A 288,358-nucleotide genomic window follows, 5' to 3' on the forward strand; every position below is an offset into this window, starting at 1 on the left:
CTTAGAGTTGTCTATCTGCAATAAAAGGTGGAGGGACTGCACATGCCAATGACAATGTATACATGGGACACTTGACACAAGGATTGGTTCTAGAAGTGAACCAAACCTCAGTTAAAACCCCTGTGTGCATGCTATAAGCATGCCTTAGAAACAGAGTCTCTTCTGTCCTAACCATGGAGGGAGGCTAGCAAAGAACCACTGGAGAACAATTAAAAAGTTAAGGTGCATAGTTAAGGGACATCCTCAGATGGGGTAGAATCTCCAAAGCACCTAAAATTAAAAAGCCAGCCTTTCGGGGGAAAGCACACCTGAGCCATTGGGAAGGAAGGTGTGAAGCGGGCAGGTAAAGGAGGCAAGAGCAGATTTCAGTTCTCCTGGCTCTCAGCAAGTCATCCTGACCACGGAAAAGAATGTCCCCTTTGCCACAGAATGAAATATAGCTGGGTCTCTCTAAGTCTTTTGAAGGTGTAACTTGCAATTCAGAAGAATCTGTGTATTCAACTTTATTCCTCATCTCACCCTGGGGGATGAAAATGAAATAAATAAAATGAAACAACAACACTGGCGCTGGGCTCCGTGGGCCCCCGGGTGCGCCTTCTCCTCCTGCACCGTAATTGCACTGCTGCAGCAGATAAAGGGGCTGGGAGCCCAGAGGGGCCCTGCAGAATACAAAACCACGGCTTCCTCGCCACCTCCCCTCCCATAATTAATCTTCTCTGCTTTCCGCAGAAGACGTCCTCTGCAGTGCTCATCATTTGGCGGGGACTGTCCCTTTTGTTATCGCTGCCGCTCTCTTTGTTTTTGGAAGAGAAGAAAAAAGAGTCCACTGCACACAGCCTCTCCGTGTGAGGCAGCCCCACTCGGAATCCGCCACATCGCATGTAAAATTCATGCAGCTCTCTCCCTCTATCAGTTGGAACATCATTCCTGTCCCTAAGAATTTAGGAAACGCCTTGCCAACCCGTACTCTTTCTAACATTACAGCCCCAATGCTTTTACTTATTAATAACTAAGATCACTCTCTAATGAGCAGAATACTTTCTAAAAGACACCAAAAGCATCACGTGCATGTAGATATTCCATTTATGCACCGAAAGAAACCAATATTTCTGAACTCTTTTACCCTTCACTGATGTGGTTGCCATGGAAACCGTCACATTAAGCCAGGCAGTTACTTACTTCCACATATCATAACATTATCTAATGCTTAGTTACTCCTGAACAAACGTGTTTATTCAGTAGCTTTTTGTCCATGTAACCAACCATATCTGCTCTGATTTGATTAAATACGGAGCAGCAGCATAAAATCATCTATTGCAATGCTCTCTGTGCCTATTACTCATCCAGAAAATGACACGCTCTGTATTTGCCAACGAGGCTGTGCATGCCGACTTGAGGAAGAGGTTCTGGCAGTGGGGACACAAGACACGGTTAGGGACTAAAGTAATTAAGGTTAAAAGCACAAGAAGTTAGAAGCTAGATAGAGCAGAAATATTTAAGATGAAATTGCCATCGTTTTGAATTCCCCCACCTTTTTTTTTTACACAAAGGGGAGGAGACAGCTCAGATTTTCAGAGTCTCTGTATTGGTAAAGTGCTCCAGGGAAAAAGATGTTTGCTATGAAATTCTTGTTCCATTTGGGAACATTATTGCCCATATCAGTATGGGCTCTGTTGCATGATTACTATCGATTTACATGTTATTCATGAGACCCTAATGGATGACCAATTCTCAGTGCCTTCTGTTTTTAGGGGCTTCTTTCTTTTTAGCTATGGCATTAAATGGTCCCTTTATTCATCTGCTGACTCATTTACACACAACTTTTGGATCTTTCTCAATGAATGACACTAATGGATAGAGCACCCAGACATAAATTTTGCTTTTTGAGACAAAGTTCTTTAAGGTGCTGTGACACCTGCCTTTGCCCATAAGTAGGTGTACTGTCTATACACAGCAATACTGGAGGGGGTTATTTGCCCCTCCCTCCCACCTCCCCTCCTTCACTCCTTCCTTCCTTCTTTCTTTGTCCCTGTCTTTTTTAAATACTGACAGCTTTATATAGATTTTAACAGGATTTATTGAGAAATGAATTGCATTTTTAAAAACACTTTGCTAATATTTGTATTAACTAACCTATTTAGTGAGTTTCTGATATGTCCTATTTAATATACTCTTGTTAAAAACATAATGATAATGTGATAATTATTTTAGAAATAAACTAGAGAAGTTAAAAGTCCATTAAAACCACTCAAAACTCCCACTACTCAAAAATAAGGACTTTGTGCCTGCTATTCTTATGCAAATGATGGCTTGATATCTAATCAGCATATTCTTTTGGGTGCTGTAATTCATTCATCTTCTAGTACAAGTGATTTCCTCCCCTTTAAGCCTATTCACGCACTTAAATGTTTGCTTTAGCCTAAAAATTCACAAGCCAGGCCATCAGCATTTGGAGTGGGTCTTGTGTCAGAATAAATCATTCTGAACAAGGGGACCTGCCACCCATGGGCCAGATGAGTCTTGAGCCATTTTGCCTCAGCCCTCTATTTTTTTGTAACTGTACTATGGTGAAGTCAGCTCACTTTTTCCATGCATTTAAAAATAAGAGCAAGAAAGGACCTAGAAACCTGATTCTCTGAAGACAAAGAACTCGATTTCAGGAAAACAGACCAGGATTGGTCAGGCTTTGTCTATGGTTTCTAATCTTAAGTTTCCATTTGCAGCAACTCTGACATCTCGAGGGTCTGATACATGGGCCCTTTTATTTGGGTGTCCACACTCAGAATATTTGTGTACAACAAATCTCAGAATGTAGAATCTGGAATCAAACTACTTCGGCTTTCAAATGTTGGTCCTGCTATTGGAGAAACCTTAGACAATTTTTTATATCTCTCTTTTACGTTTCAGTTTCCTGTTCTGTAAAGTGAGAAGTGCATACGTATGTAAAATTCTTAGCCTAGTGCCTGGCACAGAGGAAGCATTTAACATATTAATGTTGTAAACTCTCTCCCTTTCCACATGTGTACACACACACACACACACACACACAGAGGACTCAAATACACTGACCACGTGCTTAACTCTGTTGGAATATTTGTAGGTCTTTTCCCCCCAAAGTATGTAGTATTAGTTACATTTATATTTTGAACCTCCCCTCCCCCTTCTAATAAATGTTTTCCCTTGGCTTGATATCTAATCTGCATATTCTTTTGGGTGCTGTAATTCACTCATCTTCTGGTACAAGTGATTTCCTTCCCTTTAAGCCTCAATATTCACTGCACTTAAATTTTTGTAATATCCATTTTGCCATTGTTCAGTCATTACATTCATGTAAGAGAAAATTTTGATTTCCTAGTAGTTCTAAATGATTCTACTTGGCCAAATCAATGATAAATTTTATTTTGGGGACTAAAATTGAAAGAATTTCATATGGAGAACTGCAAAATAAGATGTAAAAATGATGGACATTATCACCATTATCCTCATTCTCTTTTATTGTTCAGCATTTTGCAATTCAGTTCACTTGGAAAACACATTATGACAAATGAGGGACAGCATGGAGACCACCTTACCTGATATTTCCAGATCACAAGGGAGAATAATCTCAGCCTTCTCTGCTCCAATAGGATGTTCAAAATGTAGACAAGAAAGGAACAAAGCTGACCCTTCAAAAAGGTGGGGACTCTGAGTTAAAAGAGCCTCTGGGAACCAATCCCCCTGGCTCAAATGGAAAAGATGAAGGATGTGAAGGAGGCAGAGCAAAGGGGTTCACCATCCAAATGCCCCTTTTATCTTCTCAGGGCTCTTCCTGCACAGTTCCCACAGCTTCTCCCTCCATTAAAGGAGCCATGTGTGTTTATTCTCCTATTAACACATTGGGAGGCTTTGCTGAAATGTTTGCTTTAGCCTAAAAAACAGTATGGCTGGTAGGTAAGGTCAATCCAGCCCAGCATACTTTCTATTTTGGTGATAATAGTGGGGCTTTGTGAGAGAAACACATATATATATTAAAATCTGTATATTTGTTTATTTGTTTATTTGTTTATTTATGTGTACATATATACATATATATAAATTTTTGGAAAGAATCCTACTTTTCTGCACTTTGGTGCCTCAGTTTATCTTAATATTTGTTAAATGCTTTCATAAACTTGCTTTTGAGGTAAATGGTTCTTAAGATTTTATTGCCCACTGCCTTTATTTATTCCCAAAACATCTCCTTCAGTGCATATATGTACTTATATTTGACATTTTTATAATTTGAGTCCACATCTGTTCTTTGAAGGAATTAAGGTTTATTACCCTGCTTTAAAGCAAAGGCAGTGGGAAACTCAAAAAACTAAAGTTAACACACCCAAGTCCAGCAAAGAATAGATCAAGCTGCTTCAGTTTTTAATGAAAGCCACAGAGTCTAACCCCAGAAAAAAGCACAGGTACATAAACTTTACAGATGATTTCTGGAATTGTTGTCTCTCCCAAATCATGGGCACCAGTTTAAGACTCCCTATAAATGAAGGACCCAAGATATGAACCCAGTTCTTCCAGATCTGAGCCCAGCATACCTGCCCCCACCCCTAGTGCTCCAAGACAGAAATTCACGCTCACATGGTGCACGTCTGCTTACAGACTTTTGTATGATTTCCTTGCTCATCTCGCTTTAAATTTCCAGGCTGGAACATAACTTGTGTCTGCCTCATTCATAGGAGAGTCCCTAACCCCCAGATGTTTGGGTTTTCTCTGGAACTGACCTGCAGTCAGTTTCTCTAGAACTGACCTGCACAGGGAATTCCATGAGGATTTATGCCACCAGGAGACTGTTGCTCATGCCCAGGATGCCCAGAGTGCCCCTGGTAACTCTGGACAACGGTATGTTGAGTCCACGTCCTCTGAGCATGATAAATGCATTTAACTGTGGCATTCCTTTTTATACCCATTAACCTTTTGTATAGTGATCACAAACTATTGTCCCTCAAGTGCTACCAGCTGACCTGACTTCCATATACTTAATAGACCTCTTCTTTGAACATAGATACTAAAAATCCTAAATAAATTATGAGCCCATTAAATCTAATGGTATATTATAAGAATGATCAAGTCATTCCTTTTTGTGACTAAGTTGGGTTTATATAGGAATGCAAGCACTGTGCAATATTAATAATGTAATTGACTCAAATTAACAAATTAAAGGAGGAAAGTCACACAATCTTTTAAGTAGATGCTGAAAAAGTATCTGATAAAATTCAGCACCAAATTCCATGATGAAAATGCTCCACAAACTAGGAATGAAAGGAAATCTTCTTAACGTAATACTTGAAAGGAAAATACTGGAAACACATATTCCTATTACAATTTAAAAAGGCAAGATGTCTGCTTGCCCTAGCCGTTGCGATTCAACACTGTCCCATGAATCCAAGCCAAGGCAAGGGATAAAAATAACTAGGGAGCTTCAACACTATAGAAGAAGGAACCAGGTTGGGGTTCTTGCCCACAGTCATGTTGTCTATCAAATGCATCACCTGTCTGTCTTTCCACATTCACCCAGCCTTGGGGGATGAGTGCTACGCAGGCCTGTCTCTAAACAAGGTCACAGAATAGTAAGATCCGACATCATGATTTGACCTTTGTCAGTCTGATTCCCAAACCCAAGGCTTCACCATCAGCCTGTTCCCTACTTGCCCTGTTGGAAAATGGAAGATTAAAGCAAAGGACAACTCCCCCCAAAATGATCAGGGTTTTCAAAAGCAGGCACCAAAATTTCCTAGCCATTTTGTCTGCATCTCGCTCTAAAAAACAGAGTTTGTTTAAAACGAGAGCTCTTGCTTTAATTTGAAATGGCAAAAAACCTTGATTGAAAATATGAAGCAGTAGGAGAATACCTGTGAACAGCATGTCCCCACTGGAAGACAAACGCACGCAGCTCAGACCAAGGATGTGCCTTAATTTTTCTTCATAAGACCTCATAGGTCAATGGAATGCTCATTTTTCTAATATAAAACAAACAGCAGATTTACGTGTCCTCAGATGGCACTGGCCAGAAGAACAAGGATGCTGACCTAGAGCACATCACGTAATCAAATGCCTAAGAAAGCCTGTGCAGACCAGGAGGGACACCCTGTTCTATCAGGCTCATCAACATTTGCTCTCAAACTTGTAGTAGAAACTGCATCAGACAAAGAGCAGGAACAACATAAATATTTGCCTGCTAAATCTGTTTTTCAAAATAGCGTTGGCATCATAGTCTCAAGTTAATTTAGTTCCACTGCGTTTAAAGCACTGTTGAGTTTTCCCCTTTGAATGTGGTTAATTATATTTCCTTTTCTTCTGCTGCTAAAAGTCAGTAGGTAGGTTAGAGACTCTTTCTGGGTCCTTAAAAAAAGAAACTTTATTACCAAAACCCAGTATTTATAAACAGTCTTCAAAGCAGTCAACGAATTCTGGAGCTGTATTTTAGGAAAAAGTATGTTTCCTGGAATATGCTCAAATGCTGAGTGAATAGGATGGGACTATTATAAAAACTATGTGGTATAGACCTCTGGCTTTGGCATAGGTCTTTATGGCCTAGTTTATAAATACTAACCATGATAGATAACCATTATAATGTCCTATCAACATATGGGTTTTTCTATTCACTTTCAAATACATGGCTTTAATTTCACGTTAGACTATCATGTTGAGGCAAATCATGTCTAAATACCTTTTGAGGTTAAATAAGAAATTTAGAATTGTTTCCAAAACATCTTGTTTCTGCAGAATATGTTTGTGACTTTGGAAATGCACACACTGCTTATCAAACGTGCCTCCCCAGGACTGGGGAAATCTACAGAGTTTTCCTGGGAAAACAAGGCTGCTTTGTCTGGTCGCCACTGTTACTACACCTGCAGTTTACAATTTCTGAGCTTACTCTCCTTTTCATAAAGTAAGTACAGATAATATAAGGAGCCCAGACTAGGGTAAGGTGAGTTACAGAATCACAAAAAGCCTTCACCAACTTCATGGTTGACCACACAATATGGATGCAGATTTTCTCAATCACAATCAATTACTTAAAACTCAAGGTTTAAGTTGGTTTGATAGAGAGTTTAAGAATATATGCGGCACCACTGTCTTCTCAGCCTGAAGCTGAGCTCACCTGGAGAAAGACACTGTCCTCTCTGAATATGTTCATGAACAGGATGGACACTTTGCCAGGGACAATGTGGTCTAAGGCGCTCACAGCCCTCCCAGGAATATGTGTGTTCTTCATGTGAAATATTTGTTGCCTATAACTGCTGGATGTTGCCCTCTGACCCAAGTAGGAAACAGAGCTTCAGAGACGTTCACATTATGCCTCAACCTTGATATTCATAAAGTTCACATGGAGAGATGTCTCACTGGGCCGGGCTGCGGAGGGTGCAGACAGCTGTGGCCCTCAAGAACTGCGTGAGCCAAGCCACATTTTTGAAACTCGTTGCCTTAGCATATACCTCAGACGACGGTCGGGTCTCTCAGACAGCTGAGTGGAATTGTTCGCAGCTTCGTTTTCAAGGCCACTGTCATTGTCATCATCATTTCTGTTAATATTCGTCACACACCTGAAATGGGTCAAGATTCTAGAATAAACAAAATAAGGTGCTTGGATATGCATCGCATGAAATGTAACAACAGCCCTACCAGTCAAAGGAGAGCAGAGGAGAAAGAGCTAGTCCTTATTTTGAGTTTTTTCAGAGCACTGGGCCCTGTACTGGGTATTTTGTGACCCCCACGCCATTGGGCCTGGTGAAAGTTTAATCAGCAAAAACCTTGAGAGCTACATGGGGAAATCCTGGCACCAGGCTCATTCCACAGGGAGGGTCTGTTTTCAACCAAACTTACAAAGGAAGTTACTTGTCCAACATGATGATCTAGTATGCGATCTTTTCCAGCACCGCAGTGTAGAAACCAGGGCGGTGACTAAGGGACTGTGATCAAGAAGAAGGTCCTCAGGTTGCCTGGGCCTAACCCCCAGCTCTGACCTGTACCTTTCACTTTCTTCTCTGTATCTCCCAAGCCTGTCTGAAGACGGAGATAATAATAGGGCCATTTCATAGTGATGTTTTGAAACTTAAAAGATAATCCAAGTGAGCACCGAGCATACTGATTCCCCCATCGTGACCCATGCCTGTCCTTTGAATAAACTAGTTTCAGGATGCAGACTGTTCAGAGCAGTAAGTCACAGCGCCATGTGACACACCAAGGCTTTCCCTGTAAGGTGTGATCAGCAGCAGGTGGTGTTTTGCAGAGCATATTGGAGAAGGCAAACCTACTTAAAAATACGACTGATAAACATTATATCTGATGCTCATTTAGAGCATAAGCTGAGAGTGGGAACTTGGGTCTTCGCACAGGGTCCCAGGCACAGGCAGGCAGGGCCGAGAAGAGCACAGCAGGCAACACGGGAGCAGTGGAGCTCAACCAACACAAGGAGTAGAAAACCAGACCAGAACAGAGATGATTCTTAGCCACATCCTGCAAAGTTTCCCTTTTTCTTTTCTTTTAAACTAGCATCTTAATGAAGTGGAAGTGGAAATAGATAATAGCACCCCACAGGACTCCATTCATTTATGCTTGAGTGAATTGCAAAGGAAAATAAATATAGTTTTCATTGCATTCTCTTTTGCATCCCCTAATTGTTAACAACTCTTTCTACTCAGCTTTAATCCCTGGGGGCACCTTATCACAATATTATTATCAAGATGCCAGGGCCCAAAGTCAGTTAGCTGCACATGTTACGGAAGCATGTTCTGCCTGAAAGTGTCCCACAGACCATTTCATGTGCTTTCCCTCATTTCAGCCTCTCTGAAGCAAGTGTCTTGGTTTTACCATGGAGAAAAGGGGTCACAGACCCTGAACTCCAACATAATGCTGCCTTCACTATTCCAACAGCCTCCGCATTATACTGCTAGTATTTCTGCATTCTCCGAAACTAGACTGGTCCCTTACTTGATTTGAGTCTGTTTACTTTCATCCTTCACTCCAAAACCTATGCAGACTGAGAAGGAAAATGCTACTAACCTCATCGTATTTCCTGCCTAAACATGAAATCATAATAGCTACCCTCTCTAAGATACATGTCAATTCATAAACCTGCATTTAAACCCTGTTAAAGTCTACTCACCTCAGGCCTCTGTGTAATAGTGACATTTTGCTACTATTACCACTTGCCCCTCCATGTTTTATCATTGTGTGTTTTGCTTTGGATTAGCAGTTATTTTGGGCAGGGAGGAAACATGAAAGCAGATGGATTGGGCATGCACAATGAGATGCTTTCTGATCATATGAATGTGCTTTCGGTTTAATAAACATGGAACTTTAGGAAGAAACTCCAAGACTAGGTGTGTGGGTTATTTGGGGACCAAGACATGTTTGGTATTGGGACTGTGACATCATTCAGCTAACCAGACAGCATGGGCTACCCCTCCTTGGTTGTAACTCTAAGTGGGTCTTCCTCCTTTCTCATTATAGACAAAGAGTCTAGTAAATGCCCCCACAGCTGTGCTTAGGAAAAGGCAGAAGAGAAGTCCAGCAATGATAGAAGGAATTTTCTGACATGGTTATATCTTTGAGTGGGAGCAGCATCTGATCCTTGGCATCTCCATGAGGGACAAACACAGTGAATGGGGGAGGTGGGGCAGTTGACACAAGGGTGTCTAAGCAGACAGGGTGCCACACATTCTTTTAGGAATTTATCTGAATGAAGGAAAACATTTAGTATGTAAATTATGTGCTCTGTCAGAACACATACAACAGTGCCTTTCCTATTAGAACTTTCTCCCAGCTGTTCCCAGGCGTTTACATTAAGGTTGAAAAGGAAATCACAAAAGAAGAAAAGAATCATAGGTGAACATTGCTGAACTATGTTTCAAATTATTTGGAATCATTGTCCTTGAAGAATCCCAGACTGTGAAGGTACATGTGTCCCATCTGAGAAGAGATTGGAACCTGTGGAAGATACTGTCTTCTCCCAGGGAACCCGGGAATGGTTGTGCAAGTTACACATTGTGCATCTCTATGGGCCACCTTCCATACTGAGATCACATTTTTGTCTAGGTGAATGACATTTCTTAGAATTATGCAAAGACACACAGATTATACTGCTGTTTATTCATAGTGTTGATGTCTTGAAAATTTCAGAACAGGGACTTGAGAAACAGGGGTTCCTGTGAAAAGGGATAAGTTAGGTGGACTGGGGATGAGTAGAAAAGAATGAGAATGGGAGAGCTTCCACCATAATAGGTTGAATATGAAACCCTGTTCTCAGCTCCTAAGAGGGAAAGTAATGAGAGAAATATGATCAGATTCCAGAGTTATGGTAGACATGAAATTAAAACAAACCAGTTATTACTCAGAGCTGCAGATTTCCCTGGTCCTAAGACCTGAGAGAAATTTCTCTGCACGCTAAGAATGAAATGGTTGAATAATAACAGCTATAAAGACTATGCATTTGAATACATGATGAACATTCCCCAAGTTGAAGAACTAGGACAAATGAATGCTTTTAGAATTTCTTTCTTATCCTTATTCAAAACTGGGCAACTTCGGAGCCCTTGACATTTGTCTTTTTTCCTTAGCCAAGGAGTTTGGAAATTGAGAATAGGAGGAGGCAGTCGCTGAGGTATATTTCTATTCTGATCTGGCCTCCTCTCTCATGTCAAGACTTAATCTACCCAAGACATCACTTTCTGGAAGGCCAGACCCAGGAGTCTTCCCTCTTGGAGATTGTCCAGGCTTTTGAATGGAGTCCTATGGATATTAAGAACTAAGGTCATTGGCACTTTGGGGCTTCTTGTACATGACTCAAAGCCTGTTTGCCATTCACCCACCCAAGGACTTCCATTGCTTAGATTCCACGTTCTGTGAATTCAGCAGCTGTTGACTAATGTCGTATTTCATGTTGCTTGTTCCATAAGCGAGTATGAGAAAAAGTCACCATTTAGAAAAGTCCCCAAGTGATCAATAAATATTGACCCAGGAGCTTGTTACAACAGGCTCATTTTAGTCCATTTACTCTCATTGAGCTACACTGAGCTTATGTAGAAAAGCTAGAATCATCATAAAGAGACATTCCCAGAAGATCCTTTAACTTGGATACACAGGATAAAAGGAGTAATGAGTTGAGACAACTCCAACTCCAAAATATACACATTCAGAAAGTGACCTAAGCATCCAGGTGGGTTGTTTAAAGGCATTCCCCAAATTCAAAAGGCATGTGTACAGCTTCCAGCTTTGCTTTTCCCATGGAGACATTGCCAATTACTCTACTTTTCCTCATCAAAGTTTTATTCTACATGTGCGCCTGCGCTCCAAGAATAACCCAGTTATGAAGCCCCCACACCATACTAATTTGAAGTCAGTGATAATTGAGTCAGAGAATCATTCAAGTTTTCCTTGGCACTACTCAGGGATAAAATGGTTTTCTAAGCAAATTAATAGTGTCAATGAGATTCCCAGGGAAATGTTTGCCTACTTTCAAAAGCAAACCGTCACCAAACACATTAGAACCTTAAGCTTTCAATTAGGTGTGTGCCAGACATCGCTTACCTAGAGGATGTGGTTCAGACTCAGACATCAGAGCTGCTCCAGCCCCACGGGCGTATGAGCTGGGTGACCTTGGGCAAGTTACTGCTTCTCTCTAATCCTCCTTCAATATCAAAATGAAAATATTTCAAATGAGTGCATGTATCTAAAGTTCCAGGCAGGTATTAAATTTTGATATGTCCTTCCCTCTTTTCTTTCTATTCCATTTATGCCAAAATGGTACCTCTACCCAGGAGAGAGATACACATCTAGTTATCCCATCATCAGGGCCTCCATTAGAAAGTAATGAAAACTATTTCTTTTCTAATTTTCCATTTTCACAGAGTGGACTTGAAGTTGGATTTGTGAGATGTGATTGTACTTTCAAACTAAAATGAGAATATATAAAAATAAAATAGAGTATGTTTTGTCCTCCCCAAATGATTTGTCCATGAGCTTTTCTATAATAGGCCTAAACAGCTTTATAAAAATAATTAGGCTGATCACCACTACTGGAAATACATTCCAAATATATATCACTTAGAAAATGTACCAGAAAAATTATCTTCTTAGGTAAGGGTGATTTCTGCAAACAACTAACCCCCAACAAAGTAAATAAACTAGAGAGCAGGGGTGGGGCATGCAATGCAGAGAGACGTGTGTAGCTCCAGATGCTATTTCCTGACAGGCTGAGCTGACCCTGCCCTGGAGGCCTGCCTCAGATGCCACATTAATGATCCCTGCATACACAAATTTATTAGCTGTTTAATTAAGTTAAATCATTAATTAAATTTGTTTAATCATTAATTAAGGAACAAATAGTGCTGTGCTCAAATTTAGCAACTCAGGAAAAAAGAGAAGAAAATAACTCCAAATTCCTTGAACCCCACAACTACCGATTATGCCCTCCCCCTCCTGACCACAAACATGCATACACACGTGTGCACACATAGGCACGCACATACATTAATACAGACACAAGCACACACTCTGGAATCATTTTCAGAAATATTTCTACCTTTCCATTTCAAACGGTATTGTTAAGGTGAATATTATTGGCAAACCATATATTTGACCTTTGTTCCTCCTGCAGATGGCCATTTTCTTATTTAAGAGGAAAAAGTATGACTTGCCTAGCTTCATAAAATAAAAATAGTCGCTTTTTTGTTTTTTAACCCATGAAGAACCAATTTGCAGTGTAGAGATCACATTCCAACCCCAAATGGATTCTCAAGAGAACTCTACCAGTAATCACAAAACCTTCGATAATCATTTTAAGAATTCAGATAACGCTGTAATTAGAATCACGAACAGAGGTATTCTCAGGCTTCCAGCTTATCACAATATTGAGAATAAAATGGAGAATCGCATTTATTCAACACCTGAAATAAAATGTGCTCTCAGCAACCACAGCAAATGCTGGATGCCACCTACAGCTCCTGGATGGTGAGAAAGTGAGAAAGGGTCATTTTCTCTGTGAAGAAGCAGTTCCCCAAGTGCAGTTTTGGACATAACCTGTGAATTTTACAACCCCTCCAGATGGTTCATGCCGTAATAGTGCATCAAGGCAATTTGTTCTGGTTTCTAGTATTAATCAGTGAGTCATTCATAGCATCTATAACAGGTATTTCTGCAGAACAGGCTGCTAATTTTGGTGAACTTGATTTTGTTTTTCATGTTGCCAGCAGGGATTTGGAGGGCTTACGTGGCAGTGTGGCTCAGGCACCCAAGGCTGAGGAGCCCTGCCTTGGCAGAAGTGGCTGGGTTAGTTGTCATAGCAACAGAGACAAAAATGATCCACCTGACTTTTTCCTTCTGGGTTTTCAGGGAACAGAACCGTGAAGAGTGGGAAACCCTCTCTCCAATTTGCTCACAACAAAGGTAGATGAGTTTTCTCATCTCTTACTCCTGAAAGCTGATTTTCAAAAATGCCATCTTTCAAGGTTAGCCTGGTGGATCATTCAGAACACAGACATGTTTGAATGTATGTAACTAGACAGAGCAGTATGAACCATGTCAGATACAAGAGACCACCAGACTTTGCTAATAGTGGTTCAAATCTTTCTGGACTGGAGTGGGAGCAAGGATTCACATAAGGGAAAGGAACAGGTAGAGCAAGGACACAATTATTTGTCCTCCTAGGTTACTGAGTGGAAATAGGGAGTGTGCTGGCTTGGGAAATTCTCTCTGCAGAATTATGCTGTTGCTTTGAATGATACAGAAAACCATGGACATTTTAGTGCTGCAGAATTTGTAGATATAAGATATGCAAAAATAAATATTTACATAGTTATGTTTATTTATATATATATATAGCTATATAAATCTATGTCTATTTCAACAAATGGGATACTGCTTGAGTTTCTGGCTCATGCTTCATATTCAACATAATTCTGCAACTACGTATTTAGCACCTGCAAGTTAGAAGCCTGGGTGCCACGTAAGGTATGAAGTTAAACAGAACAACCAAGAGAGCATACATCCTGCAGAGAGTAAAAGATAAGCATGCTAATGATCCTAGTACAAAACATCAGTAACAAGTACTTTAAAGAGAAGGACAAAATGCAGGAAATGCCACAGAAGAGCTCAGCTTCACAACTTAAGGAATTAGGAAGAGATTTGTAAGACAAGCGAGTGGATGGTGAGGAGTAAATAAGCCTTGACAAAGATCACAGGGAGAAAGGCAGAGGCCAGATGAACACAGGCCAGAGGGGGCTTCTGTGCATTTCTCAGGGCAGGAGTAAGAGAATCAGAGATAAAACTGCAGAGGCAGACAGGTATAACCTGGGGTAGACCTTACAGTGCAATGTCAATGGTTTATGTTCTGTTTGGCGAGTCGCTGAGAATTTCTCAAGCAGATGACATGACTGGAGGTTCACCTAGGACATGTGCTCATATTGATACCTGCTCATATTGAAGGTGAACCGAAGTCGGCAGGATGGTGTGCAGGAGACAGTGACAATGGTCACAAGAGTGTACCTGTCTAACCAATGACAAGGTATTGGGCAAAATATCTCTCAGGTTCCTGTGGCTACAGATGGGGCCATTTATACATCAATAAATACATATATATAATATATTTAGTACACTAAATATATTAATGTACTAAACTAAATACATTTACATATGCATTTCAATATATTTAGTATACATATTTTTAATTTCTCACACTGCATGGACAGCACGGTCAGTAGATGCTTGTTCCTCGGACCCCACAGAAAGCTCCATCTTAGGTGAATCTCCAGATCTGCCGTTTCAGGGAAAAGGAATGAAGGGATTCATGCCTTAGATTTTAAAGCTTCTTCCCAGGTTGCATGTCACCTCATCACACGTTTCGTTGAGCAAAGCAAATCACAAAGCAGGTGCCATTCCCTCACACCTGAGTCCCCTCCAAGTCCCCTCCAAGTGGGCAGGGTGTGTAATCTTCCCAAATGCCCACTAGAAGAAATGGAACATTTGTGAGCAGCCTTGTTGGAATGAACCAGGTCCCCCTGGGCTCAAGGGTTGAAGCCCTAAGTCCCTATGTGACTGTTTTTGGAGACAGAGCCCTTTAAGGATGTCATAAAGGTTAACGAGGTCCTGAGTGGACCCCTGATCCAATAGGAATGGTGTCCTTATTAGAAAAGGAAGAGACGCCAGAGATGTGCACTCAGGCAGCAGAAAGACCGTGTGAGTGAGGACGCAGCGGGAAGGTGGCCTGGGAGCCAGAAAGAGAAACCTCACCAGGAACCAGCTCTGCTGCCCCTTGATCTTGGACTCCCAGCCTCCAGAACACTGAGAAGCAAATGCCTGTCATGCAAGCCCCCTATCTGTGGCTGCCCGAGCAAGCTGGGACAGCCCAGAGGATGCATTTCTGTTTAAACAGCTCATCAGCATCTTGTATCTCCACGAGATTTCAGTGGCAATACTGAGGCTTAGATGATCTATCAAATTAAATGAACCTCGTAAAAACAAACAGAAGTCAGACACAAGTACATGCTTCATTAAGGACTCCTCCCCATCTACACCAAAAAGTGTTTCCTCGGTGATGTTTTCATGTTTCTGATCAGGATAAATGTTCTAGGCTCCACCTTACAGCCCGTCTTGTTTAAAAACAAAACTGCTGCCAAGAAAACTCCATCACTCCTCTCAAATGAGTGTGGAAATGGTTTGTCACAGAGACAGGATCCTACCTGCTGGCTGATCACTGTGTGTGTAGGGATGATGATGCAAGGGTCTTGTACCTTTCACTCAGGAAACTCACAGCTCAGTGAGGATCATCTTAGGACCCTCACCAGATTTGTGATATCTTCCTCAGCAGTAATAACGCATTTCTTTTCTCACCCTTTACTCCAAATTAACAGGGAGGTGTCACACGCTCTCTTACCCTGAGCCTTCCCTCTTCCCACTGGCTGGGATTTCACAGCACCTTCTGGATACCAGCCACTGGTCCTGGCCCCTGCTTCTGTTCTCCTGTGCCCGTGGGAATACCTTCTCCCAGTCAAGGCTGAGGTAGGCTTCCTTTTACGTAAGGCAGAGCACTGAGGCCAAAGTCCCACTCTGACCTTTACCAGCTGTGAAATTAGGGGAAATTGATCAAAGCTCATGTGTCCTTGTGTATAAAATAGGACTGATAATACCTGTCCTGTCTACATCTTAGAACTGTAATATGATTCAAATTAGATAATTTATATAAAAATACCTTACAAATTACAAATTGCTTTTTTTAAAAGGAGACAATTATTATGGGCTAAACATTTGTGTCTCCCCAACATATGCATTTCAACATGCGTATGTTGAAATCTAACCCCCAGAGTGATGGTATTTGGAGCAGTGCCTTTGGGAGGTGGTCAGATCACAAGGTGGGGTCCTCATGATGGGATTAGCGCCCTTGTAAGAAAAGGAGGGAGAGCTGGCTCATGCTCTTTCTATCAGGATGCAAAGAGAAGGCAGCAGTCTGCAGCTTCTCCCCAGAACCTGACCATGCTGGCACCCTAAATTCAGACTTTCTGCCTCCAGAACTATAAGAAATAAGTTTCTGTTGTTTGTAAATCACCCAATCTATGGTGCTTTGTTATAGCCTCCCAACAGATTAAGACAACAACTGACTAGTATATCACCTACTAGATGTGTGTGCATGCTCACAAGGAGTCTTATCAAAGAGAAATATATAATGAAGGAAAGATAATAAAAGAATCTCTTCTTTCCTTGTTGCCAGGGCCCTGATTTATCAGTAGACACTGGATTCAGTAACCATTTCACAATGTTTAATCAACAGTACCAGGTTTATTTAGTGAATATACAATATTCAAGCCTCATTCCTTAGGGCTTTAAATCTGTTGCATGTGGAAGGCCACATCTCAAGCCCAAAAGACTCCAGCCAAAAGAAATTGTTTTTAAAAGGCTAACTTTTTACATAAATACTTCATACAGTATTGTTTTAAGGAGTTCAAGTTTTAGGCTTGAAGATGTAAAAGGGCCATATGTCTCAAGACTAGATATTGCCATTTTATCTCTAACTTTGTGACACACACTTCCCAAATGATGACAGACTCTCCTACAGACTCTTGGTTCTAGCCCCAAGCATTTTAAAGATCATGGACTAGAAGCTGAACACGGCCACAGGCCTTTCTTTTAAAATAAGTCTTTACCCTGTACCAATCCTGTCCAATAGAAATACAGTACAGGGCACAAACACCAGCCACAGATGGAATTTTAATTCAAGTAGATACAGTAAATTAAGCCACACACATTAAAGCCACATTTCTGTAAAAAGAAACAGGGGAGATTAATTTTAATTATATATTTTATATAAGCCAATATATCCAAAGTGTTGTCATTTCAACAAGTAATCAACATTTTTAAAACTGAGATATTTTGCATTCTTTCTTTCAGCCTAAATTTCTAAAATCTGGCTTGTATTTTACATATACAGCACATATTAGGTCAGGCTAGCCACATTTCAGAGGCTCAGTAGCCACATGCAGCTAGTGGCTTCATAGTGAATAGCTCCAGTTTATGCCTTCAACAGGGCTCTTCCTGGCTCCAAGGCAAACCCTTTTGAAAATAGTTCAAGTTGTGAAACCACTACAGATAACATCTTGTACATGACAACCACTAAGAATATATAGGTCATCAGAGGCCTACAGGGGTTCAAATTTGCAACTCACATTATTTGTCACTAATAAGAAGAGAGTATTGTGTTGACCTATCTATTCTGCAACATTAAAGGCATTGGGTTTAAGAACATAACCTCTTCAGTTATTTAATTCCCCAACACCAGGACAAGCGTGTTTGCAGATTTTCTGCAAATTCAACTTCTCAGGACCAGAATCTTTATTACATGAAAAAGCTTTCTTAATCTGTGGGGAACTCGTGAAGGTCAATATTTTGGTTGCATTCTTTAATTGACAGGAGAAATGAAACTTTGCTTTCTGTACAAAGCAAATTGTCATTCTATTGAAATACAGAATAGATATCCTTCTATGGGATATGTTACATGCTCTACATGTCTTTTTCTTGTTATTGTGCTTAGCAGTTTTTATTATTTTTATTAGATTTCATTTTATATCTCCACAATGGCTTCTTTGTTATCTAAAAATGTGTTCATCAATCTTTCCTTTAAGCCAGGTTATACCATCTGAGTGACTTATTTCTCTGGGAACTGTAACACGATCATGGAGTTTACTCTTTTTATTCAAATTCACATGAAGGCTCTATTTCCCTGTGGGTCAACAATTTAAAAATAGTTTATTTGTGAAGATGCCCAGACAATCAGTTGTCTTTCTATATCCTCTTTCTTCTCCAGTTCTGTCAGGGAAGGTTCCAGTTGGTAATCCCCTGCTGCACTACTGATGTTGGTAAATCAGAACCATTTTATCAGAAAGGAAAAAAAACTTTACCTAAGTTCCAGGATGACTGTTCCCCACTCCCAACACACCCATACATTACAATCAACTTCTACACCTCCATGCTCAGAGACATAAGTCAATAAGTAATCCAAACACAGAGAGTGGCCTCTCAGCTATTTTTATTTTATGTTGGACTAAATAATGTGTTTGGTTTTGCTATCTGTGATGTTGATTAAGATGTACTGTTTTTTGGGGTTTTTTTTGCTGAGATTGTTATTAATATTAAATCATGTTCCTTGAGTTCCTGCCAGTTGAAAATAAGTGACTGAAGAGTTTTCCAAACATAACCAACAGGGCACCTTAATCTCTCCAAGAACTGTTAAGAACTGACTGTATTGTCTCCCTTCTCATTTATTTGTGAACTCGTTACTAAGGACCACTTCAATCAAGCTACTGTGCTTGGGAATCTGACTGCAGCCTCAGGAGCCCACACTTCAGTAGGAGATATATATGTCATGCAACAAAGTGACAGGTGTACACGGTAGAGGGTGTTAGTTTTGCAGGAGAGACATAGAAAAGATTGTCTGCTGTGGCCATTCCAGGAAGGGGGGAAGGAGCAGAAGGAGTTACAGGTTGGGGGGCCTGGGAAATAGGTCTGAAGCAGCAGATTGGACTTGGACACTTGGAGATAAGAAGTCTGGAGATGCCAGGCAGAAGAAGCACAGTTCATTTGCAAGTCACCTGCTCTTGGAGAAACTGCAGAACTGAGATGTTAACTTAGCATTGCTGCTATGTGTCTGTGGCTCTGGAAACACAAAGAAAATAAAGATACACTGCTCACAAAAATGCAAATGGTACCTATTAAATAACAAATTAATTATTGAGGCCATCCCCAAGAAAAATGTCTTTTGTTTATATAACTCATAACAATAAAAGCCACAAAGTAATTGCTCTGCCCTCCAATAGATGGAGAAGGAGGCTTTCTTGTTACTAGATTATGCTATTGAAGAATAAAACATGTAACACCATCCACTAGAAGGAAAGCATAATTCCCACCCCACACATTTGTTTTATGTTCACATACTTGGTAACACACACAGGCACACACACTCATTATGGTAATCATCTATAGCACGACCAACATTTCTACTAAATGTATTTCTAATACATATCCACCCTTGAGCTAGTGTAATCTCTGAAAAAATTAGTACCTTTCTTCAATGCTTTAAGTGCTTTTGTAATGAATGCCCTCAATTAATTGGTAATGGATCAGTAAGTTAAGCCTGTACAAAGGAGGACCAGAAAAACCACCCCACTACGCTAATGAAATGCTAATGAAAGGGATGGGATATGCCACCCCAAAATATGCCAATTTGGCATAGGATTATTTTGAGGTAAAGGCAATTGAGCAATAGTAGGTGCAGGAGGAACATTCTGACCTCTTCTTTGCTGCCTACAAGCAGGGCACACATTTCCATTCATAAAAGTGTCTCCTTCCCCTGCATCAGGAGAATGACTCAGTCACTAGAGATGGCTTACCCTGGAGACACACCAACTTGAGTCTGTGTAACAAACTTTACTAAATAGTTTCTGTTAGTTTCCCCACAATTTACTGCCCCTCAAAGCTGAACCCTTTTATCTTTGCTCAGTCACTTCTCCACAATCACCTTCTCTTAAAAGGGCATGTAAGTTCTCAAGCCTAACTGCTTTTCTCAGTTTTCACTTCTGTCAAGATCCCATGTGCCAACAAAATCAAGTTTTTCTCTTATTATTCTGTCTTTTGTCAGTTGAATTCACAGGTTCCAGCTACAGAATATAAGAGCGTAAAGGAAAAGATTTTTCTATCCTTACACTGGTTACATCATCAGAATTCAATCAATGTTTGTTGAAAGACACCACCCAACAGCCTTAAGACCCACTCCCTCAGGCGATGGGGGGTGGAGAGAGGTGGTGTCTTGGAGACCAGGCCAGCCCTCTCTTAACCAGTGAAGAAACTGAGACTAGGAGGCTTATTTGTGACCCACAGCCAAGTATGCAGCATAGGTTTTCAAGTAGACATTTGTCCTGAAAATGAGTCTGTGGCTGCATGGCAGCATCCTGACTGCTTCTCCCTGATGGGTCTCAGCTCATGTGACCAGAAAGGAACGGTTTAACCTTCTTCATTTCTGCTTTTAACATATATGCATGTTCTACTTGATTAGCGGGGTGGTGGAAATAATCCATGCTATGCTAAGGTGGGTTCGCAGATAATAAACCTTGCCTTATTGGGCCTTTAGACCTAGAGGACTTCCTTTCAACACAGAAGCACATCCTGCCATTTCAAGATTTGAAGATGCATGCAAAAGGGAGATTTTTTTTAGGTTTTGTTTCCCAGGCAACTGCTCTCAATTCAGGATTCAATGTGAGCACAATACCCCAGAGGCACTCCTCCCTCTCCACCTCCCCGTAACCAATTTACTGCAATAAAGCTGTACACCCGAGAACCCAGGATTCTACCCTCCTCTGGAGAATGAAAGGGGATGCAAGGGATGGTTCAGAAATGAAGCTAAATTCACAAGGGTAAAGTGCCTGCCGGCAGGCAATACCTTCTAAAAACATTCTGTATAATATCACCAAAGAGGCACAAGTTGACCAACATATTGGTAGGCCAGCAAAGATAGAAAAAGAAGCCATTGTGTCATCTGTAATAACCTGTAAACAGCAGTTGATCTCCATCGATAATGGGACAGGGGAAGCTGGCCTTTTCAGACCTATAAAGTAAAGCCTTCCTATCTGAATGACAGCTAAATTGCTGCCAGGGTTTAACACAACACAAGCTATAGGCGTCCACTGGTAAGACAGCTCCCGAAATTGGCATCCTGAGGAGACTGAAATCACCATGGCATTTGAGATCACCTTGGCAGTCAATAGCAACTTGGAGATTTTCCAATAGTTTTAGGGCCTATTAAATTTATGTAATGTATACATGTCAACCATGAAAAAAATGCTTTGTGCTCCTGATTAATATGTAAGTGGCTCTCCTTCAGAGAAAGAGCATGCCTCTTGTGCCAGAATCCCTCTCGGCTCTCTGAAGCAATGTGAGTTTCAAGAGAGGGGGGTCTCGGGGGAAACATCTTCACTGTATACTTTCAAATAAATTTTTCTCTCTCAATGTGGTCATGGCACTAGTTTTCTGATATAAATCACAAAAAGCATGTGCCCAATTTGACATGTGGAAACAAAAATAGCTGTTGAGTTGTTAGGCATTAGAACTTTTTCTAGGTAGGTAAAAGGGAAAAATTGGTTCTGAAAAGAAAGATCCAGATGAATTTTTTTAACTTTCTCTATTGCTTCCTCTCTCTCTCTCTCTTGCTCTCATCCATCACTTCTTTGGCCAAGTGTATTTCTGAGAAATTTTTCCAAGAATTTTTAGTTTGGAAGTTTCTTTCGATGATGAGGCTTGTATAAGAAGGGAGATAATGTAGGCATACAATGTACATTATTCTAGAAAAGTCTTTTTTTCTGAATGTCAAAATTCTTTGCTATCTTATCCTGATAAAAAATCAATCTACTTACTGCTACCCTGTCTTTACTATTGAACTACAGAAATAAGAATGAGATCACATTTGTCACTTCCTAGCATTTTTCTGGTTTTGTTGCTTTCTGATGGTCTGCTCCCCTAGGCTGACAGATAAGCTATTGAACTTTTCACTCACAGAGCACAATGTTATTTCAACTCAAGCTGTTTTCCCCAAAGTCACTAGAAGACATTCTAGATTATCCCTCCCCCTCAACCATGTCTACATTTCCAAAACTCTGAACAGGTGGATTTAGGAAATGCAAATCCACTGTAATGGCCCAATAATCCTCCAGATGTACGGGGACAAAGAGAAAGGTTTCTAAAATCCAGGACTAGCTGTGCTATTTTTCCTTGAGTTACCTTGATTTGACTCAAAAAATAAAAAATAATTACAAAATAAAATAATCTTGGAAGCTTTCCTCCAAGCAACATTTTCATAGTGTAACTAGCAGGCCTTAAGTAGAAGCGAACGGTCAAAGATCTATTTGCGAAAAGAGGTTTCTAGGCAGAAATGACAATAAAGTGAGCACTAAGATGGGTCAAAAGAAAATGACCTAGCCCAGTTAGGATCACACTTTAATTAAATGAACAGGAGATATTAAGTGCCTTAATTTAGCGCTGTGAAAAATAACGTTCTTTTTAAGCCCAAGAATGACAGTACTTTCATGGTTTATCCTCTCCACAAGACAGCTAATTTCACAAAATCTCAAGCAGGAAACAAGAAAAAACAGGACAAGCAAAGAGGAAAAGAAAAAGAAAACAAAGAATGAAAAGGGAAAGAGAATATAACCATGAATCAACAAAAGAAAGGTTTGTAGGATAAGAGAGTGACCATAAAGATGCCTCAGTAGCTGCAAGAGCAGATCTCCTATCCATACAGGACAAAGAGGAAAAACAGAATATTATAATAAACATACTAAAAGGGCCAAAGAAAAACAGCATTTCATATCCTCCGACTTTCAGTTTTGCTGAATGGTCCTAGGCATGGGTGTCGGTGAGCAATTCCAAAAGCATATGTTGCAAAGTGAGAACCTTAGAACTTTACATCTGGTAGGGATCTTGGAAAGATTTAGTTCAAACCCCTCCTTACACAGATAAGGTGAACGTTAAGCGCAACATCACTAACATAGTGGCAGGAGGCCAGCAGGGGGTGCTCTCACGCCCACCACTTGTTCTCAACTGCAGACCCACTGGAAGAGGGATCTCCCCCTGCCTTAGCCAATACTTACCTACCCAGCAAGAGGAAGGTTGGTTTCCTCCACCCTAAAACAGGCCAGCCAATGAGATGCTGTCACTACTCAGCCAATGAGAAGCTGCTATACTTGGAATGCCCAGTTTCCTCCAATGGACTTTTTGTTTATAACATCAGGAGATGGGGGAAGTGCAGCACAAGCCCACACTGTGCACTGTGCTGTATAAAAGAGCATGTTCACACCTGTGTTCTCCCTACTTGCCTCAGGTTTTGTGGCAGCCAGTTTGTCCTGAATTGTGAATCTCTCCTAGTCTCAAATACACCCATTCTTGCTGGTAAAATAACTGGCAGTTTTATTTTTAAGGTTAATGAAACTAAGAAATACTTTCCCAGAGCCAGAAATCTGTTTCCCCTACATTACAATTCAACAAGCACACGGAGAATATGGTAAGTAAGACACACAGGGGCGTGGTGACTACGGGTGAGGCCAACGTTCACCCTGCAAGCTGGATGCTGCCCTGCAGACCTGGTATGTGGGGCAGTCTGTGTGCAGTATCACTCTATTAAAATCAGCCTCAAGTTGAAAATCACACATATTTTATGGTAGGCATCTTATGAAAGTCTGTGTCAGATGGGACAATTTCATGAGTTTCTAGAGCAAGCTGTCTTCTAAAAGCTTGTTTCCCTGTACAGAGTAAACTAAAATACTTTTGAAAGTATTTGATTCTGGTTTCAAAGATATTTCAGACTTTTTATTTATACCATTTTTATTTATACCATTTTTTTTTATTATAGCATTTTAAGGTGGGATCCAAATATATTTTTTCCCTATAAATGTCGCTACTGACTCCATTAGCCAGTTTTCAAAGAATTTTCTGTTTAGCAAAGGCAAGGCTGGAAATACATTTAAAACTGCTGCATTAGTTTTTCAAAACATGCCTCCTCTGAAAGCTCGTTTGGTTAGTGCTATAGGAGAGCAAAACTTGCTACCCCAAAATTGTCTCTTTGGCATAAAGATGATTTTACGCCAATTATTTTTAAGATACTGCAACCACTGGAGAAGCCCTGAAAACCAAGTGGAAGTTACCCTTTTGTAAGAGACATTTACATGTATCCGGAAAATCTCCATTTGTAGGGTGCCTCTCTCTCTGTACTAGGAGGAAGGGGTGACTCAGTCTCTAGAATTCCTAGCCATGCAGAAGTCAGGGATCTCATTCTACACAACCTGACCCTTGGTAACTGCCTTTTCCGGGTCTCCTCCCAGAACAGACTGCCCACCCAGCCATCTTCAGTCTCAGCTGGAGATGGTCTTTAAGGGGGTGGCTTTGTTCATTCTGGGGCGTTACTGTGTTCTCAGTCTTTCCCAGGGATACAGGAGGCATCTATGTTATTGAACTTTTTGTTTGTTTTTCTCCTGTTAATCTGTCTCAGGTCAGTTTAATTCTTAGACCAACTACAAGAACTGAAGGGTAGAGGAAGATTTTTCCTCCTCAGTAGTTGGCATAGGTGGCAGGATAAATTTTAACTGGCTCTTCACTGCTCTTCCTGGGACTGGTGACAAAAAGCCAGCAGAAGGTAAGAATTCCCACCACATCCATCTCCTGAATCTCTGCCTACGGGGTCTGATGGAAGGAGAATGGTGAGGAGGCATTTCCTTCTTTCAGTTTAGATGAGCAGGGGAGAGTATTTGTGAACCTAATTCCTGGGCTTGGCAACTTGGGCAATAATTTGTTGATCCTTTGTCTCCCAGAAATGGTCACAGTTTTTCTTGTCTCTGTTGTATCATTTGTCATACTGTTCCATGTCCTGAGATACTGGCTTTGTGACCAATGAGATGATTCTCTGGCCTCCACCAGCTGTAAGGTGCATAGACCAGCATGTATCTTGGGGTCCAGTTGAACACCTGGGATTCAAAGACCCAGAGTCACAAGCAGCACCCTGTAGTGCCCACCATCCCAGCTGTCAGGGGAGTTTGTCATAGAGGGCCCAGCCCTCTAGAGGCTTCATCATCTCAGCCTTCATTGTCTTGTTAGTGCTGGAAAGGTCCCTGCCCTATGTCACAGATGAGCAGGTCTATGACTGGAGGTGCCTCTTGCTATCGTGGAAAACCAGAGACATCGCTTCCACTATGCTATTCTTAAGGCCAGGACAGCAGAGGGCTTTGCTGTCTTAGCCTGTGTTTGTGGTGAGCTCTCTGGGACTCGTGAGGTCTCTGTTGCACTCTCCTTTGGGTCATCTCTTGCATCCGTCATTAAGCCATAAAAAGGCTTATTGATTGGAGTCGCTACTGAGATTAAGATTTATAGACCCTACTCGGCACTGGCCAACTGATGGATCCCTTAAATTGGAAAAACTTAGACTGAAAAAATTTGTTTCAAGAGAGTCCTCATCCTAAACAATTGGAAAGACCACGTGGAAAATAAAGTGGCTAGACTTCAGAACTCCTTTCACAAGGTGAAAGAAGAGAAATTAGACTTAGGACAAAAATTAATGTTCACATCCAACATAAATTCCCTTTCTGAAAATCTGGCCCCATCTGCCTGTTTTAACTTCCCTTTCCCTATAAGATTTACAAAGAACCCTCTAGCCTAACGCCTAGGCCCAGAGTACACAAGTTACTCATAATTGCTAAAAGCCAGAAAGTGAATTTAACACAAACACCCGAGATGGGCAGAGCTCACTTTGCTGTCCCTTATGATTCCTCCCGCTTTCCAGGGCTCTGTTACAGGCTCTGCCAGCTTCAGGCATTCCTATGCACTGTCCTTTGTGGGTATATCCTAAACCCCACAAGAATTCATGTGCCCTGGACAAAAACAGATCTTAGAAATTACAATGCCCTTTTACCTCCACTTTCAGAAGATCCTACCAAAACAAGCTATCTCATGCCAGTTTAATTCCTATACCAGCCAAAAAAAAAAACCTGGAAGGGTAAAGGAAATTTTTTCTTCCCAACTGCACATAGCTTTTCTCCACACGAGTATGTTACATGACTTTATCATATATACTAGGCCAAAGAGAAGTGGATAAAAAGGTCATTTCAATTTCCAAATTAAGTATTTTTTTCCACTACAAAAATAACACATATTCAAAAAAGAAAGTTTAAAATATGCAAATGCAAACATAAAAATTACAAAAATGTTCCTCATAACTTAATCACTGCCAACATTTAGTTATGTGATTCTCCAACACCCATTTTTTTGTCTAAAAGTGTCATAAAATTGTAACACAAAACTGTGGGACAAGAGATGCTAAGAGGTGTGAGTTACTTGAATTATCTGGAACAACATCTCAATTTCTTCTGCTTTAGAGTGTGGGTAAGTACTATCACTGATTTACCTCATAGCTTTGGTAATTTTAGCACTGTATGTCCCAGGCTCCTTAAGGTAGGCTTGTAAAATGTGTTTTTGTCTGCAAAATCTCTGCCTTTTATCTTGCCTCTTATTTCCTTTAATATCAGGTCTAATTCACTGGAATTGTTGAACTACCAGAATGCCACTTCAGAAATTGGTCCCTCTCTTAAAGGAAGTCAAATGACTATCTAGCAAGCATTGAGGGGGTTCAAGGGAAATGAGAACTAAAAAACAGTGTTGACAGTAATTTTAAAACACTGATACTTAATAAAGCGTTTCTTCACTGGAAATGCTGTTTGAATGTCAACCGTTATATAAGAAAGATATTGTCAATTCAATGTAACAAAAGAGGATCCCATAGAAAGAACAAATTTTACAGATCACCAGATGACCATTGTTTCCCACCACTCTCTAAATGCTTTGTTTTTTGTGAAATTGCTATTAGGATTTCTACATCGGGAGTGGGTTTGAACTATACACCAGATGACCATTGTTTCCCACCACTCTCTAAATGCTTTGTTTTTTGTGAAATTGCTATTAGGATTTCTACATCGGGAGTGGGTTTGAACTATACACCAGATGACCATTGTTTCCCACCACTCTCTAAATGCTTTGTTTTTTAACAGCCAGCTTAAGAATCATATCCCAGAGTTTCAACCTCTTTTCTTTTTTTAAGTCACATAAGCACACCTTTTCATTAATTAAACACATCAACAAAGAACAATTCATCTTTAGTAAGAATAAGTCTACAAACTAATGGATGAATGCCCACAAAAGCCCTCTACTAAAACACATAAAGCATACTGCTGCAGTTTCATGCTAATAAGCATTGCAAAGCAGTGAGGTTTTCTAATTTTCTAGTTCTTGTTTTTCACGAGAACATCTGTTGACCTAAAACTGGCATTCAGCAGAGCACATATGTGCCAGAAATCACAAAGGTAGACAAGAGCAGAAGAGTATTGTTCAGGAACAGGCAGGGGATTGTGTTTTTCAAACCACTGTTAGTAACCAGAAACAAAATACAGAATGCCCACAAAATGATCATGTTGACCCTTGACTGGGTGTGGGCAGACTGAGGCTTGTGAAGAACTGACCAGGTGACTGCTCCATCCATGCAGCTGTGTCCTCCTCAGCATCATGACTGTTCCCAAGCAAATGACCTTTTAATGATTTTACTGTCTTTCCCTTCCAAAAATTGCTGACATTTCCTGCTAAATGTTTACGGTTTTTGCTGCCTTGTTTCATGTTAAACCTGCTTCGAAGGTCAGGAACACTCAATCCTGCCTTGTCTGTTGCAAGTTATCTGGGAGAGGTAGTAAAAATTACGAGCCAGGGGTTGCCTAGGTCTGGGCAGAACCAGCAAAACTGAAGAATACTGAGGTGTTTTGAAGGGGGAAACACGACCTGATTTATGACTAAGTATTACAAATGAAGATGAGTAAAATCTCACTAATTCTTGGTGACTGTTAGGAAACGAGGAGTGTTTTAAAGAAATTCAGTATGATTCATTCCAATTACATAAAGTGACCAGAGCTTCTTTGCAGACATATACAGTGAACCCTTGCAAACTACAGTCTCTCTCTAGAATCTCTTCTGAGAATTCAAAAAATAATTATTCATAGTATAAGGATGGAAAAGCTTTCCCTTCTTCCCTTCTAGGTTCATAGGCTGGTCTAATAATGAAATTTATGTAAGACAGATGAACAGGAGAAAAACAAAAAGTTTAGTAACACGTATGCCTCCCGTATCCATGGGCGAGATACAGGAGAACTGAGTAATTCCACAAAATGGCAAAGCCTTCGCCATAAAGACCATCTCCAGCTAAACACCAGAGAAGATGCTGGGTGGGCAGCCCATTATAGGAGGTGACCAGGAAAAGGCAGTGACCAAGGGTCAGGTTCTTGTGTAGATTTAGATCCTTGACTTCTCCATCAATAAGAGTTTCTAGAGACTGTGTCATCCCCTTCTCCTGGTACAGGGAGGGAGACACCCAACAAATGGAGATTTCCCTGATATATGTAAATGTTTCTTACAGACAGGGAAACTTGCACTAGTTTCAGAGCTCCACCTGTGTCTGCTGTTTCTTAAAATAATCCCCATGCCAAAGACACACATTTTAGGGTAGCAATTCTCACTCTGTTTCAACAGTTATCAACTTTTGTTTAAATTATAGCTCTAATGTACTTTTAAACACTTTCTGTTCTTAATATTTAAATATTCCCTCTGGAGATTTGTTTACAGTTGTGACTTAGACTACATATAGTAAACAGAACTTTCTAAGAAGGGAGAATTGTCATAAATAATTTTAATAGGCCTGAGTAAACTTAGTTGAGCATGAAGTTTTTCACCTTTTTAAACTTACTTTAAAAATGTTTGCACTGGGCATTTTGCTTAATTTTAAAATGTATTTGCAACTTAAGCTATACATACTTCAATTCTCTTCTTTTATGCAAAGTGACTCTAAACCACCAACTCCACATTTCCCCAAATTCCCCCTCAGGATGCACATCATAGCTTACATTTTTAAGAGATATATGCCCCAAACTTCCCAACCCAGATTAAACCTATACATCCATAGCTAAACAAGAAAGAAGTTTTCTCTGCTTTATCAGAAGTCAAAGAGAAGAGAAGACAATAAGAAAGGATGACAGTGGCATCATGAAATGACAGTTGAAAGTTTATTTCCCTGGAGACAGGAAATACCCCAAAACACACACACACAAACACACAACGTGTAGGACAGCAACCCAGGTCCTGCACGCAATACAAAAAATAATTTCTAGAGAAATGTTTTCATTTAATTCTTACAAGAGTGCAAAGAGCACAAGGCTTTTGCTAAGAATTTTCAAAATCACAGCAGCTACTATTTATTGGGCTCCCTCATGATGGAAATGTGTGCCTCCCTTACCCATTATCTCATGGAATTCTTGCAGCAATTCTGGGATGTGGGCAGATATGATTATTCCAGTTTCACAGATGAATAGAACTGGGTTTCAGAGAGGCTAAGGGATTTGTTCAAGGTCACCCAGTTAGTATGAACTTGAGCCATGACCTGACTCCAAATGTGTTTGACTTCCAAACCTAATCTCTTAAGTACGCCTGCCTCGCTATCACCGACCCTTGACAGCAAAAGTATTGTGGGTTCTCTTTCCAATATGAGAATAATAATAAGCCCTTTCATAATGGCAGCATAAACTATTTTACTTAAATGCCTGTCAATTTTACTATGTAAAGATCTTCTGTTTCCGGAATAACTTGGATAACAAATAAAGAGGACTCTTGAGTTAATTTCTGCTTCCCTCTTGTGTCAGAGCCTTGTAACGACAATTCTAAGAGCAGCCTACAGCCTGCCTTCCATCTTCATCTCTCCTTTTATTCATCCTATAAATCTCTCCATTTCTTTGCCCCCTGAGTGAAGGAAAAGTCTGAATTGGAAAATTTGATCTGTTTACAAAGTATGCCTCAGCTCCCTTGAAATTCTCATTAAATTTATCTATTTCCTTAAAAACAACATCAGTGTGTGATAGAGTAAGAATAAATCAATGCAACACATTGCAATAAACCTTTGTCTCATGTCTTCCATACAAACAGTCTCAAAACAATATTCAATATTAAGTAATGCTATTACCGAATTAGAAGCACCTCTCTGAAGGAACCTGAAGGGATTTGGTGCCGTGCTGGACTTTGGGTCTATTTTAGAACTTCACTCACTGGTTTACAAAATACAGATGTGTATTTCACATTTTGTCTCTGAAAAGTCATGCTATTTATTACATTGTCATCTGCTTTAGAAAGACTTTTTTAAATTAAAGTATCATTGATACACAATCTTATGATGGTTTCAAATACACAACACAGTGCTTCAACATTCACCCATACTGTCAAGTCCTCACCCCCTCCATTGCAGTCACTCTAGAAGGACTTACTTTTTTTTTTTTTTTGAGAGGGCATCTCTCATATTTATTGATCAAATGGTTGTTAACAACAATAAAATTCTGTATAGGGGGGTCAATGCTCAATGCACAATCATTAATCCACCCCAAGCCTAATTCTCATCAGTCTCCAATCTTCTGAAGCATAACGAATAAGTTCTTACATGGTGAACAGTACAAGGGCAGTCATCACAGAAACTTTTGGTTTTGATCACGCATTATGAACTATAAACAATCAGGTCAAATATGAATATTCATTTGATTTTTATACTTGATTTATATGTGGATCCCACATTTCTCCCTTTATTATTATTATTTTTTTTATTTTCAATAAAATGCTGAAGTGGTAGGTAGATGCAAGATAAAGGTAGAAAACATAGTTTAGTGCTGTAAGAGGGCAAATGTAGATGATCAGGTGTGTGCCTGTAGACTAAGTGTTAATCCAAGCTAGACAAGGGCAGCAAAACATCCACGGATGCAGAAGATTTCTCTCAAAACAGGGGGGGGTGAGGTTCTGAGCCTCACCTCTGTTGATCCCCAATTAGAAGGACTTTCTTTTTAAAGAAAACACTTAGTGAATCATTTTCCTAAGGTAAATAATGACTCCTTGCTGTTAGTTACTTTACAGATCCACCTTTTATGTAGATCAGGTTTACTTGAAGAAGCTTGGAATTTTCATGTTAAGGGAATTTACAGGAACAGGCTAGTTGGGAGTAGAGGCTAAAGACGTGGCAATTGTTTTCTTAGATTACATGTTCTCCAGGATGGCTTTTGGGGTCACTGAGGATGCTGTTGGCAGAGGTGGTCAAGATTTCCCCATTTCCAGGCACCTTTTGGCACTACTGTCAAAATTACCATTAAATATCTCATTTTGCTGTAAAACTTGGTGAGACCATAGTAAAGTCAAGATGCCCACCTTTACATGTTCTACTTTTCTTTTCTGTGTCTTACGTGACTAAATGTATCTCCCAAACCAGTGCCAGTAGCTATCTACAGATTACATCTGAAAAGTTCAGAACTGGCCTTAATATTTGAATTATGCCAGGGTAAAACTATGCCACAAAGCAGAAAGTAAGTAAGCTGTGTGTACCACCTAGCCATGGCTTAATCTCTACAGAAGCAGCTGCTGTGAAGTAACAGAGCAAAAAGAGTCAAGGCTACTTTGTATTCTGCTGCAACAATCCTGCCCCTGTTTTAGGGAAATCCGTAAGTCTGATCAAAGTCACAACACTAGCTGATCAGAGTCATATATGGAGAGAAGTTATTAGCATCTAAACTATACTGTGTCACATGGTAGTCACCACCCACATATGGCTAATTAAATTTAAATTAAATAAGATGAAAAATTGCATTCCTCAGTCGCATTATCCACATGTCAAGTGTTCAGTAACTACATGTGGCTTCCGGTTACTACACTGGATAGACAAATATGGAATATTTCTGTCAAGGCCACATTTCACATGAAGGTTCTTAGCTCTGATGAGCTCATAATCGATGGCCCAAAGAATGGAGATTGAGAATCCCTGAAGGATTTTCCTTTATGATTCTAAGTGATTGAGTCTAAGGCAGGAAAGGAGACAATAGAAAAAAGCAGGACTTAAAAGTCACATAGGGCCAGGAGGGGTGGCTAGGTTGCTCTAACATCAAGGTCGACTTTTGCCCGTACTGGAAACTGGATCCTGCGTAGCTGTGGCTGGATTAAGGCCCCACACACCAAAGAGCCGCTTAGAAAGAGGTACTGCCAGCACCCCATAACAGTGCCCTGCATTTAGAAACATTTACAGCCTTTCCAAATTCTAAAATCACAGGGCAGATTTGATATCATGGAGTTAACATTCATGTTTCAGCTATTTGTGAGTGACACGTGAGGAACATTTTAGTTGTCCTTTTGAAGAGGCATGATTTGAGGCCAGGAGACCCACAGACCTGCCACCTTGGCCGTATCTGAATCCCATGTGTTGTGCAGTCTCATTTTGTGCAGCCAGTAAATCCAGTAAATAGATATCGTCAACCCTGCTACATGGGCGAAGAAGCTGAGAAGAGTATATTTTAGAATAGTGTCACAGGAATAGATATTTAAGGGATTTCTAGATATATCCCTTGTGAATTTCCCTCCCAAATGTCAGGCATCTACTTTATTGGCTCTTCTTTGAAAATGTCACACAGAAGAAATTCTCTAAACCATATGAGAGTGATTTTAACTGCCTTCATGTCTTCTGTCTGCTTTTTCAAAACCAGTTCTGACAAGTGCCTTTAATGCATTTTACTTTATTGAGCTTATCAAAGATAGGGCAACTTCATATTTGCATTCCAAATTTGTTGCCTGACATTTCATTTATTTTCACACTGGTCTCCAAGTCTTCCCAGTTGGAGCACATAGTTTGGATATATACTAAAATATCTGCAAGCACATGCTAACATTTCCCCTCCCCAAATTTGTCTTACTAAAATGGACCCTCAAACTGGCTTAAGGAAAAAAGTTATTCAGAGAATGCTGATACATCTTTCAGGACCTGAGAATGGGAAGGCCTCGGGAATGAGGATCTCAGGAAATACCTGAGGCAGGAACCTAAATGAATGAGGACCCTGAATGCTTTCTCTCCCAGACTTCTCTGCTCATAGCTGCACATCTGATTTGTTTTTCTCTCTCATTCTGCAGAAACACAGACAGGAAAATAGCTAACAACATCTCTGGAGATTTCTCTCTTAACAGCTGCAGCCATAAGATATACACCAAGCTGACTCTAAGCTTCAAATATTCCAGGGAAAAAACCCAGCTTGAGCCGGATTTCATCTTCTCCCAAGTTAACTCTGGACGTGAATCAGGTTCATGTTATTTTAAAACAGTGAATGAGTAAGCATGCGTGTGTGTGCTTGTAAGCTCACTTGCAAGGAATTATTACTTGCAGTATTGCTGACATTCCCAGTCTGTCTTCTCTTTAAAGTTGAGGTCTCAAAATATCACTTAGGAATTTTTGTAGTTACCTGGTAATAAATCAATTAATACCAACACTTTTTTTTCTTTTTAACAACATATCTACAAGTATCAAGCTATAATAACAAATCATTATTATGCTGATTAAGCATCCAGATGGATGGATACAATATATTTTGAATTGTCTGAAATATTTAAATTACACTGAAGTTTATCTCTCTTCTCAAAGAATTTTTTTATTACAAAAGCATAGTTCAGAATACTAAATAACACATCATGGATTCCTAATAGTTGTATCACCTACAAAAATAGTGATTAGGGCATATACCCTGAGCATACCAAAAAGGAAAATATTAGCTAGATTGTTACTTGTTCATTTAACCAAAACATTCCTTAACTGTCTACTCATAGACACTGTGTCCCTATTTATATTTTTATTCTGAATTACTATCACTTGTTATCTTACGGAGAATCTACCAGCTTGATAATCAAAGCAAAATAAAAGATGTTCCGAGTGATCCTTTACACCAGTAGGCAAAGTTGAAAGGGAAACATGGAAATGTAAGCACATTGTCATTAAAATAAGCAAAAAATAAAAAAGAGATGATAATGAAAATAAACTATGCCCAAAATATATATCAAGAATTGACATATGATGCCTAAATAGAGCTCTAGAACACTGACTTGCTACCTGTTCCTTAGGTCCATTATCATTAACTATCACCAATTTCTAGCCTAACACACATTCATGAGAATACAGACTTCTGCCCTTTCAAATCAGCCAGCCAGATAATCACTTCAAATAATAATGAGAGTTGATCTGGTAGGTATTCATACAGAACTATTTCCAGTTGCATGGAAAATAAGTTCAGTAATATCATCTAGGAAGTAGAGCCTTGAAATAAGGGTCCAATGGCCCCATTTTTATTCTGGATCCCACACAAAGATGCTGTATGCCCCCAAAGAAGTTATTTCAGCATTGAGTCTTCACAGGTAACAAATATTATTACAAAGAGGTGCAGTGAGAGGTTTTTTATTATGGAGGCAAAATTTATATACAATGAAACACATTGATCTTAAGGGCACAATTTGATACATTTTGACAAATATAAATGCCCACATAACCAGCACTCAGTCAAGATATGGAACATTTCCATCACTCCAGAAAGTTCCCTTGTGATATGACCTGTCTGTCATAGATCACTTTGTAAAAGGCAGTAGAGTGGAAAAATATCTGGTGAAATGGTTATGTCCCAGCCAAGCCAGTGTCTGCTGGGTGACCCAGGACCCTTCCTTTTTAATCCCCTATAAAATGGAGATATTGTGAGGATGCTCTTTATGTTCCTTTCAGAGCTAACATTTCTGATGCTAAAGAATAGCACAGTAGAGCTCTATAGGAAATTGAAGATGAAAATTCCTGTGTCCAAAGAGAGTCCGTTTTGCTACAATGCATGCTTCTGTGGTCAAATAACTTATCCGTGACTGCTAATTGTGGAATAGCTGAATGGCAGAAGAAAGTTATGTTGGTTCACAAACTGTTCTTGTCAGCGCATTATATTTTAGGCCACTGCAGAAAGTCTTCCAACCCGGCTGAACACAACCAGCCATGGAGGAATAAATACAACACTGCATTGGTACTCAGAGTGTGCTCTGCAGAGCAGCAGCAGGGGACCTCCTGGAATCCTTCAGTAGAGGAATCACCAGGCAATATTCAGGATGCAGAGCATCTGAGCCCTGAGCCCTCAATGGGCACACAACGGGCACCAGCTTCAGGAGCCCCCTCTTGTCCGTGGGTGGCAAAGCACAATGGAAACACTTGGTGTTGATACTCACTCACCTGCTCAGCAGGCACTTACTGGGCACCCAGGGTGTGTCGGGCCCTCACTTCACAGAGAGACAAGACTCACCAGCCAGAGCCCTGGCAATGGACTAGAGAATACGCACTATCTGAGCCAGCGCTGGCCTTCCTAGCCTTGGGAAACCATCAGTTCCTTTATGGGGAAGGAAGGGAATAAGGAGAGGGAGGTTGGGAAGGAAAACAAGAAGGGAGGTGAAGAAGGAAGGAAAAGGCAAAAAACAGCAACACTAGATGGCAGTGACTTCACGACTCACAAGCTTCAGTTGGGCAGACTGTCGGCTTCATTGCTAAGGGAGAGCCTCTGCTGAAACGAAAAACTTGTTAAGTCCACTGTCTCCATTCCTCCTGCACATTACTGCGCATGTGAGTGCCAGGCTCACGTCCCTCTGACCCTGGAGCAGGTACACTTCAGAGTTGCTCCATACGGACATCCTAGCAGTGGCCAGGTCCTTCTAGGACCCTTGTTGGGGTTGTGGAGTTAGTTTACATAATTAATTTTTATACAGCACACATTGGTCCTTTTGTCAATCATCAGACTAGGTTTTGAGCCTTAGAAGACCCCAGAACAGGGTCTCAACCATGGCTGCACTCTGGAGTCCATAAACTTTGTTGATACTTGAGCCCCACTAAAAGCGGTTAAGCCAGAATCCCTCTGTGTATATCATGCAATGGGGATTTTTAAAGCTCCCAAGTGACACTAATGTGCAGCCAGATTGGAGACACACTAAAGAACCAGAAATGGAACAGCCATCACTATTTGTCCCTGAACCAATGTTGTCATCAAAAGTGTCATCCAGTGGAGCCTGAAGTTAGTTAGCCAACGGTCTCAGTTCTCAGAGTTGGTCTCTGGGAGGCTCAGGTCCTCCAGCGCTGCTCCTACCGCTCATGCGGTGCCAGCCTGCAGCACTGGCCATGTGGCATGATGGCCACAAGCAGAGGCTCAGGTTCGGCAGAGGCCAGCATGACTTCCAGGCCATGATACCAACCACTGGCTCTCTCTCAACCTCAGTTTTCTTCCCTGTGTAATAGGAATAATTACCAGCCTCATAAGGCTGCCTGCAGTATTAATCTGATGTAGGTAAACCATCTACAACCATCCCTGACACAATAAATTGCAGCTACAGGTAATCAAAGTTCTTGCCAAGAACTCATTGGATGGGAAGTCAGAGTGACTTCGGAAATGCCAGGGACAATGATGAGTTGGCATTCTGTTGCACATGAGAAGCAGACAAGCAAATAACACTTGTCATTGCAGCCACTGCTGCTGCTCAGACCTGTGATATTCTTTCCTACTGTCCCCGCCTCAGAAGCATTTCAAACCTGCATGAACAAGCTAGGTGATGGTGATATTTATTCTCCAACTCTGCCCATCACAGCCTTATTTGTAACAATGAAGACTGAGAATAATAAATATTTAATCATAAAAATGTAACTAGCAAAAAAAATACTATATTCAGTGATAAGGGAGATGAACAAATGGTGTCTGCCTCTCAGTGGAATAGCATACAACCATAAAAAGATGTTTTTGAAGAATTCAGAGGACTTAGAAAATGCTCACAGTATAATGTTAAGTGACAAAAATACAAACTGATATGTAGGCCAGTTCTAATTGTGCACGTGAGTGTAGGTCTGTGGAAAAATAATCACCTCTGACTAGAGGCATATCTTGGACTCTACCCCACATGCTGGTCTGAAGCCAGCCAAGTATTCCCACAGGTCACTTTCTTTTAAAGAAACAAGTATCCTGTCAGTATGTCTAAGAGATGGTAATGTCCACCCAGTCATCATGGGTTCTTTAGGAATTAGTCAGGGGTTCATTGGTACAGATTACATAGATAAATAGATGGAGTTATTTTCTGCAAGTGTTTACATTCAGATATTTCCCTAACTCCTCCTAAGATTCCTCAAAGGTTAAATTTCAACAACTCTCTGTGTCCCACATTAGGATTCCACTACTTGTCCTTCCATGTGCCCCACATGTGATAGATGATACTCACAGATTGGGCACACTTCCATGAATATACCCTGATTTGTGCATAATTCCCAGAGTGAGAGTTATAACAACAGTTATTTCATTAAAATCCCCAAAATTCAGGTAATTTATGTACAGATTACTGCAATCTGTTATTCATGCACTAACTAAGCACCCAGTGTTCTCTCAAGGTGTAAAAAGGCCCTTTCAGTTGGGCTCCTTTTTGACCAGATGGATTGCTTCCTTGTCCCACAATACAGCAAACACCACAGCTGGGTACTGAGCCCCAGATGCACGAATGTTGGGCATCATAACCACACAGTGTCCTTCTCCGCTGCACAGATAGCCAACAAAAAGAGCTCCTCTTCCCACACTTTTCCTTCCCCTGATTGTCTGCAGAGAAATCGGAGGGTAGCATTTTCTGTAATCCTCGGGGCTGACCCAAAGCACAGTGTAAGACTTGTAAGCAAAGGAAAAGAACATGTCGTAAGACCTCCAATGAGCAGAATCTGGAAGTTGATTTTCTACAGACAAGCTCAGGAAAAAAAAGTCAAGTCCTTTAAGGATGAAGAAGACACCAATTTAAGGCATATGCCGAGGTTTGCAGAAAGCACATTTCCAACCAGCATGACTTCATCGGAAGGAAGTTTCTCACGTTTTTTTTTTTAATGACCTCCAAAATCCGTATGTTGAAGTCCTATCCCCCATATATCTATATTTGGACTAAGGAAGTAATCAGGGTTAAATGAGGTCGTAAGAGTGGAACCCCGATTTGATAGGATTAATGTCCTAATAAGAAGAGACACCAGAGAGCTCACTTTCTCTCTTTCCCTGCATGTGAAGACACAGTGAGAAGGCAGCTGCTACAAGACAGGAAAAATGCTCTCACCAGAAATGGAACCCAGCTGGAACCTTGACCTTAGACCTCCAGGCTCCAGACCTGTGAGAAAAATATCTGTTGTTTCAGCCACCCAGTCTCTGGCAGCAGGAGCAAACTGAGACAGTGGCTACACCCTCCCTCTGTGCTAGCTCATTTCTGGAGTCCAGACATTTATAAACCTCCCAGTAGCCTTGGACTCAGTAGTAGGGATATGTTCAAATTAGCTGGGACAATCCAATCCCTTGTCAAGCTTATTAACATCTTGGGCTTTCAGAAGGCCCACCCCTCACGCTTTCCTTCAAGCTTCTGTATGGTGTGGTTCAAGTCCAATCTTTTTAGTTACATAGTGATTCCAAAGTGGAGTTTACTTTCAGCAGAGGAGGGTGGTCTTGAAGTTTGCAATCATACTATCTAGAGGAGGCAACTAGCAAATCAGTAGGCTTGCCATCTTCCCCATGCCATCCAATATACAAAGCTGTCCCTAACCTGATCATATGTGGACCCTCCTCCATGACTCTACCTCAATGCATGAGATAGAGGAAGACCACTAGGAATGCTTCCAAATTACTGTTTGTAATATCTCTTTAGCATGTTGCCTGTAATTTCTCTGAATCTTTGCTACTCAACATTGGGTGCAAAGAACAACATCATCAGCACCTCCTGAGAGCTGGTTAGAAATGCAGAATCCAGGCTGGCCCTAGACCTGAATCAGAACCTGCATTTTAACAGATCCCAGGGGCTTTATATGCACACAAAAGTTTGAGAAGCCCTACCCTAAATGGCCGATAGACAATGTATTGTGATGAAAAGAAGACAGCATTGGAAGACAATACTATACTAATAGGATATGTGATTGGGCAAGTCACAGCTTCTCTGAGGCTTAATGTCTCTGCATTTGCAACTTGGGAGATTGGACTGGAAGAGGTCCTAGGTGCCATTCAATTTATTCTTCCATATTCTTTTCCCTAAATGAGATCCTCAAAGACACAGCCCTCTCTTTATATTTATCCCTAGACTCTGGCAGAAATCTCAATATAACAGTTGCTCGATGATTATCCACTAATTGATTGACTTGAAATGAGCTTAAACTATGTTCACTCTGGGATTGTGACATCGCTAACCTTGTCTGAGAGGTAGTCAACACTTCCAATGACTTGATCAGTGCCCAGAAGAGCCTACGTGTCATAGAGAAAACGCCTCTGGTGGGTAGCATCCACTGGCAACTTTGGCCTCTCTGGGAATTTCTTTCACAGCAGTTTATAGACCCCTCCAACATCCAGTGCTAATTAAGCTGCCTCAAGGGCCCTGACAGTATCCATGGTCTACAAATGGCTGGAGCAGATGGTAAATGTGACTAAGAGAACCGTATTCATTATAGCATGAGCGTGGCAGTGTGCAGCAGTAACCCAATATTACAGGCTCATATATTATAGATGTTTATTTCTCTTTCTTGCAAAATCCTAGCTGATATAGTGGCTATGCTCTGCTGGCCTCCCAATCCCTGACCCTGCCTCTCCAGCTTCTCTTTTTTCCTAGCCTTCGCATGTCCCCCCAAAACTGTTACTACCACATCTACATTCCAGCATGTAGGGAAGAAGAAAGGAGAAAGTGGGTAAGAAGCATGGACCTTCCTTTCATGAATTACATATAGCACTTCCACACTTAACCTTCTGGAGAGAACAAAATCACACAGCTGCATCCAGCCAAAAGCAAGATTGGGAGACCAATAAACTTTGTTCTGGCAGCTGTGCATCCACCAGAAGTCCTACTACCAAGGCAGATGGGGAGACCGGTCACTGAGTAGCAGCTAGCAATCTCTCCCACAGTGAGCACTTAGGAAAACCCCAAGGAAGAGTTTACAGGAGCTTTGAAGATGGATTCCTACTCAGACAATAGTGTTTGTGACCCTTGTTTCTCACCTAGACTGAATCAAAGTTGCAGGTAGTTCAAAACAAATACAAAGAGGACTAGTGGTATTACTAGCTTGACTTATTTTCTGGAAATACAAGCTCTTTCCAGGACTTATTTATTAATTAATGTGAGTAAAATTTTCCCCCTTTCCTGTCCATCAGACAGAATAGTCACACCTCAGAATGACTAAGTGTTTTTGTAGTCAACTTCAGAAGATAAGACCTTCAAAGAAATAAATGGGGCCTCTCTCTTTGCACCATTCATTTATTAAGTAGATTTGGACACTTAAAATACTAGGTCCAATGTTTATTTCCAGTCCCTGTAAGTTTGTGGGAGATAAAAAGCAGTAACCAGATAGTCAATCAGTTGGGACATTGGAAAATCAGATTTGTGCTCAATTTCTAATTGTCATGCTGTGTTTCCAAGCCCATGATGAAAGTGAGAAGCTAGCTGCCAAAGAGTCACCCAAGAATGTTATTAAAAGCAGCCTTCCTTTCTCTCTTCTTCAGTGACTCTCCAGTGAGTCTGGATTAGGTTCCAGGAACCTGTATTTTTCAAAAGATTAAAAAATTTTAATTGGAATTACCTCATGTTATAAATGGTGAATCAACATAGGCAAACCACTATGAATTAATATATGTAATATTTAGAAATATTATTCACCAATGCTTTTGAAAGCATTTTGCTATATGTATGTTAAATGTAACTTTTAACAACCCACTTACTAGATTACTAGTAAGTAACTTTAAATGAGTCTTTGGAGTTGCATTTCACTTTCAGTAAGGACTGAAAGATGACCTTGAATTTTTGTGTTGGTCACGTGCCCACCATTGAGAATCATGGTCATGAAATTGACACTATTGTAGACAATCAGAGATCACCTTTCATCAATTAGCTGCACCCAGTGGAAAGCCAGTTGACAGGGGGACCTAAGAAATACATCCGCGGAGGTCAAATACTGAGAGGAGCAGGGGCAGGGTGAGGAATCTTTGGACAGCAGGTGGAGAAGGAGCACAGACTTAGAGATGCAGGGAGGATCATTTCATTGGTGATAGGGGTGTAAAGTGAGAGGAAAGATGGTCCAACAAAGAAGGCTGTCAAAGATTAATTATAGGCCAAAAAAAGAATTCTTGATTATGAAGTTCAAAATGGAACAACAGATAGAGAGCTGGCTTTCTGCTTCTGCTATAGATTAGACTCCCAAGTCTGAAAATACTGTTGGGAAAAAAACAATGTATTTTGTAAGGATATAGCATATATCAAAAGTCATAGTAATGTCATCTTTATTAAAGAATGTTCTTTATTCATATAAACATCTTATGACTGTCAGTTTTCAGAAACATGAACTAATCTGAAGTAAAGTATACAGCTAGAGAAAATGGAGATATCTGATTTTAGAGCTTAAATTAAGAGACTACTATGAACAATTATATGCCAACAAATTGGATAACCTAGAAAAAATGGATAAATTCCTAGAAGTATACAACCTATCAAGACTGAATCATAAAGAAACAGGTAATCTGAACAGACCAATTGCTATGATGACTGGCTCTCTCAACAAAGAAAATCCCATTTTAGTACCAGAGAATTCCATAGATAAAAATCTACCAAACATTTAAAGAATTGTTAATATCAATTTTCTCAAACTCTTCCAAAAAATTGAAGAGAAGGGAACACTTCAAATTCATTTTATGAGGCAAGCATTACCTTGATATGGAAACAGAAAAAAGTGCTTCAAGAAAACTACTATCTAATACCTAATATACTTAATGAATATAGATGCAAAAATTCTCAGCAAAATACCAGCAAACCAATTCCACAGTACATTAAAATGATAATTCACCGTGCCAAGTGGGATTCATCCCAGGGATGTAAGACTGATTGAACATTTGTAAAGCAATAAATGTGATACATTAATTGAGTGAAAGATAAAAAACTGTATCATCTCAATAAATGCATAAAAAGCATTTAACAAGATTCAACATCCATTCATAATAAAACTCTCAACAAATTGGATATAGAAGGAAAGCAGCTCAACATTGCAAAGGCCATATATGACAAGCCCACAGCTAACATCACATTCAGCAGTGAAAGGATGAAAGCGTTTCCTCTCAAATCAGGAACAAAATCCTGATCTTGTCCTATTTTCATCACTCCTATTCAACATAGTACTAGAAATCCTTGCCAGTGAAACAAAGCAAGAAAAAGAAATGAAAGTTATACAAATCAGAGAAGAAGATGTAAAAATATCTGTTTGCGTATGACACAGTCTTATATATAAAAAACCCTAAAGACTTTACCAAAAAAAAATGTTAGAAGTAATAAATTCAGTAAGGTTGAAAGGTACAAAATCAACATACAAATATCAGTTGTGTTTCTATACTCTAATAACAAACTATCTGAAAGAACAGTAAAGAAAAACAATCCCATTTATAATACCATCAAAAATAATTAAAACCCTGATAATAAATTTAACCTGTGAAGTGAAAGATCTGAAAAGTGAACTATAAGATATTGAAAACTGAAGAAGATACAAAATAAATGGAAAGATATCCTTTGCTCATGGGTTGGAAGAATTAATATTGTTAAAATGTCCATAATACCTTAGGTGATCTTCAGATTCAGTGCAATCCCTATCAATATTTCAATGGTATTTTCCACAGAAATAGAAAAAAAATCAATCCTAAAATTCATATGGAACCATGAAAGACTCTGAATAGCCAAATTAAAAATAGAATTACCATATGATCCAGCAATTCCATTTCTGGGTATATATTCAAAGGAGATAATATCTTGAAGAGATGTATGACCCCTATGCTTATTGCAGCATTATTTATAATAGCCAAGACATGGAAACAACCTAAGTGTCCATCAACAGGTGAATGGATAAAGAAGTTTTGTTTATATATATACATATATATATAGTGTGTGTGTGTGTGATCGAATATTATTCAGCAACAAAAATGGAAATCCTTCCACTTGCAACCACATAGATGAATGTTGAGGGCATTATGCTAAGTGAAATAAGTGAGACAGAGACAGACAAATACTGTATAATCTCACTTACATCTGGAATCTAAAAACAAAACTGAACTCATAGGAACAGAGAGTACATTGGTGGTTGTCAAGGGTGAGGAGGTAGGGGAAGTGGGTGAAGGTGATCAGAGGATACAAATTTCCAGTTATAAGGTGAATGAGTCCTGAGGATCGAATATACAGCATAGTGGTTATAGTTAACAAGAGTGTATTACATACTTGAAAGTTGCTAAGAGTAAGTCTTTAAAGTTCTCACCACATACAAACACAAAGATCACTATGTGAGGTAATAGATGTGTTAACTAAACTTACTGTGGTCATCATTTTACATTATGTAGGTGTATCAGATCATCACATTGTTCACCTTAAACTTGTACAGTGTTCTATGTCAATTATATCTCAATAAAGCTGGGGGGAAAAGAAGATATTAGATGGCAGATAAGCATATGAAAAGATGCTCCACATCATAAGTCATTAGGCAAATGGAAATTAAAACAACAAGGTACCTCCAGATACCTGTTAGAATGGCCAAAATCCAGAACACTAATATCAAATGCTGACAAGAATGTAGAGCAACAAGAACTTTAATTCATTGCACTTGGGAGAGTTTGGCAGTTTCTTAGAAAACTAAGCATACTTTTACCATTTGAGCCAGCAATCACATTCTTCATTATATACCCAAAAGCACTGAGAACTTACATCCACATAAAAACCTATATGGAGAGGTTTATAGCAGCTTTGTTCATAATTAGCAAAACCTGGAAGTAACCAATATGTCCTTCATTTAATGAATGGATAAATGAACTGTGGTACATCTAGACAGTGGAATATTATTCAGTGCTAAAAAGAAATCATCTATCAAACTATGAAAACACTTGGAGGAAATTTAAGTGTACATCACTAAATGAAAGAAGCCAATCTGGAAAGGCTCATACTGTATGATTGGAACTATATGATATTGTGGAAAAGGCAAAATGATGGAGACAGTAAACAGATCAGCAGTTGCCAGAGGTTGGAGAGACGGAAGGATAAATAGGCAAATTTTGGGGGCAATGAAACTACTCTGTATGATACTATAATGGTGGATATGTGTCCTTATGCATTTGTCCAAACCCATAGACTATACATATTAAGAATGAACCCTAATGTCAACCGTGGACTCTGAGTGATAATGATGTGTCAGGGTAGATTCATCAGTTATAACAAATGTACCACTTCAGTGGGGGATATGATAACGGGGAAGGCAATGTATGGTGGCAGGGAGTACATGGGAAATCTATACCTTCTGCTCAGTTTTGCTGTGATCCTAAAACTACTCTGAAAATCTATTTTAAAAAAAATCTTAAGGCATATTCAATAACTAGAATTTAATTATCAAGGTTATAGGACACAGTCAAAAATTGGATATTTCATCAGAAATGAAATTTTTTAAAACATTTCTGCTTAATGTCAAAATATAAAATATTTAAGAATAAATTTAACAAAAGATATGCAACAACAGTATACTAAAAACTAGTTTTCAAAGCATGCTGAGAAAAATTAAAGCCTAAATAAAGGGAGAAATATGCTGTGTTCAAGGGTCAGAGACATAATATTGTTAAGATATTCATTTACTCCAAATTAATTTGTAGTTTCCACAAATTCCTATCAAAATTGCAGTATTTTTGTAGAACATCAACAAACAGATTCTAAATGTATGTGGAAATTCAAAGGACCTATAATAGTCAAAACAATCTTGTAAAAGTTGGAGAACTTACCTTCCTTATTTTAATACTTTTATAGAGCTACAGTTGACAAGATAGCATGGTACCGGCATAAATACAGACAAATAGATCAAAGGAACAGAATAGAGAGTCCAGGTGTAGAACCAAACTTATGTGGCCAATTAAATGATTTTCAACTGAGACACCAAAGAAATTTTATGGTAAGCATAAGTGTAGTGGAAGCGCCTGACATTAGGTTTCTGATCGCCAAGGCATCTGCTTCAAAAGCGATCCATCTTGAATAAGTATACTGGCAGCTGTATGACATGGCTACCAGATAAGGAGCTAGATGCCCCCACCCATGATGCCCCCTGTTTCAAAAAGCCCTGGGTAATCTAGGTAACTGGCTACTGAGTGATCCCACTTCTCCCTTCCTTCCTGCTTGTATGCTTTAAATCAGCCAATAAAGAATGAACTACAAAACCTTAGACACCCCATCATTGGACCCAAATACAGGCAGAGTCCCAGTTCCACACTCTCTCCACCTGAGACCTTGTTATGTGGTCTCTTGGGTATGCTTTATACCCTCCAGACTTGCTGGGAGTAAATCTTGTTCCTCAAACTACCCTAATGATTTCTTGCTGAAGAGCATCCTTGGATCATACTACAAACCCCAAGAGATGGTCTAGCTATAAATGGTGGCCCAGTAGACAAAATGTCTGTGGTGCTTCCTGTAAGTGATGTGTGCCTGGGTGAGACCACAGGCATTCCCAACAGGGTGCTACCATCACACAGCCTCAGCACCCAGGGAGCAGTCAGCCTTTTAACAAATGGTGATGGAACAATTGGATATCCACATGGAGTAAAATGTACCTGATGTATACCCCTCACTACATGCAAAAATTATTCTGAGGTGGATTACAGACATAACTGTAAAAACTAAAACTATGAAACTTCTAGGAGACTCATAGGAGAATATCTTCATGACCTGGGGGGAGACAAATATTTATTCCACAGGACCCAGAAATTACTGCCTATAAAAGAAAATGTTGACTAATTATATTTCATCAAAATAAAAAACTTCTCATCAAAAACACTGTTAAGAAAATTAAGAGGCAAGTCACAGACTGGGAAGAACTCTTTGCAATACCAATATCTGATAAAAGGACCTATATCCAAAATGTATAAAAGAGAATTCCTTCTAAAGAGGTACAAACTTCAAATTATAAAATAATTTAGCCACAGGAATTGAAGTATAGTACAGGGAATATAGCTTATAATACTGTAAAATCTTTGGTGACATGGTGAGCATTTAATACTGTATATAATAATCACCAAGTCATTCATCTGAAACCAAAGTAATAGTGTATGTAAACATATAAAATATTATTGTGTATAAACATATTTCAATCAAAAAATGTTAGAACAAAAAGAATCCCTGCAGTGCAATAAGAAAAAGAGAATATATTTTTTAAAAATGAGCAAAGTAACTTGAATGAAGACTTCACAAACGAGTATGTGTCAATAGCTAGTAAGCATATGAAAAGTGCCCAGTAAGCTGTCACAGGGGAAATACAAATTAAAATCACAAAGAGATAATCACTACACACCCATGGATGCCTAAAATTCAAAATACTGAGCAATCGGAAATTGCACATACTGCTGGTAAAAGTGTAAGGTAAAATGGTACAACCGCTTTGGAAAAAGCTTAGCAGTTTCTTGTAATGTTTTTTCCCTACTGCCCAGCAATTCCACTCCTAAGCATTTACTCGAGAGAAATGAAAATATACACCCACACAAAGACTCGTAAACAAGTGTTAATAGAAGCTTTATTTATAATAGCCCCAAATTGGAAATAACACAAATATTCACCAAATGATGAATGAATAAACCTCAGAAAGAGTGAAAGGTTAGAGTATTTGGTCACACAAAGGGCCTGTTCTACAGATTTGAAGTGTGCTTCACTCAAGCCCCAGGGCCTCTGGGAATCCTTGGGGTGTTGCCTTCAGCAATCTCACCAGCCTCCTAAGGTGAAATGCCTATCTTAAAAACATTTGTGAATGTGGTTTTTATCAAATGGAGTGAAATCAGCAAAATTCACTAAAGGTCCACAAACTTCTTAAGCAAAGGGCAAGAGTCACTGTAGATGCTTGAGAAACAGCAAGGAGAAACACTGCCAGCCTGGGCAAAAAGGGACAAAGATAAGACAAGATGAAAAGACACTGGGAGACAATAAATTTGTGTTGTTTTAAGCTACCAAGTTTGTAACAATTTGTTACGCAGCACAGAAAACGAATACATTTTCCTGAAGGAGGCAATGTCTAGAAAAAAAATATGGAACTGTTTCCTCTTCTTCACACTCAGACTGACGCAGAGTTGAGTGAAGTTATTCACCAGCATTGTTGCATGATTGAGCACAGTGGACATGCGGAGGTGGTGTGCAGAGTTGCCTCTAACACATTCTGAAATTCTAATATTTTAAGAGATGGACGAGTGGAACATATAAGGGATGTAAACAGTTCTCCCCCTGAATGAACTAAGGTGCTGCTACGGGCAGTGTTTTTATGGTTGTTCTCTACATCAGACTTACCAGATTCTCAACTTCATTCTGCTCAGATTTCCTGCAAAAGTGGTGCATTCCTTGAAAATGCTCAGAGGATGCAAAAGGTAAAGTAATTTGTAAAAGTGTCATCACTGTGCAAACTTCCTTTTCAATGATACCTGGGTTCAGAACATCCCCGGGGCCAAAATACTGTCATTCTGATGCCTTGCTTCACCCATGAACCACTGCCAGGGGCTTGTGATGCCTTGATTAAAGGATGACTCCAGACACCGATATTTTTAACTGATTATTTGGTTGAAGGCACGGAAGTTTTTGGGGCCCCAGGGCAACTCAAGACCCCAGAGAGGTGAGAGGTATACCTGTCTGTGATAAAGTAGGAGCAGGCCAGTTATGAAGGGAAGAAGGCCAGGGAGACCAGCACAGAAAACTGCCCCAACTGCATTCTCAGACAGACCATTTTAGGAAGGATGCATGGAAGTGAAGCATCTGGAAGCTGATCTTTAAAGACTACCTGGTTCATGTACCACCTGCAAAGTCTTCACGTGGACCACCTTCCCAATTTGGAAATTGCAGATTGAAGTATTCCTGAATCAAACGTCTAGAAATGTAACTTCAGAGAGTATGGGCCAGGGCAAAACACTTCTTCCTCAGTTCTCTTGACTTGTAAGAGTAATTTAAAAAAACAGTTACTGGAAATTACTATGAGAGACCTTGATTCAAAACAAGGTCTTTTAGTTTCATTTTAGCTACACACCAGAAAGCCATGTGGGGAGGGGGGTGTCTGTGTGTGTTTTCTTCAGTATGTCTCAATACAGATATTCTGGGTAAGAAAACTAGCAACTTAAACTGAGATGATAATACAGCTTGGAGTGTTTTTGCATTAGTCAAGTCTTGTCTGATCTGGTGGCTCCACTGCTGCATCTGGGCTGAAAGACCCAGCTCTGTGATGGTATTCAGTCAAACTAGCCCATTGCCCCAGAGTAAGAACCTGAACATAAAGCTTGATATTACTTTATAACTCAAAATCCCATAATTTATAAAGACAAATGAATCCAAAGAAATGACTATTTTTTAAAGATCATTAAAAATAATAGCAATATTTGCCCATTCCAATGTGTTCCTTGACTTTAGAGTGATTAAAGTCATTTGAAAGTCAGTAGAAAGTCATATTTATCATATTCCCAAAGTATAGTTATCAGTCTGCTCTTTGTGGTAATGTATAGATGGAAGGAAGTGTTTGTCAAATTTTACTACCCCAAAACTCTGCTGTTCATTAACCTTCAGCAAGCTGTCACTTATTACATCCAAAGACAAAGAGAATCAAAACTTAATCCATCTCAGAGAAGCCAATGTAATGAAAACAGGTCAATAATATTTTCTTGATTTCTGGACTCTGAACATAACATTTCAAGTCTTTGATAGAAATAGCATGTGTCATGGCTGACTGACTGAGACCCAGTGAGGAATATACTTTATGGGTTACTGTGATCCTCCCCTGGCTTTGCTCTCTTGAGATAACCTATTTTCTAGTAAGAAACGGTCAGTCTGTTTAATTTAGAGTCATAACCAGTAATTTTTGTAGCACATTTCAAAAGCCATGTTGGGAATGGAATCTCACCCTGAACTTGGAAGATGCTTATCAGCTAGGTTTCATGTATTTCGTTAAGATCTGTAAGCAGCTATTACACTCCAGTTTATATTTAGCACCAGCAGTAATGATTATAGTAATAAAAATAATGGTTGCCATTTTGGGACTGTATATTCTGTACCAAAGACTGTTCTTAAGTACATAATTTCCTGAAATTCTCACAGTAACCAATGAAACAATTTGTTTTGTCTTCCTCACATTGGGAATCTCTCTCCCCTCCCTGTAGGTAAGATTTATTGAGATCCAATTGAGATGGAACCAATACCTTAGGCCCTCCTCCAATAACATGTGTCTTATAATTTGTTCTTTTTATTACCGTCTTACAGGGATACCCCATTTTTTCCCATGGTGTGTGTTCTCATTCAATGTAATAAGTAGTAAGTCCAACTTATTTATCTACTGGTGCGTTTTTGGGCCCTCAGCTGAAGAGCATTGACAAGGTAAATGAATTGCAGAATTTCATAAATTATCTGCCTAGGGATTCATTAATATCTTGAACTTTGCAACTTCCTAAGCCATTAGAAGGGAAAGAGTTTAACCTCTCTGCTTCTCCAGTAAAGGAGAGGTTCCCCTATTTCTATGCAAACCTCAGGAGACTATTTCAACAAGGTTTTAGTCATCTAAAAGTAAGCCCATAAATCAGGGGTGGGGGTGTGAAAGGCTTATGGATCATTTTTAAATTATACAATCGGCTACATTATACATGTGTTGTATTTATTCACAACCACAATATTATCACTTATATAACAACAACAAATCCAAATTATATTTCTGATCTGTACCACTTACTTTTTCAAGGTATTGATACATCATAGGCTTCAGCAGTTCTTCAAAGTATTACTACAAAATCTGTTATATAAACCCAGAGAAAGGACAATAAAGGGAGGACAGAGGAGTAGGGATTTAGAAATCATTCTTGAAGAACATGATGTTCAAGGTAAACAATGCCTGGACACTACTTAAAGGCAATGCAAAAAGATTTTATTCAGTCTGTTGCAATAGGGAAGAGAGTTCAGCATAAACCAGCTTCCTCCTCCATTTGTACAGAGGTGAGTAGGCATTTTAAAGGGAAAGTGTGGAGAGGTTGGGAGTGGGTGCTGGAGCAGAGGCAGGGAAGTGGAAATTTACAAAAAAAGGAAGGAGGTTTGGTCAGTATGATTATGTCTCCTGTTTTGGTAACTGCTGCTTATCCAAGTAAGGCCCCTGCCCTCCCACAGAGACTGGAAAACAAGAGTCCCATCTTCATGTATTGACTGGAACAAACAGTAGGGCTCTTTTGGCTGTCTTCAGCTTTCCCAGACAGGAGGGAACTAAGCACTGAGCTGCTAGAAACTATAGTAGGGTGTGCAAGTCTCCTAGTGCAGGCATCTGGGCAAGGTCGTTTATGCTGAAGGTCTGCAGACCTTACTGGACAAGGGAGAGACCTAGTCAGGAACGGGGTTTGGAGGAACCCAACTGTGATCAGGAAGAGGGTCTCTGTCAGTAAGATAACTGAGCAGCCCTGGAGCTCAGTGTCCCCACACAACTCTCAAATATGGCTTCTGCCAGGTTGCTGGTGTAGACTGTAGGAGACCCTGAAATTGCCTCACAGCACCTTCACTTTCCTGCCTGTGTGTGTGACACCCAAGCCCAGGAGTGTCTGACCCCATCCCCAGTTTCTAGGGGCAGGGGGTGGTGGGTCTGAGGGCTGGGACAGTCCCTTTCCTCTTGGCTCAGGTGCCCCAGATCTTAGCCCATCAGCACACACCAATCCCACCTTTTGCAGGTGTGGGTCAGTTTATGAGAACCTCACTACTTCTGCCAGATGGCAGTGAGAAGTCACCCACTCTCTTTTCAGAAGTCATATGGCCCAGCTATAATCGCTTGCCATCTCCCCATGGTGAGAGCAACCAGCCTGGGGATGAGTGGATATACAGAACAGGGCAGAATGGATAGAAACATCTGTGATTAGAGCCAGAGCTCTGCTCAGTTAAGCCTGTTCAGCCTCTAGCCAATAAATCTCCTTTTTTGTCTAAGACTCCCTGGAGTTGCTTTGTTACTTGCAAGTAAAAGCATCCAACTGAAATTAAATTTTAATATGACTTTTTAAGAAAAAAACAGTGCAAACATAATCAGAGGACAAACTCTTCATTTATTTTGAAAGGAACTGCAATTAAAAAGGATAAGTACAGAATCATTCTGCAATTTAATGGTTTGGTGTTGCATACATAAGAGGGAGATTCCCAAGCCTACTACTCCATGGGAAAAAGGGTGGGCAAGTGGAGGCATAGGCATGGATTTCATCCTTTGTACTCAATGTATTTTTTCACTGGGCACCTTTTATTATCCCTAGCAGTAATTGGTTGCTCCTAAGTATATGTTAAAATAAAAATTAGTTAGTGAATAATGACCCCTTTTAAATTCCTGTACCATAATGATGTCAATTTATTTGAATAGTTGACTTAAAAAGTCATTGTATTGAACTAGGCATAAGCACATTGACATGCAAGCTCCTTTTATACTCGATATTCTCTACACTCTCATCCATTATCTCCTAATTAAACAACAAAGGTTCACTGGAAATGCCCCAGTTAGACATCATTACTAAGCATTTTGCTGTCATTTGCTAGATTAATGTGACTAATTATATCAGCCTGCGGCAATGAATCAAGACTTTGACGAAACTGTTGAAATGTGTACAAATTCCTATGTAAATTGCGTTCAATCAAAGCAAGTTCATCCCTTATTGATGGACTGGTTTACATGAGATGTCAGTATCTCTTTTCCTTACCGTCATTGCATGTCCTGAAAGGAGAATGGATGATTCATGACCCTGGGGAATTAACTCTCTAAGACAGGGTTGCATACTCCTCAGCTTTAGAGCAGTGAGCACTTGAGCTGAGTCAGGACACCCCACAATAGAAGAATATCTAATCTTCTCCTGGTATTGATTAGAGAAGGGATAAGAAGAAAAGCCTACAAAACGTACCTCCCACGGTTAATAACCATTCACATCTAAAAGAATTGGAAGGGTGACTGAGTGGTTTGAAAGGTGGGCTCTGAGGAGAAATCGTCAGGGTTCAGATCCTGCCCCTTCTCCTTCCTAGTTATATAACCTTAAGGAAATATTTGATCCTCTTAAGCCTCATTTTTTTCCATTCCGTAAAATGGTATAATAGTAATGCCTCTCACATAATGTTTTGTGTGCTTATGAAGTGCTCAGTCGCATGTTTACTAATGGTCAGTAAAAGTTAGCTTATGGTTTTAAGGAAACAATCTGATAATAATGTTAAAAAATGAACATTACCACAAATATGTCTGTACTTATATTTATTCTTATTGCAGTCTTAATAGCATCTTAGAAGGACTCAAGAGTATTTCTTCAATTTTGAAGTCTAATTTAATGTAGACTTTTCAGGGTGTGCTTGATTATAGGAGCAGTGAAGACCTCAAGATAGAATGGCTCAGGGTTGGTAATTAATAGCAATGCAAGAATTTCCAGGCAAAGGGTTCAAGTAATCTTAAGGTATAAAGGGAACTATTGTTTGATATTTTCTAAGGAGAGTTAATGTGTCTTGCAGGAAATTATTGAAATGAGCAATAAGATTATTTGTAACTTTTGTTCTCCTGATCAGGAGTTTCCTGGTATAGCAAAATTATGTTGAACAGATTGGAATAATGAAGTCACATTAATGTGGACAATAAAGCTGTGTGGATTTCCAATTTCAATGTAAAATAAAATAATGACTTACCCAGAATTCATTTCCATGGAAAATTTTTCATGATTAATTTTTGTAGTAAATCTCAATTTCAATTTTATTTTGTAAAAAATCCTGCTAAATATCTTTGTATTCATGTAGTACTTCCTATTGGTGTACTAATCTGGAGTGTACAACCAGGCTACAGTTCACAGACTTCCTCTTCTCCTAAAATTGTGTTCTCCAGCAGAGCCAAAGATTCAGAGAAAAGCTCCCTCCCCTGGTCATGCACTTGTATTTAAACAGAGGGAAAACATGGTTCAGTTTTATTCTGCAGTTCTTCCAGGTTCTTTGCAGTAAGAATTCACACTTGCTCATAGACTTAGACCCAACTAGCAAAGGAAACTTATCAAGATTTTCTCTTGCAACATGACTTTTCCAAAAATTCAGTTTGTTTCTAAATCCAAAAATCCTGACATTTGGATTGAAACATTTTCTCCAGGACTTTGCAAAGACTTGTCCAACTGATCCATGTGATGAAAAACATCTGTCAGTTTGGCCAGTGTTGGCAACTGCGCTTCCGTCTTCAAACCACTCTGCAGAATCTAGGCTTCTATGGTTTTGAAAGCACCCCTCCAACACACTAGTGAAATCTGTGTTTGTAAAGAAGATTTTGTCTCTTTGTAGGAGTTATCACACAATTTTTTAAAAATTCTCAATCGAACTAATCTTTGCTTTCGTTAGCACCATCCAAAAATTTTCCATTTCCTTTCCAAGAGTTTTGACCCCAGCCCCTCCTTATGAGCAAATCAGCATGTTGACACAATGTCAGGATTTTCTTGTTTTGCAAAAGAGGGAGGGAAGCCTCTCATAGAGCCAACTGTGCATAAGGCTCTCCCAGTACAGATGCCAACACAGTTCCTCTGAAAGCAATGCTCTGCTTCGAGATATGAAGGCAAAATAGAAAGCATGTTTTGGCCTTGGCTTGTTTTGAGCAGCCTTTGGTAGCTGAAAATCGTTCCTGATTTTGTCTTCATTTACAACCTTACAAATGACAGTTGGTGCCGAGCTAGATGAAGAGGCTGTTTTTATCAGTTTATTACACAGAGCCTTTTCAGCAAGTGGCTTGTCACCCATATGTCAACTTATGATACTGCTTGAGAGTGGACCTTTTCCACTTTTTCCCATATATTGTTCTAGCATTTACCTCAAAATAATATTATGTGCTGGGATTATTACAGTCTTACCAAAGGTGTGACTTTTCCTTTTTTGGGCAGTAAGTTCTGCCACTGAAAATAAATTGCTTCTCTTGAGTGTATGCCTAGGAGTGGAATTACCAGGTCAAATGTGACTCTGTTTACCTTTTGAGGAACTGCTAGACTATTTTCGAAAGTGGCTGTACCATTTTACCTGCCCACCAGCAATGTCTTGGAGAAGGAAGGTGCAGAAATTCACCAGGATTAGTAACTGCAGGAAGACCTGAGGGATCAGAGAATATCCTCAGTTGGATGCAGTTAGACTGTACCGTGAATGGTGGGCAGGGTAGGAAAGGAGGTTCTGGGTAGGTCAGAGACATGCAGCACTTTGAGCTGGACAAGAAAGCTGCAGAATTGATAGCTTCATAAGCAGGAAAGAAAAGAAAAATTCACAGCAGGGAGACAGGAAAAAGATGACACTGTGAGAAGTGAGGCAGAAACCTCCTCCCAGAACCACATATAACACAAAAATACAACAAATACAGCAATTCCTGAAAGAGCAACCCGAAGACTGCAGAACAGACTGCCTATATCTGGGGAAAAGATAAAAACTCACAGAAAAGGGTAAAGTAGCAAAGCCTCAGTCTGACATGACCCAAACCCTACCCCCACCCCAGCTCACAGGTAGGAGGAAGAGAACAGAGTGGGGAGGGAGTAGCAGTCCAGGACAACTAAATACACAGCCCTGGAGGTCTGATGCAGGAGATGAACCCACATTACATGGTGCTCTGGAGATTGGTAGGATTGGAAAGCAAAGACAGAATACTCAGAGAGACTGAGATTCCAGCCACTTGTGGAGAACAGGTACATACAACTGGCCACTCCAGGACAAAAGAAAGACAGGCACTTTGAAAGACTTCCCAACAGTGATGGGGTTGCTAAAGGGGCAAAGATTACACAGAGCTTGCTGCTCAGGAGAAAGGGCAGGTGGACAAAATTGTCCCAACACACTCACCCCAGCAGGTTGTGAATTATTAGGAGCTTCAGACACTTCATCCCCCTGGCTGGCAACACAGCCCTAGGCTTCCCATTGCAGTATGCAACCTGCCACTCCTTCCTCCCAGCAGGCACCTGTCTGCACACCTGCTGCCCCCGCCATTGTGCCAGGCCAGCCAGAGGGTGGTCCTGACCGCAACTACAGTGGCATGATGCAGTGGCTTTTACCTGCATGCTTGGCCCACAGGCCCTGGCAGTGGAAGCAGGCACTGCAGCCAGAAAGCATGAAAGAGCTCTTTCCTCCTGGCAGGTGCCAGAGTCTCATGTCTGCAAACCCCGCCATCACTCCAGGTGCTTGGCAGCTCCAGAAAATAGAGCTTTTGGGCACTAGGGGGTGCCACTCACACAAAGTTATCCTATGTGCAGATTCCTACACAGGACTCTAGAAAAATGAAACAGCAAAAAAATTGTGTACAAACAAAAACACAGCAGAAGATGACAGAAAGAGGGCTAAGTGAAACTGAAATCACCAGTCTCTTCATAAAGATTTCAAAATAAATTCATAAACATGCTCATGGAGGTACAGAAAAATATTCAATATCTCAGGGAGGAATTCAAGAAGGAGATAGAGACTTTGAAAAATATGATATCTGAAATGAAACATACAATGGAGAGATTTAAAAGTAGATACAATGAGGTAGAGGAGACAGTAAATGAAATAGAAAATAGAGAACAGGAAAAGAAGGAAGCTGAGGCACGGAGAGAAAAAAGGATCTCCAGGAATGAAAGAATAAGAAGAGAACCGCATGACCAATCCAAATGGAACAATATTCACATTATAGGGGTACCAGAAGAAACAGCAAGAGAAAAAGGGATAGAAAGTGTCTTTGAGGAAATAATACTTGAAAACTTCCCCAGTCTGTGGAAGGAAATAGTCTCTCAAGGCATGGAGTGCACAGACCTTGCAACACAAGTAACTCTAAGAAGACAACACCAAGGCATATAATAATTAAAATGGCAAAGATCAATGACAAGGAGAGGGTAAGAAAAGCAGCCAGAGAGAGAAAAAAGATCATGTACAAAGGAAAACCCATCAGGCTATTATCAGACTTCTCAACAGAAACCTTATAGGCCGGAAGGGAGTGGCATGATGCATTTAATGCAATGAAACAGATGGACCTCCAACCAAGAATACACTATCACAGAGATTATCCTTTAAATTTGAGGCAAAGATTAAACAATTTCCAGATAAGGAAAAGTTGAGGGAATTTACCTCCCACAAACCATCTCTACAGTGTATTTTAAAGGGACTGCTATAGATAGAAGTGCTCCTAAGGCTAAATAGCTGTCACCAGAGAAAATAAAACCACAATAAAGGAAGTAGACCAATTAATTACTAACCAAATGCAAAATTAAATAAACTACCCACAAAGTCAGTCAAGGGATACACAAAGGGATACAGAATATGACACCTAACATATAAAGAGTGGAGGAGGAAGAAGAAGAGAAAAAAATAACCTTTACATTGTGTTTGAAATAGTGTAATAAGTGGGTTAGAGACTGTTAGATAGTAAGGAAGCTGTGCTTAAACCTTTAGTAACCATTGAATCTAAAGCTTGCAATGGCAGTAAGTACATATCTATCAATAATCATGCTAAATGTAAATGGACTGAATGCACCAATCAAAAGACATAAAGTCACTGAATGGATAAAAAAACAAGACCCATCTATATGCTGCCTACAAGAGACTCACTTCAAACCCAAAGACATACACAGACTAAAAGTGAAGGGATGGAAAAAGATATTTCATGCAAACAACAGGGAGGAAAAAGGAGCAGTAGCAATACTTATATCAGACAAAATGATTTCAAAACAAAGAAAGTAATAAGAGACAAAGAAGGACATTACATAATGATAAAGGGGTCAGTCCAACAAGAGGATTTAACTATTATAAATATATATGCACCCAACAGAGGAGCACCCAAATATGTGAAACAAATACTAACAGAATTAAAGGGGGAAATAGAATGCAATGCATTCATTTTAGGAGACTTCAACACACCACTCACTCCAAAGGACAGATCAACCAGGCAGAAAATAAGTAAGGAGACAGAGGCACTGAACACTGCATTAGAACAGATGGACTTAACAAACATCTACAGAACACTCCACCCAAAAGCAGCAGGATACACATTCTTCTCAAGTGTAAATGGAACATTTTCCAGAATAGATCACATGGTAGACCACAAAAACAGCCTCAGTAAATTCAAAAAGACTGAAATTGTGCCAGCCAGCTTCTCAGACCACAAAGATATGAAACTAGAAATAAATTATGCAAAGTGAACAAAAAAGCCTGCAAACACATGGAGGCTTAACAACATGCTCCTAAATAATCAATGGATCAATAACCAAATTAAAACAGAGATGCAAAAAACAGGGTCATAATCATCTGGGGGGAAAACCAGCCCAGAAAATGGGTATTTGAAAGAACTGGAAAATAGGTAGGATGGTTCCAATTATGGGCACTTTGAGTACCTAGCACAGCATTTCTTAGCTACCTGATTCCCCCTGAGAACCAGGTGGAAGGGGTAGCATCTGTTGCATTCACACTGGTCTAGTTTAGCTCTTAGGAAGATGGTCCCGTAAAAGCCATGCATCACTGGAATAGGGTACAAAGAGGCTGATAGTATATCTACACAGTAGAGGGAAGGGAAATGTTTGCCACCTGAAAATAAAAGAGAGAAAGGAGGAAATTGGGTTTTCTAAGTCAACTTACAGTTTGCCCCTATTCCACTTGTTTTTTCCCTGATCCATCCCCTAGTATCTTCAAATAAATGCTTTTCACCACAAGGATGATTTCCACCAACACCCCTCACCAGATTTTGTGGGAGATTTGTAACTTAAAGTTGAAGCTGGCTCCCTGGGAGGGCAAACTGAAAAGTGGTGCAGGACCCCAGGCTCAGCAGGGCAACACACTTTAATGTTCTGCTGTTGCCATCTTGAAATTCAAATAATTTTTGAGCAAGGGACCCTGCATTTTTATCTTGCACTAGACCCTGCAAATTTTGAAGTTAGTCTTGCTTATAGTATAACTTTTGGGCCATATTCTTTAAGCACAGCCATATATATGTTCTTTCCCACTCTGGGTCTCATTTAAAAGTCTTATTTTATTACCATGAATCTAGAAGGCACTGTGTCCTAATATCCTTCCCAATTCCTGAAATTCCAATCCCTTGCCCTCCAGTACTAGCAGTGTTAGAACTGCTACACAGTAAGCACACGTGGGAATTCACACAGCTTGAAGTCCCCAAGATACAGGGCACAAAGCTATAAAAATATATCCTCTAAAGACGATCTTGCACATAAGTAAATGAGGGAGGAGCAGCCTCTGCTTTGAGTGGGAGGGCATTAAAGTACATGTAATTTAACGTAAACTGCCTTCCCCTTTTTCTACTACCATGGATCACTGGCCTCACACCAGCCGGAAACACAATATAAACTACTAGTGCATTATAACCAATTCTAGTTTTCCTCTTGACAGTATTGTAAAAACAAAACCTTATGTATGAAGTTCTCTGTGCTCTACCTCCTTTGTATCATTTGATTGTCACAATAACTCTGCAGTAGGCGGGGTGGACCTTATAATCCCATGTGACAATAGTGTAAAAGGCAGTAGATGTTAGAAGGCAGGGAAATCTGGGCCAAGTCATATACCACTTTCTTGTCTGTGAAACTCCATTTTACAGAGATTAAATATGAATGTGTATAAAACTCCAAGTACAATGCTCAGCATGGAAGAGGTACTCCAGACACGTGAGCCGTTATCGTGTGCATGCCTCTGGGGAAACTGAGGACATACACAGCTTGATCAGAAAAAGGCCTGGCTCTGGTTCCAAAGTGTGGCAGGCTCTCTCGTGGTCTCCTGGCCGTGTGGCTTTCCTCCTGCTGCTTGATCCAAAACTGCTGCGGCCCATTTTCTACTTATCCTTTAGGAATTCCCTCATGCAGCCCTTATTCTGAAACTTACCCTGAAGGACGCGCCTCCATTCTGTAGGTTCCCCGCTTGGGTTCCCCACCCACTCTCTTCTCATCGCTGTGCTGGCACAGTGTTGTCCTGTAGCTCTCTGTCCCTTTCCTGTCCCCTCTGATGTCTACACTTACCATAGGCCTGGACCTGTGTCTTTAATCACGGCTTCTGTAGCCCCTGAGTAGATGCTCAATAAATATTTGCTCCTGAGATGAATGAATGTGTAAATGAATAAAAGAAGGTACAAAGGAATTCATTAACCTGCTGTTTGTGTGTGTGCCCCGCACCCTGGCACTCCCCCACAGGTCCACATAGCAGAACTGAGACACAAACCAGCTTTTTGAATAACCTGGAGATAAACCAGGCCCCTCTTTCGAGGCTCCAAGCAGCAGAACATTATTTCTCTAAATAAAAGGGTATCTTGCATTTCCGGGAATGCGGCCAGGGGCCCCAGGTATAAAAATGGCAGACTGCTGGGTCTGGGTGGGGGAAGGAGCATCACTTGATTGCAGAGATTTTTCTTGGCACTCATCAAAGAAGAGGATAGAGACATCTGCATGTCCCAGTGACATCACTTGGCCCTGCCTTGCACAATAGAGGAAAAACTGTCAGGGCAAATTTCCAATTTATCTAGACATAGCTGGGCCAAGGCCAAGATTTACCACCCCTACTGGTCTCTAAACCAAAAATGGCTCTTGGAGCACTGAATAAAACTGTCTGGCAAGAGCCAGACTCAGTGGGATTTGCAGCCATGAATTCAAGGCACTGTTGTCCTATCACCTTGTCCCTTTAAGCTTCTATTCCCCACTCAGCTTCCACCCAAGGGAAGCACTCCCTTCAATTTGAGGGTTATCAACTGTAGGCATTTCTTTATACTTAAACTATACGTATATGAACATATTCTTAAAACTATATAGCATTGTTTTATACTTGTTCATTTTAAGTTTTATCACATTGTATGTATCATCTTTAATTTACTTAAACTTACTCTGTCTTCTCAACGTGATATTGTAAAATGTATCCACACTGGTATTTGTAGCTCTGCTCCCTTCAAGGTGCCTCAGGCATTCCCGAGGGTGTTTTACCAAATCCCTTGGTTATTAGTGTGACAGCCGCTGGTTCAAGATGTACTGCACATATTACATGAGCCTGGTGAGCCGAGAAGCAGAGGATGCACTACCCACAAGGGCTCCTTGCCTCTCTCCTCTCAGGGCAAACGTGTACCTGGGGTTTTTACAGGGCCGGGGGCTACCTGTGGTCTGTTTTATCATTGGCAGACCAGGCAGTCTCGTTTCCTGTGCTTTGTTCATGCCTTTAGTAAACAGTAGATTGTTGCCAGAAGAACACTAGGCTGCAAATCAGAGACCCAGATTCTTGTCCCCATTCATAGTAAGAGCCCACATGACCTCTGGCAAGCCTCAGTTTCCCAGAGTGTGACTTGATTTCCCTAAGTTGCATAGGTTGGAGGGAAACATGTGGCACGTTTAGCAGGTGGATTGTGGTGAAATCATTGAAATTCATGCAGGGGACCCAGTAGAGGTTTCTGCTAAGCCTCTGCAAAGGGACTCTGAAGATGGAAGTTAAGGATATTGATAAGGGAAGATTGTCTGATTACCAAGTGGACTTACCGTAATCACGAGAGTCCTTATCAGAGGGAAGCAGGAGGGGAAGAGTCTGAGAAGAAGTGACACTGCGTGTGTGGGGAGTGGGGGCAGGGAGACGCATACACAGACTGAGGGGAGCAGAGAGGGAGGGGATCTGCAGGTGCATAGCTGGCTTTAGGACAGAGAAAGGAGACAGGAACGAAAGAATGCTGTGGCTTCTAGGAGCTGGCAAAGGCAGGAACAGATTCCCCCCCCCAGAGCACTCAGAAGGAATGCAGCCCTGCCAGCACCTCAACTGGGGGACTTCTGACTTCTAGAACCATAACATAACACATTTGTGTTGCTTTTAACAACTAAGTTTGTGGCAGTTTGTTAGAGCAGCAATTGGAAATTAATGCAAGCGGTGAGTTAATCCCACATGGTAAATCCACTCTGGCATTTCTATGTCCTTAAGTCTCAATTCCTTCATGTGCCTAAGCCAAGGTGTGTCTGGCATCTGTCCGAGTCTTTTAGTGTGGGCTGCAACCTCCCGAGGCCACATTTCAGTCAACCCGCCGAGCATTAAATGCTGAGAACCATTCTCAGTTACTTGAGCTAAACACTGAATCCAGAATCTCCACTAAATTCCCTTAGTTGATAAATTCAGCCTAATCTAAAATTATGTTCTTTTCTTCTCGTGTATGACCTTTAGAATCCATTCCTACCCAGGCTTGCCTGGTTTCTGATGGTATTAGTTAGCAAACTCTGGCAATTCATTAAATGTGTGAGCCTACTCCTCCCAGGTTAGACTTCGTACTTCTCCCCTGAGTCCTGCTGGGAGCCTTACTCTGGCATTGTCTCGAATGGAGAGATCAGGAATGAAGAGACAGGGAGAGGAGAGGACCCTGCCAGGTCCCTGGCGCAGGTGAGGGCTTTCCATAGTGAGGTAGGGGTCCTCCTCTGCTTCTGCTGCTGAGGAAGATTCATTTGGCCTTGAATCTGTTCTAACATCCTTTTTCGAACCTGCTCTGTCCCAACACTGCCCTATTTTTACAAAACAGACTGCATGAGCCAGAAATGGACATCTGCTGTCATTCAGCAATCCACAAAGGTAGGCTATGTCTGATCTTCAGATTCATCAGCCTGTGGCTACAAGACATAAGACATGTTTTTTAGGGCATCAGTGGAAGTTCCTTGGTTCTCTGTTTCTTAAAAATAGAATTTAAACCCTCAGCTTATCATCTTTTATTTTTTCATTAAGCTTTCTAGCATAGTTCAAAACAGGTAGCCCATATTCTGAAGGCAGGTTATCCTTGCTGCTTTCAAATCCAAGCACATAAGACCAGCATCCCAGATTCCCGCATTTTCTTGGGAATGCTGATACTAATTACCAGCAGGGTAAAAGTTCAGCTTCGGAGAACAGAGCATGCTAGCTGGTGTTAAGTAAGAAAAGACTCTTACCACAGGCTATTAAACACATTCCTACATCATTAAGAAGGCTGCAGAAACAAACTTCGGGCTGTGCTTCTCCCAACAACGTTTAAATTATGCTGCAGTGCTAGTGAAGGGTAAGAGCTGCTTCCGCACTGTCTGGTTCCAGAAGCACTCTGCCTCTGCTAGGATTCATACAGAAAGGAGGTCCATTGCCCACCTCAAAGTCAAATTCCAAGCATGTTTCTGCTCAGCAGACCTAAATCATATTAAAAAGCCTAACTGCAAGGGAGGTCCAAGAGATGCAATTTTTAACCTTCCAGCCTCTGCTGTAGGAAGACTGGGGGAAAATCAACCCCAAGTGTTGCTACTTCCCTGAGGATTCCTAACGAAGTGTCACAGGGACCCGTTTAGGAAGCGGGGCGGTGCCAACAACCAGAGCCCCATGAACTGCACTGTACTGGGGAGTTGGGGACTGCCAGTCATCTCTTCTGGGCAATGAGCTAGGGGGCAGTCAGACCAAGCCCTGAGAGGAAGTTGTCTTGCAAGTGAGGAATTCTAAGTTACTTGGCTCAGAAATCTGAACTCTTAAGTTGTGTTGCATTGCTATCTTCTGTGTTTAGGATTTCTCTTCGTAGTTACTTTTACCTTATTTCTTAAAATTCTCCATTTCATCTCAGAAAGAAAAGGAAAAAGATTTCTCTACTGTATTCAATATATATAGTGGGAGAAATAGTGAGAGGAATGGTTCTTACCAGAGGGGAATTCCCTCTGACAAGCTTCTCAATTTAAGAATTCTCAGCTTATGTTGAAGTTGGCAAATGGCAATATACATTGTTTTTATTTTGAAATTTGGATGTGTACAATTAACTAACTGAAAGCCTGCATGCTATATGAATGCTAATTAATTACTCCTCATTTAAATAACAACAATTAAGACATTGTTCAAGCCATACTGGTTTGCATATGCAAATTGTGTTTTTCTCTGCTACTCGAAACTCACTGATCACAGCTGCAAGGAAAAAATGTCTGGTTTTTGAAGTTTCCATCAATCTTCACATGATAATACTTAGTTATGCCGAATTAATTAGCAATTGCAACTTAGGAAATTTGACTTTCATTTATGTCTACCTTTAACTCCTAGAATTGTACAATTAATCCCTAAGAGAACTTGTGAAGAATAATCATTTAATAGTGAATCAAATGGTAAAACATTTAAACTGGGAAGCAGCACATATGTGAATGAGTTTGAGAATGAGTGTGCTTCTGACAAATTGAACACACGGAGCCTTTTGATTTATAGAAGAGCAGCGATTCCAGAAAACCCCCGAGCAGTTCACATTGGCACAGATTCTCCAGTGACTAAGACTGTTCTTTCTTCTCTACACCTTTTTCCACTTGCCTGTAAGCATTTCTAAATTGTGTCCTGTTTTTTCTGCACTGAAATCATCAAGTGTGGGTAAAATTGTAACATTTCCAGAATATCTCGCCTGACCTTAGTACATCTGCTTCAGAGGTGGAAAGAAGTATGGCTTCAGTGCATTTGCCTCATTCCTCAGGGGTGGAGAGAAGTTCATCTTCGTATCAATGGGTAATTACCTGGGCAACAGAGAGCTTATCTGTACCTGAGAGGTGAGGGGAGAGTCTGTCTTGTTGCTGCTGGAGAAGGAGAGAGAGATGGGCCGGACTGCAGTTTTGTAAGCAATAAGCGGGTTTTAAACTTTGTTTCTCCCTTTGACTGATTTCAGTTTTTAGAGGTATTTTTGCCCCAGAATTTCCTTCCCCCGGATTTACATCAAGTTACCTCGGAATTGTACAATAAAAAGAGAGAATGGTCCTACTTAATCATAGCTGTATGGGGCCCTCAGCTGTTGTAACACCCCATTGGGCAACCAAACCCTGCTGTTCCCACTGCACACGCACATTTTTTCTCACCAGAAAGATGAGTTTGGTCTCATTTCCTTGGATGTACATTGGACGTTTGTGTATCTTATTTAAGAAGCTATCTCTGAGCCCCCAAGCCCAAATCATGGTAAGAAATTATTTGCTTTTCCCCCCTAACTACTTGGTCTAGAAGCCAAATGAGCTCTAGAAGAATATTCGGGTATTTGTAAAAATCCAGTATGGATAATTCAGTAAAGGAAGAGAATCCAACTCCTTTCTCTCAATAAGCAGGTCCTGCCACAAACCACATGGTTCCTCTGGGTCTTAAACACTAGGTTACTGACATGAGCCCTCTCCAAGAGTCACAAGGTTAGCACATGTGGCTGAATATGTAACTCTGTCTCCAAAAAGGCTTCTATCCTCTGTACTATGCTATTGATTAATTTGTAATCTGCTAGCATATGTTCTTATGTTATACCCTAAGACTGCTCCAGAGAGGAATTCTTTGTCAAACACCTCGTCAATGGTAATTTAAGCTACAATTGTTTAATCCTAACAGTTGTTTGGAGAACAGATGTTCTTCTGAATAATCAATTTTGTTATTCATCTGCCTCTGCTATCTTTCACAGATAGGATTTATCAACTGCATAATTTCTCTTAATAATCAAGGAATTAGTTGCATTGGGGGGAAAAGTTTCCTGAGACTAAGTGATTTGAAATAAATTGTAACTGACTAGGTAAACTAATTTAAATATTTTAGTGACTCATTCACTCTTTAAACACATTCAGATGTTACCATTCAGTGCCTTCCTGAGAATGCATCTGTGGGCTCCTGAGCAGTGTTGGAGGTAGCAGCTTCAGTTGCTGATAACATCTGTCTCTAAAGTTGGACCACCTTCTTTGGCCTGGCTTCATTTCCTGGTCCTGTAAGGAGGGCAGTGTTTATCTTCCCAGAATAAATGCTGACTCCTGTGAGAACCCACATAGGAAACACACGTTTTAAAATATCAGATTAATCAACTATGTTTAATAACATTCATATAGGCACATGTAGTAACTTGCTACCACACTGGTTTTGATCATCTATTCCAGAGAGAGCAAATTGGTTTATTTCATATGCCAATGCCATCAACTAATAAGAGCTTCCTGGAGCACTGCCTTGAGAGGATTCCAAGGTCATATATGAAATGAATAGGAAAGAACGTAGGGCAGACATCATCTTTGCCTGGTCTCATGGCTTTTGCTCTGGCCATTGCAACAGTAACCACCTGTACACAGGTGAGGCCTGACAGCCCTCACTTCAAATGCATCGTTTATCTCTTGTCCTGTGTCTGAGGGCATCTTCACTCCTGTTGTGAGGGATGTCTGCAGGAGCCAGGCCACCCATCCTTGTGCAAATTGCTGGGGCAGCCCTTGACCTTGGGCTAGGAGGCAATGGCTAAAGACCCCGTTTCTGCATTGGACAAGCAACTCTGAGGAACATTCCACACTATGCCCCAGATGATCCTTGGGCTAAGCCTCCATTGTCCAGAGCGTAACCAACTCAGTGCACCCACCCTCTTTCCCTCTCCACAGCTCCCCACTTCTTGAAGTAAATTATTTCCATAGGAATTCTTATTTCTAGTTCTGCTTTTTTGGGAAATTCAAGCTAAGAAAAAAAACACCATGCTTAATTATTGGGGTTTAGGCACAAGGGAAGGATTCCAGGGCAGTTACAGCTCTAAGCCAGAGTTGCCATTCCTAATTTCTTCTGCTCCTTATAATGATTTAAACTCTAATCAATAACTGGGTAGCTAACTCCCCAGGTGGTTGGTCAGCTGGAAGTTGTCGTTACATAAGATTTAGCCTTTTGCTTTGGATATATTGTCCGAAGTGGAATTGCTAGATCATACGGTAGTTTTATTTCTAATTTTTGAGGAACCTCTATATTGTTTTTCATACTACCTGCACCAATTTACATTCCCACCAGCAGTAGATGACGGTTCCCTTTTCTCCATATCCTCACCAGCTTTTGTTATCTCTTGTCTTTTTGTTAGTAGACATCCTAACAGATGTGAGGTGATACTCCAGTTTGGTTTTGATTTGATGATTAGTAATGCTGAACATCATTTCGTATACCTATTGGACATTATATGTCTTCTTTGGAAAAATGTCTACGAAGATCCTTTGCCCATTTTTTAAATTGGGTTGTTTGGGTTTGGTTTGTTGTTTGCTACTGAGTTGTAAGAGTTCTTTATATATTTTGGATATTAATTCTTTATTGGAAATATGGCTTGCAAGTATTTTCTCCCATTCTATAGGTCACCTTTTTATTTTGTTGATGATTTCCTTTCCTATGCAGAAATCTTTTTGTTTGATGTGGTCCCACTTGTTTATTTTTTACATTGTAGCCTTTGCCTTTGGTGGCAAATCCAAAAAATCATTCCCAAGACAAATATCAAGGTGCTTACCCCTTATGTTTTCTTCTAGGAGTTTTATGGTGTCAGGTCTTACATTAGCTCTTTAATCCATTTTGAATTGATTGTTGTGTACAATGTAAGATAAGGATCCTATTTCATTCTTTTGCATGTGGATATTCAGTTTTTCCAGCACCATTTATTGAAGAGACTATCCTTTCTTGTTGTGCATTCTTTGTGCCTGCATTGAAAATAAATGGACTATTATGTTTGTTTTTTCCCCTGGGCTCTTTAGTCTATCCTATTGGTCTCTGTGTCTATTTTTAGGCCAGTACCATACTGTTTTGATTACTCTAACTTTGTAATATACTTTGCAGTCAGGAAGTGTGATGCCTCTAGCCTTCTCATTCCAGATTGCTTTACTTGTTCAGGGCATGAAGCACAGGTTAGTGGGATCTGCACACCTTTGATAGTTTAGAGCCCTGCCCACTATTCTCCCAGGCCCTCTCCACTTCTCAGCCATGCAGCTCACCTTCACTTTCCCCACTGGATTTTCAGGGGACACAATGAAGACAGGAATGGAGTGGGAAGATTAAATTAATGGGAAGAGAAAGATTTTTCAGGCTTGACTCAGATCCTCACATGCATGAATTTGATGCAGGGGTGAGTGAAAGGGAGGACCAAGGGTGAGTCTTACAGGTTTTGCTTATACACCTGGATAAATGGCAAGACCCCTTTGCTGTAATGGAGAAGACTGTGGGATGTGGTTCAGGCCTCTGCTCTGGCCATGCTACACTGAGAGGCCTTAATGTACACTGGAGGTGTCAGGTGGACAGTTGGATAAATATTTATTTATTAAGGTCAAGATAAATTTCAAGGATATAAACCTACTCTGGGAAACATTGCTGCCAAGACCACTGGATTCCTGTCATTAGCTGGTTGCCTCACTCCCTCACCAGTGGGAAAGTTTCCTGGGAAGGGCAATCAAGGCCTATTTCCTTAGTGAGCAGAGGTGAGGTTAGATTTAGTTCAGAGCTATAATTCCTTAATCTCAATTCCAAAAATCAAAAAACCTCAGGAAACTAAGTATTTTTTGTAAGTTTGATGCCAAACTTCACTTAGTAAACAGTCTGTTTGTAATCTTTATTTCACTTATTGTGAATATTCAACTTTGGATCTTTGCCCCAGACTTCACTAGGGGTAGAGTACAATATACAGGATATGCCCATAATAGCTTCCTGAAACAAAAAGTGAAAAAGATCTGTATTCTGAAGTATGTGCCTCAAGAGTTTTGGGAAAGGATTCATAGAACTCTGCCACAATGAATGTAATTGCTATACCCATTTCTTAGGAACATAATGTTTCTCAAGAGTTCTGGAATACTTCTATTAATACTAAGGCACTCTCTCCCTAAGACATGATACTTGACTACTGTTTAGCTCTGTCTTTTTCCCCTGAAATACTCCATGACTTTTTTCTAGAATCGATTCAACTCATCATTCATCTGTTCTAGCTACAGTGACCATATTTTTGGAATTCTAAATTACCATATCATCTGAATTGTAGTGTATTGTCTCTTACTTAAAAAACTAATCATGGCTGATTTAAGCAGAGAAGACATTTATTGAAGGATATTTTTTAGCACACAGAATTTCCAGGAAGGCCATGGACTCAAGCTTGGATATGCAGCCAGGAACAATACACACACATTATCTTTCAGGACTAGAGACGCTATTGTGGCTACTCCTGGTATATAAGCCCTCAGCTCACTGTGCCCAGGATTCTGCTGTTGGAGCCTTAAGGTGGTGTGATAATTACTGCCTTTCCTCATCTGAGTTCTGAACAAGGTAGAGAAAGAAGTGGCAATTGGAGAACAAATCTCTCTATTCCTAATAATGAGAAGTCAGAATACTAAGCTTAGTATGATAGTCCAATGAGTGTGCTAAGTAAACTCCAGAAAGGGGAGGATTTATACACCTAAGAGCTGTGTCAGTGGACAAGGCCAACCTCTACCAACAGGGCAGTCTGTCCAACATGATGCCCATGGACAGGCCTACTCCCAAAAGGAAAAGAGGAACTCAGGAGGTGCTCTGGCTCCAAGTACAGACAGATTCTGAGGTCCTGGGGGGTTAGGTCAGCAACCTATTAATTTTAGGAGGGCAACTGAGCCCATAACACAAGGTAAATGACTAGTTGTTTTATAACGGGCCTCTAGGAGTCCATAAAGCTTTCCAAGGGGAGACAATCCCGTGGACAGGATCTGGAAGAATGAGGTAGCTTTCTCTGGGGAAAGAAGTCCAAGTCACTCCAGGAAGCACTAACAGCATGTACAAAGAGAAGAAGCTGCACAAATCCATGTGCTGGGAAAATGTGGAGACATCCTCTCCAGGTGGAGTAGCACATGGGTGGCAGGGAAAAGGGGACAGTCTGACCTAGGTGGTGAAAGCAGTAAGCACAATTATTGGCATTACATTTGGAAAGAAAACTGCAAACTCTATTTTCTGATCACACCCCCTCCACAGTCCATCCTACATAAAGGAGTTTTCAGTAGAGTCACTGACTTTGCTTATTTGGTTCTTAGAACTACCTCCTGTTCCTGCTGATGCATGTGCAGAGAATTCACATATGTTGCTGATATTTTCAACTTAGCCATGTGGGTTTTGAACAGTGACTGGTTTTGTCTTTTGTGAGGAAAATACTTGCTTTCACAGCATCCTTGAAAGAAGACACTATAAGATCAAGGCATTTTTGTCAGATGCCTCAAGCTAGTGATTGAAATCACAGTTTGCTAGGTACCTTTTGTCCTCCTTTCTAATGATGGAGGCATGTCAACCATGGGTAAATATTGTTGATTTTCTTTCATTTTCAGAGAAAAACAGCTCTTGAAACTAAGGCTATAATGTTTCTGAGGTGCTTTTTTGTTATTTTTTTATAGGTTAAAAAAAAAGTCACTGTATCTTTTCCACATGCACAAAGCTTTTTATTCAACAGAAACATTACTACAATACCATCAAAGACAACATGCTTATTAATGAGTATTAGGGAGTTTGCTAATTTCTGGAATTTTTATCAATTGTATAATCTTTGCCTAAGGAAATCTAATTAAGTATTAAAATGCTTTTTTCCAATGATTAGTTGAGGGCTACTTTTAGGCTGGGTTGCTGATATAATAAAATCATAATGATCATTTCCTAAAAGCTTAAATAACTGAATCTTGAAGAATTAAACAAAGCAGAATGGGAAGACCAAGATAAAAGTTACTGTATAGTTCACATTGCTGAGGGAATTTTTAAGTGGTTGAGTAGAAAACAGACATCCCAAATGATTTGAGGAAAAACATGCAAAACAAATAATTTTGTTTGTTATTTTCTGTTGGAGTCAGAGGGGAAGTGGAGAAATCAAATCTGTGGAAATTGACTTGGCTGACCCTAAATGAAATGAATTAGAATTTGTTTCCTATTTAAATTTAAATTCTAACCAAAGTTATTTCTACAGGCAGAGCCTATCACAATTGCTGAAATTATACTAGGAAATTAGCTGATGCCTTATTGTACAAAAGTAAGTCCTTCAATTTTTTAATATGGAAAATGAAACTTTAAAAATGTTAAGCTTCATATAATTGGCCACTTACTATAGGTGTTTTATAGACATAATTCTTATAATAGACTATGAGGTAGTCTAGTATGTCTCTCATTTTACGTAAAAAGAAAACTGAGGGTCAGAAGGAATACACAATTTGCCAAAATCCCATGGCCTGAAGAATGGTGTGGATTTGGGTAAGCTTTGACTCCCAGACTGTATTCTGATAGCCTTCCCATGGCACACAGTACACAGTTGATGAATATTTGTTGAGCAGATGAATTATTTTTATAGAATTAAAAACATTAAGTAAAAAGGAAGAAATAGTAAAATGAAATTAAAAAGAGGTAGGTATTTGAGTCCATCCTCCCACCGCAGATCTTAAAGTGTTTTTCTTGCTCCATCTTTCCCTGCCTGATTTTTATCATTTCAACTCTGTGATACATGAAATGGCTATGCCTTTAATGCTTTGTAAACATTTTAGAAGCATCTTCTAAATCGTAGAATCTAGAGGTAATCATTTCTGGAAAACAGAGTGACTTTGTTCAGAAAAACCACTGGTATCCAGGCTGGAAGCTTCAGACTCAAACAATTGCCTTTGTCTCCCCTGCTTTCAAGTATTGTTTAAAGTTCTCACATCCGCTTTTTATTCTTCCCAAGATTTGGGTAAGCAGTTGTGTAGTTCAAGAACAGATTGTGCTCTTTTTTTGTTTTCCTCTGTGGCCCAAGAGGCATTCTTAACTACTCTTGATCCAAAAGGCTCAAGCATTGTTGGTAGCAGTTTGAATCCACAAATAGTCAAGAGGAGCCTACTGCTTAAGGAGTTCTTATTCTGATCTTCATCTCCCTTTACAGTCTAGTCCCAACCTATCTTCCCAAACGTATCTCCTTTTATTTCCATAAATATCTTCTCCCCTAAACTAGCTAGCTAATTATTTTAATTATTTCTTGACCATGCCATGAACATTCCCGTGCTGCACGTTTGCTCGAACCATCCTCAGACTGGAACATCCTTCCTGCTGCTCTGACCATCTAGCCCTTTTCCTTACCTCCACGTTCCACCTTTCCCTGAAGAGCTGCTCTAAAAATAATGAGCCTTTCTTTTGTCATTTAGAATTTTCTATTTTCTATCATTGTTTTGACTTTTGCCCTTGGGTCTTTAGCATTTACATTTTATTTTTGTCTTGTAAGCAGGTGGGTTTTCTTCCCTACTCAATCCTCCCCAACATTTAGATGGTATTTGGAAAAGTACACACCCAGATAAGTTACTGGTATGGTTAATGACAATGAGAAAGAGCAATTTGTCTTGCTTTTTAAAGATAATGAACCAAAGATTGAACTGATAACAAAAGCTGGTGAGTATATGGAGAAAAGGGAACCGTCATCTACAGCTGGTGGGAATGTAAATTGGTGCAGCTAGTATGGAAAACAATATAAAGGTTCCTCAAAAATTAAAAATAGAACTACTATATGATCTAGCAATTCTACTCTGACAATATATCCAAAGGAAACAAACTCGAAGAGATATTTATCTGTGCTCCCATGTTCATTGCAGCATTATTCACAGTAGCCAAGGTACAGGAACAACCTAAGTGTTTGTCAATGGATGCACGGATTAGGAAGACATGGTATGTATACAAAATGGAATATTATTCAGCTTTAGAAAAGAAGGAAACCCTGTTATTTGTAACAACATGAATAAAAATGGAGGGCATTATGCTAAGTGAAATAACTGAGACACAGGAAGACAAATACTGCATGATCTCACTTACATGTGGAGTCTGAAAGACCAAAGTCAAACTCATAGGAAGAGACATCAGAAAATTGGTTGCCAGGGGCTGGGGAATGTGGGGCAGAGGTTGGTTGAAACATACAAACTTTCAGTTATAAGATGAATAAGTTCTGAGGATGTAATGCTCAGCAGAGGGCCTATGGTTAATAATGCACTTGGTATTGTACACTTGAAATCTGCTAAGAGACTAGATCTTAAACATTCTCACCAAAAAAGCCCCCAAAACAAAAGGTTACCATGCAAGTGATGGATATGTTAATTAACTTGATTATGGAATCATTTCACAGTGTATATGTGTACCAAATCATCAGGTTCTACACTCTAAATATATTACAATTTATTTGTCAATTATACCACAATAAATCTGCAGCAAATAATTTTCAGTCTCTGCCCCATCTATCCTATTATTTTAACAACTACTTTTTAGCTATAACTTACTTATTGCTATAATAAAATCTATTAATTTGTATATATTAGTTTTGTATGCAATAACCTAAACTTTCTAAACCTTCTAAACTTAGTTTTCTAAGTACATAATCATCTATCTCATCTACACATCATAATAAATGATTTTTCCCTTTCCAATCTATATACATTTCTTTCTTTCTTCATCTTACTCTCCTGGCCAGAACTTCCAGTATAATGTTGAAATATGGTGAAAGCAAACATTTTTGCCTTGTTCCTGATTTAAAGGGGAAAGTTTTCAGTGTTTGGTCATTAACTCGTTTCTAGGTTATTTTAGATAATCTTTATCAGATTAAAGAATACTCTTCTATAACTAAGCTAAGAATTTCATCATGGAGGAAGGCAAGTTGCATCAATTGTTCTACTACATTTCATAAAATGAGGGCAGTTTTTCTCTTTTAATCCATTATTGTGGTGATTTACATTGTTCTAATGTTAAATTAATCTTGCACTTTAAGATAAACTCAATAGGTAATGATGGATTATAGTTTTTAAATATTACTGGAATAGTTTTGCTCATAAGTCACATCTGTATTTATGGGTAAGATTGGACTGTAATATTCTGTAGGTCCTTCTTAAATTTGACAGATGAATTAATAAAGAACAGTAGTATGTACACACAATGGAATATTATTCAGCCTTGAAAAAGGAAGATCTTGTCATGTGACAACATGGATGAAATTGGAGGACGTCATGCTAAGTGAAATAAGCCAGACACAGAAAGACAAATACTGCATAATTCCACTAACAGGGGTCTAAAATAGTTGAATTTAGAGAAATGAACAGTAAGGTGGTTCCCAGGGACTGGGGGCCAGAGAAGGGGGAAACAGGGAGTTGCTATTCAACAGGTATAAAGTGTCAGTTATACAAGATGATCTTCTGGACAACACTGTGCCTGTAGTTAACAATACTGTATTATGAACTTAAACTTAGGTTATGAGAATAGATTTGCGTTAATGAAAATTTTTAAGAATAAGAACTTTCATTAGTCTCCTGAAATATGTTGGGATAATGTATCCTAGTTTATATTCTATTCAAGAATGGGTATAATATTTTAATTATTTAGTTTATTTTATTATTTTTAACAAATGTATTCAGGAATCATTTATGTTCAGTACAGTTCATACATTTTAACAGTGCAAATCAAGGACTTTTGCCAAATGTATATCATATAACCGTCACCCAATCAAGAGAGAGCATTTACATCTCTCCAGAAAGGTCTCCTGGGTCTCTGTGTAGTCAAACTCCATTCCCAAGCCCCTACCCCAGGAAACCATGATCTGATTTCTATCACCATAGAGAAAAGAGTTGCCTGCTTTAGGAGTTCAGGTTAAGTGGAGCCACATGGTATATACTCTTCTGCATTTGGCTTCTTCCATTCAGCATAATGTTGAACAACTTTGCCCTGGACAAGTTATATGCAGCAGGCTTTTGTGGCAGCAGCACCAAAGCCATGCTCCAGACTAGTAGGAATGATCCACACCATACAAGTCCCCTATGTGAGTCCGTTCTGTAGACATTAGTTCTGCATGTGCAAGTCCACACTTACAGGCATCCTGTCTGCCTACTGCCTTTGACAGTCCTTCTCCAAATACTATGGATTATTATTTGTTTTTTTAGTGTAGTGTAGTTGACATACAATATTAGTTTCAGGTGTACAACATAGTGATTCAATAATTACATACATTAGAAAATGTTTACCATAAGAAATGTAGTTATGATCTGGCACCATACAGAGTTATCATAATATTATTGACTATTTTCTCTATACCATATTTTTCATCCTTGCAACTAGTTTGTTTTATAATTGAAAATTGGTACCTCTTTGTCTCCCTCTCACCGATTTTGCCCAATCTACCTATACCCACCTACACTCCTCTGGCAATACCAATTTTTGTTCTCTACATTTTCAAGTCTATTTCTGTAGTTGTTTGTTCATTTGTTTTGCTTTTCAGATTCCACATATAAGTAAAATTAGCTAGTATTTGTCTTTCTCTGCCTGACCTATTTCATTTAGCATAATACCCTCTGGATCCATCTGTGTTGTCACAATGACAAGATTTCGTTCCTTCTTTATGGCTGAGTAATAGTCCATTGTGCCTATGTACCACCTCTTCTTTATCCATCCACCTATTGATGGACACTTTGGTTGCTTCCATGTCTTGGCTATCGTAGATAATGTGGTGGTAAACATAAAGATGCATATGTCTTTTCAAATTGCTATCTTTGTTTTCTTTGGATTAATACCAAGAAGTACAGGTACTTCTTTGAGTAAACACCCAGAAGTGGGCTGTATTTCATAATTTTTTGCTATTTATGCTATGGTTTAGATGTGGTTAAGGTTTCATTGTTGCTGCTGTTTTCATTGTTGTTTTCAGGCTGCTTCTGAGAGGAGGAACCAGCACTATTTTACTCTGCCAGTGTTGATACTGAAAATCTCAACCTGAGTATCCTCAGTGAGAGCTTGCTGTTCTCTCCACCTGGAAGACTCTGCTGCTCCATGCCTCCTTCCTAGGCATCCAAATGCCCACTTACTCCTTATGCCGGTCTCCAGAAGTGCCCCACCTTCCCAGGCTTTCCCACATCACCCCAGCACTTTATACCTCGATCACATCTCCCTCTGGTCTCTTCTTTGCAGCATTTATCATCACCTGACATGACCCTGTTCCATTGTTTGCTTGATTGCAATCTCTTCCCCTGCCAGAATGTAAGAAATATCTTGAAATAGTTCCTGACGCCAAAAAGGTTTTCATAAATTTGTGAATGAGCGTATTAAAAAAATGATTAATTGACTTTCTGATTAATCAGTCACCTAATGGCTTCTTTAACATAAACTGGGCTCTCAGGAACTGGTCTTTCGGGATAGATTTCGACTCCATCAAAACCATGAATATGCAAAGTCAAGGGGATTTGGGTACAACGTGGTATCTAGTGGAAGAAGCCATGAGTCTGCCTCTGTCTCTCTCACCCAGACCTGTAGCCTGATGCAAACCTAGAAGCATGCCAGTCTCAGCAGCAACCGTCGTGTTAAGATCCTTCCTTCACTGACAGTCACTTTTCTGGGTAAAAGAACCTTTAATTCTAGGAGGGAATATTTTTCTGAAACTATTTCTAAAGTATGAGTGTGTGCCTATTTTAGGTGGAACTGCCCCTCCCAAGGATGTCCATTCCCTAACTCCCAGGATGTAACCAAGACAGCAGGCTTTAAATTTGGGGAGAGGTCCTGGATGGTCTGGTGGGCCCAGTCTGGCCAAACAAGCTCTCAGCAGCAGAGAACTTTCTCTGGCTGAAGGCCAGCAACGTGGCAGAAGTGGAGCCAGCCTCCCAAGCAGCCCAAGCAGCCACCACCCTGAGTTCAGCCTTGTGAGACCTGCAGCAAAGAACCAGCTGAGTCAGCCGCAACTCCTGGCCTACAAACTGTGAGAGAATAAATTTGTTTTGTTTTAAGCTGCTAAGTTTATGGTAAATTGTTACAGCAGCAATAGAAAACAAATACAGCACCCTCTTCAAAAAACAGTGATTCCTTGACTCAGCATGACTAATTATCAACGAGTAAATATGTTCACTGGCTTATTACTGATTCTAACTGTGGCAATTTGATTCCAATTTTCTGAAGGAAGATAATCCATTTAAAGAATTGGCTCCTTGTGTTTGCTTGCAAATGTCTTACCTGCTTCTTAGGATATAAAAGAACAAATTGAATCTATAGCAGTTCAATTCTCTGTCATAAATAAGTGAATGTGTTTCATATGTATGTAAGCATACTGTGATTAGCTGCTTTTCATTAGTTCATCCATATGACAAATACCCTTTGGATGACAACTTTGTGTCAGGTGGTTGGGGATATGATAGAAAATGGAAAAACTACTCTGTTCCCTTGGAGCTCATGTTCTAGTGTTCTAGAAAGGCAGGACAGAGATGGTGTGGATTGGCGGATGGGGCCTGAGGGGCTGTGATTTTAAATAGAGAGATCAGGAGATAGCCACTGAGAAATAGATGTTCAGGTCGACCTGAAGGAGGTCTTGTGCAAATGTCCTGAGCTGAGGCTTGTCTGACACATTAGGGAGCAAGATGGGGACATGAGTCAAAGAGGTGGCTGGGGAGTGGGGCTGAGGATGGTCCTCTGTAAGAAGGGAGCCCTGAGGTCTGGGGCAGAGGAGTGGCACATGTGACCAGGCAGTAAGAGGGTCACCTGGTTGCCCTGCCGGGGACAGGCTGCAGAGCAGCAAGAGCAGAACCAAGAGCATCATCCGGAGGATCTCCCCAGGGCCACCCCACATTGACAAATACATGTTTTGCCATACACATCTGTGCTGGGTATAAACACGTACACGCTGATAATATCTCCTCTGTGGCCGATAAGAGCTTGGCAGATGTAGAACAGCTCACGCTGGCTTTCTTGGTATACGTATGTCACTCTTCCTTCTAAAACTGAACTCACATGTGAAAATCACTCGTATCTGTCCCACTTAACACAGTAAACAGCTTTACCTACTATATTCTCATTTGATTGTGATCAGCAAAGCAATCAGAAGAAAAAACTTAAACCACCATCTATTTACTCCTCTACATACGCATTTTTCTTTGGCAGCTTTAGCAGATGGCTTCCTGAACTGATGCATATGTAGTCAAGAGTAGTTCTCCCTTACTACCAGGTACCCTGACCATCTGGAAAGAGGATGGCCAAAGCTAAAATATCACTGTCTGGTGAAAGTAGAATTCACATAAAACCTATTCTACATCTCTCATAGTTAAAATATGTGCATTTTGGTTACATTTCAAAAAATTGAAAGGGTTTTTTGTTTGTTTTCTGCATTTCCTTCTGATATACTGTGAAATTTGAACGTGTGCTCACATCATAAATCAGCTGGGGCTCTTTAAATATTTACTGATGAATTAATTAATTTCAGACATGTAGTCACTGATCACAGTGGAAGACAGAACCAGTTGCTGAAGATAACAATGAAGGCAAAATACTAGCAGAAGAGTGATTTTGAGCAGGCCAACTTACTTTGAGATGGGCTCTAACAAGGGACAGTTAGAGCTACTTGGGAAATGGGAAGGGTCACCAGGAAAGGCATTTTCTACAAATTCCCCAGAATCTGAACTGAAAGAAGAAAAGAGTGGCTGCTTGAGAACACACCAGAGGGTGCAAAGGTCGAAGACACTAAAGCCTTCACAGTGATACGACCACAGCTGTATTCTGATTGTGACAACAGATGCAGTTAGGCCCTATTTACCAACAATTTTTGGCACTTGCAACAATTAACACTGTTCTTCTCAAGAACAAACTCTTCTGACATGGGTTTTCATGTTTAAAGAAACTCCCCACAAACACTCTTTCTGAGCTACACTTATTCTGTTTTCTAGTGGAAACTATAACCACAGGTTACCATGTTTTCTTTCCTGTGTTTGAAAACCACGTGTGTGTTAGTGAAAATGTTAAGATGAATAAATGAAATGGATGACCTTAAAATACTCCACTGTCCCTGCAAATGGAAGTCCCTGGCTTACTGCTAGTAAGTTGAAAATGTAACTTTTAGTCAAGCTCAGCTGATTACAACTCACATTTAATTATCCAGAGTTTTAAAACAAAAAAAAGCACAAATATTTGTTAGAGTTGGGTTATTTTGTACCTTTTGAAGTTTAAAAATTGAAAGGAGCATTACCTAATCCATCACTCCATTTAGCAGCCACGGAAAACGAAGCACAGGGAGATGATGAGGCTCCCGCATATCGCGTGGCAGGGAGGTGAGTCTGGAGTCCGTAACCTCCCACCACGTCACCCTGCCTCTGTTCTTCACGCAGTGGATACAGTGGGAGCAAGGAGGGCGTGCATTGAGCACTTACTTAGAAACATCCACATCTGCTCTTTAAATGAATTCCTGTGAGTGAATGGACACAAAGGAGTGATGCAAAAAGAACCGAGCACCTGCTCAGCGAGCAGGACTTAAAATGCCGTTGGGAGATTTTTATCATCAGGATTTAGCTGCTGTTGAAGGTAAAGACCAAAGTGCTGGTGCTTCTTTAAGGCTGAGAGTCAGAAATCAAGCAGATTAGTATTTACACTTCTCTAAAAGCAAACCTTGGACATGCCGCCTGCTCATGCGACCTCCTCGCAACACCAGCAACTCGACACCCCACAGCGGTGCCCTGCGGTGGAGGGCATCCTGGCGCCCGGTCCCCTAAGGGGGCTGGGGGAGCGGCGGGCCAGAAGCCTGCAGTCGTGTGAGGGGACCATGCGGCGTCTCCTCCGCCCGGCTCAGTGTCTCAGACTGTGACTCCTGGCTCCTGGCCCGGCTGACCCCAAGGGTGGCTCCTCCTTGAAAGGTTCCCATTCCAGCACAGATCCTGGATTTGGCCCTTTTAGAAATTAGATTTTACAGAGTAATCTGTATGTGATTAAAAGGCATGCCCTGTCCATCACGGAGGGTCTATCTCTCGATATATCCAGTGTTGCTCCAATCACTGAGACCAGGTAACCCGCAATGGAATTGCTCCTCACGAGCAAAGAAATGTTTGAAAAAACAATGATAAAGGAAAGTGGGTGTTTTCAAAAGGACATTCATATCAGGCTAGCACAGGCTTATCCTTTTGGAATTTGGAAACATACCTTTTGAAGTAAACATTTTCACATTTCAAGAAGTACAATTAAGTATAATTGAGCAACTCAGAAGACCAGCAGATTCTCACCATCCAGCCTCCCTTTCAATATTCTGTATCAGTCCCCAGGAGCTCTATCATTATAAACCTTACCTTTAACTATCTCAAATAAGATTTTTCCAGATGATTCTTTATTGTCATTATTTATATTTTATGAAAATTACTCCATGATACTCTAATCTCACTGACCTGCTACTTCCAAAAAACAATGTTGAGTGGGTCAATGGCACTTTGCAGGCTTTATTGGACTCTACTTAGAAAAACTGTCATGATCTACCTTTTGCTCAAGTTGGGAAATATTGTACTTTTTCCAAAATTTGAGGCATTTGCCCACTGACTCTAACATGGAATTCAAACTGCACTGACTTTTTGCCTTTATAAACCAAATATTTTGTATCATCTACCCTGCACAAGGCACAGAGCTAGGGAACCAGGAGAGGCACAAGAAGACTGGGGCACAAATGCATGGCAGAGTTGACATCACTGGGTCCACCACTCAGAGCAGGAGCAGTGGGTATGTTGTAGGACTTCAGGGAAGAGACTGGTATCACACCGTGAAAACAAGAGGTAGGGGGAGCCTCACAGAAGTGGAGGTGGAGCCTAGGATCCCAGCATAGCACAGCACAGATTGGAGGGCGTGCCGTGGCTTAATGATGCACTCTACAGTTGATGGCCGCATGATTGTTCCATTGTGGACTGACTGAATAGTGCCACAATGGCTGTGCCAGGCATGTACTTCTGTGGGTTCTATGCTCATGGAATGCCTGGGTCAGGGGCTCTGCATATATGCAGTTTTAGTAGATACTGCCAAGCACTTTTGCAAAGTTGTACAAATTTCTCCGCATCCTCCCAGAATGTACATAATGGACTCACTTTGTCCAGGGAGCTACAAAGTAGATAATGGAATTTGGGGAATTTTCTTGCTTTGCTAAGAAATAAGAGGAAGAGTTTAAGTTCAGAACCGTGGAAAGGGTCTCTGTTCCGTCCAAATGAAATCACAGGGAGAAGAGGAAGTATGAATCTGTAAAAAGTTAGTAAACCCAGAGAGGTCTGGGGAAACAAATACATGTTCACTAGGTTATTTTTCTTTTTCCTTTCAGTGCTTTGACAGTCAATGAAACATGCAGATAATATGATTGTGATGAGAATGGCCGCCAGAACCTATGTTTAAAGACTTTTAGTTGATTTATTGTTTGGTTCCTTTAGCTCTGGCTCCCCAAACATTCCTAGGAAAAGTAGAAGCCTGGCAATACGGTTGTGGCCCCAGAATGTGCTGCACCTTGGCTGTGTTTCATCTAGTGCCTTGGGAAGTTTTTAAGGTTTTGTGTCTTTTTAAGTCCCTCAAGTAGTTAGGGTCACAAGGTTCTCAAGCAGTGGCTTTCTTGTCTTTTGCTGAGAAACTTTCTTAGTGTGATTAAAATTTAATCACATTTTCTGCAACCCTCCCAAATTTATGTGACATCCAAATGTATGAACTTCATCTGGCAATCAGTATCAATTGCTTTAGCCTAACCAAAAGCCCTTTCCTCTAGTTAAAAGTGTGTGATCCAGTCAGCAAACAGGGAATCAGTATTTTTCTTTCACTCTGAGGTGGAAACTGCTCCAAGCAAGTAACTGTGACAGCAGGTTTCATCTTGATTTCTTCCTCCTGGATGCACAAATTAATTCTCACATTTAGTCATCCTTCTCAGGCAGGATTTCTCATTAATATATATGGTCTTTTGGACTTTCAGTTAATGTTGCTTTTCTGCTGGTGGAGGAGAATCACTAAAGAGCGGTCTGTATAGATGATGAGGGCTAATCAATATTAATTTCAGAGAAAGTTGTATATTCATGGAGACCATACTCATTATGACTCACCAAATCCAGAACTGTGTCTGTGGATCCTAAGATGGACTGGGCCTTCTCCCTGATTCTACCCTCAAACCTCACCAGAAACTCATTGTGTTAACCTCTATCTGTGTTAAAACATTGGAAATTCACTGTCTGATTAATATATTTATATTCTATCAGCAGTGATGACTTAAAAAAAAAATCAGTGCCTATAGGATTTCAGAAGCTACAACTAACACAAGACAGTAATGTTGTGTCCTTTTTAATTCCCCTATCCTTAAAGGGGGAGAACAGGTACTTTCATGCCCAATGTCATTATTTAATAATGTAATAAATGGACACTGAGGAAAAAATGATCTACTTAGTGTTCTGCATCTTTAAAGATTAAATTTTGTTTAATTGGGACATCCATAAACATATACAATGCTTCACCATTTCAAGAGTCAGGCTATAATTTCAGCTCTTGTCTTATTTCTATGTGTATGATGGCCAAAATCATGGATCTGGGTGCCAACAGAGTCTAGCTGTACTCTACCACTTATTGACAGATCATTTGTTTGACCTCTAAGATGTAGCATCTGTAAAATGAAGAGGACATTACCCATCTCAAAGGATTCATTGTGAGAATCAAATGAAATAATTGAAATAAAGTGTTCAACACTATGCCCTGACACATCATAAATGCACAATAAATATTAGCTAGTATTAGGTTCACTCATTATCTTTCCTAAATGAAAACATAAGACCTTTCCTACCTTGTCTGTGATTTGACAATTAGTTTAACATTACTAAACATGTATAATAACAGCAGAACTTAAAAAAAAATATCGTATTATGACATTGTTCCTCTTTTAGACTCTGGGTAAAACATGCATTCACCTTTCACCACCCCCTCATGGTTCAGAAGAGTTGCTATCCATCTTATTATCAGTAGTCATCAAGGCTTCCTTTCTCCCGCAAGGTAGGGCAAATTTTTGGTTCAGTATTTAGAGCTCTTTTCTGGCAATAACAGTTTCAAACTTGTAATTATCCTTTTTTCCCACTTGAATGTCTACAGTGGATTGAAGAGAAAAAAGAAGTCTTCCTGTCCCTTGTCTGAGCTGTGAAGTTAGAACACCTGGGTTTTTGTCTGTGTCTTGCCACTTGCACCCAAAGTTCCTAGAACAATTTTCTGAATAAATGTACTGGCGACTCATCATGCCTCTCAAGTCTTTAGTTAGGGCAGATCACTGTCTTCTAATTCTACACTGCTTCTTCTGGAAATTCAGGTGGACCATTTTAAAAACTATCTCTGCCAGGCCTTTGGAAAAGTGGAGAGCTTGGTAGCCAAACTCCTCGTGAAATTGTCCAGCTGGTTTCCTCCAAGTGGTAACTTTCTGCATAGACACAAGTGCCCTTGTGAAGTCCTTGTTCAGATTGTCTGTGTTTGTCATTTCTTACTTCTCCCCAAATACCATCGTTCTCCGAATTGAGGCTCATAACTAGAACCTTTCTCTTTACATTCTATCCTAAATCCTTTGTGGAAGGCCAACCTCACAGACACGTGCAAGAGGTGGTCTCTTTGGGAGACAGAGCATAACCGTCAACTAGGTCCCAAATTGTCGCGACCCTTCAGGGACCGAAGCAACACGCCCAAGGTCTTGATTCTTCTCTAGGCTTTATTGTCTAATCTCTCATGGTGGTTACAGCAGTTGTCGGGAAGCTTTTCTCCCTCCCGGCGGGCTCCCTTATATTCAGTCACCCAACCAATCCGGGACAGTATCATGCGTGACCTTTAAGCGGATAGGTGTCACGCGCCACTCTAAGCGGGCAGCACGAGCTGTGCACGGGTACGGAAGTCTGCTGGGCCAATCCCCAACAGGGAAGAGGGGAAAGGGTGGTGAGCAGGAAATGGGTGCCATCTTTACGGCGTTGTTCAGCTAGAGTGGGGCTCAGCCTCGGCCATAGGCCGGGCCCCCACACCAAATAAAAGCAAAGTGAGGTCTCAGGCTCCATTTTGCCAGTTCCAAGTTGAAGGAAGATGAATTGTGGTATCTCCAGAGATAAGATCCCTGAGAATTGTTTTTTCCTTTGTTCTGGATCTAAAGCTGGAAGCACATCTTTCCCACCCAATACGAACTAATGAACTGATGCAGCTGCCCCACAGCCTGTAGTCAGCACGATTTCAGGAAATTTAGGGCAGAACCTGAAGGGGAATTAGACTTACAACTGAAAGTTCAGCTGCATTTCACATAAAGTGTGGAACCTCACCACCCACGTGTAGTCCCCTCCAGGAAATGCTATTTCCCCTTCCAGGAAACAAAAGTGTGGAGAAGTTCTGAGCATCCGTCGTGTTTATAAAACAGTGAGACACTGTTTCATATAAAACAGAAATGCCTTGTAGCCTGTGGAAGAAGGCTGTCAGAACTTCTGGAGTCCAAAAGATCTAGAGGTGTCTGTAACACCTATCATGCAACAAAAACAGATTTGGATTTTTTTCTTTTAGATGAGATTCAAGATAAAAAAAAAAAAATCCCCTTTCTAGCCAAATGACTTTGTTTTAAAAATATTGTTTTTAAAAAATCCAGTCTTCAGATGAGTGTGTTCCCAATCGTAGGAATGTGTGGTTATGGAACAGGAGAGTAGCGTGGATTTCCAGGGACTAGTTGTCCAGAAGAGAAGCTGCAAGCAGAGGGCATGATTGTGGAATGTAAGCAGTGTTCAACAGCCCTCAGGGGGCTGCTTCAGACTGGCTGGAATTTTGAGTCCTGGCTCTGTAACTTCATTAATTGCAGTATCATGAACAAGCTGTATAATCCTGCTAACCGTCGTTATTCTCATCTCTAAACTAGAGGTGAGGAGGATGAGGATGAGGATGATGATAAGGTTGTTACCAGGATTAAATGAATAGTGCATCAGAAGTGCTTATCATAATGCCTGGCATATAGGTACTTAGTACATGATCATCATCATTTGAAACTTTTTTTAGAGCCACTGACTAGTGACTAAATTAAGGGACATATGAATTTCCTTTGAGTCCCTATATGTACTGAACTTTCTCAAATAGTGAAACCTCAGCCATGGGGAATGAGTGGTTTTACTGTCTCTAGGCACCACAGCCATTGGCAGCTGGCCATCTCTTCTCATTTAGGAATGTCTAGAGAGGAAAAAGGAGGACGAACGGCATCATGAACTAGGTTTCTTGGCAGTCTGCAGAGAGAGAAGCTGGGCCTCACAGGGGTGTCTACATGCCAGGCTCTGATGAGGTCACTGAGCCTGAACATCTGAGATGCTCTTCATCCTCACACCTCTTGGCTAGGCTCCCAAGAGGCGGCAGCCTCTCTTTTTGGATGAATCTGGTCTGAGGGTCAGTTCCATGCAGTTAGATCTTCACAAATGGGGAACCGGGGCACAAATTTTCAGGGAATATATTTTTATCTTTAAAAGGCTCATGTGTCTGCTTCGCTGAGTTCAAATAGATTAGGAGAAAGAGTCAGCATTATCTGCCTTCCTAGAACAGACCTACCACAGGCAGCAATGTGAATTAATCAAGTCACCAAATCTTTCTGAGCCTCAGCTTTTCACCTTCAAATCAGAAGTTTGGAACTAGCTGTAGTGTGAGGAGGTCCTTTCCAGCTGACACTTTACTTTCAGGAGCAAAAGCCTGCTGACCCAAGGTTTGGTTCTTTTATACCTTAGTAGTCTCCCCCCTCCCTCAAACAGGATTGTTTTATTTCTCAGACTAATCTGGATATTACAGTAACAAAAGCCTTAACCAAGAACATTTTAATCATTTAGTGTCGTAACCGAACGAGAACAGCTCTGTAATAGTATTGGTAGCCAGATTTAGTTTTCAAACACAAATGAAATATTAATTCTATGGAGCATAGGAAAACCCACCCCAATTATGCTCATCACGCTCATTAGTACCCTCGACAAGGCGTAAGTCTTCAAATGACAAATGCCCTGTAGAGACATTACATTGCAGCTTCAAGGGCTGGCCGGTTTAAAGAAACGCAACTTTGGAAATCATATACAAATGACAGTGTGCTAGCCACGATCAGCTGCCGGACGTACAGCATGGAAACCTCCCCCTGGAGGTAATTTTAAAAGAACGTTTTTGGCAAGTCCTTTCTAATGCAAAATAGACGGAAGAGCGGCGGTGCTTTTCTCTCTTTTAGGAATCAGGGTCGCAGGCCGGCTTTTACCTGCGCCCCGGGCGCGGGGCAGGGAGGAGGGAAGGGGAGGGGACTCGGGGCGGGGAGGAGGGCAAGGGGCGGGCATCCCGGGAGGGGGCGGTGCCGGTGCGGCGGGCGTCCGGGTAGCCGGCTCGGGCGGCAGGCGGGGGGTGACGAGCGCCCCCTGGCCGGAGCCGCCCCGCCAGCGCTCGCCGGTGTCCCCGCCAGCAACCCGGACCCAGCGGCCGGCGTCCCCGCCGCCGCCCGGACCCAGCGCCCTAGCAGTGTCCCCGCCAGTGTCCCCGCCTCCGCCCGGACCCGGCGCCCACCTGCAGGTACGTGCTTCCACCTCGCTCGCCTCCAGGAGGTAGGACGGGTCCGCGCGGGGGCCCACCCGCGTCGGCCTCACACGCTCCAGGAAGGGGGAGCCGGGTGACCCCGAAGTCGTGCGCGGCAGACATGGTCCCTGGTTTCGAGGGTTTCTGGCGCGCTCCGCGCAGGATGCTGCGGACCCGGCCGTGGGCCCCCGGCTGGGCCGGCGCCCCTTCTCCCGTCTAACTTTTCCCCTCACCTGGACTAACGCGGTGGGCGGGAGAAGGTGGGGAGCTGTATATTCTTGGCAAACCTCCGTAAGGAGAGAGATTTGATGCAGATGGCACCTGTCCACAGGGGAGAACAACTTGCTTTGTTGAAATTTGCTCGAGCAGCAGACAGCGCCGCCAACACTCAACAAAACCAAGTTTCTTTTCAAAGGCCTGGGGTAGAGTGATGTGGGTCTTTGATAGATACCCAAAAAAAAAAAAAAATGCCGGTGCTCAATCCTGTAACCTTGAGTGAAGTGGTTTTTCGGCTTTGGGGGCCACGTGAGAAGAAAGTAAAGTTAAATATCTTTACTTCATTGGATTTTTAAGAGCCCCAATTATCGACGTGAAATGGACAGATCACGTCGAAGGCTTGGGCACTCCCCGTGGGCACGAATGAAGAGAGGCTCCAAGGCGGCCCCCCTGGGAGATCTGGCGATCTCTGCAAGGCCACTGCCCACTGAGTTGCCTTGCCCTGGCGGGTTGCCCTGCTCAAAAACGTGCTAATGAAAGGTTATTCAGTAATGGCACAAACTGTGACCTGGAGGGAGAGGAATGGAAACTGGCCGCCGTCTTCTGTCCGGGTGAGAAGGAACCATCCTCCAGCATTGTGCAGCCCCGCAAGGGCCAGGTTCCTGATGAACCCGCCGACCTGCCGGGTGGTGTGGCTCCTGTCATTGCTCTCCAGAAGCTGTAACCACCACCTGTTCTTTCCTGGCCGGAGCCCTATTTGCAAGGTCCTAGGTCCTCCTACCTGCCACGCCAACCTTGTGAATCACCATCTTCCTTTCTTCTCTATCTTTTGTTACTCTTGTAAAATGGCAGGCTTGCAACGGATGCTTAATCTCTTTTTGAAATGCTGTGTCTAGTGGGAAGGAGGATGGCATTTACTAATTTGGTTGCAAATTACTGTTGAAGTTTATGCACAGCTGTTTAAAAATTCCTCTGAGATTGGGGGCCATTGTTTGATGCAGGTGTCTGCAGATTGATTTTGTTAGTCTCCTGCTGCTGCTGATTGAACGCACATATATTTAAAGATGCAGCCCAGGAAGAGCTTGTAAAACCTTCAAAGCCTTAGCTGTGAAACTCCTCGGAGTTAGCGAATAAGTCTAAATTAAGTTGTTTTGTTTTGTTTTCTCATAAACTTTTATCTCTGATTTCAAAAGTAACCTGTTCGGCATCACCAGACTTTGTTTGAGCCTCCTGTGATTTTTTTGTAAACTTTTAAAATGTGAACTTCCAGGGTGGACCCTTGTCACCACCCTCCGCTTTGTCATGTTCACTTCCGTCGCTGGCTTGTGCTGTGGTGGCTCAAGATGGCAAATATCTCTCTTGGGCAAACTTTCTGTGTCCGTTTTCATAGCAGGCCCATCTCCCTGCAGCAGAAACTCCCATTGAGTCTGCTTTGAATATACCTGGGCCAGTTACTGGAACTTTGATTCCTGTGCTGCTGTCCCACTGCTCTCTCAGGGGCACAGGGGTACCAGCTATTCATACCTCAGTCCTTAGAATCTCAAAGCTCCCTTTCAACACTAAAACTTGATTCCCTTGATCAGAGTAGGTACTGGAGGCCCCCTTGAATGCCTGTTTATCTTTGGTCTTTTCTGTAAAGATCCCTCATTCTATTGTAAATGTAGTCTTTCTTCTCTGGAAAAGATGAAAATCATCCATATAGTGAATTTGATGTTTTAACCTAAAATTCCCGTGGACAGGGTCCAGGATTTTCTTTTGAGAGGTGCAAATCTTATGTAAGATTATGGTACAAATCTGTAACAGGCATTCACGAGTTAAGCTCCCCCAATCTTATAATGCAGAATTTAATGAGAGAACATTTGTCTGCCTTTAAAATAGGAATTAGAGTTACTGTTTCCTGCTTTTAATGCATATCACATTTTAGTTACTGATTATGTTGTTTGCCCTGAAAATATTGCTGATATGGTATATTAACCTAATGGGACAGTTAATGAGTGTGTTTGATTTCAGGTGATTTCCCATGTTTATATAGTGTTTATTCTTTAATTTTTTTTTAAGTAGCTTTCCCAAATCATTTAAAACAACAAAAAAAATTGTTATGTGATGAACCATCCTAGAGCACACAGATGTCTCATGTGATTCCATATTTATATACTTCATTGCCCCAAATCAAATCTGGGATTAAAAGAAAGGAAAGTAGTTTTGTGGTGACATCCATAGCATTAAACTCACTCTTTCTGTTTCTGTCCATTATTTTAAGTGTCTTGTTGTCAAGCACCAGTGCATCTAGCTTTGCTTTTTCACACTTCTTTTAGATGTTAAGGCAGACATTACGAGAAACTCATGAAAAAAACATGATGTTGAGGCAGCAAAGTGAACTAAGAAGTGTTTCCTTGCAATAATGGAAACATCGTTGGGTATTTCAACATGTTAACATTTATATACAAATTCATATTGCTCTGTCATCTAAAAATATCCCTAGGGTGAGATGAGAATCAGAGGTCTCAGAAATTAGGAATAGCTCATCCCAAACTCAGAATCATAGAATTCTGCTCTGAGGTTAAATTAGCAGATATTTAAAGATGCCCACTTTGGCAGCCTATACTTTTACAGGTTGATGTTAACTTTTGAATTAAGCTAATGATGCTAGTGGCAGTAATCAGAGCCAATAAAAACAATAAAGCATAGTTTTATTGATGCATTAGAATTTATGCCATATGTTAGAATTTTGTATTTGATAAACATGACTCAGTTAATCTTTGCAAAGATTTTATAAATTTGATATTATCATCATCCTCATCATCATCACGATCCTCATTTTACAGATGAGCAAACTGAGGCTTAGAGAGGGTAAGTCATTTCCCCAACTCTGATGGGTGTAAGTGGAGAAGTCAGGTTTGACCACCACACTGTTGCCATAAACCCCAGCCAGAACTGGATGACCTACCAATTAAATTTTCTAAAAAATACACTTAACATAAAGTTTACCACCTTAATCACTTTTAAATGCACAGTTCAGTGGCAGTAACTACATTCACATTGTTCTGCAACCATCACCACCATCCATCCACAGAACCCTTTTCATCTTGCAGAACTGAAACTCTGTACCCACTCAACACACTAACTCCCTTTTTCTCCTTCCCCAGCCCCTGAAAACCACCATTCTGCTCTCTTGTCTCTTAGGAGTTGGACTGCTCTGGGCACCTCAAACCAGTGGAATCACACAATATTTGTCTTTCTGTGATTTGCTTATTTCACTTAGCACATTGTCCTCAGGCTCCTCTATATTGTAGCATGTGTCAGGATTTTCTTCCTTTTCAAGGTGGAACAGTAGTCCATTGTAGGTATGTATCCTGTTTTGTTTATCCATTCATCTCTCTGTGGACACTTGAGTTGCTTCCACATTTTGGTTTATGAATAATGCTGCTATGAACATGGATGTATAAATATCTCTTGAAGTCTCTGCTTTAAATTCTGTTGGCTATATATCCAGAAGTGAAATTGCTAGATTGAATGGTAATTGTGTGTTTAATTTTTTGAGGAACCACCATGCTGTTTTCCACAGTGGCTACACTATTTTACATTCACACCGTCAGTTCACATGGGTTTCAATCACTCCTCCGCGCCCTCACCAACACTTGCTATTCTCTGGTTTTGTGGTAGTGGCCATCTTAATGACTGTAAGATGGTAACCAGTCAACTTTTTACCAGATCATTTGATGCCTGAGGTCTATAGGCCTATGCTCCTCCCAAAGTCATTGTGTTTCCTCCCTCACCTCGTGAACCTTTTTTAAAAAAGTGCAGAATCATTGGAAGTCTAGGACTAGGGAAGCATGGGCAGGAGAACCCCTGAGAGAGAAACAAATGTCCCTCTAGGTAGGGATGCCCCTGCCTGTGTGAAGGACCTCATGATTTAGAAATGAATAGTTATCAAGAATAAAGTAAGTAATGCTTTAGGGTCAGTAACTCTTAAGTGTGTGAAACAGTCTCACTGCAGAAGATTAAAGGTGGAGTTATCACCTGTATGTGACCAAAACAAGTCAAATTCCCAGAACAGTGGAGAGAACCAAAAGGCTGAAAGCTATGTTTTAATTCTAAAGGCTTTGTTGTGAGCCCCAGAGCCACACACTGTATGTATAACCCACCGGGTAGATGCAGCCAAGTAGAGGAAATTATAAGGAAGTGTGAGAAATTTTATCAGTAGTTTTATTGTTATATGTCAGCTTGATATTATGGTGTGTGACTATATTAAATACTTGTATCCCCCTCTAGAATGTAAACTCCCCAAGGGCTAGCCTTCTATCCATGGCTATGTTCCCAGCTACTACAGGAGGGCCTGTCACATGGGAGGCCTGGTAAATTGTGCAGAATGAATGACTCAGGGCTGTCCTAGGGACATACAATGGAGCTGTATGTCCCTCTAGGGAACACCTAGACTTGGGGGGGTCTGAGATGGCCAGAGAAAGTGACGCCTCAGCTGATACTTTAAGGATAGGGTTGTCATGAGCCAGGTAAGGTGGGAAGAGCTTTTGTAGAATGGCTTGGCAGCATGCAAGCACAATATTCTAGTGAAAGAAAGGAATACGGTCTGGTCTCAATGTAGCAGGGGAGTAGAGGATAGCAGGGTGAGCCCGGAGGCATCCCCTCCAGCCATATTTTTGGTGTCAACTCTCTGGCTTTAGTTCAAGTACAAAGAGCAGACCCTTGATTGCCCCTGGCTCTCTTACCCTCTGTCCCATCTCCAGCCTTCTGAGTTGTTCACATCCAGTGAATGCTGAAATAAGTGCCTGGAAAGTAGGGTGCTGGCAAGACACAGGCAAGTTTCCAAAATGAACCAAGTGGTGGGTTCATGGCCAGCCAGGTGAGATGACTCGTCAAGAGCTCAGGGGAGCAAGAAGCCAGGGCCTTCAGTAAGCTGAAATGTCTCTCTTGCAGTTTGGGGAGAAACTCATCGCAGCTGTGGGCTGAGCACTAGTAGGAGAACAGTCTTCAATGTCTTTCATTCAGGGGCCCATTTAGGTATTTATTTCAGTGACACAAAAACAGGCCTTTTACACAGTGTTTTTCAACTTGCAAGACAATATCTATTATTGAGTTATAAAACTAATTTATGGAGCTGTGACAAGCATATCTTTTAAAATGAAATAGAACGGAAAATACTAGAATGCATTTCATCCAGCAAGAATAATTATTTCATAAAATTTTTTATCATGAGTCAAGGATATTAAATCTGTTACCTAAAAGTTTGAAAATTATAGACTCATGACATTGAATTTTCTATACCATGCTCTTAGAGAATCATAAGCTTAGGGCTGGAGGGAGGAGGGAGAAACGGAAAGGAAGTGATATTTGTTGAGTGTGCATTGTGCCAGGTGCCTGGATACCTGGGTTCATGGACTCCTAAAGCCCTGTGCATTGGGTGGATCATTCACAGTTTACAGAGGAAATGCTGAGGCTAAAGAAACTTGATCAAGAGTCACACAATAAGTTACTTGCAGTGAACCCTGATCCCTCAGCATCTAATTTACTGTGCTCTTTAGCTCTCCATGGGTTGTATTCCCACAATCAGTGGCTGTTTGGGGAAGACATTTTCTCAGGCAAAGTGTTAGGAGCATATTCCACATTTGTTAGGGAGAAGACAAACTTTGAGATCTACCTCATCAGCTACTTAGAGAACTAAATTCGTTGGAAATAAATAGTATTGATTATACAGACCAGGGATGGGATCATTCAACCTGGAGTTGACAAGGATGAAAGTAGCTGCTCTTTCCTTTCCTCCCCCGAGGCGTGCCCTTCATTCCCGAGAAGGTGGACAGCGGGGGTGCCGTGTAAGAGGCTGTGCTTCCCTTTCTCAAGCTGGGGTACCTGGGCCTCCTGTCTGCTCTTCCCAGTGTGTGTACAGAAGTTGGTGAGTTCTATGGGACAGAATTATGCAACTATGCATATTCACAGTGCTGTAAGTCCATGGTTTCCAGCCTTAGCTGGGCTTCCTGACTTCCCCTGGTCAGCTCTCATCCACGTCCTGGGGCAGCTGCTTCCACCTTCTCCTGCCGCCACTGTCCCCTCACACTCAGGACATGGCCTTGCTTCCTGCTTTGTTGAGAACATGGAAGTTTTCCTGAAACAACCTAACCCTATGACCCCAGAGCTGCAACCCTAACTTCACCTGGGCCCCCTCCTCCCATCCTTTTCGTCTACGTGAAAAATAAAGCCTTCCTTCCTGTTCCATGTTCATCCCCCCTGAACATGCTGAGATCCATTTCTTCATCATTCCTAGGAATCTTATTCTCTTGATTCTCTGCTCTCTCGCCTCTATTTTCCTAACCTGCCTCATTACTGGCCCTGTTCTTACCACATCAGACATGCCAAGTTCCTTCCTTTATGAAGAAAAAGGCCATCCTTCTCTGCCATCCTGCAGTTGTTCCTTCTCTCCCCTGTCCTCTTCACAGCCAAACTCCACCACTGTCCCCTCCTCTGCTGCCCTGTGTCCTCAGTCCGCATGTCTGGCGGCAGCCATCTGTCATTGCTCTGCTACCTGTCACACTCCCCCTAACCAGTTCCTGCTGACCTCCATTCCACTGTATTTGACGGCTCTGCAGAGCCAGGTGCAGAACACTCCTGAGTCCTGCAGGCTCCACTGGGATGTCCTCTCCTAGGGAGTGTGTCAGCATAGGGTCACACGCAGGCAGCCAAAGAGTCATGCTCCCTTCTGCCTGCAGAATAGGAAACCACTGCTACCTGTGTAAGACTCAGCATCCTCAGGGGCAGCCCTAAATGGCTTCTCCATCCACAGGCCCCCGCTCTCCTTGGGGAAATAAAATCAGGTGGCCCCTAAACTCCTAGTGCATCCCTTCCTTTGTTCATGAAGACCTGTTCTCAACCGGAGTCCCTTTTGGCAGTTACCAAAACAAGTGTCCTGTGTTCACCTTTTCTGTGTGGTTTGTCATGTGACTACCCTCCCCCTTAGGCTCTCTGGTGTCACGGGTCACAGTGTAAGCAGACCTCAGTACTGAGATTTTAATGCAGTATCACCTCCTGAGTCAGCTCACCTAAGAGCACGCGTCAGGGCTCCTCTGTCCTCTTCTTTAACCCTTGGCATGGTGCTCAGACTGCATCTTGACGTGACGAAGCTTGTCAAGCCTCTCATGGTCAAGGAATATATTCTATTTTCCTCCAGTTTGCCACAGGAAGGATTCTAAGCATGTATCCTTATTGTTCAGGGCCTACTCCTTCACATTATGGGCCCCATGGGCATTTATGTCTGTGTTTGTCGCGTGATTTTTAGGGGTCTGACTGCAGAGTGGTTTATAGGGCCAAGATCATAGTTAGACTTTGGTGTGTGGACTTCTGGCAAGCCAGTCCCTATATGTTGTCATCTGCTGCTTCCCCCCACTCCCAAGTTCTGGGTGCCAGTGTCCCTCCTCCCCAGTTTCCTTGCAGTAAGTGTCACAGATGGCAGTCAGCACACAAGAGTATTAAGACTCCGAACGGGATTGTCCCTTTTGGAATAGACTGGAGAGAGGCTGTAGGACTTCACGGTGTCATTCGCCTGCCTCTCTCCTACCTTCAATGGCCATGCCTTCCAACAGTGAAGGTGGATGGGAAGGTCACAGAAGTGTGGACTGGGAGACTAAGGTTCTCCTTCCAGTTGTGCTGTAAGGCCATAAGGTGAGGTCTCTGGGGTTCCTCCCCATCTTACTGTTTTATAGCTATTTTGGCAGGAGCGGGGGTGGGAGGTTTCACTTGGTATCCACATGTTCCAGTCAGACCAGGATTTCACCCAGGCACCTGGGATGGTGCGTATGAATACATTTCAAGGCTGCCAGGCTGTAGGTAGCTGCTCATCAGCTTTGGTTAACAGCCTGTCGAGATGAGAGGACACAACCATCAGGGGAACGTATATCCCTTTCCAAGCAAGCCAAGTGCAGTCGCCCAAACACTGAAGCCATTCAGTTAAGGATTTGATTTTGCAAACAATTTCATATGCTAAAGACAACAAAACAGTTTTCCTTCTCTTATGCTGGTGATGTCAGCAATACCAGGAACCTTAACAACCAAGTTTTCTCACAATGCTGTGTTCCAAAAAGAGCAGCTTATCCTCAGTTGCCTTTGTTCCTAGAAAATAAGATGAGGAACAGCAGCCAGGTGGAATCTTCTCTCCCCTAAGAATGGAAACTCTCTTAATTCTTCGGCATTAGTCATTCAAAGAGAAAAATAAATTAGCATGGATTTTTTAGGACATGCTCAGGTTGTACAGAGGGGTGATATTAATAGTAGTCATAAATAAACTCTTCCACCCAAGAAACTTGAGATACTATACCACCTACCTACAACTGAGCCAATCCTAGATAATTTTAATGTTATTGAAATCTTTTTCATGTTGATGAAATAACTCAGAAATAACTTGCATACTTCCAAATTCCAAGGCAGAGGTAGTTTAAGTATCTACTGAAGGCGCAGCATAAGGTTCTCTAACCTTCCTTCCTCCATGCCAGTAAAAAAAAAGCATTTTACCACTGGAATTCTTCCCCAATTCCTGAGCATTGAGATTTGTTAATATTTATGGTATGCTTGAGACTGTGACTAAAAGTTCTTTAGGAGAGTTAGGCATCTAAGCAGTAGGAAAAGGCCTTTCCTTATTAAAATAAAATAAATGCAACTTATTTAACAAAAACTTGCCAGTAATACAAAGCATAAATCAGCACATGATTTTGGAAATTAATGAAGAAAAACTCATCCATTAACAATTTCCCACATGGGGAGCTGGTAAGGAAAAGTGTCAACACATAGCATCATATTTGAATTTTATTATTTCAATAGAAATGAAGAGAAGAATAGGGGGCATTACAATTAGCACACATAATGTAGGGGAGGGCGCGAGGAAGGCAGTATAGCACAGATTAGACAGGTAGGAACTCTATAGCATCTTACTATGCTGATGGACAGTGACTGTAATGGGGTATGTGGTGGGGACTTGATAATGGGAGGAATCTAGTAACTACAATGTTGCTCATGTAATTGTATATTAATGATACCAAAAAAAAAAAAAAAGAAATGAAGAGAAGAGGAAGCTCCTTCTCTTCAAGGAACAGACTAGAAGAATTTCAGAATAGAATGTGTTTATTTAAATATATAAAACCAATTTTGTCCTGAAAAAATATTGTACATATTTTCTCCTGGAAAAACAGTCTTTATCTCTGGGTTTAAATTTCTAGACCTTGAGAGAGATTACACTATTCAAGTACTATCCTAGCTCAAGACACTTAGCAATGCAGCTAAGAATGCAAATTAAAAAGAATCATCAAACATTCAATAGGTCCAAAAAGTGAAACATATATCTGTTTGGATATTTGTCTAAAAACTACCAGTAGGAAATTTCAGAATGAATTCCAGGGAATTTTAATCCACATGCCACATTTTCTTAGCCTTTTGTAAGAGAATCAGGATTACATTTTCCGAGAACCACTTGTTAAAAAGCTTGAGCACTAATCAGTTAAGTGTGAATAGGCTTGAAACAAGATGTGGTAATAAGTAATTAAGGATGAATGCAACTCAACACGTCTCTACAGTGGAGCAATGCCCATGCCCTGAAATTGTCGAGGCTGCAGTATATTGGACACACATTTATTGGACCAAGAGCATTCCTTTGGTATCAACTGCTGTATAGCAAACTTCCTCAAAACTTAGTGGCTTAAAACCACATCATTTTATTTGCTCGTGAGTCTGTGGACCAGGAATTAGGGCTGGCTCTGCTGCTTGTAACATCACCTGGGCAGATCTGAGACGGGGTCCCTCAGACACATGGTGCTTGGCGGGTGTGGCTAGAAGACCAGAACAACCCACTCCCTCTCTTTCTCTCTGTGCAGCCACCTTGGGCTTCTTTTCATGGCAATTAGATCCTAAGAGTGAGTGTTCCCAACACACAAAGGTAGAAAAGCTCAAGTCTCTTAAGAGCCAGACTAAGGATTCATAGAGAGTCTCTTCTGCATTTGGTGGTCCAAGCAAGTCAGGGCCGGCGGAGATCACAGGGAGGGGCCATAGCCTGCACCCCTGGGTGAGCCAGCTGTGTGCCATAGCTCAGGCAGTGGAAGGAGAGGCCTGCCACAGACCTTGGAAGCACAACCACATAGAGTTGGGCTGTTGTACACTGGCACGTTCCTTTCCTGAGATGGAGCTTCTAGTGTCCTTCCTCTCCTGACTACAGCAACGATCAGACCAACACACTCAGCATTAAAATTCTGTGGCTTCATATCAGCTACCGAACACAGTCCAGACCCTCTGCATGCTTGCTAGGCCCTCCCCGACCTGTCCCCTGCCTGCCATTGCAAAGGGCCTGACACCTGGCACGTCTTCAGCCGCCTCTCAGTTGCACAGCTCTGTGTGGGACCACTTGTGTGGGACGGTGTTCTCCCAATCCGAGTCCTCAGGCAGCTGACCCCTAGAAATCACCACCTCTGCTGGCCAGCGTGCTGACACCCTCCCTGGTGTAGGGTAGCATTCTGTCATCTCAGCAGTAATGAACATCCCGCCCCCAGAACCCCTGGAGGGAGGAACCTGTTCTCTTCTCTCCTGTCCAGCCCTTGCCTTCAGCAGAGTCCCATGCATGCAAGGCTCAGTGAGTGTTTATGGACCGTCAGCGAGGTCTGCACAAATGCCGGGCAGTGGGGCTGCAGCAAAGATCAGAGAACCCCGGACAGGAAGACAGCAAGAGCTGCCAGGAGCGAGCTCTGTCACCCATCAAGGGGAGGGTGCAAAACTGCAAGACCACAGAAGGGACGGTGCCAGAGGAGCGAAAGAAAAGACAGCTCAGGGAGGAAGACAAAATCCAGGTGATGTGAGAGCGGGCTGTGTGCATCATTAAGAAAGAAGCCCTGAGGAGACTGGCCAGCCTTGCCTCTTGGCCCCACATGGAGCTACAGGAGGGGCAGCCCGGGCTTTGTTCCCACCCTGAAGTTAAAGGCAGCACCCCCCAAATCCAAGCCACGGGGAATCTCCACTCTGAGGCCACAGTGTGGCTGTCATCAGGAGACTGTGCCCCAGAGCAGGGGCAGTAAGGCTTCTGGGAACCAGTGGGCAGGTCTGAGCTGCGGCTTCTCTCCTCAGGTGGTATCTTTACTCCTGAGCCACATGGACTGAATAACGTGAAAGTGAAACTGACTGACATGCTGGGCTCTGGTGACAGGGGAACAGTGTGGCCAGGAGACGTGAGGCCAGCTGGGCCCCCATGAGGAAGACCACCTTGGATGAGCCCAGAGCTTTCTTTTGACAAAACAACTATAAAGGAATCAATCATCATGGAAAACATTTTCCCTGCCCAAACAGTGATCTTGATTCTTCTACTATTGAAAATATAAAGTTAGTACCAATAATTATAACTAACTTCTATTGAGCTTTTTCTGTAGTCCCGGTACTACAACTACCAGTTTACATCATTAACTCCTTCGAGTCTTTTAACTCCTCTTGTCCTCATTCTACAGGTAAGGAAACAGGTTCGGTGGCTTGTTCAAAGCCACGGGGCTACGGAAAGGCAGAGCTGGATCTTGAACAAGGGCAGCTTGCTGCTGTAGTCTCTGTTCCTAGCACTCACTTGGTGAAGCCTGAATTTCGCATTATAGTGTATTTACTGACTTGTGTTTTAAAAATACTATCTGACATTGGTATTAATTCTAAGTGAGTTTTGAGACATCCTTCTCTCTTTATACTTGAGTTACTGTTTGGGCACATTTAAAAATGGCAAATTTTATCATATATGGACACACACACACACACACACACACACACACACACACACACACACTGATGGTGTAACTTGCAGGGAGCTGTTAAGTTTAATTAAAAATGAGTGAGAAATGCAGCCAGATTAACATTCTTTAGTAGTAACTTTGAAGTGGGAACTCCAACATTATGGGTTTTTCTGGAAATTGAAAGAATAATATATTGTGAGTTATACTGTGTTTTTCAGTCTATGTAACTTTGTGATTTGCATTTTTAGTCAGTATGTTCTCATATCTATGAAAGACTAACAAAGTTCACATTAAGTTTCTGATTCTTTTGTCTATTATTATTGTTATTTGACAAGTTCCTAAAGTATATAATTCCCAAAAGATCAAAGAGATATCCTTACTGTAGAAAACATTTTTCTGGTCAAAGTTTCCAAAGAATAATTTTTAAAATCTCAAGAAATCTGTACTTTATCTCCCCTGGTTTACCAAATAAAATCAGAAATATAATAGATGGTTTATATTTGAGCAAATGGGCAATTCTCAGAGGTTAAGTAATTCATTGAATATAAGTATTAGCCCTGAAAGTGAATAAACAGGAAAATTATAACTGCCAAGGTACAGAATATCCATGATTCCTTGTATCCAGGGTAGAAACAAAGTATCTACACTTCGCATGGCTCTGGTTTTAACTTTATCCTCGCATGGCTCATGGACCCCTGATGTTCAGCCCTCCCACAGCCAGCACTTAGAGGATTTTGGGATTCGGCCATATTTGAAACTGTGAACAGTACAGAGGATTTTTTTCCTTGGAGTTGACTTCGCAGCAAATCAAAGGGTGACTGCCTTAGGAATGCTACTTCCCCCACCCCCTATCATGAAATACCTTCCATTGCTCTGCCAGAAAGTTCCCACTTCACTTTATTCCAGGACCTGGAATTCTGCCAGCCAGAAGTTTAAGGAACACAGATCCTCTTTAAAATGCAAGTACTGCTAAGATTTCCTTTACACGTTAGAGTGGCTTACTCAGAGACATGGAGGAAATGGAACATTTCATGGGGAAGGGGAAGGCTGGGCTTTACTTTATTCAGTCAGCAAATATTAGTTGATCAAGCGCTTAAGTGATCATTGGTCAATGGTTGATCTGGGTGTTGGGACTACAGGGCAGAAAAGAAAACCCAGATCCCAGCCCCACGAAGCCTACTTTCTTTTGGAGGAGAAAAACAATAAAAAAGCAAGTGGTACATAAATAAGATGGCTTAGCTCATGACAGCGCTGTTAAATAGCAGTAAAGGGAGTGAAGATTTACTAAATGCTTTCTTTTTATGGAGAACAATGGAGAGAAGAATGTCAAATATGTACTTGCTGCCACAAAATCATGGTTAAAAACAAAAGGGTGCAGACAACTCAGCAGGCGATAGAGAAAAGGCATGTCCTGTCCTCCCCAGGTCCCAGATAGCATACAGACCTGTCCCCGTTCCTCCCCTGGCCTGGGCATAGCTCCTTTCCACCCTGCATGCCCCTGCTAGTGTGCCTGGGACTTAGTAGGCATATTTTATATGGACCCTGCTGTTACAGTTCCTATTAATAATGAGGATCTGTACCAGTGTTTGTTTTTTTTTTTTTTTTTTTTAGTCCTTCACTTTTTATTGCCTACTGTTGCAGCTTCGGCAGGCAAGCGATGCGTGGAAGGACAGCACAGTGCTGCCTGGTTATTCCCACTCAGAAGGCAGGCCTGCTTTCCCCTTCCTTTCCTGCTCCTAACGCGCGCCTGTGTCACAGCTGAGGGACCTCACGGTGCTGAAGGGCGCGCTGGGTCCTCTCTACATATCTGCTGGAAAAGGAGTGGCCCTACTCAGTTTTTAAGTACTCTCCTATGTCCTCATTTTTCTTTCATCCTAAGGATCAAATCCGTCTCGTAGAACTTAACCCAAATCTTAATAATATTGAGATAAAACAGTAAAATATGGAATTCTAGCATGTATAAATATGACTTATTCTTCCCAGACTCCTCATTTTAAAGGCCAAGGACACTGGGGCTCAGAGGAGCCACACAAGATATGTAGGTGTCACAGCAGGTGGGGGTAGAGCCAAGACCATACTGGAGGCCTCTTGACTTCCACTATTGAATTCTGGCTCTTAATAACCTTATTAAATGCCAATGATCTCCCAGGCCAACCTCAGAAACTCAATTTTCTGAGTTTCAACCTAAGATTCTTATTTCTCCTCTTGTATCAAGGTGACCATATCCTCACAACTGAAAGGGATGTGGGCCAGTAGATGACACTATTCCAGCAAGCAGGGATTCCCCTAAGAACATGATGCTCCAGGGGCTGCCGTGGTCAGTCTATCAGCTTCCTAGTCGAAGGCGATTTCCCAGACTATACCCATGATGCTTGCTTGCTAAATCATCAGCTTAACTTATTTATTCCATATTTTTTATCTCAGTTTTCTGGTTGTATTTTATCTTAAGTCATCTTGAGTTGACCTAAAGCTGTGGTTTTGCAAATTAAGTCAGCTGTGGGTTTCTGCTTACATCCCTTCCATGTGTTTACTAAGCTTTTTTTTTTTAAGTAGCATTATGTGTCTGTTTTCATCTTTACGGTTATATATGAGGTCTGTCTTCCTTAAGGTTCATTTAAACAAAACCAAAACTGTTCAGAAGAACACAGTCAGAAACCAAAACATTTTTAAAATACCTTGTTTAAGTTACATCTTAGCTACAGTTGAAATCCCTTAATGTTTTGAAGTGTGTCTGTAAGGAAGAGATCATGTGGCTTTTGAGTCTGGACTTTATACTTTAGGCAGAGAGAAGCTGTTTCATGCTTTTTAACATTAAAGAGTTTTAGAAAGACAGCTGTCATGGCTGATGTGGAAGAGGAATGAATGGCACTCAAAGACGAGGGGCTTGGTACTAATTACCAAAGTGTTGTAATCTAGAGAAAATATGTCAAGTTCTCATGCTAGAAGACTGAAGAGTAGGGATCAAATGCAAAAGCAATCAGGTAAGATTCATAGGGCTTTTCACATAGTTGGATGTAAGGAATGAAAATAAAGGAGTACTCAGACTTGATTCCAGTATTTCTAGCTTGGAAGACCCAGTAGATGGTAATATCATTGATCAAGACAGGAGAGAGAGGAGAGGCTTAGGCACTGAGAAAAAGGTAGATTCCATCTTTTGTTGTGCTTCAGCTGGTAGAACACCACTGGAGAGGCCTGGTATGTAATCAAAATACAGGAATGAAGGACATGCAGGGATGGTTCAAGAAAAATGTTCTTTTTGAAGGTACCACAAAGTAGAGGATCATTGAAGCCATCAACATGGATAAGAGTGTCCAGAGTTAAGTCAAAACCTAGAATAGTCCATAATATTTAGGTAAAGAAAGCTGAACCAGCAGAGTCAACTAAAGAGTGACCAAAGAGATGGCAGGGACAGCAGAGGGAAGGAGTCGGCAGCGTTATGTGTGCCGTCGAGGGGCAAGACCGGGAATGAGCCAGTGGACCTGAAATTGGCCTCATTGGCGCCCTTTGAGAGAGCATGACCAGTGGAGCATGGTATGAAGGCTAAATGGCAGAGGGTAGAGAAGCAAATGAGGATGGTTTGAGAAGCTTGTTGGTGAAGGACAGGAGGCAGCGCCACATCTGCAGGAGAAGCAGTGTCAGAAGCTGCCAGGGGACGGACATGTGAGCATGTTTGTAAATGGGGGCGGGAGGAGGCTAGAATCACAAGAATGAGGGGTAAAGGAAGAATGGTCCAAAGGTTGTGGCCAGGAGACAAGGGGGAGAACAGGTGGAGAGAGAGATGAGCTCTCTCCAGGGAAGGAGGTTGAGCAGATTTATGTCACATGGCTTCCATTTTCTTGTTAAAATAGATGAGCTCATCAGCCCAGGGTGGAGAAGTCGGAGTTACGCTTTTGGATTCTTAAGGCGAAGGAACCTGTTTGGGAAAGGAAGCTGACCAGGAAAGCAGCACTAAAGATTGTTGGCAAATTCAGTGATACATCAATGCTTATATTGTTGCTTTTTATTGTGGCAAATGTGCACATAGCATAAAGTTTACCTTTTTAGCCATCTTTAGGCATACACTTCAGTGGCATTAATTAGATGGACTGTGTTGTGCAACCATCACCATAATCAATTTCCAGAACTTAACTTTTTCCATCTTCCCAAACAGAAACTCGGTACTCATTAAGCAATAATCCCTCATTACCCTCTTCCCCAGCCCCTGGTAACCACTGTTTCACCTTCTGTCTCTATGGATTTGCCCGTTCTAGATATTTCATGTTATTTGTTGGTTTTAAAGCATGAGCCATGAAATAAGAAAAAAGAATAACAAGAAGATATTAATTCTTACTATAATGTTCTATAGAACAAGAGGTCGTTCTTAAACCATACCTTAATTTTTTGAGTTCACCATGTGGTATCCACTCATAAAACATTGCTGTAATGTATTGCATTACCCTTAAGGGAATTCAGATTTACTTTGGCACTCCTCAAATTCTACTCTGATACTTCTTGACAGTATGCATACGCAACAGTGGTGTCTTTTTCTCTTGTCCAAATGATAGCACAGAATTGCAGTTGGGTAAATATTTTTGTTTAGTAGTCTGTTTTCGTGGATTGCTTTATTCATCTGAATTTATGTTACCTGAAATAGAAGTTCCTAAAAATAGCTTGTATATGCATCACTTAGAAAAACACGAAATTTTCCTGCAAACATAGGCAAACAACCACTCTGCCTGAATATCAGCAGTAGGTGATGTGAGCAGATCCTTACTTCTCATGAGGGGATTAGATGAGTCCTTAGAGAATTGGACACAGTTATTTTTTTATGGAAATAATTTTTCTTCCCCATGAAAGAAAATTCTAGTAAGAGTCTTATTAGAATAAATGTCCAATGTTGCAGTCATGTTCCAACTCAACTCACATTTTCACTTTCTGGGACCAACCCCAGCAGGAGTTGGCAGAATTCCTGCAGTGGAGATGAGTGAGTTGGGAATCCTCGTATAGCCGTTGTTACTGCTGTGGAGTTTTATCTCTTCAGAATTGCAAGTCCTTCAGAAATCTGTGTGGAATTTGCATGAGCAGGGCTTTGGGTGTGAGTCGTGTATCTCAAAAGAGGCCATGATCTTGCAAATAGTGTGTTTTAATCCAAAGAATCATGAGATATTACTGATTTTACAGAAGAGGGCATTGGACCCAGAGAGGCAAAGCAGTTTGCCTAATGTCACACAGCTGAATTCAACAGACAGCTGGTTGAATGGAGCATTTAAGAGGATGGAGAGGGACCTGGATATTTCTTCCCCAGAATATATGCTATGGATTACTTTGCAGGCAGAAAAGTTGGAACCTTGTGCACTGCTGATGGAAATGTAAAATGGTGTAGCCAGTGTGAAACACAATATGGCAGTTCCTCAAAAAAATTAAAAATAGCTTAGGGTATAATGCAGCAGTCCCTCTTCTGAAAAAACTGAAAGCAGCATCTCAAAGAGGTATTTGCACCTTTTTCACAATTGCCAGGAGGTGGAAACAACCCAGATACCCATTGATGGATGAATGGATAAACAAAGTGTGGTCTAGACATACTGTGGAATATCGTTCAGCCTTAGAAAGAAAGGAAATCTGACATATGCTCTAACATGGATGAACCTTGAGGACATAATGCTGAGTGAAATGGACCAGTCACAAAAAAGACAGATAGATAGTGTTAATTCCACTTAGGAGATATCAAAAGTAGTCAGATTCATAGAAACAGAAAATAGAATGGTGATTACCACCAGCTGGGAGGGACAAAAATGGGCAGTTGTTAAATGGCCACTGAGTTTCAGGTTTGCATGATGAAAGGTTCTAGAGGTCTGTTGCACGACAGTGTGAATATACTGAACAGTACAGAACTGTACAGTTACAAATGGTTGATATGATAAATCTCATGCTATGTGCTTTTTACTGCACACACAAAATAACAAGCTTTAACAAGATTGTGTCTGACCTAGAGATTTTCAGGTTCCTTGCCGTTACTCCAGTTATCATAAAATAAGAACTTAACTGCATTTGAATTTCTTGCGCTGATTCCCTGCTTCAGTCCAGTTTTTGACATTGGCTCGTACTGGGCATTCTGCTTTTCCAGATTACTGTCTGTTTCCTCTCACCTACCTAAATCCTACCCAAAGGACTATGAATCCTACTGGAGGATACCCAACCAAGTCTGCTTTCTCCCTGATACAGTCAGGAACCATACCAAGCCATCTGGATTCCTCCTGCCTTGAGGACCCCATACATTTATTTTATATATAACCTGTTGTCCATCACTCAACCTAACCCCATGTATTGCTTCTTTAGTTTTCCAGAGGTATTTGATCACCTCAACTAGAATTTAGGTCCTTGGAAGGCAGGACCCATACATATTGTTGCTTATTCATGGCTTTTTCTGAGCTTTACATATAGCTGGCATGCAACAAGACGGGTGAATGAATGAATAAACATAGAGATGGATTCATGGATGTATCAGCATGATTTTTAAGATGTGACTGAGCTGAATGTGCTAAGAATTAAGTATAATGTCTTCTCAGGACTACTATTGCTCTGGTTTCCATATGCTTTACTTAGATTCCTGCACCAAGCCCCATTTCCCCTTAAGAGCCTCGTCTTGCTCTATCTGAACAGGCAGCCCCATCTACACCACACTTGGATGGAGAGTGGGGATGGCTGTTCTTACTTCCCTCCCCTGCTCTGCTGCCACCCAGTTTTTACAGCCTTTTTGTTTTAAGGGGCTTACTGTTAATGAATACACAAAAACAGACAGCAAGTAACAAAATTAATAAACATCAGGGCCTGTATGATGTCATCAGAGTAATGCCTGGCATTTGATGTTAGATGTCTCTGAGCTCAATTCCCCACTGCTCCATTTACTAGCTATGAGTCCTTGGACAGTTTACTTTATTCTTTTTAGTTGTGGTAAAATTTACCTAACATAAAACTTACCATCTTTACCATTTTTAAGTGTATAATTCAGTGGCATTAAGTACATTCACATCATAGTGCAGCCATACCACTACCACCTCCAGAACTTTTTCATCTTCCCGAACAGAAACACTATCCCCACAACACAACTCCCCTCCACCTCCTTCCAGACTCTGGTAACCTGCATTTTTACTTTCTGTCTCTGTGAACTCAACTGTTCTGTGTACCTCATATAAATGGAATTGCACTTGCCCTTTTTATTTATTTATTTACTTATTATTTTGTTATCATTAATCTACAATTACATGAAGAACATTATGCTTACTAGGCTCTCCCCTTCACCAAGTCCCCCCCACAAACCCCATTACAGTCACTGTCCATCAGCATAGTAAGATGCTGTAGAATCGCTACTTGTCTTCTCTGTGTTGCATGGCCCTCCCCTTTCCCCCACCCCCCACATTATACATGCCAATCATAATACCCCCTTTCTTCTTCCCCGCCTTTATCCCCCCCTACCCTCCCATTCTCCCTAGTCCCTTTCCCTTTGGTAACTGTTAGTCCCCTCTTGGGTTCTGTGATTCTGCTGCTGTTTTGTTCCTTCAGTTTTTCTTTGTTCTTATACTCCACACATGACTGATATCATTTGGTATTTGTCTTTCTCCACTTGGCTTATTTCACTGAGCATAATACCCTCTAGCTCCATCCATGTTGTTGCAAATGATAGGATTTGTTTTCTTCTTATGGATGAATAATATTCTATTGTGTTTATGTACCACATCTTCTTTATCCATCTACTGATGGACATTTAGGTTGCTTCCATTTCTTGGCTATTGTAAATAGTGCTGCGATAACCATAGGGGTGCATCTGTCTTTTTCAGACTGGAATGCTGCATTCTTAGGGTAAATTCCTAGAAGTGGAATTCCTGGGTCAAATGGTAAGTATATTTTGAGCATTTTGAGGAACCTCCATACTGCTTTCCACAATGGTTGAACTAATTTACATTCCCACCGGCAGTGTAGGAGGGTTCCCCTTTTTCCACAACATCGCCAACATTTGTTGTTGTTTGTCTTTGGGATGGTAGCCATCCTTACTGGTGTGAGGTGATATCTCACGGTGGTTTTAATTTACATTTGTCTGATAACTAGCGATGTGGAGCATCTTTTCATGTGCCTGATGGCCATCTGAATTTCTTCTTTGGAGAACTGTCTGTTTAGCTCCTGTGTCCATTTTTTAATTGGATTATTTGCTTTTTGTTTGTTGAGGTGCATGAGCTCTTTATATATTTTGGATGTCAACCCTTTATCGGATCTGTCATTTACAAATATATTCTCCCATACTATAGGGTACCTTTTTGTTCTATTGGTGATGTCCTTTGCTGTACAGAAGCTTTTCAGCTTGATGTAGTCCCACTTGTTCATTTTTGCTTTTGTTTTCCTTGCCCAGGGAGATATGTTCATGAAGTTGCTAATGTTTATGTCCAAGAGATTTTTGCCTATGTTTCTTTCTAAGAGTTTTATGGTTTCATGACTTACATTCAGGTCTTTGATCCATTTTGAATTTACTTTTGTGTATGGAGTTAGACAGTGATCCAGTTTCATTTTCTTACATGTAGCTGTCCAGTTTTGCCAGCACCATCTGTTGAAGAGGCTGTCATTTCCTCATTTTATGTCCATGGCTCCTTTATCGTATATTAATTGGCCATATATGTTTGGGTTAATGTTTGCAGTCTCTATTCTGTTCCACTGGTCTGTGGCTCTGTTCTTGTGCCAGTACCAAATTGTCTTGATAACTGTGGCTTTGTAGTAGAGCTTGAAGTTGGGGAGTGAGTTCCCCCCCTACTTTATTCTTCTTTCTCAGGATTGCTTTGGCTATTCGGGGTCTTTGTGTTTCCATATGAATTTTTGAACTATTCGTTCTATGCACTTGCCCTTTTGTGTCTGTCTTATTTCATGTAGTAAATGTCCTCAGGGTTCATCCATGTTGTAGTATGCATTAGAATTTTGTTCCTTTTTAGACTTCAGTTGCCTCCCCTGTAAAATGGGATCAGTGGTCATTCTTCAGAGATTGCTGTGAGGATTTAACGAGACCATGAAAAAGGAACCGTTCCCAACACGGTGCTTTCGCCCGTGATGGATACTAATTTAGTTTCCTGCCCTTTCTAAATGATCAATTTCTTGAAGAACAAGAAATATGTCTTTCTCATTTCCCTAGTTCCTTATGTCACACGTTAGTGGGTGCAAAGTAATTAGTATCATGTTTAATTGAATTGGAGATTCTTCTTATTTAGTAAATTAGAGATCCTCTCCCAGGGTCCTGGCATTGTAAAAATGATTATTTCACACTTCTTCCTATTCCCATACACACCTTACTACCCCCCAATAAATCAATAACATAAGGAAAATAATAGTAGATCCCCATAACTTAGGAAAGTTGAAATAATACATCGTGGAATTGGATCTCTACTAGCTTGGGCAAGAAAGAATGTTGAAGAGTTACCTGATAAATTCATGTATTGAGGACAGGCTGCAAGAATCAAACCATGAAGACCCAGTTTTCAGGTGTCTTAGTCTGTAATAGTCCTTTGGCCTAAGTCAGTTAGAGTTCACCACTCTGTTTATTTTAGTATCATTTCTGGTTACCGACAGATTCCGTGCTGATTGCATTATTAGAATGGGCAAATCGGTACTTAAGTTGAGTGGCTGCATCGTTAAAGATGCAAATCGGATGAAGGACTTCGAGTGATGTTGGTTTTGGTGGACAAAGCCAGCCCAGAACTTTCGGAATGGATGTTGTTAAATGGTAGGAATTAAACTCAAATCTGTGACTTTGTGACAAACAGCTTAACTTCTTTCAGACTAATTTTTCCCATTGGTAAAATTTCTGTGAAAAAATTGACTTCATATTCTACTTTGATTCTAAAGACATTGTTTTCTTCAAACCTCTTTCTCTAGAGCTTCCCAAAATGGTAACTTTAGACATAAATTCCTTGCCTTGAGAATTTCTTTTTTCATTAATATGAATTAATAGGTCCATCCCCAATTCACAGTAGATGTTAGGGAGAAAAGTCACGTTTTTTGAAATCCTACATTTGATTAAATGAATCTTGCCTATTCAGACTAAGAAAGCAACGAATGTAAGTTTAATGTGTAGAAAATAATGTTGAATCTGTTTATTTTGTTGCATCTTAAGAAATGTTAGACTGGCAAAAGTTTGCAAATGTTCTATTATACATCTGAGTAATATGACTGAAAGTAATTGTGTTAGTCTTTGTTAAAAATAGTCTTCTGAATGTTTTAGAGACATATCCTAGGTATCTCAGGGAGGCCAACCCCATAATTGATTGGAAAAAAACAGAAAAAGGAATGCTTTATTTATGCTCCAGGCAGACCTTGGAGGTATTGCAGGTTTAATTGCAGACCATCACAATAGAGCAAATACAGCAGTAAAGGGAGTCAAGTGAATTTTTGGTTTCCCAGTGTGATGAGTATTAAAGTTATGTCTGCACTATACTGGAATCTATTGACTATGCAATAGCATTATGTCTTAAAAAAAATCAATGTTCATACCTTGATTTAAAGGTGCTTTATTACTAAAAAATGCCCACTATTATCTGACCTTTCGGCAAGTCATAAAGTTTTTGCTGGTGGATGCCTTGCCTCAGTGTTGATGGCTGTTGACGAATCAGGGCGGTGGTTGCTGAAGGTTGGGTGGCTGTGGCAATTTCTTAAAATCAGACAACAGTGAAGTTTGCTGCACTGATTGACTCTTCTGTTCACAAATTATTTCTCTGTAGCCTGCAGTGATGGCATTTTACCCACAGAACTTCTTCCAGAATTGGAGTCAATCACCTCAAACTCTGCCACTGGTCTATCAAATAAGCTAATGGGGTATTCTGAATCCTTTGTTGTCATTTCATCCATCTGCACAGAAATAGATTCTTCCTCAAGGAGCCACTTTCTTTGCAATTCCTCATCTGTTAAAGTTGTATTATGAGATAGAGCAGTTCAGTCTCATTTCCAGGCTCCACTTGTATTTCTGGTTCTCTTCCTATTTTACCACATCTGCAGTGACTTCCTCCACTCGAGTTTTGAACCCCTCAAAGTCTGTGAGGGTTGGATTCAACTCCTGTGAATGTTGATATTTTGACTCTTCTAATGAATAACAAATGTTCTTCATGGCATCTAGATTGGCAAATCCTTTCCAGAAGGTTTTCAGTGTACTTTGCCCAAGATCCATCAGAGGAATCACCATCTGTGGCAGCTACAGCTTACAAAATGTTATTTCTTCAATAATAAGACTTGAAAGTCACATTACTCCTTGATCCATGGGCTGCAGAATGGGTGTTGTGTTAGCAGACATGAAAACACCATTCTTGTCATTGTCCATCTCCATCAGGGCTCTTGGGTGACCAGGTGCATTGTCTATGAGCAGTCATATTTTGAAAAGAGTCTCTTTTTTCTGAATAGTAGGTCTCAACAGTGGTCTTAAAATATTCATAACCATGTCATAAACAGATGTGCCATCATCCAGGCTTTGTTGCTCCATTTATAGAGCACAGACAGAATAGATTTAGTGTAATTCTTAAGGACTCTAGGATTTTTAGACTGGTAAATAAGCACTGGCTTCACTTTAAAGTCAACTGCTGCATTAGCTCCTAGTACGAAAGCCAGCCTGCCCTTTGAGGGTTTGAAGCCAGGCATTGACTTCTCTGACAATGAAAGGCCTAAGTGGCATCTTCTTCCAATAGAAGTCTGTTTCACCTAGAGTGAAAATCTGCTGTTTAGTGCAGCCACCTTCAGTAATGACCTTAGCTGGATCTTCTGGGTAACTTGCTGCAGCTTCTACCTAAGCACTTGGGGCTTCACCTGCACTTTTATGTTACAGAATTGGCTTCTTTCCTTGAACCTATGACCTGATGCCTCAGACTTTTTTCTGCAGCTTCCTCACCTATCTCAAGCCTTTGCAGAATTGAAGAGATTGAGGGCTTTGCTCTGGATTAGGCTTTGGCTTAAGGGAACGTTGTGGCTGGTTGGAACTTGACTCCAGACCACTACAGTTTTCTCCATGTCAACAATAAGGCTATTGCACTTTCTTATCATTTGTGTGCTCGCTGTAGTAGCACTTTTAACTTTCTTTGAGAAGTTTCCTCATTCTCCACTTGGCTGGTGCAAGAAGCACCCAGCTTTCACCTGCTTTGGCTTTCAACATGCCTTCCTCACTGAGCTTAATCCTTTCTAAGCTTTTGATTTAAAGTGAAAGATGTGTGATTATTCCTTTCACTTGAACACTTAGAGGCCATTCATTGGTCTAATTTCAATGTTGTGTCTCAGGGACTGGGGAGGCCCAAGGAGAGGGAGAGACGGGAAACGGCCAGGCAGTGGGGCAGTCAGAACACGAGCAGGATGAACTTAATAGTTCACTGTCTTAACACGGCTGCAGTTCGTGGCTCCCAGACAATTAAAATAGCAACAGCTGTTGTATTGTAATTGTATTGCTATCACTGATCACAGATCACCGTAATAGTGAAAAAGATGGAAATATTGCAAGAATCACCAAAATGTGACACAAAGACATGAAGTGAGCAGATGCTGTTGCAAAAAAATGGTGCCAGGAGACTTGCTTGAGGCAGGGTTGCCACAAACCTTCAACTTGTAAAAAAAAATGCAGTATCTGTGAAGTACAATAAAACAAGGTATCCCCCTATTAACTGAACCCAGAAAACAAAATAATTTGTAGGTCTTATAGAGTTGGGCATCTGCCTAAAAATAAATGCAAAACACATGATACAAAAAAATATCATATCCTTCCTTTTCTTCCCAGGATCTCATCCTTAAGGGCCACATAGGGCCTTCCAGAAGGAGAGAGTAACTTCATAATTAGGCAGTCTTGCTTTGCAGAAATGTAAAGCAGTGCTAGTCCCCCGGGTTCCCCCCTTTAAAAATAGAAACTGGCTTTCTGATGTAGTGGAAATGGCCTTTGATGCCAAATTCCAGTGTCTTTCCTTTCTGTAAATCCTCATGTGAGATGTTTAACCTCTGTGCCCAGTTTCTTCATCCGAAAAGTAGGTATGATGATCCGGACCTTGCAGACCTGCTGTGGGCATAAAGCAGTGCAGCACACAGTAGGTGCTCTATCAGCAGTAGCTAATCATATTTCTAACTCACATTTCCATTGTAAATGCCTATAACTTGTGCCCTTATACACATCCACGTAAGAACTAAAATGGTCTTGGTATCATGTTTAGCAAACTTTCACCAAACTATGTTTCCCAGAGATAAATTTCAATCTATCACTTTCTTGTGAAATCTAACACATATTCCAAATTAATCAGGGTGAGGGGGTGGGCTGAATTAGTGAGGTTTTTGATTCACTATAGTAAAGTAAATGACAGAATCAGTTTTAGTGACCTGAGGGGAAATGGCAACTGGCTTTGAAGCTACATGCAAACCATCTGAAAAAATGTGTGACCCTCTATGGGGGGAACTCGATAATACCAGTGAATGTAGTAACCACATTGTTTTTTCATGTGAAACCTTCATAAGAGTGTATATCAATAATACCTTAATAAAATAATAATAATAATAATAATAATAATAATAATAATAATAATAATAAAAATGTGTGACCCTCTTAGTATCGTGGTACTAGAGATGACTTCTTTCCCCATAACGGGGAGAATGGGCACACTGGTTTCCAGAGTAAGTCAAACAAGACCAGTGTCATCCCAACCAGGAAGGATGCCCTTCATGAATGAATGCCAGCTGAGATGTGGTTGAGGGGGGCATGATCAGCTACCCAGTTTCCCCCAGACTGGAACTCATTCCCGTACTGGCGTAGGCTTCCCTGGGGAACAGGTCCCCCCAGGCACAGAGGGGCCCTGGCAGAAGATCTGCTGTGTTGGGAGTGAGTTTATTTTACCATCCATGTCAGTGTTTTCAGTGTCTGGAGGTGTGTGTTTGCTTCTCTTATGTAACCACAACATAGTGGTTAGCCTCTCTCCAATAGATAAGGGTGACACAGTTGCTGTTGACTTCAAAATGATGTCTGAACTCTTATTCTGACAGCGACCTTGACGCGTTTAGTCATGACAGACCTGGTTCTTACTTTTTCCTCTCACCTAGTTGCCAGGCACCACCCTGCCTCCTGCCATTCTCCTCCCCGTTTGGAGGTAGAAGGAAGCCAGAGCGGGCTCAGCAGAGGGTTAGGAAGCATGTGACATGCCTGCAGTGTTTTCAGATGCTTGGGCTCCACCTCTGTGACTTTTTCTTTTCTTTTTAAAAGTAAACCCAGCAGGATGTGTGCACCCATTACAGAGCGCACAGAAAGACAGCAACTGCTGGGCCAGGAACCACTTCAAAGGACAGTGGCAGGAGCTCGCTGCCTCCAGGCATTTAAAGAGCTATGTTCTCCCCAGGAGAGGAGCTGACTTCCTAGGCATGACTTTTCCTAGTGCCCCAAAGAAGGAGCTCCACATCCAGAATGGCATGTTGGCAGTGGGGTTTCCCCCTAGCTTTGAGACCTTCTAAACCCAGCAGAAAAAGAAATCTTGATAAAAATTAGTTTTATTTGGCAGAAACAATTAAAAGAATGTGAACTTAACTTTAAAATACTTTACATCTTACGGATTATATGTTTTTCCAGTGTATTCCTAGGAATAGCTAAGGAAGCTCCTTTTAGATAAGAAGTCTAAAGCACAAAGCAGGCAGGTGACCTTGTAGTATCAAATTCAATGTTACATTCATCTTCTGACTCCCTAGTATGTGTCCCAATGTGCTACAAGCGAACATCACAAAATGGGTTGCTGACAGTCCAGCCACTGAATTTTTATGCCTAAATTCTGCTCTTGTGTTAGAGTGACAACTGTTAACTCTAAAGTTATAATTTGGTGCTGTAACTGGTGTTAGAATCTGCTATAGTTTGGTTTCCGTCAGTGCTGTTGCATTCGTGTTTTACTGCGTCCACTAAAATGCAAGTACTTCAAGGGTGAAACACTTCCATGCTTGAAATAATTATGAAATAATCCAGGCTTAATGAGTGCTTACTATGTGAATGTTACTGAACAGATCGTTTATATGTTACTTACACAATATTAGAATGCAAGGATACTTCTAGAGAGCAGGTTTCTGTCTGTAAATGCATTAGCCTCAGCAGAATGGTGTATGCAACGTCTAAGCCTGGAAGCCACCACACACTGTAGGGTGTCGGGACTAAAATCAACTGGAGAAATTAATCTCTGCTCCCTCATTTTGTAGGCAGAGAAGCTGTGACCCATGAGAGGAAGTGATTTTCCCCAGGTTACGCATTTTCTGATTGACCTTTGTATCAGCCTCATCATTCTTACTGAGAATACAAGCCCTGGTCTCAGAACCGTGGTCCCAGGCTCCTGCCTTTGACAGAGAATCAAGGAAACGTTGATTGTCACAAGATATGGTTGCATTCCTGGATCTTAAACTTCGTGGTGCAGAAATGCCTTTGGGTTCAGCATTTTAATAAGCTCACATAGAAATCAGATATTATCCAAACAACGGGGGGAAAATCATTTGAAATATGAACATGAATAGTTTTTGGAGAAAAGACTAAAGAGTAGATATTACTTCACATAGATTAGAGAATAGAGAAGGCTTGGAGGTGATTTTAATATACAGCATCAATATAAGAAGGGCAATTGAAAATAGAGTTCTAACTAGCAATTTTCCAATCTTCACTTAAAAGAGAAATAGACTTGTTATATAGCAGGAAATTGAGTTTAGTTAAAAAAAAAAGATAAAAAGTGATCATCATCAGAACTCAGCATAGACTTGCTAAGCTTTATGCCGAACTCATCTAATTTCCATTTTTGTAGAGTTACTGATGGGAAACACTAGACTAGAGAGAGAGCATTTCAATTTCAATAAGATACTTAACAGAAAGTCTCATCACAGTTCTGTTAAATCATGAAAAATAGCTGGCTGATGCCTAGGGAGCAACATGGGGAAATGATATCTGGGGAGGTAAATTTCAGTACAAGAAAGAATCTCTAATCAATAGAAATATATATAGTTTTAAAAAGGACTGTCCTAGATAAGTACACATTTGAGGATTCACAGTATTCTCTAGAAAGAACTTTAATACAATTTGTGATGCAGAGTGCTGAACTGAAGGATTATCCAAAGGGTAAATACATATTTAGAAAGGCCAACATCTTTTCAGTTCTAACATATTACTGTCATTCACTAATGAGTCCTGAAATTACAGTAAAAGAAAATATTATGTTCAACAGAATGGATATTAGGGCTCAGATTATTAAAGGCACTAATAGTTCATCCCCAGTACTAGAACTCATATCTTGATACTAAGCCATGGCACTTTAAAAACATCTTTAATTGAAGTACAGCTAATATCCAATGTTATATGAGATCCAGGTGTACAACATAAGTAATTCAATACACATGTTATGAAATGCTTAGCCCAGTAAGCATAGTCACCTTCTGTCCCCATACAAAGTTACTGCAGTATTACTGACTATATTCTCTACACTGTACTTTTCATCCCTATGACTTATTTTATAACAGAGTTTGCACCTCTTACTCCCCTTCACCTATTTTGCCCATTCCCCCCCACGCCCTTCTCTCTGGCAACCCCAGTTATCTATACTTACAAGTTTCCTTCTGTTCTTTTTGCTTGTTTAGGCTCCACAGATAAGTAAAATCAAATGGTATTTGTCCTTCTCTATCTGACTTATTTCACTTAGCATAATACCCTCTGGGTTCATCTATATTGCAAATGGCAAAATTGCATCATTTTTTATGGCTAAGTGATATTCCATTGTGGCTGTGTATGTATGTATATATATACATCTTATTTATCTTATTAATGGGCACTTAGGTTGCTTCCGTATTTTGACTATTATAAGTAATACTGCAGTGAACACAGGGGTGCACATATCTTTTCAAATTAGTGTTTTTATTTTCTGTGAGTAAATTGGTAGAAGTGGCGTTACTGGATCACATGGTCATTTTGGTTTTTTTTCTTTGAAGAACCTCCATACTGTTTTCTGTCTTGGCTGCACCAATTTACATTCCCACGGACAGTGCATGAAGGTTTACTTTTCTCTACATCCTCACCAACACTTGTTCTTTCTTATCTTTTTCATCCCCGCTATTCTGACTGGTTTGAGGTGATACCTCTTTGTGGTTTTGCTTTGCATTTCTCTGAATAGTGATGTTGAGCATCTTTTTCATGTGTCTGTTGGCCATCTGTATGTCTTCTTTAGAAAAATGTCTGTTCAGCTCTGCCCATATGTGGATAAAATTGTGAAATTTCCAGAATCTCTCACCTGGCTTTGGTACATCTGCATATCAACAGGTGTTCAGAGGGGGAAAGAAGTATGGCTTTAGTGTATTTGCATCTTTCCTCAGTGGGGGAGAAGTCCATCTCCATATCAATAGGTAATTACCGAGCAATGGAGGGCTTATCTGTATCTGAGAGGTGAGGGGAGGGCCGGTTTTGCTGCTGCTGGAGCAGTAGAGAAAAATGGGATGGACTGCAGTTTTGTAAGCAATAAATGGGTTTAAAATTTTATTTCTCCCTTTGACTGATTTTCAGTTTTTAGAGATATTTTGCCCTGGGATTTCCTCTCCCCAGACTAACACCATGTTGTAACTGGGTTGTTTGGCGTTTTTTTTTTGGTGTTGAGTTGTATGAGTTCTTCATATATTTTGGATATTAACCCCCTATCAGATATATCATTTACAAATATCTTCTCCCATTAAAAAGGATGCCTTTTTGTTTTGATGTTTTCCTTCACTATAGAAAATATTTTTAATTTGATATAGTCCCTTATTCATTTTTGCTTTTGTTTCCCTTGCCTGAGGAAGCAGATACAAAAAATATTGCTAAGGCCGATGTCCAAGAACTTACTGCCTATGTTTTCTTCTAGGCATTTTATATTTCAGGTCTTACATTTAGGTCTTTAATCCATTTTGAGTTTATTTTTGTGTACTCTGTAAGCAAGTGGTCCAATTTCATTCTTTTGCATATACATGTCCAGTTTTCCCAACATCACTTATTGAACAGACTATCTTTTCCCTATTGTATAATGTGCCTCCTTTGTCATAGATTAATTAACCACCTAAGTGTCAGTTTCTTTCTGAGCTCTATTCTGTTTCATTGATCTGTGTGTCTGTTTTTGTGCCAGTGCTGTACTATTCTGATTACCATAGCTTTGTAGTATAGTTTTAAACTTGAAATTGTGATACCTCCAGATTTATTCTTCTTTCTCAAGATTACTTTGGCTGTTCAGGGTCTTAAAAGGTTCCGTATGAATTTTAGGATTATTCAAATTCTGTGAAAAATGCTAATGGTATTTTCATAGAGATTGCATTGAATCTATAGATTACTTTGGGTAGTGTGGATATAGTATGGATATATTAATAATATTCTTCCAGTCCATGAACATGTTATACCTTTCCATTTATTTGTGTCATCTTTCAATTTCTTTCATCAGTGTCTTATAGTTTTCAGAGTATAGGTCTTTCATCTCCTTGGTTACATTTATTCCTAGATGTTTTATTCTTTTGATACAATTATAAATGGGATTGTTTTCTTAATTTCTCTTTCTGCTACTTCATTATTAATATATAGAAATGCAACCAATTTCTGTGTATTGATTTTGTGTCCTACAACTTCACTGAATTCATTTATTCTCATAGTTTTTTGGTGGAGTCTTTAGGGTTTTCTATATTTAATATCATGTCATCTGCAAATAGTGTTTTACTTCTTCCTTACTAATCTGGATGTCTTTGCTCTGTTTTTGTCTTTCTTATTTTTTTGTCTGATTGCTATGACTATGGCAATACTGTGTTGAATAAACATGGCAAGAGTGAACATCCTTGTCTTGTTCCTGATCTTAGAGGAAAAGCCTTCTGCTTGTCATGGTTGATTATGATGTTACCTATATGTTTGCCATATGTCACCTTTATTATGTTAAGGTATGTGCCTTCGAAACCCATTTTGTTGAGATTTTTCATCATTAATGGATGTTAAATTTTTTCAAATGCTTTTTCTGCCTCTATTGAGATGATCATAGTTTTTGTCCTTCCTTTTCTTAATATATTATGTTGATTGACTTTTGGATATTGAACCATATTTGTATCCCTGAAATAAATTCCATTTTATCACAGAGAATGATCCTTTTATTGTATTGTCAAATCAGTTTGCTTTTTGTCAGTATTTTGCATCTGTGTTCATCTGGGATATTAGGCTGTAATTATCTTTTTTTGTAGTGTGTCTGGTTTTGGTATCGGCAGTGCTGGTCTTGTAGAGTCACTTTGGAAAAATTCCTTCTTCTTCCATTTTTGGAAGTTTAAGAAGGGTAGATAGTAACTCTTTAAATGTTTGGTAAAATTCACCTGTGAAGCCATCTAGTTCTTGACTTTTGTTTGTTGGGAATTTTTTGATTACCAATTCAATTTTGTTACCCATATCGATCTGTTCAGATTTTCTATTTCTTCATGATTCTTGAAAGTCTGGAATATTGTATGTTTCCCAGAATTTATACATTTTTTCTAGGTTGTCCAATTTGTTGGTGCATATTTTTTTGTAGTAGTGTCTTATAATGCTTTGTACTTCTGTGCTGTCAGTTGTGACTTCCCTTTCATTTTTTATTTTATTTAAACCACTTCCCCTTTTGTTCTTAACAAGTCTGGCTAAAGGTATATCAATTTTGTTTATCTTTGCAAAGAACCAGCTCTTAGTTTCATTGATCTTTTCTATTTTTTAAAGTCTGTATTGTTTCCCCTCTAATCTTTATTATATCCTTCCTTCTACTAACTTTGAGCTTTGTTCTTTTGCTGGTTCCTTTAGGTGTAAGGTTAGATTGTTTTAGATTTTTCTTGCTTCTGGAGGTAAGCCTGTATCACTATAAGCTCCCCTTTTAGAACTGCTTTGGCTGTATCCCAAATATTTTGACTGTTGTGTTTCCTTTTCATTTATCTTCAGGTATTTTTTTATTTCCTCTTTGCTTTCTTCATTGACCAATTGGTTGTTTAGCAGGTTACTTTCAATTATTAAAAAATAAATGAAAAGTACTTCCTTTACAGGTTATCTGGAAATAGTTAAATTAAAAGCTGACAGCCTAGAATCTTAACTGGGAGGTTTGGTGTGACCACAACTCAGACTACTCACTGATGGTGAGAGAACTGCTCTATCAGAACTGTGTCACCTCAGTGACACTGACATGACATCACAGATAAGCAAGGAAACTTTCAACTGTTTTAGTGTTGCCTGGGTTCACTGAAAGCAGAAGGAACCAGTGGAGTCTTCATTTTAAAGAGTCTAAAGAGTCATTCCCCAAGTCCTTCAAATGTAGTGATGCAAAATGTAGATTTTAAACCCAGAATTTGGCTCAACATTTCCCAGTAGAACAACTTCTAAGATATTTCTCCTCTCTCTGCTAGGAGGTCATTCCTGTTAGAATGCCTTCCATCTCCATTCATAAACAAGCCTGACTGCTTTAGCTTACCAAAGGCCCAGCAAGGAAATAACTGGAATTGGTGTAGATGGGTTAGGCAAGACTTACATATCCATTTCCCCAAATTCCTAGCCCCAGTCATGGCAGCCACAATGGTTGGACATCAGAGCAAAATGTGAGTCTTCACCTTACAGAAGCCACTCTTGCTCCACAACATAAGCAGCTTGACAAGATGAGGGGTGTTTCAGCCAGAAATTGAAGGCAGATATGGGGAAAGCTGGCAGAAGCCAGGGTCCCATGTCACTGCTTGAGGAGGTGATATGCACATTTTTCCTGGAGAGGGACGGTGTAAGGCAAATTCCACCTCCTTCCTCTCTTCCTTCCTATTTGCTTGAAGGCAAGTGTTCAGTTTCTATTATTTGTGTTTTATTCCCATTCCACCCCCAAGAAGGAAGCACTGAACTGAGGCCCCAGAGGAGGAAGTGTAGGGAAGGGTGGCACTATGGAAGAGGAACCAGAAAAAGGCAGTATTGATCCTACCCTCCCTGACCTGAGTTTGCAAAGATAAGAAGTGTAGCTTTGTTACTGGGAGCAGCTGGGGTGAATGTATCTATTGAGAGTCCTAGAGAAATCTTAAATGAATAATACCTTTTAATCATCATCTCTTTGTTGTAAAGATCAGCCACGGAGAGCTCGGTGGGAACACAAAGGTTTCTTGATAAAGATACGACATAAGTCACTCAGCAAGACGTAATTAAAAATAATTACAGAACAGAACTTAGCTTTCAGGAGATCAAAGAACTGTGTGCTTTCAGAGCAGACCTTGAGAAAGGAAGAGAACGTTCATAACAGAGAGCCCTCAGCTCAGAAAGCCCTCAGCTCAGCATCTGTAGCACCAGAGGTACAGTGCCCACACCACCATGGTTGGCTGTGCAATGTTGGACAAATGCCCTTACCTCTCTGAGCCGATTTCCCTATCTGTAAAATAAGGATTAGAACATCAACTTGGATATGTATGTCACAAGGCAGCAACATTAAAATGGAGGAAATGTGAAAGCGCTTTGAATAAATTGCAGATTTTGTGATTTCTCATTTTCATTTATTTCCCTAAGAGGCAAACTGACTACAGATTAACAAAATAACTTACTGCTTTCAGTTCTTTTTAGAAGATGAAGAAATGTTAGTGTTAAAAACAAAAACGAGAAAAAGAACCGCCCCTCCCTACAGACGTTCACAGATGTGCACATAAACACCGAGAAGAGTCCTCGATCCCTTCTCTTCTCCACCTGCCGGTACATGCCCTGCACCTCATATGCCTCGGCACCTGCCTCCCTCCCTAAAACATTCCAGCAGCAGCACGACCAGTGCACACTCCGCTGCAAGCCCCTAGGTTGGGTGATGAGAACTAGGCGCCGGGGTGTTTGTTTTGTTTCAAGGAAGACAGGCTGCGCCCCAGAGTTCAGCCGCATTCTTCTTGCAGCCAGGAGCGTGACAGAGGTGCTAGGTACTCTACGTGTCTGCCTCTGCTTTCTCTCCCCAGTTCCTACCCAGAAAATGAATTGGAATTTCAAATTTTTAAACCGCAGGAAAATATCTGCAGCCATAATATGGTTGGGTTTGTTTTATGCCGTCAGCTGTGGGACGGGAACTGGACATTGATACTGGATGCCCCATTTGGGTACCATTGTCACATCCTCTGGCATTGCTTCCCTGGCATCGCTCTGCACTGCCCTGTCTCCATTCACTCCTGCTCCTGGAGCCTCCCTAGCTATCCATCTCATTTCCCACCTCACTTCTGCTCTCCGTGCTTGGCTTTACCTGCAGGGCTTGGCCCCTCCACTTCCCATGCCTCCCAGCCCTGACCCTGGCCTGCCCTCTCACTGCCTGTGACCTTGGGAGCCCCTCAAGTGTCCTGGAGCTGGAGGAGGACTTGCTCTGCTACTCAGCAGGAAGGAAGAGGAATCTCTGATTTGACCACCACAACTTCCCTAGGCCATGTTCTAAAATCCCAAATGGAAGGTTGGGAGGCATTTCCTAGTAAATTTGTTGTAAACCCATCAAAAGTGGGTAGTCCCATTTAGTACTTCAAAAAAACATGCATATGTGGATTCAGCATCATGGGTAAGATTTCTGCGAAGAAAAATACAGTCTCTGATCTGAACAAACCACTTATTAATGAAGTTGTGGATCGCTGGTGTTACCTAAATTAGGAATCTCCAGTTACAGAGAGATTGAAGGATCCTTGAAATCAAGAACTCAGATGTGTAAGCTCTGCCCCACAACACTTTCCCCATAACAAACGCCCAACAGATTGGCATTAAGTGAAAGAGTGACTTGTTGAATTACCAAATGTTGTCAGAGCAGGGTATCCAAATGCGTGCCAGGTGACCCCCAGGGCCCAGGCGCATGAGGCCTCACAGTGGAAAGGGAGATTTGGGATTAGTGGACTGAGGCCCCATCACCTACAAGTTATGTAGGCTTGAAGTAAGTCTTACCTTCTGCAGGCATCTGCTTCACCCTTGCCTCTACAGGGAGCCAGCCATCCTGTTTCACAGAATTTTTAGGAGGGGAAAATGAATCAACATATGAAAATCAGCATTTCCCTTTTGTTATTCAGGTTCATTTGTAATAATCAATTGTCAACTCTTCAAAAATAGCCATTTAAAATCACCTAAAATCCAGTCTACCTAAAGATGGCATTTTGGTCTAAACGTTTTCCCAGTATGATTTATGTATGTAAGTACATAACTTTTATGAATGTAAATATAGGCATATAAATTTATGTCCTGTATACACTATGGTTAGTACATCTCTTTTAACTTAATGATACCCTGAAAATATCTTTATTTTAGTGAATAACAACCTACTATTTGCAAAATATTCCACTGAGGTCTGCCATTAGGTATTTGAACAGTGTCTTACTTCTGGACATTGAAGCTGTTTTCCATTTTATTAAGCAATGCCACAATGGGGATTCTTGTATGTGTGTCCTTCCGTATACTTCTTATTATTTTGGAATCATTTAATACATATTTCCTCCCATATAGATCCCTTATCCCAACCATTATAGCCAGATCTAATTCATAATTCATATTTTACAAGGGTAATAAAGTTATACACATATTCTGTATTACAAAATATTCCCAGTAAGCTGTGTTGGGAGGTAGGGAGAGTAACAGCTATGTTCTGTGGAGTAAATAGAACATGAATAACCCACATCAGATTTTGCTACAAAATCTGTTTGTACAATAGAATAATTTTCTATTTTCAGAGCTTTTTGGACTTCGGAATTAGAGAAAAGGGAATGGAACTGGCTAATTTACATTTCTTTTATTTCTAGTAAAATTGAGCTTTTTTCATGTTTTATTGGCCTTTTATATTCTTTTTAAAAATGCCTGCTCTTGGCCTCTGCCTATTTTTTTATTAGGCAAATAATACTTAGTTACCCGGTTTGTCCTTTTTATTGATGTTTAAGAGCTTTTCACAAAATACTTTCAAATATTTGCTCACATATTTTACAGTTAGGTTTCCAAGTTTGTCATTTATCTTACACTTTGTTAGTGTTTTAACACATGCAAGTTTTTAGGCAAAATGGTACAGAGATCTGCTTCTTTATGGAGCCTCTCAGTGGTATCATGTAAACAAAAGGATATATATATAATCATTCACCTACATATCTAGGACTTTTAGTGGTTTAGAGGTTTTATTTTGACATCATCATCAGGCTCTCTGAATTTTATTTTGATGTTAGCTTGAATGTAGGTTTTAATTAAGTGGACACTGTACCATTTATTAAGTGGTCCCTCAGCTACTGCCAGCACCACACTATTTCATTATTCCAGCTTTGTTTTAATATCCGTCAGGGCCAGGAGTGAGGGAAGGAAGAGTAGGTGGAGCGCAGGCAGTGTTTAAGGCAGTGCCGTCATTCTGTGTGATACAATAGTGGTGGATCCGTGATGTCACACATTTGTCCAAACCCACAGAATGTACAACACCAAGAGTGACCCTAATGTCAACTGTGGGCTTTGGGAGAAGATGATGTGTCAGTGAAGGTTCATGGATTCTAACAAATGTCCCTCTCTCTTGTTGGAGATACTGATGATGGGGGGAGTCTGCAGGGAGGGGGCAGGGAGCATGTGGGAAGTCTGTAGCATCTGCTGAAATTTGCTGTGAATGTAAAACTGCTCTCAAAACTGAAGTCTATTAACAAAATGAAAACTAGACATTGCTCCTGAAATTATCGAGCTTATATTTAAGCAAGGAGTATGAAAAGATAAATAGAAAATTAGAATGGATTGCAATTTAGAAAGTATTGTGATACATATAGGTACCATAGAACAACACTTCTCAAACTCGGTAATGAAGGCCCAATTTAAAAAAGGAAAGCAAAAACGATTCCCAGTGTGTATCAGGACTAGCAACCTCTTTGTTATCATCTTTGAATAGCTATTTGTAAACTCTCAAGTACTGTCTGCATATTAGCTGCTATTTGCCACTAATCTGTAATGGGATTCCTTGTTAAAATGAAGATACTTATGCACTCCACCCACCTTCTGCTATAGAAAACAAAGAAATTGCAGTTATAAAATGCTGTGGTGTCCTCTGAAGAGACTGTTTTCTTATGAGAAAAGGTTGAAATACATTTCAGACAATGACTGTAATCAAAAAATAAGATTCTTAGCTGCTCAACAAGGGATATGTCCCCTAACCAGTATACTTCTTTTTCTTTTCACCATTTTTCCTTCAAAGAAGCAGTTTTTAATGTCTTTGCACTTTATTTGTGTACAGTGAATACAGAAAAGCTCCCCTGAGAATGGGAATCGTCAGCAGTTAGCTGGGTGTGCTCACTAACCAAATGCCTGGCTACCTCAGCTGAAACTGCTGCTCTGGGCAAAAATCAGAATAAGTGTGTGTCCCTGGCATTCAGTCTGAATACACCAAGGGGCTGGCATCTGGTGGTTTCAACAGTGTAAGCAGTCCTAATGTTCTGTGCAGGAGCAAACCCCATCATTTGTTCCAGTCACAGCCCGCGCTGAGCGGTATCTAGCACAGTCGAATAGAGGTGCCAAGGAAACATGAGTGAGTAAAGATCCAGGAGATGTGGGCCCTGGTGACGCTTCCTCCACCGTTACATAGGTCACATTGGTAACTTGCCTGAAATTCTGAGACCCAGCTTCCTCACCTGTTACACGAGAGGACAAACCACATGATGACAAAGAGCCCTTTCAGCTTACAAACAGAAAAGATAACTGAGAAGTGAACAGATCAACTGATTCATTCACTGATTTATCCATGTGTTTACCCAAAAGGCACTTATTGTGAGCATATTTTATGTCCATTATTGCACTGCTGTGGCCGCCAAATGAGAAGGCATATAGCACATTCCCATCACTGTATCCCCTTCTCATGGGGCTAGAATTCACTCAGTGTGGGAGGAACACATAAGGGAAATTCTCTTAGTATACCCACTTAACATACTCATCTAGAATGAGGTTTAGACCTCAGCACTACTGACATACTAGTTATGGGGGGCTGTCCTGTACATTGTATCTCTGACCCAGCCTACTGGATGCCAGCACCCCCTTTGCCCCAATTTGTGACAACCAAAAATATATTCACACTCTGCTAACTGTCTCCTGGAGGCAGGATCCCCCTGATGGACACTATACCATTTATTAAGTGGTCCTTCAACTCTGCTGCTGCCAGCACCACACTATTTCATTATTCCAGCTTTGTTTTAATATCCGTCGGGGCCAGGAGTGAGGGAAGGAAGAGTAGGTGGAGTGCAGGCAGTGTTTAAGGCAGCGCAATCATTCTGTATATGATACAATAGTGGTGGATCCATGACATCACACATTTGTCCAAACACACAGAACATACAACACCAACAGTGGTTTAGAACCACCCAAGTGCCAGGCACTGTGTAGACACAGAGCAAAGGAAGATTAAAAAGACTCAGTCTGGCCTTACAGGGGTTACTCTGGGGGGTACTTCTGGAACTTGAGTGTGTGGGGAGTCAGTGAGGGCTGGGAAACTTAGATTGCTGAGCTGGCCCCAGGGTCGCTGATTGGTGGGGCCGGGTGGGGCTGGAGCACCTGCGTTTCTAAAAAGATCTCCCTCTGCTGAGGCTAGTGCCCAGGCGCCTCCAGGACCACACTGTGAGAGCCACCAAGCTGGGGTCCCCATCTTGCCAGGTGCAGTTGGGGCCAAGGTGACAGTCTCTTCTCACACAGGAATGCTGGTTTTCCCAGAGGACCTGCATAATGCATGTTTTTTAAAATGAGAAACTAGACCCAAAATGGGCTGCTAAGCCCACAATGAATCTAAAATGCAGGAAAAAAAATAGGTAGAGGAGATAAACTAGAATAATGACAAAGAGCAATCATTTTACCAATTAATTTTAACTTCATTCTGACCTAACAGATTAATAGGTTAGTTAATGGGCTAGTGTAGCGACTTAAATAGTACCTAATTTCAGAGTTGGCATGGATTCTAAGCACCAGTTACAATCACACTTTTACACCCTCATTGTAAGTTGGGGACATCTCGTGTGCAGTGGACCTGTGTGTAGGCATCCTCCCTAGGTCGACTCCGCTCTGCCTCTTTCCCTTCCACTGATCCCCACTCCTGGCCACCCATCCCCTCACCTACAGCACTCTGCAGGTGGCTCAGACCAGTGCTGCCTGTAGTTGGTGGCACATGGAGGACTCCGTATTTGTGACTCCGGACTAGACTGTGACTTCGTCAGTTGACTGAACATTGCTATTTCCGCCTGCTGTGGTGATACTACCAAATACTGTGTTTTCTTTGAAAAGTGTCACACACCCTTGGGAGGAAGTGGTGTGTGGTGTGCAGCAGCTCTGGGAGTGTGGGGGTGTTTTGCTATTGGTGTGCCCAGCAGTGACTGCCCACTTTGCCATGTCTTGTTTTCTCTGTCTCCAACGTGAAGTCCACTTTAGCTGCCCAAACCACTTTACTCACAGGATAAAAGGGCAAGTAAGGGGAGTCCAGGCTCCCAGAACCTCCTTCTCTGATCCCCTCCAGACAGAATGGTCTACCCCATTCTGAGGTCTCAACCAACGCCTATTTAGAACAGGGACCATATCACTTTAAAAAAATGTATTGGAGTGTATGTAGTTGACATTTTATTAGTATCAGCAATACCACATAGTGATCTAACATTTATGTACATAGGAAATGCTCCCCACAGTTAGTGTAGTAACCACCTGACACCAAAGTTATTGTGGTGTTACTGACTATATTTTCATCCCTATGATTCATTTATTCTGTAACTGGAGGTTTATTCCTCTTAATCCCCTTCACCTATTTCACTGACTCCCCCACACCTTCTCCTCTGGCAACCACTAGTTCTATTTATGAGTCCGTTTCTAGGGGGAGAGGAATTGTGGGGAGGAGGTATGTATGTTTTTATAGATCCCACATATAAGTGAAATATTACAGTATTTGTTTTTCTATGACTTATTTTTACTTAGCTTAATACCCTCTACGTCCATCCATGTTGTCACAAATGCTGAGGTTTCATTCTTTTTTAGCGAGTAGTATTCTGTTGTGTATATATACCACGTCTTCTGTATCCATTCATCTATTGATAGGCACTCTGGCTGCTTCCCTTTCTTGGCTATTGTAAATAATGCTGCAGTAAATATAGAGATGCACATATCTTTTTGAATAACTTTTTGTTTTCCTTCGGTAAATACCCACAAGTGGAATTACTAGATTGTATGGTGCTTCTATTTAAAAATTTTTAAGGAACCTCCATACTATTTTCCATTGGCTTCACCAATTTACATTCCTACCAACAGTGCATGAAGATTCCCTTTTCTCTACTTCTTCACCAATACTTTTATTTCTTGTCTTTTTTATCTTAGCCATTCTTACTGGTGTGAGGTGATACCTCATTGTGGTTTTGATTTACATTTCCCTGATGAGTAGTGATGTTGAGAGTCTTCAGTGTATCTGTTGGCCATCTGTATGACTTACTTGGAAAAATGTCTGTTCAGGTCCTCTAACCATTTTTAAATAATTATTTGGAGGGTTTTTTTGTTTTAGTGTTGAGTGGTATGAGTTGTTTATATATTTTGGATATTAACCTCTTATCAGATATGTCACTTGCAAATATATTCTCCCACTTAGTAGGTTATGTTTTTGTTTTGTTGACTGTCTTTTGCTGTGAAGAACCTTTTTAGTTTGATGGCATCTCACTTGTTTATTTTTGCCTTTGTTTCTCCCATGGGGAGACCAAGCGAGGAAAATATTGCTAAGGCTAATGTCCAAGAGTTTATTGCCTATGATTTCTCCTAGGAATTTTATGGTTTCACGTCTTAGATTTAGATTATTAGTCCATTTTGGAAAAATCCATTATTTTTGTGCAGACAGTGGTCCAATTCATTCTTCTGCATGTGGCTTCTCCAGTTTTCCCATTTATTGAAGAGACTGTCTTTTCCCCATTGTTGTATTCTAGCCTCCTTTGTTGTAGTCTAATTGACCAAGTAACTGTGGGTTTATTTCTGAGCACTCTTTTCTGTTCCTTTGATCTGTGTGTCTTGTTTTTGTGCCAGTGCCATACAGCTTTAATTGCTATAGCTTTGTAGTATAGTTTTAAATCTGGGATTTTTGATACCTCCAGCTATGTTCTTTTTCAAGATTGCTTTGGCTATTTGGAGTCGTTTGTGGTTCCATATAAATTCTAGGATTATTTGTTCAAATTCTGTGAAAAATGACAAAGGTATTTTGCTAGGGATTGCATTGAATATGTATATTGCTTTGGTTAGTATGGACATTTTAACAGACAGTATTCTCTAATCCATGAGCATGGTATATCTTTCCACTTATTTGAATCATCTTCAGTTTCTTTTCATCAGTGTCTTACAGTTTTCAGAGTATAGGTCTTTCATCTCCTTGGTTAGATTTATTCCTAGGTATTTTTTTACTTTTGATACAATTGTAAATGGGATTGTTTACTTAATTTCTCTTTCTACTACTTCATTATTAGTGTAAAGAAATTTAAAATATTTCTGTGTAGTGATTTTGTGTCCTGAAACTTTACTGAATTCATTTATTCTAACAGTTTTTTGGTGGGGTCTTAAGGGTTTTCTAATTTAGTATTATGTCATATAGTAACAGTTTACCTCTTCCTTATCAACTTGGATGCTTTAATTTATTTTTCTTGTCTGAATGCCATGGCTAGGACTTTTCTTTAAATATTTGGTAGAATTCACCTGTGAAGCTGTCTGGTCCTAGAATTTTCTTTGTTACAGGTGTTTTGATTATCAGTTCAATTTTGCTACTAGTTATCAGTGTGTTCAGATTTTCTATTTCTTCCTGATTCAGTTTTGGAAGATTGTATGCTTCTAGGAATTTATCCATTTTTTTCTAGATTGTCCAATTTGCTGGTGTATAATTTTTTGTAGTAGTGCACAGATCTCCCAATACAAGGGACTCAAGTGAGACAACACCAAGACTTAAAATGGCAAAGATCAAGGACAAGGACAGAGTATTAAAAGCAGCCAGAGAGAGAAAAAAGATCACTTACAAAGGAAAACCCATCAGGCCATCAGCAGACTGCTCAACAGCAACCTTACAGGCCAGAAGGGAGTGGCATGACATATTCAGTGCAGAAGGGCTTCAAACAAAGAATATTCTATCTGGAAAGATTACTGCTATTGCAAGCTTTGGATTCATGGTTACCAAAGGTTCAAGAATAACTTCTTTCCTATCTAACAGTCTAACTTAACTCACTTATTATGCTATCTTAAACAAGATCTAAAGATTCTTTTTTTTCTCCCTTTTCTTTCTCCTCCACTCTTTATATATATGTTAGGTATCATATTCTCTACTCTTTGTATATCCCTTGAGTGACTTTGTGATTAGCTGATTTAATTTTCCATTTGGTTAGTAATTAATTGGTCTACTTCCTTTACTATGGTTTTACTTTCTCTGGTAACAGCTATTTAGCCTTAGGAGCACTTCCATCTAGAGCAGTCCCTTTAAAATACACTGTCGAGATGGTTTGTGGGAGGTAAATTCCCTCAACCTAATGATAGTTCAACCATTGTGGAAAGCAGTATGGAGGTTCCTCAAAAAACTTAAAGTAGAAATACCATTTGACCCAGGAATTCCACTCTTAGGAATTTACCCTAAGAATGCAGGAGCCCAGTTTCAAAAAGACATATGCACCCTTATGTTCATCACAGCACTCTTTACAATAGCCAAGAAATGGAAGCAATCTAAGTGTCCATCAGTAGATGAATGGATAAAGAAGATGTGGTACATATACACAATGGAATATTATTCATCCATAAGAAGACAACAAATTCTACCATTTGCAGCAACATGGATGGAGGTAGAAGGTATTATGCTCATTGAAATAAACCAGGTGGAGAAAAACAAGTATCAAATGGTTTCACTCATCTGTGGAGTATAACAATGTGAAAACTGAAGGAACAAAACAGCAGACTCACAGAACCCAAGAATGGACTAACAGTTACCAAAGGGAAAGGGGTTGGGGTGGGTGGTTGGGAAGGGAGCAATAAGTGGTGTAAGGGGTATTATGATTAGCATACATAATATGGGGGGACATGGGGAAAGCAGTATAGCACAGAAAAGACAAGTAGTGACTCTATAGCATCTTACTATGCTGATGGATAGTGACTGTAATGGGTTATGTGGTGGGGACTTAACAATACGTGTGATTATATATCAGTGATACCTTAACTTTTAAAAATCTAGTGCTTAATTTCATTGCTTTTAAATTTTTTGTCTTATTTATTTCCACTCTAACATTATTTACTTATACTAACTTTGGGCTTTGTTCTTCTTTTTCTAGTTCTTTTAAGTGTAAGGTTAGATTGTATATTTGAGATTTTTCTTGTTTGCTAAGGTAAACCTGTATTGCTATGAATGTCCCTCTTAAAAGTGCTTTTGCTACATCCCATACATTTTGGAAAGTTGTTTTCATTTTCATTTGTGTCCAACTATTTTTTCAATTTCCTCTTTGATTTCTTTGTTACTCCATTGGTTGTTTTGTAGCATGTTGATTAGCCTCCACATGTTTCTGTTTTTCCCCTTCTTTTCTAATTGATTCTAGTTTCATTCTGTTGTGATTGGAAATTATCCTTGATATGATTTCAGTCTTCTTAAATTATTGAGACCTATTTTGTGATGTAACATGTGACCTATCCTGGACAATGTTGCATATGCACTTAATGTGTATTCTGCAGTTTTTGGATGAAATATTCTGTATATATCTATTAATCTCACCTGATCTTATGTGTCATAAGCCAGTGTGTTCTTATGGATTTTCCATTGATGTAAATGGGGTGTTGAAGTCCCTAGCATAACAGTCAATCTCTCCCTTTATATCTGTTAACATTTACTTTATATATTTAGGTGCTCCTATGTTGGGTGCTTATTTGTAATTGTTACATCCTCTTGATGAACTGATTCCTTTATTATTATATAATAATCCTCTTTGTACATGTTGCAGTCTTTGTTTTGAAGTCTATATTGCCTGAGATAAGTATTGTCACCCCAGCTTTTTTTTTCCACTTCTCTTTGCATGTAATATCTTTTTCCATCCCTTCACTCTCAGTCTGTGTACATGTTTAGGCTTAAAGTGAATTTCTTGTAGGTCGCATATAAATATGTGTTGTTATGTTGTTCTTTTTATCCATCCAGTTATCCTATATCTTTTAATTGAATCATTTAGCCATTTACATTTAATTATTCATAAGCATGTCTTATTACCATTTTTGATAGTTGGTTTCAGGTTATTTTTGTAGTTATTCTGTTTCTTCTTTTGCTCACTACCTTTGTGACTTGATGACTCTCTTTAGTGTTATGCTTTGATTCATATATCTTTATTTTTTGTGTGTCTGTTATAGGTTTTTAGTTTGTAGTTACCATGAGATTCGTATATTACATTGTATGTATGTAGCAGTCCATATTCGGTTGATGGTCATTTATGTTCTAAAACATTCTAAAACCACCACCTTTTTATTATCCCCCTCCGTGTTTTATGTATTTGAAGTCATATGTTACATATTTTTAATTTGTGTATCCCTTGACTAATTTTCTGTTAGAATTGATATTACTAGTTCTGTCTTTTGAACTTCATACTAGCTTTATAAGTGACTTATCTACTAATTTTACTGTATATTTGCTTTTACCAGTGAAATTTTTCCCTGTCATAATTTTCTTACTTTTTTTTTTAACTGAAAGTTAATTCCCTGTAACATTTATTGTAAGGCCAGTTTAGTGATGATGAATGCCTTCAACCTTTGTTTGTCTGTAAACTCTCTCCCTCCCTCAATTCTGAATGATAACCTTGCCAGGTAAAGTATTCTTAGTTACAGGGGATTTTTTCCTTTCAGTATTTTGAATATATCATGTGCCATTACGTTTTGTTCTGCAAAGTTTCTGCTGAAAAATCTGTGGTATCACTTACTGACTTTCCCTTGTATATAACTGTTTTCTTTTCTTTGGTTGTTTTTAGGAGTCTCTCTTTATCTTTATTTATTTACCATTTTATTTGTTAACCTTGGTGTGGACCTCCTTGCATTCATCTTATTTGGGGCTTTCTGGGATTCCTGGATTTGGATATCTGTTTACTGCCCCAGGTTACAGAATTTTCAGCTATTATTTCTTCAAGTAATTTTCTGCCTATTTATTTCTCTTTTCCTTCTGGAATCCCTATAATGTGAATGGTATTGTGCTTGAAGTTGTTGTAGATATCCCTTAACCTGTCTTCTTTTCTTTTTATTCTTTTTTCTTTTTGCTGTTCAGCGTGGTTGTTTTCCACTACTCTCTCCCAGATCACTGGTCCATTCTGCATCCTGTAATCTGCTGTTGATTCCATGTAGTGTATTTTTCATTTCAGCTATTGTATTCTTCATCTCTGACAGATTCTTTTTTATATTTTCTGTCTCTATTTCAAAGTTCTCTGTGAGTTCATCCACTCTTCTCTCCAATCCAGTGAGTATCTTTATGACCATATTTATTTCCCCGAATCCTCTTGCTGATATACAGTTCTCCAGGTGTGGTTCTCATGCCAGCAGCACATGTTACAGTTTTGTATCCAGCAAAGTGCTTTACTGTAGGAGGTAGGTTGAGCAATGCTTACTGAGCAATGTCAAAGCATACATGTGTGTGTCACCTCATTTATATGGCCAGTACTTTAGATGTATTCTAAGCCATTACAGAAATCCATTGAGCAGCATTGGTAACTAACTTTCATCAGGGGGAATTTCTAAGGATACTTTAGAAAAGTTCTGTGTGATAAAAATAGCTGTCTTTCCCTCCAAACACTGTTGTAAGCATTTCCTATGAATTCATTCATTTAATCCTCATGTTGCAGATATGGAAATATAGTCACAGAGAGATTAGTTCGCTTGTTTAAGACTACACAGTCGGTAAAAGCTGGCTTTTGTACTATGGCAGTCTTGTTTACATCCACATATCCTCTCATTCCTGTGTGTCCATGCCTCTTTATGTGCTGCATGCAAAGACCAGAGGAAAATGGACCATGTGTCCAGGGACTTCCACTTCACCTTCTCAGTCAGGTGGCCCTTTGACCAAGGTGCTCTGGGCCCTGGGCCCTGGCTCTGATGTGTTGGCACTGCCTTCCCACTGTATCCTCACAAGGGAACAAAAGAAATCATTGGTGTCCCATCCTCTTATAAGAACATTGTCCTGTCAGATTAGGGCTCCACCCATGCAACCTCATGTAACCTTAACTGGCTACTTAAAAGTTCCATCTCCAAGTATAGTCACATGGGGGCTTAGGACCTCAAGATACGAATTTGGGGGGGCACACAATTCAGCCCATAATGGGGAGTAGCCATGGCCATTATGTTTGTTAATGTTTCAAGTAGGAGGCCAGTACTAGTTCTGTCAAGAAATCCCCTTCCTTACCAGTACTAACAGCTGGTGGAATGTTAGGCTTGTTTTCTTTTGTCACTGCAACATACATTGTAGGTGTTACTTAAAAATAGTATTTTTAGTACATATTATTTTAATTCACTTTTGAGACCATATTTGTGGGTGATAAGCTAAATGCTTAATCTGACTTTTATTATACCACTTTGCAAAAGTCTTAACAGGATAAAATACTTCCTGATGACATGATCATTCACTAGTTACCATCTCTCCTCACTGCACCTTGTGTGGCAACTTATTTTTTTTATTATAGGTTATCTTCTACAGTAGTAGGTCATTTTATACAGCAGTCATTTTTACCTAAGATACCTTCCTATCTCATAAAGAAACATAAAAGCTATAGATATAGCTTAATTTATCAAAATTTGCCTGGTGCTTAATTTACCAAGTTTTGGCTGAGATGGTGCACTTGGACACAGCTGAATTCTTTTTTTCTCATTTCCAAGTTTACTATTGATTCATTTGTGTTCTCTCTTCTATATGTCGGAGGTTTGGTTATTTCTATAAAACTCTCCCTCTGGCACTGAGACATCTCCAACTAAATTATCACATACAGATGCTGTCCAGATTTCTTAAAGGAAGCAGTATGCTCATTCTTATCTCATTTGCTGCAGAGGAAGAGAAGTCTTGATATTTCTGCTGAGGCAAGTACATGGAATGTCTGTTGCTTCCTGTTTCTGTGGAATATTTCCCCATCAACTTTTATTATTTGGTGGCAACCCTTATCATCATGAAAGTGTTTGGCAAGTTTGAACTGTGATAGATGAGTCAGTCTAGATAAATAGGTGAGTCAGTACCCAAGGAGTCAAGAGACCAGATTCCTCAGTTCAGTACTTAACAGTGATGACCTTAAGCACACTGCTGTGCAATTATACTTGACCTTCTACCTGCATCATAGTTACCTACTAATGGCAAATGATATCACATTAAAAGGTGAAGCACTGATGTGTAAAGATAAGGAAAATATTCAACACAGCTGTCAAGGTCAGCAAACCACTTTTATCCTCCAGTTGGCAAAGTCAGCAGAGCACTCCCAGCTCCCTCTCCCCTCCTCCGGGCTCCTTTTTTGCCTGCGTGTGCCAAAATGTCACATATCAAAATAATATAAATTGCTCCCCTTGCTTGTGCTCAGGGCTCAGACCTTGGGAGATTACGCCCCTCAGAGCCCACCGGTGTAAGAATAAAACCTCAACACTCCAAGACCTCCAAGTTAGCTTGGTTCTTCCATCAGCTATCTAGTCCAGGTTTTTCAGGTTTTTCCATAACATTTGGTTTCCTGACCAGGAAACCCAGCCACGCTGGCCCATTGTTGCTATAGGTTTAGGGCAATGGTGGGGATGGAATGGGAGATCGCAATGGAGAAGGCACACCCTCCCTGATCTTTCGGCAGTGTCCTGCCTGGTTGCCCTGGGCCAGCCCCTCTCCGCTGTTCCTGCCGGACTCAAAGAGGCCTGGCAGGTGAGGACCTGGTTCTGACCTCGAATCCAGTAAGGCCCCAGGGGAGCCTGATTACCTCCCAGAGACTTCTTAGAAATCTCACAGGTAGACATTCCCAGGGGGGGAATGTTTAAACTCTGGTCTGAGTGTGTGCAGGGTGGCTGCCATTCAGTCTGCACTGAATCTGTGGTTCCTTGGCCTGCACTATGGAATCTGAGTGGGCCCTCATCCACATTCGTGGTCAGCCGCCATGACATAACAGTGACTCAGCTTCAGCTGACCTGGCCCAGGACTTTACACAGGTGCACCTTAGTCAAGGCTGACCAAATTCTCTGCAAGGAGAGCAGATGGACATCTGACTGGTCTCCTCTCTGAAGAAGGCACCCTTCCCTTGTCGTCATGGCACCATTACACGGACACGTCATGGGATCAGGGCGCAGCAAACCCACAGTTCTCAAGACCATGATCGAAAAATTTCAAGAAGGATTTTTCAGGAAACTCTGAAGTAAAATTAGCCCCTGGCAGGTTGAAAACCCTGTGCGAATCCATATAGCTCACCATTAGTGTAGGGTGGCCTCCAGAAGGAACCCTAGATGTCCCAACAATCCGACAAGTCTGGCAGGTCATCACTAGAGATCCAGGTCATGCTAATCAGTTCCCATACATTAACTCCTGGTTAGGAGTTGCCTAGACCCTTTCCCCTTGGGTGTGATTTGCTTGCAACAGGCAGGGACAGGATAGGGTATTAGTCACCTCAACAAAGCATCCCACAAAGAATCAACAGGAACCTGAGCCTCCGCAAATTCTTGTTGGTGACCCAGAGGAAGAGCCAATATTGCCCCCACCTTACATGCCCCCAAAGCCGTCAGCACCCAGCCCCCCCAGTCCCAGACACCCTGCTGCCATCAGCCTCCTGCCAACTCCAGAACCAGTGGACCCACTCTCCCCCAGACCAGCAGCCAGACTGTGCCCTCGGCCAGCAGGCACCCTTCAGATGCTGGTGCAAGAGACGTGGGAGCCTGAAAGTCATAATAAAGATGAGACCATCCAGCCCAGCTGGTCCATGCTTTACTACCAACCCTTCTCCACGACTAACCTCCTCAATTAAAAACACAAACTCCCCTCGGAAAAGCCACAAGCCCTGGTTGATCTCATGAAATCCCTCTTCCAAACCCATTGGCTGACCTGGAAAGACTGCCAACAGCTTCTCCGCACCCTGTTCACAACAAAAGAGAGGAGGCAGCCAGGGTCCTTGATCGGGGTGCATGGGCTGAAATTGCCATCCCTGAGGAGCACCCCAAGTGGGACTTCACCACCCCTGAGGGACAGCACCAGATCCACCAATATCAGGACATCCTCCTCCAGGGGATCAAAACTAGGTCCAAAAAGCCACTTGTATCTTTAGTCATTCAACAACCAGGAGAGTCTTCTGAGGATTATTATAAAAGACTGGGTAAAGCTTATCGCATCTACACCGTCTTCAATCCTGAGTTACCAGGGAGCCAACAAATGGTCAACACGTCATTTGTAGCCCAAGCCGCCCCAGACATCAGATAAAAGCTCCCAAAACTTGAAGGCTTTGCCAGGATAAATATCACTCAACTGGTTAAAATTGCCAACAAAGGAATGGACTAACAGTTACCAAAGGGAAAGGGACTGGGGAGGATGGGTGGGAAGGGAGGGATGGTGGGGGAGAAAGGGAACATTACAATTAGCATGTATAATGTGGGGGGTCGGGCTCTACAACACAGAGAAGACAAGAAGTGATTTTACAGCATCTTACTATGCTGATGGACAGTGACTGTGAAGGGGTATGTGGGGGGGATTTGGTGAAGGGGGGAGCCTAGTAAACATAATGTTCTTCATGTAATTGTAGATTAATGACACCAAATTTTAAAAATAAATAAATAAATAAACAGTTGCCAACAAAGTATATCTAAACAGAGAAATTCAGGCTGACAGAGAGGCTAAAAGAAAAATAAAGAAAAAGGCCAGCCTCCTGGCAGCTGCCCTAAAAAAGAGAGATGTTCAAAAGGCAGAGAAAAGCTGGCCACCAAGAGGGAGGATGCCTAGGACCCCCATAGCCAGGGACCAGTGTGCTTGTTGTGAAGAGAAGGGGCACTGGAAGAACAAATGCCCCAACCAAGGCAAAGCCCCAAGGCCCAGTCATTACCGGGAGGAGACTCATGGGTGAAGGCTCATTGGCTTGGCAGGAACAGACTCAGATTAACAAGGACCGGGCTCTCTCAGGCTCAGCTCCCATTAGCCCATGGTCAAAATGAAAGTGGGGGTCCAAAACATGACTTTTATGGTTGACACAGGGGCAGAACCTGTAGTCACCCTTCCTGTAGCCTCTTCAGTGAAAAACTGCAACTCTTCTCAGACCCACCGGGACAAAAGCAGTCCAGCAACACTTTTGCCAAGCCCTTCAATGTGAACTTGGAGGCCACAAGGTCTGACATGAATTTCTCTACCTGCCTGCGTGCCCTGTTCCCCTCCTCGGCCGAGATATACTCTCTGAGCTCGGAGCCCAAATAACTTTTGAACCAACTCAACGCACCAGCCTCAAACTAAACCCAGGCCAAGAAGGGCCAGGGTCCCTCATACTGGCAATAAACACACCTAGGGAAGAGGAATAGAGGCTATTCGGTGCCCAGATCCTCTTAAGTAGCCCACCTAAATTCAAAGCTGACTTCCCCTCTGTATGGGCTGAAGACAACCCACCTGGACTTGCTCATAACCAAGCCCCTGTCATTGTAAAGTTAACTCCAGAGGCCCAGCCACAATGACAGAGGTAGTACCCAGTCTCACAAGAGGCGAGAGCAGGCATCCAGGAACATCCGATTAGACTCAAAGAGGCAGGCATTCTAATCAAGTATCAGTCACCCTGGAACACCCTGCTCTACCAGTCAAAAAGCCAGGAGGAGGGTACCGGCCTATTCAAGACCTACGAGCCATTAACAAAGTGAACGTTTCTTTACACCTGGTGGTCCCAAATCGTACACCCTCCTCAGCCATATCTCAGGGTCTGCCAAATGGTTCACTTGCTTAGACATAAAGGATGCCTTTTTCTGCCTCCGGCTGGCCCCCCAAAACCAACTCTTGGTGTGCCTTCAAATGGACTGAACCGGATACGGGGCGGCAGGTGCAGTTAACATGGATGCAGCTTCCACAAGGGTTCCAGAACTCACCCGCTCTCTTTGGAGAGTCATTGGCCACAGACCTTGTCAGCTTTCCGAGGGAAGCCATGTGCTACGCCCTCTTGCAGTACATAGATGACCTCCTCCTTGCCAGTGACACCCAGGAATATTGTGCAAAAGGCACGAAAGGCACCTCCTGTCAGACTCAGGGTACCACGCCTCATGGAAAAAGGCACAAATCTGCCAGGAGCAAGTCCGGTACTTGGGCTTCCTCCTCACCCAGGGAGAAAGGGCACTAGGGCTGGAGAAAAAAAGGTCATTATCTCCTTACCTCAGGCCCAGATGAAGAAAAGCGTACAAGACTACCTGGGGGCTGCTGGGTTCTGCAGAATCTGGATTCCTGGATTCTCGGCATTGGCAAAACCCCTCTAGAGCCTCCTTTGGGGGGCAGACCTAGAGCCCCCTGTGTGAACACAGGAGGCAAGAGCCATCTTCCTAGAAATAAAGGCTGCTTCAGAACAGGCACCAGCCCTAGGCCTGACAGATATAAAAAAAAGCCCTTCAATCTCTTCGTACATAAAAAAAAAGTAGTCCTCAGAGTTCTCACACAGACTGTTAGGCCCTGGCAGCGGCTAGTCGCATACCTGTCAAAAAAAAAAACTGAACTTGATTGTGGCAGGATGGTCACCCTGCCTCAGGACACTGGCAGCCACAGTTCTATTCATTAAAAAAAGCAAATAAACTTACCCTGGGACCAAAAAAACTAAATGTCAATGTCCCCCATAATGTTGTGTCCCTCATAAACACACAAGGACACCACTTCCTCTCCAACTCTCGGCTGGCACAATACTAAAACTCCTCAAGGCTGTCTGGCTCACCCCCCCCCCCAAAAAAAGTAGCAATTCTGCATTGCAAAGAACACCAAAAAAAAGGACAACCCTATAACACAGGGGAAGCAGATAGCAGATAAAGTAGCTAAAACAGCAGCCAATAAAAAAACAGATAAAGCTCCTTACCTCACTATGGCCTTAACACACCCAATGGAGGCCCTTCCACCCAAGTACACTGAAAAAGAGAAGGACTGGGCCATGGCTGAAGGAGCCACCCTAACTAGAAAAGGATGGTAGATGCTGCCTGACAAATGCATCTTTGTCCCATCCACAACTGAAAGGTGTCTAGTCAGCAAATACCATCAGCTCACCCACTCTGGAAAAACTGCACTAGAAGCCCTCAAAAAGCAATACTACATCAGCCAATTGCCAGGATTATGCCAAGCAGTAAGTGAGCAGTGTGTAATTTACGCAGAAATAATGCTCGATCTACACCACGACCCCCACCAGGTGTCCAAAGAACAGGAGTTGCCCCCTCTGAAAACCTTGAGATAGACTTCACAGATGTCCAGCCAAGCAGAGGACTCAGTACCTTCTAGTAATAATGTGCACATACTCTGGGTGGGTCAAAGCCTTCTCAACCAGGACAAAACAAAGCTGGAAAGTAGACAAAGTCCTTCTGAGAAAAATTGTGTCCCAGATTGGCCTATTGTATCGTCTACAATTCACAGTGACAATGGACCTGCCTTTGTAGCAGATTCAGTACAGATTTTAACTAAATCTCTCAACATTACCTGGAAACCACACTGCATATAGGCCACAAAGTTCAGGGAAAATGGAGTGACTGAATTGCACCCCCAAAGGGACCCTAGCTAAGTTTTGCCAAGAAACTGGCCTCCCATAGCTGGACCTACTGCCCCTGGCTCTCCTGCATGCTCGCTGCACACCTGGGACTCAAGGCTTTTCCCCTTTTAAATTAGTATATGAATGCCCTCCCTGGTGTCTAGAAGCATCCCGGGGAACTTACACCAGATAGGAGATAAGGGAGCAAGAGAACAGCTCCAAGCCTTAAGAGCCACCCTAAATAAGCTGCAGCAATGTACCCTAGAAAGAGCCCCCATCTCCTTAGGGACCCCAGTACATTCCTTCCAGGCTGGGGGCTTGTTCTAACTACTCCTGCTGCCCTCAAAGTTGCAGGCATCACTCCGTGGCTCCATTATTCCAGAGTAAAAAAAGCCCATAATCCGAGAAGAAACACATCCGTGGAAGGCCCAGCCAGACTCCAGAATCCTCTCCTCCACCATATCTGGCAATTGCCTTCTGACTAATAAACACCTGCACGCCGTGGATCCTGGCCCTCTCTGGAATTGAGTCTCTCATCCCGGCCATTAAACTCTCTGCTGCTGCCCCCTCTGAGTAAACTGTACCTCGAAAAGTTGCCCTTTCTATTATTGTCTATTGGGTAATCGTAAGTTGTTTTGCTGTGCTTACCTGTCTCTCTTAGCTGAACTCAAGTCTCAGCCTGCATTTCCAAAGTACCTCTATCAAGTTAACTGTGCAAAAGTTATAAAATGCATGGTCATCACCCAAGGGAGCTGCCCTCGGTGGCCCTCCACCCTTAGCACCTGTCCTCTCACACTCAAATAAGCCAGCCTGAGTGTAATGCTCAGCTGCATAAGAATAAATTAGGACTAAGGAAAACTGGGTATTTTTTGTTATCAAGAATCTGAAGGACTCATTTCAACTTGTACACATAAGGCCCACACAGACAGATGCATAAAAACATAATCATTTGTGTTCTTTACAAAGTACTCAGGACTTTAATGAAAAAGCCACAAGGAAAAAATATCCTACCTCAAAGTAATTAAAAGTATAAATACAAGCCATTATAACCCTATCATAAACCAAAGAGATGATGCCCCCTGAAACGAAGTGTTTAAAGGGGCATCAGAGGGGGGACTGATAAGGAAAATATTCAACACAGCCATCAAGGTCAGCAAACCACTTTTTTCCTCCAGTTGGCAAAGTTAGCAGAGCACCCAGCTCCCTCTCCCCTCCTCTGGGCTCCTCTTTTGCCCTGCGCATGCCAAAATGCCACATATCAAAATAATATGAATTGCTCCCCTTGCTTGTGCTCAGGGCTCAGACCTTGGGAGATTACTCCCCTCTGAGCCTGCCGGTGTAAGAATAAAACCTCAACACTCCAAGACCTCCAAGTGCCGCTTGGTTCTTTTGTCAGCAATCCAATCCAGGTTTTTCAGGTTTTTCCATAACAGTAAGAGCAAAGTTTCTCTAAAAATTAAAAATACATATTACATCATTGTAATCTAGAATACAGTGATACATCACACTGAGGATAGTTAAAGCACAGATGCTTGGATGGACATACTGGCAGTTCATCAGGGTAAGTGCTGGCATTGGGGTGACTCTTACAGAGTGATCAGCGCTGTAGGACAGACACATGGGGGTTTTTTTTGGTATCATTAATCTACAATTACATGAAGAACATTATGTTAACTAGGCTCCTCCCTTCACCAAGTCCCCCCCACATACCCCTTCACAGTCACTGTCCATCAGCATAGTAAGATGCTATAAAATCACTGCTTGTCTTCTCTGTGTTGCACAGCCCTCCCCGTGCTCCCCACCGCCACTATACATGCTAATCTTAATGCCCTCTTTCTTTTTCTCTGCCCTTGTCCCTCCCTTCCCACCCATCCTCCCCAGTCCCTTTCCGTTTGGTAACTATTAGTCCATTCTTGGGTTCTGTGATTCTGCTGCTGTTTTGTTCCTTCAGTTTTCCTTTGTTCTTATACTCCACATATGAGTGAAATCATTTGGTATTTGTCTTTCTCTGCCTGGCTAATTTCACTGAGCATAATACTCTCTAGCTCCATCCATGTTGCAAATGGTAGGATCTGTTTTTTTCTTATGGCTGAGTAATATTCCATTGTGTATATGTACCACATCTTCTTTATCCATTCATCTACTGATGGACGTTTAGGTTGCTTCCATATCTTGGCTATTGTTAATAGTGCAGCATTAAACATAGGGGTGCATCTCTCTTTTTCAAACTGGAGTGCTACATTCTTTTTTTTTTTTTTTTTTTTTTTTTTTTTTTTTTTTTTTTTTTTTGACTTATTTGGATTTATTGTATATAATATATATCCATATACAGAGATTTATGAAGATTTATTATGAGGAATTGGTTCATGCAATTACAGAGGCTGAGAAGTCCTATGACATGCAGTCTATAAACTGGAGACCCAGTAAAACTGACAGCGTAATTCTGCTCAATTCTGAAGGCCCGGAAAATGAGCAAGACAGGAAAAAAGGGGCAAATTATTCCCTTCTCTGCCTTTTGTTCTATTCATGTTCTCAACCAATAGGATAAGGCCCACCCACATTGGGGAGGGCAATCTACCTCACTGAGTCCACTGATTCAGATGCTAACTCATCCACAGCATCCTCACAGACACACCCAGAAATAATGTTTTATCAGGGCACCCTATAGCCAGTCAAGTTGATACATAAAATTAAACAAACCAAATAAAACTTTTTTGAGAAGGTCTGCACTGCATTTCAATTTATGTAGGTTCTAGCAAGAGAATATTCTGGAGTGAGCCTTTGACCTTTAGTAAGAACATTTATCTTTAGAAATGGAATTTCTCTGCTTTAGCTATTCAATGAGCGTTGACAAAAGCAGTTGTGGTAAGTACCTTCTTAGGCAAGATCACCCTATCTGGGTTCTTCTTCATCCACAGACTGCCCTGCAGTGATGAGTTACTAGAATTGTACAATGCAGAGTAATTTGGGTGTTGGATCTTAGCTGAGGTTCTGGGCTTTCTCTTTAGACTGTGACTGCCCAAGAACCATCACTGGCTTTGCATCCTCATGGCCAAGGGTGCTGTTTCCCTTACAACAGGAAAGGTGGTTGAAGGAGCTGCCTTAATCAATTTGTGAAAACTTGAATGTGAAAAATATCTGGACTTTTACTGATTGGTCAAAATTATGAGAAAATGCACCCACATTCTCGCAGAGTTTTTTTTTTTTCTTTTTTCATTTTTTTTTTTTTTTTTTTTTTTTTTTTTTTTTTTTTAGAGGGCATCTCTCATATTTATTGATCAAATGGTTGTTAACAACAATAAAATTCAGTATAGGGGGGTCAATGCTCAATGTACAATCATTAATCCATCTCAAGCCTAATTCTCGTCAGTCTCCAATCTTCTGAAGCATAACGAACAAGTTCTTACATGGTGAACGAATTCTTACAGAGTGAATAAATTCTTACATGGTGAACAGTACAAGGGCATTCATCACAGAAACTTTCGGTTTTGATCATGCAATATGACCTATAAACCATCAGGTCAAATATGAATATTCATTTGATTTTTGTACTTGATTTATATGTTGATCCCACATTTCTCCTATTATTATTATTATTTTTATTTTTAATAAAATGCTGAAGTGGTAGGTAGATGCAAGATAAAGGTAGAAAACATAGTTTAGTGCTGTAAGAAGGCAAATGTAGATGATCAGATGATCAGGTGTGTGCCTATGGACTAAGTATTAATCCAGGCTAGACAAGGGCAGCAAGACATCCACGGATGCAGAAGATTTCTCTCAAAGCAGAGGGGGTGAGGTTCTGAGCCTCACCTCTGTTGATCCCCAAATTCTCACCTGATGGCCCCCCTGCGACTGTGCCTGTCTTAGGTTGTTCCTCCCTTGAGGAATCTTACCCGTCTCTGGCTAACCAGTCATCTTCCGGGGCCATACAGGGAAATGTAAAGTTGGTAAGTGAGAGAGAAGCCATATTGTTTGCAAAGGTTAGCTTTTTACTTCTTTGCAGATTTATGCCCTGTGGCTTCTATGCCCAGCACTTGTCTCGAGGTATCTTTACCACCTGGAGGAATTATGATACTCGGTAAATTCGATATGAGGCACGAATTCTATTTAAAGTTTGTAATTAGGAAGGAAGAAGAAAAGCTATAGATGTAGCATATGAAGGAAACTTGGGAGGATTGATTATTTCTTTGACATATCTTCTTGTATAGTACCTTAAGTATGTATAGGTTTTAAACTACTAACTAATTTGCACACACATATTGACATAATAGGAATACGGTGACATAAACAAAGCAAATCTATAATTACCAGCCATCTCCAGTGAAGCCAAGAAAACCATTTAGGCACCCTAGGCATTTGTGAAAATTTATCTATGATATGATGGATATTTTCCAACTGTACTTGAACCATCAGACAAATTAAAGCAGCCCATTTCTGGGATCTGTTCACATCCCATATGTTCTTTTAACCATAGATAGTCTATAGTCATGAGATTTTGGGGTGCTACAACTTGCACCCCTCCCAACTCCTGGTTGAGTTCCAACAGTACAGATCCAGTCAAATTCGTTGTCTCACTGTATGCACATGCCAGCCTAGACATCTCCCTCCTCCTTCTTATGGCAAGTCCAGGAGATGGTGGGCTGGATGCAGCCACAACCGCAGCATCGTCCGGATCCCTGTGGAGGCTTTTTGATGATCATCCCCCGGCACGAGTCCTCCAGAGAGTGCTGATGCCGGAAGCTCCTCCTCATATCGTATCTTAGTTCATTTTCTGGGTATCCAAGCTAGGCCTTGATCTTCTGCGTAGAAACAAACAGACCCTTTGCCCACACTTTGACATGCCCTCTATACCACTGTGCAGAACTCATTGGAGGTCAGCACACAGTAACTGCTTTTTTTTTTTTTTTTTTTTTTAATTAAGAGAAAGGAATATTATCAGAAAAGAGTACCTCCATAGCTGATCATCTGACACCCTTTAAGTGATCAACATTAAGGATATTTAAAGCATGCGTTGATCTTTGATTTACCAATAGTTTTATCCTGTTAAGGAGTAATCCCCCTTTTCTTTCTTTCTTTCTTTTTTTTTTTTTTAAATTTTTAATCTACACTTACCTGAAGAATACTATGTTTACTATGCTCTCCCCTATATCAGGTCCCCCCTAACAACCACATTACGGTTACTGTCCATCAGCTTAGCAAAATGTTGTAGAGTCACTACTTGTCCTCTCTGTGTTGTGCAGCCCACCCTCCCCTTTCTCCCTCCCCCCCATGCATGCTAATCTTAATACCCCCCTTCTTCTTCCCCCCCCTTATCCCTCCCTGCCCACCCATCCTCCCCAGTTCCTTTCCCTTTGGTACCTGTTAGTCCATTTTTGGGTTCTGTAATTCTGCTGCTGTTTTGTTCCTTCAGTTTTTCCTTTGTTCCTATACTCCTCAGATGAGTGAAATCATTTGGTATTTCTCTTTCTCCACTTGGCTTATTTCACTGAGCATAATACTCTCCAGCTCCATCCATGTTGCTGCAAATGGTTGGATTTTTCCACTTCTTATGGCTGAGTAGTATTCCATTGTGTATATGTACCACATCTTCTTTATCCATTCATCTACAGATGGACATTTAGGTTGCTTCCAATTCTTGGCTATTGTAAATAGTGCTGCGATAAACATAGGAGTGCATCTGTCTTTCTCAAACTTGATTGCTGCGTTCTTAGGGTAAATTCCTAGGAGTGGAATTCCTGGGTCAAATGGTAGGTCTGTTTTGAGCATTTTGATGCACCTCCATACTGCTTTCCACAATGGTTGAACTAATTTACATTCCCACCAGCAGTGTAGGAGGGTTCCCCTTTCTCCACAGCCTCGCCAACATTTGTTGTTGTTTGTCTTTTGGATGGCAGCTATCCTTACTGGTGTGAGGTGATACCTCATTGTAGTTTTAATTTGCATTTCTCTGATAATTAGCGATGTGGAGCATCTTTTCATGTGTCTCTTGGCCATCTGTATTTCTTTTTTGGAGAACTGTCTGTTCAGTTCCTCTGCCCATTTTTTAATTGGGTTATTTGTTTTTTGTTTGTTGAGGCGTGTGAGCTCTTTATATATTCTGGACGTCAAGCCTTTATCAGATCTGTCATTTTGAAATATATTCTCCCATACTGTAGGGTTCCTTTTTGTTCTATTGATGGTGTCTTTCGCTGTACAGAAGCTTTTCAGCTTAATGTAGTCCCACTTGCTCATTTTTGCTGTTGTTTTCCTTGCCCGGGGAGATATGTTCAAGAAGAGATCACTCATGTTTATGTCTAAGAGGTTTTTGCCTATGTTTTTTTCCAAGAGTTTAATGGTTTCGTGACTTACATTCAGGTCTTTGATCCATTTTGAGTTTACCTTTGTATATGGGGTTAGACAATGGTCCAGTTTCATTCTCCTACATGTAGCTGTCCAGTTTTGCCAGCACCATCTGTTGAAGAGACTGTCATTTTGCCATTGTATGTCCATGGCTCCTTTATCAAATATTAATTGACCATATATGTTTGGGTTAATTTCTGGGGTCTCTAATCTGTTCCACTGGTCTGTGGCTCTGTTCTTGTGCCAGTACCAAATTGTCTTGATTACTATGGCTTTGTAGTAGAGCTTGAAGTTGGGGAGTGAGATCCCCCCTACTTTATTCTTCTTTTTCAGGATTGCTTTGGCTATTCGGGGTCTTTGGTGTTTCCATATGAATTTTTGAATTATTTGTTCCAATTCATTGAAGAATGTTGCTGGTAATTTGAGAGGGATTGCATCAAATTTGTATATTGCTTTCGGCAGGATGGCCATTTTGACGATATTAATTCTTCCTAGCCATGAGCATGGGATGAGTTTCCATTTATTAGTGTCCCCTTTAATTTCTCTTAAGAGTGACTTGTAGTTTTCAGAGTATAAGTCTTTCACTTCCTTGGTTAGGTTTATTCCTAGGTATTTTATTCTTTTTGATGCAATGGTGAATGGAATTGTTTTCCTGATTTCTCTTTCTATTGATTCGTTGTTAGTGTATAGGAAAGCTACAGATTTCTGTGTGTTGATTTTGTATCCTGCAACTTTGCTGTATTCCGATATCAGTTCTAGTAGTTTTGGAGTGGAGTCTTTAGGGTTTTTTATGTACAGTATCATATCATCTGCAAATAGTGACAGTTTAACTTCTTCTTTACCAATCTGGATTCCTTGTATTTCTTTGTTTTGTCTGATTGCCGTGGCTAGGACCTCCAGTACTATGTTAAATAACAGTGGGGAGAGTGGGCATCCCTGTCTGGTTCCCGATCTCAGTGGAAATGCTTTCAGCTTCTCGCTGTTCAGTATAATGCTGGCTGTGGGTTTATCATATATGGCCTTTATTATGTTGAGGTACTTGCCCTCTATTCCCATTTTGCTGAGAGTTTTTATCATGAATGGATGTTGAATTTTGTCAAATGCTTTTTCAGCATCTATGGAGATGATCATGTGGTTTTTGTCTTTCTTTTTGTTGATGTGGTGGATGATGTTGATGGATTTTCGAATGTTGTACCATCCTTGCATCCCTGGGATGAACCCCACTTGGTCATGGTGTATGATCCTTTTGATATACTGTTGAATTCTGTTTGCTAATATTTTATTGAGTATTTTTGCATCTACGTTCATCAGGGATATTGGTCTGTAATTTTCTTTTTTGGTGGGGTCTTTGCCTGGTTTTGGTATTAGGGTGATGTTGGCCTCATAGAATGAGTTTGGGAGTATTCCCTCTTCTTCTATTTTGTGGAACACTTTAAGGAGAATGGGTATTATGTCTTCTCTGTGTGTCTGATAAAATTCCGAGGTAAATCCGTCCGGCCCCGGGGTTTTGTTCTTGGGTAGTTTTTTGATTACTGTTTCAATTTCTTTGCTTGTAATTGGTTTGTTTAACTTTTGTGTTTCTTCCTTGGTCAGTCTTGGGAGGTTGTATTTTTCTAGGAAGTCGTCCATTTCTTCTAGGTTTTCCAGCTTGTTGGCATATAGGTTTTCATAGTAGTCTTTAATAATTCTTTGTATTTCTGTGGAGTCTGTCGTGATTTTTCCATTCTCATTTCTGATTATGTTGATTTGTGTTGACTCTCTTTTTCTCTTAATAAGTTGGGCTAGAGGCTTATCTATTTTGTTTATTTTCTCAAAGAACCAGCTCTTGGTTTCGTTGATTTTTGCTATTGTTTTATTCTTCTCAATTTTGTTTATTTCTTCTCTGATCTTTATTATGTCCCTCCTTCTGCTGACTTTAGGCCTCATTTGTTCTTCTTTTTCCAGTTTTAATAATTGTGATGTTAGACTATTCATTTGGGATTGTTCTTCCTTCTTCAAGTGTGCCTGGATTGCTATATACTTTCCTCTTAAGACTGCTTTCGCTGCATCCCACAGAAGTTGGGGCTTAGTGTTGTTGTTGTCATTTGTTTCTATATATTCCTTGATCTCTATTTTGATTTGTTCATTGATCCATTGATTATTTAGTAGCATGTTGTTAAGCCTCCATGTGTTTGTGAGCCTTTTTGTTTTCTTTGTAGAATTTATTTCTACTTTCATACCTTTGTGGTCTGAAAAATTGGTTGGTAGAATTTCAATATTTTGGAATTTACTGAGGCTCTTTTTGTGAGCTAGTATGTGGTCTATTCTGGAGAATGTTCCATGTGCACTTGAGAAGAATGTATATCCTGTTGCTTTTGGATGTAAAGTTCTATAGATGTCTATTAGGTCCATCTGTTCTAGTGTGTTGTTCAGTGCCTGTGTGTCTTTACTTATTTTCTGCCCGGTGGATCTATCCTTTGGGGTGAGTGGTGTGTTGAAGTCTCCTACAATGAATGCATTGCAGTCTATTTCCCTCTTTAGTTCTGTTAGTATTTGCTTCACATATGCTGGTGCTCCTGTATTGGGTGCATATATATTTAGAATGGTTATATCCTCTTGTTGGACTAAGCCCTTTATCATTATGTAGTGGCCTTCTTTATCTCTTGTTACTTTCTTTGTTTTGAAGTCTATTTTGTCTGATATTAGTACTGCAACCCCTGCTTTCTTCTCACTGTTGTTTGCCTGAAATATGTTTTTCCATCCCTTGACTTTTAGTCTATGCTTATCTTTGGGTTTAAGGTGAGTTTCTTGTAAGCAGCATATAGATGGGTCTTGCTTTTTTATCCATTCTATTACTCTATGTCTTTTGATTGGTGCATTAAGTCCATTTACATTTAGGGTGACTATTGAAAGATATGTACTTATTGCCATTGCAGGCTTTAGATTCGTGGTTACCAAAGGTTCAAGGTTAGCTTCTTTAGTATCTTACTGCCTAACTTAGCTCGCTTATTGAGCTGTTATATACACTGTCTGGAGAGTCTTTTCTTCTCTCCCTTCTTATTCCTCCTCCTCCCTTCTTCATATGTTGTGTGTTTTGTTCTGTGCTCTTTTTAGGGGTGCTCCCATCTAGAGCAGTCCCTGTAGGATGCCCTGTAGAGGTGGTTTGTGGGAAGCAAATTCCCTCAGCTTTTGCTTGTCTGGGAATTGTTTGATCCCACCATCATATTTAAATGATAGTCGTGCTGGATACAGTATCCTTGGTTCAAGGCCCTTCTGTTTCATTGCATTAAGTATATCATGCCATTCTCTTCTGGCCTGTAGGGTTTCTGTTGAGAAGTCTGATGTTAGCCTGATTGGTTTTCCTTTATAGGTGACCTTTTTCTCTCTAGCTGCCTTTAAAACTCTTTCCTTGTCCTTGATCCTTGCCATTTTAATTATTATGTGTCTTGGTGTTGTCCTCCTTGGATCCTTTCTGTTGGGGGTTCTGTATAATTCCATGGTCTGTTCGATTATTTCCTCCCCCAGTTTGGGGAAGTTTTCAGCAATTATTTCTTCAAAGACACTTTCTATCCCTTTTCCTCTTTCTTCCTCTTCTGGTATCCCTATAATACGAATGTTTTTCCTTTTGTATTGGTCACATATTTCTCTTAGTGTTGTTTCATTCCTGGAGATCCTTTTATCTCTCTCTATGTCAGCTTCTATACGTTCCTGTTCTCTGGCTTCTATTCCTTCAATGGCCTCTTGCATCTTATCCATTCTGCTTATAAATCCTTCCAGGGATTGTTTCACTTCTGTGATCTCTTTCCTGACATCTGTGATCTCCTTCCGGACTTCATCCCACTGCTCTTGCATTTTTCTCTGCATCTCATCCCACTGCTCTTGCATTTTTCTCTGCATCTCATCCCATTGCTCTTGCATTTTTTTCTGCATCTCTGTCAGCATGTTCATGATTTTTATTTTGAATTCTTTTTCAGGAGGACTAGTTAGGTCTGTCTCCTTCTCAGGTGTTGTCTCTGTGATCTTTGTCTGCCTGTAGTTTTGCCTTTTCATGGTGATAGAGATAGTCTGCAGAGCTGGTACAAGTGACCGCTGGAAGAGCTTCCCTTCTTGTTGGTTTGTAGCCTTTTCCTGGGAGAATAGCGACCTCTAGTGGCTTGTGCTGGGCATCTGTGCGCAGACAGGGCTTCTGCTTCCTGCCCAGTTGCTTTGGGGTTTATCTCCACTGTTGCTGTGGGCTTGGCCTGGCTGGGGCTGTTCCTCCAAAATGGTGGAGCCCCGTTAGAGGGGGAGCAGCCAGGAGACTATTTATCTCCGTAAGGGGCCTCTGTGCTCCCTGCTGCCCAGGGGGTTAGAGTGCCCAGAGATCCCCAGATTCCCTGCTTCTGGTCTAAGTGACCTGTCCTGCCCCTTTAAGATTTCCAAAAAGCACTCTCCAAACCAAAACAACAACAGCAACAATGAGAGAGGGAACAGAAAGGAAAAAAAAAAGAAAAAACACGCGATTTTTTTTTTTTTCCTCAGGTGCCGGTCCCAGGCACCCGCGCACTGGTCCTGCTGCCCTGTCTCCCTAGCACCAGGGTCCCTGTCCTTTCAAGGCTTCCAAAAAGCACCCACCCACCGGTCCCGCAGGGAAGGAACGCTCAATATTCTTGGTCCTCAGGCACTGGTCCCACGCACCCGCTCACCAGTCCCGCCGCCCTGCCTCCCTAGCACCGGGGTCCCTGTCCCTTCAAGGCTTCCAAAAAGCACTTGGCAAAAAGAGAGAAAAAAAAGGGGAAAAACGCGCGATTTCTTCCGTCCTCAGGTGCTGGTCTCAGGCACCCACCCACCGGTCCCACAGGGAAAAATGCGGGATATTCTTTGTCCTCAGGTGCCCGTCCCAGGCACCCGCTCACCAGTCCCGCCGCCCTGCCTCCCTAGCACCGGGGTCCCTGTCCCTTTTAGGCTTCCAAAAAGCACTCGCAGAAAAGAGAAAAAAAAAAGGGGAAAAACGCGCGATTTCCTCTGTCCTCAAGTGCCGGTCTCAGGCACCCGCCCACCGGTCCCGCAGGGAAAAATGGGGGATATTCTTTGTCCTCAGGCGCCGGTCCCAGCCACCCGCTCACCAGTCCCGCCACCGTGCCTCCCTAGCACTGGGGTCCCCGTCCCTTCAAGGCTTCCAAAAAGCGCTTGCCAAAAAGAGAAAAAAAAAAAAGGGGAAAAACGCGCGACCTCCTCCGTCCTCAGGCACCGGTCTCAGGCACCCGCCCCCAGGTCTCGCAGGGAGAAACGCGGGATATTCTTTGTCCTCCGGCGCCGTTCCCAGGCACCTCCTCACCAGTCCCGCCACCCTGCCTCCCCAGCAACGGGGGCCCGTCCCTCTAAGGCTTCCAAAAAGCGCTCGCCAAAAAAAAAAACTGCTCCGGTTTCTCTCCACCCGCCGGGAGCCGGGGGGAGGGGCGCTCGGGTCCCGCCGGGCTGGGGCTTGTATCTTACCCCCTTCACAAGGCGCTGGGTTCTTGCAGGTGTGGATGTGGTCTGGATGTTGTCCTGTGTCCTGTGGTCTCTATTTTAGGAAGATTTTTCTTTGTTATATTTTCATAGCTCTATGTGTTTTTGGGAGGAGATTTCCACTGCTCTACTCACGCCGCCATCTTGGCTCCCGATCTGGAGTGCTACATTCTTAAGGTAAATTCCTACAAGTGGAATTCCTGGGTCAAGTGGTATTTCTATTTTGAGCATTTTGAGGAACCTCCATACTGCTTTCCACAATGGTTGAACTAGTTTACATTCCCACCAGCAGTGTAGGAGGGTTCCCCTTTCTCCACAACCTCACCAACATTTGTTGTTGTTTGTCTTTTCGATGATGGCGATCCTTACTGGTGTGAGGTGATATCTAATTGTGGTTTTAATTTGCATTTCTCTGATGACAAGCGATGTGGAGCATCTTTTCATGTGTCTGTTGGCCATCTGAATTTCTTCTTTAGTAAACTGTCTATTCAGCTCCTCTGTCCATTTTTTAATTGGATTATTTGCTTTTTGTTTGTTGAGGTGTGAGTTCTTTATATATTTTGGATGTCAACCCTTTATCGGATCTGTCATTTTCGAATATATTCTCCCATACTGTAGGATACCTTTTTGTTCTATTGATGGTGTCCTTTGCTGTAAAGAAGCTTTTTAGCTTGATATAGTCCCACTTGTTCATTTTTGCTTTTGTTTCCCTTGACTAGGGAGATATATTCATGAAGAAGTCACTCATGTTTATGTCCATGAGATTTTTGCCTATGTTTTTTCCTAAGAGTTTTATGGTTTCATGACTTACATTCGATCTTTGATCCATTTCAAATTTACTTTTGTGTATGGGGTTAGACAGTGATCCAGTTTCATTCTCTTACATGTAGCTGTCCAGTTTTGCCAGCACCATCTGTTGAAGAGGCTGTCACTTCTTCATTGTATGTCCATGGCTCCTTTATCGTATATTAATTGGCCATATATGTTTGGGTTAATGTTTGGAGTCTCTGTTCTGTTCCACTGGTCTGTGGCTCTGTTCTTGTGCCAGTACCAAATTGTCTTGATAACTGTGGCTTTGTAGTAAAGCTTGAAGTTGGTGAGCGAGATCCCCCCACTTTATTCTTCCTTCTCAGGATTGCGTTGGCTATTCAGGGTCTTTGGTGTCTCCATCTGAATTTTGAACTATTTGTTTCAGTTTATTGAAAAATGCTGTTGGTAATTTGATAGGGATTGCATCGAATTTCTATATTGTTTTGGGCAGGATGGCCATTTTGACGATATTAATTCTTCCTAGCCAGGAGCATGGGATGAGTTTCCATTTGTTAGTGTCCTCTTTAATTTCTCTTAAGAATATCTTATAGTTTTCAGGGTATAGGTCTTTCACTTCCTTGGTTAGGTTTATTCCTAGGTATTTTATTCTTTTTGATGCAGTTGTGAATGGAATTGTTTTCCTGATTTCTTTTTCTATTAGTTCATTGTTAGTGTATAGGAAAGCCACAGATTTCTGTGTGTTAATTTTGTATCCTGCAACTTTGCTGAATTCCGATATCAGTTCTAGTAGTTTTGGAGTGGAGTCTTTAGGGTTTTTTTATGTACAATATCATGTCATCTGCAAATAGTGACAGTTTGACTTCTTCTTTACCAATCTGGATTCCTTATATTTCTTTGATTTGTCTAATTGCCGTGGCTAGGACCTCCAGTACTTTGTTGAATAACAGTGGGGAGAGTGGGCATCCCTGTCTTGTTCCTGATCTCAGAGGAAAAGCTTTCAGCCTTTTGCTGTTCAGTATGATGTTAGCTGTGGGTTTATCATATATGGCCTTTATTATGTTGAGGTACTTACCGTCTATGCTCATTTTGAGAGTTTTTATCATGAATGGATGTTGAATTTTGTCAAATGCTCTTTCAGCATCTATGGAGATGATCATGTGGTTTTTGTCCTTCTTTTTGTTGATGTGGTGGATGATGTTGATGGATTTTCGAATGTTGTACCATCCTTGCATCCCTGGGATGAATCCCACTTGGTCATGGTGTATGATCCTTTTGATGTATTTTTGAATTCGGTTTGCTAATATTTTGTTCAGTATTTTTGCATCTATGTTCATCAGAGATATTGGTCTGTAATTTTCTTTTTTGGTGGGGTTCTTGCCTGGTTTTCTTATTAGGGTGATGTTGGCTTCATAGAATGAGTTTGGGAGTATTCTCTCCTCTTCTATTTTTTGGAAAACTTTAAGGAGAAGGGGTATTATGTCTTCTCTGTATGTCTGATAAATTCCGAGGTAAATCCATCTGGCCCAGGGGTTTTGTTCTTGGGTAGTTTTTTGATTACCGCTTCCATTTGTTGCTGGTAATTGGTCTGTTTAGATTTTCTATTTCTTTCTGGGTCAGTCTTGGAAGGTTGTATTTTTCTAGGAACTTGTCCTTTTCTCCTAGGTTTTCCAGCTTGTTAGCATATAGGTTTTCATAGTATTCTCTAATAATTCTTTGTATTTCTGTGGGATTTTTCCTTTTTCATTTCTGATTCTGTTGATGTGTGTTGACTCTCTTTTTCTCTTAATAAGTCTGGCTAGAGGCTTATCTATTTTGTTTATTTTCTTGAAGAACTAGCTCTTGGTTTCATTGATTTTTTTCTATTGTTTTATTCTTCTCAATTTTACTTATTTCTTCTCTGATCTTTATTATGTCCCTCCATCTGCTGACCTTAGGCCTCATTTGTTCTTCTTTTTCCAATTTCGATAATTGTGACATTAGACCATTCATTTGGGATTGTTCTTCCTTCTTTAAGTATGCCTGGATTGCTGTGTACTTTCTTCTTAAGACTGCTTTCGCTACATCCCACAGAAGTTGGGGCTTTGTGTTGTTGTTGTCATTTGTTTTCCATATATTGCTAGATCTCCATTTTAATTTGGTTGTTGGTCCATTGATTATTTAGGAGCATGTTAAGCTTCCATGTGTTTGTGAGCCTTTTTGCTTTCTTTGTACAATTTATTTCTAGTTTTATACCTTTGTGGTTTGAAAGGTTGGTTGGTAGGATTTCAATCTTTTTGAATTTACTGAGGCTCTTTTTGTGGCCTAGTATGTGGTCTATTCTGGAGAATGTTCCTTGTGCACTTGAGAAGAATGTATATCCTGTTGCTTTTGGATGTAGAGTTCTATAGATGTCTATTAGGTTCATCTGTTCTAGTGTGTTATTCAGTGCCTCTGTGTCCTTACTTATTTTCTGTCTGGTGGATCAGTGCTTTGGAGTGAGTGGTGTGTTAAAGTCTCCCAAAATGAATGCATTGCATTCTATTTCCTCCTTTAATTCTGTGAGTATTTGTTTCACATATATTGGTGCTCCTGTATTGGGTGCATATATGTTTATAATGGTTATATCCTCTTGCTGCACTGAGCCCTTTATCATTATGTAATGTCCTTCTTTATGTCTTGTTACTTTCTTTGTTTTGAAGTCTATTTAGCCTGATACTAGTATTGCAACACCTGCTTTTTTCTCCGTTGTTTGCATGAAATATCTTTTTTCATCCCTTGACTTTTAATCTGTGCATGTCTTTGGGTTTGAGGTGAATCTCTTGTAAGCAGCATATAGATGGGTCTTGCTTTTTTAGCCATTCTATTACTCTGTGTCTTTTGATCGGTGCATTCAGTTCATTTACATTTAGGGTAATTATGGAAAAATATGTACTTATTGCCATTGCAGGCTTTAGATTTGTGGTTACCAAAGGTTCAAGGTTAGCTTCTTTACTACCTTACTGTCTAACTTAACTCACTTACTGAGCTATTATAAACACAGTGTGATGATTATTTCTCTCCCTTCTTATTCCTCCTCCTCCATTCTTCATATGTTGGATGTTTTGTTCTGTGCTCTTTTTAGGAGTGCTCCCATTTAGAGCAGTCCCTCTAAGATACCCTGTAGAGGTGGTTTGTGGGAGGCAAATTCCCTCAACTTTTGCTTGTCTGGGAATTGTTTAATCCCTTCTTCATATTTAAATGATAATCGTGCTGGATACAGTATCCTTGGTTCAAGGCTCTTCTTTTTCATTGCATTAAATATATCATGCCATTCTTCTCTGGCCAATAAGGTTTCTGTTGAGAAGTCTGATGATAGCCTGATGGGTTTTCTTTTGTAGGTGACCTTTTTTTCTCTCTCAGGCTGCCATTAATACTCTGTCCTTGTCCTTGATCTTTGACATTATAATTATTATATGTCTTGGTGTTGTCCTCTTTGGGTCCTTTCTGTTGGGAGTTCTGTGTTCTTCCATAGTCTGAGCAACTATTTCCTCCCCCAGTTTGGGGAAGTTCTCAGCAATTATTTCTTCAAAGACACTTTCTATCCCTTTTTCTCTCTCTTCTTCTTCTGGTACCCCTATAATGTGGATATTGTTCCTTTTGCATTGGGCACACAGTTCTCTTAATATTGTTTCATTCCTGGAGATCCTTTTATCTCTCTCTGCATCAGCTTCTATGTGTTACTGTTCTCTGGTTTCTATTGCATCAGAGGCCTCTTGCATCTTATCCATTCTGCTTATAAATCCTTCCAGACATTGTTATACTTATGTAATCTCCTTCTGGACATCATCCCTTAGCTCTTGTATATTTCTCTGCAGCTCTGTTAGCAAGTTTATGATTTTTATTTTGAATTCTTTTTCAGGAAGACTGGTTAGGTCTATCTCCTTCTCAGGGGTTGTGATTTTGGTCTGTATCAAATTCTTCTGCCTTTTCATGGCGATGGAGATAGTTTGCAGAGCTGGCACAAGTGATGTCTGGGAGAATGTCCCTTCTTGTTGGTTTGTGGCCTTCCTCTCCTGGGAGAAGAGCGATCTCTAGCGGCTTGTGCTGGGCAGCTGCGCACAGACCGGGCTTCTGATTCTTGCCCGGCCGCTATGGAGTTTAGCTCTGCGGTTGCTTTGGGCGTAGCCTGCCTCGGGCTGCTGCTCTGATATGGCGGAGCCGCATCAGACGGGAAACGGCCAGGAGGCTGTTTATCTCCATGAGGGGCCTCCAAGCTGCCCTGCCCATGGGGTTAGGGTGCCCAGAGTTCCCCCAGATTCCCAGCTTCTGGGCTAAGTGTCCCGGGACAATTCCATCCAGCTGTGGGGTCCCTGTCCCTTTAAGACTTTCAAAAATCACTCGCTTTTCTTTGTCCCAGGGGTGCCGGCTGCGGGGACCTGCTTACAGGTCTTACTGTCCTGTTTCCCTAGTTTCCAGCACCCCATGCACGCACTGTGTCTGTGCTCTGGTGCGGACGGCTAGGGCTGGCTATTTAGCAGTCCTGGGCTCCCTCTCCCTCCCTGCTCCGACTCCTCTCCTCCCGCCGGGAGCTGGGGTGAGGGGTGCTCAGGTCCCGCTGGGCCACGGCTTGTATCTTATCCCCTTCGCGAGGCACTGGGTTCTCGCAGGTGTGGATGTAGTCTGGCTGTTGTCCTGTGTCTTCTGGTCTCTCTTTTAGGAAGAGTTGTATTTGTTGTATTTTCAAACATATATGTGGTTCTAGGAGGAGCTTTCCGCTGCTCTACTCATACCGCCATCTTGGCTCCCCTGACACATGGGGTTTTATGGGAGCTCAGTGGCAAAGCACAGAAGGAAGAAGAGCACAGCCCAGAGATGCTCTTAAAAGGTGATCTGTACTCTCTTTTTGTTCTTTTTTAGTACAAGCTAATAAAGTCAGTATTGGATAGTATGTAAGAGTTGCAATAATAACTAACATTTTTGAGAGTTTATTATGTGCCAGGCCCATTCTGAGCACTTCCATATATCCGCCCATTTTATCCACATAGCCCTTTGAGAAGGTAATTATAATATTTTCACCATTTTCCAAATGAGAAAACAGGCCTAGAAAGGTTAAGTAACTGCTGCAGTTGAGCTTGTAATGGCATCGATTCTCCAGCTGTAACAATGCCTGGGACATTTCCTTTGCATTGACTTCCTCTGTAACTGTCTGCCATCTAATTGGATGATGGTACACCTCTGCAGGTAAAAGAAATGCATGAGATTAAGAGATTATGTAAAATGTTGCTTTTGAAAAAACATTAAGTTCCTTTGCAAAAATACATTTGAGCATCTGCTGCACATCAGACAGGGATCAGCCCTGGAGGTACCTAGATGATTAAGACAAGGCCCTGCTCTCAGACCCTGCTCTCTCTTGGGAAGACCAATGTGAACCAATAAATCTAATAGAATGTTAAAGGGAAGTATGGCCGTGTGAGCACCAGCATTTGGTCTCCTCCCCAGCCCCACAAAGATGACTGAAATGTCCAAAGGAATGTGACAGTAGGGAAACCCTTTAACACAGCTAGGGTCTTGTAAGTAAGACACCCACATGTACTCACTCTGGAGGACTTTTGCTAGATATATTGCAGGTGAAACCAGTTTGAGTCACACTGCTCTTTGAAGTATATGTGTTACCACGACGAATAAGCTGGAGAAATCCTGGTGGAGCTCTTTCATGTCCCCCGAATTTGGGGGTTGAGAGCTGGAGACAAAGGCAAAGAATAGGGGTGACAGGATCTACCCCACTGAGACTTTTGAAATGGCAGAGGTAAGGCAATACATGTGACAGGTGTGTCTCAGTGTACCCAGGGAGCTGTGGGGGCCAGGAGGGCGGAGTAAATCCCACCAGGATGCGTTGGAAGGAGGAGGGGCAGGGGAAAGGGCTTCAAAGAGGAGATGGAGACTGAGCAGGAACTTGAAAGATGAGGAGTAGCAGGGGGCAGATGAAGGATGGAGTGAAAGAGGAAGGGGTTCAGGGGGAGGGAGCCGTGCCACTTAAAAGCCTCAGGCTGTGAAACAGCAAAAAGGGCAATAGTTCCGTGCAATCCTAAGAAGAGCCTTTGGCTGCAGCTGCAGACGTTTGGCTGTGAGAGGTGGTGCGGGCCGGCTAGAGACAGGGTAAGCTGCTGAGAAGCCTCTAACGAGATGACATGGGATTGCGTGAGGCGGCAGGGAAGGAGGGAGAAGAGGTAGGGAAGGAGAGAAGCAAGTCGGTTGGGGCACCTGAGGGAAACCTGAGAGTCATGGCACCTGTCACTGAGCTGGTCAAATAAAGGGGCAGGTGCAAGAGGCAGGACAGTGAGTTCCCTTGGCTCTGGCAGGCGGAGGGTCCCAGGAGCTGTCCTGGAAAGAACTGAGTGTGGATTTTGTTGCCGAACCCAGCCAGCGTCTCTAGAGAGATGTGACCCCTGCGCTGCTAAGAGTAGCCTGGCCGGTCTTATGCAAACCTTGTGTGTTGTAAGGGTGAGACCTCTGTGAATGGCAAGGGAAGAAGAGATTGATGACATTTACACGCCACAGTCAGGGAGGGCAGTCCTGATGGCTGCTGATCCAGTGAGTTTATTTTTGTACAGGAGTAATTCCCCTTTCTATTTTAGCACCCAGGGAAATCCCCCTCAGCCCTCACCATCCATCCCCTGTGAGCACAGAAGGCCAGCCCACAAAAATCTTTCAGGTTAATTTCATCCTTCTGTGCTTATTACGTGTCTTCCTGGCTCTTGAGATTTACACACACACCCACACACTCGGGATTGTGGAAATTTACATTCACAATAGCATTGTATAAAAGTCTGTGGTTCACATTGTCCTCGCCAGTGTTAAGTAAGAGCATTTCAAAAATATTTGCTAATTGCAAGGGTAAATGAAATATTGTTTTATATTTTAAATATTTTAACTGTTTGTTATTGTAGTTTAAGAGTTGAATATCAATGGATCCTCAAAGAAAATGCATTATCAAATTCTAATGTTATTTGCTAACTACTTGCACCAAAATGCAAAATTTCAAAAGAATGTAAATACTATAGATTAAAAGCTGTATTTTTTTCAAGGCTCTAACCAGTTTCCTTTAGTAAGTTGAGGCTACTCTTGATTACTTTAGATTTTAATTTAACAAAATCCATGCCTTGGAATGCCAACAGGGTATTTCTTGATACTGGTTTTTAAATTATCACATGGTAAAACTGACTTGTTTTTTGTGTACAATTCTGGCAAGTTAAGTCTCGGTCTCTGTGAGCCCTGCCACTCCACAACGGGTTCTGCAAGAGCTCAGTCTTCCCCTAAAACTTGCTCATGCTATCCCTTTATAATCAGACCCTGTCCACTACCCCTACCTCTATTAACCACTGACTTTTTTCTGCACACAGCTTTGTCTTTTCAAAAATGTCATATAAATGCAATTACATAGTATCTTGTTTCAACTTGCATTTCTTAAATTGCTCATAAGGCTGAACATTTTTCTGCATAACCATTTTGCAACTGTGAGTTTTGTATCTTACAGCTTGTGTCATTCACTTATTCAGTTGGGTCATAGGTAGTTTTTTTGTTTCTTTTTTAAAAATTTGTGTATGCTTGTTTTATAAGGATTACTGTCTGCATTTATCGTATTTTCACTGTTAGGTCTTTGCCTAACAAAATAAAATTCTGTTATTTTCTTTAAACATCTAAGACCTTCAAATAGTAGCATCATTTGATCTAGTAATATTGTCTCCTGCTGATCTAGTGTGAAGCAATATTCTGAACCTTAAAAAATTGTAAATATTCTGAACCTTAAAAAATTGTAAATTGAAGCTCATTACAGCCTCATTTCTCTCATGGAAATATTGGCAGCAATCTTAATGTGTAACTATACAATGTTAGGAAAGCAGATCACTAGCTGTCCCTCAGTAGACGGTTATGCAAGAATTAAAAGGATGCTTACAAAGATGACATACTAACATGGGCAACTTTTATGATAAAATGTTAAATTAAAAAGCCAAATATTATCCCATACACACAGTATGAGCACATCATGTAAAACAAAAATATAAAACCTGTGAATTAAAAAGGACCAAAAAAATACATTAGTAGCAGCAATTTGCTTTACTGGTAGAACTATGAGGAGACTTTATCAGTTTCGCCTGTTCCTTTTTCATAATGATCACATTACTGTTATAGGAGGGGGAAAATCTGAGTAGCTCAGGAATAATTCATGTTACCTTTTGCTTTAAAAATGCACCTTGAGCAAATGATGTGTGAGGTTAAGCGCACAAATGTCACTTCTGTTTTCTAGATGTCAAAATGTCAGATCATTTCACTGTGTCTAGACCTTCAGAAAGAAAGGCAACAGCCTAGCTATCAATCAGATGCATGCATAGACTAAACTGTCAGAATGCTCATGGGTGAAGGAAGGGCAGGCCAGTCTAGTGAAATGGCAAACCATATGGACTGCTGATGAATAGGAGGTCAGTGGATTTCTCAGCAGCCCTGTGGGAGGAGAGGGGTCTCCTCCCCACACCTGTCCTCTGGAGGCTCCTGACTTTTCCCCAGACAGCTTTCCCCAGGTGCATGGTAAGCAGCTCTCGTGCAGTTCTGAACCCAGCTTGGGTTCAGAGTGACATGTCCATCACTAAGGTCAGAGTGGGTGTAACGCAGGCTTCAGGAGTCAGTGGTCCCTCCAAACTCAAATTAGAATTAATTACCTACCTTTACTTGTATTGAGTAAGTCTTCAAGAAGCCCACACAGGGTAAATACTCTCGTAAGTGAGCCTAGTGCTTGGTGATTTTCCTGATTGGTGGAGAAATTTGTCTGAAAGACCTAGGTGGCCAGGAAAAGGGGGTCTCAAATAAGTTTTCTTCAGAGAGCTCTCAGTTATTAGCCCAGTTTCTGCCCAGGAATTCTAAGCTTAGAGAAGGAAGGGGGCCCTAAAAGTCAAATCTGAAAGTCCTAGTTCAACAGGGTGACTTATACAGAATGTGTTGTAAAGACACCACCACACAAATCATGATGATTTCACAACCATCCCCTTTAATTAACCCTGCTAAACTCAGCAGAAAATTGGGACTTTCTGAAAAATCCATGAAATAAACAGCAGTTGTCAAGAGTCCCTAATTTGTCTCCATAGGTTCATAAAATACCCAACACTGGCATTCCAGGGGCCTGGCAGTCTTTTATGGCTCCTCCAGACTTGGGATTACGGGCGCAAGATTTCCAGTCGCTGGTTCTCACATCTGGCTTCCTATTAGTCTGAGTGGCTTGCTTTATACAGAGAGAGAGAAGACAAGCTAATGCTTTGCTCTTGTCTTTGGCTTACTTAAGAAAATTCATGAGAAAATGGTCCAAAAAGGAAAGAAGAAGCAAGGAAGTAACTTTTCTACTGAATAGCGGATGATAGGTTCAGATGAATGGGCCCTCGTGGAAAAGTAATTTTTTTTAAAGAAAAGTTGAGGTAAGTGGCCAAACGAAGATAAGGCAGGCAAGGTCAGATGAGGAATCGGACTAGAATCCTGGCATTTGAACCCTATACTAGGATGATTTTCACCTCTCTCTCTAGGAAAGCAGAGTTATTTGGCTTTTATGAAGTACGTTGTTTATCCTGAGTTATCCTGAGGTGATAAAGCACTGTTTTATGGTGATCAATGATTTAGGGTTTTCTGAGTGGCTCATAATGTTCAAAGGCTTATTTTATATGTATGTATACATGTATGTGTGTATCTACACACATACACACACACATCTATAGGACTGTGAAGAAGACTTTTGAAGTGCCTAAAGTAAATAGGGATCAGCTGCTAAATGCCAGAGCCAAGTCCATCACACACATAAATAGCCCATGTAAGAATTCTGTGGTGTCATATTTAATCATGTAACTGAAATAGACACACTCTTTAAAAACTCATTGTTTTATTACACTGTATTGTTTCCTGAGTGTCTCCTTAAACGATGGAAGAAATAAAATGTTGGAAAATTTGGGGCTCTCTCTGCAACTATTTATTGTAACTCCGTTGAATTAAGAGTGAAATTAGCATTATAACTGATGAGGTTGAATACCAGAGACTTCCAGAAAGGTCGTCCCTTGGTAAGTCAGTCTGTGGTTTGGAAGGAGCCCAGTGATGAACTTTGCAGAGAGGAAGTGAAGGCATTTGTTCGAATGGATAGTTGGACCATCTGAGGCTCTGGGCTGTCGGTGATAAAGCACTGGTCAAGTGAGGATGGGACATCAGAAATAATCTCTTAAGGCCCCCAAACCGCATATGTCTCTTGTTGCTTTGCAGGAAGCAGCCATGTCACCATTTCTTCGAATTGGTTTGTCCAACTTTGACTGCGGGTCCTGCCAGCCGTGTCAGGGAGAGGCTGTTAACCCTTACTGCGCTGTGCTGGTCAAAGAATATGTGGAGTCGGGTAAGCTTGGGTGGGTTCTGGCAGGGAGGAGGAGGGCCCGCCTAGAAGTCTCTAGCACGCCTTCCAGGGTCTGCAAGGTTGTCTGGTCCAACCCAGTTTTACAGTTCAGGAAGCTGGCCTCCAGGGAAGCCTGGTGCTGCCTCAGAGGCATAGGAGCTTAGTGAGAGCTCTGAACCAGACCGGGCGTCCTGCCTTGTTTCCAGTTCCCTGTACCATTTTCCCATATACATAAGGGAAACAGAGGAAAGGAGAAATGGGTGGAGGACACGGTGTAAGGGGAGCCCATTGCTAAGCCTGGCTGTTTGCAGTGGTTTCAGATAGGTTAAGTCTGCACAGTCTTTGAATTAACTCTAAGGATGGTTTGCTGCTTCTTTGACTAAGCTTGGATGAATGTACAAAGAATATAAATTAGCCATTAGAATCCAAACTTCAGAAAACGTACTTTTGTGTTTACAAAGGCTCTGGAATAGTGAAAGAATGATCATGTTTTGTCCAATTTAAATATTTACAGGCAGCTCCTGGTGAAGGGGAGTGTGACAGTCTTCTGAGTCTCCATTACTGGCTTTAGGTCATTCAATTAAAATAATCCTTCTGCCGGGAATCTCTCCACAGTCACTTCAGCTGGCTTCCATTCTCCTGGATCGCCGCTTCTGTAGTTCAGCATTCTTACGGACATTCTATAGGGAAGGTGAAAGGAAGTTAACATCCCGAAGTTTTGCCAGCCTCACTACTTTTCCCTATTTCCCTACACACATTTCTTGTTGACTCACTCTGTTGAAACGTATGATTACCCCTGATGCAGGTTTGCACCATAGGAGGCATCCAGTTCACTTACATATAAAGAATTTATGGAGTGCCTGCTGTGCGTTGGGATTGAACAAGAACCCTTCCTTTATTTTTATTTATTTATTTATTTTTCTGTGATTTATTTCTATTTTTATTTTTTTTATTTTGGTATCATTAATGTACAATTACATGAGCAACATAATGGTTACTAGACCCCCCCATTATCAAGTCCCCACCACATACCCCATTACAGTCACTGTCCATCAGCATAGTAAGATGCTATAGAGTCACTACTAGTCTTCTCTGTGCTACACTGCCTTCCCCATGCCGCTCCCCCCACCATATTGTATGCTAATCGGAATGCCCCTATTTCCCCCTTATCCCTCCCTTCCCACCCATCCTCCCCAGTTCCTTTCCCTTTGGTAATTGTTAGTCTATTCTTGGGTTCTGTGAGTCTGCTGTTTTGATCCTTCAGTTTTTCTTTGTTCTTATACTCCACAGATGAGTGAAATCACTTGATACTTGTCTTTCTTCACCTGGCTTATTTCACTGAGCATAATACCCTCTAGCTCCATCCAGGTTGCTGCAGATGGTAGGATTTGTTTTCTTCTTATGGCTGAATAATATTCCATTGTGTATATGTACCACATCTTCTTTATCTGCTCATCTACTGATAGACACAGGGTTGCTTCCATTTCTTGGCTATTATAAATAGTGCTGCGATAAACACAGGGGTGCATATGTCTTTTTGAAACTAGGATCCTGCATTCTTAGGGTAAATTCCTTGGAGTGGAATTCCTGGGTCAAATGGTATTTCTATTTTGAGTTTTTTGCTTTCCATAATGGTTGAACTAATTTACATTCCCATCAGCAGTGTAGGAGGGTTCCCCTTTCTCCACATCCTCGCCAACATGTGTTGTTTGTCTTTGGGATGCTGGCCATCCTAACTGGTGTGAGTGATATGTCATTGTGGTTTTAATTTGCATTTCTCTGATGATTAGTTGTGTGGAGCATCCTTTCATGTGCCTTTTGGCCATCTGAATTGCTCCTTTGGAGAAGTGTCTGTTCAGCTCCTCTGCCTATTTTTTAATTGGATTATTTGCTTTTTGTTTGTTGAGGTGTGTGAGCTCTTTATATAATTTGGATGTCAACCCTTTATTGGATATATCATTTATTAATATATTCTCTCATACTGTAGGAGGTCTTTTTCTACTGATGGTGTCCTTTGCTGTACAGAAGCTTTTTAGTTTGATATGGTCCTACTTGTTCATTTTTGCTTTTGTTTCCCTTGCCTGGGAAGATATGTTCATGAAGAAGTTGCTCATGTTTATGTCCCAAGAGATTTTTGTCTATGTTTTTTTCTAAGAGTTTTATGGTTTCATGACTTACATTCAGGTCTTTGATCCATTTTGAATTTACTTTTGTGTAGGGGTTAGACAACAATCCGCTTTCATTCTCCTTCATGTAGCTGTCCAGTTTTGCCAACACCAGCTGTTGAAGAGGCTGTCATTTCCCCATTGTATATCCATGGCTCCTTTATCATATATTAATTGACTATATATGTTTGGGTTAATGTCTGGACTCTCTATTCTGTTCCACTGGTCTATGGGTCTGTTCTTGTGCCAGTACCAAATTGTCTTGATTACTGTGGCTTTGTAGTAGAGCTTGAAGTTGGGGAGTGAGACCTCCCACTTTATTCTTCCTTCTCAATATTGCTTTGACTATCCGGGGTCTTTTGTGGTTCCATATGAATTTTAGAAATATTTGTTCCAATTTGTTGAAGAATGCTGTTAGTATTTTGATAGGGATTGCATCAAATCTGTAGATTGCTTTAGGCAGAATGGCCATTTTGACGATATTAATTCTTCCTACCCAAGAGCATGGGATGACTTTCCATTTGTTAGTGTCCTCTTTAATTTCTCTTAAGAGTGTCATATAGTTTTCAGGGTATAGGTCTTTCGCTTCCTTGATTAGGTTTATTCCTAGGTATTTTATTCTTTTTGATGCAATTGTGAATGGAATTGTTTTCCCAATTTCTCTTTCTGCTAGTTCATCGTTAGTGTATAGGAATGCAACAGATTTCTGTCTTTAATTTTGTATCCTGCAACTTTGCTGAATTCAGATATTAGTTCTAGTAGTTTTGTAGTGGATTCTTTAGGGTTTTTATGTACAGTGTGTAATCTGCAAACAGTGACAGTTGGACTTCTTCCTTACCAACCTGGATGCCTTTTATTTCTTTGTGTTGTCAAGAACCCTTCCTTTAGAGCTTCTGTTCCAGCAGAGGAAGACAGGCATGAAGCAAAAATATGATACAGTAAATAATGACCATGCCATAAAGAAAACCAAAGCAGGGCGAAGGGGAGAGAGAAGGATGAAGAACAGAGATGTGTGCTACTATGTACAGGGTAGTCCTAAAAGGGCCTCCTAAGGAGTGACACAGATGGAGGGGTGCCTGGTACAGCAGCGAGAACCTCCAGCCGGATGTTGCCAGCCTAGGATCCTGGAGTCCAAATGCTACGATTGCCTTCTGCCTCCCCTCAAAGGCTCCTTGTCCTTCTTCACCACTAACTTCACCCTTCCCTCCAGCTCAGGGGCATCAAAGCCGCAGAGACTCTGAGTCGTCTTCATTTTCCTTCTGCCCAGATCTCTCTCCTATTTAGTTAAAAGTGAGAATGGCACTTGTTCCTAATCTAAAACCTTTCAAATGTCACAGAAATCTTTGAAGTGTAACATGTCTGAGTTTTTCAAAGCTACTTTTGCTTTAATGGGTCTCCTGGATCCCATTCTCCTTACAAGCACAGATCTCACTGACATTTGCCTCCTGAGAGCCTTTTTAAAAAATTTCTGCTGCTTCTTTGGGCTTTGCCTTTGAACTTGGTCTAATCAGCCCTGTGGATCAAGAGACCTTGACAGAAGACTTCTTTTTTCCAAAAAGATAGCCTGTAGAGTTTGGAGATTTTTGTTTTGGTTTTGTTCTGAAATCACCCTGAACATTATAATTCAAGTGTTACTTATACATAATTTAAATATGCTGCATTTTCCCTGATGAGTCCACAGGACAGGGACAGACGGGACACAGTGCTATGGGTCCAGGAGCCTGTGAAATGGTAAAGCCCATTGTACATAGACAGGGTCCTGAGTCCTGGCCCTCTTTTTAGGTGATTACAAACCTAGTGAATGAAAATGTAAAAATGCCTTGCCATGGGAACCCCTGTCCTTTGCTGAGGCTTGGAGAACAGTTACGGTTGAAAGGGTGATGGAAGGAGAAGCTGCAAGTCTGGGGAAGTAAAATGCTACCATGACCATTGGCATTCTTAAAAAGTCCAATCTGCAGTTAGATTTCTTCTAAACAACCCATAAAACTCTACCCTTTCCTATCCTACTCTTAATATTTTGTCAGAGTTTATACCTCTAATAGCCAGCCTTTCCAAAAATTTGGAGTTATGGCTAATTCAAATCCTCATATGCCTCCCAATATTTTATATTTTAGCAGATGCTCAGTGCCTGTTCCGTTTTAGCATTGTGCCAGAGAGATAGGGCCACCAGGAGTCACAACAGCTTTGTTTCCTTGCTTTAAACGGATTTTTCCTTTTTGCTTCATTGACATCGGAAAATTGCTGAATCTGCCACTTACTGTGCTTGTTATCACAAGAAACACAAACATCCAGCTGCTCTTTTCTGCTTCTGAAATGATTAAGAATAAATACTGCAGGAAATTCAATGTGGATGAAAGCTGTGACCACCTACTTAATCCCACTAACAAAGTCCCAATCACCTGGTGGTTCTGGGGGCAAGGGTCCCCATGAAACAGCATCCTGACCCTGGTTGTTGCTACTGACTCCCACCTGCCTCCGGGCCTCATTCCCAGATGGTAATGCTCATGGTAACATTTTTCTTTTCTCACAACCTGCCTCTCTGTCCATGGATTAGGACCACTGCCTCTCTGCCTTTTGCTTGGGGTGCCTGGTACATGGAAAAAATGTATCTTCATTCAAGAATGAGAGAAAGAAATAATGGCTCATTATGTTTTAAATGTTTTGCCTGTTAGTGTATTTATGTCAAACGGGATATTTTAAAATACCTTTTTAAAGGAGCATTCATTTTAAGCTTTAAATTGGTCTTTCAGATGACTACACAATAGTTTTGTATTGACTTTTTTTTTTTACTAAATGCCAGTGAAATTGATCACATGTCCCCTCTTTATAGATGAACAAAGGAGGATCCCAAAAGGCATAACAGAATAAAACATCTAAAGAATGGGATCTGGGTCATTCTCCCCTACCAAATAAATATACCAGGCTCAGCCCCTGAATTCTTTTTATTTGCTCAGTGAATTTATTTACAAAGTAAGCAAACTAGACATCATCAGACTTCTGTTGTCTAAATTATCCAGCTGAGTTAAGTTTTAATACATTACCTTGCATGTGGAACTTGAAATTGTCTCATTCTGTCCTTTTTGCCTCTAACAATCTTATGTGTTATTTTTGTCTTCCCATAGAATTACAGATCCAAGGAAGCAGAGGGAATATGTGCCACTGTTGAATTATTGACTTGCATTATTTCCCAGAGCTAGCTAAAGCATCATGAGAACCTGTCTTTCTGTTCCTAGAAAATGGGCAGATGTATATCCAGAAAAAGCCAACCATGTACCCGCCCTGGGACAGCACTTTCGACGCCCACATCAACAAGGGAAGGGTAATGCAGATCATTGTGAAGGGCAAGAATGTGGACCTGATTTCCGAAACTACAGTGGAGCTCTACTCCCTGGCTGAGAGATGTAGGAAGAACAATGGGAAGACAGAAATATGGGTGAATATCTGAGCTGTGAGCTTTATTTAGTGTCTGTACCATTAAGTGATAAATACCCTGTTAGATGAAGACTAGCACAAAACTTGAATGTCATCTTAAAATTATGATATACTACTGGCCTAGACCAAAGACTCCCGACCACTTACTCATTGGTGACTCGATGATGACAATGATTACCCATTGTGAACCATGTAGCCTACTGACACATTCAAGTCTCGTTGAGTCCCGTGGGAAGAGAAGAGGTCTCTTAGGCTGTGAAGACCTGTTATGGGTTTATAACTATAAAAGCAAGCTCAGAAATATGACTAATTCCCCCTAAGTTGGGAACCTGTTGTTTACATATCAGTATCCTATAGATAAGTCATATAATCTTGTATCTTACCAAGATATCTATATGATAAGCTAGAAGATAGGTAAGATGATAGATAAGTGAGAAGTCGTTCAAAGATGAATTGCTTGAGGGCTTCTCTCTCCATACTTTGCCAATCCCTATACATTTTTTTAGCCAGTACATATTCACTTAGCTTACTTTGTATTAAAATCACACCACACACAACCCATGGGACCACACCAAGTTTATGAAAATCTAGGTTATGACTGTTCTGATAGCAAATGTGTAGAAATGTTAAAGGGAAGAGTAAAATATGAAAGCAGAAAAAAAAATCTAAGGAAAATTTCTCAGACCCATGAAATAAAAAATTTTTTTAAAAACTGCTTTTAAATCATCTGACTCCATAGAATGCTTTCAGATGTTTTTATCATTTAAGCAAACAGAGCGAATCTTACCTTTTTGCTTATTTCCTGTAACTCAGATTTTAAGAACTCCACCCAAAGGAGCTTCAAGTCACAGGTTCAAAGTGCAAATGATAAAAACGTAGAAAGTGCATTTTTGTGTCATTTTGTATTTTTGACTTCAGAAAATAACAGTACTTTTTAGAAAGTATATATTTATATACATCTTTGCTTGTGTCAGTAATGTAATCTTTAAAGATCAGCATACACCAGGATTTTTTTAAAAAGTCTCCCATGCTGACATGCATTTGAATAATTTAGTTCCACAGCATCTGTGGAGCGCTTGTGTGTTCAGCTTGGGAAGGATGGTGCAAGCAGCTCCACTTGGGTGGCTGTTTAGGTGGGTAGGAAGAGGCTGACCAGCTGGATAACATCACAGATGCATAACAGTGTGTGCAGCAGGGGCTGCACAGACCAGGCAGGCCAGGGTGGCCCCAAAGACCGGGCATTTGGTGGGGTGAGGAAAGACGAGGTCACCCATGTGATGTCTGCCCCAGCTTTTCCCCCATTCCCATTTGTTTCCTGCTTTCTGCCTCATTTGAAAAAAAAGGCCGCCAAACCCCTAATTTTTTGAAGTAGCAATGCTATTCAACTTCCTTCTCAATGGATGGGAGGACAACTGATTTTTTTAATTCTTGTGTGAGGCTTAGCTGATGAACAGGATGCTTTTCTATTCAGTCTCTTAAATTTGCATTTGATTTCTTGCCTAAGCTCTTTCTGATTTCATTCCCACCACCTTTCACCCTGTTTGCCCTCTAAGATTATGTAGACACAGCATTTGGTGGCTTTCAGCTCATCATTTAACTAGCAACCTTTTTACATTTTCAGCTTTGTTTTTTCTAGGTTATTTCTTTGTTTTATTTAGAGAACTCAAGGGCCAACAGGTTGTTGTGGACTTTTATTTTCCCTTGCTTCTATTGAAATTTGCTTTCTAAAAGTTAACTTCTCTATTTAAAATACTACTTTCTGAACTTTGCCATGTCACCTCTGCAGACACCATCGAGTGTCTGCACACCACACTGAGACCCACGGCCTGCCTTCCTGGGGGTTAACTGTGTGCATGCTTATCTCCTCTCACTCTTCAAACGTGATGGAGATGGCTTCCTATGGCTACTGTGTGTCCGGCAGCTAACTGCCTTTTCCTCCCTCACCACTTAGTCCTGAGTATTTTTGGCCACCTGCTACCAATTATTCCCCTTCATTTAGGAAAGAGCCACCCATCTCTTCTCTTCTAGTTCCATTTTGCCCCTATCTTTATTACTTATTCCACAAGCCAGAGAACAAGGTGCGCACATAGCTGATGTCAAAAGCTCTTCTGTTTTCATTAATCTGTTTAAGCATGCATAAGAATTTATAGCTAACTAGGCAAAAAATGCTTATTTCATCATAAAATTCTCATAGTAGTGAAGCTGGCATGTAAGTATGCTGTGGGGTCAGTTTTTCAGAGATCTTAGAAGGTTTAGTGACTTGCACAAGGTCATACAGCCAGTAAACTGTGTAATCCTGGGTTCAGCCAGGCACTTGTTACTGTTTCTCAGTTACTCTAGGTAACCCACAGATGCAATGGTCAGTAAGGACCTCCATCCAATTCGCCTTCTTTTTCTTTTTAGTATAGTAATGATACAGTGTTTTGGTTAATATATTAGCAATAGTAGCTTAACTTCTAAGGATTTGCCATTTTTTCCCTTCAGTCACATCATGTGACATCCTGCATCATCCTTTAAAATGTCACCTTGTTCTGATCCCTTCTTTGTAATGATACTGAAAAGTAACTTTTTAATCCCTTCTCAGGCCAGTCTAATTAAAATTCCCCTTAGTAGATTATCCAGCACTTTCCCAGAGAACCTTATGAAAGAAGGTGCCCCCCACTTCATACCCGAGAGGCGTGGGTGCAGCCACCCTCAAAGCAGGATTTATCTTTCCTTCCTACTTGTTCCCCAAACTAGCCTGTCCCAGCGTCTGTGACTCTTCTGTCCTGATTATGGTCTGAATCTGCCCTTTTGCAGTTCTATAGGTCAGGAGCAGCATGGGGCAGGAAAATTAGACTGTGCCAGAATTTTGTTTCCTCTTTATGGCAGTTTTGATATCCAAGTAAAATTAATGAATTGCTGAGGTGTTATAATAAAAGAAAGGCTGTACTCACTGATGTTGCACAATTTTAGTAATGCATATGGGTTAAATGGACGGGAACAGTGTTTGAATTCAACATTGGAAACTTTCTCCATCCCCGAATTTGCCAGGTATTGTCATCTCCAGGCCTTTCCACATGCTGACTGACATTTCTTTCCTTCTCTCAACCAGTTAGAGCTGAAACCTCAAGGCCGAATGCTAATGAATGCAAGATACTTTCTGGAAATGAGCGGCAAGTGACATTTCTTCTTCTTGTTGGGGGGCGAGGAGGGCATGTCCCTGCTGACATGCAATTGATTTTATTTCTGCAGTAGCACAGACAGAATTAGGAGAAAAGGAAAGCACAAGGAACTGTCTTGAAATTCACAGTGGTGCTTGAATATTGGTTGAAAATACACTATGTGGACCAGAAAAACATAGACATATACAACATTTATAGCACTAGTTCCTAAATGGTGTAAACTCATGTGCCCTGCACTCTTATAGTCTGTACTTTAGTTTTGTGCATAAACACAAAAGGTTCTGTTTCTGTGCTGCTATGTGCATCCACACAGTCTGTGTATAAGTGATGTGATAGAACAAGCTATCATATAATTAGTAGAATAAAAAATAAGAAATCAGTTAAGTATTTTCCATGATGCTAGTGGCAAAATATTAATGTTTCAACTTAGTCACGTCCAATCCTAGGAACAAGGAAGGAAAAATGCATTGCCAGGGAGTTTCAGTTCCATGTCATACACAGGCTTCCATCACAGAAGCCTCATTTACTACCAGTGTGCTTGGTGCCTGTAACAGCCTGTCAGTAGTTTCTGCTTCTTTTATGTCCTGTCATCAAAATTCTGTTTACACGAATCAAATGACACTACTCGTAAAATCCTAAACCTCAGAATGAATTTTGTGAACTTACCAATAATGAACTGATTTCATTTTTCCTAAATTAGTTTTACTACCAAGAAACAAGTTCTGGTTTAGAGATTTATGGTGCTTCCTGTGTTTTTACGTAACATACACAATTTCTTTGGGTCCAGATTCAAACATACCATGACATGATCAGGGAAGCTTGAATACTCACCAGATACTTGATGATATTAAGGCATTGTTATTAATTTCTTAGGTGTATGATGGCATTGTGGTCATGTTTTTTTAAAAGGGTCCTTATCTTTAAGATACATACTAAAATGTTTGCATATAAAATAATATAACACCAGGAATTTGTTTCAAAATAACCCATTGGCACAGGGTTGGGGATGAACGGGGGTACATTGGAGGACAGCGGCCATGGATTGGTAATTGTTAAGGCTGGATGATTGGTACTGGGAAATGGATTATAGTATTTGCTCAACTTTAATTTATATTTGAAATTTTCCATAATAAAGGGGTTTTTTTTTAAGAAAAAATTTCTAAAGAGGGAGCAGTAACAATCTGAACTTTTCTTCTTTTATCTCATGGAGGCTCTAGATACATAGAACCATGTCATTGTACTATTTTTGAGTTGGCCAGATAATCTAGGATGATTATAGGAAGGAGAATAGCTGGGAATGCCCAAAAACTGAGAATTCTGGTCTGATAATAAAACCAGTGGTGCTTCATTCCTTGAGTAAGAAGAGGTTTTCTTCTCCTGTTAGAACACAGGCCAGTGTAGATGAAGAAAGTCCTCCACGGGACTGAAAGTGCTTTTGGTAAATGGTTTCAAGATTGCTGTTTTGGAAACCAGTCCAGGGATAGTCTTCCTATTACTATGTGACTTGAATTTTCTTTCAGATTGAAAGAGAATAGTCAGGTGGGGCAAAACCAATAGTACTGATTTCACAAACAGTAATTATGCAAGTCCAAGAAGTTGTTTCTTTTTTAGAATAAACCTTGATAATATTTAAATTTTTTTATATCTAGACCCAAATTAAGACCCCATCTCTAAATTTTTATATATAAAAAAAAAATCTTAATTTATAATAAGCAATGTTATGGGATCCCCTAACTAGAAAACTCTTTATTGATAAGAAATAGAGGCTATCATTCAATTTTAAGAATGTTTAATATGTAAGGAATAGTTTTCTGAGAAAACTAAAACATGAATCCTTCTCCTCAGGTAACTTAAGCCCAGACTGGAGAGGTGGTACAGAGTAAACAATGAGAAAAATCCTAAATCGTATAAATACTAATTAACTGAGAGATCAGTACGATTGCCTCCATTTCAGAAAATTCACAGAGTGGACATTAAAGGATAAACAGAGTCAAGATTTGCAAAGAGGGATAGCCTTCTAGAAGGACAAAATGTAAGCTTGAGCGAAACTGAATGGATGCATGACTGAGAAAACCAGTCTAGGCAGATCAGGGGACCCTGCTAAAATCAGAATGAAGAATCCAAGATAGATATTGGGGGGCTTGGTAGCCAGGCAAGAGGAGGGTGTAGACTTGGGGAAGTCACCAACAAGGAGTTACAGTCACATCCTTGAGGAGCACATGATGTGATGACAGTAGTGTTTGGGGGAATTGCTTGTAACAGAATGTGGGACAGATTTGGGAAAGGAAATAGACTGAATATAGAGAGAGCCTATAAAACTTCATTTTTCCAATGGAGAGGTGATGGGAATCTGATCTAGGGGTTTTGTTAATAGGGATAAAAGCATCCAAAAGAAAAATAAAAGCAAGATTTCATGGTAGTGTAGATGAAAGGGTGTACCCATCATAAGCACACAGTTGAGGTGCTTTGTAATTCTTAACAAGTGAAAGTTGAATGGAGGGAGAAATGTTGATGACATCTCTTAAAATAGCTGGACTAGAAAAATTAAAATAAGATTGGTAGAGATGGGAGACGGGGAAGGGGAGGCAAATGGAGGGGATAAAGATTTCAAGTTTGCATGACATTTAAGATGATACCTTTCTCCTACACCCCTCTGTAATGGAAGCCTCTATTATTTTCTGCTCTACAGAGAAGTCGCTCCTTGTTCTCCACTCACAAATCACTCTATTCTTTCTCTTCAAGCCTGCAGTCCTAGACTTATGTGCTGGAATCACTTTTTCTCTTCTTCTGTGCTCTCCTGCCATCACTCTTGGCAGCGTCTGTGTTCAACATCACCATCGGATACCCCCTCCTCACACTCGCATACCTCCCTACCCTTGTCTCTATCAGGCAGTCACCTACAGTGACCCCACGGGTCATCACTTGGATTCTGCACCATCAAAGGCTGAGAGTCAGACCTTTCTCTCTCAGAACTCACCCTCCTCCCCTGTCACTTCTGCCCTCCCGCTCACCCAGTAGGTATTAGACCTTACCCCAATCTGTTTATCTTCCACCCATTTGTTAGCCCACGTCTGCATTAACTCCCTACTTAGTCTGGGGCCCAGGATAAGCTTTTGCCAGAACTCTGCCCTCACCTTCTTCTGTCAGGATGTTCTGATCTCCAGACCTTGCATTCTCCCCCCAACTCCTCCAAGGTTTTGCTCGAAAAAGGCATCCAGCTGAGTCCATTGCAAACGATGCTGCTAGGCAGCGCTCCTGTTTCACACTCATATGTCTGACTTCTGACCCCAACTGGCTTTGCTACAATGACTTTAAATTCGGTATGTCCAAAATCACTCGTATCATTCTCAACAGTACCCTGTTCCTTTTCTGGTCACCATCTTAGTTAATTGTTACTCTATCTACGCAGAAACATGGTGGTAATTTTTATAGCCTCCTTTTGGTGCACCTCCTACGTTAATCCATCAACAGTTTCTGCCCATTTTGTCTACTTAGCATTTTTCAGTTTTATGCTCTGTTGTGTCACTGTTACCTCTTGGCAAATCCCAGTCATTCTCCTACACTGTGCCTGCCAGAATGAACTATGTAAAACTCCATTCTGAACATACCACGCCTCTGGTTTTCCTTTGCGCCTACCTACATACAGCCTTTCAGTGTTTGCAAGTTATTTACAGGAAAATGTTCAAAGTGATCTGATACATACACATCTTCTGGATGTGACCACTGACATTCTCCACTATATGCTCTATACTCTGGCAATACACACCTCCTGAGACACCTTACCTCTATACCCTTATTCATTCTTCCATCTAGAGGAAATACCTTTTTTTTTTCCTGCTTTTCCCTACCATACCTTCTCCCACCCATTAGTAGTAGTTATTTAGTCTTCAGGATCCAGCTCAAAATAATCTCTGCCAGTACCTTTCTTATCCAACTTTTCTCTCTTTTTCACCTCGTCCTACCTCCATCTACTTTACCTGGAATAGCTTCCTCGCTGCCGTGGTCCCTTAGCATCCTATGAATATGTCTGTTCCGACATGTACTACATTGTCTTTCTTTCTGGATGCTAAATTCCTTGCAGGAAAGCAGTAGTTGAACCACATCTTATTTGCCTCTTTAATTCCTGCACCAGGTTGTATGCTAGGTACATAGGAGGTACTTAATGAGTGTTTGTTGAACTGTTGAGTTGGATTCATCCTGGGATTTGGAAATTCATTTTATTTTCTTTCTATCCCCACACAATGGCTGTTCCAAACATTGCCATGGCCCTCAGTTTCTGAAGGTGTCTTACTCTTCTCCCACTGTTGGGGGCTGGCCTTGCCCCCTGTATAACTGGGAGAGACTCCGTCCTCTGTCTGTCTGTGCATGTGGAGAACAGCTGTGTCCCCCTGCATGCCCTTCCCTGCTCTGCCTCAGAGGAAGTCCTTTCTCCGTCCCCTGCGGCTCTGTGCTCTTGCTTTCTCTGTAGCTTCTCCAGCTTTCCTCTCTCTGGTTTCCAGCTCATTGCCAAGACATATTAAGTTAAGCCATCTTCTCCAATCCTGAAAAATATTTTTTTTAACCTTTTTATCTCCACGAGTATTTCTTCCTTCTCCTTCACTGATACATTTCTTGAAGAAGTGTTTTATATGTATTAGCCCGTGTTTCTTCACTACTCCCTCCATTCTTAAACCCTAAGAATGTGGCTTGTATTTGGACCAGTCTACTAAATGGCTTTCTCCGAGTGTATGAATCCTCAAAACAAATTCCTGTTTCTTAGTCTTCAGTTCCCTTGGCATCTCTGGGTCAGTCATTGCTGAAAATCCATTCTTTCTTGGCTTGCCCAAAGCAATACTATTTAAGTTTTCCTCTTAAATTTTCAGTTGTTTCTTGTGGCCTCTCTTGCACCTCCTAAAAAAATGGGGGCAAATACCTCCAAGTCTGTCCCACGCCATCCTATGCTGCTCTGTGCCATGAGTGCCATGTCACCCCGACTTGACTGTTAGCCACTCAGAGGTTAGAGATAACATCTCATATTTCTTTAGAACATTTGGCATAGCAATTTACTCGTAGCTGCCAAGGAAATATCTGTGGCTTGATTGGCTACAAAAAAATGATAGACGAAACTGAATAAATAGATTAGGAGCTGTTACTCTAAAAGAAATAACCGAACATATAAAAACCCATGAATTTATTCAAGCTAATAGATAGGGGAGCTATTAATTCTGAATTTCTTCAGAAATAAACACAGTAAATACCAGAAGAATTCAAGAAATTCTGAGTTTTTATATATTTGTTCTCTTGTAATGATTGACTTGGTAAGAGGAGAAAGGAAAACACAGAAAGAAGCAAAGGGATAAATTTGTTTGTAGTGCTTTTTGCTGTCTTAACAAATTGTCACTATTCTCATTCACAGAACATACATATTTTTATTTATATCTGTAACATTATATATATATATTTTATGTATATATACATATGGTATTTTAGTTAGGGTTCCCAGAATAATTCACTTCCATCTCCTGAATTTAAAAGTAATTGGATACTTCATTTATTGCATTTCTTCTGGGCCAGAACAGAAATGAGTCCAGTCTTACTGACAAATGGCATACTATAGCAGTCACAAGTTGTAAATAGATCTCCACACTTAGACAGAACTATGGAAGGTGACTGCCTCAGAGACCCTGAATTGAACTCCTCCTTCACCAAGCCTAATTTATTTTCAGCCCATTTCTAAATAAAGACACCTAAATGACCTAACCTTAAAATACTGGCAAAATATTCTGCCCCACCTGTGGAACTCTTCAGAATTATTGGGAATAGTCTTTACTGGGAGTTCGGAGCAACTGTAAACCATGCATCACTGCAGAGAAGGTGCAAGTCCTCAAATGGGCCCTGGCAGGATGCCTGGGGGAGGCCTCCATCTGCACAGCCCCTCATTCGTCTGTGTGGTGTGTCTCTAGCCTGGCCACTGTCGGCGGCACAGGAATTGAGGCACCTTGGTGGGAACAGTTGCCTCCAGTGTGGTGTTGGGCCTCTGCCACTGCTTAACCAGAACTGAAGTAATTTAAATATTAACTCTTTATATTATTTGTGAAATATGAGTGCCTTATTCTTGCTAAACCTCCATATTTTGTAATGTAAAAGTAAGAGAAACAGAGTAAGTAATATAAGAATCTTCAGAGTATTGAGAATTACAGTTCTGGAAGTTATAATCATTAATTTCATTATCCTGTTTTAGTGATGAGGGTGATTTTTGCTGTTTCTCATTTATTGTGTTGTTCGCCTGGCACGCTGGAGTTTCCATCACATGGCGTGGCCGTGGCCATGACCGCCTTGCTGCTGTGTGTTTCCTTTGGGCCCTGGGCAGTGTGACAGCAGGTCCCCACCCAGCTAGGACAAACACAGCGCAGAACGTCACTGTGTCCCCTCTCTTCTTCCTGCAGACACAAAGGACATGAGTGAATTTGAGACTGAGAGCTTCTTTGCTTTGCATCACCGCCGAGGAGCCATCAAACAGGCCAAGGTCCACCATGTCAAGTGCCATGAGTTCACCGCCACCTTTTTCCCACAGCCCACGTTTTGCTCTGTCTGCCATGAGTTTGTCTGGTACAGTAACTTGGCATTTCACTCCAAGCTTCAGGTTATGATTTTGTCGCATCCTCTTAATCTGCCAGGCCTGGCATGCTCCACCTTGGGGGGTGCAACTGGAATAACTACTATAGGAGAGTTTTCAGTGGCCACACCTGGATTGAAAAGGCTTAAAGGGTGTGATTCTGTGAAATATTTTCATAATGTGCCTCCTGGAGAGCAAGGAAGCCAGCCCTCTGAGGAAAAGCTTCCAAGGACTTCAGTGTCCAATGAAACGGGAGGCCCTGGGGTAACGGGAGGCACAGGGGAGGGAGGCATGTTTCACAGGCCAGACTCCCACCCCCCTCGCCAGCCAGCTGTGCTGGTACTGACGTCTGCAGAAGGCAGCACTTTCCCATCGGAGCTGATGGGTTTAGGCATTTACAAGGCTCTTGAGTGTCTTAACAGCCCTCCAACAGAGATTGGTTCAAGCCTCAGTAACCACACAGCAAAGGCGGTGGTAGAGTGGATACCTGAAACAACTCCTGTCTCTGGTCTCAACTCCCTCACCTCTTAATGGGGTGCCCTTTGCACTACTGCAGAATCTGTCAGCACATAATGCCAGCTTAGGCAGGTATCCAGGGGTAAATGAGGCTGTGGGAGGATTTCCACTAGCTGTTTCTATCTAATGACTTGAAACCCCTTCCTTTATAATAGTGAGTGTTACTCAGGAATGAGTCTTAAGCTTAAGCACTTAAATAGTTGCAAATATTCTCAAAAACTCAGGTAAAGGAAAGAGTGTTGTACAGATATCTTTGCTCATCTGTATTGAGCTTAGTGACAATTTTTATGTGTAGGACATGGAAATTTGCTAGTGGGAGCCCATATGCATTTTCGGTCAGGCATTTTAATCTCTACATTTGTTTGGGAAATATGCAAATGAGGGAAATCAACAGCTCATTTGTTTAATTATCAGACTTTTAACAGCAGTTTAAATTAAAAACAACACATTAACACTCTTGGCAAATGATAAACACGGGCTACTGATCAGAAAATGCTCTGTGACAGTGGGAAGCTCTAAGATGTTATTCACCCTTTAAATGTTTGTGGTACTTCCAAAGACTTGAACATCCACATAAATCAAACATATGCTTTATTGCAGGGGTCTGAACAAGCAGGGCTACCAGTGTCGACGTAAGTAAGAAAGGTTTCTGTTGTATCATGGCCCTTCTTTTTATTTAGTTGTTCCTTAATATCTGAAAATCCTAAATTTCAATCATTTCTTTTCAGAATGTAATGCGGCAATTCACAAGAAGTGTATTGATAAAGTTATAGCGAAGTGCACAGGATCAGCTATCAATAGCCGAGAAACCATGGTATGTGTTCAGATTCCTCTCTTTGTTCCAAAATATGATGATTTTGCCCCAACATGGAATTTTACAAGCCTTCTGATTCCTTTTAATATTGCCTGAACTTGAATCCTTAAGTTCCTCAATGAACATCAATCTTCTTTAAAACCCTTTCCTCTTCAATAACTATCATTACTGAGATCGGAAATGAGAGGATGGACAAGAAAAGCACAAGATGGATTTTAATAACTCTACCTTTTCCAGAAACTTAATACAAAATGCCAGAAAGCATATTTTTGATCAGTTATGTGAAAACAACTCTTGTGGCATCTACAGCTCAAGTGACAGTTAAAGAGCAGAAACAAATGATACACAACACAGACCTAAGCATTTACCAGGTTAGAGGTGATAAGAGAAGCGTATGTCTTAGGTTGAGAAGCAGATAGTTCTTTCTGATGAACTGTGAGGTATACAGTCTGGGGACAAGTGAGAGTTTTACCCTGTGGGGAAGGGGAGCAGAATGAGAAAGTCAGTAGACTTCCTGCTCCCTCCCTTCCTTCTTCATTCAACAAGTAATTAGCATACTAATGCATGGAAGATGCAGCACCATGTACTATGCAGAGCAGAGCACAAAACAGACCTTGCCCTGCTTTTAGGGACTTTACCATAAAGTTGGGGAAACAGTTAACAAACGACTATGTATTGTTTCCATTTACATTAAATGCTATGAAAATAGCCAGCAAGGTGTGATGATGAGCAGTAAACAAGTGGCCTGCTTAAACTGAAGCTCAGGGAATGTTTGTACCTGTTGCTCACCTTTCTCCAATTCCCCACCACCACCACCCACCCTAGACTCTGTAACCACAAATCTGATCTCTTTTTCTGTAAACTTAGCGGGTCTTCTGTTCTTTGGTTTTTTTAGATTCTACATACAAGTGAGATAATACAATATTTGTCTTTTCTTATTTTGTCACTGCCAGACCAATTTTTTTGTTTGTTTTAATCAAATTGCTGCTTCCCATCCTGCCCTCCTGTTCTCTTTACTTCATGCCTTCTGTTTTCCTGAAAAAATCACAGATCATGAGCATGACTGTTAACTTCAGTGGCTAATGTCCAATAGAAATAGTATAAGAGCCACAAGTGTCATAAATGTTCAGGTAGCCACATCAAATTAGGAGAAAGCAACAGGTGAAATTAACCTTAATACATTTTATTAAACCCAATCTGTCCAAATATTTCAATATGTGATCAACACAAAAAATTAATGAGATACTTTACATTATTTGTTTCACACAAAAACCTTCAAAATCCAGTATGTGTTTTACGCTTACAACACATCTTTTCACCACCTTGCAAGTATTTACTTGGCCCATGTGGCTAAGTGATTGTCATATTGGCAAGTACAGATTGACAGTCTTCCCTAGACATAAATTGAACTATCTGGGCTTGGGTTCAAGATTTGAAGTGGAAGCCTCTAACCTGAACCTTGATATTAATTGTTCACAGTACATGGAAACGTTTATATGAAATGAAACCCAAAAAGTATTTTTTTCTTGCTTGAATATGGCTAGAGTATGTGCGGAGCAACTTTTAAACAATCCTAAAGACCAGTGTTGACCAGTATCCACAGTGAAAACATTAGGTATATTACTGTTAATAAATAAGGCTTCTTTGCTGTGCACATGCCCAAGGAAAGTGTTGAATTAAAAACTTCTACAGAGATTATAAGTCTTAAATAGATAAAACTATACTACACAAGAATAGTGGTATCCTCACCAGGATAGAACTGCCTGGTTTTTTTTTGCTTTTTTTGTTTTTAGTCCAAGTGATATACTTGATTAAAGGAGAGAATTTAAACTCTGGAAAATTGCAACAACAAAAAAAAGCCACAAAACACTGCACTATATCTGCCACCACTGTCCCTCTCTCATCTTTATCTCCCCAGCTCCTAAATCATCATGTTTATTTCAAGAGAGAATGGGCTGATTCTGATTCCAGGCTGATAGATACCCCAGCTCACTTGATGGCTGTGTGACCTAGACAAGTGTCTTGCCCTCTCTGTGCTTCATCAACCTCATTTATCATATGAGGATACTAATAAAGGCTACTTCAGATGGGGTGTTAGTGATATCACACGTGTAAAAGATAAACATGTGACATGTCTGTCCACTGACCCAGCAGGAATGGTTATGTACCTCCTGTTGCCTCAGTTTACCCATGTGTGTTAGGTGTGAAGATGCTTCTTGCTCCGGCTCTCACAGAGTTAACCCAGAGCAGTGTTTCCTCTAGAGAACCAGTATATGACATCTGCCAAGGTTAAAGCACTAGTTCTGGGTTGAAAGAGAAATGGAAATATTTATATTAAAAAAGGAAGGGAAGCTCAGCTTTTACTTAGCTCGCATTTAAGTAAACAACCTCCTCTTTCTGAAACGGGGACTTCTCTGTGGGACGCCTCGGACTTAAGCGATACCCAGGGTGCTTCACATGTGTGCATGACACACTTGCCCCTGCCTAGGAGAGCTAAGGGCTGCCTGTTGTTGGCAGACGTGGCCGTAAGGCCGTAAGGCTGACAAGTAAATGACAAGTATACTCTAAGCATACATCAGTCCAATGACTTTATCGTCCTGGTAGTTCTGCTGAAGGATCTGCTGGGACAGTGGACGCGGGGACCCAGGGTACCAGCAGGGTCACACGTTCTCCCTTATTTCAGTTCCACAAGGAGAGGTTCAAAATTGACATGCCGCACAGATTCAAAGTCTACAATTACAAAAGCCCGACCTTCTGCGAGCACTGCGGGACCCTGCTGTGGGGGCTGGCCAGGCAAGGCCTCAAGTGTGAGGGTGAGTCCGTGCGGGTGGGCGGGGCCGCAGCCCCGGGAGGCGGGGGAGGCGGGGCCGAGGGCGGCCCCTCCAGCCAGCCCGTCTCGTTGCGTGACAGCTCCGGAGGGAAGTCACGGCTGTTCTGTGCCCACGTCCCACCCCAGTATCCCGAGAGGTGCAAAAGAGCTCCGGGGCGCTGACCAGAAATTTCCCTTCCCTGGCCCGTCTTCACAGGCTGGCATAGGACCCACAGCCCCTCACTCACCAACCAATCCTGACGCGCCTGGATCACAGGCTAAAGGGGCTTTTTCTTGCTGTGAAAGTCCGCACCACTAAGGCTGTAACCTCTAGACTCAGGAAGAGAGAGGGAAAATTCCAGCAAGGATGACAGAGCACTTCTGCCTCTTGAGTAGGGGTGAGGGCACAGGGCTGCACAGCATAGTCAATAAGGAGGCCCTTCTTTGAACTATTCATTGTAGAGCCTCTTCTTCCCCTGTGGCCCTATTTTGCTTTATGTCACCTGCTAATGCACGTCTGGTCTTCTAAGTGGCAAAGGTGGTGACTTAAGGCAAGATGACAGTGTGGGGCAGCCTCCCCTTCCTCTGTCCAGGTAACTCACGTGCTGGTGGAGCCTGGAGTGGCATCTTATTGAGGCAGGAGGGCTGGGGTTTCACCTCACCGCTAGAAGCAAACCCCGCATGGAGCGAACCCACCATAGGTCCCTGCATAGGCCTCCCTCTGCTCCACGCCTGCTCAGGGCCAGCAGCCGGCCTGGGGTTGTGCAGAGTGTCTTTCCCACTGGAGGCAGGGAGCGATTCCCCAGCACTCCAGCACACAGTTATTCCTGTGGTCCTGCTCTATGAGGCCTGCCCCATACTCAGGGCTCCTGGCCAGCTGCCCACCCAGCCTAGAACCTCCACCAGGATTCCTGGGCATTGTTTCCTGGCTCCTGCTTCTCCATTCCATCCCCTCTGTCTTGCCTGCCACCTCCACTACTGTCTCTAACCTCGTCTCTCCTCTCCTCTCGCTCTCCTTCCCCACCTCCTATCTGCCCACATGCCCAGCCCTCACTGCCCCATGCCCTTGCCCTCTCCTCCCCTGGCCTCTTCCCCTCCTGTGCCCTTTATCTCGGGCTCTTAGAAGTCACCTTCCAAGCAGGGCCTCCTGTCCTCCTGACCGTCCTTTCTCCTTTTTAATTCCTTTGAAAACAGTAGGCCAGAGGGACTGTTTGCACTCACAGAGATTGAGTTATCACCTTCTAGGTTAGTAACGACTTCTTCGGATGCTATCCCAATTGGATGCTATCCCAGTGGGGATGGGGCCTTTCTTCATGCCTGTGCATCACAGACAAGCTCAGATCTGGCTGCCAGTTTAAGAAGAAAAGTAAGACTCCCCCATCCCTTGTGCTAAATCCACACTAGCTGCCTCCCTTGGCCTTGCAGTACTGAGAAGAAGGTGCGTCCAATGCCATCCCACATAAAACCTGCATAAATGAGCCCAGCGGGAGTCATGCTAGCAAAGCAAAATTCAGAAGAACAGGAAGCCCTTAAAACAGCATCTTTACTGCAGCAAAGACTATACATAGGAGTTCACTTCGAATGGATTTTTATGATTGTATCTATGCACATATACTATACAAGTAATAGTTTATATTTATTTGCATAGAAAGGCTGTTTTTTATTATTACAAACTAAGGAAGAGTGGGCTAGTTAAAAACAAAAGGTAACGGCTGCTAAAATCTCACCTAGATATTTTAATATACATTTCAGTGTGATAAATAATGAAGGTGAAAGAGAGGTTGCATTAGTCGAGCATCTTCTCAGCACCACTGACTGTGTTAAGTTATTCATACACACAAATGGGCTAATAAGCAGATTGGATGAAAAGTGTACTACTTTATACTTGTGCTGCCTAATGCCATATAACAAACCTCTTTTGATATTCCTTTATAGAATCAAGTAGGACTTGAGATAGAGTTCTGTCAGCTGGAGTGTGGAAATCTATCTGTTAGATTATTTTTTTCATTGTAATGGTGATGTTTCATAAGCAGAAATTGAGTTTTCTAGAAGTAGTACCATGATGCATTAGCTATCCTTCCACAGGTGCACACACTGCCTAATCCAGGAAGGCTCACATGGTCACAGTTAAGTAGAGGGTGGACCTTTATCACACTGTTTTCAGGACTTATGAGTCAGAATGGTCCCCCAGAAACATAGGTGTCAGAGCTAGAAGCCTGCAGGGGTCGTTTAGTTCAACTAACCCAACTCACCCATACGGTGAGAACATCGTCTCCCCATGTCGACCACCTACAGAAAATCCCCACCATCTCAGCTTCCCTTCTGCAGGCTGAGGCTGTACCCCGGCTCTTGGCCTAGGGGCTAGAGAAGCTCCCTGCAGCCCACATAGGAAACAGGCTGCTCGAGTCCAGAGCAGGGTGAACGACCTCTAATTCCAGCATTGCACGTTGCCACCATTGGTTTTTTTTCCCTGCAATGGCTCAGTCCAAACATATGCAGACAGAAGACCCACTCCCCTCTCAGCAAGGCTCTGGCGCAGCCCAGCATCATGCCAAGGATCATCCGGTCTGTGTATGCATGTCTCAGGGAAGGGGAGGTGGGTGCACGGGGCATCATGGAAACACCGCCCTAATTTATTTGTGTTCAGTGTGTCCCAGTGCCGGGGATTGGCTGACTGCTCCTGGACATCCACATACCTAAAACAGGTCCTGTTGAGTCACAGCAGCCAGCTCTGCTGCGTTTGCTCACCATGTTGCATTCTTCCTTTCAGCATGTGGCATGAACGTCCATCACAAGTGCCAGACAAAGGTGGCTAACCTTTGTGGCATAAACCAGAAGCTAATGGCTGAAGCACTGGCAATGATCGAGAGCACTCAGCAGGTAGGAAAGGCTCTTAGATTAAGTTCCGAACATTCAGCTCAGCGAGGACTCCTCCCGTCCTTTGCTCTGAGCTGCAGCAACTTCAGGCAACACCATGAAATCTATTTCTGGCCACTTGCCTTGCCCTGACATTCATCTGAGAGTCCATGTACCCCCTTTGAGACATTTACTTATTTAATGCATTTGTATTCTATGGATCTTTAGAGATCTTAAGTTCTTGCGGAATGTGCAGAAACAAATTCATTAAAATTATTGAAAATTCATTGCCAGCTTTATACCTACATACGAAGGCTACATCCACATAGAATACCTGGGGAAAGCAGTTATTTGCTAGATTCATCTCTAGAATGCACTCAGAGCACAGATCAGGGCAATCTGCCTTGCCATTTACTAGCATGCTGAATTCCAAGGTCCAAGAACAAGTCCTCTGTGGGATGCAGCATTGCCTTGCAAGCTGTTTTCCTGTCCATTGACCTTATGTTCTTATTTGTGGTGATGATGCAGATAAACGAGGGAACCCAGGGACCCTGGGAAAGCATGCAGGAAGCACGTATGCTCCCTTGGTACATAAACTATGCTAGGTGGGCTCTCGCAGGAGATGGATCCTTGGGAGTGCTGAGGGAAAGGAGTCCTTTGGTCATTTCACACACCTAGGATCTAAATGGCTTTCATCCCCATGGAAAGCAAGCTGAGCTGTCCCATCAGCAGCAGGTGGATCTGGGTATTCTGACTCTGTTTGTAATCTAGGCTCGCTGCTTAAGAGATACGGAACACATCTTCAGGGAAGGCCCAGTGGAAATTGGTCTCCCATGCTCCATGAAGGGTGAAGCACAGCTGCCATATATACCAGCACCGGGGAAAAGAGGTAGCTATCCCAGCCACGGTAGAATCGGGGTCAGTAATTCATCTGCATTGACCGTAACCTGAGTCCTCTGGGGTTAAATTCCCCATCTCGACCTGGACTGGTAGGTGATCCTCTTCTGTTTGGAGATCACAGACTTCCCACCAACTGAGAGGCTTCTGCTTCTTAGACCTGAAACTGAGAAGACACCCCATGAGTCGGAAGCCTTTGTCAGGCGGCGATAGGCCTCGAGGGAGTAACAGCAAATTTTTCCTTAGAATTTTAGAGTGTTACTTCCTGTCACTGTTAAATGGTTTTCCAGAAACAAATCTACCATAAAATGCAGTGGTGAGAAGGCCACCAAAGGCCATCTTGCTCTGCACCTTTGAGACTTTTCTGGGAAGTTGAAGAGTAGAAAGGGGAGGAATTCAGGCTGAAAGTCCTTAACAGTTGTGACCCTCTGGAAGTTTATCCAGCCTACTGTTTGAAGGTAGCTCATGAGAGAGAGGCCCCCATGATTTGGGACCTGAATAGGAGTTTCGGCCAACATTATAAAATACAGGTTTCCTCCACTCTCTGCAGTAGAGCACGCCCAGGAAACATTTCGTAAGCAGAAAGGGCATAAAGTAGAGACGTGGTCACCATTACTTTACATGGGAAAAACTTATGAGCACTCCCAGACCCAAAAATTACCTGTCTTAGGCTTTTCTGATATCTTAGAAGACATTTTGCTTAAGGATGCACAAAATAAATCCAGATAAAGCACAGATGCTCACTCAGAGCTCTGGCGAAGTATTGAGGAATACATTGACTTCAGCTTTTCAGAAGAAAAGGTTGAGGAAGGGGGTCCCCAGGGAATGAAAGAGACTACCTCAGAGGTGACCGGAGCAGCAACGTGGCTGAGGCCTGTGGTGGATAATGCTGTTCGGACTTTGTCTGCTGTCCATCTGCTCTTCCCTCACATGGGGAGTCATAGGGACTGATGTCGCTGTGTCCCTGAGCCACATGAGCAGTTGAGAAGCCTTTTTGCTCATATTTGTTTCAGATCACTCTGTTCATATCATTACTAAAAGTGCTCATCTGTTTTGCATGTATGGTCTTTTGCTGATCAGAATATATCTCTTAACATGAAATTTCTCCCCAGTCTATTGGGCAGAGAAAGAGACAGAGCCTGCGCCCCAAATACCAGGCTCACCGGCAGGGAGGGGCCTGCCTTTGCACTGCAGGGAACCACTTCCCACATTTTTGCAGGTGGAGCCCCAGAATGGGAAGTGGAAGAGAAAGTGAGCTCTGTAAGTAGCTAGAATGCCCCTCCATTGTTCCTGCTTTACTTCTAACCTCTGGCTTACCATTTGCAGAGCCTCAGGGAATCTCCTGGGAGTGTCCCTCGGAGGAGACGGAGAAAGTGTGCCATCATCCAGAACCTGAACTGAACGTAGAAAAACCATCTCTACATATGAAATTAAAAATCGAGGATTTTATCTTGCACAAAATGTTGGGGAAGGGAAGTTTTGGCAAGGTACCATACCATACTATAGAGGTCTACAGACAAACTGCCCAAAGTTAAAGAGCAAGGCTCCTGGTTGTGTAACTAAACCCGTGGGACCAGCACTGTCCCTGCACATCCTGTGGGAGGGTAGAGTGATGTTTGCACACACTGGAACCCAGGAGACTCTAGGGAATACCCCCGTCGGCTCCCTGGGGATCGTTCCCAGGCCATTTTGCTTTGAAGGGGTACATCCCACAGGCTTACACATTTGAGATCTTTGGACACCAGAGAAATGGGGAGATGCCACAGCCAGTTCCATCCCACAAAGGTTTTCCCATGTATTTCACACTGTTTTGTTTTTCTTTCTCAAATCTGGATTGTTTTACTTTAAATGTGATCTTTTTCTCTACCAACCAAACGTCCTGAGCTGTGTATTAATCAGTTTGCTAAGGCTGCTAACAAAGTGCCAGAGACTGAGTGGCTCAAATAACAGACATTTATTTTCTCACCATTCTGGAGGCTGGAAGTCCAAGATCGGGGTGCGGATAGGTGACCAGGTGGTGGTTCTTCTGGGGCCTGTCTCCACGGAGTGTAGATGGCGTCTCCTCTGTGTCCTCACAGGTCATTCCTCTGTGTGTGTCTGTGTCCTGATCTCTTCTGTGTATAAGGACCGCAGTCAGGCCGGATTGGGGCCACCCTAAGGCCGTCATTTTAATAACTTCTTTGCCTCTGTGAAGACCCTGTCCCCGAAGGCCACATGCTGAGGTATTCGAGATCAGAGTTTCTCAGCAAGTGAATTTTTTGGAGGGGTCCCAGTTTGGCCCATAACACGGCTGTAGCCTGAGAGTTGTGGGGGAAGTTTCCTGGAGAAAGTCCCTCCTCTAAATTCTTCCTGCCACACAAGTCCTGAGCTATCTGTCACTCACAGAAGACAGGGGAGGAGGAAGATGACATAATTTAAGAAATCATAACCAACTGTCAGTGATGGCAGAAAATTTTCAAGCTAGTGAATATAAAGAGGGAAGACCAGAAATATAGGCATTGAAGTTATTTTAGATATAAGGATATTACTATTTTAGATATTACAGATAGCTGTTTTAGGATGAAGGATATCTAATATTAAGGTTATTTTAGATCTTAAGGTATTTAGGTTATTTTAGATATTAAGGATATCTCAGTTGTTTTATATTCTTGGCCACAACTCCTAGGAAAGTTTTAGCCGAGGCTGCTGTTCCATGAATTTGTGCATCCCCAGCCGGCTTGATGCTCAGCACCTGCTCACCAGTGTTTGCCTGGAAAATGTACCCAGCTTATTTGATAATAAACTAAAACGCAACTGAGTGTTGTCACAGCTGATGACACCACGCTGCATCTGGGATTTGGAATTGAATACCAAGGCCCCACCGCCTTTGGCAAAAGCTACTCTGCCCTGAACACTAACTGATACCCATTAATTTTTTTAGTTCATTTCCACAATAATATGAACCACAGCAGGCCCATTTGGTGTTAATCTGCATGTAATAGGCAATTTTACAGCCAGTTTTCATTATAATTTAGCATCAATTAATGTGCAATTGTAACGTGTTACCAAAAATTGAAAGCACATTACAGAAATGGAAATTGCCTTTTCAGCTTCAGAGTTTATGGCTGGTTTTGGAATGTTTTATTCAAAGAAGCAATTATCAAAAGAGTACTTTTAATTGTTAATGAAATGTTTATCTTTCTTTGTTCCCATGTGGGTTTCTACATTTGAACAAGGTTAATCAGAAAGTCGTTAAGTTAAACCTACATGCCTCAGGAAATATCCCCCTGGCAACAGAGCGCTTCAGGTATCCTCTGCTCTGGGCCCAAAGCAGTGCCTTCCTCACATCAGGACCCCAGCTCTGTGCACTGAGAGCCTGGACGGAGTGGGGGTAGGGGGGGCCAAGGAGAGGAGGAGGAAGCAGCAAAGCAAAATGAGACAGCCAGATTTCCCTTTGTTACAACCCTGAGAATACTCCACAGATTGTTTTCCTTTTTTTTTTGTCTGTGTATAGGATGTGTGGTTCTCCCCAAAATGGCAGCCTCTGTAGTCTTGTTCTCCATCTCCTTTTAGGCCCAGGAGAACAAACTGTGTGTTTTCTAGGGAGATCCACATCATTCATTTGCCTGAACCCTCATCTAAGCTCTGTGCCCTCTATCTCGCCAACCACCGCAGAGCTGTGTGTCTGCACCCTATCATTTTAAACATGAACCATGCATCTTCAGTACTGGCTTGGCGTTATTGAATTCAATATTCCCCCAAAATCAATAAGAGAAATAAACAACAAGTGTTCTTAATAACTGTAGAGCATTTTATAGTTTACAAGTCACTTTCCCATGTGGTATCTGTTTGCTTTTTCACCATGGTCCTGTAAGTTAGAGAAACAGGTCTTCTACCTGTTTGGACACTGAAGCCCGGAGAGGTTGATCGGTTTGCCCACCTTCCCACAGCTAGTACATGTCTGGGAAATGGGACCCAAGCTGGAGTCTTCTATCTCCAAAGACTATGTCCTCGCACTCGTCAGTCATCTATTGCTGCATCATTTGCAAAAGTGAAAGTTGTAGAAACTCATTTTACTCCATGTCTTGTCCTTTCCTATAAGGGTCATGGAATCAAGTAGGAAAAGTACAGTTGGGAGTTCGATTTTCCCCTGAATAGCTCCATGCATTTCAGCAGTTGAAGTTACTCTTTGAACTCACTGTTTTTTATTACGATTACCTGTCTTGCAGAGAGTTCTGAGCTAAGAATTAAATTAGGTAATGAAATCAGCAGAGTGAAGGTCACAGAGGAATGTCTGATGCAATAGATACTAAAAATGGTGTCAGCATCTGTGCCGGCAGGTGGAAAGTGTGCCGTCTGCAGGCACGTGAGGAAAGCTCTGTTCCTCGTGTATCTTTCACCTTGAAAAACTAGGTAACACTTAAAATTAAGTTTTGTGCTCATTTGCAGTGATGTGTCCTCTCTACTACTTGCTCCTGCTGCCTTCAATATGCACTTGGTCTATGTGAATTTTTATTATAAACTCACTTGGGTCCCAAGGCAGACAGAGCATACTTTTTTAAACAGAATTTTTCAGGGACTGAGAATAACCCATCCAACCGCACAGCAGATTCATGAAGCCCTTTGAAGGGTGCAAAGAGTCTGAAAGTATTTGGTGATATTCTAAACCAGTGAAGTGCTCTGTTTTGTCTCAATGAAGGGGATGCAAGGGCAGTGGAGAAGGAAACCTCATTTCTCACCAAGCACAGGTTTCCCCAAGAACTTTGTCAGCCCTTTAATGAGTGCAAATCCAAATGGTAAGATAAAGTTACTTTTTCCCCCTTCTTTCTAGGTCTTTCTAGCAGAGTTCAAGAAAACCAATCAATTTTTCGCAATAAAGGCCTTAAAGAAAGATGTCGTTTTAATGGATGACGATGTTGAGTGCACCATGGTGGAGAAGAGGGTTCTCTCCTTGGCCTGGGAGCATCCTTTCTTGACGCACATGTTCTGTACATTCCAGACCAAGGTAAGGCTCCTTCCCAGACAAGCCTTAGTGTGTGTCTCACCCAGTAAGTTGGCCTGTCCAGGCGTGGTGATCCTGGTGGTGCTCTCACTGGGAGACGAGGGGTATTGGCTCCATATTTTTCTTTGCCTTTCAGCCCGCCTTCCATCCACCTAAATGAGTTTATCCTCTAAACACCACTGAAATATTATTTAGAATGTGTTAATGTAGCAGGTTGGGAAAGGGTTTTACCTCTGGATTGGTATGTTTACCTGGCTTTATAATTTGGCTTGACATCCATAACAACCAGGATTCCATGACTTGATTGACAAAGTGGTGCTTTGTAAGAGGGGGAAACCGTGACATCTGTTTGTTTATCTACCACACGTGTTTAAGAGACAGAAGGTGGGAAAGAGATCAAAAGGCATGTGTGCTGTTACTTCCCTTTGTGAGGCTGCAGAAGAGCGGCCTTTACAGGGGCTTTCCCAGAGAGCAAGGCGTGAGCAGCGGGGACAAGGGTGCATTTTGTTAGAAGGCTCTCCTGTCTGGGCAGGGTTCACCTGCTGATCTCCCTATTCCTTAAAACAGTTTTACTCACTTTTTTTTTCTGACTCAAAAGTTATGCAGGATTATTTTAAAATTTGGAAAATGCTTTATGCTCAAGGGACAAAATCAATTATGATCTCACCACTTGGGTATGTTCACCGTTAATACTTTGAAGTTTATCCTACTAGATTTCCACCCCACCCCCTGAGTGGGTTCCTTAAAACAGAAATAGCAACCATTATAAATACATACTGTTCTGACTTGTGTTCTTAACAGTCTATCATGTACATTTCCTCACATCTGTGGCTATTCTTCTACAACACAGTTTAATAAGAACATTTCTAACTTTTGGTTCTGATATAAAGAACACTGAAATGAGCATCCTTGTAGATAGATCGGTGTTCAGGCACAAGTATTATGATTTCCCCTTTCTTTTTACTTCTGTCCTCCACTCTTTCCCAATTGTACATAGTCTAGAAAAATAAGCAGATCCATGTGGGACGTGGTGAAGGTCCAAAGAGCATGAAGAGTTTTTTCTTCTTGTTCTGTTTCAAGCCTTAATGGTAGTGTACTACTGTTGTGTGAGTAACAGAGGACCTGGAAGCTGCCTCCAGGCACAGAAAGTATTAGTGGGGAAACACTGGGCATCAGCCAGAGAATGTGCACAGCCACTAAGGCTTTCTCAACCCTTGGTAGATGCCCAACAAATGTTTAGTGAAGGAACAAATAAATATAAAGAAAACCCAATGATTAACAAAAGCATTGAACGTACTAGTCAGAGGACTGTGGTAGACATGGAAATGTGCAGCTCCTGACCTTGAGAATTTCATACTCTAATAAAAGGCAAGAGTGCTCCTTCTGACAGTGGGGAGGAATGTTTCATTGCAGAACGGAGACTCCAAGTAGCAGAGCTGAGAGGAACTAGAAACCAGGATTTGAATAGGCAGGAAGCATGCTGGGCAGCAGAGGGGTGCGGGGCTCCAGGAGAGAAAGCCTGAAGGAATGAAGGCTTAATAAGCTCTTTATGAAGGAGTAGGCTTATTTCCTGTAGCCAGAAGGGGTTTGGAATTTCTGTCATGAGTTAGAGTCTCTCCCAGAAGTTTCCTTTGGTAGATCTGAATGTCTTTTGCTTGGGATGGCGCTAAGTGTCTGTTGAATCGGATGATGCTGATCTAATTGTTGCTCTGGACTGGAATGGTACAGTTTGGTTAGTAATCGGCGAGGCGAGGCACCATGCTGCACCCCGCCAGTCTGCACTCTAGGTCAGCTTGTTAGGGTCCAGGCTTCCGAGGCTTCCCCAGAGAACAAACTACACAGGCATAGAGATGTAAATTCAAGCAAAGTCTTTATTCAGCTAGCTAGCTGGGGTCCAAGTCAGCCCGATGCAGCGGGTCTCAACAAGGACCCCGAGCACTCAGAGCCAAGGGTTTATATAGCAATTTCAAAGCACTTAACTCATAGCAATTTTCTATAACTATACATTATTCTTGCAAGACATATATCCTGGGGTTAAGCAAGGGCAGGGTAAGACTACTCCTCAATGGTTAGGGAGGTTCTGCACGATAAGCTTGGTATGTAAGATTTACTGACCAAGGTTAGCTGACCAAGGGTCACAGCTGCCCACCACCCGGTGCTCATGATTAACTTGTTTTTCAAGGCCTTACCCAGGCCCAGGGTTTGTTTTTTTTTTGTTTTTTTTTCTTTCCTCTGAGTCACACTCTCAGAAAATGGTTTCTAGGTTTCTAAGATGGCTATGCTTATGCTAATTTACTAATCTTACTAATGCTTAGATTCTACATTTCCCCACTTTCCTTTGACCATTCCAATCATGGAATGTTTGTTTCTTCCTGCTGTGTGAGTGAATGATACTGTGGTCTCAGCATTAGCACCTGAACAGCACTCACTCTTTCCCTAACAAAGGCTATTAGCCGGTTTAAGATACAGGGACCTAAAGTGAGAAGCAGTATAAAAATAAGCAAGGGCCCTGCCAGGGTGGATATCAGGGTTGTAAACCATGGGGATTTAGTAAACTAGGATTCAAATAGCCCTTGGCTGGCCTCTCGCTCTCTCTTCCTTTGATCTGGTCTCTCTCTAAGTTTAGACATTGAATCTCTTACTATTCCGGAATGGTCTGCTGTTAAGGTTTAGCTAAGTTTTATTAGTTCTTTTTCCTGACTCTTAATGCTCTCTGCACTCCTTTACACAGCTGTGCACCTGGGGTGCAGGATCTCCCTTTTTCTCTTGAAGTATCGTCAGGTTTGTATCAAACTGCTAAGGAGACTTCAGACCAGGCTCCTGGAAACATGACATAATCAAGTTTCACTTGTCACCTTTCCCCCTACTGTTTTTTTTTTTATTTGTATGTATGATTGTTTTCATATCTTACAGGGAAATCTCTTAGAAATCCCACCCTGTAGAAAGCAGGGAGACCACCTTTCTGTGCTTGCCTGTAGGGGCATCAGGCTCCGGCAGCACCTGCTGCTTCCCTGCTCCTGGGAGCTGCTCTAGTGAAAACATTAGATAAGATAAATGCACTATTTACTTTTTTAGGGAATCGTTATTTTTTTTTTTGTACAAAGTTGTTCCTTTGCTTTCTGCCTCCAAACAGCCCACCAGTTGAATGCCAGATTATTCTGGAGATCTGAGGAAAGCTATTCATTTGCAATTTATTTTTTTATTGAGGTATAATTTACATATAATATCAGTTGCAGGTGTACATCATAGAGATTCAATGTTTTTATACATTAAGAAATGATCCCGTTTTGTCTAGTTACCACCTGTCACCATACAAAGTTACTACACTATTACTGACTGTATTCTCTGTGTGGCACATTATACCCCCTTGGCTTATTTATTCTATACCTGGAAGTTTGTACCTTTTTATCCCCTTCCCATATTTTGCCCATGCCATCAATCCCTCTCTCCTCTAGTGATCAATAGTTTTTGTTTCCTGTATGTGTCTGTTTCTGTTTTGTTTCTTCATTTTTTAGATTGCACATGTAATTTAATGCTATATGGTTATTTGTCTTCTCTGACTTATCTTGCTTAGCATCAAACCTAGATCCATGTCGCAGATAGCAAGATATCATTCTTTTTATGGCTAAGTAATATTCCATTGAATATATACACACACATTTCTTTATCCATTCATCTCTCAGTGGAGTTTTAGGTTGCTTCCATCTCTTGGCTATTATAAGTAATGCTGCAGTAAACATAGGGGAACATATATCTCTATTAATTGAGGTTTTAATTTCTTTGGATGAATCTCAGAAGTGGAATTTATGAATGGTCTATTTCTATTTTTAATATTTTGAGCAACCTCCACACTGTTTCCCATAATGGCTACACCAATTTACCTCCCCACCAGTAGTGTAGGAGGGTTTCCTTTTTTCCACATCCTCACCAACACTTGTTAATTTTTGTCTTTTTGACAATACCAGTCTGACAGGTATGTGGTGGTATCTCACTGTGGTTTTGATTTGCATCTCCCTGATTAGTGATGTTGAGCATCTTTTCATGTGCCTGTTATCTATCTATATGTCTTCTTTGGAAAAAAAATGTCTATTCAAGTCCTCTGCCCATTATTTAACCAGGTTTTTTTTATATTAAGTTGCATAAGTTCTATGGATATATATACATATCCCTTTATCTATAAATAAAACCCATATATATTACCCTGGATATTAACCCCTTATTGGATTTATGACTTGCAAATATCTTCTCCCATTCAGTGCCTTTTCATTTTGTTAATAGTTGCCTTCACTGTGCAAAAGCTTTTTAGTTTGATGTAATCCTGTTTGTTTTAGCTTTTGTTGCCCTTGCCTGAGGAAACTGGTCCAAAAAAATATTGCTAAGACTAATGTCAGAGACCTTACTGCCAATGTTTTCTTTTGGGAGTTTTATGATTTCAGGTTTTAAATTCAAATCTAATCAATTTTGAATTCACTTGTCTATATGGTATAAAATAGTGGTCCTGTTTTCCCAGTACCACTTATTGAAGAGACTGTCCTTTCTCCATTGTATGTTCTTGCCTCCTTTGTCATAAATTGACCATATATGCATGGGTTTATTTCTGGGCCCTCTGTTCTATTCTGTTGATTTATGATTCTGTTTTGATTACCATAGCTTTACAGTATAGTTTGAAATCAAATAGTGATACCTCTGTCTTCTTTTTCAAGATTGCTTTGGCTATTTGGGGTCTTTGTGATTCTATACAAATTTTAGGTTTGTTTGTTCAAGTTCTATGAACATGCCATTGGTATTTTGAAGGGGATTGCATTGAATCTGGATTTCTTAGAGTAGGTGGGTATTTTAACTATTTTTTCAGTCCATGAGCATAATATATCTTTCTATTTATTTGTGTCAGGTTCTTTTCAACATGTCTTATGGATTTCAGTGTACAGGTCTTTGACCTCCTTGGTTAGATTCATTTCTAGGTATTTTTCTATTTTTGATGCAATTGTAAGTGGGATTGTTTTCTTAGTTTCTCTTTCTGGTAGTTCATCATTAGTGTATCAAAATGCAACCAATTTCTGTATGTTAACTTTATGTCCTATGACTTTACTGAAGTAATTAATTCTGATAGTTTTTTGGTGGAGTCTTTAGGGTTTTCTATTTATAGACTCCTGTCTTCTTTCTTTCCTGTCTGGATGGCTTTTCTTTTCCTTTACTAAATGCTGTGGCTAAGACTTCCAATACCATCTTGAATAAAAGTGACAAGAGTGGGCATCCTTGTCTTCTTCCTGGTCTTAGAGGAAAAGTTTTCAGCATCTCACCGTTGAGCATGATGTTAGCTGTGGGTTTATTATATATAACATCTAGTCTATTGAGGTCCATTCCCTCTATACCCACTTTGTTGAGTTTTTATCCTATATGGATGCTGGGGTTTGTTTTTTCTGCATCTACTGAGATAATGATTTTTATCTTTCATTTTGTTAATGTAGTGCATCAGACTGACTGATGTACAGATTTTGAACATCTGTTAACCTTTAAAATAAAACTGTTATTTTACCAGCAAAAATTAGGTTTATTCAGGAATATCAGAGAATTGCAATTCAGGACAAGCAAGCTTTGGCAAAGCTATAGGTAAGGGTAGAGTTGGAAAGGCTGTTATAAACAAAAAGTACATTGGAGTAAACTAGGAGTTTGAAGTACAGTGGGTCTTCATTGGTAGGCTGTTGCCAGGGAAGGAGGAAAACCTTCCTTCCTCCTGCTGGGGTAGGAAAGTAGATTCTTCACCAGTATAGTCTTGCAAAAGTCCATCTCTTCCAGTTGGACCTGCAATTGACCAGGGAAGGTCAGATCTGAGAGCTCCCCCTGTTGGTCTCCCACTCCATAATAACGAGGTTTCCCTGTATTAATTTGTGGTGTAGGGAGAATGGTCACAGTCTGTGGGGGTCCTGGGGTGCACTGCATTGGGGCTGCTGTGGTGGGACAGTGGGAAGCTAGTGTGGACTAGGGGTCCAGGCTCACTGGGGTGGCCCTAGCAGGCTGCTAGAACACCTAGACCATGCTCCCTCCCCTGCTGTCAAGGTGAAGGGACCATGTAAAAAAAAATGGCACACACCAATGCCTCCAGCCCTGGAGAAAGTTTCAGTAGGTCCCTGCACATTTGGCAGATGCTCTGTGGGTTGTAAATGGTTTCCTGCACTTACAGTCTAGTGCCCCAAGCTGGAGGAGTTTGCAGTTCACTGCACCAGGAGTGGGGCGCCCATCATTACCGCCTCTCCTACCCTTCTCTTCACAGTCTCTCTTTCATTGGTTGTGCAGAAGCTGTCGATTGGCCCTCAGTTCTTCTTCAGGAGGAATTGCTCTGTATGTAGGTATAGATTTGGTGGGTCCATGGGAAGAGGTGAGTTGAGGGTCTTCCTAGGCCACCATCCTGGACTGCCTTTGTTCACTTGCTATTCATCAGGGCATTTGGGTTTACTCATTAAAAGCTTGTAAAGTTTGTATACAAGGGACACAGGAAAAAGCCATTTAGGAAATTGTGGAGAGTGAAAATATCTGTGGACGTGGATTTTGAAGAAGTGTAGTTCCAGCTCCCTTCCTTCCCTGCACAAGAATAGAAAGTAAGGTAAAGAGTTATAGGCATAAACCAGGTGTCATACATGAATCAGAAAACCTTGAGAATCCATTTCACAAACTACTTTCAAATGTTGCTGCTAAATTAATCCAATAATTTCTTCTTGGGGACCTACTGTTTATGAGTTCTGTATGTTTCCCCAAAACAAGCATGAATCTAAACCTATTTCCCTATCCTACCTACCTTTGAAAAATAATATCCCACTTTCTTTAAGATACCATTTTACTTTTCTTGATAAACAAAACAATTTTAAAACTGTATTAGAACCTATCATCATCTTGTAATTTTCTAAATGTAAAATAACATGTGTCAATCAGAAATTGCACTTGGCTACTAGAAACAGGAACAGAAAAGAATAATGGCCTAAATGAAAGGGAAGTGTTTATCTTTTCATCTAGAAGGTCGAGCTCTGCAGATAGGACAGTTCGATGGTGTTATCGGGATCCAGGCATTATCTTCTCCATGGTCTGTCATCTGTAGCACTGGGCTTCCATCCTCAGGCACACTCCACAGTCCATTGTGGCTACTGGAGCCCAGCCCTTGCAGCCATGCTCTAGTTAGGAAGCAGCAGGGAGAATATAGAACAACTCCACACCAGTTCTCTCTCTCCTTTATTAAATCACTTTTCAATAAGGCCCACAGATTCCTGCTTACATCTCTTTGACTTTTCTATAGCTGCAAGGAAAGCTGGAAAATTGAATCTTTCATCTGGACACACTGCCATTCAGAATAAATTTTTTTACTCAGAAAGGTAGGCAGCCACCCATCTCTGCTCTAAAATAAATAAAATATGATAAAAACTACCTTTATTGTGGGCCTATTTTGTTCTGGATAGTTTCCTAGGTTGGTTTATTATCTCACTTTTAGTTCTGTTAATGCCAGTGAAGTAAACATTATTCCCATTTTACCCATGAAAACACTGAGGTTGAGAAGGGCAAACATTGCCTAAGACCATTCAGCCAGTAACTGGGAACAGGAGTCAGTCTTACCTTGAGTCCAGATATTGGCCTCCTGTCATCTCTGTAGTAACTAAACGTTCACTTACAGGGAAGAAAAAACACTGAGAAAAATAATTTACATTATGTTAGAGTATAAGAACCAAGAATGCAAAGTTTCTCTGATCACACCGTGGAAAAATAAGAGGGTCTAGTTCCAAAATTCGTCTGGAAAGGAAAGATGCATCTCACATTGTGAGAATAGTTTTGTTTTAAGGAAGCAATTTTTCCTTAGAAATCAAAAGTATGGCTCTCGTTCATTTGTGTCGCCTCTGAATTCTGAAATGTCTGTCTGTATTGAAGTAATCTGAGAAGTTTTGAGACATGTTCAGCTTCAGGCTAGAAGAGCTTTACGTTTTCTGGCAATATCTGTTGGTCCCTCGGGCCGCATGAGGGAAGGAGCTGCGGTTTTGCAGGTCCCGCAGGCAGCCTCCCCAGCGCGCCATCAGCAAAGGGGATGTTAGTGCTCGTTCATAGGTTCACACTACTGACCAGGACTTCCACACTCCCAGCCTGAGCCAGTTACACCTTCCTTGTCGGTGTTACGTTGAGGTTTCTCTTCTATGAAAAAGAAAACCGAGTTTCGCTTTCCATTTATAGTACACAAAGCTCGACTTCCGGGCCAGCTTCCCCATGGCCAGCCCTCTGTTGCTGGTTTCAGGGTATAAGTTTATGCCCGATGTCCGTGTGACGTTGAGTGGTCTCCTCACATTTCACTGGATCCCTCATTCTCCTCTTATTGCCTACAAGAAGATAATACTTTTTTTAAAATAGCACTTGCAGAGAAATTTAAATCCCTTGTGGAGAAAGTACTAAACTACAAGATATTTTAAATAGAAAGCCTTTTCAACACGGCAGTTCAGGTTTTTTTAAGTAGGTCATTCTAGTATTTCCATGGTTTGAAGGCAAAATCCATCTAAGATTGAGAAAGTTTTTAATTTCAAGCATATTATTCAGACACTGCCTTATCTGAAGCTCTCAAAAACACTTTAATCCATAAACCCTCCAACGGAGTTAGAAGTATTGGACATTATTACCTTTTTAGCAAGGAAAAGACAACCCACATAACCCACATCCTCAAAAACACTTGCCCATGAGCTAAGACAAGAGGTAACTTTCTGCATCGTCCCCATTGAGAGTGAGTGGCAAGTCTCTCTAAAGTGCTCTGGCACTTTAGAGTTTCCTGATACAAAGAGTGCTTGAAAATTGTTCTCTCAGAACTCGCACACCACTTTGTTGTGCTCCCCAGTGCCTTTTCTGTGGAACTGCGTTGGCAGATGTTAGTGTTACAGTAAATTTATGGTCAGTTCCTGTTGCCCTACCAAGTTTGCTTCCTGTACCCACCCCCTATCCTGCAAGACACTGGGTCCTCAGCAATTAATGAACAATGATTCAGGAATTCTTGGACTCATAGTGTGCCTGGTAGGTGAAAGGTCATGCCCTTTTGCACACCTGCAGTTTGAGCCCAGACATTTGCTCACCTTTATATGACATCAGTACTGTTTCCTCAGCACTTGTGTGTGCCCTACACACACTCCTCCAGTTGTTTTCCTCAGGCGCCAGCCTCCCTTCACACAGGAGCATTTTGCGTCTCCTTCCAGGGTACTGTAGGAAGCCCCTCTCCTTTGAAAGCTTGCTCAGACTCTCCCTATGGCGTTCAGATTCACTACATCCTACTTCATTGCCATTATCTTTCACCCTGAAGGCTTCTCTGCTTACAAGACCCGGAATGGTGGCTTTGTTCCCATATCACTTGGCCTTTTCTGTGACTGCTTTCATATCTTCTTCTCTATTAAATACCTTCCTTAGCATCAATGTTTGGGGGCAGGGAGATGCAAGAAAAAGAAATTGTCCTATTTGTTAACTGTACTGCCTGCCTAACTCATCTGCCAGAAGCCTTGTCCTGGAGAGGACGCCCACCCTTAGCACACTCTCTCCCACGTCTCTGCGCCCCTCATTCCCCTGACACCCCAGGATTCCTGTCATCGCATGCTCACACAGTGTCCTGGATTCTCCATCTGGAAACTTCCATTGTTTCCGTGTCCTCTCCTCAGCTAACAGTCCTAGAGAGAATACATGATATATGGCTTAATATGCATTGTTCCCAGCAATAATTTCTTTTTAAAATAAGGCACTTGGAGATGCAGTCCCTTGTTAATCCATTAAAATTCAGAGAAAATTTTTAATGAAATTGTCCTGGCCAACATACCATCTAGAAAACTGAGAGGAACTCCAGAATCTGTCCAAGATGGAAGCGGTTATAGGCTGGAGGGGGGCAATGTCCCCTTCCCCTGGGGGAAGGGTGGGGGTCTATGGGCAGATTACTTCACTAGAGCTGTTCATATAATTCCAGATTAGACTTTAAAGGTTGATTCCTGGGAGAGGCTGTGTGATTTGGTTAGATAGTAAGTCTTGGTTTGCTGATGGGGGTCTTAGCACAAGTCACTCCATTTAGGGCCGTCTGACTCCAAGTAGTGTGTGAGGGGATTATGACCTGCACCCTGAGGAGATGATAAATGTGGGGGTCTGCCAGCAGGTAGGTACAGGGGAGACTGAGGGAGTGCATGAGAGCTGGAATAACCACTGAAGGGCTCCAAGGAGCACGCCACAGTGATAGAGAAAGACCCTCAGAGAGGGAGGGAGGACCAGCTAGAGTAGGCGGATGGGTGGGGATGTGTGTTCAGTGATGTCCCAGGAGGCTGCCTGTGACCTAGTGTTTAGGAGGAACGGAAAGCAGCATCCACCGCCCAGGATCTGAAGGAGTGAGCAGCAGGTGGCCGACTCGGTGGTTACAGAGAAGTCTTCCGAAGAGTGTGTTTCAGAAGGTGGAAGCTTTTGTGGCTCACAGGGCTTAAGGGGTTTAGTGGAAAATCTAAGACAGAGGCAGCAACCAGACAAAGGAAGGAGTTCATGGAGGAAGATTCTGGAAGAGGAAGGTTAGGATAGAGTCCAGCAAACTCTGGTGAGGACAGCGCTCACTAGGACTGCAGGAAGATGCCTCAGGCTGGAAACAGGGACAGGACACCTTGAAAACATAAAAAGGCTTCAGGTATCAGCATTGGGGGTGCCAGTAAAGACTCAGTAAGAGGCAGAGGCACAAACTGCAGGGTATCATCTAAGGGCAGCGTCTGCAGAATGCATGCGGGGGGACTTTTCTGGGATGGAATGGCAACAGAAAAAGCCTTCAAGACAAGGAACATTTCTGTACCCATTTTTTAATGATTTGTATTTATCTAGAATGTGAATGAGATCTTGAATTATAAGTGTTTAATAGGTTAAAAGAAGTAAGCAGTAATTCTTGAGGAAACTGCATAGAAAAAAAATTTCTAGAAAAGCAGTTATAAATATTTTGATTAAGTTGATGGATGCTGTCACTGAAAATAGTAAAATAAGGTTTCTAAAAATCATGTTTTCAAGTAAGATTTAAAATAGAACCTGCAATGCTAGCTTCTGGTATAAAATTCTAGCTTTTTAGGGCAAACATTATAAAAATTTAGTAGAACCTTTTTAGCCTCTATATTCTTCATTTTATTGGTATTGATATTTGTATGAATTCCAAATGAGGACGAATCTAAAGAATGTTTTTCCTCCATTCTTGTATGTTAGTTTACTTTGAATATATTGGCTAGCCTGTATCTATTAGTATTTTCAATTAATAGACTTTTCTTTAATAGATTCAGGTTTACAGAGAAATTGAGTGAAATATACAGTGAGTTCCCATATTCCCCCTTCCACTCCCTGGGTTCTCCTGTTTCTAACATCTTGCTTTGGGTACACTTGTTATAACTGATTAGTTAACAATGTATCGATATTGACTCAAGTCCACAGTTTCGAGTTCACTCTTTGTACTGTACATTCTGTAAGTTTTGGCAAATGTGCGACAAGGGTCCATCATTATAGTATCCTACAGAATCGTGTCAGTGCCTCTGTGCTCCACTTCTCCTTGCCTCCTCCCTCCCAGGCCCCTGGCAACCACTGATCTGGTAGTCTCCATAGCTGTGCCTTTTCTAGAATGTCTCATAGTTGGAATCATACAGTATGTACCTTTTCAGATTGGCTTCTTCCACTTAGTAACATTCATTTAAGGTTCCTTGATGTCTTAACAGCTCACTTCTTCTTATTGCCAAAGAATATTCCATTGTCTGATGTACCAGTTTGTTTATCCATTTGCCGACTGGGAGACACCTTGGTTGCTTATAGCTACTGATTTGTGATCTCATTTTTCTTATAATGACTCAAGAGATAAAGAATTGTTTAAGAGGCTTTCAATTAACAATGCACTGAGGAGGGAGCCCACGATGGCACCCTGGGAATTTCCTGAACGTACCTCCTCCATAGACACACCAAGTCTACAGCTACATATGGATCATTTCCCCCTGGAAAAGATAAGAAAACTAGAACTGCTCTCTGCAACAAAAGGCAAAAGGACCACATTGAGACAGATAGGAGAGACAGAGACACAGTCTTGCAAAAAACCCAGCCCCAGGGCAGCAAAACAACAGGGAGAGATCTCACCAGACAGTGGTTTCTCCCAGAGAGTTGGTGCCCCATGTCAGGCACCTCACCCGTGGACATGCACTGTAGAGATGAGCCCCCAGAACATCTTGCTTAGAAAACCAATGGGGCTGATGTCCAGGGTCCCCAAGTGCTATAGGAAACTGAGATTACCCTCTTGGAAGGCTCAGAGGCAGTCTTGCTTGCCCCAAGACCTATCAAAAAAATAGCAGTTTGAAAAGTGCCTAGACTGTGTGTGAGGTAGATTCAGTTACTAACTGGGAGCATCTGCTGGAGGGACAGGGAACAGTTGAGACACTCCCTGGGGATGGAGGTGCTGGGGGCACCATTGTTGCACTCTCCACATAGCCTGCTAGCAAAGGGGGAAGCTGGGACACAGCACTCTCCCCCCACCTTACTGTGACCTGCAGGGACAAGTGGTTGAGGCACTTGCTGAGGCTCAAGAGCATGGGGGTGACAGTACCTCCCTGCTCTCTGGCAGGGGTGAGGGAGCATGACTGTGGCAGCATTGTCCCACCCAGCCTAAAGCCAGCACATATGCACAGGCAAGGTACTCTCCCAGTGCATTCCTGATGCTAGTACCAGTCAAGACATTTCCCCACTGCCTTTCTGAAGCCAGCAGGTGTGCCCTGCAACCTACACTGTCCTCCCTTAAGCCAGCAGGACACCCCTTAATTGCTTACACCCTGGTGGCCGAGAGGGATGGCATTCCAGAGCAACCCAGAACTGTAAGAACTGGAAAGACCGCTTTGGGCAGGCCCCTACCCTCAGGCACTCCAGAGACAGCAGACTGAAACACAACTGTCTTCCTGTGAAAAGGTCTATTTACTTAGCCTGGAGCCCTGACTTTTGCAACTGTCACCCAGAGAACACCTCCATGTCTCCTGGTCTGGAGGCAAGCAGGGATTATGGGTGTGGATACACAGAACTGTCTATATTTGCACACTTAAAACTGCTTCCTGAGGGTCTGGTCTTCAGTCAGCCTGAAACATGCTGGTAAAATGAGATTCTTTAACCCTTGGATGACTGACATGTCTGGGCACACCGTCAACAATAGGGACCCATCAAGAATAAGTCATGCAGTTTCGCCAATCACAAAGCTTCAAGATACAACTGAGAGCTGGGTGAGGTTGAACAAGGCGGCTCATCACCTACAGAAGGTCACTGTTTCACCTCATGCACAGAGTGTCAAGCAAAATGAGGAAACACAGAAATATGTTCCAGATGAAAGAAAAAGACTTTACCAAGTAGATTACTATCTCCATATCACTAAAGAATCGATACCCACAAAGAGATAGTAAATATAAGAAAGTACCAAACAGAAGTCAGACCTGAAGAACATGATAACTGAAATGAAAAATACACAACAGAGGTTCAGCAGCTGACAGACTGGATGAAGCTGAAAAGCAGATCAATGAACTGGAAGATGAAACAATGAACTCACCCAGACAGCAGCAAAGAGAAAAAATAATTTTGGAAAATTGAAAATAACCTAACAAAACTTCGGGAGAATATCAAGGGGAAGTAATATTCATGTTACTGAAGTCCCAAAAGGAAAGTCCCAAAAGGAAAGCAAAGAGATAGGCAGAAAACTTAACTTGAAGAAACAATAGCTAAAAAATTCCATTACCTAGAGAAGGGAAACACATCCAGGGTCCAGGAAGCCCGGAGAGTTCCAAATAAGATGAGTGCAAAGAGAACCACATTAAGACACTTTGTAGTTAAAATGTCAAAAGTTAAAGAGAATCTTAAAAACAACAAGAGAAAAACAAATTGTTACATACAAGGGATACCCTATAAGGCTATAAGCATGATTTTTCAGCAGAAATTTTGCAAACCAGAAGGGAGGGGCATGGCATATTCCAAGTGCTGAGGGAAAAATCTGCCAGCCCAAGAACACTACCTGATGAGGTTATAATTCAGAATCAAAGGAGAAACCGTCAGACAGACAAAACTAAAGGAGTTCATCAACACCCAATCAACCTACAAGAAAGGTTAAAGGGACTTCTTTAAACAGAAAGGAAAAGGCCATAACTCAAAATAAGAAAATTATGTAAGAAAAAACCTCATTGCTAAAGATAAACATATATAGTAAAGGTAGTGGATCAAACAGCTACACAGCTAGCAAGAAGGTTAAAAGACAAATGTGGTAAAACTATCTAGACCTATAATAATCAGTCCAGGGATATAAAAACAATAGTATGTAAAATATGGCATCAAAACCATAAAATGTTGGGGAAGGGGGAGTAAAAATGCAGTACTTTAAGAATGCACCTGAACTTAAGTTGACCACAACTTAAAACAGACTGCTATATATGTAAGGTGCTCTATGTGCCCTTAATGGTAATCACAAATCAAATCTGTGTAATTGATAGTAAAGAGAAAAGAATACCAACATAACACTAAGTTATCAAATTGCAAGGGAAGACAAGAACTACAAAACCCAGAAACAATCAATAAATGACAAGTATATACCTATCAATAATTACTTTAAATGTAAATGGACTAAATGCAATAAGCAAGATATATGGGGAATGAAAAATTTATTTAAAAAATTTATATATTGCCTACAAGACTTCAGATCTAAAAACACATAGACTGAAAATGAAAGGATAGAAAAAGGTATTCCATGCAAAGGAAACAAAAAGAAACTTGAGGTAGCAATATTTTATCAGACAAATAGATTTTAAAACAAAGACTATAATAAGAGACAAAAAAGAACATCACATAATAAAAGGATTAATCCAACAAGAGGATAGGTATACACTTGTAAATATCTCTGTGTCCAACATAGGGACACCTAAATACATAAAGCGAATTATAACAGACATAAAGGGAGAAACAGGCAGTAATACAATAATAGTATGGGACTTTAACACCCTACTTACATCAACGAATAGATCATCCAGACAGCAAAATCAATAAGGAGACACTGGCTTTAAACAATACATTCAACCAGATGATCTTAACAAATAGATATAGAACATTCCGTCCCAAACAGCAGAATACACATTCTTTTCAAGTACATGTGGAGCACTCTCCAGGACAGATCATGTTAGGCCAGAAACAAGACTCAGTAAATTTAAGACGATTTCATCATATCTAGCATCTTTCTGACAGCAACAGTATGAAACTAGAAATCTATTACAAGAAGAATAATGGAAAAACTAAAAACATGTAGAGATTAAGCAACATGTTATTGAACAACTATGAGTCATAGTTACAGCTTTGGGAAATCTCACATAACAGTTTAACTTCACACATAAGGGCATTAGAAAAAGAACAAACAAATCCCAGAGTTAGTAGAAGGAAGGAAGTAATATGAGAGCAGAAATAACTGAAACAGACACTAAAAGAAAATAGAAAAGAACAATGAACATAAAAGCTGGTTCACTGAAAAGATAAAATTGATAAGCCTTTACCTATACTCACCAAGGAAAAAAGAGGTTCAACTAGATAAGAAGTGAAAGAAGTTACAGTTGCTACCACAGAAATACAAAGGATCATAAGAGACTTCTATGGACAATCATATGCTGATAAAATGGACAACCTGGGAGAAATGGATAAATTCCTTGAAGTTTACAAAGTAGAAAATCTGAATAGACTGATTATTAGTAAGGAGAATGAATCAGTACTGAAAAACCTCCCAGCAAACAAAAATGCAGGACCAAACAGCTTCACTGGTGAATTTTACCAAACATTCAAAGATTTAATACCTGACCTTTTCAAAATCTTCCCGCCAAAACTGAAGAGGATGGAAAGCTTCCAAACTAATTTTTATGAGGGCATCATTACCCTGATATCAAAACCAGACAAGGAAATCACAAGCACACAAGCATAAGTGCAAAACTCCTGAATAACAGCAAATCAAATTCAATAAAACAGTAAAAGGATCATACACCACAATCAAGTAGGATTTGTTCCAGGGATGCAAGGATGATTCATATCTGTAAAGTCAATGTGATACACCATGTTAATAGAATGACAGATAAAAATCATGTAACCATTTCAATAGATTCAGAAGTTATTTGACAAAATCCCACATCCATTTAAGATAAAAATTCTCAAAGTGGGTTAAAAGGAATGCACTCCAACATAACAAAGGCCACATATAACAAGCCCACAGCTAATGTCATACATACTCAACAACTCAACCTTTTCCTCTAGGATCAGGTGAAGCCAAGGATGCCCATTATTTGCACTTTTACTCAAAATAGTATTGGAAGTCCTGTTCTAGTTAGGCAAGAAAATGAAAATAAGGCATACAAATTGGAAAAGAAGTAGAACTGTTAGTGTTTACTGATAGCATAATAGATTTATCCGAAGAAAACGAAGACACTAATTTGAAAAGATATATGCATCCCTGGGTTCACTACAGCATTATTTATAACAGCCAAGACATTGAAGCAACTTTAGTGTCCATCAATGGGCGAATGGATAAAGAAGGTGTGTATATTTACAGTGACATACAACCCCGCCATAAAAAAGAATGAAATCTTGCCATTTGCTACAACGTCGATGGATCTTGAGGGTATTATGCTAAGGGAAATAAGTCAGATAAAGACAGCTACTGCTCTATTTCCCTTATAATATGGTATATAAAAACAAAACAAAATAAAATCCAGAGTCATCGATACAGAGAATAAATCGGTAGTTGCCAGAAGGGGATGTGGGGAGGTAAAATGGATGAAGGGGATTAAGAGGTATATAGTCTTCTGGTTATTAAATAAAAAAGACACAGGGATATAACATACAGAATAGGGAATATACTCAATAATATTGTACTAACTTTGGTGATAGATGATAACTAGACTTAATATGGAGACCATTTTTGCAATGTATACAAATGTCAAATCACTGTGTTGTACACCTGAAGCTAATATAATATTATATGTCAATTATACCTCAGTGAATTTTTTAACACCAATTATTTTAAGTACAGGAAGGGATAGTAGAAATTATTGGGTCAGATCCCCATATTTTTCAGCTAAGGGAACTGCTCCAAAGATTAGCTCAACTGCTTACAGTCCAGTGCCCCTCTCTAGATCATACTGTCCTCCAGAAATTATTTAAGATATCTAAACACGAAATCATCCAACTCCCAGCTTAGTTAACTGGAGAATTACCCATTGCGTGCCCTAAACCTTAGATCCAAGCGAGAGGGCTTCTGCGCAGCTCCTCGCCTCAGACACCTCCCTGTGGCCTTCCAGCCACTCTTCTCCCCCCAGAGCAGAGTCATGCCCCCGTCAGACCCCACCCCATTCCTAAGACAAGCCGGGGACTCCAGAACTCCATGCCCAGTAGCTCCAAGCTTGTCAGACACCTTCCTCAGTTCTGTTGTGGGAAGGTGGGGGCACGCAGAGAGTTTTCCCCATGTGGCCACTTAAACTGGTACAAGATCTGGAGAATTCTACATTTCTAAATTCAACATTAGCCTTCTTGGTTGTTATGAAGATATATTTCTGAAGGCATTTTATTTATGTGTGTGTGTGTGTGTGTGTGTGCACGCATGTGTGTGTATGGGGGGGCATATAGGAATATAGAATATATTTCATAGTTGGTGAGCTTGATTAGACATATGGTGTGGAACACCCATTTGTATCTTAATCCAGACCTTGCAAATCCTGGGGCTGCCCTTGTTCTGACAATTTAGTGCTGTCCTTCCCTGTGTGATAAAATGACCATATATATAATCAAGGTTAACAGATAATGAGTTCTTCCTATATGCCAGGCACAGAGCTAAGTACTTTATGTGGAGTATTTTATTTAATTTTAGATATGGACCAGCTTTCCTTTGTGCCCAGCTCTTTCTACTGGCTATGAAAGACCTCATATCCCAAAGGAGAGTTGAATTCAACTCTCCTAGTTCTGTATTGTTATTATAGTCTTGGATGTTACAGCATTATTACATACGCTTAACACAGGATACTCTGAAAGAGGTATTGGAATACTTAGATATTTCATAACAAATATTTTGAGTCTAATTTCTTCAGACATTGCAATTCTTATGTACAAAATATTATATTCCTTTACTAACTTTCAAAGAGAAAAAAAAACTAGAAAAATATGACTATAATTATTCTTTTTTTCCTTTTCCCAGTTTATTTTTTCTGGAGATGGAGTCTGTATCACTATTTGCATAGTATTTGCAAAGTTCTCCATGTGTTTTCAAAATTAATTGTTATTGGTTTGGTCAAATCATTAGCTAATTTCTTTAATGTTATAAAGTTCTCATTTATCCAATAACCTATGCACACTTGGCAGCTGCTCTCTTGTTCAATATTTGACCAGCTATAGTGAATAGTCATCATTTCTAAATTATTTGCCATATTTATTTCCTCATTAAAAAGGAATGTAATGGTTCTAAGAAGGCACTAGAAGCTAGATATTAAAATAACTTACGAGTCTACCTTTGCAATTCCCCCTTTATAGATTCTAGAATATTCATTCACAAAATGTGCTAAGATTGATATATTTCAAATATTAATTTACTTTGACAGCCCTGAGGCTTTTAATTTCTCCAAGTGACGTTTGTGTATGCAAGCACAGCCCTGAGGTCACAAAACTGATTTTATTAAACCAATCACTTTAATCTTATATTTAATCATCTTTCTTTCATATTATGAATGTAAATTATTTTAATATTCCCCTTTTTAGATCTTTTTGTTACTTTGGTTTTTTCAAAGAATATTCCTTTTGCATTATTTTGATTAAATACTTAAAAATGTGATTAAATACTTAAATACTTAAAAATTGCTTTTAATCAGATGATTACTACCCTGGTTGTGCTTTCATTATGATGTTTAAGTCAGCCAGCTTCAGCATAGGTGAGCTAAACAAGACAGCATTCGACTTTACGTCAGACACTCAATACAAATAGCAATAGCCACTGGACTTGGTCAGTGGATTGGACTTTTCCAGACCTCCTTGAAATTGATATCTTGACTAGAGGGCCAGCTATTCCTTGTATTCTTGGGAATTTGCCCTTTTTAGCCTAAACCTGAATGAGAATAACAAGCACCCCTGGCACATACTGAGGATCTATCTACATACCACACATATTTAGTAATTCTCAACTAAACCTTGCACTGGGGAGGGCAGTACACTGAAGTGAAATTAGAAACCTCTCCTGAGGGAGCCCACACTCTGAAGGGGCACCTCCACTCGGACGCAAGGTAAGACTCAGTATGCCGAGGGGGTACACTGCAAGGACGGGGGTCACAACTAGAGGTTCAAAGGCAGCATTTTTTTACATGTAGACCAGAAGATTTAACGGGTTTGGCCTTAAATACTGCTGAAATTAGTGCATGATATCTGTTATCTGTTCTCTAGCATTTGGATTAGCAAACTACTTACTAGTTTTTATTCTTACAATGCTTAACACCTCCCCTCTCTTTACCAGTAGAAGTCACCTTTTATATATAAAATATATTTTATATATTTTATAAAATAGCTAAATTTTACACAGGTATTTCATGAAGGAAATGAATACAGAAGAATTTAGATTTTAGAGTGCCTCTAAGGTGGTCACCTGTTTTTCTAAGAACATAAGAGAACTAGGCATTTTCATCAACCAAGTAATGAAAGATATTTGTGCAAAACTGAACTGGAAAATTTGGTATTGTACACAAACAGGATTCTTTACTAAATCACTTAGGCTATTTTGGATTTTTGAAGGCACTCAGTATCTGTATTTAAATGATTTTGTAGGAATATAATAAATACCATTTTTAAAAGTGCCCAAAAGAAGGAGCCACCGAGCTCTGAATACCCATCTATCTACAGAATATCAGAATTGATTATAGCCTCCGGTTGTCAGAAAATCGCAGTGAAGCAATATAAAACATGACTCTCTTGTTTTATGGTCTGGCATACAGAACAGCATGCATTCCATTAGGCATTTCTATAAACTGTAAGTCGATAAATAAATTGTATTAAGTGTGTTCTTGTTAGCCAGAGGTTCTTCAGCATTATTCAGTGAGTCACTGCTTCCTGATGTTAAACCTCAATGAAAATTTCACTGACAGAATGGAAACGGCCTCTGCAGTTTACTGTTTCATTAGTAAAGTCAGTGGAGGATGGAAGCACTCCGTGAATGGTATGAACATGCAGCCTTCTAGGAGCATGCACTTACAGAGGTCTGTCTGAGCGCAGAGGTTGCAAGAACTTTCATGTTTTGTCTTGCAAGGAACCAGCTAAGTGCTGCAGCCTTTCTATTATAAAAGTCACTTTTCCAAGGAGCTACTTGACACAGTGCTGTTTTTGCCACCTGAGCAGACAAAAGTGAAAATGCTACTGGACTCTAGGGCAAGAGCCCGGGAGGTTCTGTAGCTCTAGTCCTTTGTTTCTCTCCTTCCCTAGCAGATAGTGCTTCTAAGGCCATTCAAACAGTTAAGCTCCTGCCACTCATTGTCTACCCAAAACAATGCTCTGCCACCTTCTGTTCTCACCTGGTAAACCCTTCAACCCTGGGCCTGTGGTGGGATTGATTTAAATGCTAAAGCAGTCAGGGCCCTTGGCACGCAGATTTTTGCCCCCACCCACAGCCATGTGCTCTTGGGGGAAAGCCCCTTGACCTCTGTTGTGTGACCTTCTCTGGGGTGTCAGGGTGGGCCATAATGACAGCAACAGTCATACCTCCTTTGAGGAAGGTTCAATGGGAGGCCTCCTCTCTATTTCATTTTACTTCAAATACGCATTGTTTGTGAATCAAGATTTTCTTTAAGAATTTTGCAGACCCTCTTACGATAAGTTTTTTGTCACCATTCATCAAGAAGCACTGCATGGGTCTCGTGCTCAATAGTCAGTTTGTTAATTTCATCCTCCCCCCCCACCCACTCCAAGGGAAAAAATTGAAATATGTGGTGAAAAGAGGAATTTCACTGATACTTGTAGATTCTCAGAGGTTGGGGCCAGTGTGGTTCACCTGATCACACAGCACAGCTGGTCAGAGACAGCACAGATGAGAACTGCCTCGGTGCAAGTGCTGTGCCAGGCATGGTTGACACCCCCCCAACACATCCCCACGTCAACCCCCACTATCCCCAAAACCATTTGTGTCAGTTAATTTATTACCTGCATAAGGAAGAAGGCTGCTGTGCTGGGATGAGGGCCCCAAGTCCCCCACCGCTGGCCTGCTTCGCACTTTCTCTGAGCTTGTGATCTGAACAGAAAAAGGACAGCCCTGGGGGACATCTAACTCCCATTTTCCTCTTTGTTTCAAGAGCCACAGCACCATGCAGTTCCTTTCTTTGAGAAACATCTGCTGGGAGGAAGGGGGCAGCTTGTTTGTTAACATGGTAACAAACTAATTCCCTAAATACTATAATATATGGTGGGTTCCAGCACCATTTCTTGAAGAGATTGTTTTTGTTCCATTGCATCACCTTTGTCCCTCTGTCAAAGAAAAACTGACTATGTTTGTGTGGGTCTCTTTCTGAGCTCTGTTTGTCCCACTGATCGATATGTCCTTTGACCAACACCAGCCTATCTTGATTGCTGTAGCTTTTAGTAAGTCTTGAAGTCAGTTGTGTCAGTCTCCAAATTTGTTCTTCTCCTTTTGTTGGCTATTCTGCATCTTTTGCCTCTCCATGTAAGCTTTGGAATTAGTTTGTCGATATTCATCAAGTAACTCACTGGAATCTTGATTGAGATTGCACTAATCTATAGGTCAAGTTGGGAAGAACTGACATCTTGACAATACTGTCTTCTTATTTATGCTCATGGAATCTCTCTCCATTTTTTTAGTTTATCAATCTGTTGGGTGTTTGGGTATTTTTTTTTATTGACTTTTAAGTTGTTTCCTATAATAACAGCAGCTACCAGTTATCAAGTGCATGCTGAGTGCCAACCCTGAGCTAGCTTGCTACTTATATCATCTTACTTAATGCTCATGACAACCCTATGCAGTGGAAGATTATGCCCTCCATTTTGCAAATGAAGAATGTGAGGCTCAGGAGAGGTTAAGTCACTTCTCCCAGGTCACAAATAGAAGACATCTGAACTTGGGTCTCAGGAAGGGCAAAGCTGTTGACTGAACAATTACCCTGGGTTTGGGTGTTCCTGACACAATCCAGAGTTCTTCCAGCGAGCAGACTTTTCTTTCTGAGAGTGATCCTGCAGAGTTCCAGGTCAGTGGCAGGGTGCCCTCAGCTCTGAGCATTGCTTCCCCAGCCGTTTGTGAAGGTCTGACTCTAGGGCTGTGTCCATCCGTCGACATGTTTGTGCATCCTCAAAACCACACTCCAGGACTACGTGGTCTCTATGCATATATTTTAGGCTGATAACATCTTAGAGCCATCTCACTGTGCCCAGAGTGGACCCCACAGGTCCCTGGAGAAACGGGTTCCTGACACTTCCAAACAGCTATCAGAACCTCCTAGGAGAGGGCAGAGAGCCCCAGAAAGGATGCCCCTAGAGGGATAGCACGACTCCCCATTCTGCCCACCCAAGCTGGACTAACAGGCATGGAAGCTCCAAACCCCTTCGGAAGCCCGCACTGCAGCTGGTGTTCACCCAAACCAAAGGCTTAAACTGAAGCAACGTGACATCATAAATAACCAAGGACACCAAGGGCCTTTTTTCAGTGCCCCTGGCTTAACATAAAGATGAGAACCAAAGCAGATTGTTTTGAATGATTTAGGAGGGAGCCATACAACCTTTTAGTTAAGAGCAAGCGTGGCATTCATCGCCCTGTGAGCCTGAGTTAATCATCACTGTGGTGGCGTGGTCCCCCTGGGATGCTGTGGTAGTAAACACTGACCGTACCCCCCGATTCCTTGGGCTCTTGCACCAATTGTCCCCTGACTGTCAGCAGTAGGCTTAGTCTGACTCAGACATGAAGTGATAGGACTGCTGGGCTGGGGATGTCTAGAAGGTAGGGTTGGCATTTCTCACCCTCACTTTCTCCTAGTGTAACCTGACAATTTGTAAATTCTGAAGCTTCAACCTTTATAGGAATTTATAAGCATCCCAACACTTAAAGGGAATTTTGTTGTCTAAGCACTGTTACAAATGGTCTTACTTTCTTCACCTTTTATACCCTTCACTCTCCTGAATTTTGCCCCCACTGTGTGTACAGAACATCACAGTTCTGGGTATAAAGGTAAAGGTGAGAAGCTGTTTAGGCAGTACTTGTGAGAATAAGAGCTAGAGAAGAGGCGCCAATGGGAAAGCAGGTGTGTGCAGACAAAGCGAAGAACTTATCTCAGACTATGTCTAAACGATCAATGCTAAGTGAGGATTGTGTCAGCAGGGAATCTGGGCCAGTCCCCGAGCAAAAGAGTGGACCCCAGTTAAAAATACATGGGACCAGCAAATTAGACCTGAGGTCCCCTTTGAAAAAAGCAGGCTGGCACTTGTGAAAATAGCCACAATATTTGGTTTCCCCAGCTCCCTGGAGACCTGGCCTCAGAACAAATGGCAGACAACACATGTCACCATGGGACCAGAACAAACCAGCCTGCCATCACCTCATATGCCCCAGGGCCTCAGTTAGTCTCACGTCAAAACTTAAAGGTTAATTCAGTTAAAAGATTTCTCAAGTGAGGTTTTCAGGTGCAGATTCATGCACAGACATGCCAGCTGTCTCCATACTTCACAGACTACTAAATTCTGTGGTTCATGAGGATGCTCAAGATGAGGGTATGCAAGGCGTCATGGTATGCCTGGCAAGGAAGCACTGGTGCACATAGAAGGAGCCCCTCAGGCTCACCAGAATCGAGGCATCTCTGGTACTCTGCCCACGACATGCAGCCACTCAGCCTTGCTTCTGACAGCCGCGCTCCTAACTTGCACAGAGACCCTGTTAGGAGCAACACATGGGCCTGGAAGCTGTGGCTTGCAACAAGGGAGGTCAGGCTGAGAAAGCAGTAACACTCTACTGATTGCAAGCTCCCGATGGTGGGACTGTGTCTCATCATGAGTGATGGGTGAGGCAGGATGAGCACCCCACTCTCACACCTGCCAGTGCCCACCTGAAGACTGTGTTCAGGATGACTTAGGAGTGTGGAATGAATGCCTTCAAGCCTGCCCCTGGAGCCGGAACCCCTGGTTTCTGCTCTCTTTACTGTCAATTGCAGTGGGTGTACAATCAGCACCCTCTAAGTGCCCAGCACCACCCCACAAGCATCCTATCAAACACTGTCCACACACACCCCCAGGTTCTGCAGGTTTCTTGGGGTTCAGAAATGCCACCAATTAGCTAAGTTATTTTAGCAGTCTTTTTGTAAGTGATTTCGAGACAGAATTAGTTCCCCTGAAACAATCTAAATCCATTTAAAAAGTAATCCTTGTTTTCCTTTCTAAAAAAGAAGCTAAAAGTTGGGATTGTTTTCTTTTTTCCCAGGAAAACCTCTTTTTTGTGATGGAGTATCTCAATGGAGGAGACTTAATGTACCACATCCAGGCCTGCCACAAGTTTGATCTCTCCAGAGCAACGTAAGAGCCCATCAGGGGTTGGGGTTTTCCACTGTTCTCAGGGGCTGAGCATCCATGGTGCCCTGAATACTGTTCCCACACAGCATTTTCTTGTCTCCCTACACAGCATGCCTACGTCCCAGGGCACAGGAGCTCCTGGGGAAATAACAAGGCAAAACCCTTTCCCCAGTTTGTAAAGCTTAAATTGGAGTGGATTTTGTTTTAATTTTTCTGTGTTTTAAAGTCAACTACTTAGTTTCTTAAGGAATCACCCCAAACTCATCAGGCTTCTAAATACTGTGAACACAGAAGCAAATATTTGCCCTTTGAAAAGCTGCAGTCAAACAGAACCCAGATCCTGATGGTGGTCATGGGATGGAGTTCTGAAGGCCTTAGTGGGAAGCTCCGTGTAAAGGCACAGAGCACTAGGCTCCAGGGTGCTGGGGACTAGGAAACCAGAAGAGGCACATACTTCTGAGAATAATTTTCACCTTCATTGGCATCAAGCAAACCCAGTTGCAAACGAAATGGAGAGCAGGCTGCATTCACAGGTGGGACTGAGGTTGAATCCCACGGAGCCCCTCCTGCCGCTCCGCCTCTCATGGGCCCCATTTCCTGAGTGATAAAACCACTCTGACATCTAAAAAGACCGCTTTGCTACCAGGCCCACTTAAAGGTGTGGGTACACACTAGCTTTCTTTGATTCTCTACAAACTTCACTCACCCCCAGTGAACGGTTTGAGTGGCTTAGGTTGTGCTGGGTTGACAGATGGATTTGCCCACCAGCTCCTGCAGAAACCCTGGCTGTTCTGTCAAACCCAGTGGGTACCATGTCAATGATCTCGTTGCTTCTGGGAACCATTCACAAAGTGCACGGAGATAAATCTTACAGGATTTCTGCAGCAGGGAAGTCATTGGATATTTTTTGTGCTAGGCAGGATTCTCTCGTCCACCAGCCTCCCCAGCTCTGTCAGGTGTGCAAGCCCCAGACACCTGCTCTCCATGGTCCTCACTGCCCCCAGGAAGGAGGTGTCTGCAGGGAGTTCTCCCTTACCTCTCGCTGCTTTCCCACCAGTGGTGGTGGAAACTCGTCTCCTTTGAGGCGGCCCTCTTAGAGCTGGAGAGCCATGCCCCACCTCCCAAGTTCCAGCAGTCTTCCCTGCACCGCGCAGGCTGCATTTCTTACACTTGAATAAGCCAGGTCTCTTTGGACTAATACTGTGTTTGAAGGGCTCCAAACAGAGTTTAAAATAAAAATAAAAGTTATTTTCCTGTTTCCCTATACTATTATGTTTAATGTTTGTGTATATTCTATTAGCAAAAAAATGGCAGTTTGCACATTATGGTATACAAGTAAGAAGCACTTAGGCGCGGGCAGGACTGACTTCAGGCAGCAGTTCTGTGTCATTCTCTCGGGGCTGAAGCTGGATGTGTGGAACGGATGGCATCTGCAGTTAGGATTAAACAAAAGTATGTGTGTGCACATGTAAGCGATGTGTGTTCACTGAGCAGAGCCCGGCATGGGGCACCCACTCTATAAGTGGGGACTGGATTTTGTTCCACTATCAAGTTCATGATGAACCTTATTTCCATCCTTCAGGTTTTATGCTGCTGAAATCATTCTTGGTCTGCAGTTCCTCCATTCCAAAGGAATTGTCTACAGGTAAATTCCACTCTCTGGAAACAAATACTGAGACTGCCAGATCTCCAGGTCGGTTACTTTAATCATTGAACTTCCATGACCTGAAATGGCCAGTGTGCCTTGGGGGCAGGAATTCCACACCCAGGCTTCCTGTCATGGTGAAAACACCAGTAATGATCTAATACCAATCACATGAGCAATGCTGGTCTCAAAAGCAATAGGGCCCAGTCTTGCGTATTTATTCCCACCCTGACGGTCATTCTCCTCCTATGTCCACTCTTCTCATTTCCTTCATTTCTCTGCTTTCTCTTTGGCATCTTGGCATTGCTTTCTCTCCTGTCTCCTTCATGTTTGCCTGTTTTTGCTTTGGGCACCTAGAAATGCTCTCCTTTTGAGTGGGAAGAGGGGAGCACCTCCTTGAACACAGACAGACCGTGGGAACGTGCCCTTGTCCCAGTGCATGGGACACACGCGTGCCCTTCTTCGGGTGTCTGTCCAAAATGTCTCTATTATACACCATCATTTCACATCCTCCTTGGATGAAAGCTATTGTGCATCAGTCTTCATAGCTTTCTCAAAACACATTATTTTTATCATACAAATCTTCAAAAACTTGTCTGGTTTCTGACTCACTGGGGGGAATGTAAAAATAAGAAAACCCAGAACTCGTTGGCAGGCTGGCTGAGCTCCAGGAGGCCAGCGCGGCGAGTGCAGCGTGTAAAGAGAAGATACGACATGACTCGTGGGCTCTGGACAGTGGGTTCCTGTGCCCTTCTGTGGCGAGTGTTCATGACAGTGACCCAGAGCCTTCAGTAAAGGTTAAATGATGTTCCCCACAGTGTGGAGGACAGCAAGTCCAGTCCAGAAGCGTCCATCAGAGATGGTTAGTACAGAGCTTGGGTATTTTTTGCATGTAGGCTGAGGTTCCCTTGGGGAGACCCCTCCATTCGCAGCAGGTGCAGCCAAGTAAGGGTTGGCCTATTGAATTACAGAACTAGAGACTTAGGAGAGGTTTTGGAAATCATTCCTCTTAAACACTCTCTTTGGTAACCTTCAGATATAGTTTGTTTGTTGGGGGAGTTTTTTTTTTTTTTTTGGTCAGTCTGCAAAGTAATAGATAAAAACTTGTTTTATACCATTCTTTAATCTTCAGAAAATTGAAAAATATCCACCAGAACACTGCAAACCCTGATCAAAATTCATGTTTCTTTTTTCTCTTTATGTTTGTAATGCCTGCAGTATGCCTAAAATATATTCCTACCAAGATATTCAGCAGATTGTGTGGGTGGATGGGTGGATGGGTGGATGGGAGGGAGGGAGGATGGATGGGAGGGAGGGTGAGTGGGTGGGGGAAAAAATTAGAATGACAGGAGAGAAAAAGAGATCTTAGCACTGAAAGGGACCTCGTGACACCATCCCCTGTGCCCAGTGCAGCCTATTTCTCCAGATCACAACTCCTTTCTATCAATATTACATCTTGTAAATTATCAACATTCAGAACAAAAAGACCAGAAGGGCCCCTAGCGTCTTCACTATCACAAAGTATACCCATTTTAGAGCTCATACTGTGTTCATATATGGGAACCCATGTTTTCTAATGCTCCTTATGCACAAATAAGAAAGAATAGTAGGTTTATTCAGTAGTGTACAGGTCCTAGGAGATACAGTGAGGTCCTAGGAGATCTTTGAAAGACAGCACGAAACTGAAGCTAAGGAGAGGTCATCAAGCAGGTATACCAACAGTGAGATTAGCCTGCCGTAAGAAATTGTTCAGCTGCCTATGTGTAACTTCCCTAAATTTTCATTTGGCAACTGAATTAACAAGGAGGTTCTTATATTAATTTCTTTCTTCTGACAACTTATGATTATGATTTCTGGGTTTATTCACAAAAGAGGTATGTCAGTTTTAAAAGGTTTGTCATGAGAAATTACCACAAACTTGATGGCTTAAACCAACAGAAATTTAATCCCCACCAGTTCTGGAGTCGAGAGGTTCAAAATCAAGGTCATGGCAGGGCCACCGCCCTCCTAAGGCTCTGCGGGAGAATCCTTCCTTGCGTCCGTCTTCACATGGCTTCTCTTCTCCCTGTGTCTCCTCTCTGCTCTCCCTTGTAAGGACACTTGACATTGGCTTTAGGGACCACCCAGATAATCCAAAATAACCTCATTTCAGAGATCCTTAATTATATCTGCAAAGACCCTTTCTCTAAGGAGTGTCCCTTTCATAAGGTTTCAGTAGGATATGATCTTTTGGGGGGCCACCTTCAACCCTCAAGAGCCAGTAATGTAGACCAAGTGCCCACGAGCAGTGCAGACAGGCGTCCCAGCCCCAGGACACCTAACAGAGCCACTTTCTGGGTTTTGGGTTTGGCTTGTTTAGTAGTAAAATATAAGTGCCCAAGAAGACACAGGCAGTACATTCTGAAGTCCGAGTAGGATTCTAATTAAAAGTAAGTGCTGAAGGGAAGGTCAATGAAGGTGTCATGGGAATTGGGGAGGGTGTGCCAGTGAGCACTTCCTGTGAGGAAGTGGGCTTTTTAAAAAGACTGAGGCTTTTCAGGTGGAAGAAGTACCTCCAGAAAAGGCACAGAAATCGCAGTGAGGAGTCAGGTGGGGGAGCAGGAAGCAAACGTGTCCAGCTGTACCAGAAAGGCTGTGGGGCATTCCAAAAACCAAGGCCGAGTGATGGAGGGAAGCAGATGCCCGCGTCATCATTCACCATCTGCTGGTGGAACTGCTGGTGCAGTGGCATCTTAAAAGATACATCGACCCTAGTTTCAGGTAAAAGTAAAAACATGGAGCTGGAAAATAAGCAGACATAGAAAGAAAAGAATCTAGAATCTTACAACAGAAAGTTCTGAATGAAAGGGATCTTAGAATAATTTATTGGTGACAACACTGGGGCCCTCCCACATATTTGATGCCACTTACAAATTCCCTCACGTGGTGATCTCATTCGATGCTCACCTGGGTCCTGGAGGGTAAGCAATGTGGGCGTGGTCATACCCATTTTACAGATGGGTCATCGGAGGCTGGAGGGGCGTGTCTTGGCTGAACTGCTTAGTGATAAAGCTGGGATGGGGAAGCCAGTTCTGACTCCTATTCTGCCTCTACCAAATGGGAAGGCTTTGCTTATGTTGACTACACAACTGAACAGAAGGCTTCCACTGAATTGTCTGTTACCTGATGCCCCGACATTCCCCATGGGCAGACAGGTGCTTCCAGAGCCATGTAAAAATAGCTGGTGCACCTGTGGACACTATGCCCTTGGGCTCCGTGGCCCTTCAGATGGTCTCCCTTGCCTCACTCCTCACCCTTTTGGAGGTCTGGCTCTGCATGGCCCGCTTCTGGGTTTTTCCCAGTCCAAATCAAATTGCTCAAGCATTAGTGACCTTTTCTCTCCCAATCCCTAACACATGTGGCCCACTTTAGAGGGTGAATTGAAAATTGGACATGAAACTTGTTTACCTAGCCCGAGGCTCAGAGAACGTTTATTTTTAGAATTGGTTAAAATGCATCCTTGCAGTCAGAGAAGACAGTGGATGTCTTAGCAAGATCAATTCAGTGAGATAGATGGGTGAGCTTGGTTGAGGGGATGTAAAAGAGGAGAAAGTATGGCTTTGTATTCTAGCCCACTGACTTTGTGGGCTGGGGTAATCACATAGCCCTCAAGAGCCTATGTTTTCAATCAGAAAAACAGAAATAAAAACAAATCCAGATCAAAGGACTGTGGTGGGAATCAAATGATGAAATGCACATAAAAGCAAATCCAGTGCAAATATTAGACACTATTTCATTACCTATGACCTATGAATAGCATGGCAGCTGGATATCTGGCTCCCTAGTGATGAGCCCAAAACCATCCTTCAGCCACATTTCATATAGGTGGCTCTAAAGGGTACAAGTGTGTTCCGGAGAACAAAAACCCTACATCATGTCAATATTGCATACATAGAGTGTGGATCAGGAAATGAACATACAATTGGAATTCCCGGACTGTAAATCCGTAAGTCACAATGACAGTGTATTTCATCAAAATAAAGGGATGGGAAGACAGAAGACCCATGTAAGGAAAAGGCTGAGACATATTGCAGGTCTTTGGTGCCGATCATGGAAGTGTGATGACTTTTGAGGACAGAGGAAGACTAACTGGATGGGAGAGAAACAGAGCCAAGGTCGGTGACATACACACACCTCCACTACAGATGCCCAGCCACCCGTAAGACAGAAGCTGAGATGCATTGTGAGGGAGAGATTACACTGGCCCAGATGGGGGGTGTCAACTCGGGGAGACATCTGCTAATAGTGTCACTCCACCAGACCAGAGCCACTTGCATTCTCACTCTCTAGTTTGCTCTCACAGAAGGTGGAGAAAGCAACGACAGGGAGCAGTTACTCAGGACTTAACTGCAACTGCTAATCACTGGTGAGATAGTCACTAGTTGGTGATGAATCCATTCGGCAAATACTGAACACCCAGCCCATGTTCTTGCAGACCAATCACAATCCAGCAGACAACAAGCAACATGTAGTTCCAACCCCCTTGATGCTCAGTTTAATAAGACAAAACAAACAGTGACGGGATCTTCAGGCTCACGCAATTATTGACGACAGTAACATATGACCCCCCAAGCTTTTGTTCAAGCACAATTTTGGCCTTGAGACACTGGAGCCACGGATGCAGACCCATGAGAACCACAGGAGCTTTTCTCATCTCAGTTTCTTTGCACTTATATGGCCTCCATCTCAGCTCTCAGCCTCGCCACTTCCTTTCTCTCCTTGCACAAACCACCTTCCGGTTTCTCCAAGGGCATGCTAGAGGACATGCCACCAGCAGTCCTAAGAGTTTCTCGGTTCAGGCAGATTAGCACTGCAGCATGGCAACCCCAACACCGTTTTGAGAAAAACTGAATGATCCAGGCACATCAGACATCCACCTCTGGCCCAGGCAACTGAGGTGGAGGAAACAGGGCTGCTTGCCAGGCCCTTTGGGAGAAGAATCTTTGAGAAAGGAATTCTGAGCAGATGCTCTACAAGGAGGTACAGAGAAGGGTGAAAGCAATAGCTGGTCCTAGTCTCCCAAGTCCCCTTCCCACACAAGGCCGTGGTAGCCATGTCACCAACCACACGTCCTAAAGTAGATTTCAGAAAGTTCAGATATTCATGGGCAGAGAACATAAAGGAAAAGAAAGCTGGGTATTCTGTAACAACCTAGAATTCATAAAAGGCTGTTGTCTTAAGATCAATAAAAGTTTAAAGGAATTGATATCAAATGTAGCACCTGGATAATCTCTTAAAAATCAATTTTACAGGTGTAGAGTGGGAAGAAACTGGTGTGGCAATTTATGTAGGAAAAAAAAGCTGGAGGCCTTTGTTTACCGTGAGCTCCATGTTAACTGTTACTGGGAGAAGGCTGCTCAGCCTACGAGCACAGTGGCTCAGGCCGCAGTGGGAAGAGGCAGGAAGCTCGCAACGGAGGCCAGCAGGGCACCCGTAACCCGCACAGCAGGACCATCCGTCTGGGACACACTGGTGCCATTCTCAGGGCTGTATTTTTAAGAAGAACAGTGACAAATTCAATATATTTGAAGGGTAAGGGCCATATAGTCAAAGGGTCTGAAAACCACACTCTATGAGGAACAAAGCTCCTGACCTTGGGAAAAACGAGGAAACCTGGCATCACTGTGCAAATATCTGGGGTTTCATGTAATCACAGGAAGAGTTCGTGGACCCAGAGGTACATTTCAGGGAGGCACAGTTTGGCTCATTTGTGTTTTATAAGTTTTATCATCAGTTACATTTCCTTAAAAATGCAACAGGTGCCACAGAGATACTGGTTCTCTACAGAAAGAGGGATTTATTGACAGTGTCTCTGGCATCAGATGGACTCTGGTTCTAGAATTGTCCTTAACTAGGAGCAGCCTTCCTCAATTGGTCTTGGAATTAGGTGCATTGTAATTATCCACAAAGAAACAAACACCTGGTAAGTATAAAGCAAGTATATTTTTTAGGACTTTTTCTCTCACAATTAAGCCCAGGAAAGGTTCTGGGTAAAGACTTGTGTCTTGCCTGTGTTACTACACTGTGCTATGCTCCTGGGTAGACCAGAAAGCAAAATCAGCTGCCACAAGCCATTCCCTTGAGTTGGTTTTATCTGTACCTCCACCTTGTACACAAGTTGTATAGTATATGCACCCTCTGCCCAACACCTCACCAGCTCTGGGTCCCTTATGACGTTTCATCACCAGCCATTTGTTTATCCAGGCATTGCTTCTTGAAGGCCCCTTTTAAAATTAAAGGATGCCACAGCAGAGAAAATACCTCACCCATTTCACTGCCTGCTCAGCCATTCATACCAGCAACATGACTGTGTGCCGAGATCACACCACATGCTGGACTCGGTGTGGAAGATACAGAACACCAGTCGGGCCCTGAGAAGACCCACCTGGGCCAGAAGGGCTGTGGATGACATTCTAGCATGAGCTGCTGGTCAGGGAGGACAGGCCGGGAGGAGCAGCCGGGAATCCAGGAGCAGGGCTGTGACCCGAGAACAGGGAGGAGGGATGCGGGGCCGACACAGCACCCACTATGCTCTTTTGGGGCCGCTGAGACAAGCGGCTGCTGCCTATGGCCACTCAGCTCTAACAGAAGTGGATAGATGTGTTCAGTGAGATTTTGCTTTGCTCTTGTTTTTCAGGGATCTGAAGCTAGATAATATCCTGTTAGACAAAGATGGACATATCAAAATAGCGGACTTTGGAATGTGCAAGGAGAACATGCTCGGAGACACCAAGACAAACACTTTCTGCGGGACCCCTGACTACATCGCCCCGGAGGTAGGAGGCGCGCCACCAGCAGCGAGGGGAAGCATTTTGGCTCAGGAGCTGTATTTGTATGAGTCTTTCCCAGATGCGCCGCTCTAGGGGCTGCTGTCATTCTCTGTGGGGTGGCGTCCATGCTGGCTAGGCCATCTCTCCAGTGTTGAATGACTCAGCTGTCCCTCCTGTCATGGTCCCTCTCCTACCCCCCTCCCCAGCCTGCAAATGTTTTCATTCTGCTCAGACCAACCGAGCAAATAACTGAGAAGGCCAGGTGGGTGGTGAACAGACTCATACGTATCCACCTGAGTAAGTCCACGGTTTCATTTTGGGGACCGGGAAAAAGCTTAATTGTGGTTTCCAGGTGGCCACTGTGTGAGCATGGAGAGACAACTAGTGTCTACTGACCTCCATGCCCTCTTCTGTACAATGAGGGGGACACTGTGTCGCATGCTACTGCAAGCATAAAATGAGAGAACCTATGAAAGGTTTTTTTAAAAGGCCCCACTCTCCCATTCTGAGACCCTAGAAAGACATTTGTTCAGAAGGCATCCGTCAGTCCACCTGCCAGCTCTGCCCTTGCTTGGAGTCTCCTGGATGTGCTCACCAGGCGAGCAGACCCTCCCATACCACGTGTTACCACTTGGTCCTTCCTGTCGCCCCAAACCTACCATTGCTTCCTTATCTCTGGAACTCCCTGCACTACTGGATGACTGCTCTAAAGTCCAGTGCTGTTTCTTACTCATTTTCTTAAAACTACTTTGAAATAATTATAGATTCACAGGAAGTCGCAAAACTAGTACAGAAAGGTCACCCATATATTCCCTCCTCCCAGTTTACCCCAGTGGTTACATCTTACATAACTGTGGTACAATACCAAAAGCAGGAAATTGGCAGTGGTACAAGGTGCATACAGGTCTACATTAGTGTGATCTTTATTCACTTTCATATCCAAGGACCAAGTTTGCAGGACTTGGCACAGTAAGTTGCTAATAAATAGCTTTTGGAAGAATGACCGTATTAATAAATGTGTGCATGGCGATTGATGGTGGATCGACAGTGATGGACCTCTGGTTTCCTGGGTAAGAAAAAATTAGCAGCATATCCTGATCATTGCTAAAGAAATTGTGGCACCCTTAGTCTAAGAAATACATGGCTTCATCCTGTGCTTATGTGGTTTAATTTTTATTTAACCTGTTTAAATGCAAGATTGACCTCTGGTCAACAAGAAACGGCAGCTTTTAAGTTTCCTGTCTGCAAATGCCTTATGCCACTTCTTTTCCTGGCAATCCTTCCATCCTGATTCCGTTTCCTTCTGCATCTTCCAGAATTTAACTTCAGCAACTAACCTCTCTCTCCGCAACTTGAGTCTCCTCCTTTCATCTTCAAGCATCCTGTCTTCACACAGTTCCATCCTTGGTCTTCTTGTCTTGCTGTATGTTCTCCAATAAGCAAAGGTCTTTATGACTAAGATTTTGCCTCCAAAGTCCCTATGACCAACCCAAACTACTACTTCTTGCTCCAGACCCATATGTCCATTTTCCTGCTGGATTCCTCCAACAAGCTGTCACAGGTCATCCAAACACAACAGGTCCCATATTCACTTTCTCTGTTGGACTTGCTCTGCACCCTCCCTGCCTCCGCTTTATCCCTTTGTTGGTGAATTACAAATCCATCCAACCAGAAAAGTAGCAATCCCAGTTTCCTCTCCTTTCTTACCCCTCCCAAATCCAAACACAAGACCTAAATTTAGACCTCAGGGACCTCTCATGTCCATTCTCCCTTCTCCCCAGTCTTGTGACTGAGTTAAGAATCTCCCTTGATTCCTTCTCAATCCCTAAAATGAGCCCCTCTGACTTACTCCCAATGCTTCTCCAATTCCTAGCCATCCTCGCCTTTGCCATCCTGCTCCAGGCCCTCAGCATCTCCTGTCTGGACCCTGGCAATACCCACTTCTGGTTCCCCTTCCATCACCATCCAACTGCCAGGGTGTCCCTCTACATATTTGCAAACTTTCTGATTATGCTACCTAATCAGTTAAAAAAGCATCCCCAGTATATTGCTTATGTATGGATCCCATACATTATCACCAATTAATATAATCTGTGTTATAAAACATGCATATAAAGGAATATAATCATGTTGAACTGAAGATGTGATAACTAAATTTTACTTATTAACAGAATGAACATGTATGCTTCATTAAAATAATGAGACTAAATAACTTTTTTAAATCTTGGTTTAACACTTTATGATTCTGGGATTCAAAGGTTTGACGAGTTTCTTTCAGTTCTTGGTTTTATTGGCTGCTGTAGCTGGGAAGAGCTCCAGAGGCGCGGGTGTAGACTTCCCAATATGTACGTAAGGCAAGGTTCATCACTGACACAAGTGGTTATAGGTCCTTAATTCAAAACTACATTTTTGATACATCCGATATTTTTAGCCAACTTGCCATAATTAATGAGATCATCGTCTTTAGCCCCATTATAATATAGCTGATACAGTGCTTGTCCCAGGAGTAAGAGACTTGTTACTCTTTTCTTATGCTCTCTGTATGTTGGCATTGTTTGCATTATCTTCAAGCCTCAGTGCATTCTTTAAGAACTTGCCATTTTGTGAGACTGAGTATAAACAGAACCCACCAGTCAACTTAGTCAGGCATGCCACATATAGGATGCACCTTAGGGTAACCATAGTAACACCAGTAACACACCTCACTGGGAGCGCCATCACCATGCCTCTGAGCTGAGGCTTCCCGTTCTTCCCTCGGGACACCTGGCTAGATAGCTAAATGAGAGTACCAGTGTCATTCTTGGATTTTTTTTTAATTTAGCATAAATACAAGTTCTAGTATTTTGTTCTCTCTCATTGCACCCACTGGCTAACCTCTGGGGTACGTGCTGTGTTCTGAAGTCCCCTGCTCCTCCAGTCCACCAGATCTCCCTGTCTAGGGGCAATTTGTCTCTCCACTGCTTGAACTCTTCAAGAAGTCCCCATTATCATCTAGGTACAAGCCAAAATTCTGCATGTAGGGTCTTAATATGTCCCTGCCCTTCCATTTTCCATAGTAAATTAGAACACTTCCAAAATGCGCATCAGCGTTAGACCTGAATGGACTAGATCCACAAGGCAGATGGACTACAGACCTCTCCACTAAGACAGAAAGAGGGTCTCTGACAGAGTGGTAACATCCTTCTTCTCTGAATTACTTGAGTAAAGACAGGGGAGAGAACAGGACAAAAGCAACGAGGCGTACAAGGCAGCTGGGCTGCAAGGAAAGGGGTCACCCAGCCAGGGTTTCTGCACTGCACTTTATAAATATAGACTAATGTGAGAATGACCGTGTTAAGTTTAAATCCAGAAGACAACATAAAATGAAAGGAACATCATGTAGTAAAATCTCCAAAGACCAGCATTCAGAACATAGCTTTCCAGTAACTAAGAGACCACAAATAAGACACCAAGCCTCTCTAAGTGCAGTCACCACCCTTTGTTAAGTAGGGACAACAGTGCCTACCTCGGGGCTCTTAAAATAAAGCCCAGAGTGTATGGAAAATGCCGAATGCACACCAGCACAACACTGTTCTCACAGTGCACAAATGAGTGTGAATGTGCATTTCTGCTTCTTCCTCCTACGAGAGAAATTCTTTATTAACTATTAAGCACCTGGCCATAGAAGACTTAATTTCCACCACAGCTGTCTCCTGTCCTTCAGATTCATCTGTCCTGACCAATGGGGTTTCCAGAGATGTGAGGCTCACAGCAATTCCTGGGTGCTTCGGGCTCCCCCTGGTGGCCCATCTGGCAATAGTGTGTGGGCCCGGCCCCACTCAATAGTTAGTTACCTGAACCAAAATTGCACTTGTGTGTGCACATCATATTTTTCTTATCATTCTCCCTGGTCTACTTTTAAACACTGCCTTAAAGAATAATCTCTTTATTCTAAACTTTTAAGTGAACTTTAGTATCTAAACATTGAGTTTAAAGCTAATAGGGGGCATTTTTATACTGGAAGTTGGCAGCAGATTGCAAAATTCTGTTTGCAACTTGATCTTTGTCACAAATGGGCACCAGTTCATCAAGATAGGTATTGATCAGGGAGCTTATGGTCATGTCCATATGACAAAGCACTTGTCTTTCCCTGCCATTTGCTGTATCCTCACAGCAGCCCAGTAAAAAGCTGACCAGATCTTAGCACCACTTTTCACAGTTGAGGCACAGACGGGCTTAAGGAGTCTCCCCAAAACTAAACAGCAAGGGACTGAGCCGCAAGCAGACCCTGCCATGTTCTGCATGCTGTCAGCATTGTTGTTTACAAAACTTCTACTAGAGACACTTCCAGTGTCCTCAGCCATATTCTTAGCTTCTCTCTTCCCAAGGACAGGCCTATGGTCAGAAACAGTGGCTGTGCACAGTTCTACTGCATTGAAAAGCTGACCAGCATCAAGACACAAAGCTGGGAAATACTAGAACACCTAGAATTGTAGTATTATGTGTCCCTCCTAAGGCCACAACACTACAATTCTACTGTTCATTCCGAAGGCCCTTTAAGAAGGAAAATTCCATTTCAAATGAGGAACACAAATACTAAAATGACGTTGTCTCTGTGTGTGTGTGTGTGTGTGTGTGTGTGTGTGTGTGTGTGTGTGTGTGTGTGTGTGCACTCACACGAGTGCACTGTGCTCAGCCTTAAGTTGCAGGGTGGCCATCCCAAGAGATGGCTTCAATACTATTTAAATTTAGTGCTTTTTAAAATTAAATGTAGTGCTTCAATACTATTATGTATTCTGCATTTGATGTGGGGCAGGTAGCAGCTTGCCCCTGGCCCATCCTGGGAGCAGCAGTCATGAAAGATAAGGATTTTCTCTTCTTCTCCACTTAAGTTTTGCTTCTACTATGCACTGGTCTTAGTTATGGTCCAATATATATACATACCATAAAATATGCCATCTTCACCATTTTTAAGAGTACAGTTTAGTAGTGTTAATTATATTCATTCACATCAGCAGGCACCCCACCTCCGGGACGCTTTCCTTTTGCATAAGTGAGACTCCATACCTGTTGAACAATCCCCAGCCCCTGGCAACCATGACTGCACTTTCTGTGTCTATGAATTTGACTATTCTAGGGACCCCAGCTAAGTGACTCAAACAGTGTTGGTCTTTTTGTGTCTGGCCCATTTCACTGAGCACAGTGTCCTCAAGGCTCATCCATGTTATATCATGCATTATCCTACCTTTTTAAGGCTAATATTCTACTCAATGTATAGATCTCATTTTGTGTGTCCATTCATTTGTTTTTGATGGACCCTGTCTTAAGGGATGCATCATGATTTGTTGGGACGATAACACTGAGCAGAGTGACATGCATGCTGACATCCAGCATTAAACAAGGAAGTTGCTGAAAGGCCGGAATAAAAAGCCTTTTTGCCCAAAGAGTAGACTAGTGAAAGGGTAGAAATCTTTTAAAAAGTTAAGCAGGATTCCAGACATTAAATCCACTTCCCTAACAGATAGACCAGACCAGTTTGACCCAAAATACTGCTGTCAAGTTGTACATAACACTTAGAGATGTGATGTCTGGATCTGACCAGTTTGTTATCCTAGTCCTAGTATATATAGCCTTTGCAGACAGATATATTTACTATAATATATGTTCTCAGTGTAGTCACAAAATTTGACCATTCATAGTGGTGACCACAAACGTGACTCAGTTGCACAGTATCAGTTAGGCTTTAAGCAGGGGATGTGGTCAGAACCTCTTTGGATGCTTAATTACCTAGAGAAACTTTTTGCAAAGGCTCAGGACAGTAGAAGGAAGTAAAACGGAGGTTTGTTTTGGATATTCACCTCAGAAGCACAGGCGAGCTTAGATCCCACCAGCTTTCTCAGGCCCAAATCTGCTACCCAATCCTCCCATCACAGATAGAAAACAAAGGCTAGCAGCAAAGTTCAATTGTTTTGCTTATGGCCTGGGACAAACTAGAAGTTGAAACTCAAAAATATTTGTTCAGTTCTGGCATTGCCCACTCATTTGTATCTAATCATTAGTCTCTTGAAAGGTACAGTTTTCAGTGTGATCTTTGTTAACACCGCAGACCATCGTCACCACCCGTTAGTGCCGAGTGGCCCTGAGAGGTCTGGGCAAGGCTCGCGTGTCCTGGTCAATAATCACGTCTCTGCCTTGTGGTCACACAGATCTTGCTGGGTCAGAAATACAACCACTCTGTTGACTGGTGGTCCTTCGGCGTCCTCCTCTACGAAATGCTAATAGGTCAGTCGCCATTCCATGGGCAAGATGAGGAAGAGCTCTTCCACTCCATACGCATGGACAACCCCTTTTATCCACGATGGCTTGAAAAGGAGGCTAAAGACCTTTTAGTGAAGGTAAGAAAAATTCATGGAGACTTCATAAGATCAGGTTTTCTGGTCAGTGTCCACCTCACTTGTAGGTTTTGATGTACACATGACAGAGTAAACAGTAACTCTATGGGACTGGACTTAAACATGATGCTCACCATCTCTGTTTTCACTGAAGAGCCAATATGATGAATGTTAGACATCAAATGAATATAAGATAAACCCTCATGCATGATTTAGAGAACAAACACCCAGGAACCAGACCATGACTCAAATGCCCCCCCTTTGCCATGTACTTGGTCCACTGAACAAGCACAACGGGTGGCTTAATACTAACTGTTTTGTTTCCATGACCCTTTTAAATATGTTTAGTCCAGTTCATCTTTCCCTGCCCCTGGCTGAAACTTGGACAGGATGCATGACTTTTCTGTTCACTCATAGGTAAAAGACAAACCTCCTGTCAGTCGTAAGTCGTAAAACACCATCTCTACTAAGAAATTAAAACTCTTCAGTCCAAGATAAAGTCACCACATCAATCTTAACTCTTCTGAATCAAAGACTGCTACTCCCTCTGCTCTGGTCAGTTTCATGGCTGTCAGGCACATACCTTTGCAGAAGGGAGTGTGGCCACATTGTGGTCAACCGTGTCCTTGCCCTCTCCCATTCCAACTCTTGGATTTCTGTTTCATGCCATACCAGGTGAAAAGCAGGGAGAGGGACAGAAGGACAATAAGAAGAAAGAACTGTTCTTTTACGGGGCTTTCTGCTCTTTGAATCTGGTGGGTTGTCAAAGCCAAGACTTCTGTGAGGCATTCTGGTAGGCATTTTGGAAATACCTGTCACTGGGGACATTCTGTTCTGAAGCCCTTGGGATACAGGCTGTTACCCATCCCCTAGCCCAGCTACAGTACCAAGCTCCAGTCCGGCAATGCTCCATCATGTCGACATTCTCTGCTCACTGCTGCTGAGCAGAGTCCCTTGGCAGACCAGCCCTCCTGCCACACCCCTACCTGTGTCCACTGGACATACAGCAGCATTTTTCACCCTAAAACTCTTGAGTATGCAAGCTGTTACTATCTTAGCAGTAACCTCCAGAATTCACCATCAGAGCAACAGTCAGACCCCCATCCAGGTATACGGTGGTATAGACGTAAACGGGGCTCTGAGACTCACTAGCCAGGAGCCAGGAGCTCCCGGGGCAAACCAACGCAGGATACAGGCAATGCTAAGAGCCATCATTAAGGATTTGGACTTCATAAGAGCCCTTCATTACCTTTTTTGACAATGCAAAATACCATCTGCAGTGTATGACTGCAACAAGTTGTAAAAAATGAAAATAAACCATGGAAATACCAAATGAAATTATAAATAATAATAATCCCCACCTACGTTTACTGAGTACTGGTAACTGTTTGGGTCAGAGAGATCTGCCAGTGTGACCGAGAGGCTAACGCATCCAACAGAAGCTGACCGACCAACAATACAGGTCTCTGCATTTCTGGCATCTCATACCTCAGCTGCCTAAAAATCAAAACATTTAGGAAGATCATTTTCTAGCCTTGCTTTTCCTATATTGAAGTGGGGAATAGGGAAAGTCAACATTAGAAGCTATCAGTGGATTTTAAGTCTAAACAGAAAAAGATGACCAGGCCCATCTTTTTCCTCTAGTAAACGTTTTTCTCATGCAGAACTTCTTCGATTTAAATTTAAAGGGCATAGGATTGTACTTTTCTAAAACAACTGACAACTGATCTGGGATATTTGAATGTGAGGTCAATTCCAGAAGCCCTCCTCCCCCAAGGAATCCAGACGCTGTTGCAGGCGAACGCTGACAGAGCCTTAGCATAGCATCTCCCAAGGCGGATGGTAAAGATCTGAGCCAGGGAAATAAACTTAGTAAATTCCCCAAATGACCAATTAATTCACTCCTTAATGACAACAAAACACATACCAAATGAAAACTCATTTTAAAATTAACCAATTAAAACAAAAAGACAACAGTAGAACAACTTAGCAGGATTGGAAATTAAAGGGTTAGCTTTACCTAAAAGGCAAGTTCAGACATTACAGTGGCTACTCCCCTGCTTGGCTCTCTGAAGGACTTGACCTGAGACGGATTCATTGGCTCTGGCTGGTGTAACAAAGTGCCACAGATGGGGAGGCTTAAACAACAGAAATTTAGTTACTTACAGTTCTGGAGGCCCAAGACCCGGCAGGGATGGTGTCAGGCGAAAGCTGTCTTCCTAACTTGCCAACAGCCTCCTTCCTGCTGCGCTCTGCCTGGTGGAGAGCTCCCCACCATCTCCCCTCAGAAGAACACTAATGCTTTCTGATCAGGCCCCACCCACACGACCTCACTTAACCCTGCTTACTTACCCCAAGTACACCCACCTGGGCGAGTATGGCTTCAACACATGGATTTGCAGAGGATAATACAATCCATAGCATGGGGGCTGTGCCAGATTTGGGCCAAGGTTTGGGCCAGCAACCCCACCAGAGGAAGGAAATAAGGGAAAAGTCTGAGCCCTGGAGGTACATTTGGAATCCAGCTTCACCTGGTGAAGCTGCATAAAGCCTAACAGCTCTGCTTCCCGAACCCGCCCCAGCTCAGGATCTGGGAGAAACCTCACAGGGCACGAGGAATTGGGGCCAGGTGTAATCTGCTCAACAATAAAAACTACTACTGCCATACCAAACAACCTGGATAGAAAACATCCCAGGCATGTGCTGAGGGAAAACCCAAATTTCGTAAGGCCACATATAGTGTTGTGAGCCCACTTATGGAATATTCTAGAAAGGACAAAATTGTAGAGATGGAAACCAGACTAGTGGGTGCTGGCAGTTAGGAGTCCAGGGAGGGACTGAGGTGGGCTCCATGTCCAGGGAGGTCTTTGGTGATACAGCCTGCATCCTGTTTGTCACAGTGATTACCAAATCTCACAAGATAACAGAACTAGACACACCAAGCTAATGCCAGTTTCCTGGCCCTGATCTTGACTATAATGTAATGTGTAAGCATTAGTGGAAATTGGGTGAAGGATGCACAGGACATCTCTGAACTATCTTTTAAAATCCTGTGAATCCGTATGTATGGACTGAACATGTCCGCCAAAATTCATATATTGAAGCCCTAACCTCCAGTGTGGTAATTACAGGAGGTGAGGCTCTTGGGAGGTACTGAGAGATAGATGAGGTCATGATTGTGGGGCCTTATGATGGGACCAGTGTCCATATAAAAAGAGGCCCTCCCTCCAGGTTCAGACACAGGGAAGGCCTGTGAGCACCGAGCAGGAGCTGGCTGGCTGCAAGCCGCGGGGAGAACTCTCACCAGAAACCTACCACACTGGCACCTTGATCTTGGACTTCCAACCTCGAGAACTGTGAGAAATAGGTATCTGCTGTTTAAGCCCCCCAGCCTATGACATTTTGTTACAGCAGCCCAAGCAGACTAAGATACTGTAATTATTTCAAAATAAAAAGTTTAAAAACAAAGTAAAATCAAAGTCTTCATGCCAGGAAATTTTTTTAAAAAATCATCTGCAGAGTTTCAGCAGCAGGGAAAAGATATGCTGTAGAGGAGAAAATTAATTTGGTTACACAGAACAGAAACCAAGACTTAGAGGGGTAGGTAAGGACTAGTGGGCGAAAGAAGTTTTAAATCCATGTGGAGGAGTTTGGCTCACTCTTCCCCCCATCTGTGAGTGAGTACAAATTCCATGTCCTTGCTCCGGGGGGACGATCATTTTCCCCCACGTTCTAGCAGGTGGGCTGATAAAAATTAGGTTCCATTATGAAGTTTGCTGACTGTAAGACTGGCTTCTACTTTCATCTCTGCCCCTCATTTGCTCTGTAACCTTGATCCAACAGCCACTACATTCTTGAGCTCTGTTTTATGAAAAAATCAAATTGAATATCATTTCTGCTCAGGAATTATGCATTATGTTGTGAAGCCCAAAAGTAAAGGGTCCTGTGGAAAAGCTGAACAAAGCAGCATTTTGTGGCATGTGTTAGAGCAGTGGTTTCTGCACTGTATGCCCTGTAGCCCTCCTAGGGCATGGATGTACGTAGTGCACTGAACAACTGCACATGAGGAAAGGCTGCACTCTGTCAAGAAGCTGAGTGGGGTGCTGCTGTCCAAAAACACTATTGCCAAAGAACCGCCCCATTCTTTCTCATTTATTCATCCAGGACATCCTGTCCATTTGTTTGGAAAATGATGGAAAACTAATGATCTCAAACAGAAATACCTCTCCCTTTTGTAAAAAGATGTCTCTTAGAAGGAATGAAGAGGGAGAGAAGATTCCAGTGACAGGTGCTAAGCACTGGGGACCAGCCTTGCCAGCCCAGCACTGCTTTCTTGGCCAGAAGTCAAATGTATTTAAACAACTCCAGCTGCATCCTGGCCATTTATGTAAAAGGTGTGCTATTTCCCGCAAACGTAAACCATCCTTCTGATAGCTTTTATGAACAAAAGCAAGTCTTTCTTCATGAATATTTATTCCTTTGGTGCAGCTTCCTTGCTGCAGAGCCAATGACCTCCCATAAGTTCACCAGTCACCTTCAGGATGGGAGAGTGTTGGGGGTGATCTGGTGGGGGGCAGAGAGGGTAATAATTTACATTTCTGTGCAAAACCATAAAAAACTATGATTAGCAACACTTGAGGTCACATTATATGTTCACTATATGTTTTATCTTTTAAAATATTTCTTAAAGTCCACAGGTACATATACTAACCTCAGATCCATTGTCACAATCTTCTTGGTACAAATGCCACATGTTACTGGAAAAATCTGATGGAAAACCCTAGTGTGGTGCATACTTGGTCTAAGGCAGTTACGTCTAGCTTAATTCACTGAAGCATTTAAAACATGAGCCAGTTTTTGGCCTGTTTTTAAGGCATTTAACCCCTTTCACCCTGTATCATCAAAATGTCCTTAAGAAGTGGAGGTTAGTGATTTATTATGATCATTGCAAGGGAAGAGATGGAGGCAACTACTTATTTCCCCTGCTTCTAAAAAGTCGATCTGCTTTTCCATCTGTTGACTCATACTGGTGTTTGAGTCTACAGAAGAACATGTCTTACTGTGAACTTGGAGCATTTTCTATATACTGTGCTTTTTGCTAAAAGCAAAAGGCTAATAGAAGATGAAGACTAAAGGTACGCTTCCACAAATAAAGAAAGTAGAAAGACAGCCTGCTCCTTGTTCAGCAAATGTTTATAAGCATCTTTTGTGCATGGTGCTGTGCTAGATTCTGTAAGAAATAAAAACATAAATGGTGTCTGTCTCCAGAGTTTATACTCTATTAGGAAAGATAGTTTTAAAAATGTATACACAGTGTGCCAACTTCCCTACTGGCGAGATGTTTTATGGAGCAAAATGAGACTTGCCGATAGAAGCAGGAAGGGGCAGCTCATAATTCAGGCTCTCCCACTGGCTGGACTTGTGATCTTGAGCAGGTTACTTACTTACTCAGAGCCTCGGTTTCTTTTACTGACGATTGGGATAACAGTATCTGCTTCTAGCATCTATTTTAACACCAAGATGATGTAGCTGAGGCATCTAGCACAATGTCTGACTCCCAACGAACACTGGTTGCAATGATGTAATCAGACACATGACAGTGAACATGGCTTGAGCAGAAGGGAGAGCTCGCCATGAGTTGAAGTAATCAGAGACCTTCATGAAGAAGAGGGGTCTAAGCTGAACCCTGAAAGATGGGCCAGGATTAAAGATGAGGAGAAAGAAATGGGGTGGATATGGGAGAGGTCTCTCCTTGCAAGATGGAAATGTCACAGCAAAGGACAGAGGGAGGAACAGCAGGTGGTACATCCAATGAGTGGACACGTCTGGACAGAAGAGAGGGCTCTAGTGGGATTAGGAGGCAGTGTGTCCATTAGGCTGCAGAGAGCCTGGAATGCCCGCCTCAGGCTCAGAGATCACCTTGCCTCACCCTGCATTTTACAGGCAGGAAACTGAGCCTCAGGACACTTACCCAAGACCACATGGCTAGTGAGTCTCTTGGATGACAGTCTCATGTTATTTCCTCTGTGCAGTGGCTTTCTAATGGGGTGCATTGGAAATCCAGGTCCCCACAATATGCGAAGCAGGAGAGGAAGTTAGGACATGCCAGTGACTTGACTGCATGAGTGTTTCACTTGGACTTTTGAAAAGATTCTCCTACTTTGAAAAAGGACAAGACTTCCACTTTGCTGCAGCATGTTGGTTTTTGTTTGGGGTTTGTTTTTTGGGGTTTTTTTTTGTTGTTGTTGAGTTGAGCCTTTGAAAATTTTCCAATGGTAAGGGGATATAAGTAAAGAAGCATTTTAAAACACATAGTCTGGCTACCTTATAAGAGGTAAAAGCAAGAGACCCTCCATTTAGGCATGACTGAGGTCAGTTCCTGCCAGAACTTCAGGAAAGTCACTGCATTCACCCTGGTTCTGTTACAACCTCCTCACAATACCTCCAACTGGCAGTTGCTTTCTAAACAAACACCTAGCTGATGTAAAAGGGGTAATTTCTGCAGGTACTCAGGGAGCCCAGGACTTCTCTAGGTTTTTGGACTCTCCTGTTCCTCAGTGCCCTTGACACCCACTGTTCATGTGTAGAGTTTCCAAGTTTCTTGCCCATCCTGGCCAGTGTTCATTTTAACCACAGGAGAGAGGACAGTGCAAAGAGGAAAATATATATGTAACAGATCAGAGATGACTGCAGGTGAGTTGCATTAAGTATTTCTTGTCCAACAGGTTAGCAGGAGTCCAAAGTGGTTCTCGACACTCAGATGCCTTCTCCAGAGCTGCAATCTGGGACTAGCTTATGTTAACCTGAAGTGAGCTTTGCCTTAGAGACAGACTGTAATCCTAAGAAGGCAGCTTTGTAAGAAATCAAACTCGATTACGGGGCAGTCAACCAAATAACAACAAATAAATGCATCGCTTTATGTTGCAGGGTTTTACAGACCAGGGATCAGTGCATGAGTGCATGTGTGTCATTACTTCCTTGAACCCATGGAACAGCCCAGGGAAGAAGACACCTCACTGGTCTTACGGGAGTCTGTAACTTGCCAGAGGTCCCATTAATAACAGAGGGTGAGGCTGCTCTCAAACCAGACCCTGAAATACTCAGAAGACTTGTCAAGGGAGAGTGTTGCCCCCAGTTTGACTTGAGTCGACAGTTTATAAAGAATTAAAATAAGGTTAGAAAGGCAAGTGGCAAGAAACCGGCCTGCCTTTGTCTGTGTGGAGACAGATTCACGTGGCTCCTAGCCTGAGACATGCAGCCTCCAGCTGAGCCTGCCTGCAGAATAACTGCCCTCTCCCTGCTCCCTTCCAGCTCTTCGTGAGAGAACCGGAGAAGAGGCTGGGCGTGAGGGGAGACATCCGCCAGCACCCTTTGTTTCAGGAGATCAACTGGGAAGAGCTGGAAAGGAGGGAGATTGAGCCGCCCTTCCGGCCCAAAGTGGTGAGGACCCGGCCATGCTCCCCAGCTGCCTGCCTGTCCCAGTAACTCCATCCCAACCGCCTGCCTGTGCACGGTTCTTGGCTGGTGGCGGGCCGGAGCTGACATTACTCTTGCTTGCAAAACGTAACCTCTGTGGTCAAAGGGCACTGACATTAAGGGTACCCAGGCCCTTGGCTGCAGGACTTGGGGGGCGATTCAGATGGGATGCACACACTTCATGGGCACAGCCTCAGGCCCCAGACATGTCCCTGAGCCCTGTATCCTATGGCAAGAACTGGGGCCCAACACATACCCTTAATGCCACTGACATATACCCCTAAAGGTGGCTAAAACAGTCACTTGGGTATTTTACTTCAATTTTAAAAATAATTTTTTTAAAGAGTAAAGCAAAGTGGTGGATTTGCCAATTTGCCAGGTTTACCCTTTCCTGGTGATTGTGGGGAACAGGCAGTAATCACCCGGGTAGATGTGAACCATGTCACCATCCCTTTGCATGGAGATGGCACAGGCTTGTAGATCTCACAGCAGAGCAGTCACTCTAGAAAACAGCTACAGTTATTGGTCATGATAGCGGATGGCCAGAAGCAGGTGTGCCCCCGGGGTTAGAAGAGCTATTAAAGTGTCCCAATTCGGGGCATGTTCCAAGAGTCCTACAGGCGGGCTTCTAGCACTGATGTTAGTAATGATGCCATATCTAATACATGGGTTAATAATTTGTGATAAAATGAATTTTTACCTTGTTTTGGCTCACCTAAACATTGTAATTTATGTCTCAACTTCCACGGTAAATTAAAATTGACTTGATGTTTTCCATATAAAGATCAGACCTTTGATCTACAATTTTCCTTCAGGACAATTCCCAATTCTGCCAGTAGGAAGGAATTTCCCTGATCTATTATCTAAACCGCTCTTTGTAGGCAGAGGCCACAGGCCATTGGCCTCACCATCCCAGGGGCCCCCTTAAGGATGGGAAGGGCCAAATCCTAGTTACACTCATATATATATATACATACATATATGAGACTTTTGATAATCTTGGCTGAATTTATGCCATGCGAGGCCATGTTTGTTTTTATGTTCTCTGTTTTCCATGGGCACCAGTAGACCACGTAGCTTGAAGGGAGCTTGTCCCAATCTGTGCTGTCTATGAAGACAGTCTGAGACATTTAATAATTAAATTAATGTGGGTGGGCAAACCAACAGTAGCGAAGGATGTTGATAAAAGAAGAGGAATATGTAATCTCCAGGATTCCTTCCCTCTGCTCCTACCCTCCCCGCCACCACTGTCCCCTGTAGACTGAAAGGACAGAGGTCAAATTTGGGCCCCCCACATTTTCAAAGCCTGCCAGCCCTGCCCCATGTATAAACTGTCCAATACAAACATAAGATCCTGTTTGAATTATACAATGAGATTCCTTATATGGATTGTAATTATACTTTTGATAAAGTGATGGCTTGGATTTCTAGGCATGGTCCGTAAGAGCCACACATGATCCTCTGTAAGTATCCCTTCAGTGCGGTTTATCTGCAAAAGCCAACATCTGATATAGATGATAGCCTACAAGTAAAGTGAACATTATTAATTCTGTGACTGATTTTTCTTCCCTTTTTTCCCCCTTAACCTCTGGTCAAGAAATCACCGTATGACTGCAGCAATTTTGACAAAGAATTCTTAAATGAGAAACCCCGGCTGTCACTGGCTGACAGAGCACTGATCAACAGTATGGACCAGAATATGTTCAAAAACTTTTCCTTCATTAACCCAGGGATGGAGAGGCTCATATCCTGATTCATCTCCCCACACACACAAAGGAATTGGCCTTCTGTGAACCGGTTCAAGCGACACTGCGTGGGTTCCTTTCCAATGTGGAAAAGAAAAGAAACACTCAACGTTAAAGGCTGAAGCCTGTTAGCTCCTCACTGACCTTGTAGCAGAAACCAAGTCTACTTCACTAACGACAGCCCCTGTGGATCTCTCTCGTCATCTCCCACAGCCGCTGGGAGTTTGGTCAATAGTAACCAGAGTTATTACTTGAAAGATGAGTCTCACACTGTGAAAGATTTGAGAACTTAGAAGCACCCTAAATGCTGGCCCTTCCCTTGGGCGCCAACTGCTGATTGATGACATACTAGATGACTCAAGGAGCAGAGAACAAACTTCTCAAGACTGAAACAGCACCTGCCTGGTTGGTAGTGGATTTCATTCAGCCACAGTCAAGTAACCACTAGTGCATTTTATTTCTGTTCACATCTGTGGAAGTGCAAATGGTTGGGGGGAGCCCTGAATAGGTTTTTATGGGGATTCTTCACAATAAACATAACTTGTAACTTGCAGTTTACAAATCCATTCATTCTGACAAGCCATGAAATTCACAGGAAAGAAGAAGATGGCTAGTGGGAAGAGCCCATGTTACTGATACAGAAGGTGTAGTGGAACATCTCTGGTTATCTTGTCAACACAGATATTAGTGTCCAACAAAGACAGATACATTTCCCTCCTCCAACAACACCTTTCCAGCCATCCAGTCTCAGTTGATATCAATTATCAGTAGTCGTCACTCATGACCATCTTCTCATTATAACGAGGAAAAATGAAGTGCAAAGAAAGCCAGCCCCTTATCAGACCTTTGGTGATGAAGACTCACAAGGCTCTCTTTAGGTGATTCATTCATCAAATGACCCACGCATGCTACTTGTAGCAGCCAGTCTTATTTAATTAGAATTCCAGCTGTACCTTTTTAGGTATCTGTGTGTCTGTCTTATTTTGATTAAATGTTATGACTTAATGACAAAGAGGTGGATATGTAGAAATGGAATAAAAGGAAAAAAGAAAGATGCCTCTTAAGAGTTTGATTCCCTCCTTGTCCCCTCAAGAACTTGACTCTGCCATGGTTATCACCAAAATGTAGTTAGCACTGAGTTGATGTTTTAAATTTGGGAAATCATTAAAAACCCCAGGATGGGTGAGAAGCACTTGTCTGTGTTAGAGTCCTTGTCCCTTCAGCGCAGGATCTTGCACAGTGGTCTCTGCGTATTGCCTGTACCTCTCCAACACCTGAATTCAGCTCGGTCTTCCACCCTGTGTCCTGGCAGTGCTTCCTCCAAGGACCATGTTCTTGCCAGCCCCTGTGGAATGTTCTAGACCCTCGTCTACCTTCCTGCATCTTTTTAGACAAGGAAAGCCCCTCCCTTTGATCTCAGCCATCAACACCACCAAGGCTCTTTCCTCTTCTGTGCCCTCCATCTCTGACGACCCCCAGCTGCCCCCTTTCCTGCTTCTGCCCAAACCACTTCCCAGGCCCCTCCCCCCTCCTTGCCTTCATGTTCTCTTGATTCTCTCCTTCCATCTTCTGTCTTGAGGATCACTCAGTGCAGATCGTCTAAGTCCACACCACAGTTCTGACCTTGCTGACCGGCTCCTGACCGGCCCCATTAACTCCTGTTCCCTGTGCTCTTTCTCTCTCTTGTGCTTCCCAGTTCTGTACATGGCACCATCAGAGGTCCAGTCATCCAGGCTCAGAACCTCAGAGCCAGTGTTGATCATCCCCTCCCCTCGTTTCATTTTGTTTTTTACCAAATCCTTAGATTCTGCCTCCTCAGTATCTCCAAAATATATACTCATTTTCACTTTCTCTCCTGCTCGCCATGCCTAGATCAGTCTCCCCAGCTTAAGTATCTCTCCATTTTAATTCATGTATACAACATACAAACTAGGATAGGAATAACGTTCCTTCTACCCTGTCATGTTAAGTTGCTGGGGGCCTGCCAATTAAACTGACCAAAGACAGATTGGCAAGAGAAGCAGGCTTTTACTTACACGTGCAATGTGCCTACATGCGGGAGTGCTCAGTGATGAATAACTCAAAGGTGTGGTTAGAATTTGGGGTTTAAATACCTAACTCAGTAGTGGAAAGGAGAGGAGAGAACAGGCTGCTGTGGGCTGAGCCAATAGGCTTCCTCAGGAAAGATAAATGGGATTTCAGGAGAACAAACCGGAGCTAAAGTCCATGATAATATTTGCCCATACAGGTCTGAGGGTCTTTCGGTCTCCTTCAAGGCCATGAAACTCCCCCCCCCCACCCCAGGCAGAGGGGCCTTATGCCAGGAGGGTTACTCTTGGTCTCACTCCTGGGAACAGACTCAGACTCATCCCAAAGAAGGAATGCATGGTGCTCCTCATGTCTCTGAAATTCCTGCTTTAATCAGATAAGGAAAGCTCCAAGAAGGCCTCTTTCTGTATCTGTTGAATCTCAAATGTCTTTAGCTTAAAATAATTATTTAGTATTTATACAACATAAAAATACTATCTTCACAAAACACAGCTTTCATCACTCACATTCAATACCATTGGCCAAAACCCACTCGAGGCCCTGGTCCTGCGCCAGCAACCCCTCTGCCTCACCTCTCACTACCCCTGTGTGCCAGGCTCTCCTAATTTCTCAGTACTGCCTGTAAACACCCGTTGTTTACTGCCTCTGGCCCCCTGAATCCTTTTCTGCCCAGAATGCTCCATTCCCCCATTCAGTCTCTCCACGTCTCTCAAGATCCAGTGCAACTGACAGTCTACTGGGAAGCACCCCGTCCCCACAGGTCCTCCCCCCCACAAGCTGGTGCCCTGAGCTCCCAGGGTGTTCAGTTTGTCTTTCCTCATGGCACTCGCCATCTCTTGACGAGCTATGGAAGTGTGTGCTCTGCCTCCTTTTCCAGGCTGCAAACCGGAAGGCAGGACCTCCATCCAGTTTGTCCCCCTCCCTCGGTTCTTTTGCATCTCAGTGCTCAGAGACAGTTTTAGGGCAAACGAGTAAATGAATGCACTGTTCAGGGTTTGATGAGTGGCCCCTCAAAAAACAGGTCCCTGGAACTTGTGTGACCTGATTTTGAAAAGGCGTCTTTGCAGATGTCGTTAAGCTAACGATCTTGAGATGAGACACCCTGATTATATGGATGGGCCCTAAATCCAGTGCTGAGTGTCCTTACAAGGGTCATACAGGGAGATGGGAAGGCCACATGTAGAGAGAGACAGACTGGAGGGACGCAGTCTGGAGGGGGAGAGAGTGCTGGGAGGCACCAGAGGCAGGAACAGTCCCCACTAGAGGCTTTGGAGGCAGCGTGGTCTGGTCCTGCCAGCACCTTGATTTCAAACCTCTGGCCTCCAGAATTGAGAGAATAAATTTCTGTTGCTTTTAAGTCATCCAGCTTGCGGTAACTTATTAAGCAGCCACAGGACATTAACACACACCATTAAACGAGACCAGCAGTGCCTTGGGAGAAGGCTACAGGGAGGTCTGCCTGTTCCTGCTACCCCAGTCACCACACATGCCAACAGGGCTCATTCCTGCCAGACCCTCATGTCCTGTGATGTAACTTCTGACCAGCACTCAAGTTTTGTCCATGTGAATTCCCCATCGTGGTTCTTAATTCTGCTTTGCATTTCTTTCCTGTTACCTCATTTGTATCCTGCTTTTTTCCCTCAGTTGCCTCCTATATCCTTTTCTGCCTGCAAAGCTCATGGTTTTTCCATGCAAACAGGGAGAAAGACTGTCTCCAGCTTTTTATTTGTGAGTTGCTTCCTGCAGGTAGAGCATCCACATGGCGGTTTACAAACTTGTGTTGTTATTGTTAAAGAAAAAATATTCAGTGACACTTGTTATGCACAGTAAGGAAGACTTTAGTCAAGGGGATCATGATGGGCACGGGGACCACTCAGTGGGTTTCAGAGATCAGACACAACTTAATACAGCATGCCCAACTGGGCATTTGCAGACAAGGAACAGTGAGGGGATCAGAGGACAGAAAACTCCCAAGCAGAAACACTGGGAGCATGGAGGATTCTGCCAATAGCAACCTAATAGGATTCTTGCTGAAGGCAGCCGCGGCGATCAGATGTCACCTGGGAGATATCGAGAGTGGGGGATTCTGATTAAACTGACTTATCAGGATTACTGTTACAGCAAAGACAAACACAGAAACCCAAAGATCATGTCTAGTTGAAAAAGAATCCAGGGCAGCCTGAGTAGAGTTTGGTCACAGGGAGAGTCTTAGTATTTAGAGCAAAGGTCACGGTCAGCAGTGTGAGCACTTTGTGATTACAACTAGTTCAGCTCTCCTCTGGGTGCCAGAACTGCTTTCTAAGAGGCTGTTGTCCTTCCTGCTGTCGACATGCTTACTGAGAAGAAACCTGGTTCCTGTGTGATCTCACAGGAGAAGAGCTGTGTATGTGAGGCCAGGTGGTACTGTGGAACAGTGGCACGTTTGGGAACCAGACAGACCTGGGTCTAAATCCCAGCTCAGCCATGATAAGCTGTGCTCCTTTGAGGACCTTGCTTACTTTCCTGGAAGAGATTTTTTTCTCACCCTCGGAGTGAAGCTCATTGTCCAAAGCATCTGGGGCTGTTATGAGAATAAGAGATGTTCCAGCCCAGTGCAGGGACTTGGTGGGTGCTTTCTAAGTGAGAGGTGCTGTGATGTTTCAAGCTGCTCATGAGCCTGCTGGGAGATACCTGCGGACCTGGGCATGGCCTGCAGGGGACAGTAAACAAACCAGTGGATGCCCTGAAGTACATGGAGCACCAGGATATTAAAGGAGACCAAGTCAGAGCCATTTCCAGGGCTGCAAGCATTTTGTTAAAGAACTTGAGTGCTGTTCCATAGGCAACAAAGCTTGATGAAACCCTCAAAGCCTCAGAACCAGAAGCATTAATGAAAAGAAATTAACTTAAAAAAAAGTTTTTTTTGCGAATAATCATATCTGACTTGATTGTTTATAGTTCATGATGTGTGATCAAACCGAAAGTTTCTGTGATATGACTGCCCTTGCACTGTTCACCATGTAAGAACTTATTCACTATGTAAGACCTTGTTCGTTATGCTTCAGAAGATTGGAGACTGTTGAGAATTAGGCTTGGGGTTGATTAATGATTGTGCATTGAGTCCCCTATACAGAATTTTATTGTTGTTAACAACCATTTGATCAATAAATATGAGAGATGCCCTCTCAAATAAATAAATAAATAAATAAATCGATTAATTAATTAATTAAATAAAATAAAAGGTTTTTTGAAAAAAACTGCCACCTTGGATATAAGTTTTCTGGAGTGAGGATCCACTCGGGGTTTTCTACACATAGACCATATCATCCGAACAGAAGAATATCAGCAAGTTGGAGGACTAAGAGGTCTCAACCCACATACCAATGACTGAGGGAGGAAAATAGTTCTGGGAGAGCTCCAGAGAACAACTGGACAGCTACAACCCTGGGGGGGGGGGGGCAAAAACCAAGGATGGCCACACAGAAAAGCACAGCAAGTGTTTGGCCCATGTCACTCCTGCAGACTGGCTCAGCTCAGCAGCAAGGGGGATCCCCTCAGTTGGGAAGAACAGGGCAGTGCCCTGGGGGACTTCCCCGTGGCAGACCGAGATGCCCAGTCCACCACCACAGAGAGCCCTGATAAGGGGTTACTCTCTAAACTATATAAGGAATTTACACAACTCAATAGCAATAAAAACCCCATTAAAAAATGGGCAAGGACGTAGAGAGACATTTCTCAAAGAAGACATGCAGAAAGCCAACAGCACATGAAAAGGCACTCAGCATCACTGTTCACTGGGGAAACAGATCAAAACCACAATGAGATTTCACCTCACCACTGGTAGAACTATTATCAAAAAGGCAAGAAATAACAAGTGCTGGAGAGGATGTGGAGAATAGGGAGCCCTCCTACATTGCTAGTAAGATTGCAAATAGGTGCAGCCACTGTGGAAAGCAGTATTGAGATTTCTTGAAAAGTTAAAAAGAGAAATACCAGCAATTCAAAGTATTTATCTAAAGAAAATGAAAACACTAACTTGAAAAGATACCTGCACCCCATGTTCACTGCAGCACTATTTACAATATACAAGACATGGAAACAAGTATCCATAAATGGATTCATGGATGAAGAATGTACAGTGTTTTATATATATAGTGGGACATTATTCAGCCTTAAAAAAGGAAGCTCTGCCATGGGCAATAACATGGATGAATTGGGGAGCACTGTGTTAAGTGAAATAAGCCAGAGAGAGATTGAGTATTGCATGATCTCTCGTATGTGTGGAATCCACAGAGAGTAGGACGATGGTTGCTAGGGGCTGAGAGGAAGAGGAAATGGGGAGATACTGGCCAAGGGGTACAAAGTTGCAGTTGTGCAAGCTGAATCAGTTCTGGGGATCTGATGCCCAGCAATGTGACCATAGTTAACAGTACTGTATTCTGTCCTTGAAATGTGCTAAGAGTAGATCTTAAGTATTCTCACCACACACACACACACAAGGTAAGTATGTGAGAAAATGGATATGTGAATTAATTTGATTTTGGTGAAAATTTCCCAGGGTATACATATATCAAAACATCAACCTGTGCACCTTACATATATACACCTTCTGTCAATTACACCTGTGTAAAGCTTGGAACATCTTAATTTTAAAAAGAATCCAAAATGCAAACACAATGAGGTAAATAACCTCTGTGTATTAAACTAGTTTATACATGTTTTGTAGGATTGCTTATTTTGTGTGAGTTTCTATTTAATGAATAAAGGTGCACCTGCATCTCCCAAGCCCTGCGTACCAGCGGGCCCCTGAGGCATCAGGGCTGGAAAGGCTGAGTCAGCTTTCACAGGTGGGAGGTGCCGAGAGAAAAAAGGCACTGGCCAAGAAGACAGAGTGGCAGAGTAGCTGAGCCAGAATTGAGGCCAACCACTTGGCCCCCCAGTCCCCATGCCTGGGCTGAGGCCCCTTGGTACTGGCAGACTGTTCACAAAGGGCTCCTTGATGGGAAGAATGCAATGGTTGGACCACCGCGTGAGGAGAGCCCAGAAACCTCTCTGTCATGCAGGAGGCCCCAATTCCACCGCCAGGGGGAGCCAACGAGCTGGGACCGCCCCTCCCAGCAGAGCAAAGACGGGGTGGCCGCGCGGGTGAAACACCACCTGGGCTAGTGAACGAGCCAAAGGGAGGCAGGCTTCCAACTAGTTCTCAGCATTTTGTTGTATTTGTTACACCAATTTTTGGAATGAATTTGAGACAGTTTTATTTTTGGTCAATGTGGTATTCTTGGCCTTTTGGGAAGAACTGAGGTTCCTTCTGAAGCAGGAAACTGATAAGACCTCTAGTCTCAAATTCACAGTCTCATGGTCTCTGGGTCACAAGCCCACTATTTCTTTTAAAGTAAGCTCTACTTTTTCCAGACAGCCATTTAGTACTAAAAAAAAAATGCATATTTAAAACATTCATATGTATTTATATGGCCTATTTTTAGCAGGTGTGATGGTCTGATTTCTTTAATGGGATGAAGGTGTTTTGTTAATTTTATACAGATTCTAATTTCCAGAGACGGAATCTTCTAATTTTTATCACTGGGCTTCACTTTCTTCTTGGATCTTTTATTGTCTTCCCAGAAAGACATGAGGCAGATGGACATGGTCTCCAATAAAAGTAATGCTTCATTAAATTTCAGAAGTGGATGATACTTAGCTGTCCAAACCCTCAGTGCATTTGAGGAAATAGAAACTTCTGGAAAACAAGTGGCATCCCTGAAGTCACAGCTAAAGAGTGACAGAGGGAGAACCCCATTCCTAAGGTCCTTCTGCGGGGCCTTCATAACCCCAAATTACTGCTTCATCAATAATTTAAAATAAGGCAGAGATTCTAGAGTCTGTATCAGAGCTCTGGCCTAGAAAAGAGAAGTTGGATAAAGAACCAACCCTTCTTAAGCATCTTCTGTGCCAGGAGGAGAGTAGATATATACAGTAACAGCATGAGCTGGGAATTATATTCCCACTGCACTGTCCAATTTCATAGCTCAAAGCCACACAGCTAGTAATGAGCAAGGCAGAATTTGGACCCAAATCTTTCTAATTAACAAAGCCCCAACTTTTATCCCCATGACATGCTTTTCCCTATTCTCCCTCTTTTGAAACTGAGCTGTACATATTTTTCCGTGTGGGGCTATTGCCCCTCTGCCTCCATGTGACACTATCCACATTCCTTTACCTAGCCACAGCCCACTGTCCCAGCCCACAGAAGAGCCCATCACTGCCCTTGGGAACTTTCATTTAACAAACTCTCTCTCCAGCACCATCTTTTATTTTGTTGAACCTAGGTGATTGATGCCCAGGGATTTTTTTTGTAGCATCTTCTCTGCTTCTGTGTATGTGAAATTTTCCACATCTAAAGTATTTTTAAATGAACTAACCAAGAAGAAGTCAAAAAAATAAAAGAAACCTTAAAAATTAGAAAAGAGAAAATTATAATGATGAAAGGCAAAAATTAATTTTACAAGTTATACAGTAGACTTCATCAATAAATCCAAAATTTGATTATTTTAAGTAAATAACTCTTTGATGTTAAGAAAATAACTGAGATGACACTGATAATCATAATTACAGAAACAAAAAGGAAACTATAGATATTTTAAATTATTAAAATATATATAAATTTGGAAATCTAGATCTCCTAGAAAAAAATGTAAGTCACTAAAACTGACTTCAAGAAATAGGTTTCTAAAACCTCTCATATTCCCAACCAGGTGGGATTTATTTATGCAAAGATGGTTCAACCACTAAAAATCAGTTAATATAATACACATTGTCAGAATAAAGAGGGAAATGTGATCATCTCAATTTGATGAAATTCAACACCCTTTAATGATAAAAATACTCAAAAACTGAGAATGGAGGGACATTATGTCAAGGTGTAAAGGCCATGTATGTAAAGCCCACAGCTAATATCACACTCAGTAAGAAAGACTGAAACCTTTTTCTGTAGGATCAGGAACACAAGACAAGGATGCTGCTTTCACCACTTCTGTTCCTGGCCAGAGCAATCAAACAAGAAAAATCATCCATATTAGAAATGAAGAAGTAAAATCGTCTCTGTTCACAGATGACATGATCTTATATGTAAAAAATTCCAAAGGGACACACACAGAGACACACACTGTATGAGCTAATAAATTCAGCAAAGTTGCAGGAAACAAATCAACAGACAAAAATTAGTTACATTTATATATACTAACAATATCTGAAAAAATTAAGAAAACAATTCCATTTACAATAGCATCAAAAAGAATAAAATACTTTGGTATAAACTTAACTAATGAGATGAAAGGCTAGTACCTTGAAAACTACAAAACATTGCTGCAAGAAATTAAAGATACAAATAAATGTAACAACTGCCCATGTTTATAGACTGGAAAGTTTAATGTTGCTAAGATGTCAACATGACCAAAATGATCAACATACTTAATGTGGCCCCTGTTGGAATCCCAACAGCAGTTGTTGCAGCAATAGAAAAACCCTATAAAACTGATACAGAATATTGAGGGACCCTGAATAGCCAAAACCAAAAACAAACATCTCACATTTCCTAACTACAAACTTATTAAAAAGCTATAGTAATCAAAACAATGTGGTACTAGTCTGAAGGCAGACATATAAACCAATGAACAGAATAGAGAACCCAGAAATAAACTCTCACAGCTATGGCAAAATGTCTTTCAACAAAGATGCCAAGACCATTCAGTCTCTAAACAAATGGTATTAGGAAACCTGGATATTCACATGCAAAAGAATGAACTGGACCCTTATCTTACACCATGTATAAAAATTATCTCAAAATGGATCAAAGACCTAAAACTATAAAATTCTTGGAAGAAAACAGGGAAAAATCTTCATCACATTGAATCTGACAATGATTTCTTGGATATGACACCAAAAAAAAAAGGCAACAAAAGTAAAAACAGATAAACTGGACTATAGCAAGAATAAAAACTGCATCAAAAGACAATCAATAGAGGGAAAAGACAGCCTACATAATGGAAGAAAAGATCTGTAAATCAGATATCCCATAAGGGATTAATATCCAGAATTCATGAAGAACTCCTACAACTCAACAGTAACAATAAAAAACAACCTGATTTAAAAATAGGCCAAGGACTTGAATAGGCATTTCTCCAAAGAGTATATACAAATGGCTGACAAGTACATGAAGAGATGATCAACACAACTAATCAATAGGGAAATCCAAATCAAAGTTACAATGACATACAACCCCACATTCATTAAGATAGCTATTATTTAAAAAGACAAGTGTTGGAAAGGATGTAAAGAAACTGAAACCCTTGTGCACTGTTGATGAGAATGTAACATGGTGAAGTGCTATGGAAAAGAGTGTGGTGGTTCTTCAAGAAGTTCAAAATAGAATTACTACATGATCCAGCAATTCCACTTCTGAGTGTATATCCAAAAAAAAAATTGAAAGCAAGTTCTTGAGATATTTGTATACCCATGTTCATAGCAGCATTACTCACAATAGCCAAAGATGAAAGCAAACTAAATGTCCAGTGATAGGTGAATGGATAAACAAAATGTGCTGTGTATATGTATATATAATGGAATATTATTCAGCCTCTAAAAAAGGAAATTCTGATACATGCTACAACATGGATGAACCTAGAAGATACGCTGAGTGAAATAAACCAGTCATAAAAGGACAAATTCTGTATGATTCCACTTACATGAGCTACCTATGATAATCAAATGCATAGAGATAGTATGGAGAATGCTGGTTGCCATGGACTGAGCAGAAGGGGAGTAGCAAGTTCTTGTGTAATGGGTACAGGGCTTCAATTTTACAAGATCAAAGAATCCTGGAGATGGATGGTGGTGATGGTTGCACAACAATGTGAATGTATTTAATGCCACTGAACTGTGCACTTAAAAATGGTTAAGATGGTAAACTTTGTTATGTATTTTTTACCACAATTAAAATAACTGGGCTTCATATTTTTTAAGATGTAAAAGATAAAATCAGTAATTTCAGGAGAGAACTATTAACTATAAAAGTATGAAAATCATAGGGAAAAAGTAATCAAAGTAAGACCCCAGTGGGTGATTTTTAATAGAATATTAGGTATAAATAAAAAGCGAAGTAGTGAACTGGAAGATAAGTCAGGAGAAACTATACTGATGTATGAAAAGACAAAAATATAGGAAATACAGAAGAGACAGTAAAAGATGTAGGAGCTAGAAATGAACTTACATAATTAGTGTCAAGAAAAGAAAGAATGAGCAATATTTGAAAAGTTAAAGTTGGAGGACTTTTACTACCCAACTTCAAGACTTACTATAAAGCTACAGTAACAAGATAGTGTATTATTGGCAAAAGAATAGACAAACAAATTAGTGGAACATAATAGAGAGCCTGGAAATAGACCCATATAAATGGTTCAACTGATCTTTGATAGAGGAGCAAAGGTGATGCAAAAGAGAAGGCAGTCTCTTCAATAAACTGGGCTGAAGACTTCAGTAGAGTCCTCACCAAACAAGACATACAGATGAAAAAGAAGCATATAAAAAGACTCTCCACATTGTATGTCATCAGAGAAATGAAAATGAAGACAAAATGAAATATAACTACATATGTACTAGAGTGGCCAGAATCTGGCACACTGACAATGCCAAATGCTGGCAAGTATATGGAGCAACAGGAACTCTCATTTGTTGCTGGTGGGAATGCAAAATGCACAGCCACTTTGGAAGACAGCTGGGTGGTTTCTCACAAAACTAAACATGCTCTTACCATATAATGTAACAATTACCTCCTTAGTAATTTACCCAAAGGAGTTGAGAACTTATATCCACACAAAACCTGCACAGGGATGTTTATAGAAGCTCTACTCATAATAGCCAAAACTTGGAAACAACCAAGATGTCCTTTAGTAGGTGCTGGATAAATAAACTCTGGTTCACCCAAAGGAATATTATTCAGCACTGAAAAAGGTAAGTTATCAAACCACAAAAAAACATAAGGAACCTTAAATGCATGTTACTAAGCAGAAGGAAGATCAGAAAAATGTCAAGGATTCAGTCTGAAAAGGCTATGTATATACTCTATGATCCAACAATATAATATTCTAGAAAAGGAACAACTACAGAGATAACATAAAGATCAGTGCTTGCCAGAGGTTCAGGGGTAGAGAGGGATGAATAGGTAGAGCACGGAGAATTTTTAAGAGAATGAAAATTTTCGGTGTGGTAATATAAAAGTAGATAAATGTCATCATACATATGTCCAAACCCACAGAGGGTACAATACCAAGAGAGATCCCTGATATAAACCATAGACTTTGGGTGATAACATAGGTTCATCAATTGTAACAAATGTCCCATATGGTGGGGATGTTGGAATTAAGAAAAACAAATCCCAGATATCTAAAACAATTGTCAGAGGACTGTATTGGTGGTGGGCCTTGTAGGAAAGACTGTACAGAAATGATTTTAAATACCTTCTAGACATCAAATGGCTAGGGAATGAGTGGCAGATGTGGCCACACTACATGAGTGCCCCCATCTGTGCATCAGTAAATGGGTTTAGCAGACACCACAAAGGGAAATCTGTTCTCAGGCATCCCCCAGCTCCAGGAGAACCATCTGCTACCCTATGAAATTAGGAGTGGCAGGGGACTTGGTGCTGGGCTCCATACGTACTGCATGAGAAGAGGGAAGGAAGAAAGCCTGCTTTCTCTTACTGAAACAAGAAACTCAAGACAACCATCCGTGAGCTGTAAGAGCAAAACTCAGGGACAGGACTGATCAGTAGTACTGTTGAAATGTTCTTTCATGGCTAGCTTTGCTGCTGTTCGCTTCTACCTGGTCATGTGCCCACACATGGCTCCAGGCAGCAGCTGAACCTAATGAGACTGCCCCATTTTTCATGTCATTGGGGTTTTTTATACCCAAGCTTATCAGTGACAGAGGGGAGCTCATTATTCTGTGTGGGGTTGATTTGCAGTTGCTAAGTACCATTAAGTCCACATGGGCCATTTGCAAACTGGCATCATTCAGATTAGTCAGTGCCTGCACTACTGGGGTATTCAGATATCTTGAACATCAATCCTAAATGTGGGCAAATGGAATAGAGAAATGATACCGACTTGGCAACAAAGAAATTCCCTTTCTTCTACCATTTAAATTCAGCATCCAGCAAAGCATATAAAAGTAGACTGCACAGCTGTTTTTAAAAACAAGCATAGAATCAGCAGTCCTGTAACTACCAGCCCTGTTTCAAACCTACTCTACCATTGCCCTCCAAAACCACTCTGCCATGCCTCGGAGTAGCCCTGCCTCCAGGCTATCCCCACACACAGGCCATCTCAAAAGGCAACACACAGGACCAAGAACCCTCTGGCATACTGAACAATACAGGAGGAGGTCAATGTTATTGTCTTAGGCTGTTTTGAAATTTGTTTCATATTCTTCCATCCCATGTCTTCTTATAAAAATGTTTGTAGCACAACAAAAAACATCCATGCTGCAAAACTATCAATTGGAAGTATGGGGAGGGGATCTATGTATTGTTTTCACTCTTAGATTTTTGCCACCAGAAACACGAGTACCCATTTCTTCTCTATCTTGTGACTTTGACTAGTTTGTCTATCCAATCAAGTCTCTATTCCCATCACCTGTCTTAAGAGCGTAAAGTGTGTCTAGGTATGTGGTAGAATCTTGTGATAGGTGTGTTTCCCATGAGTCTTCGTTACTAACTCAGCATGCAACTGGAAATTCTTCTGACATTGTATTTAAGTGAGGTCCAGAATACTGCACTTCTACATCAGACAAGTCTGAACATGATTAAACAGAGGGGACTAAACTTAACAAGGAGGTAACTTGCCAAGACAAAGCAGCAGACCCTCAAACTGGAGGGAATGAGGGAGGCAGCTCTTTGGGGGTAGTTATTCATCATCTCATTTCAGAAGGAGGATATTGAAACACATTTGCTTAGATACTGCAGCCCCTCCTCAGCCAGGAAGGGTTGTGAGGTGGAAGCCTCCAGCACTCTGTCTGAGCTCAGCTGGAAAGAGAATATGGGGAGAAAGCCATGAGAGCTTCCAGGGGCTCAAAAGCAGACGAGGTGATTGAAATGAAGTAACCTCAAGCGAGGAATCTCAAAATCGCAATTCAACTCAAGCATAAAGCTAAACTCATGGTGGGGCAGCTCTGTTTGTTGCCCTTTTTTTCTTTCCATTTTTGGCACCACAGTGACCTACATAAAGAGTAATCTACAAATACACGTGACACTGAATAGTTTCAAACGTGAACAGCCTGTTGAGAAAAAGAAAATATTGTAGTGGGCCAAAAGGCTAGGGATCCATGTTACCTTAGGCAATAATGAAGGCCAGCTGACAGTCTGACAGGCATGCCGTGACATTGTCAGAACTCTATTGAGGCTACTGTGGTATTTGTTAAAATAGACGTTTTGCTGAAATGAACACTGAGAACCTCACCTAACAAGTAGAATAGGTGTGATCTTCAGAAGCCCCGACTCGGAGGTTTGGTCTCTGCTCTGAAAATTATATTAAGAGTGCAGATCTCTCGTTATATGGAAAGGCAACAGTTCTCCCTTGCTCTAGATGAAAATGCTCCCAGATGTTTACCAAACACACCCACCGGAGGGGACGTGGGCCTACAGGGAGCCGCTGTAGCCTGAGGACTGGAAATGTCTGGGTCACCTGTTCTGAGCCCGCTCTGCTTCTTGTTCACTGGGGAACCTTGAACAAGTCACCCTATCTTTTGGGGCCTCAAAATAAGGGGGTCAGCAAAGATCATACCTAAGGTTCCCTGTGGCTTGAACATTTTCTGGTTCTAATCTGAATCAAAATCCTGAGAAACTGCAAAGGCTGATGAGCAATACTTTCCACAGGCAATACTTTACAAGCCACTCACTGATTCCACACCCTGCAGACAAGAGGGCTGCCTGGGCCCTTCCTTCATCGTAGTCCCCTCCCACCTGCTCCCCCACAGCCCCTGCCCAGACATTCTTGTGCTACCCAGAGACTCCCCACAGCGAACTCCAGCAGGAGATATTTCTAAGAGTTGGCTCTTAGAAATAATAACATCCAATTTTTATCCCCTTCACACAGTACACAAAATAATGTTTCATTCATAATTGGTTTTTAGTTACTGTTGCCCATGTGAATTTGTTGGATGACTAACATTAATGTTTCCTTTGCATTTTAGGGTGGACAATGTACTTATACATCTCCTTCTACTCTCGTGCGAGCCCTCTGAGATTGCTCATTAAAACACCTATTTAACAGGTGAGGAGGCTGACTCCGGCACATACAAGGTTGCCAAGTGGAGATGTGACCGCAGATCTCTGCTTCATTCCAGACTAGAGCATTGGTGCCGCTATTTATCTATCAGGGCCACACCCTTGGTATTCACTAGAAAGAGGTGTAAGTCAACTCACCCACCTCAGGTTCACATGGGCCTTGCCTCGTTCCATTTCCAGGGAAATCAGCACAGGCGGACAGTTCCATGGAGACCTGCTCCTCTCTCCACCCCCACTTCCCACCCACCTTGTACTTCTGCCCAGAGTCAGTCTCACCACTGCACAAGAGAACTTTTCCTTGGGGCCAAGTCCAAGGTATCGGAAAAAGGGAGATCAATGTTCTCTTAGGGAGATGTGAGCTTAGAGCTTGGTGGTGCCAGTGGACCCATTACTGCACGTGCAGACAAATGTGCTGGTGGGGGCACTGCCCGGGCACAAGGTGTTGCCATGAAGAGTGGCTGCCTGGATCTTCTTGGAGCCTTTAAAGTGTGGCGGAAGAAACCACACGCCCCCAGCCAGGGGCAGGATGCCTCTGCACACATCTAAGATGTGCAGAGAGCTCAGTTCAGAGCATCTGTCCGGGTTGGGCTCACCCAGACGGCAGGAGAGAAAGCATCAGGTACTCACCACCTACTAGACCCAAAAATGCCAGAACCCACTCACAACAGTCCAAATCAGGGAAGACTTCTGCCACCACCCCTTAACTCTATGCCTCTCCTCTCCCAGCTTAGGAGCAAGGGTAGGGGGCAGAAACCATGGTTAGAAAAGGAGAAGACTGCAGCGCGGGGCTGTGAGAAAGTCTACAGAAGCTGCCTGCTTCTCTCCTCACCCAGGCAGTCAGTGTGCGGCCCATTTGAACTAGAGGAGGGCAGAAGGTTTACTTTAAACAGGCTGTGGGCTGTGCAGAGCGTTGTGCGATTAAGCTGCCAGATCGAGGCTAGAGGGAAGACTACAAGTGAGGACGACCTTTTCAGTCACCTGAGAACAGCCAGGAAAGTCAAGGGAGCTGTGAGATCGCAAAGGCTAGAAGAATGAGCCCCACAGCGCAGGTGCGAATGGACAGTAGACAAAAATCATAAAGATTTGTTTGGTTTGTTTTGCTTTCCCCTAGGAGTCCTGTTTGTTAACACACACACATGTATGGGAGCCAAGATAGTGGTGGTCTCAGTGCCACAGCAGGCATGAGATTCCGGATGCACACGCCCACCTGCACTTCCTCACTACCCCACCACCTAGCAGGTGCTCAGTAATTATTTGTTGAATGAGTGAATGAGCTGGCCTGTGGATCACCTGTCAGTGTAGGAAGCTGACTGGTGAGAAGGCCTGGTGGGAAATGCTTTGTCCAACAGTAGTCAGCTGAACTTTGGTATCAGATTCACTCTCCTGGAGAATCTTAGGAAGAGGAAAAAACTAACCGACCAACAGAAAGGGCGTGAAAGCTGGGGCCGCAATGCAGCAAAAGTGCCAAGCAGCAGAGGCAGAGGCAGAGAGCCATCACAGAAGCAGGGGTGGAGGATGTAGTCTGTCACCGTAATGGGGAACCTCTAGAGTAGTGACCAAGAACTAACCCATCCTGGGGGCACAGAGAGCTGCTCCAACATCCTGAAGTTACTGGGGAGTTTGGCATGCACCCTTCAGGTCAGCTCTGTGCCACTCCTGCAGGTCAGCCAACCCACTCTAACTCCCTAGGGAGCCATCCTGAGAGGCGGGAGCAACCTCAGATGGAAGGCAGGCCAGGGAGCTGCAGGGCCTGGGCACATCCTGCCCCTCAGGGGCCCCGGCCAGCCTCCGTGGAAGTCAGCTCTGAGGCAGGCTCCTCGCTGCCTGGTTTCTCTGTGTGCCCTTAGAAGCCCAGGGCCTAAAGCATCCCAAGTGTGTCTCTTACAAAATATTCCACACAGTTATTAGCACCAGACTGGTTGACTCATTGTTCCCTATGTATCTTATGTGTATTCCTGTCCCAGAACTTTGACTCATTTCCTCCTACCGGCCTGAGAGCCCCTCCCACATCCTGCAAACAGCCTCAAACCAACCCACCCCAAGGCCCCCCTGGAGCTCTGAGGTCTTTGCTGACCATGGCAGAGACACTGGTCAGGGATGCTTCCCCCCTCATTCTGTCCTGTAAAGTGGCAATGGTTAAAAGCACCCCAAACAACCAGAGCCCAGAGGTATATGGGGATGGGGTAGGCACCCAAGCTGGTGGTTGTATAGCCACCAACTCCCTCCATGAGCAGCCTAACAGGGTGGAGCAACTCCCACCCAGGCGCCCATCTGGGATCAGACTGCCCGATTCACATCCCAGCTTCACTACTATGCAATGTGCAGCCTTGGGCAAGTCACTTAAACACTCTGTGCCTCAGTCCCCTCATTTCTAGAATGAGAACAATAACGGTGCCACCTTCATGGGTTATTCTGAGACGTAAATGAGATGATAGGTGCAAAACACTTAGAAGATGACCTTAACATATAATAGGCACCCAGTAATATATCAGGATTGTTATTATACTAATAAAACCCAACAAATAATTTAGAGAACACTCTTATAGGAAAAATAATTCTATCTGATCACTAAAGGAGGGGATCACAAACATAAACAAGCGAGAAAACACAAACTGTACCTTACTACTATTCTACAGCTATAAAACCAAAGTAAAGGCATGGTTTGTAGTACAAATAAAACTACAAAAATAACAACACTGAAATTAAAAATATGAATTTTATGTGATGATGACATTGGAGGGCTGAAGCTAAATCACCACTCCAAATATGTGACCTGACTACCAGAGTATAAATGCTTTTGAGTTTAGCATGGTTAGGTGACCATGTTTGGTAAGATGACTCAATTCACCCACTGCTTTTCTTAATAGGAACTATCAAAGAATAATCAGTTATGTGCCTTTATGCAGTTGACCTTCATTTGTCATATGTACTTAAATGCACCTCTGTTTTTACAGCACCTGACCAAGTAATTCCATTGGTGCCAGCACAGTTATGGACAAAATGTACCATAAGCTCTAGATTTCAACACTGTCTGGTAGAACTTTCTGCAAGGATGGAAACATGCTATGTCTGTGCTGTACAAAATAGCAGCCAATGGCAACATATAGCTATTGCTTGAAATGTGACTGGGACTGAGAAACTGAGTTAAAAAATATTTTGTTAATTATTTGAAATTTAAACAGTCACATTTGTCTAGTAGCTACCATGTTGGGTAGCACAGCTTTGAAATCTGATGATGGTACTTGGTTATAAGGTGAGCATCTGTATGATCCATAATTTATACATATGTGTGTGTGTGTATATGTGTGAAACCAAAATAATATGCATACAAATGTGTATGTATACATATAAAATTTTCAAATGTGTAGCAAGACCCTTGGATGACTGATTTTCTCCCACATTGGGAAATACTATACTACAGTATCCTATGTTTTTTCTATTGGGATGACTTATTCAGCCCCAAACTAGGATGCCAAGGCCTCACTCTCCCAGAGCACACCTGGCAGTGGGTTCAAGGCAGAATATCTAGGAATAACAATGCCATATTCTGAAATTATCAGGCCAGGACAAGAATTTATGTGTTATATTTTAAGAAGGACTTCAGACAACTGGCTCACTGAGAGGTGGTTTATCAAAAACAATAAATGGAAATCAAATTATGCCACACCAGAACAGGCCAAAGAACTGGAGATGTTTGTCTTAGAGAAGAAAAGACATTACAGAGAAGGAGTGAGCAGCTACAATTCTGCAAATGCTTGACAGCCACGGTTACGTGACGGAGGGATTACCGTTGTTTCATTTAGCTTGAGGTTAGACAAAACGGAACACTGGTACAAGTAAAAATAAGACCAACTGCAATTAATATAGGAAAGACACATGAATTATATCTCAATTACAAAGAAAGAGGAAGACTTGTCCAGCTATCATGTTGTCCAAGGAAATAAAGAAACACAGTGCATTAAACACAGTATTTCATCTACTTCCTTCCCCAACTCACTCAACTTTTTAAAGAAAGATATTTTATTTAAAGGGACTAAAGTGAACAAAAACAGAGATGAGAGATGTTAACAGACTTTTGGAAGCTGGGAAGCAGTTGAAGGAGACTTGACACAGTGGACAGAGAAATCCTTAGCCTGAGGCCTATTTATTTCATAGAGTCTCAGAAAGGAGGATTTCAATTGTGAAACCCTAAGAAGGCAGTGGCATAAGGTGGAGCTGAAGACTGGGGGACAGGACGAAACTCTTTAAAGGCAGCAGTTAGACCTTCCGGCAATACCTTCTCCATTCAGCCAAGATACACACCAACGGCCAGCAGAAGACTAGAGCTTTACACTTTAGAAGGGGTGACTTTGAGAAGATCTGGACTCTGAGACCCTCAGTGGAGGGTGGAGATAAGTCATTATGTCAAAAAGTGGGCGATTAAGTTAAAGTCCACATATTGAATGGGGATCCCTCCCACCACCCTAGTCCCCTTCCCTCAGTTTATTTCCAGAATATTATTCCAGAATATAGGATTCCTCTCCGAGGAAGCTGGTCTGCCCAAGAGAAACAGCCAACAGGCCCAGCAACCCAGGGGCCCCACCCCCAAATAGAAATGCCTGGGTTCCCTTCTCTTTGCCTTAAGTGAGTCCCACTAATGTATATTCCTATTCTAAGTACTCAAAATACCCAATCATAATTCTAGTGTCTCCCAAAATATAAACAGATAGCTAACAATCACCAAGCACTTAAAGAAAGGCTCTGGCTTAAAAGACAGAAACCAAAATAACTGGGAAAACTGAAAACAAGGACAACAGAGAAAATATGGGAACAGGAGAAAACTAAATAATAGTAACAGCAATTATCATCATCTTAAGAAACACAAAAGGAAGTACTGTGTCCATATTACATCCATGAAAAAGACCTGGGCACTATAAAAATTCAAAGAAGGAAAAATTACTTGGGAAATTTGTTTAAATTGATAAGATAAATTTTTAAAAGGACCAAATAGGTTGGAAAATAAAACTAAAATAACCTCCCAGAAAGGAGAGCTAGAAAATGTTAGAGAAATGATAAACAAAGTTTCAGTCCTGAGGTTCAATGTCCAAATAATAGAAGTTATAAAAAGAGAAACAGATCAAAGGTTGAGGAAGTCATGAAAGAAATAGTACAAGAAAACTACTAAGAACTAAAATACTATTTTCAGTTTGAACAGCCTATTTTGATGCCCGTTAAAATGAATGAAAAAAAGATCACCATCAAAGCACGTAATAAAGAAATTTCAGAACACTGAAAAGAGAGAGAAGTTGATCCAAAAAACCTTCCACAGACAAAATGAAGCCCCATATAGTGAATCAGGAAACAGAATGGTATGAGACTATTCATAGTAATATTTTACATTTTGAAAATAATATCAAAATGTAAAAATCAAGAAAGCAGTATACAAATCTACCTGAGAGATTAAGAAGAAACAGCTAAAGAGTTTTAAAATTATGTACATTTACTACTTTGAACACATCTAACATATGTCTAATGTATATATACACACATCTATATAGGTAGAAGGAAAGCTAATGACAGATAGACAGCAGATACCTGATGAATGAATGGTAGATGACAGATGGATAGTTGGTGGATGGATGAATGGATAGATGGATGATGGATGGGGATGGATGGATGGATGGACAAACAGATTCTCTCCTTGGCAGACAGCAAGGTCCTGGAGCTGGGACTAATTAAGCACAGAATGTATAACCTCTTTGTCAGAGGCATTTAGAGGTTTTCTAGCATTAGATTATAGTTTTAATAGGATCAATCACCAAGTTCCCCTCTGACTTCTCTGACTCTATAAGTAGCCATCAGAGTTTGGATGGAGGGGTTACTGTCAGCTCCTGAATTGAGTGCCAATGGTGTGGGCAGGGATTAGGGAGAGTCCCTAAGGAGCAGCAGACCAGCCGTCCTTCCCCTTCCTGCAGCAAAACCACCAATGCTGGAGAGAGAAGAAAAGGAAGGGACAGCAATAAAGATGTTTCCCAGTTGGGCTTTGCCTGCTGCCTCCTTGGGAAAGCCATAGATGGCCCAGACTGAATTATGATAGGAAGGAATATGTGGGGATTTACACCAGACAAGGTTCTAAGCATTCCTGTCAGTTCTTAGAATTCATCAGAGAAACTCTGGCAAGAGATCAATATTAAGAAATTTTACCATTTTTTTCATACTCAAAGAGTGATTCTGCCTCACATATTTTAGAGCTGCATCTTTTCCCTTCTTTTTAATAAACCCAAAGATTCTCTGAATTAACACATGGTACTTTAAAATGCAAATGGCAGCATGTAATTAACTTAAAACAGGGATGTTGTTATTTGGAAAAAGCTTAAAATCCAAATGGGAAGAGAATTTCTCTGCAAGTGCTTGTAGTAATGGCCACACAGCTATTGGTTTTTTCCATGCTTCAGGCTTTAAGAAGCTTTGGGTGTCCAACCAAAGATACAATCTGAAAAACAAGTGGAAAATCTAAGTCCTGCAAAGCCTATTCAAATTTCAGTCAGTATTTCAAAACATGAACAGATGAAACCGTTCAAGGGAAACTAGAAACTACACTTTTGAACTTCCCCCATGGTCACACAGACTCCCTCCCCTTAACTCCCTCGCTCCGACCCCCAGGCACAGGACACCCACTCATTGCTGCCATGGAAATTGGACTTGTAACGTTTTCCTCTGAAATGCCATCTGTTGTACAGTAAGATGGAGACCTCTAGTGTCCCAAAACTGTATTTCCTCAAGAGCAAATTAAACCATTGCTGTTGGTAAAACTTATTTATAAATTATAAATTTATTTATAAATTTTACTATATACAATAGAGAATTTATCAAGTGGAAAGTTGATTCTATTAGCTGGGTTTGGTCCTAAAATGACTGAACCCAGAGAAGAATAAAAATCTTTTGTATTTTGCACTCATTATATGTCTGATCAATCATATCAAGAATCCAAATGGCTGTATCACTCTGAGTATCTGACTCCCTCAGAAGGCATACTTGCCCAGTAGCCTATAAACTGGTCCAATCCTCTTTCCAAAAAGGAAAAAGGTGGAAGCAACTGCCAGCAATGAGTTCCATCTGCACATTGCCTACACCAACCCCAGAATGACAGGGAAACATACGGTCTCTGGATTCTCAGCATAAAGGGAATTTTATAGATGGCAGTAACCAAACTTTAACCCTTGGTTCACAGTGTGATTTGTTACTTCTCCCTAACCATGAGCTTGTCCTCTGGCCTTCAACTTCTTGATCTGAATTTGGGAGTTCTTAACCTGGGGCTCGTGATGAGCCAGAATTTCCTGCAAATTTTGAATGTATATGTATTCATGTACTTCCTTGGATTTAAGATTTTCTCTTAATTGCTGGTTGGAAGAAATTTGATAAGGATAAGCCATGGTGTCATTTTCTTCATGTTTCTTGTACCTTGGATTCATTGAGTTTACTGGATCTGTGGGTTTAAAGTTTTCATATTTGGAAAATTAGAAACTGTTATTTGTTTTTTTCTGTCCCCTCCCTCCTTTGGGATGCCACTTGCACATATATTTGGCCATTTGAGGTTATGTCAAAGCTCACTGGTGTGCTGTTATTTTATTTGACCATGTTTCTCAGGGTTTTCACTTGGATGGTTTCTATTCCTACATCTTCAGGTTCACAAATCTTTTCTTCTGTAATATCTAATCTACCCTTAATCCTAATCACAGTATTATTCATCTCAGACATTGCAATTTTCATCTCCAGCAGTTTAACTTTTTAAAATATCTTTTATGTCCATAGTTACCATGTTTGATATTTCTTCAGCTTTTTGAACTTATAAATGCAGTTATAATAATATATTTCATTTTAATTGTATGTATTGACTATTAGTTTTATTATCTGTGTCATTTCTGGGTCAGTTTTTAATTAACTGATTTTTTTCTCATTATGGGATTTATTTCTCTTGTTTCTTTGGATGCATGGTTTGGTTTCTTTTTATCTGCCTGTTTCTTTGTTTTATTTTTTAAAATTTGTATTTAATTTACTTTAAATAATATTTGTTTTATTCATTTGCCTGTTTCTTTGCATGCTTGGTTTGGTTTCTTATTTGGTTTGTTTGTGTTTTGTTTGTGTTTATCAGAAATTACAAATTTTTCTTTGTTGGGTCCTGGATATTTTTGTACTCCTAAAAATATTTTTGAGCTTTGTTCTGAGACATGGTAAAGTTACTTGGAAACTGTTTGATCCTTTCAGATCTTGCTTAAACTCTGATGATTAAGACCAGAAAAATGCTTAGTCTAATGCAAGAAGGTGAGCTCCATTGTCCATTAGCCACTGTACTGAGGAGCATGAGGTTTTGCACTCTAGCCAGTGGAAACAGGCACCATCTCAGGCCCTGTGAGCTCTGGGCACTGCTCTCTAGTCCTTTATGGGAGATGAGTAGTTTCCTCATGTGCACACGCTGACGCTTGGTGGGAGTTTCTGCCCATCTCAGGAGTTGTCTCTCTGCTGCCCTCTCCTCTCTGGTATATTGTCCAGTGAGCTCCAGCTGTGGTGGAGTCTGTAATTCTCAATTCTATCAACCCAAGGGAACCACCACAGTCTGCTTGGGTTCCCCCTCCATGCACCATGACCCTGAACCAGCTGGGACAATCCTAAGGCCCATCTCATTTGTTCCCCATCTCTCAGGGATAATTGTCCTTTATACCTGATGTCCAATGTCTTGAGAGCTATTATTTCATTTATTTTGTGGGCTTTCAGTTGTTTCAGGCAAGAAGGTAAATCCAGTCCCTGTTACTACAACTTGGCCAGAAGTGGAATGCTCAAACATTTTCATTTGGATACTTTTAATCTGATGCTTTCTAACCTTGTTGGGGAGGGATAGGGGCACAATTTTTTATCTTCCAGTGTCCTATCTGCCTGAGGATGAAAATATTTAGGCTGAAAAATAGATTGTTGCAGAAAGGCCTGAGGAATGCAGGGGAGGTTGTTTTCTTACTGGTGACATTGATAGAAGTTTTAATATTTATAATTCATTTGTTTTTGTTTTTTAAAGTAACCCTAACCTTTTTAGAGTTGTAGAAACACATAGAAAATTATGGTCTTTGTATAGAAAACTAAGCACATGAGCAATTGTGCTCATGAATGATTGTGGAAGACAGCGACCAGCCTAGGGATTCTGACAATACCAGTTGCCCAAACTGTTGAAAGGATCTGCAACTCCAGCCACTTATAATCCACTTATACTCCACCAGTATGCAGAGGCACACTAGTCATGAAGTTCTGATCTAATCAATTGGAAATTTAATATATGGTATGAGATAGGGATCTAACCTTATTGATTTTTCAAATAGCTTTTTCCAGTGGCTCGATACAGCTTACTGATTGGGTCATTTGTCTTTTCCCCACTGGTTTAAAATTCTATCTTTTTCATGTATCATTTTACCATACATATCTTTGAATATTCTCTATTAGAAGCTATAGAGCAATTTACCTATTCTTACTCCAAGAACCAACTGCTTTGATTAGTATCACTTTGTAATATGCTTTGGTATCTTGCAGGACAACTGTTCTTTTTCCAAATAGTTGTTGTCCATTTATACAAAATTACATTATAAATTAACTTCAAAATTAGCTTAAATTTCACTTTTGATACTCCTACTTGTTGTTTTTATTGGGATTGCACTGCATTTATAAAAACTGATTTGAGTATAATGATTTTATACCTGAAAGCAAATTCTAAGATAACTGAATCCTCTTTGGCCCAAATATGACTTCCTAGATTTTTCTTAGCATAAATTCATCACATTTGAAAGCCTCTCTTGAGCATCCAGCTACTACCTGGGTTTATAGGCTGATTTTGCCACTTGCTAACTGAATAAACCTGATCAAGGTACTAGGATTCCAGGCACTGTTGTAAGCACTTGTTTAAAAGGGCTAATAAGTATATTTACTTTTTTGCAAATTATATTTCCCATAAGGGGCTAATGTCCAAAATATATAAAGAACTCATACAACTCAACAACAAAAAAACCCCCAAATAATCCAATTAAGAAATGGGCAGAAGACCTGAATAGAAATTTTTCCAAATAAGACATACAGATGGCCAAACAGACACATGAAAAGATGCTCAATATCATTAATCATCAGGGAAATGCAAATCAAAACCACTATGAAATATTGTCTCATACCAGTCAGAATGGCTAATATCAAAAAACAAGAAAAAACAAATGCTGTTGAGGATGTGGAGAAAAGGGAACCCTTGTACACTGCTCATGGGATTACAAATTGGTGCAGCCAATATGGAAAGAAGTATGGAGGTTTCTCAAAAAAAACTAAAAATAGACATACCAATTCCCAACAATTTCACATCTAAGAATTTACCCCCAAAAAACCCAAAATCATTAATTTGAAAAGATATACTCACCCTTATGTTTATCACAGCATTATTTACAATAGCCAAGATATGGAAGCAATCCAAGTATCAACAGATGAATGAATAAAGAAGATGCAGTATATATATGTATAGAATATTACTTAGCCCTAACAAAAAAGAAAATCTTTCCCTGTGGATGGACTTAGAGGGTGTTATGCTAACTGAAATAAGTCAGACAGAGATAGACAGATACTGTACGATTTCACTTACATGCGGAATCTGAAAAACAAAACAAATGAACAAACAAAACAGAAATAGACTCACAGGCACAAAGAACAGACTGGTGGTTGCCAGACAGGAGGAGGATGGGGAGATGGGTGAAAAAGGTGAAGGAGGAAAAAAATTAGAATGTTTGAGATCTTAATCTGAGTGATGGCAACATGAGTATATACACATGCCAAAATGCATCAAGCTGTAAACGAAGATTTGTGCATTTGATTGTACCCCAATATAAAATTTTTTTAAATTCCTACTTAAAAAAAAAAAGCCTACCCTTAACCTTCCTTGAGAAGAGTTAAGACTCCTTGCTTATCCATGTTCAGATCCAAGAATAAACGAGAGCTGTCTGTGGTGGGGAAGGAAGTTGGGGAGATCAATAAAGTGATTAGAGTGTCTGGCCACAGTACAGAAATACATGTTAGCTGTTATCATCAGTGTCATTATCAATATGCAAGCCCTTTGCTTTTATCTTTTTGAGCTATATTAAGAAAGGGACACTGGGTGGCAGTGATAAGTAACTATATCAAAGGTAAATTATGTGCTAGGTCAGAGGTCAGTGAGCTTTTTTGGTAAAGGACTAGACAGTAAATATTTCAAGCTTTGCAGGCCATACCATCCCTGTTACAACTACCTAACTCTGCTGCGTAAACACAGTCATCACCAATATGAAAACAAACAGATGTTCCAATGTAACTATTCACAAATCAGGTTTTGTCTAAGGACTGGAATCTGCCAATCCCTAGACCAAGTCAGCTCAGTTATATGTGCTTATGATGTCCTCCTATTGTCTTAGAGGATCCCTTTTGTCTTTCTGCAGTGTCTTGGCACTGCAGGAATTTGTCTCACTCCAAGGAAAATACCACTGGACTCTTTTGGAGATTTCCAAGTCAGAAATGTTTCTGCAACAACTGCCAGGCAATGGCAAGTTTTCCCAAAAAGAATGAGGGAAAAAATAACCACAGGTAATATTTTTTTAGTGCTTATTTTGTGCTACAAAACTTTCCACATTCTTTAAATGCATTGATTCATTTAATCATAACCACTACATGAGGTAAATATGAAGATTTGCTCGCCTAACTGACAGGGAACTTGAAGTAGAGAGGCCAAGGATACATTACTACTGGAGAACTGAGTTGGGCTATGAACACTAGGCTCCTCTCTCATTATAAGCTAGAAGCTAAAAAAATTACTTACTGCCTAAAAACCTTTGGAATTTTTAATAAAACCCAAAGATCAAGGCACTTATTCCCTCTAATAAGTCTGCAGTGTCTCTCAACAGGAGTTCTTGGCATTTAGGGTAAGAGCATTATTTGCTGGGTGGGACTGCTCACCTCCTCGTATGCCCCGTTTGACCCAGTGTCAAGAACGTCCACTATCCCCGAGGCCATTTTAAAACCACAAATGCCCCTCTGCAGTTGCAAACACCACTGTTACTTAAAGCCCTAACTTGGACCCCAGCTAGCTGGTTCCTGAATAAATTCCTCTTGCTTGTTGCATCAAGAGACGCCTTTCGTGAGTGATTTGGGGTGGCGTCCTCCTCTGGGAGAATCCAACACTACAGAAGGGTATCTTTCACTTGGTAGCATTGAGGAGATATTACAGCAGGAATGGAGATATCCTGAAAACAGTCATTTTTCTAGAAGGGGAACCATAGCTATGATTGAGGTAGCAAACCTGAATGAGGTTTCTGTGTCCATGCAGTTTCTCCAATGGCAAAATTACAAGTCTTGTGATGTAGAATGGTCAGTGTGCTATGCCTTCGGTGAAATGTATTAAAAGGCTGGCTGATGTCGTGACAAACACAAAATATAAGAGACATTTTAAACTTTGGTTTTCCTTCCATTAGAAGTCTGGTGGTAGCTCATTAGTTGTGGGGGAAAAGGTTGTAGGGACAGAGCACAAGCCAGCCCTTCAACACTTTTCAGGTACTCATTCCTCAGTAAATGTCTTCATTTATTGTTTGCTTGATTCTGAGAAGATTTGCAACTTGTTCGTATTAAGGGACATTTATGGGTTTAATTAAAGTGTTACACTTTGGCAGGAGATATACTTTTAAAGCGATATAAAATCCTCAAGGAAACGAGCAAAGCTCCTAAGTGCTAGAGATCACAGCTGGTGTTCCACTTGGGGCTCTTCTCACACAGGCTGATGGGAGAATACCTTTCCCTTTAATGCCTGCTGTCTTTGAGAGGAAATCTAAGGCAGAGGGTGGAGCTTTCTTTCTAGGTCAACAACTGCCAAGGTCGACCCCCTGCCCAGCTTCACAGCCCAGGGCTTTAAGTAACAGTGGTGTTTGCAATTGCAGAGGGGCATTTGTGGTTTTAAAATGGCCTCGGGGATAGTGGGCGTTCTTGACACTGGGTCAAACGGGGCATACGAGGAGGTGAGCAGTCCCACCCAGCAAATAATGCTCTTACCCTAAATGCCAAGAACTCCTGTTGAGAGACACTGCAGTCAGAGTTAGTTTCCTATGGCTCCCCCAGCTACAGATCTTGTGACGGGTCGTCCTGTTAAAACTGCCCAACAATCCTAATCCTTCGTAATAAGGCGGCCCAGAAGAGAAACACAACCAACAAGATTCAGTAGTTTTAGGATTGGTGGTGTTTAGAACTCGGAAAGCCCCTTCAACGAGGTTAAGGAGGCGTTGCCCGGTGCTAGAAAAGGGGGTTACTGGATCAGGAGTGAGGACGGGGACGGCAGGAGTAATGACAGGGTCTACTGGTTGAGCTAGGGTTTGCTTCGGGGCTGGAGTTGGGAGGTGTGGTTGATCTTGTAAGACAACATTTGGTCCTACTGGGACGGCCGGAAGGGTCTCGACTTTAAGTCTGATAGTTAAGAGTCCACTTGGGTAAGGGCCGACCCAGGCGAAACGGCCCACATCAAGCTGAAAACCCCAAGTTATCCCAGTTACCCAGGACTTTTCGTTCTTGGCCTGTTCTTGGTTAAATTGCACGCACACTTGGGGTACCCTGTTGTCAGGGTCTCTGAAAGCGAATTTAACTAAGTCTCGATTCCCAACTGTCCACTTCCGAGGCCCATCATTAGAGGTTACACAACTCCAGCTTTTGCAGTAAACACTTTCTAAGCCCCCACAGATCTTCCAGTTATTTCTTAGATTGCCAGGGCAGGCCCAGAACCCTTGTGCTCGTCCTTGAGCAGTGTCAATGAGTGCCCATTTCTGTAGGACATGGTAGTTATGTTCTTTCCCTTGCATAAGCCCAAAAAGCTCCCTGAGGTCAAAATATAAATCTGGCCACCACGTGTTTAGTGGGGCAGTGTGTACAGTTTCATTAAGGGTTTTACCAGTCTGTCCATATGTCAGGATCCATGTCTGCCTATAGGGCTGATGGGGGTTGGGGTTCTGGAGGGTTGGAAGTGGCAGAATCATCAGAATCACTAGTAACATAGCTCTTTCTACACAAGCAAAGCTTAAGGGGGTTATCAGTCCGAGTTACTCGCCAGTCCGGGTCCGGTGGGGGTGCCTTCTTCAGATGTGAAGCGTGTATCCAGGAAGAGACGCCGTCCACTTTCACGGCTGTGGGAGTAGTCAGGACGATAAAAGGTCCCTTCCACCGCGGCTCGAGGTTTCCTGTCCGGTGTCTTCTCACGTAGACAGGGTCTCCCACCTGGAACTGGTGAGGTACTGAGAGGTCCTCTGGCCGATAGGCTTCCTTAATGGAGGCCCACACCTCTTTCTGCACAGCCTCCAAGGCTCGTAACCTTTCAAGCAAAAACTTATTAGTTATACACTCGGGGAATGTATGAAGATGTGCTGATTGGAGTGGGGCCGGGGCCCCAAACATTACTTCAAAGGGCATTAGTCCAAAGTGGCCAGGGGTGTTCCTGACTCTAAACAAGGCGAAGGGAAGGAGGACTAACCAATCACATAAGCCAGTCTCTATGGACAATTTAGTCAAGGTCTCTTTTAGAGTTCTGTTCATCCTTTCTACCTGTCCTGAGCTCTGGGGCCTGTATGCACAATGCAATTTCCAATCTGTCCCCAGGATCTTGGCCAATCCCTGACTTACCTGGGCAACAAAGGCAGGGCCGTTGTCGGAGCCGATTACCTTTGGGATCCCAAACCTGGGAAATATTTCTTCAAGGATCTTTTTAGACACCGTCTGAGCTGTCTCAGTTTTGGTGGGGAACACCTCGGTCCATCCTGAAAATGTGTCTAGGAAAACTAGAAGGTACTTATATCCATACTTAGCAGGCTTAATTTCAGTGAAGTCAACTTCCCAATAAGCTCCTGGGCGATCTCCTCGAAGTCTCTTCCCGGATATTGCTTGATTTTTACTCACGTTTACTAATTGACAGGGAACACAATTTCTTACAACCTCATCAGCCAATTTTCCTAATCCAATAACATGATAAGGGGAGTCCCGAACCAAGGTCTTTAGGTTTTTTGCTCCCAAATGTGTCAATTGATGTAATTGCCTTAAGTATTCTTCTGCCTCTCTCTGGGGCAGGACAACTTTCCCTTTTTCAGAGATGTATATCTCTTGGGGCGAGGAATTTTTGAACCCTAATTTGTTTATACAAGCGAGATCTTCAGGTGTATACTGGAAGCTCTTAATGTGGGTGGCTTCCGGATACACTTGGAGGGGTAAAATGTTCATTCCCTGAGCTGCTTGCTTTGCGGCTTGGTCCGCCCTCCGGTTTCCTCGAGCTATTGGAGAGTCATCTTTCTGATGTCCAGGGCAATGTATTATCGCTACTTCCTTAGGCCTATGGATGGCTTCTAACAAATCTAAAATTTCTTGTTTGTTTTTAACATCTTTCCTGGCAGAAGTTAACAGCCCTCTCTGTCTATAAATAGCCCCATGTATATGAGCGGTGGCAAAAGCATATCGGCTGTCAGTGTAGGCATTAAGTCTCTTACCTTCTGCCATCCTTAGAGCCTGAGTCAGGGCTATGAGTTCTGCTCGCTGTGCAGAAGTGCCCGTTGGGAGTCCGCTGGCCCATACGATCCGGTCATCATCTACTACTGCAGCTCCAGCCATTCTCTTACCATCCATGATGTAACTGCTCCCGTCTGTATACCAAGTCAGGAGTCCCAGTCCTCCTAAGGGCTGATCTTGTAAGTCCCGGCGGGTCCCTGTCTCCTCAGCCAGGATGTCCTGGCAGGTATGAAGCACTTCCTTCCCCGAATCGGGGAGCAGAGTGGCCGGGTTTAGGATGGCGGGGGGGGGAAAACTCCACACGATCACGATTCAGGAGTAAGGTTTGGTAGTGAGTCATTCTGGCATTCGACATCCATCTCTCGGGTGGCTGCTGGATTACACTTTCCAACGCATGTGGAGTAACCACAGTGAGTTTCTGTCCCAGTGTCAGTTTGTCAGAATCTTTAACCAAGAAGGCCATGGCCGCCACTACTCTCAAACAGGCAGGCCATCCGCTACTCACTGGGTCCAATTTTTTGACAAATAGGTGACAGGTCTCTTCCAAGGTTCCCATTGTTGGGTCAACACTCCCCGAGCCACTCGGCTCCATTCATCCACAAAAAGGACGAACGGCTTAGTCACATCTGGCAAGGCCAGAGCGGGTGCCAATAGGAGGGCCTTCTTGATATCATCAAAGGCCTGCTGTTGTTCAGGTCCCCAAACAAACGGGGCTGCCCCTTTGGTTAGGGGATACAGAGGGGCGGCTAAGGTGGCATATCCGGGTATCCATAATCTACAAAACCCTGCCGTCCCTAGAAACTCGCGAACTTGGTGCGGAGTAGTAGGAACCAGGATCTGCGTCACAGTCTGCTTTCGGGCTTCAGTAAGCCACCTTTTCCCCTCTCTCAGGGAATATCCCAAATAAGTCACTTGTTGTTGGCAGATCTGTGCCTTCTTGGCAGATGCCCTATACCCCAATTTAGCAAGTTCAGTCAAAAGGGCTCCAGTGGCCTCTTGGCAGGCTTCCTGAGTAGGGGCTGCTATCAGTAAGTCATCAACATATTGTAATAAAGTTACCTGTGGGTTGGAGGCTCAGTAAAAGGCCAAGTCCTGATCTAAAGCCTCGTTGAAGATGGTGGGTGAATTCTTGAATCCTTGTGGCAAGCGAGTCCAGGTCAATTGTCCAGTAGTTCCTGTGGAGGGGTCTTTCCATTCAAAAGCAAACAGCAGTTGGCTACTCTGGTGCAGGCGCAAACAAAAGAAGGCATCTTTTAAATCTAAGACTGTATACCAGGTGTTTTCCGGGGCCAGAGAGCTTAACAGGTTATAAGGGTTCGGCACAGTGGGATGAATGTCCTGTATCCTCTTATTAACTTCTCTTAAATCTTGCACTGGTCAATAATCTCCTGTTCCCGCTTTCTTTACAGGCAGCAAGGGAGTGTTCCATGGGGATTTACATTTTACTAATATCCCCTGCTCTATGAGCCTCTGGATATGGGGCCTAATTCCATCTCTGGCTTCTTTACTCATTGGATATTGTCTCACAGTTACTGGTAAGGCTGAGGCTTTTAATTCTATGACCACCAGGGGCTGGTTCACAGCAAGCCTCATACCCGCCGTCTCCGCCCAGGTCCCTGGAAACTGGTTAAGCCACCCCTGACTAACTCGGGAGGGTTCTGGTTCCTTAAAAAGGTGGTACTCGTCTTCTAATCTTATGGACAGAATACTTAGGCCCAAAGGTTTTTTCTCTCGATCAGTCACTCGGGTATCTTCAGCCTGAAAGGATATTTGGGCCCCGACTTTGGTCAAGATGTCTCTTCCTAACAAGGGTGTGGGGCATTCCGGTATGACAAGGAATGAGTGGTTTACTTGTCCCACTCCTAAGTCCACTGTTCTTTGGGTAGTCCATGCATATTGTTTCTGGCCCGTGGCCCCGAACACCCAAGACTTTTTGCCAGAAAGAGGGCCTCTAGCTTGGGTCAGTACAGAATGTTGAGCACCAGTATCCACCAGAAACTCAACGGGTCGCCCCTCCACCTTCAGGGTTACCCTAGGCTCGGGGAGGGGCTCCGAGCCCCGTCTTCCCTAATCCTCATCTTCCAGCAGAGACAACACCTTCTTCGGAGGTCCCTGCGGTGGCTTCTTAGGGCATTCTTTCACCCAATGCCCCTTTTCCTTGCAGTACGCACACTGATCTTTATCCAAAGGAGGTCGGCTGCCCAGGGACCCTGCCTTACTAGTTCTACCACTAGAGGGCGGGCGTCCCTTACTTTCTACTACTGCAGCCAAGATCTTTGTTAAATTTCTCTCATGCTTCCTGTCCCTCTTTTCCTCTTTACTTTCTCTTTCCTTTTCCTTAATTCCTTCTCTTCCTCAGTCTCTCTCTTATGATAAACTTTCTCAGCTTCTTTCACCAAGTCCCTCAGCGACAAATCCAGTAAGCCTTCTAGTCTCTGAAGCTTTTTTCTAATATCAGGTGCTGATTGCCCGATAAAGGCAAGAGCCACTGAAGCACTGTGCTCCTCAGAAGTGGGGTCAAAAGGAGTATACCGCCTGAAGGCTTCCATCAGGCGTTCTAAGAACACTGTGGGTGCTTCAGCGGCTCCCTGACTAACCTCTCTTACCTTGGCCAAATTGGTGGGGCACCTTGCGGCCCCACGAAGACCTGCCACCAGAGCCTGGCAATAGATGGTTAGTCACTCCCTACCTTCTGGAGAATAAAAGTCCCAATTGGGCCTGGTCAGCGGGAACCCCCTTTCTATGTCATGAGGGAGTTGCGATGGTCGTCCGTCAGTCCCAGGCACGTTTTTTCACGCCTCCAGGAGGATCCTTTCTCTTTCTTCCGTGGTGAAGAGTACCTGTAAGAGCTGCTGACAATCATCCCAAGTGGGCTGGTGAGAGAACATCAGGGACTCTATCAGTCCCGTTAGTCTCTGCGGTTCCTCTGAAAAAGGAGGGTGGTTAGCTTTCCAGTTGTATAAATCAGCAGAGGAGAATGGCCAATATTGCAGAGGTTGGAAAGGCGGGTCCCCCTCTTCCCCAAGGATGGGAACTCCATAAGACCGGAGAGGAAAAATACCCGGTGGGTCCAAGGGGGCCCCTCGGCGGCGCCGAGTTCCCTGGGCAGGTCCCGGAGCCGGCCCCACTGCCTCAGCACCAGGGGCTGGTGATTCCGGAGGTGCCGGGGCCGGCGGTGCCGGGGCCAGGGGTGCCGGGGCCGGGGGTGCCGTAGGGGCAGGAGGATAGGGAGGGGGATCATCAACCATAAGCAAATCTTGAGTGTCAGGGTGAACTTTAGTAGTTTCTTTTTCCTTGCTCCGGGGTTGGGTCTGGGCAGCTAAAACTCGAGGGCCCGTTTTCTTCTGCACCCAGGGCTTTACCCAGGGCGGTGGGTTTTTCACCAACTCCTGCCAGACTACAATATAGGGTTGCTGATCCAGGTGTCCTTGAGGCGAGTCCTGGAAGACAATGGCTTTTACTGCTAATAAAGTGGGGAGATCAAAAGTCCCCTCCGAGGGCCACCCAACGTTGAAGGTGGGCCATTCGGAGGTACAGAAAGTCTGCCATGGTCCCTTTTTTACTTCTACTGACAAGTTATGCGCTCTTGCTCTGACTTCAGTCCAATGATCTAATGTCAGGCTAAGGGGGGTCGTCACTGTCTGTCCCATTGTCAGTATAACAATAATCAGGCATGTAAAAGACACAGAAAACAAAGACACACACAAATTAGACACACAGCGGCCGCTTTTTGTTTTTCTCAGATTTTCAAACAGAAACTGAAAGGAATCAGAGGGTTGATACTCCTGGCGCCCAAAAATCAACCCTATCTCATCAGGTTCACTTTGCTGGAAAAACAGACGAGAGGCTACCAGGCATCCCTGGCCCTCCAACCTCCCCGAGGCGTCCCCCAGGGTTGCAGCCTGCGGTGCTCCAAGTACGTCTACCGACCGCAGTCTCAACCCCTTTACGGGATCGGGACAGCTGCCAGACAACGGGTACCCTTTCAGAATTCCGACCGGTCTCACTGAAAAACAGAAAACAGAACACAGACAACCCAAGGCACCACTAACCTTACCTCTTCCTCCAAGAATGGCTTCGGGAGTGAAGCGGGGTGAGCGCACGATCCCGGACGAGCCCCCAAATGTTGGATTCTCCCAGAGGAGGACGCCACCCCAAATCACTCACGAAAGGCGTCTCTTGATGCAACAAGCAAGAGGAATTTATTCAGGAACCAGCTAGCTGGGGTCCAAGTTAGCCCGACGCAGCGGGTCTCAACAAGGACCCTGAACACACAAAGCCAGAAGTTTTTATAGCATTTTCAAAGGGGCAGCATTTTCCACAACCACAATACAGTGTTTTTCCATAGACACATAAATTTTCGGCTGGCGCCACATCCTGGGGGTCTCACAAGATAAGAACACCCTCAGCTATACAGTGTTTCAGCAAGATAAGCTTGGTATGTATGACTAACTGACTAAGGTTAGCTGTCTGAAGGCCACAGCTGCCCACCACCTGGTGTTTATGATTAACTTGTTTTTCACCTTGTTTTTCAAGGGCTTTCTGAACATATTCAGAAAGTGGCCTCTGAGCTTCTCAAGATGGCTGTGCTTAGGCTAACAGGCTAACCTGTTGTCTTCACTGAATGCTTAGATCCTACAGTAGGTTTACTCACTTAAATTTAAATGGAAGAGACTGTGTTACTGGTACCACAGTCATGGTGTTTGAGAGTTCTTTCAGGAATAGTTGACATGGAATTCCAATTAGAAATTCCAGGAAGCATGTGAAAATGAAAAAGCAGCACATACTCCAACTCCATGGGAGGAGTGGGGAGCACTAGTATTAAGTCCTGCTTTAGGAGCTAACAAGAGAACAAAATCTGTATTTAGCTATCTCTTCATGGCAGCTCAGATTTGACAAGAAACACCATGTATTGGTGAGAAATGTCCTTGGTCACATAAAACCTTTCCACTAAACTTCTTTCAGCCCCTCCATTACTGTGAGAACAAGAGCCACAGTGAATGCACAGCCACCAGATGCACCAAACTGGAGTTGCCCAAGGTAGTGAAGCTGCCAGAGCTCTCACCCACTGCTAGGCAAAGTAGAAATGAGAACGACTATTTGGAAAACAGTTGGGCATTTACTAAAGTTAAACCTGCTTACACTCTACAACTCAGCCATTCCACCTCTGGAGAAATTCTCGTGAAAGTTATTGAATCAGAAGGTAGTATAAGAATATTGTTCACAATAACCAAACCTTGGAAATATTCCCAAATGCCCGTCAACATCTAAAAGGATAAACGGTAATGCCTAATGCATTCATAGGTCCTGGTGACACTCATCAATAGTCCTAAAATCTCTGAAAGAAAGACAACCAGATTTTCTTTGTCTCATAAAAGAACAGAACATGCTCTATACGGTAGTTTTGTCAAAAAATAAAATATATATCTTAGCTAGGAAGAACTAATATAGTCAAAATGGCCATCCTGCCCAAAACAATATACAGATTTGATACAATCCCTATCAAATTACCAACAACATTCTTCAATGAACTGGAACAAATAGTTCAAAAATTCATATGGAAACACAAAGACCCCAAATAGCCAAAGCAATCCTGAGAAAGAAGAATAAAGTGGGGGGAATCTCACTCCCCAACTTCAAGCTCTACTACAAAGCCACAGTAATCAAGACAATTTGGTACTGGCACAAGAACAAAGCCACAGACCAGCGGAACAGATTAGAGGATTAGAGACTCCAGACATTAACCCAAACATATATGGTCAATTAATATTCAATAAAGGAGCCATGGACATACAATGGGGAAATGACAGTCTCTTCAACAGATGGTGCTGGCAAAATTGGACAGCTACATGTAAGAGAATGAAATTGGATCACTGTCTAACCCCATACACAAAAGTAAATTCAAAATGGATCAAAGACCTGAATGTAAGTCATGAAACCATAAAACTCTTAGAAAAAAACATAGGCAAAAATCTCTTGGACATAAACATGAGTGACTTCTTCATGAACATATCTCCCCGGGCAAGGAAAACAAAAGCAAAAATGAACAAGTGGGACTATATCAAGCTGAAAAGCTTCTGTACAGCAAAGGACACCATCAACAGAACAAAAAGGTACCCTACAGTATGGGAGAATATATTTGAAAATGACAGATCCGATAAAGGCTTGACGTCCAGAATATATAAAGAGCTCATGCACCTCAACAAACAAAAAGCAAATAATCCAATTAAAAAATGGGCAGAGGAGCTGAACAGACAGTTCTCCAAAGAAGAAATTCAGATGGCCAACAGACATATGAAAAGATGCTCCACATCGCTAGTCATCAGAGAAATGCAAATTAAAACCACAATGAGATATCACCTCACACCAGTAAGGATGGCTACCATCCAAAAGACAAAGAACAACAAATGTTGGTGAGGTTGTGGAGAAAGGGGAACCCTCCTACACTGCCAGTGGGAATGTAAATTAGTTCAACCATTGTGGAAAGCAGTATGGAGGTTCCTCAAAATGCTCAAAATAGACTTACCATTTGACCCAGGAATTCCACTTCTAGGAATTTACCCTAAGAATGCAGCACTCCAGTCTGAAAAAGACAGATGCACCCCTATGTATATCGCAGCACTATTTACAATAGCCAAGAAATGGAAGCAACCTAAGTGCCCATCAGTAGATGAATGGATAAAGATGTGGTACATATACAGCCATAAGAAGAAAACAAATCCTACAATTTGCAACAACATGGATGGAGCTAGAGGGTATTATGCTCAGTGAAATAAGCCAAGTGGAGAAAGACAAATACCAAATGATTTCACTCATCTGTGGAGTATAAGAACAAAGGAAAAACTGAAGGAACAAAACAGCAGCAGAATCACAGAACCCAAGAATAGACTAACTAACCAAAAGGAAAGAGACTGGGGAGAATGGGAGGGTAGGGAGGGATAAGGGCAGGGAAGAAGAAAGGGGGTATTATGATTAGCATGTATAATATGTGAGGTGGGGTAAAGGGGAGGGCTGTGCAACACAGAGAAGACAAGTAGTGATTCTACAACATCTTACTATGCTGATGGACAGTGACTGTAATGGGGTTTATTGGGGGGACTTGGGGTAGGGGAGAGCCTAGTTAACATAATGTTCTTCATGTAATTGTAGATTAATGATAACAAAACAAAACAATCAGGTCTGAGTCTGGTTAAACCTTTATATCCAAGTACTAATTTGTGGGAAATACAGAACCCAGAAACAGTATGTCAAAGTACATCCTAGCGATGGAATCAGCAAGATCCAAATGGGGCAATTCTATAAGACACAGGTTTTCTTCAATAAATTGCAAGGTATAGGAGGGAAGAGGTGAAACGATAGACTTAAGAAGATTTAAAAGACATCTATCTATTCATCACAGTACGTGGACCTTATGTGGATCCTGATTTTTTTTTTAACTATAAGAAATACAAACAAAAACAACTTGATACCATGGGAAATTTGAAGACTGAAGATTTGATACTATTAAGAAGTACTGTCCATCTTCTTGGTATAATAATGGTATTATGGTTATGTTTTTTAAGAAGTTCATAATACATCACAATATTTTATGTATTTAGAGATACAATGAAATTATATATGCGATTTGCTTCAAAATAATACTGACAAGATGGATTAGGTGAGGACACGGATGAAACAAGATTAGCCATGAGTTGGTGATTCTTTAACCTAGATAATGGGTACATGGAGATTCAGTACATGATTCTATAGCTGTGTATAGTTGGAATTCTCCATCTGACAAAAAGCTGTTCAAAATAGACAATTAAAGGTAGTGTATTCATTCAATGGAACATAAATACAACAGTTAAATTAATGATGTACAGTTCATGCATCAGCATGTCTGAATTGCAAAGACACAAAGTTGAGTATGAGAACTAAGCCACAGGTGAATACATACACTCCGACCCCATAAATGTGAAGTTCATAAACTAAAGTAAAAAGCAAAACATTGATTTAAGAAACAATAAAGTAAAAGAAGGGAATTAAAGCAAAATTCAGATGAGCAAAATTCACCTCTAGGAGACTAGGGAGGGATACAGAAAATTCCTGAGGGATGGTTATATTCTATTTATTGACCTTTTGGGTGGATATATGGATTTTATTTTGTTATTGTTCTTCAATTTGCACATCTACCTTTTTCCATAATGTTATATATACTGTATTTTTAGATATTTTTAAGAAACCAAAATTTGTTACAATTTATGGGAAATACAGACCACAGAACAGTATGTCAGATGGAATCAGCAAGATCCAAATGGGGCAATTCTATAAGACAAAGGTTTTCTTCAGTAAATAAATTGCAAGGAAAAGGGCAGAAGAGGTAAAATCATAGGTTTAAGAAGATTTAAAAGACATCAATTAATTCAGCATGATTAGGAACCTTATAACATCATGTGTTAACAGGAGTAAGATGGATAGCTTGCTATATTTAAATAAGTCCTCTTAAAGATTAGCATGGTTTGATTTTTTAAAATATTTTACAATTCATATCTTATTCTAAATCTTCAGGGAATGATTCGCTCCAGAAAACAGAGTTCTACTGATTCCTGAGAATTAATTTTTCAATACCAGAAGGCTCTATTATTGCTGTTGACAGAAACATCTGCAAGTTTTACTGTGCAGTCCCCTGAATTAAAGTTTGTTCATCTTACTGACTCAGGGTAAGATTTAGAGTGACAGTATTTTCAAGGGAACCATAAGTTATGTCTACAGTGAGGATCATAGACTGAAAGGCTACTTCCTCCAACAGCACTTCTCAAATTCATTTATAAATATGGGTAAAATTGTAATATTTCCAGAATCTCTCACCTGGCTTTAGTGCATCTCCATATCAACTGGTGTTTCCAAGGGTGGAAAGAAGTAGTCCATCTCCATATCAATGGGTAATTGCATGGGCGAGCAACCGCTTATCTGGAGTAGAGAGGTTGCAGGGAGTATTTTCGCTCGCTTCTGCTGCAGCAAGAGAGAGAGATGCAGGATGACTGCTTGTAAGTAATAAATGGGTTTTAAACTTTATTTCTCCCTTTGACTGATTTCGGTTTCAAAGGCATTTTGCCCCAGGATTTCCCCTCCCCAGAATTACAATAAAACAAGAGAAGAAACAAAATCCCTTGTTTATGTATGAAGCTTTGATTCCTAATCTACCTAACAAAAATGATGTAGTGAGTGCCATGACAGAGACTGACCACCTGTCCTCCAATTCTTTTCCCTCTTACTCCCAAGCTTGCAGGAAACATCTGAAAGAGAAAGAGCCCAGGATGACCACACCAACACCAGCTCCAGCAGGGCAGCGACATGGGCCCCTAAATGCCTAGGAAAAGAGAGTGCCAGTGTGAAGTGAATCAACTCACCTGCAGAATCCCACAGGCCTAGCTCCTGGAGACACCAGGTAATGCACAAGAAGGGGTGAGGTGCAATGCTGGGAGGAGGTGGGCTGGTTGGCATCCTGTGTATGGACCAGTAGATGCTAGGACCTCTGCCCTACCAGATGTAACTAATCATCTAACCCCCATTTACCATACACAAGATGCAAGGGTTAATCTCTGGATAAACTGAACCCAAGCGTCGCTGACCTCAGGGGCAGGCACATTGAAGGATGGAAACAGGGAAATTAAGCAAAAATTTACACTCTCCTAGCCCATTTTCTTGCCCTGCTCCTAGAGAGGGGCAATCAGTTAAATAATACCCATCTCTGATCCAAACAAGAGATTGAGATTGATGGATTCTTCTCTAAAGGAAGTTGATGGCCACTGAAAAAGAATTATAAATATTATTTAGGGAATTCTCTAAAATTAAGTTTGAATTTCTGAACATCCTATAGTAAAGTCTACCAGTTGAACAAAACAAAAACCAAAAAACCTCCCTATGTAGAGTTTGCATTTAAAGTACCAAAATGTTTTAGCTCTTCATTCATAAATTTAAATGGTTACCTAAAGACACCAGATATTTGAAGAAAGTCCCCAATAACAGATCAAAACATACATACAGAGAAAACAAACCCAGATAAAACATATACAATACAGAGATTAGAGAAGAATGTCAAGAAATATGTAATTAATACTCTCCAAGTAAAAAGAAGAGATACAATACACCTAAAACAAGAATATATTGCAAAGAGGGAGCAATTAGCAAAAAATAAAGTGATCTTGCAAACTCAAAGATAGTATGTGAAATGGAAGGTAAGAACATAAATGTGAGACAGGGACCATGGGCTTGGACAGAGTAGGGTGAGGGCCTCTGGAAAATGCAAGGCAAGATATTTACACTCAAAGCAATGTAACAATGTAAAGTCCCTATCAAAACTCTGTGTTCAGCATTATGCAAAGTCAAGGTCACACTAATTCTCTAGGGTAACGATACATCCTCAGTGAGATCAGTTAAAGGTCAAAAGGCCAGGGGCAACTTGGCCTGGAATGTTTGAGTGTTGGGCAAGGGTATCTCAGCATAACCCCTGACTTTACCGTAAATAGCCCTAGCAAACAGACAACAACCCAGCCCACCTTGAGGGCAGGGAAGGTGGTACAAGTCCACACCCTAAGCCCTCAATTCCCCCAAATCCTCAACTGCCTGTAAGTCCCCTAGACAATGCACCACTCCGGGCTCTCTTGTCCCCTCCTGGCGTGAGCCAGGAGCTCTGTCTGTCCTCTCACTGTATCTCTCAATAAAAGTCTCCCTGGCTCTCCTACCTTGGGTGTTTGCTAAGTTCATTCTTCAACTCCACAAACAAAACCTGGCATCAAATGTAGAAAGGCAAGTTGAGGAAACATCCAGAGTATATTAAATAATGAGAAAACTTTGCTACTATTTTACTATCATAGTAATATTTAAACATGCTACTGATAGACATTTGGGCTATTTCTATGCTTTGCTATTACAATATTGCAGTATAATATACAGCATTATAATACATACCTGTCAAGATTTCTTTTTATGCTTATGTGAAAATTTCTGTGGAGCAGTGAGAACAAATGTGCATGGAAATCATTCCCACCATTTATGGATGGCTGGTGTGCCAATTTCTACCTGCATTATTCCATTTAAAAGGGTAATCACAGTATTATCCTAGAAGGTAAGTTTCTTCCTGCAACCAAAAGTTCTGCATGGGTATAACCTGCAATTTTAATTTTCACCACTAGGGGACGACTTACCGTTAATATTCTTTTATAGCCAAATTCTGGAACCAGTTAGAGCTCAAAAGAACATGGGGCCCCATTGTGCAAACCTCCCTTTTTAGAGAGGACAAAAACAGTAACCTGGTTAGTCAGTTGCAGAGACTAGTCAAGAATAAAATTCAGAGTTTGAAAAGAATAATCTTAGGATATTTGATATACATATGCTCTAAGTTATCTCCAATTCTAACAACTTAATACTAAACCAAGGATTTTCTAAAACGTATATTTCGAATCCACACCGTGCTTAAGCCTTCAGTTTTTTTAAACTGATCTCAATTTCAAAGGGCATAAAATTTCTCCACTTCAATAAAATATGAAAAGTGTTGGTTGCTACAAGGGCCCAAATCAAATGGCCAAACTGCCCTTGAAGAGAACCCTCTAGATGTGCAAGCTCTGGGTAGCCAACATGCCTGGCTTGAAACTGCACCAAGCTGCAGTCATCATTCCAAGCAAAGGGTTTCACTGGCAGCAGATGCGTCAGGTTGGAGGCTGTCATGGTTCCCATGGGCAGTCTCATACAGCAGCTAGTCTCCTGCTTCCTCAGTTCAAAGCCTGGCACCTCCACTATAGCAACTAGCCTCCCCTGTATCCAAAATCATGAGTGTCCTTTAAAAACAACGGGATTCTTAAAAAGAAAAACACACACACCCAGCATGGGGGCAGTTCTCCTAGGCCAAGTCAGGAAACTGGACTGACTGACTGCAGTGTCAGCCTCTCACAGGAGTGGAATTTTAAACCAGTCAGTTTGGAACTTCCTAGTAAGGTAGGTCATCTGCCTAAAGATCCTAAAGGAGGGTGACTCGACTTGAAACAATCCCTAATCTCTTTTGCTAATAATTCATTTTGCCCCACCCTCCTGTCTATGAAACCTTGTATTTTCTACAACTCCTTGGAGCGTCTCTATACTTGCTACTAGGATGCTGCCCAATTCATGAATCACTTAATAAAATCAATCAGATCTCCAAATTTACTTGATTGTTTTTTTTAACAGATGAGAGAGTCCAGCCACTTGGATCTTCCTGCACAGAGAACATGCTAGAACCCTTTCCCTTCCTTCTTGGCTTCCAACAAGAAGGGACCACATCTGACTGCAGTCTGCCTTGTTAGACTAAGAGGCTGGTAGCAAATTCCTTAGTATTTGTTTGATTCCAGCCTCACTGAGAAGTCGGCCTCCTGCCCCACCCTGCCTCTGAGTGTTTACTATCCAGAAATTGCTGGAAACTAAATGTTCTAGCGGGGAGGAGAGGGCTTGGGAGTGGAGGGGTAGAGCTGAGCAGTGCCTGGGGGTGTCTCTGGCTTCCTAGTCTAAAATACTGCTTGGCAGAGGAGATAAAACACAAAATAAAAAAGCATTAGAGATAGAATAGAAGGGTAGGGAGAAAGAGAAAGAGAAAGAGAGAGGAGTAAGAAAGGACAGAAGTGGTCTGGTCAGATGCTGAATTAAAAAGTGATCTTATTCCCTTAATGAAAGTATCAAGTGCCACACCATGTTTACTCCTCTCTAAAAAAGACTGGAAGCAGAAAGGGTAATTACTTCTACTCTTCTCTGAAATTTTAAATCCTCTTTATTACTTTTGATACAGAGTTTACCAAAGCAAAGTGGGGAAATGCTGAGTCAGGCTTTTATCTTTGTGTCCTTGGTATTTAGTACAGTATTGGAAGGAAAGAAGGAAGGGAGGGGGAGGAACAAAGGCAGGAGCAGATAAGCCTTGGCTTTTTTTTTGTAGCTTCTGTGTTCTTGCAATGACTCCCTACTGCAAAAAAAGTCTCTGCCTGTACATATAATAATTAGTAATTCTGGACTTGGGTCACTAGATGGAGGCAGAGGGACATGAGAAAAGCTGCCGTGGCCACAGATAAGACTTTTCAACCCTGATCTGAGAGTAGATGGACTTCAGTGACCAGGCAAGACTAGAAGTCAGAAGAATTAGATTCTTCTGCCATGCCCTTAGTTCAAAATGTGTATCACACCTTTAAATGAGTGTAATCTATACATTTCCTAAGGATTAATAACAATAAAGCTGCTTATCATAAAGCAATGCAGAATTATTGAACCCAAGTAATAAAGGGGCCATCAGGTCATCAGGCAGACGCTCTTGCGTCGCACACACATGCAGTGTGACTCAGCAGGAAAACCTGTAGGAATCAGAGCCTTGGGACCAGCACTCTCTAGCTATGCAACCTTCACCAAGTTGTATGTCCTCTCAGAACCCCAGTTTTTCATCAGTAAATGAGTGACAGTAATCATTTCCATCTTGTTGGGTTGCTGTATAAACTAAAAAATGAAAATCTTCATAAAACAACAAAGAACTACATGATGTAAATCCAATTACTATGATTAACCAGTGTGTTCAAGTCATAAGCTTGTTTACTTAATTAAAGTTCTCCAAGGAGAGAGTCCACAGACTGTAAGTTCTAGAAGGGAAGGATCTATGGCCCTCACTCTTAGCATCTAACATGGCACCTGGTAAACAGCAGGTAATTTTTTTTAAGTTTCTTAAATGAACGAAAAAACATTTAATTTCTAAGCCTTTTTTTTCCTGAAAGGATGCACTATTAGTAATCACTCCAGGAAATATCCCAGACTGTCCTGGACCAATTGGGACATGGGACACGTAGTCACTGTACTTATGTAACACATACTGTGTGGTAGGCAACTGCCTGGAAGATATAGTATTAACTCATTTAATCTTCATAATAATGCAGTAAGGTCATTAGTATTTTTAACCATATTCAATAAATATTTATGGAACACCTACTATGTGTCCCAGATCTTCTAGATTCTTGGGACACATCAAAAAACACCACCACAAAAATAAAGATTTCTGCCTGTTAGGGGTGGGGGAGTGAGAAAGTCAGACAGTAAACAATCAATGTAATATAAATTATGTAGCATGCTGAAAGGTAATGGTGCTGTGGATAAAAGAAAGAGGATTTGGAAGTTTAGACAAGATAATCTGGGAACAGAAATACCATGTAAGTTGCCTGACATCTCCGGCTGGTAGTCACCAAGCCCCAGTTCTAACTGAGGCAATCTGTCCCCAGTTCCCGCTTTTATCCCTGACTCCGTTATCTCTTCAGTCCTGATGTGTGCCTACCCTAGTTCTGTATTCAAATTCACTTCCTGCATAAGTGGCAGAGAAAAGCACCCAAAATCTGGTGGTCCTTTCTTGAACTCAGCTTGGTGTCCATCTCTGCCAGACATTCACCTGTGACTTGTCTGGGTTTCAGCTGAATTCCCTCTGGACAATGGGACCCTCGAACGGCTCACCCACCCAGAAGGGATGAAGGCTCTGCCTGGAGAACTCAGTGTTTTGGAGTTTGAGGAAATGGCCAGACAAGTCCACCAGACAGGAATGAACACAAGACCCCAAGGGGAAGGCCCAGGCATTCCCAAAGTCTACACGGCTTGAACTAATGCTGACACTTGAGCAGCCTGAGCCACGAAACCACATGATGTTGAACTTCCTGTCATTCCCCGACCCTGCTCTCTGCTGTGTATGCTTCTTGCCCTTCCTCATCTTGTGACTCTGGCAGAACTCCAGGGCAGTTATTCAATCTGTTTCAAGACAGCCTGGGCCAAAAAAGAAAGAAAGGGCAGTGTGGGTTCCAGGGCCAAGCTGACTGCCAAGAGCAGTCAATAGCCTAAGGCTGGGCAGTGAACACAATGGGGTCTTCACATGGGCAAGAAAGCCCCAGAAAGAGACTGAGCATATTCTCAGACCTCTGAGTCTGCTTCCATGGTTTGATATCCAGCCACTATCCTTCACATCTAGTAAGCAAATTGTGGCAAATATTTTTGTGGGCCTAGTATGTGCAAGGCATTGCGTTCACAATACTTACTTGTGTGGACACTGTATTTTATACATGGATCTCTGTTTTTCCTTTTGTATCTGTAAAGTGAAAGAGTTTAAGTTGACAGTCCCCAGAAATTCAGACTGGTCTCTTGCTAGACTGTGACTATTATAAATGCAGAGACTGTGCCTCATCTATCTTTCTCTCCCCAGCTTCTAGCACAGGCCATGACATGTGAGAAATGCTGGGTAAATGTCAAATAAATTCAACTTCCGAAATAAGGCTCTTCAAGGAAGTCTCCACAATGAACCAAAGACTGGCTTGCGTGCTCATTACAAATGTGTAAGAAAACATACATACAGTTTTCTTATTTTTGAACAGCTGTACATGGAAAGCTTTTAGCCTTCACAAAAGAGTAGCAACTGATCTCTGCAAACCTTTCAAAATCCAAAAGAATCTTCAAATATACAAGCTGCATAACAAACAACACTTTACTTAAAAATAGGCATCATCTTTTCAAGAACTAAATTAGAGAATTTATGTTCCCTCATTTCAAAATTTACTTCAAAGCCACAATGATCAACCAGTGTGGAACTGACATAAAAACAGACATCTAGAACTATAGAATACAGAGCTCAGAAATAAGCCCTTACATTTGTGGTCATTGATTTTCTACAAATGTATCAAAGTAATTTAATGTAGAAAGAACAGTCTTTTCAACAAATGGTGCTAGGAATTGGATATCCACATATAAAGGAATAAATTTGGATCCCTACCTCATGCCATACACAAAAATTAACTCAAAATGGCTGTACACTTAAAGAAAGAAAACTATAAAATTCAGGGGAAAAAATATGTCAGTAAATCTTCATGACCTTGGTTTAAGCAATGATTTCTTAGATGTAACACCAAAAACACAGATGATACAAGGAAAAATTGATAAATTGGACTTCATTGAAATTAGAGATGTTTGTACTTCAAACAACATCATCAAGAATGTGTAAAGACAACCAACACAGTTGGAGAAAATATTTGTTAAGTCATATGTCCTTCGAGAGCTTAGTATACAGAATATGTAAATAACTCTTACAACTCAACAAGAAAAAGACAACCTAACTGAAAATGGGCAAAGGATTTGAATGGACAGCTCTCTAAAGATGAAATACAAATAGTTTATAAGCACACAAAAAAAATGTTCAGTCACTAGGGAACTGCAAATAAAACCACTATGAGATGTCATTTCACACCCACTGGGTTGGGTGAAATTACAAAGGTGGGCAATCTCAAGCATGGACAAGGATGTGGAGAAATTAGAACCATCAGATATTGATGATGGGAATGTAAGATGGTGCAATGACTTTGGAAAACAGTTTGGCAATTAGAAGTTAAATATACAGTTACCATATGACTTAGCAATTCCCTTCATAGGCATCTACTTAAAAGAAAGGAAAAGAATACGTCCACACAAACATTTGTACACAAAGCTTTACAGTAGCATTATTCATATTCATAATAGCCAAAAAGTGTAAACAATCCAAATGTTAATCAACTTACAAATGGATAAATAAATGTGGTATATTCATACAGTGGAATAGTATTCAGCAGGAAAAAGGAATGAGGTACTGATACATGCTGCAAAATGGATGAAACTCAAAAACATCATGCAAAGTAGAAGAAGCTAGTTACAAAAGACCACTTACCACATGATTCCATTCTTGTGAAATGTCCAGCCTAAACAAATCTATAGAGACAGACTCATTTGCCCAGGGCTGGGGGTGGAGGAATGGGGAGTGACTGTAAATGGAAAAAGAGGTTCTTTTGTGGGTAATGAAAATATTCTAAAACCAGATTATGGTGGTAGTTGCACAAATCTGTAAATATACAAAAAAAACCCATTAAATTGTATATTTTAAAAGGATAAATTTTGTGGTATGTGAATTATATCTCAAAAACCTTGAGATAATTTAAAATATTAGCTGTTTGGATTAATACATAGTCTACAGGCACACACCTGATCATCTACATTTGCTCTCTTATAATACTAAACTATGTTTTCTACCTTTATCTTGCATCTACCTACCACTTCAGCATTTTATTAAAAATAAAAATAATAATAATAATAAAGGGAGAAATGTGTGATCCACATATAAATCAAGTATAAAAATCAAACGAATATTCACATTTGACCTGATTGTTTATAGTTCATAATGGGTGATCAAAACCGAAAGTTTCTGTGATGACTGCCCTTGTACTGTTCACCATGTAAGTACTTATTCACTATGTAAGAATTTGTTCACCATGTAAGAACTCGTTCGTTATGTTTCAGAAGATTGGAGACTGATGAGAATTAGGCTTGGGGTGGATTAATGATTGTGCATTGAGCACTGACTCCCCTATACAGAATTTTATTGTTGTTAACAACCATTTGATCAATAAATATGAGAGATGCCCTCTCAAAAAAAAAAATATCAGCTGTTGATGAAAAAGAAGACTTATAAAGTCTAGCAAATGAGAAGGGAATTAATTGTTAGGCTCTAGTATTTAGAGGTGATTTTTTAAAATTTATGATTCATTTAGGTCTGATAATATTCGAGTTACCTTCCCAGAGCTGAAATGATATCACTGTCAATAGCTGTATGATACCAGGCAGTTTTAATATCTACTAATTATTTGTCCCTTGAGCTGGAAGGTCTCACAGCTTGGGGATTCCATTAAGTCTGCATGCACCTTACTGGTGGAGAAAATTAAGGCAACATTACAACGGTTCATTCGGACTTGCCATGATAGCTTTAAAAAACGTGGGAGCAGGGGAAGCAAAACTATGACTTGTGAAGATGTCCTCAGCATAGGGCACTGACAGACAGGATTTCAGTGGAGTTGATTGATGAGAATGACAGCGCATTGTCCTGGTGCGTGGTAGTCCTTCAGGAAATATTCATGAAAAGAAGGAATGAAAGATGTATTACTGGAGAAAAAAAATTCTCAAGCATTCAATCCCTCTTATTCTGACATACTCATCATCTGTTTTTCAGAAACAGACTATAAAATTGTCCACATTCTTGGAAACAACATGGATTGTCTTTCTCCTGTGTTTTCTATTGTAACTTCCTCTTTCTCAATCATTGTTGAGCTAAGTGCATTTAATTCACTAATTGTCCAGCATGTGCTCCAGCTGTACGAATTCAGTGCATGTATTTATGCCAAGACTCTGAGAAGGCAGGTTCCCCTGGGACACACACTATAGTCCCCAGGCTGTGCTCAGTGCCAGGATGGTGCTGCTCAGTGTAGCTGACAAGTGCAAAGCTGATTACCTGGTAGGTCTCTCCTGCATTTTTAGGTATCAATGTTGTAATTCTTCCCCTTCTACTCCAGGAGACAAGTGGCAGATTGGAGAAAGAATGATGTAGTTCAAGGCCCCGAGCCATCTGTGCTATGTTGTCTACCCTATGAATCAGCACATGGTGGAGACAATGCATCTTATCTGGAGACCAGGCCTCCCAACATAAGACAGTGAGACAGATGGGCCAAGGCGTAGAGTAAGTCAAAGTCACTCATTCAGGTCTGGGCTAAACCCCACTTACCACCAAAGATAAGGAATAGATAGAAAGGCACCTTCCCAGATAAACTAATCAGATGTTAATGGCACTGCAGAAATGGTGGTAGTAGCTCCCTTGTCATATGTATTCAGAGAAATCATTTCTCTCTGCATGTTAGTATCTGGAGGCACTAAAGGTGTAGTTGAAAGGGATTAAGTGGGTCCATATATATGCCGAGACCTCCCCCACCCCCCACTTTCCCTATTTGGCTCTCAGAACTCAGAGTCAGGCCTTTATCCCCAGGCAAGAGATTGTTAGAGTTTTCTTTGGGCTCTGCTCCAGCCAAGACAGGAGAGCTGGACAAGCCAGGGAGTTCCCAACCTCAACAACTCAGGCAGATGGCCCTTCTGGAAAGCTCAGCTAGCATGTTCCATCCACATGCATGTACTCAATCAGCATTATAACCTCCAACCTCCTACTCTAAACTCTCAGCAAACAAGAGAAAATTCACTGGAGAGCTGAAAAAAAGTCTCTAAAAAGAAAGGTGGAGGTCAAAGGAAGCAGGGGCGAGGGGGAACATACTTCCAAAAGAGAAGCTATTACTAATAGCTTTAGAGAGCTAAGCAAGAAACAAGAAAATGTGCTATGCAAAAGTGAAAACAACAAAAAAGAATAATTCAAAATTTAAAATGTGAGTGCAGAGATGAAAAATAGGAGAATAAGAACATAAAATTAAGGATATATCCTATAAAAGTAGAACAAACAAAATTAAGAGATGGGTCATAGGAAAGAAAAGATCAGAAAATTAGAGGATCGGTCCACTGGGTCCAACACCTGTAAGAGTAGAATACAGAAAATAACAGAGAAAAAGGTTTTTTTATTTATCATTTTAAGCTACTAAATGTGTGGTTATATATGGCTATGTAGCAGTAGATAAAACAACCCCCCACCCCTTAAATATGGCTGGGCCTCCTGACTCAGTGCCAATGACTAGAATAGAGGAAAGTGATGGAGTTCACTTCTGAGGCCAGGTGACAACAGGACTGACTTCCGTCCTGCCGCCCCTTCTGTGTCTCAGAGGGAAGACAGCTGTGCCTTGTGAGCCACCCAGTGGGAGGACCCAGGTGGCAAGGTGCTGAAGTCTCCAGCCGACAGCCCATAGGGGCCTGAGGCCTGCCAGCAGCCACGTGAGTGAGCTTGGGAGCAAATACCCCTGGGTTGACCCCTGAGATGACCACAGCCCAGGCCAGCAGCCCTCACGGCAGCCTGCGAGAAGCTCAGCCAAAGTCCCCGTGAGCCACCCTGGTCTCCTGCCACACATGTTGGGTGATGTTCATTGTCAAGCTGCTAAGTGTTGGGGTCACTGGCTATGCAGAAATTGGTAACTAATATGGCATCCACATGGCTCAGCATGCATATAGTCCTGGTAAGGTAAATGCTAAAAATTAAGCTCACCGAAACCTGGGAGGAACACAGGATGAGAAAGGCACAAATGCCTGGCAGAAGGTGGCAGGACACAGCCAAAAGCCTAGGGTCCTCACAGTAAAGTCAAACATGGTGTGGAAGGCTCAAAGCAAAGTGGAGATAAACTCTGAGGCCTCTGCCAGAAAGACAAAGGAAGGTGTGGTGGGGAAACCCTGGACTCTGTTACCAAC

The 288,358-nt window shown here is 41.7% G+C and overlaps 1 protein-coding gene and 2 long non-coding RNA genes across 7 annotated transcripts; 2 read left to right on the forward strand and 1 right to left on the reverse strand.

The window, feature by feature from the left end:
- The first annotated feature begins 61,216 nt into the window (after positions 1-61,216).
- Positions 61,217-74,719, forward strand: LOC118968908 (uncharacterized). Its single transcript, XR_005056783.2, has 2 exons — positions 61,217-61,491; positions 74,306-74,719. It is a non-coding gene; the product is annotated as an uncharacterized lncRNA (long non-coding RNA).
- Positions 74,720-84,718: 9,999 nt separating this feature from the next.
- On the forward strand, positions 84,719-238,301 carry PRKCQ (protein kinase C theta). 2 transcript variants are annotated; one of them, XM_073229362.1, is made up of 18 exons: positions 84,787-84,915; positions 160,296-160,422; positions 165,818-166,017; positions 169,111-169,171; positions 175,606-175,768; positions 176,892-176,923; positions 177,020-177,105; positions 179,789-179,918; positions 182,685-182,794; positions 183,542-183,659; positions 184,994-185,154; positions 188,478-188,651; positions 213,115-213,206; positions 214,786-214,848; positions 221,525-221,663; positions 227,843-228,031; positions 235,340-235,468; positions 237,102-238,301. In XM_073229362.1, the coding sequence occupies exons 2-18, from the start codon at positions 160,305-160,307 to the stop codon at positions 237,255-237,257; spliced, it is 2,121 nt and encodes a 706-aa protein (XP_073085463.1). In that variant the 5' UTR covers positions 84,787-84,915; positions 160,296-160,304; the 3' UTR covers positions 237,258-238,301. The 2 variants fall into 2 exon arrangements, with proteins under 2 accessions (XP_073085464.1, XP_073085463.1); XM_073229363.1 differs by lacking the exon at positions 160,296-160,422 and having other exon boundaries at positions 84,719-84,915.
- On the reverse strand, positions 188,675-205,521 carry LOC140847866 (uncharacterized). 4 transcript variants are annotated; one of them, XR_012128128.1, is made up of 4 exons: positions 203,657-205,521; positions 200,298-200,629; positions 198,251-198,316; positions 188,675-196,996 (listed from the first exon to the last, which is right to left on the reverse strand). It is a non-coding gene; the product is annotated as an uncharacterized lncRNA (long non-coding RNA). The 4 variants fall into 4 exon arrangements; XR_012128127.1 differs by having other exon boundaries at positions 188,675-195,227; positions 196,248-196,996; positions 200,298-205,498; XR_012128129.1 differs by lacking the exon at positions 200,298-200,629.
- Positions 238,302-288,358: the final 50,057 nt, after the last annotated feature.

The sequence above is a fragment of the Manis javanica genome, chromosome 2 (genome assembly GCF_040802235.1).
Source record: "Manis javanica isolate MJ-LG chromosome 2, MJ_LKY, whole genome shotgun sequence".
Taxonomy (NCBI): Eukaryota; Metazoa; Chordata; class Mammalia; order Pholidota; family Manidae; genus Manis; species Manis javanica.

Bases quoted from the DNA above. Each gene is read 5' to 3' on its own strand.
- PRKCQ (XM_073229362.1), top strand. From the start codon at position 160,305: ATGTCACCATTTCTTCGAATTGGTTTGTCCAACTTTGACTGCGGGTCC. The intron at 175,769-176,891 runs GTACAGTAACTT...GCTTTATTGCAG, and splicing joins GTCTGCCATGAGTTTGTCTG to GGGTCTGAACAAGCAGGGCT. The intron at 228,032-235,339 runs GTAAGAAAAATT...GCTCCCTTCCAG, and splicing joins CTAAAGACCTTTTAGTGAAG to CTCTTCGTGAGAGAACCGGA.